We start from the raw sequence: 275,486 nt of genomic DNA on the forward strand, positions 1-275,486 counted from the left end.
GATAAGAATGGAGAAGCAAACAGGTAATTGTTCCCATGGCTTGGAAGTTGGGATTTTTCTGCGTTTTATCGCCCATGTTGCCCTTTACTGTCAACAGCAGATGGTGGCCATTTTCTTGGTTTTCTTTGGCTCTTTCATTCATATTTAAATTTAATTCATTTTCATGCTCGACATCTTTACATTGCCTTGACTTCTTGATGCCGCAACCGCTTCCCCTCCTCCCCCTTACTCTTTGTACTTTTCTGTTTTGTTGCACATTTGCTTTGCTGCATTTAATATAACAAAATGAACCCTCTAAGATTCCACGAGTTAAGCAAATTAAAAAATGTTTATTTAATTAATCACAGCATGAATTAAATATTGTGCAAATATTATGTTTTCTATGTCCAACTAAAACAGACAGCTGTCCGTTTTCACAGGCCGTTTGTTTTAATGAGTGCCAAGACTTAAGTTAATTAATCAAATTCTGACCTTGCTGGCAATTGCTCATACGCCACGTTGAACCCACAATGAGCAAACAAGGAGAATGCCTATGCGTACACAATTTGTGGCCATTTGACCACTTTTCCCAGTTGCTTAGCAATCTATGTTTAGATATCATCTTCCATACATACATATGTATGTATATCCAGCGCTCATTATACGGATATTCTATCAAAGCATATGTTAAACTAATTAGCTCATTTCACTGAATTTGTCGACTCAATTGTGCAATTTTCATGAATTGGCTCAATTTTAATTAAAAATTCGTTAAGCAGAATGAGAAATGATCCCAAATGTCAAGGTTAAACCATAAGTAAAGATGTTCTGAGAATGAATTACACCATTTCTTTTGCTAAGTTGAAGAGAGTATCTATCTGAAACTATTTAGCTGGGACTGCAAACGGATGAAACAATTAACCAAGCTCGCAGGATTCTGTGATAAGTGAAATGAGCCTTGAATTTCTTTAGATAGAAATGCATACGAAATGCAATCTAAGAGCCATCGTCAATTTTCAGCCGTCATGGCATTTGCTTTAATTGTTATGTCAATTTCAATTCGTTAGACTGTCGATTACGTTAATTGAAGGTCAAAGTTTCGAGGGATGCCAAAAAAAGAATAAAAATAATAATAAAAAACCAAAGAATTGGAAAACTACATCAACAAATAAGCTGCATTGCAATAATTCACTCAAATGGCGTAAATTTAATTTATTGAACAGCTACAGCAATTTGCCATTACATGGGCGTCGACTATGTCTCAATAGAAAGTGAATAGAACAGAGTAACGAGTTCACTGTTCCTCAGGTTTCTACTCACCCTCCTGAATTGTGCTTAGATTTCATGAATTAAATTTAATGTTTATTTCTTTAAGACTACGCTTATGCGTCTTTGAGACAAACAGTCGAGAATTGAGACAAAGAAAGGGCCACCGAAACGAGAAGATGACAAACATTTTCGAGGGTCGAATCGAGTCGAGGTACGACGCATTGGAAAAACTAATTTTATAATTTATGTTATCGACATCGGGACTTGATTTCATTTGAAATTTATTGCCAACCATCGACAGCGTCTACAACTACGACAAGAACGAGAATGAGAATGCGGACAACTAGAGAGATGGAGATGGAAATAGAAATGGAGACGAATGACAGGAGCTGGTAGCAATTGCAGAGCATTGATTGGGGGATTGGCGGGGGGTTTTAGTGTTGGATTGCGAATTGAGAGATTGGGTCGTTTGTCCAAGTTTTATTTGAGCCGTCGTCACATTGAAAGTTTTGTTGGCCTGTTTTGTCGATTTGCTATGCATGTGTCTCTCTAATGAATTTTTAAGCGTTCTGCCCCAGCCACACAATTCAATTATTTTGTGATTTCGTTCATTTTCTCTTACTTTATTTCACTGGAATTCAATTTCCCAACCGTTCTGCCCGCAATCTGTCTGTCAGTCAACTTTGGCATTGAAGATTCTTGGCAAAAGTCACACCAGAGTCCAGAGTCATAGCCAAATGACCATAATAATGAAAACGGACAGCACAGGCAAGGGCACAGGAACAGGCACAGGCGAAAAGTGAACAAGAAAAAAGTGAAAAGGAGTCCGACAAGTGAAAGTAAAAGTCCAACAATAGCTGACTGGAATTGGCGAAATTGAATTTCACACCTCTCTGCACAGGATCAGGATAATACATTGCGCTAGAACTTTGTTTCATTCATATATGTGTGTAGAGCAACAAACCAAATAAATGAAGAAACTAGCAAAGCATCGGTTTTTTTGTTCGGACGGGGAAGGAGAGTTGTTTTGGGGTCGAAGTTCCTGATGATGATGATGGTGATGTTGGTGGTAGGTGTGTGCAGACAAGACAGCATCAGCTGTGGCAAGGACATTGTCATGCAAGGACACGCGACACAAGGTAACAATAGGCATTGAATAATGTTTTTACCCTCCTTTCACCCACATAACATAACACACAAAGAGCAAAATTTATATCCTTACATAAACAAATACCTACACATATAAATATATAGCATACTTTTTTGGGGCCACCGCACACAACGACTTCCGTGTGTGTGTGTGTGAGAGAGAGTCTTCCGCGTCGCAAAACAAACTATAACCTGATATGCTCGACGGCACATTTTCCTTAGTTTCACCATTATCTTGTCCTTTATCCTACTTCATGTTTTAGTTGAATATTATGTATTGTGTTCAGGCAGAGAGAGAAGTAGAATTCCAGTGAAGCATTTTATTAGCTGTTTATTGGACCATGCCATCGAAATCTTTATTACTAGAAGAACTTCAAAAGCACACAACAAATGAAGTTTTCAAGTCTTTTTTCTCAGCATTGATTTTCTCAACATTTTATCAGTTAGGTTTAACCTCGTTTGGCGGCCTCACGCTTACGATGAATCCTTCGGATAATAACTACGCGTCGCTTGCGACGATGGACACGTTTCTTTGTTGTTGGTGTCTTTGCAGTTGTTGTTGTTGTTGTTGTGGGTGCCACTGTTGTTGTTGTTGTTGTAGTGGTTGTAGTTGTATCAGTGCCAGTTCCAGTACCTGTTCCAGTACCTGTTCCGGTTCCTGTTCCGGTTCCTGTTCCGGTTCCTGTTCCGGTACCTGTTCCAGTAGTAGATGTAGCCGCAAGACTTACTTCAAAATTAATGGCCACAATAGCCAAAGCTAGTATAAAGACTACTTTCATTTCTAATTTTCAACAACTACCAAAAATGAAGTTAATAATAATACCATTGACTCGAAGGTTTTTATACTTTTTTCCCCCATGTTTTTATATCTTTTACTTACGTAAAAGTATTCGAAATTATGCGTTATGTCAATATTATTCTCTATTCTTTTCTTTTCCAAACATTTGCATGGGTTCTTAAGTTAATTTACAAAGCTGCAATCAAGTTTAACATAAACATATACTTAGGTATATTTAACAATTGCCAAATAAACAATTGTTATGGTCTGGCAATACATTGAGAAAGCTCTGCGAACAATGTTTTTAAAAAAAAACTTTCCTACGAAAATTGTGAGAATAAAACTCTCTTTTTTTAGTCTTTAATATTTAAAGCATATAGTTTCTAACGTCATTTGTTGTTAACACAATCAGCGAAAACGAGACACGAGCCTCCAATTTATAGGTAAGCAAGACATTGTTAGACATTTGGTATTGTCTTATTGTGAACTGGCAGGTGTTTCAATTGTTAAAGTTTCAAAAGTCACTACTTACACTAATAGAGGCTTTACCAGGTGAACAAATAAACCAATCTTAGTGTTGAGTTCTTGTAACTATTTAAGTAGAGATTGAGATCTATTTTTGGGTGTGGGACAACTCTTTGTTTTGCCTTATATCCTTTTTATTCTCAAGGCCGTGCATAAAGTGAACCGAAAATTTCTTATAAATTACTTTGGCGTAAATAATTCAAGTCGCAATTTCGTTTCCCTTTTTTGTGTCTACTTATTTTGTGGTAATTTGTACCCTGTACATATTTTTGTTAAGAAAGTAGTGAAAGTGAGAGAGTTTGGCATTTGTGGACTTACAAATACAAGAATTCGTGGCTCATTCAGGTGATTTTAGAGAATCTACAGGATAACTCATTGTCGTTGCTATAACTTGAGTATCTAAAATATATATTTTCCCTTTTTGTTTTGTTATATTTGTGTTGTTTAGATTCTTATCCCTTATCGCACATTATTTTCCGGTTGTCTTTGACTTGCCATTCGTATCTATTTGAGCTTTTGCTCTGTCACACAATTTCTTTCCGTTTAAATGATTTTCTCGGTTTTACTGTTTTTTTTTTTTTGTCTTTCACTTGATGCGGCATTTGAGCTTTGAGTTCTTGTCGTTTATTGAGTGGTTTTTGAATTTGGACTAAAGTTGACTTTGGTTGTGCTGCTGGGTATATTTAAATTTTGTTGTATGAACCGAGAGACAAGCTTTTGGGGTCGTCTATCCCAGACATCGAGTTGTTCCTTAGTTGCTGTTATCTGCATATATGGGATTGTGAAATATTACCTTAATGATTTAAGAGACGTTTAAACGATTGGCTTACCGTATCTCCGTTGAGGCGATTCAAATTGGTCACACACACAATGGCACTACGAATATTCGCCTTGTGGGTGATGGCAGCAAATGCCGTGCTCTCCATTTCAATATTCCTGATACCCTTCTCGACCAATTGCGATAGAAACACTTGCTTATCGACCTCATTGTAATCGGCAAAGGCTCCATCTAAACGAAATTGACCCTCGTAGAAATCATTGGTTGACATGGTATGGCCAGCGATTGCCTCGAAGCCATCATTAGCGGGCATATTCATATCTATAAGGTCTTTTGCCAGTTGTCCATTCAGCTTGGTGGGCCAGAGCTGTGGCTTACCCATCACTACCTGATAATAATGAAAATAACTCAGATTTTCACGTATATACGTAAGGCTTACCACTTCATGCGAATTCCGCAATTGTGCATCAAACACTTGCTCTGAAACTATTACTGTTCCGGGCCGTACACCCACACCTCCGCTTTGACCGATTCGTATAAAAGTCATACTATTACAATGAGCATGATGCATTAGCTTAATGAGCTCATTCAGCAGTATGCTAATGGATGGGGCGCCCAGGCTATGACTTAATATCAAAACATCCTCCACTTTATACATGGCATAGGGACTATTGCCTCCACGAGCGAGATTTTCTACATTATTTTCTTTGGACTGCGAAATATCTTTGGCTAAAAGGCGGGCAAATTCCTCCATCTGTCCAGCAGATTCACCAATGACTACAAACTGGCAACACGAAATGTTTCATTTTATTATGTCACATCTATCATAAAGTGTTTTTCCAATAGATGACCATGTCATTTCGAGATATAGTTTAATAAAGGAAGGAGAGAACAAGCAAGTGGGTAGGGAAACTCTAAAGATTGGTAAGGATCGGGGGGACTTGGCAAAGGGCAAATAACAATGGGACAAGCCTAAAAAGTTCTCAGCAATTAGGTTTTGAAAACTAATCTAAAATGTCGACGTCAAACAAAAATTTGGATGCCCCACAGCTAGTAGGCGTTGAAAATTCTAGAAAGAAGTTTAATTTCAATACGCACCTTAATATCACCAAACCGACTGGGCATGTTGGTATTTGTAGTGTCCAAGCCCAGATGATAAAGACGATCATTTTTGATCTGTGAAATTCGTGGATTAGAGAGACGAACAAGGTTCCTACCCGATTGTCTATCCTCCAAAGAACCGGATATTAAGCCACTCGAGCGACGGGCTATGAACAAATTGTTACTCATCTGACTGGCCTGCTGAGTCAGGAGCCCCACACCTCCTACACATGTACAAAAATAAAATTTCAAAACTCTCTTGCACCCGGGACTGTCTGCCACTTACCCTGCAGCTGACTGACATTGCGTCGCCTCGGAGCAGATGTCATGCCTTTGGGCTTGGACCGAAAACGGCCTTTTTTCTCGACCATATTACAATGCCTGAATGTGGTGTTTTTTTTGTGTCTATTAAATTTTGCGTATTGATTTCGAAATGTATTTCCCTGGCTCACCTGATCTCGACCACAAAAACATAACTTTGCTTTTACTGGCAGCGTTTCAGGAATGCAATCAAAATTTATAGTCTACGCGAGGCGAGGAATGAATGAATACAAACAAAAAAAAAACCGAAAAAAGAAATATCGCAGAGACTATTAATAACAATTTTGGCAGTCAGGCAACTGGAATACCCTGTCCACATCTAACTTGCCAGTCCACAGAGAAAAAGATGCGGCAGACTCTGGCTAACCGAAGGCAAACCAAACCTTCTGGACTCGAGTGTCAACTGCATGGAGGGTGGCAAAGCCCTTAGCCACAGAAGCAGCTTGCGGTGGATGTAAACAGGAAGTGGCTAAAATCCAAAAATTATTTTTGTGCATATAAATAAGGCTGAAATGCAGATACCCGATACAGGATTTGGCCAAGAGCAAAGGACTTGCCTGTAGCTAGAGACCTAAAAGTTGTCTGCAAAAGTTGGTCAAAATTGAATATAAAACTGTTCAAATTGATTTTGGTTTTGAGCCAGAAAGCAGCATGTAGAATCAGATTCTTTTATACACTGCATCCACACGGAAAATGTATTTTTCAGGCAGGGGGAGTAATCCTAACTCTCAAGTAATTAGAACTCTTGTTCGTCTATTGAGGGAGATTGAAAGTCCAACACGAAACCAAAGTATATAATGGCAAATCAGCTATCTATACTCCAAAATTCCCAAAACCAAATAACTTGCTTCATTATATCAAATCAGAGATTTTCCAGAAACTTCTTTGTGTGTTTTTTAATTTGATTCAACTTTTTACCTGTTGTCCAATTCACCGCAGTAGCGGGGAAGAAACTTTTGTTATGCGAAATTAAAGAAAAACACACACTCCACACGGTCGGAATGAGTTTCACAGTTGACGACGCATCGCTCTGTAAGGACACGTGTATGCATATGGTGCATATTAAACACATGTCCTTGGCATGTTCTATGCTAATCCAAACATCAAGCAAACATTTGTGTTTGACAGCTTCAGGCAAAGGCAAAGTCACAGGCAGAGGCAGAAGCATTGGGCTTTCATTCATTGCCTTGATGAGGACAACTGACCAGGGCTAGGGACTAGGATTCGAGTTTTCGGTGCGGTATCAGTTACCAAAACCAGATGATAAATTGTTGCTCTCTCCTGGCTGACATGTTTTTTGGGAAGGGGCTTAAGACAGGCATTGAAAACAAAAGCCAAACAGCCTTGAGACTCAAATATGGGTAAAAAGAAGTGACAAACTATATTAGATGGCCACTTTCATAAGTATGTAGTTAGTTGGTCCATATACATACATGTTTGTTTGTAATGTTTGGGGCATTAATAATGTACAACCATCCATATACACAATGGGCGTGACCACTGCCCACTTTCTCTGTCTAGTGCAGACAAATGCTTTGATTTATTCCTTTATAATATTTCCCCATTTTGGCATTCCTTTGCCCCAAGCGATTCCCTTTATACATGCACATATACAGACAAACATATATATATTTGTATCTACATATAAGCCAATCTCCCTTTTGGCCCATTCCCTCATTTTGTGTAGCAATTTTTGTTGGCATAAATTAAGGCAAAGCCTTACGCCATTGCAGTCGACATATTTTGGTAGCTCGGCTTTATTTTCCTCTTGTCTCGGCATTTCTCTCCTCCGTCTCACTCCCTGCTTTCCCTCTCTCTATGGCATGTCTCTCCTGTGTGCCATTTTGGCTGTGTGCCAGAAATTCTTGTAATTTTTGTCGCTTTGCGAGTTTATTAAAAAATGTATGGTATATGTATAGAAACACAAACCACTGACCGACCATCAATATAGCATTTAGCATTTATAGAGCTTGTGCAATCACAATTTGACATTGGTAAGTCATACATATTTGTTCATGATTTTTTTTTTTTTTGCTATGGGATTTGGATATGGATTGGTTTTGGCTATAGAATTCTTTCATTTTAATAATGTAAATATGGAAAACCATGTAAAAATCCCAAAAGAAAATATGTACAATATTTAAAAGCAATACCAATATATTTAGATCTATGATTCATGACTTATTCTCTTGATTTGTATACCCCCCTAACCAATGGGACTCAGTGTGTTTTTATTAAATATATATATATCACACTGATATATGTATATATATCACACTGATTTAATAGCGAAGAAGATAAGAGACACTTTTGGAGTTTCGGCCTTCGTTTTGCACTATTTAATACACAATTTACTTTGTGTTAATTGATTGCAAAAATCGATTTAATCTTAACGGCTTAAGCACTGTTAACTTAACAGTGTTCTTCTCTGTAAGCTCGATCAGTGCTAAATCAAGCATCTGGCAACGCTGTCAGTGTTCCTTGTTTTTTTGCCGCATAAAGCTGAAAATTTCCGCGTTTTTTTTCTTCTCTGTGTTTAAACTGCATAAAAGTATAAATAAATTATATCAGCATAAAGTTAATGCAAGCAGCAATCGAATGCATCTATTCGCAAGCAAATCTGTGAAAAAAATAACAAGAAATTATCATAATTTTTTTTAGGAAAAGAAGAGCCTCACATACAATGTTGAGACTCCGCTGGCGGCGTATAAGTGTGAGTGTTTATATTTAATGGAAGCTCAACTTTTTTTTTTTTTTTTTTAGTGGGTGAAAACAAAGTGAAAAAAATATGTTTTTTTTTTTGGAGCGAAAGTGAAATAAAAAAAAATGGATTTTAACAGGAAGTAAGTTAGGTAAGTGGTTTTTGAAATTTAAACAAATATATCTTCAATTTACAATATAAATAAATAAAATAATTCGGTCAATCAATTATCTTCTTAAGAGTTAAAGAAAGTGAAGAACATCTTACTCACTAATATTTGAATCTTAATGGAAGCAAATGCATTTAACTAAAGCTTAAAATATTCAATGACTAAGTTTTTAATCAGTTCTTTTGTGGGATATTCTTTTTGTAATACAATTTCGTTCTGTTGATGCCCCTTTTAGCAAACCATAAATAACTTAAAATGCCATTTCTTTGTAACAACAATTGCGTGGCCACAGTTCGAGTGACATTTATCAACCGAACAGTTAAGTTCATGCCACCACGGCAGCTGCTGTTGCTGTTGCCGTTGTTGTTGTTGGTGTTGCTGCTTCTGCGGTAATGTTGCAACCACACAGACACAGTAAACTGCCAACTGCAAACTGCAACAGCAGCGTCATCCTGTCAGTGGAAAGTGGGGAATATTGTTTCATATATATGTATATATGTACATATATATATACATATGTATGTATGTATGTATATGTAATCAAGCATCAGTAAATAAAGTTAAACTAAAAACTACATTCATTTGAAATTCGAGTGGAGCAGAAAATAGGAAAAAAAGACCAAGGGGGACAGCTGTAGTAACAAAACGTGGCAGGATATTAACTGTCAACAGTGGAAATACATATCTCTGTGCCTGGTCAGCAATCCCTACCTCGTCCTATCTAAGGATCAACTGTGTGATGTCTGTGGGAGTGGTAAAATTTGTTTAAAGCACAATCGAAGGCTAATTGGAATTTCGTGTTCGTGTTCCTCAACATGGCTCGAGAGTTGGCTTAAACGTACTTTTTTGCGATGCCGTTTGGTTTTTTTTTTTGTGTTTGTCAACTACTTACGACAAGCTTTAAAAGCCATGACCGCCACGCCCCCGCCTTGATGTCAAACTCAAGCATGACGCCATTCCCATTTTAAACTCAATAAAGGCGTCAACATTTGCCGTTTTGTGTGTGTTGCGGATACTTGGCCAAGCCATAGATATACATTCCGAAAAGGACGACTCACACAAGGCTCCTTCTCTCAGTTTCTTGTCTTTTTTTCCGTCTGATTATAAATTTTATTTACCCAGGCGTCGAGCGAAGGGAATTTGCGTTTATGGTGCGTATAACGAAATTGTCTACAAATTTCTGGTGGGGCCCAAAGTCAAGTCTAAAGTCCCTGAAGTGTGAAAGTAGGTGTAGTCGAATGAATACATGTATATGGCCATAAAGAACTGCAGTAAAATTGAGCTAAGCTCCGTATAAATCTACATTGAGGTAGTTATCCTCGAAATCGGGCAAGAAGGAACAGTAAAAGTCTTTAATTTAAGTTTCTTTGTATATAGAGAGCCTTACTATTTCCTTGTGTAACTCTCCATTGCAGATCTCTCTCTTTCGTTATAGACGAAATATGTTAAACTCGCGTCAAAATTCGAAATAAAAGAGATAGTTAAGTCTATTCTAGTCATGTGATTTCCGTATGTTCACTTCATCTTTAAATGTCTCCTTCTTCTTCGCTTTCTCTCACTCAAGTTAGAGATCTCTCCCAATTAAATAGAACATAAACCAATTTTCTTTCTGGGCTTCCCATCCTGCAAATAGTTGCTTACACTACTTACTCATATAAATTGCTCTGGGCAAATCAAAGAGCGTAACCTAAAGTGTGGAAGAGATTTTGATGCAATTAACCTACGCGGTCAACAGTGAAAGTTGAAATACATATAAAGATATGTGTGTGTGCGTGGGTTTACGCTCTCGAACTGTAAACTGGTCCCTGGAGAAACGTTAACTGTGTTTACCTCTTCAGGTTTCATTAAACTCGTAAAATTTTTCGCACTGGGCACACACAATGAAACGACGAAAAAGCCCGTTGAATTTCAGTTACCAACACTTTGGGCCAGCATCACGATGATGATGATGATGATGGTGATGCTGCCGACCATCCGACCATTTGACCATCTATGTACCTACCTCCGCCAAAGTCCTTAACTTGTTTTAACCTCGTTTCGCTGACGATGTTGTTGTTTTTGTACGTACTTAAGCTTGTTTGGCCTTTGTTTTAATGCCTCGGATGTGCTGCTGTTGCTGCTTCATCCTCATCAACCACAAAAGCCGCCATCGTCCGAGTATTCAATTATAAAAGTACAAACAACAACAACAAAAACAACAACAAAAAAAAAAAGAGAAAAAGAATAAAAAACAAAATTAAAATAAATAAATTGAAAGGCTAATAGAATAATTTTTTTTTTGCATACCATTGAATTCAATTCTTAAATGACTGGTCAGCGAGTCAGTCAGTTGGTGGTCAGGTGGCCAAATGTAAATAGCAAACTGCAATGCGAATTTGCAGTTCATCCGACAAACACACACACACACCTACACACTGCGACCGCAAATTGTGTGAGAGGTACTGAGGCAGAGAGAGAAAAACCCGACAGCATTAACAGCTCAACGTCATTAGGCAATCCGCGTGACTTTCTCTGGTGCCGCTGCTGCTCCTGCTGCTGTTTGCTATTTGGTAGAACTCATGAATTCATTGATTTTCTGCAACTGCACCACCACTTGTGCCCCCTACTTGCCTCTGCATTGCCACAATGTTGTAACCCATGAGGATGGGCAGTCAGGTGTTAAAAACGTTGGATCAGCAAAGTAGCCGGCCGTTGAGGGAGAGAAAGGCCGGAACCAGCTTTGGTTGTTGCTGTTTGCAATGGTTTTGGTGCTCCGATGATGGTTACGCACTTTTGTCACCCGGTTTATCCATTTGCCCATACCAGTTAAAGCTCGTGTTGCTCTTCGTCGGTTTTTTTCGACTATTTTACGTTAGTCTAATGCAAATTTGGTATTGGTTTGCTGCTCCTGTGGCATGCGGAATGCGGTTACGTTGAAATCGAGCCTGGTGGCTTTTACGTCCTCCCTACACCTCTCGTAATTTATTAGACGATTTATCAACGACTTTTCCCAGCAAAATATTCCATAAAAATTTACTTCACTTGTGTACATTAAAGAGTTGCCCAAAGTGTAGCTGTGGAAAAATATAGTTTCAATAGGTACGTTCAAGGTAAAAGGAAGAGGAGGCGACAACAATTGTTTAGTAGCCTCAATTTTAATAGAAAAACAAATAAACATGTCTTATCTTCATCTTTGAAAACGAATTGGTCAGATTTCAATTTCCAATCTTTCCACCTGTGTGGAATCAAAGAGAAAGTCACTTTACTTACTGTACCATCAATTAACTTTTCAAGAGAAATCTGCGAAATTGTTTTTAATTTCTTATCACTAAGTACTTTGTCTTCGATTCGTGGTTTTGTTACTATAATTTCAGTTTTTGTTTGAGTTTTGGTGTTTGCCCGGCATTCAATTTGTAATTTATGCATGAAGCTTTTGGTTTGCCACCTAAACGGAAGTTGAGCATCGACAGCATTAAACCAATTTGTGGTTACCCCAGACCCAATCAGTCCCTCAGTTCTGACAGACACATCTATCCCTTGATTAGCTCTTGCCTCACTTTCCCTCTCAATATGTGCGTTTTGGTAGCTTTGATTGATGCAAAAACTATTCACTATTTGAGCAGAGTCAGCTGCTAATTCATTCTTGATTGATTTGGCTTTGGTGTAGGACAAATTATTGCTCATTGTAATTGAATTTTGGGCTAGAACTTAATGGATAAAAAATGAATGCAAATATGAATTTTCATTTCATAATGATGATGTATTCGCACATTCAATAAAATTAAGTAAAATTACTTCTAGACATGGATTACTATGTGTGGAGAATAGTTATTCTAGGAAGTAAAACAAATGATAACAAATTATGTGTTATTAACTTTGACCCTTTTCCTCTCAATATTTTCCGTCTCTTTACTCTCATAGGTTAATGTAAATTGATTGGTTGCATTAACATTTAAATTAAATTACACTTAATCAACGGAAAAAAAAAAAAAAAAACATTAAATACATAAACTTTGACATACTTTGAGAAGAGTTTATTACAACTTTGTAAATAAATGTAAAGTTCATTGAACTTACATTAATGTTTGATTTCATGTTAAATGATTTAACTGAAATCACTTATTTCATCTATGATGAAGATGTTTTCTTACACACAAGACTGAAGCTATAATCATATTGTAATTAAAAGCTAATTAAATGCCGCGACGCGTTTCATCCTGCGGATGCGAATATTTGTTTACACAAAATACGCCTAAGATTTCGTAGTCACCGAAGGGAGATAAGCAGCGTGTTTAAGCTGTACACTGAGCCAAATAAAGCGATAATAAACTGAGCGATTTTTGCAAAAGATCCCTCAAATCCAAGATACATTTAATACGAGGAATTTCGATCATTTTTAAGCACTGTCCAACAGGAATACATTTTGCCCTAAAAAGTATGCTTTACTTTCATTCTTAAAGATGTTCCTTGGGAATGTTTTCGATTGAATTTATTTAAATATTGAAAACGAAAAATGGTATTTTATTGCAGTGAGTCGTCGATATTAATTAAAAATATATTGATATGTGCATATACATATATAAAAGAAATACAACAGCCAAAAACTACATAATTCGCTTTGCCAATGTTCGACATGTCTATGTGTGTGTGTGTGTTACAGGCAAGCAAGTGTTAATAATTGCACCGCCTTCTCATGGGATGTGGCAACCTGCGACCCCTGAGGCATTAATAATTCAGAACTTGCCGCGAACGAACGAAGAACGAGCGAATGACTTCCAATGAATGCGACGTGCTCACATTACGCTTTACGGTAATTATTAAAGTGAGTCAAGTGAGCCAAGACCAAGCCGTGTGTTGGCAAGAGCTCCTCCGGCCTCAAATCTCGAGGAACGATTAAAAATTTAAAAGCCATTTTGATAAGAAATGCAAATCAAATACAGCAAACACACACACACAATGCCAGATGAAGGTATAAATATTTGAAATGAAAAGCAAAGCAAACATGTGCCAACAGCGTAAGGAAAAAAGAAGAATAATCGAATTAATCGCTCACATGGAAAATTGCAAAAGGCAAACAAAAAAAAAAAAAAAAACCAAGCTGAGCTGAATAAATGATATTTCATCATATTCATCTCTGATTGTGCAGAGGGCATTGATTAAGTGCCAGCAGGCAGCCAACCAGCGAAGAGAGGTAGAGAGGCCAACTCTATAAGCCAATTGTAATCGGGTTGTTGCGGTGTGCGGGGCCCAGGGCCAAACAAATTGCAGGTAATAATATTAATTACAGCACAGGTGTGCAAATTTTGCAACTGTTGTGCGTGATAAACTGTGTGTACAATGTGCATACATATGTATATCGAATGGCATCACATTTGTAATTCATCCAATATTAAATATGCTTACCGATTGCCAACTAGCCATTCAGAGACTTTACGTATCCCAAATGCAACTTATCCTTCAGATTTTGCAAGCTAAGGATGAGTTATCGTTAAACAATTAAATCAATTAAATTATTAAAATGACACGAAGAAAGGGCTTAAATTTTTGTCAAAAGTCTTGGAGGTTCCTTAAAAAAAACCTTTTAATTTAGGTGGAATTCTGCATATTTGAAGGTGAGCAAATTGCTTGATTGTACATAAATAATATTTTAATTTAAAATCTTTCCTTAATTTATTTTGCCTATGCCAAATGAGTTTTAAAATTATAAATTCAAATTTAATCAGGCTCAATTTACACAGGTTCGGGAATTAAATTTGTGTTTTTGTCAAGGCAAAGGCTTTACATGCGGTTGACATATTCTCACACAATTAGTCAAAGTGTTAAAGGCCAAGCTGTAAAATTTGTTTTCAGGCCTTTTTGCCTTTTTTTTCTTCTTTGGGTTTAAGATGCAGTAATTAAATAAATTATTAACCAAGTTCACAGCATGCACAGAGAGCAATGTGTGTGGCGGCTTGATGAGTTTGTCAGTGGCAAACATGTGTTGGCCCACACAAAGATACACACAGACAAACACACAGACAAACACACACTCACATCCACATGCAAACCATGGCAAATGCGCAACAAGGCAAATAGTATGAAAAAAAGAAAACCAACTAAGAAATGAGAAAGAGAGTGAAAAAAATGAATCTTTGGCATATGCAGCAGCAGCAGATGGCGACGTTAATGTGGCAAAAGCTTTGCTGCTGCCAAAAAGCGCCACACAGAATTTGTATTTGTGTTTTTTTTTTTTTTTTTCTTTTTTGAAGGTCACAAACTGCTAGAACGGGGGGGCGTGGCTGTGGGAAATAGTTCGGTGGCAAATGACGTCATTGACGTGCTAATGCAAATGGACTTAAGAAGGAAAAGCAAAAGCGTTAAAGTAACAAACGCACACACAAAAAGGAAGAGATGAAAAGAGAAAAAACTGCTGCATACTTGTAGGCGCATGTATAGGCCTCCGCTTGACTTTGTTATGATTGGGTTGGAATTTCCTCCTACCTTTGTATACTGTGAGCACTCTTTAGGACAGACAGTTGAATTCGCTACTTTCTTTTAAGTGAATCTTATCTTCTTCTTTTGCTCTTATCTCTTAAGAGATTCATTGATAACCCAGCCGAAACGATAGCTTTTGCGACAAAAATAACTCTAGCTCCTTACGTTTCCCAACTAAACTTAACTTAATGTTTAAAACTCATTATTTTTAACATCACATAAGTTCATAAAAGGTTAGTTTTCGCTTTAAAGGCATTTTCAATTTGCCCATTTAAAGGTGTCCTTTCAGCAAGTTTTCACTGTATATAATGTATGCTTGGGATGCCTAAAATTAATGTCAATCTTCATTTTCCTTTTTTTGCTAACTGGACGGCTTTCATTTTCATTGCAGTTGCTTTACCATCTCTTTGCCTGTTGTATTCTTGGCTGTGTGCCAAGTAATATTTATGATTTTCTCCCCCAACACACAAACCCAGCGTCCAATTAAAGTTGTTTTGTTCTTGTTGTTGTTGTCGTTGCCGCCGTTGTTGGCGTCAGTTTTTGCCCGCGAATTGTTGGCGCGGCGTTTTCATTATAGTTGTTATTATGCTGCTACTGTTAGGAGAAATTTGTTGGCAGTGCAGTGAAAATTAGCATCTGTGGTTCAGTTGTCTCTGAACTGTTTTGTCTTCCTTTTTTCGTCTCTCCTTTTGGCTCGCTGTGCGACTGGGGGACTTATTTTGTGACCCATCAAGTAATAATACGTATACGCCTCGTTGTCCAAAGCGTAAATTGAATTTATCACACTTTTTTCTTCTGGAAATGATTGCTGGAGGATAATTGTTTTATTCCAATCCATTTCCATAATGGCATTTTATTGTTTTCTTTTATGTTTTATGGAGCCAGCCCACAGGGGAGGTGGGCTGGGTAGTGGTATTTTTTCTTTCTTTCTCTTTCGTCTGATGTTTATCCACTTGTATGTCCGATAAAGTCATGCATTACATTCACCGGGCACTTTTAATGCACTTCCTGTACAAGGTAGCCGGCGGGAATGTCCTGGCCTCGCAATATACCGCACACTCTTGCATCCTTTTGATGCTCAGCACACACACACACACACACAGAAACTGTGCACAAGCATGTCACAGAATATTCGTTTTGTATTTTTTTGTTTATCTAGCATTTTAAGCTTCGCTTCATTTTCATGTTTCATGTTTCTCATGGCCCAAGGCAAGTTTAAAGCACCAGGAAAACCCTAAACAGGTGAAAAACTCATGAGATTGAATGGAAAATGCAAATAGAAATCCAAACTGAATAGCAAATGAGATCTATTTCTCATCCATTCTCCGTTTATTTATTCCCCCTCATATATATATGTATGTATATATATCGGTTCAAAAGTCAAATCACTTTGGTAAAGCTGATAAAGACATATTACCGACATTTAATACCAGAATTGAGCAGCTTTTTACCCATATTCTCTCTCTGTCTCACTCCCTCTATTTCTGTTTTTCTGTCTTGCTTTGACTTTGAGGAATGTTGCACTTATTGATTTGCATGTGCATGTGCAATTTGTCAGGGAACAAGATTATCTATAGAATATCGTTTGAAATGGAGAAGAAAATACATTTATGTACTTCCACTTTTCAGTTGGATCTTTTGGAGGAAGGACAATTTACCTTTAATTAATTTGCACACAAAGTGAAGAAAATTTGTTTTTAAACAAATTTGTAGAAAATTTCTTGCTCGCCAGTGCAAATGGAATGGTTGGAGGAAGGATTTTTGGTGAAAGGGCTTCTTCGCTCGTGGCTTGTGGCTTTGGCTTTGGTAAGCAAACAATTGACCAACTTAACTTGGGCATGGCCTCTTCTGGAACTTTTTTTATTTTTGGTTTTTGCGCAAAAAGTTTTCATTGTTAATCAAATTGACTTTAAATGTAAGTTATTTCACGCAAATTAACATTTGCATAACGAATTTCAAAGGGGAAGGGAAGCTAATTAATATTTCTTAGGATGAAAGGTTTGCTTTTACTTGGTTTCTTATCGATGGAAAGTTTTGTAAATTATTTTAAAGATGTCGTCACGTGTCAACGCTGATGAAATGCGTTCGTGTAAGCAACAAAGAAGAGAAGGGTTTTTACGTCATGGATTTTTGTAGACCACACACCCACACATACACAACCACACACACATCTAACTTACAGTTTCAGTGAAGTGAATGCAGCCGAGAAGCCTTGAGAGAACGCCGGTATGCCACGGTTTTGCCCAGGCGAAGGACATGGACTCTAACAAGAACAAGGTGGCCTGACTCTGACTCTGAGCAATATTATTTTGTTACCCAACTAACCGACGAGTGGGTTTTGCTTCTAAGGACATGCATGTAAACACATGTAGCCCCATGACATGTGCCAGAGACAGAGAGAGAGAGAGAGGAAGGAAGATGGAAAACGACAGAGAGGGCGAGTAAAATGTATGTCACTTGTTGTTGCATACGTCAATCGTAGCGTCGCGTCGTCAACTTTAAGTCAAGTGCACCATGAATAAATTTCACATTCAGATGCTAAACGAATATGGCCACAAAAAACTCTATAAATACTAAATTGTTATATATAGTAGATATAATATTTAATATAAGAAGCACAGGAAACGGGATACACATTTTCAAGACTTGCAGTCATACTTCGAGCATCTCTAATTGCCAAAAGAAACGGAAACTAAAAGTTGCATAAATATTAAATGCAGACACCTTTTTTTCAGTGTGTGTGTGTGTGTGTGTGTGTGCGACACATTAAAAGGCTTGAGAGTCTTTTACCAAGAGCAGGACCCACAGGAGGACCGACCCTCCTGCATAAATAATTAAACGATGCCACAGTCACCCTGTGTTCACGGTGAATAAGTAAACATATCGCTTTGTAGGTGTGTATGTGTGTGTACATATATTTTATTTATAGAGAGCACAGAAATAAATACTTAGTTGAGCAGTTAAAGTGAATGCTTAAGCTACATTTAAAAGACTCAAAAGAAATGAAGTAAAAATTTAAAGACTAAAAGGCTTTTTAATGGGTTACAATTCGAAGAGTTGCAAATGAATACTCATATTGAGTATCCATCAAAGAATTTCAATACTGTGCAATGTCATAAAGCTTTATTCATACTATTTAAATGTTAATGTAAGTCAAATTGCTCGTAATGGCTTCAGACAACTCAAAGTAATTCAAACATAAATATGTAATTACTCAACTTTTGATACATATGAGTTTAGTAAATAATATTTAGAAATACAGTATTTACTCGTTTGCAGAGAACTAATCTTTTTTTCAATATTCTATTATAACAATTTGTTCTGTGTAAACTTTGCACAAAATGGCGCATTTATCAAACACTTATCGCCTGACCCACACAGACACACACAAACGCACTTACACACTCATATACTCGTATGTGTATACCTTGGTTGAATAAACGAGCTATCGGAACAATTTACGGTCTCTGCTATTGTGTATAAAGTGTGTACATATTGAAATGTTTTCTATGTTTGTGTGTGTAAATTTCTTCAACACGTCATCGATACTAATTCAATAAACAATGAAAACACACACACAGTACACATAGAATGTCAGGCATTGTTAAACTACTACCGCACATTTCACTCCTCTGGCCACGCCCCCACCACCACCCCGCCCAATGCTGCTCCTCCCCGGTAGTGTGTGATGTTTGTTTTCCTTTAGAAAGCGAGACGAACAAGAAAATCTCCCTTGCAAATTACGTGGAAATGCAAACATAGCTACAAATCAGCATATGGGATGAGCAGACGCTGCCACGCCTATCTCGCCTCCGCCCCCGCTTTTCACACAAACAACATGAGTAAACAACTTGAACTAAGAGAGCGGATAACATTCGATTTTCGATTTGAATTTATCATTTTTTTTGTTGTTTTTGTTCTTCATCTTAAGTGTGTGTGTGTGTGTGTGTGTGTGTTTATTCAAATTGTCTCGTTTGCATTTTTGGGCATAAATCGCATGGAGTTTCTTTTCGTTTCGTTTCGAGTTGTTTTTGCTTGTGACAAATGCAAATCCGCCAACAAGTATGCTACAGTTTATTGAAAAGCTTATTATGTATGGCACACACATCTATAGACACACTCACACAGAGACATATGTTGTTTTTTTTTTGTGTTTATATTGTTAATGGAAGACAAACGCTATCGGTTTCAAGCAGTCACAAAAAAAAAAGGAAATTGAATTGTATTTATTTATTTAATTTGTGGCATTTGTTTTGTAAAATTGAATTTCTCATGAACATTTCCACATTCCATGCAAACCGGAGAATGTTAAATCTGAGACTAGCCATTCCTTTATATTGCATAGTTAATTTTATTCCCATTAGCCCCATTGGCCAGCAACAAAAATTGTTGTCAAATATTTACAGGAGAATTTCATCCTCTTCCTTTGCCCCAAGTCAAATGCCAGTGACAGTGTTTCCACTTGCCACTGTTGGTTATCGGCGCACACTCAACCGCTGCTTTATGCATAAGAGAATGAAGAATTTCCAGAGCAAAAAATAAAAGGAAAAAAATATAGAAGCTGCAAACAGAAGGATAGAAAATGCTACTACTCTGGTATTTTATATGTTCCCTGTGGCTTTTGCTCCAGCACAAACTCCTTGTTGCCCGATAAAAGGCTTCAATTTCAGGATATATGTACACAGTCATTTTATATTTTATTTGCAGCAATTATAGAACAACATTCACGTTGTAAATTAACTAATATGGGCGTCCACCCTGAGAACCACTCCTCTCAAGCAGTTTTCTAATTTAGATCACATTGCGATGTCCGTGCCAATGAAATTAGCTATACCATGGCTAGGTATTTTTGGTGAAACAGTAGGAAAAGGTAATAACTAACTTGGCTTTCTACTAACTACATCCCATGTGGGACAAAATTGTCCTTTTATGTAATTAGACAGTTTAATTGGCAATCGTTAGAGTGTAGATGTAATATCACAAAAAGGATAACCTTTGTCATGCTCTTAATATATATTTAATTAGAGAAGTTACATTTGTTGGCATTAAATGAAATGAAATCACAAAAATTCAACATTTGATTGTGTTAGTAAATGTTTTTATTGTTTATGCTTGCTACAGTGAAAACTCACCCAACAAAGACTTCCATTTTCATTATGGAACCGTTGTTTGATTTGTGACCATCCAAAGGCACTTTTCACTGCTATTCAAAAATTATTTGCATTTTAATTACAAATGTCATCGCATCGTATTTGTATTTTTGTTTCGTTTGATAATGAGAATTTGGTGCATTCGAGTGTCAACTAATTGAAAATGTTTGCTTTTAGTAGTTTTTAAAGTCCTTAAATTTGGCCCACCCATGAAGCAATTTTCGCGGACCGCTCAAAGAGAAGATCTGCATTTGCAAAGTGGTCGCAATTTTTTGCTCGCCTTTCGATTTTTTCCTCCATCTTTTTGTGATGCGATTTTCCGCGATGACCTGCCGTTTGTTGTTGTAACGTTTTTTCGCAGATATTTTCTTTGGTTTTTCGTTTTCGCGTTTGTTGTCTCCCACGCTGATAGGCTTAGATTGCCTTTTCGTCTATTTTTGCAATCCACTGAGGTCGCCAAAGTCATCTTCATTAGCTTTGAGGTCGCTTCCTGTGAACATTTCGCGCTGTTCTTACTTTAAATGTGTTTTTAATTAAAGCCTAATTTATTAATTAGTTAAAAGGAGTTGAAAAAGAAGATGTTGTGAAAAGAACTTTAGCAGAAAGTAAGAAGTTGCTCGAACTTTAAGACATTTTTGGCCCATGAACCTCACCTTAATTCTCTTTTTTTGTTGTTTCTTTTGTTTTTTTTTTTTTTTGGTTGGGTGTAAGTTTAATGCGAAAATGCAATCAAATTAGCATTTCATTTTAATTTTAAGATAAGTAAATATTTTCGTAGGCATAAATTTTCTTATTTCAAGAGTCAGTTAAAGGCTTTCGGAAGTCATGCCAAAAAAATTCAACTAGGCTCATAATTGTCATAAGCCCGACCAACTCTTCCTTCCCTTCCCCCGCCAACTCCCTGCTGCCATTAGAAAGATGAACATTATTTCATGTGTGGTATATGTAGATTTGTTTGCTTGTATGTATGTATCTCCGACTTGGCTAATATAAAACTAAAATAATAAATGACGAGAACGTGACTTGACATTTGAGGCGTTGGGAAATCTTTTTGCCAGCTGCCAGAATTGAGTTTTTCAGTTTAAATTTAAAGAGTCGAACGTTTTAGAGTCATTGCTATCTTTAGATGGAGAGTCACTGGCAACTTTAGCAGAGACCTGCACCTATTTTAGGTTTGAAGATTAAATGAGTTCGATATCAAACAATTTTTATATATTCCATAAAAAACAATCTCTATTGTGGCACTCTAAAATAAAGGATTATTAACGAAATAACCATAGTTTAATATTTTTATTTTAACAATTTAATTATGATATTTACAAGATATTGATACTTAATTCTATATATTCATTTACATTTAATTTATTTGTTAGTTAAGGATATATAAATTTACACCCTTTAAGTTTCGAATCAGTAAATAGATAGATAAGTAGTTTAAAATTGAATTACATGTGGGAAAAACGTTATGATGTAACGTAACAAGAGCAGACAGAAGAGAGAGTTCCAATTTTTAAAGGATATAACATATTCGATGAAACCGAATAGATTTTTGTGTGATAAACTAACTAAATGAGCAAATTGTTAACAATGAAAACTAAATCCAAGCAGTCCCAATAGAAAAAATAATCTTTCCTTTATCCACAAAAAACTTTTCAAGCTGATTTAGAAGCCGTCGACAACTTTGGGCAACTTACCAAATGCGGCAAGTTGGCAAAATTCTCTTTCCCACAATAGTTTTCCAGCTAAAGGTGAACCTAAACCTGGCACCTTGGCACATCGATTGGATTATTCGAATCAAACAACGATTCGAATGCCATGCGAATGCCAAGGCCCAGTTGACTAGTCTTAGCTGCCTATGGACTGCATCTTGTTTATCTTATTTTACGTCGTTTCGGTTGCGCCGTAAAGCAAATTGTCCAATTTTAATTTGTTGATCTTATCACCACGTGCTCCATGTCCCGGTCGTCCCCAGAAGGTTTCGAAAGTGTCGAAATGTTGATTGCATAGATCCCGATCCTGTTGCTTGGACACGGAAACGGAGCGACGGTTCTGTGAGATTTGGACATTCAAATCGTGCAGATAACGCATGTCGGCGGCCGTTTGTATCCTATGGATCCGTCGCGGGGGATGCGGGTGCAGTTGGTGGGCAGCAAATTTGATTCGTCGATTGTTGTTATGGTTTATGTATTGGTTTTGTTATTGTTAGTTTTGTTTTTTTTGGTTAGCGGTTATTCGGTTTTTTGCACGGGGATACATAGAAGATTTTTGGTTGATTATGGATTTAATTTTTAATTTGATTTCTTTTTTTATGGTGATATTGGGTTTGCTCTTTTGGTTGCTATACTTTCACTTGTATTACAATGGATATTTTCTTGCTGAAGTAGTGGAATGGAGCGCGGGTGTTTTAAAAAGGGGGGCGGGGCGGGAGGTAGAGAAACCATTAAACAACAACAACATAAAATGCAAATAGAGACATTAACAATGAGGCGAGAGATTTTTTGAATGGCGCAGAGCAAGCAAATGAGAAACGGAAACGGAAACTGGTTAATGTGAAAATGGGGGAAACGGAAGTAGGAGGAGGAGATGGAGGAAGAGGAGGAGAAGGAGCTTTGAATGAAGGTGGAGCCTAACGTATGTGCACGATGAGCCGCTTGAGGCAGCAGCCCGCATTGAAAGTGGCTGTGGGGCAATTGTAGCCATGGCAGCATGGCAACTTGGGCAACCGCTTCATGTGGCTGATGTTCTTGATGATGCTGTTGATGCACTTGATCTTGTTCGGGTGTTTGGATGCATACCTATCATGCGAAGGTGTCCTTTTGGTAACGTCCGTGCTGGACAGGCTGATGGGTCGATGCAGGCCACGTCGTCGGGCCAGCAGAGGCACTAGCTCCACTCCGCCACCATTGCCATTGTTGTCTGCCGTGCTGGCATCGGGAGTCGCTGTGCTAGTGGCACCATTACTGCCTGGACAATGGGCGGCACGTCCCATTCGTGGACACAGTTTCACCGTTTTGCCGCATTCCTGCGGCTTGAGGTGATGATGCATCACCACTTTAGGTGGTGATGGGCAGCTAGAAACCTTTTTGGGACCTACTACCACCACTGGCTTCTGTGGGCTATTCATGGCAGGGCAAGTGCAAGTGCAACGTTCACAGCAGCGTTGAGGCTTTGGCTGCTGCTTATGATTGGTTCTCGATTTGCGGAATGTATTCTTCTCGGCTGGAGTAACTGGATTATCTTGGTCCAGTTCCTTTAACATCTCCTTATTGGTCCAGCCCTGCAGCATAAAGAAGAAAACATTTAGTTAATGGCTAAGAGTAGGCGGAGGCTGCTCCAACTCACCAATGACTTCATAAAACAGTTGCCAACTTCTTTGGGACTGCGCCAAGGTTTGCCGCCAGGCCCCGCCTTGCCCCACGGCTCTTTGCAGGGCTACAAAAATAGGGACAGAGATGGAAAGATATTTGTTATAGATCTAGCGAATAATGAGTAATAAATGCCGCTCACCGGCTTTTCCAGTTTGGCCTGCAAACGCTTCTTCTGCGTGGCCAGTTTCTCTTGCAATGGACAGTGGCCGGGAGGCTGGGGAGGCGGCGGCACAGGTGGCCCTTCACTCTCACTGACCACAATCTTGTCGAGCAGCGGCGGCTTGCCCTTGCATGGAGGCGAGGGCTTTTGGTAACGCAATTCAATATCCACGTGTCCTTTATTGCGAAATGACATTGATGGATGCTCTTTCAGTTGTATCTGAAGACTCTCACCCGCTGGGTGCCTCGCTTTCGGTGGTGGCAATTCCCGCTCGCAAATGGTCACAGTGCTGCTACGTGGTCCGCTCTCTTGCAAATGATGTATGGAATGGGCATGGGCCAAACGTCCCCCTGGCGGTGGACCCGGAGGCGGATGATGGTGATGATGATGATGATAAGCAGCCAGTGGATTATTGCTGCATTTCTTTTGCATGGAAAAATAATCATTATAGCGACATGGCTGCAGTGAGTTCATCCTGTGAGCAGTGGTCTAGGGAAAAGAAGTAGAGCGATTAAGCGCGGCAGGTGGCACATGGCGAATGGACTCTTACCACAGTGGGCGTTGAGTGAAGGCCAACGGCCGTAATGTCCTTGCGTCGCACTTCAATATTGGGTGCACCACCTCCTGGACGACCCCAAGGACAATGTTGATGAAAAAGATCGTAATACTGTTAACAGGAAAGCGCGAGTTAATATTTTTTCTCCCAGTGTAGACTCCTCCTTCTCGTGATTATGTAGTCAACTTATGTGTCTTATCGATTTAATGGCAGCCTATTTATGCTTCGCTTTAGTGTGTCACTACGTAGGCTAGGCCTTTGTTTACGGAAATTGGCAATAACAGCCCCCAGCTCACATCTGCCCCCTTACTTTTGGCTTTTGTTTGTAGGTTGTTGTTATAGTTGCAATTGTGGAGTGCCTCAAACTCGTTCACCCATATATGGCTGAGGCCTCGTAACTCAAGCTGCAGCTGCCCAAAAATATATATCAAGTCACTGTAGTCACGCAAAGGAGCTCTCAACTGACTTCAAGTTGGGCCAGGATGAAGCGTTGCCTTCTTCAATCGTTTTTGATTTGATTACTAAAGTCAAAATTGTCAAAGGGTTTGTTGAACCAAAAAAAATACCAGAGAACGGATTTATTACATGTTGCTTGGCGTAGGTCTTTGAACTGCTGCCACAATATCGCGTGGGTGAGATTTGATTTTTACTAGCAAATAGTATTTTCCAGAATAAATTTCTATAGAACTTTAAGTTGTCTTCTAAGCTCTTCAATCGTTTACTTTGATTAGAATCTAACTGAATTGGAAATGCAAAATCGCTTAGATGTCATGATGGAGCAAATATATTTGTATTCACAGAATTGCTATTTATTCACAACTGGTAAGAAACATGTTTTACCATTCAAAATGGGTGAAATTCATATAAATTCATTACTTTTAATGTATGGCTCTTATTTTTAACTTTATATGATGAATTTAGACTCTTATTCATCATACCTTTTATATGATGAGAAGCTGATCTTATGTTGTAAAGAATAAAGAGAACTACAAAGTGTTAGTTTGTCCTATCTTTGAACTGTCGGATCTTTCAACCATCTGGAAAAGTATAGCATACATTTCAGGGCAAAGAAATATTTGTGTCATGCTACGAATTCTTTTGACCAATGATAACTTTGACTATTGAATGATATCCCACATGGCCCCATAATCATTTCGGCGTATCATTTGCACTTATTTCACATATTGATCCTGCGATCCTCAACTTAGTCGGACTTAGCAATAATATTCCCCACAGATTTTAATAAAAGCTCTTTTGCTATCTCAGAATTCAACACAACTCAACTTAATTTGGAATTAATGCTTTAAATTCAACAATCAGCTTAATATATATTTTTTAACGACCGTAAGCTCAAAGTATTCGTACAATTAGACGGGTAATTATCAGTTCACCACATCGATTAAACACGTAAAAAAAAAAAGCAAAAATGGAGTAATACACACCTCCTGTTTGTCCTTCTCCTTGCGGGCGCATTCCTCGGCCTTGCGGCGTCTCCACATACGTAAACTTTCCTCAGCGTTTTTGCGCTCAACTAGACGCTTCTTCTCTTCGCACCACATCAACGGATGTTGGATGTGGTCATGACAGAAATTGCCACCCATTTCATCACTGGTTGTCATTCTGTATGCTGGCTCTGTGCTCGTCCGGGTCTGGAGATTGGGTAAGCGGAAGTAGCGCTGCGTTCAGCAAATGCCGCGTTACTAAAACCAGTCTCGTGCTCAACTTAACCCAAACCATAGACTCGAGTCTCATATACACAGTTGGTTGGCTGCACACTGATCCGTACCTGGCACGTGCTAGCTCAACAATTTTCCTCTAAACCACTTTGGTTGGCTCGTTGTCTAGGCAGCGCCAGCGGCGGTGGCGGTGGCGGTGGCGGCGGCGGTGGCGACGACGTCGACGTTTACTATTTATAGCCTAGGTTAAGGCACGTGAGTTGAGCACGGCTAGCATCTGTCCTTGAAGTTCAGGAGGACTAGAGGGATTGCATTCCATTTGCGTAACTATAATTTTGTTGGCCATTTATGTAAATATTTCTTTTTGCTTCAATGTTGGAGAGTTTTTGGGTAAACATTCAGTCAGGCAGTTAGTCAGTCAGTCGATGGCGTAACGATGCTTGGACATAAAATAAATTTCGTTTTATATTGCGCAAAAATTGTGCCACGACTGCCTTAACTTAACCCAATTCCAATAGCTACTTCTGTGGCCTTTTCCATTTAAGGCTGTCTTAATAAAAAAGGAAAGTTCTCGTTAGCCATAGATAGCCATGGCGAAAATCGCTGCAGCATTGCGTGTCTCAATAGAACTTGTTGATGTTCCAATCGAACAATTATGCACACTTAATATATGTAAGAGCCCATAATTTGGATTAGGTCGTTTGTCCCAGTTTCGGATGTATCAGAAATAAGTAATTAGGCCGAGTATTTTGTACCCCTGAACCCATCAAATTCGTTTTAGCTACTATTTTCATATCCATTTTGGTTAATTCTGACAATTATGTTTAGTTTTTCATATTATCCCATATGTAAAATTACGCAGAATTGCACCCATAAGTATGCTACAAAATCTGTAGAATGCGAAAGTCCTCAAAAACAGCAATCAGTAACATTTATACCATAATAATAAAGCTTTTTCTATGACTGTTGGAATGACATTCAATTGATTTCAACCTTTGGTTGTAATCCTAAAGATTTTACCAACTTTTAAAGTTAATGTTGCTTTTAAATATTTTTGGAGGAGTTTTTTAAAATGAACATACTAACATTCCTTATTGTTCCTTACTGCTGAGTATAAAACTGAGGAATTAAAACACTTCTATCTGCCAGCAAAGTTGGCGAATCATAATAAACCAATATTGTTTATCTGGCGCATTCACAAAACAATCATTCCGTTGAATAAAATAACAATGTGTGATACATATTTTTGACAATTTTATATTCCATATTCAAAATGTACCAACTTGTGTATGCTACAGAGAGATATTATGTTGAAGGAATGAATCTCAAGTTTAAAACCAATTAATGATCAACTGGTTTCTTTCTGGTTTCTGATTTCTCTTTTGGCAATTAATGTACATACAATCATATAAATATTATTTGCAAAACGATTAAGTTGATTCCATATATGGAATAGAATAAATTTCATTCTTATTTGTATGGCTTATTGAAAATATATGTATTTTGGAACGTGCACTGCACTTAGAGGAAATTTAATTGGAGCTGCCAATGCCAGTTAGCTGCTGGAGTTCCTTAATCAAATATTTATTGTAATCTTTATAGTTAATGGGTGAGATGGACTGGACTGTGAGCTTGTTGCGAGTCGTGTCGCCGTAGACTTCGTTCTTACAACGCAATTTGAAAATGTAAGCAGAGAAATTCACGCCCGAGAACATTTTTTCTGCTGTGGGTGGATCGTTTTCCAGTGCCTCGCCCACCTCTTGGGCACTGTGCTTGAGAAGCTGCTCACCAATCTCGCTGAAACAGGTGACCCATCGGTTTGAGGTCCAATCACCAATGCTTAACTAAGAAAATAGAAGAGCATTTAAACATTAGTATAATCTCCTGTGGGAGAATATAAATTTGCTACTTACATTGACGAGCAGGCGATATTTGAAATTGGGGAAATCTTGATTGCAACGTTCACAGCGATAGCGATCGTTGCCCTCATCGATGACCTTCTTGTTGCATTCGGCCTGGGGGCAAGCCTTGTAGAAGGCATTTTCCTGCTTCACAATGTGAACCACAGCCTTGCATTGGAAGTAATCGGGTTTGTCCCCACTGCCCAAGTTACGATCTCGGGCATCTTTAAAGGTCATCCAGTCGGCGGCAAATGTTCCTCCGCCTGTGCGCGCAGATACCATATTGGCAATATTGTCACCACCTCCATTATCAAACCAACCACGCAGTTTGTGAGCCTCTGGAATATCGGGATTTATCTTCATGATGGAGCCACCGCCCAGGCTGAGACTTTTGCCACCGTTGAACTCATTGATACGCGTTCCCTTGACCAAAATTACCGGCTGGACATGTCCATCAAAATTGACGGCATCATCGCCCCACAATGTCAGACTAATGGCTGAGTTACTCATATCCACCAGGGTAAGGTCACGTTTTTTGAACTCCTTGTTGGTGGTGCGCGAAGTGAAAGCCTGTAGTTCGCCAACCTCTTTACAAATTCCAATGGTGTCCACTGCCGCCTTGTTTTCCATATTGGAGACTTGGGAAATGGGCACCAAATCGTATTTAATCTCGGGAATACTATCCTCTTCATCCTCGCACATCTGAACCATCGTCTCCCCCGTAAAGGTCATCTCGTAGTCATTCTTCAGTTGGGAGTATTGTTTATTAGCCGGCTTTAGCTGACACTTGGAGAAATAATAGACACCATCGACCTGGATGAGATCGTAAAACTTATCGCATTGCTCCTTGAAAGCGGTAGCACGTATTTCACCAGACTCGTCCATTAAATCCATACTAAACAATTTGCCCTCTCCGCGTGGATTACTCCAAGTGCGTATGGCCGTTTTGGCGGTAACTCGAGCCTTGATAACCCATTTATTCTGATATGGGCTCAAACTGGCTATTGGATGAGTTAATCCAGCATTAAGTGTAGAATTCATGGTGCTGTTGTTGATATTATTATTGTTGTTCTTGCTGCTGTTGTTATTGCCAAAGAGGGGCTCTTTTTTGGCGGGAATGGAAGGGGCTGCGGGGGCGGGTGTTTTCTTGGCATTCTCATAGGTTACCGGCTCGCCGATCTTGCTCTTCTGCTCGGATCCAGATTTAAGAACACTCAAGTCGTTGATGATTAGGACGCGTCTGAAAAACAGGAATCAAAATATGTCAACATCTTTAAAACTGAGCAATTGATTACACTTACTTTCCCACCCCCTCTTTGCCCACCAAGGATGTCATATATTTGTCCAGTCGGACAATGGTGAACTCCTCCAAATCACCCGTTTGATGCAGATGATTCAATTGGCTGGCCAACATGGCGTAGCTATTGAAGTACATGCCATCAGATATTAAAATGCGATAGCGTTCCGAATCCACATTGCTATTGATTCGCTTGATGGCCAGAATCTGTAGGACAGGACATTCCACATCCTCGCCTTGCATTATACGCTGCACAAGACGGAAAAGAAACACACATAAAAGCAATTGCTGCAATAGCTTGGATGAATTTCAAGTGGATACTTACGGCAATCACACCAGACGACAAAGACACATTGGCCGACATCTTGTAAATTAATTTATTTATTTCACGAATTTCGCAATTTCTTGTGTGTGAATTTGTGTTTTCTTGCCAGGGATTCAGAATGCGAAGCTATGAAGAGGCGGGAAATATCGACCGAATTCGCCGATCAGCAGCGGGCAAATTCGCCTCGCAATGTGGAGTAAATTCGCCTCGAATTTTGTATCGAACTCGCACATGTTATCGATATAACGTCGATAATATTGTGGTCTATCGATAACTTTCAGCTTACGTTCGTAGTGTTGACAGCGCGTTTTTTCGGGGTCTATCGATTACTTTCAGTTGTGTCCAACACTTTTCCCGCGCTTTTCACACGCGTCGCCACTCACAACAAACGAAACAAGAGCGGAATAAAATCAGAGAGTTCAATTAATTTATTTTAAATAAATACTGCCTGCCTAAAGCACTATGGATAATCCAAGTTCACCGCCACCAAATACGCCAAGCGATGTAATTGATCGCAGAGCCACCATGACCTCGCCAGTGGGAGATTTCGAACCTTTTGAGAATGAGGATGAGATTCTTGGGGATCAGACTGTGCGCGATGAGGTGGAGGAGGAAGATGGCGAGGAACTGTTTGGTGACAACATGGAAAATGATTATCGTCCCATGCCCGAGCTGGATCATTATGATCCCGCTATGCTGGACGATGAGGAGGACTTCTCAGAGATTTCACAGGCCGATCGTTTCGCAGCTGAGTCGGAGATGCGTAAGCGAGATCGGGCTGCTGGCATACACCGCGATGATCGTGATGTGGGCTTTGGTCAGTCTGATGATGAGGATGATGTTGGACCAAGGGCCAAGCGGCGAGCCGGAGAGAAAGCCGCTGTTGGCGAAGTGGAAGATGCCGAAATGATTGAATCTATTGAGAACTTGGAAGACACCAAGGGTCACTCAACAAAGGAGTGGGTTAGCATGTTGGGACCACGCACCGAAATAGCTAATCGTTTCCAATCGTTCCTCCGCACCTTTGTGGATGAGCGTGGCGCCTACACCTATCGAGATCGGATTCGTCGCATGTGTGAACAAAACAAATCCTCATTTGTAGTATCATACACTGATCTGGCTAACAAAGAGCATGTGCTGGCATACTTTTTGCCCGAGGCACCCTTCCAAATGCTCGAGATCTTCGACAAAGTGGCCAAAGAAATGGTTCTGTCCATTTTTCCCACATACGAACGTGTGACCACAGAGATTCATGTGAGAATTTCAGAGCTGCCGTTAATCGAGGAGCTACGAACATTCCGAAAACTACATCTTAACCAACTAGTTCGTACCCTGGGCGTGGTGACGGCCACCACGGGTGTGTTGCCTCAATTATCGGTGATCAAATACGATTGTGTCAAGTGTGGCTATGTGTTGGGTCCCTTTGTGCAGTCCCAGAATTCTGAAGTTAAGCCAGGCTCCTGCCCGGAATGCCAGAGCTTTGGTCCCTTCTCCATCAACATGGAACAGACTCTGTATCGAAATTATCAGAAGATCACACTTCAAGAATCTCCTGGACGAATACCTGCTGGACGTATACCACGTAGTAAGGATTGCATCTTGCTGGCGGATCTGTGTGATCAGTGTAAGCCAGGCGACGAATTGGAGGTCACAGGCATCTATACCAACAACTATGATGGATCTCTAAACACGGATCAGGGTTTCCCTGTCTTTGCCACTGTGATTATAGCCAACCATGTGGTCGTGAAAGACTCCAAGCAGGTGGTGCAGTCCCTTACCGACGAGGATATAGCGACCATTCAGAAACTAAGCAAAGATCCGCGCATCGCTGAGCGAGTTGTGGCCTCCATGGCTCCCTCCATCTATGGGCATGACTATATCAAGCGAGCCCTGGCGCTAGCCCTCTTTGGCGGCGAGTCCAAAAATCCCGGAGAGAAGCATAAGGTGCGTGGCGATATCAATTTGCTGATCTGCGGTGATCCCGGTACGGCCAAATCTCAGTTCCTGAAGTACACGGAAAAGATTGCTCCTCGAGCTGTTTTCACTACTGGCCAAGGAGCCAGCGCTGTCGGTCTCACAGCCTATGTTCGACGCAATCCCGTCTCAAAGGAGTGGACCCTAGAGGCAGGAGCTTTGGTCCTGGCTGATCAAGGCGTCTGTCTAATCGACGAGTTTGACAAAATGAACGACCAGGATCGTACCTCCATACATGAGGCCATGGAACAGCAGTCAATATCCATTTCGAAGGCTGGCATTGTTACCTCACTGCAGGCACGCTGCACGGTGATAGCCGCTGCCAATCCTATTGGTGGTCGCTATGATCCTTCGATGACCTTTTCGGAGAATGTTAATCTTTCGGAGCCTATTCTATCGCGTTTCGATATTTTGTGTGTGGTAAAAGATGAATTCGATCCAATGCAGGATCAGCATTTGGCCAAGTTCGTGGTCCATTCGCATATGAAACATCATCCCAGCGAAGAGGAGGTACCCGAAATCGATGAACCACAATTAAAGAGTGTCGATGAGATTCCCCAGGATTTACTGCGTCAATATATTGTCTATGCCAAGGAAAATATAAGACCTAAGCTTACGGTAAGTTTCTAGATTACCCTCTCTTTAGTTACACCTATTAAATCTACACCCACTTCTGAATTTTTAGAATATTGATGAAGATAAGATTGCCAAAATGTATGCACAATTGCGCCAGGAATCCTTTGCCACAGGTTCGTTACCCATCACTGTGCGTCACATAGAGAGTGTAATCCGAATGTCCGAGGCTCATGCTCGCTTGCATCTGCGCGAGAATGTCCTGGAGGCTGATGTCAGCATGGCTATTCGTATGATGCTCGAGAGTTTCATTGAGGCTCAAAAGTTCAGTGTCATGAAAAAGATGCGTAACACATTCCAAAAGTATTTGGCCTTCCAAAAGATCACTCCGAACTGCTGTTCTTCATACTCCGTCAATTGACATTGGATCAATTGGCCTACATTCGTTGCAAGGATGGTCCTAGTGCCACACATGTCGAGATTATGGAGCGAGATCTGATCGAAAGGGCCAAGCAGCTGGATATCAGCAACCTTAAGCCATTCTATGAATCTGAACTATTCCGGTCGAATGGTTTCTCATACGATCCCAAGCGTCGTACCATTCTTCAGATTGTTGTTGATGGTAATACCGCCTAAGAAGGTGTCCTAATTTCTAAGAATCGTCTGTTCTCATCTCATTTAGTTTCTGTATGTTTGTTTTGTTAATCCTTCCGCTAAATCCATCAATCATTTAATATTTAATTTAATAAATTGAGTAAAAATATGTTATGTTTATTTTAAGTAAGAAATGTCGATCTATCAGAAATCTATATTTATAAGTATATCATTTTTTTTTATGATAATCTATGTATATACAGATAGATACTTTTCACATCAGTTATCTCCGTCAATTCCCATGGCCTTGTCATAGTCGTCTTCGGTTATTTTCTTCTTTTTCAAACGTTTAAACAATCGAATATCACTGGCCAGCTCATCCAGATCCTCCTGGCTAAATTGTTGCTTTCTCTTTCGTGTAACTTGTTCGGCTTGGGCGTCCTTTTTACGTTGTTTTTTGGCCTTGCGCAGTTCCTTTTTGACTTTGCGTCAAGTTTTGCTTTTTGGTTTGATCCCAGGATTCGGTACGTTTTTTATGCAGTTTCTGTCCTGGCCAACTGCCTGTCTGTTCATATTCCTGGAGTTTTCGCTGACGCACTTGCTCCTTTTGGGAATTCTTATACGACAGTTTATTGGGATCTACTTCGCATTTAGGTGGAATATAGCCATCGCCTTTATAGTTCTTCAGTTCGGGCATACGGGGCAGCTGGATTAGACCATAAGTGGTGGCCATTTTGCCGAGATCTAGATCTTTTAGACGCAAAATGGCGCTGCATTCGTGCTTGGTGTAGGCTCGCACGTTGGAGACAAATGCTCGCATACCCTTGTCGTAGACGCCCTTGTCGGCTATCTGCAGGCGATGCAGTTGCTCCAGTGTGTTGTCCAAGAGCTTTCTTTCCTTCTCTTGACTGTCATTTTTAATATAGTCTTGAGGCAGTTCACTTAGTTCAACCTTTTGATTTAGTTTTAAGAAATTGACATACGCATCTTCGCTAGGCAGGAGTAGAACCAAGGCGTTACCCTCGTTCCCTTGGCGCGCTGTGCGACCAACGCGATGCACAAAACTGGAGGCATTTGGTGGAGGATCCCATTGGACGACCCACTCGATTTCGGGTACATCCAAGCCTCGTGCTAGCACATCCGTACAGAGGAGTACCGCCTGCGATTCACTGCGGAATTTCTCTACCACACTGGCTCGTTTATTCTTCATTTTGCCATGAATGCCCAGCGCTGGTCGATTGGTCAGCAGGCGGGGCAATGTCTCTGCCCAATACTCCACACATGCGCAGGTTGGAAAGAAGACCATCACCTTGCCCGAGCTTGTAGCAGGAGATCGAAGGAACTGCAGCAGCGTGAGAAATTTTTGTTGAGGCTCAACAATTTTGTAAAAGTTCTGTAGCTTGGCTGGCGTATTAACCGATGCCTTCTCCTTCACTGAAACCAGGACAGGATTACGCAGACCGGCTCGTATCAGATCTGTCACTTCGGTGGTCTGTGTAGCCGAAAAAAGACCAGTTCTTCGCTGGCGTGGCAAGTAGCCCAATATATTATTGATGCTCGTCTTAAAACCCAAATCCAGCAGCCTATCCGCCTCATCCAGAACCAGGAATTCTAAACTCTTAACGCGAGCTGCCAAGTTGAGGTCATCAGCTGCTCCTTTGCGTTGGAATAGATCTTCTAAACGACCCGGAGTGCTCATCAGAATGCATGGTGAATCACGTTTGAGCATAGCAATGTCCTCTCCAATGCTATTGCCGCCTACAATCAGCTGCTGATTCAAATAGTCCAGCTCTTCATGGGCCAGAAAGTGGCCCAGCACATCGGATATTTGACGAGCCAACTCACGTGTGGGTGAAATGATAAGAGCCCCCACTTCCTTGGCCCCCCAAGGTGTCTCCTTGTGCCGTCGCTGTAGGATCTCCAACAGAGGCACCAAAAACGCCAAAGTCTTGCCGCTTCCAGTGACTGCCTCGGCGGACACATCTTTGCGAGCCAGTAGCAAGGGAATCGCTGCCGTCTGCACTGGCGTCATTACATCAAAACCAAATCCTTGGATTACCGACAGCACAGGCTCCGAAATTGGCGGCTTGTCCAAGGAGTTCCATTTTTTGCGTGACATTCTAACAAAACAAAACAAATCACACGTGTGAACAGACTTAGTGTTGTGAGGGGCAAAAATCAACACGTAAGTAGTGTTGCGCAATTCGTAAATGTTGCCCGCCAAGATTTGATTCGTACTGAATTGAAAAGTAAATGAAATATTCCCTCTATACTGTTTTTAACCAAAAATAAAACCATTTCCAAGTTCATTTCAAATATTTTTATTTTAAAATACTGTAAATATATATTTATATATATGTATGTATAATGCAATTATGTAAATGTATCGCAGTGAACTAAATACACAATTTAAATAGAATCCATTATAGACTAAATACAACTTGCCATTTTCATTTTTTTTTTTTTAAATTTTTGTTTTCGTTTTTTATCATTTGATTTCATACTTAGTAAATAATATAAGAGATGCATATATAAGGCCCCCGACGCCAACTTTCTTCCATACACAGTCTGGGCGCATTAAAAAACTGAATTTTTCAAATTAAAATATATATATCTTGATATTTTACTAGATTTAAATTGGACGCGGTTGCTTTTATCAACGAATTTTGTTTGTTTTCGCTTGATTCATGCAAAAATATTGTGGAATTTCTTTACTGTTTGATAATTTAGACCATTGAAACGTATATATTAGAATTTTCATTTCATAAATTTTGTTCCTAAACAGTTGGAGATGTGTGGCTTATGGTTTTTGAACGCCAGCAGCAAGTGGACCATTTGTGTTAGCACCAACGCCAAGATTCTTGTAGGCCCTGCCACCATTACGTTCCCATTCGCGATTGAACTCATGCTCGAGAATCTCAGCGCCTCGCTTCCGGGTCAGGCCCGTCTCTTCCAGACTTAGTTCGCACATTTGCATGTCATCGGTGCCGGCCACCAAAAGAATTGGTGGCTTATCGGCATGTAGTTCCATCTGACGAGCAATCCACTGACCATCAAAATGGGCATACCACAGGCCACGCTTAGCTACGAGGTAAAGAGAAATCGCAATTAGCCTTAATTGAAACGAGGGTAAATCTTTTTTGGAGGCTTACTATTATCCGGCGCATTGGCACGCATAAAAGGTATGCGGAAATAGCGATGCTGAGCACTTACTATCTCCTGTATGGGCTGCACAATTGGTGGCTGCTTGAAGGCTGCAATAGGCATCAAGATTAAATTGGTTTCCATAAATATCGATGTGTACAACTTACCCGCCTCCATGACACTGCGTGGAGCGCGTTCATTATCATCCATGGTGGTACGTTTGCGATTCTTTGCTTTCCAGGCATGATAGACCTTCAAACGACGATGGAACTCCTGACGACAGGCCTGTTAAAAACGAAACGCCCCTTTTAGTTGCCAAATTGTCAAAAATGTGGATGTAACCCCATCAACTTACCTCCAGTAGCTCAATATCACAGGAAGTATTGATAGCGTCACGTAATTCAGAATACTTCCATTTGGATAAATCATATTTCTGTTTACCCAGCGCCTGCTGTTGAGCTCGTACATTCTCCGATCTAAGGAGTAAATCCATTTCCGATTAGTTAATCATAATAATAGTATAATTACATCACATTACAAAGAAGCGCTCAAGCAAAACAAAGTGAGTTATCGATGGCATTTGAAAGAATTCTCAAATGGGATTTAGATCAAAACAATTCAGTATAACTACTTTAACTAATGATTAATTTAGGCCAATTATATATCTATATTACAGGTGTTAGTAATTATGCTTTAGTTAAGTGGACACTATGATTTCCGTGTGTTAATTAAAAGTTATGAAAAGTTTTCTAAAACCAGCACCAACTCACTTATTCAAATACCGCGAAGCAATGTTTGACACAACTTGTGAGAAACTTGTTTAGATATTTTGATTTTTCAAAAGAAAGAAAGAAGTAAAGATAAAGGTAAAGGTAAAGATGATTTTTTCAATTTGTTTTTACATAATAGATCCAATTAGTTTTGAAAGCAAGTAGGTAATTAAAAGCAAAAGGAAAATAAATATACAAAAAATAGTAAGAATAAATTAAAAACAAATACAATAAATTGTAAAGCGTGCTATATACCTGATCAGTTTGTTGGAACCCATGGGAGAGGCGTCATTCACACCACCACTGTGTGTGTGTGTGTCGAGTGTGTGTGTGTGTTTGGGTTGGGTGTGAGTGTGTGTATTTTCGGGATTGATTGCGGATTGTGTCGAGGGTGGAGGAGGGAAGGAAAACATTTTGGTGAGTTCATTAGATTATTTGTATAATACTCAAGAATCAATTTCATATATATGTAGATATATACAATACAATGGATATAGTAAATCTGTGTACGTACTTGCGTATAACAGGTGGACTATCCTCCACCTGACCATTGGATTCATTGGCTAGACGTAAGGCTAGTTCATGATCGCGGCGCTCCTGTTCGAGTTGTTGGCGATACTTGGCATCATCTTTGGCCTCCTTTTCGAGTTGTGCCTGCAATGCTAAGGCAGCACGCCTATCCTCCTCCTCCTGGCGTAGACGTTGCGCTTCAGCATGCTTGCGTCGTGTTTCCATTTCCACTTTGCTGTTGAATGGAGATTTGATTAGAGAGTGAGTTATATAAGTGGCTTGGTACTACTAACAGTCGTTTGTTTTCGGCCTCTTCGCGTAGGCGAAGTTCTTCTGCTTCCTTGGCGGCACGTTCACGTTCCAGTTCTTCTTGTATTTTGCGCAAGCGTTCCTGCTCTTCGGCCTGTTGTTGCTCCTTCAGTTTGGTATTCAAGTCCACAGTGAGTTTGTTCATATTGGCCATGACCACTGTGTACATGGAATCAATTTCACGCTGGGTAATACGAGGATTGAGCTGAAATGATGAATATCCCATTAGTGAACATGTTAAAAGTGAATATATTTTCAACTCACCTTGATCTTTTTAATGGCCTCATCTATTTGCCTGTAAATATCATTGACTCCACCAACGATTTCATCGCGTCCTAACTTCAGACCGCTTGCAATTTCGATTGTCTTTTGTGTATTGGTACGAATCTTGTTGATCTTGGCAATGCCCTGATAACGTGGACGATGCTGTTTACGAGCCAAATAACCGCGAGCAATCCTCTGTGCCAACAGGACACATTTATTCCGAAAGATGATGCGATTGCGCACTGTAGCATAAATATATTACTCTCGGTTAATGAAAAGGAGTTGGCAAAAACTTACGCTTGATGACGCATAGAGCTCCTAGCGCTGATTTGACCCAACGGGAACGTATCAGCCACTTCTTTACCTTGGCCACAATCGCAAGCATATTCTCTGGATCTGAGCGCATAATGCGATCGAACTCCACGAACTTGCCAGGCCGGAAGAAGACCTTGGTGATGCCAAACTTGAAGTCCTTGGCACTTAGGTTGAGCGACTGGAACATTGCCTCGCAAAAGGTTCTAGCTGGTAGTGAAACCAATTCTGGGGGCAACACTGACTTGTACATGCTATACAAATCGGCGAAAAGGACACGTGATGGATAACCGTGCTCCATCAGCTCCAGCACAGAAATTGTTCCCGAACATTTCAGTTGGGCCAAAGCCAGACTGCCCTCAAATTGACGATCGATCATCTTGCTGTTGGGCTTAATGCAGCGTATAAAATTGGTGCCCTTTGAGAGAGAGAAAGAAGTTAAAAGAGAGTAAGTGAGGAAGCTTATTGATTTCTATATTTTACTTACGTTCTGCTCGAGTTTCTCCATCAGTTCGCCCAATTGAGTCTTGAATTTGGATCCCACAGATATGAAATTCAATTTACCACGTATGGAAGTGGTACTACCCGATGGAAATAGAGTCTTCAGCAATGGATTCTCGCACTCTTGCACAAGTCCCTCCAATGATGCGTGCAATGCATCGTTGTTCTTCTCTATGAACTGTTCCGTATTGTAGCAAACAGCTCCGGCGAAATGTCTAACCAAGAAACCTTCCTCATCGCGCAACGTGCGATGGGCCTTGAGGCGTGACGAGCGCGGCAAACCCAAGCGATAGTGATTTGCCCAGGATTTGTGCACTTCGGCGGTGAAATGTGTGGGCGATGGTTTTGGCAGCTTGGATTCCTCATCGAGGAGTGTGAATATGCCATTCGATTTGGCTTCGATCAGTTCAATAATATCCTGATTATCGGTAAATGTTATCTCTGGTACATTGAGACCTTCTCGCTTATATAGTTCCTGTTCGTTCTTGAGAATGTTGTCGTTGAAGAATTTCTGAAGTTTCTCATTGCAATAGTTAATGCAGAACTGTTCAAACGAATTGACAGTAAAGTACTCAAAGCCAGCTATATCCAGAACGCCAATATAGAAGTTTGAGGCCTGGAAGGGAATGCTCTGATTGATCAGACCAACAATGCGATCGAATAGACGGCTGTAAATGGCCTTGGCCAAGGCGTCGCGGGCATTGCTTGCCTCGTAGATCTTAAGAGGAACCCTACAAACGAAAAATGAGTTATTTAGTTTGCCATCAAACTACAAAAGATCATTTGACATCTTACATAATAACCGTGCCCTTGAATCCACCACCCTTGCTCTGCATGACACGTGAAACCAAAGCGGTACGCAGCTCAGTTTGATCCACACCAAGTAGAGTGCTTGTAATAGTCAAAGATTGCTCCGAAGCCTCTGAAACCTGACAGCCACCGCGGACATCGTCGGGTATTTCCTCAAAGGCAATATTGCCCAAATGCAGGACAGCAGCGACCAGCGAATATATGCCCAATTTCTCTGTCTCCGACATACCCAGGCGACCCAAAGCCTTATCTAAATTCTGAAAATGTTGATAGTCATCGATAATGGGATCCTTAAGCGGACCCTTCTGTTGGTGGTTCTTTGATTTCTGTGAGCCAGGTATCAATTGTTCGGTCTTGGCATTGGTAAAGTACTGTGTGCATCCAGACAGATACTATACAAAGAAAATGGGAAAGGATTAGATCAAGGAGGCGGCAACAAAGAGAACACTTACTCTATAATCGTCTGGTTTGCCCAAATGCAATTTATCACGCAATTGTTGCGGAGCTCCAGCCAGGAGCATGTAGAACACATGATAGTTGCGCTCCTCGGCACTCTGTGTACAGATGCGACTCTTCTCGAGCAGATAATGTGAGATATAACCACCCACCACTTGGCACTTGGCATCGTAGTGGACCTCAATGAATTTGCCAAAACGAGATGAGTTGTTGTTACGTGTTGTCTTGGCATTGCCGAAGGCCTCCAATACAGGATTAGCTGTCAGAGAAAAGAAAAGAAATCTCTAGAGCGAGGGGCTTTTAGAATTTTACTAGTTACTTACCATCTAATATCTTTGTTTCGATGGGCCCAGCACTGTCATGTGAGTAGCATAGATATTTGAGCAAATATTTAGTGGACTCTGTTTTGCCGGCACCCGATTCACCCGATACTATAATGGACTGCGACAACTTATAGACACGCATATCGCGTATGGCCTTATCAGCTGTGTGAAGTAATTAATATCATGATAATGATCTTGTTATGCGCTCAGTGAAGTCCACTCTTACCAATAGCAAACACATGCGGCGGAAGTTCACCCAGGGAACGTCCATTGTATTTCTTAATCGTATCGGGGGCATACAGCTCCTTGATCTCACGATAGGGATTCACAGCAATCAGTATGTTGGCCACATATGTCTATAAATGGGTTAGAAACAATTTTTTTGTTTAGTACTTTTCAAGTTTGTTAAGAGCTAACTACTCACGTAGATCTTGTCTTTGTAATAACGTGTTTTTAAATTGTCCAAAAAAGTTGCCTCATTGAGCAGCATAAGTTCACCTGGAAAATTAGAGCAAAAGTGAGGTCGGTTAACTGCTTTCACCTGGTCAGGGGCAGGAATGGAATTGGAGCAATCAAAACTCTAATTCGAATCATTCAAGTTTTCGCTCACGTATAAAAAGAATAAAGCTGAAATTTCTCTGATATTAGAAAATTTCTGGGTATTCTTCGAATCGTTGCCAGCTTATCTAGCTTAACATTTAAGCAAAACATTTCAAAAAATAAGAATTCCACACATTGCAGAATTTTACTAGTTGAAGTATCTGCCAAACATCTTAAACACCAAATGTTTTTTACAACGGTTGAATATTTTTGTTACCCTCCAACTGATTACATAAGAGTCACTTCATTTTGTATAAATTTTGGGGATTACTTACAGTTATCATCGTGGTCCTGTGGCCCATCGCATGAGGAGTGTATATCATCGTGGTGACAAGTGCGTTTGGCATATTTTCGATCGATGGGTGTCACTTCAAATTCCTTGGCACCGATCTCTGTAATCCGTCCTTGTATATAGCCCTCGTTGGCATCTCTCACCCACACTAACTGGGTGTCCTCCAACATTTTGCGCACTGCAGACGAGAAAGGGGGAAAAAAGAAGTACGATGACTATTAGTACAAATGTCTAGAGCAAATCAGTGGGCTTTAAACAGTTGTAATCAAAATGAAAAATCTTATCGCAATACCAACATTTGTGTATGCCAAGTGGAAAAATAAAATACACTGTGTGAGCCGCGTCGTCAGAGTTCAGAATAGCAACTGAGGTGCTAGAGGAGAACGATAGGCGAGCGATCGCCTCCGTGTACCTACTACCATTACTCCTCTCTTTTTCTCTATCTCTCTCTGTCTTACAATCGGGTACGCTCCCTATCTGACGTTACTGGCGTCATTAGGGCCATTTTTGCCGTTTTTCAGTGTATTCGAACCGGTGTTTTATGGCCATGGTTCTGTGAGAGTTAACGTTTTCTCAGCTATTAACTTGTTCTCTCACACACACACATACAGACACTCACTCCCAATCTCACCTTCTCATTGTGTTCTTCTGTCGCTGTGGCAATTTCAGTTTTCTGCTTCTTTTGCTTTCCGTTTATATGTGTGTCTATTCATTGGTTACCTTTCTTGGTCATGCACTCACTGACTCATGGGCGGTTGCGACGCGTCGCTGGTTTAATGATAAGCCACACACGGCCCCAACTCCGCCAACCGTGTAGGTGTTGACAACAAAATCAAACTACTGTAAGACGAAACAAATATGATGACCTTGTGTTGTGAGAACAATCCTAGGAAATGTTTACCCTGCAATGGCCCCCACCACATCCAACTAAACCGCAAAAAGTATCTTTCTCGAGAGCAAGAGAGAGTATCTCATTTCGGAAAGCGAGACAATGACGTTGACAATTGTTTTAGTCGCAGCGCGTCAAGGTGAAATCCATTTATTTAGTTCGCTGGGTTAATGGTGCCTCGAATCGTAGAGGGTAACTACACTATGAGAACGAAAAGATTTTGTTGTTGTCGGGTAAAAAACAATAGAATAGCTTTGGGGGAAATGTCAACTGAAATGTAATCTTCCCCCACCGTCGCGCAGTCCGCGCATAAATTAAGATAAATTTGCAACAATACACAAAAAAGTGCTAAATTATTAAATGATTGTTAAGCGTTATTTCATTTTGCTAAATGAGTCAAACAAAGAGAGATCTCAGATACAAAGTGAGGGATAGAGAGAGAGCTCGAGAGTGGGTCGCATTGCCATGAAAGGCGCGCTACGAAGTATTGTGGGTGTTCCAATGCTGAGAATAGTAATTGTTATAAAGAGAGATTCCATTTAATGATTACAGATCTTTATGGAAATAAACTAATGGGCTTTCACTTTAATTACAATGGAAGATTTATTACTTTAGCCAAGTGGTTTAAGAACAATATCTTTAAAGAGTTTCTAATTCTAATTTTAAGATGAATCATACAGCTGAACTGAAATTTGTAACCCAAATGGATAGAGAGAGAACCTTATCCACAATCTATTCACAGCGTCACGTTTGGTTCTGGTTCTTCCCCCGACTCGAAAGAAACTATTATCAAACTCACGAGTGTCTCAAAGTGTTATTACCAATTTTATTGAACCCAACTTCAGGCGTATCGCGTTTTTCTTTCTTTTTCTTTCTTTTATCTGTGTAACAACTGCAATCCAGTCCATCATAATTAGCCCAGTTTGGTCTCTAAAGAAAGTGGAACTTAACCTTTTGCATATGGCGGCTGTTGCAATTGCTTTATAATGTGCCAAGGAAATTAACAACAATTTTTCAGGGCAATTTAACATAATCTCGATTATGCAGATAGAGAGTGAGAGAGTATTTAAGTACATATGTACATACATATAGAAAATGTATGAAATGCTGATGATGATGATATGGAGAAGGCAAACACATGCAAGAAAGCAACAAAGAGTTGAATGTTGTCGCCTCCTGTGTTGGCAATTTGTCTGAGCACTCGAATCTTTGGCCAGGGAGGAGGCGACAGCGGCATAAATTATAGAATGAAAGAATAAAACTGAAGTATAAAGAAGAAGTTGCCTAGGAAACACAGAAATAGAGAGAGAGAGAGAGAGAGAGAGAGAGACAAGCAGTTGTATGCAACATTTGATGGCCGTTTATACACACATACATGGAGAACTTTGAAGAGAAGTTGACTGGCAGCATTCTTGCTGATTGCATTGCATGGGATGGCATGGAAATGCATGTACCCCAGAAGAGTTCAGTTTTCCCAGTCCCCCCAACCGACCCAGGAGTGGCAGCACAAATGACTTTGATGACGGGAGGAAACGGCTTCAAGATGACATTGACAATGGCCAGGCCAGGCAAGACAAAACGCAAAACCAAGGTGCTACCATAAATGGGCGACACAAAGAGACAGACAGACGAGAGAATCAGCCTGCCGCAAGTCATGCTCCAAGACGTCAAGAGCTTATGAAATGTGAAGCCACCGCCATCAGGTCTTTTTCAGTAAATGGACATAAAGATTGAACTGCAAATGGTAAGAAACAAAAAAGAGCTAACAGGCTTATTTTGCTTTGCATCGAAACCGTAACCCGAGGCCCATGCACATGACATGACACCAAGTCAAAGCAAGCAAAGGGCCGGCCAATTAGCCAAAAGCTTAGCCAGTAAAAGCAGACGCCTCTTTAGAAACGGCCGCGTTTCAAACTTGTGTAGTTATGTTTTGTTTTTGTGTGGGCACATGATATCATCAGACAGAATGTTTACCTACCGTCCGACCGACAGGCTCGCCCTTTTCCTTTGCGTGTCTGTGATTTATTATTGCAATTTTCCTGTATTAAAATTGAAGGCATGGCTGTACAATGTTTGTATTCTAGTCTTAATGCTTTATGCATTAGGCAAAGTGCCAAGTAGACATATCACAGATTTCGAATCGCATGACAATACCTGTATGGTCACGGCTCAAATTTGGTTTCAGGAGCTAATGACCTGACTGAAGAGAATTCTACTTCCTTTATGCCTCGCTGTATGCAGTAGAATTAGATTAAATCTGTTTTTAATTGGTCAGGACAATTGAACTCCTTTGGACTATATTCTATCATACAATTCAGATTTGATTTAGCACCATAGTAAGCAAGGTTTCTAATTGCACTGAACTTCAAGAGAAAGACCCAGCGTGTTTTGGGCCAACACACTTGGCCGAAATTATTATCGGTCAATCAAGATAAACTCTTTGTTTTCTGTAATGATCGATGGAAAGAAAGATGTGCTATAAAAGTCAACTGCGTACAATTGTTTCAAGCACAACATTTAACAAGTCATTTGGCTTATATCTAACAATAAGTTTAATAATTAAACGCCATAAAAATAAATAACGACAGGCTCTCATTTCGTCTCGAGATTAGATTACGGAAATTTCCTCTGCCAATAAAGTTTCAATTAATTAAAGATCATTTAACTCACCAGCGTTAGGATTGTTATTAGTATTCGAGTAGAAATCCATTTTTGTAGTAAATATATCTCTCTCAATAGGTTAATTAAAGTGCAATGCACCAAATAACAACAAGAGGGCAACTCCCTTTTTTTTTTTTTTTCCCCAACGTTTACCGCCTAAGAGGCAGACAATAAGAGGATATACGAAGGGTGTAGCACTTGAGGGGTTGTGCCTGGTTGGGCCTGACAACAGCCTGTGCAATTTTTGGACTGGATTTTCACTATCGATTAAACACTTTGCTTTTCACTTTGCTTTCTCACTTTTCGAAACGTTGGATGATTTCACTACGATTACGCTTTGACCGACTCGCATTTAATTCAATTTTAATCGAATTTCCTCGAATAGGTGTTGATTGCAATTTCTGACCTACATTACAACGTTATAATGGCAACAGATGAGAGATTAAAGGCAGATGCAGCAGACTCCAAGCAGATGGACAATTAAATTTAGGTATGCAAGATTTTAAACTTTGCACAAATGACGCACTTTGGCAACAAAGACAAAAAATTCGCTGTTGTTTCTGTTTTTGTTGTTGTTGTGGTGCAGTTTTCACCCAGTAACCGAGTTCCTTTTTTTGTGGACACCCCGCCCCGTGTTGATGCCGCGCGAGTGAGAGAATGAGAGCGCACGAGAGATGCCAAACAGATGCGACACGTGGCACATGGGGCAACTGACTGCAATGAGCTCTCAAAATGCACTGAATTTTGCGGATTCTGGGCAGGATGTTTTCGCTTGCCGGGAGAGGGTTGTTATTGCTTAAATATCGTAAACGATATTTCCAGTTAAGTTACTGCGCCGAATCCGCAATTGCCACAAGTCTCTCTGTGTGAGTCTGTGTGTGGGTGTCACAGTAATGATTCCATTTGCGTGTCAGAGATGTGTGTATTGTCAGTGAGTGCTGTATGCCTCTTCCCTCTGATCATATTGTTTATGCTCCAATTCAGGGCGAACAATGGTCCCCAAAAAACACTTCAACCTCAAGTTTAGCCCGAAGCCACCAGGAAGTAAACTCTGTGCTGCATGATGACTCTTTCTCTCTAACGCAATACAATACAATTATATACATTAAAGTTTCAGTTTGGCGCAACAATTTCCGGTATAACTTACACCCGCCCACATAATGTGTCAAATAAAGTTGACCATACTTTTGACTCGTGCAAGGGCTAGAATAAGATTTAGTACCTAAGACCCTCAGATTTTGCATTCAGATCTCATCCCATAAAGCTTTTAGATAAGCTTTTTGCATTGTGCAACGTTAGATAAGGTCAGAGGAACAGAGAGAGAAATCAGAAATCGCACTGAACTGTGACTGACTGTTGTTACAAAAAGGGGTTGACGGGGCAATGGCGAGGGTTGGCCAGGGGTGACGTGAGGTATTTCTACCTTCTCCATTGTGTGACTATCAGCTGTCTGCCGGACTGGCCCTCGCCCAAGCGTTTTTATTATTTCAGATTAACAACGATACGAGAAACCAAACAAAAAGTGGCAAATTTTGTTTATATATACATTATATAGCCTGCTATCGCTCGTGTTCTATATATAGAAACTAACATAGAAACGAATTGTGCTGCAAACAGTGTGGGTTCAAATCCCCTCCAGGGTCAAGGACTAACTTTCAACTAATTTTTTAACTATTTCGTATTATTTGTTGAAAAAATATTATTTAAAAACATTTTTTTATTTAATAAATTTATTTAGACCACTTGTAATGCATTCGATAATCAATTTAGAATAAAATTATATATAGAATTTATACAATTGAATTTCACAATTAACTCACATGAAAATACAACTAACAAGTAACACAAAACTACCCTCACATTGAGCGAGAATGAAATATTCATGTAGCACATTCGGAGCACAGGCAGACACAAGTCAGGTTGGCCGAGCGGTCTAAGGCGCCAGATTTAAGCTCTGGTTCTCGAGAGAGAGCGTGGGTTCGAACCCCACACCTGACAAGTCAAAAGTGAAATGTAATTTTTTTTTTATTTTCAATGGGAAAAATAAAAAACATTTTTTTTTCATAATCCTCTATGTTACTTAATAATTTTGGGTCTTGAGAAAATTCACGTTTCTTTTTTAATTTTTATAGATTAATTCTTGGGAATTTTTCCAAGACAATATTGTTATTTTAATAAAGTATGTAAGTAAATAGAAAATTTTGATTCAAAATCTTGTACAAATTTAATATTTGTTTTGCATTTTTTTAACAATTATAAGAGGAAAATAAACGATTTCTTTCTTTTGTACAATAATCAAAAATAAATATGTACATACATATAATATTTTTTTTTTTGACTGCCTCTTTTTGGTTCTAATTGTTGTAATATATGTACATACATACATATGTATGAATGACATGAATTACTGCAGGAGAGACTATTATCTATTCAAAAAACTGTTCTAATGTAGTACTGCGGTTAAAGTCAGGCTTCCTTCCGTTTGGCCTAAACCCACTAACCATAAAGCAAAGCGTACGGAAAGGTTTTTGTGGCCGTTACCTGTGTTGAATAATTAACAATCACGTTGTTGTTGTTCGTTATGCGTCTATTGTTTGTAGATTCATATGCTTGCTCCTATGTCTATGTCTGCATGTATGCCACACTGTTATGTATTCTGTTGCACATTGCGCAATACGAATTTGTTGCGTTAAATAAATACAAGAGTTTAAGCCTTTCTTTGCTCTCACACGAGGGGAAAACTAATTTATAACTCTCGAGATCAGCCAATGTGAAACAAAAGTGAATTTTTTAGGCGTTTGCTTTCTCGATTTATCTTTTCAAACTGAGACTGATGATTATTCAAAGATGATTCCGTTGAAGAAGACCGAACGGGTCTCAATCAATTTAAATTGAAAATTGATTGAATGAAATTGAATCAATAATTATTAGATTAAGTTGAAAAGAAATCGATTTTCCTTTCGAAATGCAAAATGTGGTCTTACACAAGCCCCCCAAAGAGTATCTGTTGTTTTTCTTCCTACTTTGCCCTATTTCTACCGATGGCATACAAAGAGATTGAGACAATTGCCATAATTTCATAACCGAAAGCAAGACAATAACAAAAGCTAGTTTACCATTCTTCCTACATTGTGGAAGAAAAATGAAAAACCATTTCGTATTAGCTGCCAGTGGCACAGAAAAAGGCAAGCCACAAACAGACATAAACAAAAACCACGAAAATTGTGTAATAATTGCGACACTTTTCTGAACCTACAAGCCATGAAGAACTGTCTGAGCTGGCCCCAAAAAAAAGAGAAGACAAGAAGTGAAATAAAAGCGCGATGAGAACGAAAAATAACCGTTAGCAAAATAATAAATCGCTGGGCATTTCATTGGAATTTTATGAACATTGTCTTGGTAATACGACAAAAGATCTTGGAATTGTTTAGGCCCGGCCAGAACCTCGGGCCCTAATTCCTTACACTTTTTGTAGCCAACGACATGATAATATTCTTTCAAATTGGACGCTTTCTGTAGTTGAATAGTGACAGAATTAAGTCTAAGCTACGGATGCTCTTTTAGTGTTTTTGCCATTTCTCTGTTAAAGTTAATGTACTCTGTTTACTTGTTTTTGGGAAAGTGTATAAGAAGAATCTAAAAACCAGTTACGCTTTTGCTGGTCAGTTCTTTGACCAAATCGTTTCAATATCAAGTTCAACCAGTCAAGCGCAACAGGCTCAACTACCAAACTGGGAACTGGGAACTCAGGGACGTGGACACACTTACTAACTGTGCGACAGGTTCGCGGGGGCCAGGCCAACCGAGCGCATTCATGGCAGGGATTTGCAACCAGTTGAACCAGTTGCTATCCATTTATTTGCAGCTGCCACATGCCAAAATGGGGAGTAGAAAATGCTGATGAGTCATCTGTATTAACTAGCCCTAAGTTAAGCGGGGGTCGACAGGGCGCCCAAGATATTGTTGCAACAATAGAGAAGCTGCAGCTGTAACAAAATGTATGCCCCAAAAGCGCGTTACAGGAACATGATTTGTACGTTTCGTCTTTCTGCTTTTAAAACATTTTCATTTTGTTGTTTTGTTTACGGGCTAAAGTTCACTGTACCGTAAAGTGAAAAAAAAAAAAACAAAAAACGCTGAGCATGCGCAAATCAACGAGCGAAACAAGTTTCGGAGCGTTTTATATATTTTGGTTTTCGGTAGCGACCCCCCGCAAATGCAGAGCTTAGTTTTTCCAGTGCAGTGAAGTTCAACGTCTGTCCATTCATACGAGTTACTTGGAAGAAAATAAACTGCAAAGACTAAAAACATTGGATTGGATTTTTGTCGATAGTTAAACGTCGCGCAAGTGGAACCAATTAATGCACAAAAAGAAAGGAAAACGAAGGAAACAAAAAAAACAACAAAATGAAAAGAGGAAAACTCTTGATGAAGAAATACGCTGAAACCATTTAACACTTGGCGTTTCCTTGTTTACAACAGTTTTTCCTACAGAAAGAGTGCGAGAAATAGGGGGCATGGTAAGCCATTCGAGGAGGGGGTCAACACATGTTTACAGATTTTAACCATATGTTTCACGTCTATCCTCACCGTCTCCCTCTCCTCATGCTCATTCCATTGGCCAAGTGCACTTGCCAGACCTATATATGTATGTACTTGATGTGGAACAATATTCAAATAAATGAGCAATACAGAAAAAAAGATATACATATACATATATTTATTTGATTGGTAAACATTTTAGGAGTTACTTTTTGTGTGCTGGCCGATGTTAACTAAACTTTTGGCCTTTATTTGTTGTTGTTATCGTTCAACATTTAATCTTATCTCTAATTTAACAGTGCAGTTATTTGTTTTGGCCCACCAAACAAAACGAAATAAAGAAGTGGAAACAAAGGGAAGTTTCAGGTGATTGAAATGTTACAAAAATAGAAAGTCTCTAATATTCACACACTAGTCGGAATTTATTCAAAAAAACATATTTTTAGCCTAATGGCAATGTCATTAATAATCGCTTTCTGTCTAAAGTTATCTCAGCTTGTATGGAAATTAATTATTACAAGATTTATAAATAGATTGCAAGCCATTAAAAAAAAAATAAAGAGTTGGCAAATTTTGACATGGGAAATCGCAAACTTTTGTGATTGATTTTGGGCTTCAAGAATTAGAATGAAATGTAATATTTCTCATGGAATAATTGGTTTTAAAACGCGAAATTAATTTAAGATATATTTCAATGTGCCACAGCGGAAGTTGACGTAACTATTTGGAGGGTTGGGGGCTTGGCTGACCGTTAGAGTTCGTGATGTAACAACAGGAAACTCTAGCCATTAGATAAATACACATATGTACATGTACATATGTGTGTATCTATCTTCATGCATTTCATTAAGAAATGTAACTCATTAAGGAAAAGGGGCACACCATGCATTGCCATTTTGCATTTGATATAAGCTAACCCAAACATAAACACACAAAAACAGATGAAAACAAGATGCAAAAACATAAAAAATTATGTTAATTTGTCTAGAAAACAAAAGCTGCAATTAAACTACAAACACCAACACACACACACACACACACATACACACACACCCATAGTGACTTTCTCTTGAAAAAAACAAAAAATTAACAGCGACTATTTTTTCACTTTTGTCTCATATGCAAATCCCAACCCATCTAACGCATCTGGGCACTTAAAAAACTGAAAGGGGTTAGGCCGCAATATTTTTGTAAATATATACATATGCAAAGTTGTCTCTCTTTTGTTTCGATTTATTATTGCAATACATACATATGTACATATATGTACATACATACATACAAATTTGCTTTGTTTAGTTAAATATTCTGCAAAATAATTTTTGCATGCCTCGGAAGGGCAGCTGCTGGCTGAACTCTGGAAAAAGAAGCATGCTCCTCTGATCAGGATCGACATTTGAGTTCCTGTCAGAGCTATACACAAGCCCTTAAATGTAGGTTCTTTGTGGCGCGTGCAAAAGTCCCCTTTGGGCAGCACTTTTCTACTCGTTTCATGGTATCAAAGACACAAGACAGAGGCCAAAACAGAGGGTGGGCATTGGGCTAAGAGGTGCCGGAGAGAAGGGATATTCGGTTTGGCTGAGTGACAGCTACAATAACGACAACAAGCAATGCTTAACCGGTAGATAAACCAAGAAATTGCTGGCAAGAAACGAATTTTTTATACACTTCCTACAATTGGCAAAGAAATCAAACTTAAGAAAGTCAAACAAGTGATTATTTTTTACTGGGAATGATAGAAAAATGCAATGCAAAAATGCGTTTACAGAGCATCGGAGTAGTATATTTTCCTCAACATATCCAACATACCACTGTGAAAAGATTTCTTTTTTTTTTTTTTTTTTTTCAGTGACAAATTTTCACAGATTGCAAACCCCAGAAAATATATTGAATATTTTGAAGACAAATAGTCTAATATGTATGTATGAGTTTTATACCCTACATCTGGGAAGTGTATAATCTGGCTTTGGTTGGCATTGTGCTGTATTGTAAAGCCCTTTTAATTGGCTTTAAAATGTGCAGAATCGAATGGGCACGTTCTGGTAACAACGGCGACGAAGACGACGTTGACTCTGGACAGGAACACGCATGAGACGCGACGATATGACGCCTAAACGATGAGGTTTCCAAGGAAGAGGATACATAAATAAATGATTTGTACATTAATTCTATGTACTGCAAGTGATATAAAATATATACATACATACATACATATGTATTATTTCTGTAGACTCAACTAAAATTTGTTGAGGAATCGCTTTTGACTCTATATTTAGTATCCCTTGGGACTGTCCCTCTCTCGCCATCTTTTACTATATCTTTCTGTATCGGTGCGGGAGTGAGCAGCTGTGAATGGGAATGGAATTGGTGGATGGTTGACATTTGGTTTGGTTGTTTATTCAGGCGGGGGTGACAAGGGCAGTTGCGACTGCGCTCTCTCCCTCTCTGCATATACTTTTTATATTTCATAATTTCTCACGTGTGTACATACACACATATGTGTATGTGTATTAGGTCCCAGTAGTTTTGCATTTTGACAAATTTAACAAAAAAGCAGAAACTTAAAAAAAATTTGCCTTTGCATTATCAAAGATAATGAAAGAAGATGAACGAATGAAGGGGATTAAACTCTCAGGCCTACAGGTTGTCTAAGGAATAATTGTAAGATGCTTACCTGTTGCTGCCGCTGGGGTTTCGTCTTGCGTGCCGCCGTTGCGTAGTGTTGCAGGGATACGGGGGGCCGCTTGGAGCTCAAGCGACCTTCAACCTTTCTATGGATCAAATCACTTCACTTGTCGCTGGAGGACCATAGAGGTGCACACACACATAAATAACGCGCACCACACACAAACAAAATGGGAAACTGTTTCAATCCCGTGGTTTCTTTGGTGGGGCAAGAATTTTGATACTGCAATCTCAAAATTAAGAAAAACGGTGAAGAGCGCCAGAAAAAAATACACAAAAGTTGACGTATTTCAACTGAGTGTTTTGTTTATGTATTTTTTATTTTGTTTTTGCTTCACAAAAATTTATAAGCCACAATCACACACTTTGCGATCCCGACATGCGCGCAGGCGCAATCGTTAGTATTTATGAAACTTTTTAATTTTGATTAGCCAAAAAATTAATTTATCCAATTTGCCGATATCGCGACCGCACGCCCTCGCTGCTTGAAAAATAAAACAATAAAACTAACTGCCAATAATTTAAATTCTTTCGTTCAAAAATTAAATATCTTCCGACAACCGACCGCACGTCTGCCCACGAAGAAAACAAAAACAACAATAAAAATAAAAACATGGCGAAATCAATTCGCTCAGCGTGACGAATTGGCCGTTAAAATATGAATATTCGCCCTAACTTTTTGCCAACTCGCCGCAAAGACAAACAAAAACAATGAAAGACAAAATTACATCGAACAAAAGAGTCAGACTCCGACAACGGAGTCGAACTCCGACCATCCAATCGAGCAAAAGAGAGCAACGTACTCTCTCTCTCGCGCTCTCGCGGCGGATATGGAAATGCTAGTGTTGGTAAACGCCTGCTGACTGTTGCGTTGCCAGACTGTTTGACTTCACTCTTGTTCTTCGGAAGTCTAAAATTACTACTACTACTCGAGATTTCCGTGTTGAAAAGTGGAAAAATCGGGTATGACCAGTAATTCGCCGTAAATTTTTTCCCTCTCGCCGTAAATTCTTGCCAACTCCAACATGTTACCACACTGTTAAATTAGGGGTTCAAATACTGGGTTCTGTTAACTCACTGTCTAGGCGAAGAGTCTGCACTGAGAGAAAACAAAATGAAAACTGAAATGGAAATTGGCCAATAAGATGAAAAAGTTTGTTTTTCATTTATTATGTCATTCCAACGGCCGCCCACCAATTCTACATTCTAGTATTGCCAATAAATTTTGTCCAGAATCAGCCCATAGATATTTAAATAAAAAACAATAAAAAATTTAAATATTGCATAAATTTGAAAAATTGACTGAAGGTTCATGAGTTAATTTATTTTAAGATTATATTTTTGAAAAACGACAAGTTGACTTATTATTTTTACAGTTTAACGTTATTTCACACTTCATTAAGAATGTGGATCGATTGTTTACAGTCTCGCCAATAAGTTGATAAAATTTTACATAAATTCATTTAACTACATACTTCAGTTAACTCGAGGCAGAATGAAATTTTTATTCCTGTTTTTGGTGTTATTATGTGTTTCCTGCGTTGCGGGTCAATTAAATATTGATGCTAAATATTACTCATCGTCAGTATCGGACATGATAAGTTTGCAAGACTTAAAACATTCGTTATTATCTGATTTGGAACTGTATGCCACGGAATTGAAAGGCAAATTGCAGACTATGAAAAAGTGAGTGTTGAAATATTCTTGAACATATCACACGGAAAGCTCAAAATATTCTTATAGATTCATTAGTCTTATGGAGACTCAGCTAACTCTAGGCGAGGAACATAACCAGTTCAATTATTTCTCAAGTTTGCGACGCCTGCACTTGGACTGGCCCAAGTGGCTTCAATTCATAAGGCAAAATTTGGCAAAAGGTTTGAAATGTTCACATAAATTCAATAAGGATCAGTAAATAGGCTGTTCTTTGTTGCAGAGACACAAGATCATATTCAAGAGATGCGACACAAGTTACCCATTGAAGATGATTATCTCGGGGCATTATATAGCATATTTGTCTTATTGGATGTTTATCTGATTACCCCACAAGACTTTGCTAAAGGATTACTCAATGGGAAACAGTACAAGTAATTGCTATAAATTAAGGAAAGTCACAATGAACCTAATTGACATTTATGTATATCAAAAGGTCTAGCCTTGATGCCCTGGACTGCTATGCAGTAGCCCAGTTTGCTTTGAGGAGTAAATATTACAAGGAGGCATTAGAATGGTTTCATCTCAGCTGGAACTATCAGCAAAATTTGAAAGAATCTCAACTTAAATACTTTCTTCTATTGGGTCTTGATCCTGTTCAATTCGCTAAGCTTTATTCCAGGAATCTTTTGAAAATAAGTAAGTACTTCTAAGTGTGAAGTAACATCTGTTTAATTGAGTTTTGTAGATAAGAAAGTCGAAGCTTGGAACGTCCTTAAAGAGGCCCTTCTAATACGGCACCATGATATCGTTCTATTCCGCGAATTGCGGGAAACAGAAAGGAACCTCTACGTACACTCCGAGCCGATAAAGTCTGTTACAAGACATTACTGGCCTGAACATCGGGAGTGCTGCCGCGGAGAATTTAAATCACCCAGAAGATTTAGCTGCTATTATGAATACGGAGCAGATCCTTTTCTGCGTATTGCTCCATTTAAGGTGGAGTTATTGAATCGTAGTCCTTACGTGGCAGCCTACTATGATGTTCTCCATGATAGCGAAATTGAGGAACTAAAGATAATGTCATCGCCCCAAATAAGACGTAGTCTTCAGTATAATCATACACTTAACATAGATCAAGCTGATATTGATCGCACATCCAATAGTGTTTTTATTGAAGAAACTGGCGTCTCTTTGTTGGAGACAATATCACAGCGTGTGGCAGATATGACAGACCTCTCTGTCACGGCAACTAGTTCAGATGATTTGCAAGTTATAAATTATGGTTTGGGTGGTCAGTATACACCGCATTGTGACTATTTTGACGAAAATGTAAGTCTAACCTTCTTTAGAGACTTCATTTATTTTATATATTCCCTTTAAAGGCAAAAAATGGCGATAGGTTAGCCACAGTTTTATTTTACGTAAGTTAATATAAATATCCCTTATATTGCCGATTAACTTAACGAGTTTATTTGACAATTCAGTTAACGGATGTGCAACAAGGAGGGGCTACTGTATTTCCATTTCTACGGCTTTCATATTTCCCCAAGAAGGGTTCCGCATTGATCTTTCGCAATTTGGATAACACTATGTCTGGGGACATAGAAGCTGCCCATTCGGCTTGTCCTGTTCTCTTTGGAAATAAATGGGGTGAGCTCTTTCCAAATAACATTAGGGATTATACTGCAAATCTCTTGTTAATTACAGTGGCAACCAAATGGATATACCATTTTGATCAAATGACTCGTTGGCCATGTTTGCCAATCAAAGAGTAATCAATAGACTCCAGTCGGTCTGTATCGTACGATTTTGTTTGATTTTTGGAACCATAATCAGAATGTGTTACCCAAACTAATTGATCTTAATTGAGGCTGCTGCTATCTGGAAATCGTACGATAGTTTTAATTGGCTTTGACAAATCTCAATTGATTACTGTATATGTAGGTATAAATACATGTATAGAATTTAACCCTTACACAAGATCGCTAAGAATTTGAGGTAGATAAATTTAATACTTTTAATAAAAAGAGAAGAAAATTGTCCAATGCCGGCTGTTTAAATATGCCAAACATACATACGTCATCAGTCTATTAACCTCATACACTGAGAGAAATTAAAGCCGTTCTCTTTTCCAAAAAATAAATGTTTACTCGTCTCTGATTGCTTGTAACTCTCATCGGCTTATCTGGGTTTTGGGGACTATAAACGGGAACATTGTCAAACAAGTCTTCTATGAGAAATGTTTAATGGTATTTATAAGTACCTAAAAAAAAGTAAATATTGACTGTGCCCCTTAAATAAATGGTATATCCCGGTAGTCAACAATTTTGTAGTGTATTTATCTGAAATTCCTTTTAAATTGTTTAAAATAAAGAGAACACACTAAAGGATATTAAGGTACGTAAGAAGGATAAATAGAATTCCGAATTTTGGCATTGGTTCGGCGACAGCTCTTTCATCTTTATTGCGAGCGGTTTGAATTTAAATATTTGTAAATTACAAGCAATTTCTAAAAGGCACTCGTACCCTTATGTAATGCATAGGTTAAATTTTTTTCCCGTGTAGAATTTTCTAGGGGTTGCTTCAACCCATTGTCTGTTTTTGTTATTGCCGGCAAACTGAAACCTATCGCCTGCCTGTTTTTGTTGAATTTCAAACTTGGTAATAGTAACCGGCAAAAGCCAAATACTCAATTCTTTCCAGGCCCAGAGAGGAACAGCGGGGAGAGAGAGAGAGAGAGAGAGAGAGCGGAGAGAGACAGTGACATGGAATACAAAAAATTGGTGGGGGAGAGAACCGAACAGCCGACACACATTCGTCTTCGTCTCCTCGAGTTTTCGAGTATCTTAGATGGCCAGGCACATATACACACATTTGTATCTAGATATTATAGTTCATTCTGCTTTCTGTTGGCCATGTTTTTCCCTCCGTCTGCAAATGCAATTTCTGTTGCTGCTTTCCCTCAGTTCTGTTCGGTTGGCGGAAGGTGACGCATCATCATCATATATGACTATAAAGTCAGCTGAGTTCAACGAAAAAGTTCCGAATTTGTTTCGTTGCGGTTTTCGATTCGGATTTCGCATTAATTATTTAGTTTCGTATTGTTGTTGCTGTTGGTTTTGTGGTTTTTTTTTTTTTTGGCAAACACGTGTTAGATGATAATTGCTTTACGCATACTGCAAGCTACATAGCTAGCTAGCCTCAGTGCCTCAGTCAGTATTGCCTCGACATCCGACCAAAGTACACGTCAACCAAGTGGCCGCATTAGTGAAAAAAGATTTCGTATTGAACGGACAGCAGACAGCAGAGACATCACACGACATAGAACCTTGTGGTCGGGGTCCCTTGTGAGTGTATTAAAATGGGCTACGATGAGGCTATTGGCGTGGTGGGAGATTTTGGACGTTATCAGATGATTATATATCTATTGATATGTCTTACCTCCATTCCTGTGGCATTTCACAAATTGGCTGGAGTCTTTCTTCTCGCCAAGCCGGACTTTCGATGTGCCTTGCCCTTCGACTCTGCGTCGGCGGAGACGGCTGTGGGTGGTGAGTATGAGCTGTCACTGGAACAATGGCAAATAGCTTATCCATCCAAATCGGCGGGCGCCTGTGAGTCATATGAAGTGGAATATCATAATGGCAGTTGGACACGGATCGGAAACTCAACCCATAGTTGCAGTAGTTATATTTACGATCAAAGCAAATATCTGAATAGTGCAGTGACCGAGTGGAATCTTGTCTGTGGCCGAGGATTTATGGCGGCCACCAGTGATTCGTTGTTTATGTTGGGCGTACTTCTCGGCAGTTTCGTGTTTGGCCAATTGAGTGACAAATATGGAAGGAAACCGATCTTTTTTGCCTCGCTAGTCATCCAGGTGGTCTTTGGACTTCTTGTGGCCATGGCTCCTGAATATTTCACCTACACACTGGCCCGTCTAATGGTGGGAGCTACTACATCAGGTGTCTTTTTGGTGGCCTATGTCATTGCCATGGAAATGGTGGGTCCAAGCAAACGACTCTTTGCCGGCATCTTTGTGTGTATGTTCTTTTCGCTCGGTTATATGCTGACGGCTGTATTTGCATATTTTGTGCACGATTGGCGAAATTTGCAGATTGCCTTAACGTTGCCGGGCTTAATATTCTTGTGCTACTATTGGGTCATACCCGAATCGGCTCGTTGGCTTCTCTCGAAGGGACGCAAGGAGTGCGCCATAGCTAATATCCAGAGAGCTGCTCGCTTTAATCGTGTGGAAGTAACTTATGAGGCCTTGAGCACATTGCTTGATGAGGGTGAATCCGAGATGCCGAACGCCAAGCCAATCGATCAGGAGCATCAGGAGAAGCCAGCATCAATGTGGGATCTATTTCGTTATCCAAATTTGCGTCGCAAGACTTTAATCCTGTTCTTTGACTGGCTGGTCACAAGCGGCGTATATTATGGACTCTCGTGGAACACCAACAATTTGGGTGGCAATGTATTACTTAACTTTTTGATTTCTGGCGCCGTAGAGATTCCCGCCTACATATTCCTATTGCTCACCCTCAACAGGTGGGGTCGTCGTTCCATTCTCTGCGGTTGCATGCTGATGGCCGGCATCAGCTTGTTGCTTACCAGTGTCATTCCTGAGGACCTACATTGGCTGATAGTCGCATGCGCAATGCTCGGGAAGCTGGCCATCACCGCCTCCTATGGCACTGTGTACATATTTTCGGCCGAACAGTTTCCGACTGTGGTGCGTAATGTAGGTTTGGGTGCTGCTTCAATGGTAGCTCGCATAAGCAACATGTTGGCGCCATTTCTTAATGTCTTGAGCAACATATGGACCCCATTACCATTGGTTGTCTGTGGTGCTCTGTCGCTAAGTGCTGGCCTACTTTCCCTGTTGCTACCCGAAACCCACAACAAGCCGACTCTGGAGACCATAGCCGATGGTGAGAATTTCGGCAAACAGACCAAGGGTAATGTCTATCTGGAGACGGGACGAGAGATGTATGACACCAACAATTTAGAGGCTCAGCCACTCAAAGCTGCCAACGGCCTTGCCAATGGCCACAAGAATTAGTAAAATCTAATCGGAGGAAATCATAAAAAAAATATATTTCTGTGCAGGGATAACTATAAACCTATGACGATTAAACAATTTTCAACCAAAAGACAAAGTATTATACAAATTACCTAAAAAATCTCTTAGATAAAAATTATTTAGCATTTAGCCAGGCCCTCTATCTAACTTAATATTTGGTTGGCATCTATTTTCTTAAGGATCATTATTATTATATCTCATCTATTCCAGTAAATTGTATTTTGAGAATAAAGAAAAAAGTGTATTAACTTACGAATCGAGCAACCTTATATTTATTTGACCCATTGTCAACCCGGATGGCGCTAGTCCAAAGTGTGAAACGTGTTTCCGTTTTTCGTATAAGTTCTTATCATCACCCACTTCTAGTCAAAACACGAGACTGGCATTTAGTTATTGCTAAAAACACGAGATTGCCAAGTGTGCTGGCCAAACAAATAAACACACGACAAATATACTAATTTTAGCTTCTCAATTTACATACAGAACACATCTAGTAATAGCTAACGACTTTATGAGTTGCTTTCAATTGGCTTTACTCAAATCTTTCTAAAGCAAAACTTGTAATGAGGCTGACTGACAATTTATTACTTTGTTCTTGAACATTTGACACACTTGTAATTGAATATACGATTTATTTGCATACATAAAAGTGGAAAATATTTAAATTGGGCCTAATATAAATATATTTTTTTTTTTAATATATATGTTTTTACAGTTTTATTATTATTTACTGATAAATATTTTTTGATCTATTTTAAAAAGATTCAACTCAAATTCAGAGCTTAAAAAGTAGGCAACTTAATACTAGTACTAGGTATACTTAATTCGATTTAGTATGCAGTTTATTTCGCTCGTTTGCTTCACAAATAAGTCGCGTGTTTCTACAAAAAAGTGATTTACAAACTATTGATAGATAACAGAAGAACAAATCGCAAATACAAGAAAGACGTAAAACGCTCTGTGAGAGAATTAAGAGATTGTGTTACTCGGAGAGACTGGTTGACCGATAAAAAGAGAGGGATATTTATTTCATATGGAATGCTTTGGGTCAGGCCACATATTTTGGGAGTTATAGCGTTTCTTGAGACATCCTGAGCAGCAGCTGCAGTATCTGTCCCATGTTTACCTTTCTCTTTGAAATTGCAACTGATCATCGGTAATAGTTATAAATTGGTTCCTACAACCAACCCCTAGGTTGATAATGTGCAAGCGAGAGAGGCGCACTCAGACTCAGACAATCATCATAATCACAGTCGAAACAGAGGCTAAAGAACGCACCCTGTGTGCCTCTAGCAGTTAGTCGTGCATGGGTGTAGCTAGTGAGCGGTTGATCGAGCGCTCCAATACTCGTGGCTCGAAAATTGAACTCAATTTGAATCGAAGTTGAAAAGGCCTAGAGACGAAGCCTGACCTGCGACTGGACAAATTCCAAAAACTAGTTACATTTTGGGCACAAGTGGCGTATACGCAACACCTGCATAAATTGCTCATACGACGCGATCGTACGAGACGAGTTTTGCGTGTGTGATAAGTGCAAAGTGCCAACGATTAAGTTTGGTAATCTAAAATGGGCTATGACGACGTCATTACCCACCTGGGTGAATTTGGTTGCTATCAGAAACGCATCTATTTTCTTCTCTGTCTGCCGGCAATTGTTTGTGCCTTTCATAAATTGGCTGGAGTGTTCCTCCTGGCTCGTCCAGACTTTCGTTGCCAGCTGCCGTTTGAGAATGATGAAACCGCACAATTCTTATCCTTGCCAGAGGAGAAATGGTCTCTCGCTTATCCAAAAGACAGTGTGACGGGCAAATTATCTACCTGCGAGTACTACAATGTGGATTACACAGAGGACTATCTCAGTGGCAGTGAACCCTTCACCCAGAACGGCACAGTAGAGTGCTCATCACGTTATCTGTACGATCAGAGCAAGTATCTGAATAGTGCAGTCACTGAGTGGGATATGGTTTGCAAACGCAGCTTGATGAGTGCATCCAGTGATTCGTTGTTTATGCTGGGCGTACTTCTGGGAAGCTTTGGCTTTGGCCAAATGTCGGACAAACTGGGACGTAAACCAACATTTTTTGCCTCATTGGTGATTCAGTTAATCTTTGGCGTTTTGGCTGCTCTGTCCCCTGAGTACTTCACCTATACGATTTCGCGAATGATTGTTGGAGCAACCACCTCGGGTGTCTTTCTGGTGGCGTATGTGATAGCCTTGGAAATGGTTGGAGCCTCGTATCGTCTCTTTGCTGGAACAGTGATGCAAATGTTTTTCTCTATAGGTTTCATGCTGATTCCGCTCTTTGCTTACTTTATCCATGATTGGCGTTGGCTACAGATAGCTCTGACTCTTCCAGGATTGGTCTTCCTTTGCTATTATTGGCTTGTGCCCGAGTCGGCACGCTGGCTGCTTAGCAAGGGACGTAAAGAAGAATCGTTTGTGATTATTGAAAAGGCAGCCAAAGTCAATAAAGTAGAAATCCCAGGCCAGGTCTACGAACAATTAGTCGAGGAGGTGGCCGAGAAGAAGAAACAAGACGAATTGGCCTCGTCTCAGCCAGCAGCTTCTGTACTGGATCTTTTGCGTTATCCGAATCTACGTCGAAAGACTCTGCTGATCTTTTTCGATTGGTTTGTCAACAGTGGCGTCTACTATGGTCTCTCGTGGAATACAAACAATCTGGGAGGGAATCAGTTAGTCAACTTTTTGATCTCTGGAGCAGTTGAGATTCCAGCCTATACTCTGCTGCTCTTCACCCTGAATCGCTGGGGTCGTCGTACCATTCTGTGTGGCACAATGGTTGTGGCTGGCATCAGCCTCTTGCTGACCATAATTGTGCCTAGCGATAAAAACTGGCTGATAATAGTTCTTGCCATGATTGGCAAAATGGCCATCACGTCATCCTATGGTACAATTTACATTTTCTCCGCCGAACAATTCCCTACTGTAGTGCGCAATGTGGCCTTAGGTGCTTCATCAATGATGGCTCGTGTGGGTGGTATTCTGGCTCCCTATCTGAAGCTTTTGGGGGAAATCTGGCAACCGCTACCCCTGATCATTTGCGGTGCACTTTCTCTAACCGCTGGCTTCCTCTCTCTCCTGCTCCCTGAGACGCACAACAAACCGATGCCTGAAACCATTGAGGATGGCGAGAACTTTGGCAAGAAGCAGCAACCTCAAGCAGCTGCTGAGACGGGACAGATGCATGAAGAACTCAGTGGCATGCTTAACGGAAAGGCCAGCTAATTGCTGACAATAAACGCAAATGACGCCTCTCAATTGAGCAAACAACGAATTTAAACAAATTGCGACCGACTCATACATTTCAGAAGTATTTCCACTCATTCATTAAGCTCGATGCTCCATTTTGATTTCCCAACTATTTCATTAAAAAGAAGCCATATGAAAACATGTAATAAAAATGTCGTTGACTTTTGTTTTGTCTCGATGGAGAACCAATGAACTTTATTATTAAACTTTGTTTATTAAAAATAGAAAAAAATAATGTATATAATTTGTGCTTCTTTTTTATTCTGTTGAATTATCTTGAAGCTCGTTGATAAGCTGTTTGGTCTATTCCGAAATTAGGTCTAAATGGTCTCAATTGATAAGAGAGTGCAACAATTGCACTTAGACAGAGAGAAATGGAGTGAAAGAGGGGAAGAGAGTGAGCAGCGGGATGTTGGCCTTATCAGACATACTAACATTGAACTGAAACTCATTAAATTATCATAATTGACGTTCGATTCTTATCGGAAATGTGTCGCTGATAACAAAAATATATCCATATCTTTTTCTTACATTAGGGCTTTGAAGAAAGCATATGGAAAGAGTTTTGCGTTTTGCATATGCTTTTGATTTTCATTCATAAAATGTTCTTAAAATGTTTATTATATTTTAATATCTTTTCAATAATGTCGCATTTATTTTAGGTTTCTGAGTTCACCGAACTTTCTGGTGTTCTATGCTCTGTTTGTAGCTAGGTAAAAGACATAAATATACTTAATTAAATTGAGTTCCTTATAATTTTCCCATTGCCATTAAAGCTAATTACTCTTTGTATATCTCCTCGCCGTATGTTGTACATTTTTATCTAAAAGATATACAAAATTCACTTAAAATTCAAATTACTGCCTAAAAGAGGGCTACAATATCCTTTAATACTTTTGTCAATACACCATGTGAAATTATTATTAAGGCATTTACTCTATTTTTTTTTTTTTGTTTATATATGTATACTTAAATAATACTTGACCCTCTAGTTGAGTAGTGAGAGTTTCCTTATATATGTTCTCATCGGATTAATTTATTTTCATACATTTGTCGCTAATCGGTTTCTCTTTAGAGGCTTAAATTTCTCTCTGTCTAGGAATTTCCCTCTCTTATGTCTTAAAACTCAATATCAGTTTAATGTCATAAATAATCAAATCAGTATTCAGTATATAAACGTACGTACAGACAATGCTGATAATGATTAAAATGTTTGGTTACTAGATAGTTTATTTTCCGATATCTCTCACCAACTATTGACATTCTCTTTGATAAGAGAAGCAACTCTCTTATTCATTCGTTTGCTTGGCATTCAATAACCATTTAACAGCTGCTTCTATAGTTAGCGCTATTCCATGGCGAACGGTTGTTCGCGCATGAACTTAATAAAACTGAACGACCACTGAAAATATTCTGTTCAAAAGTATTAACTTATTTTTGATTTTGTCTGTTGAATAAGCAAAAAACGATTAGGCAAGTTGCTGAATACACTCCAATCCACACAAACAACTCAGAGGAAACATTTCGTGAAGTTGTACACAAATAATAACAAACAAACAGCAAAGTTTTCTAAAATGGGCTACGATGATGTCATCAAGTACCTTGGCGAATTTGGTCGCTATCAGAGGCGTATACATTTGCTTCTCTGTTTTCCGACTATAGTTTGCGCTTTTCATAAGTTGGCTGGCGTGTTTCTGCTAGCTCTTCCAAATTTTCGTTGCCAGCTGCCGTTTGAGAAGGGAGAAACGGTTCAGTTTTCATCCCTGCCGCAGGAGAAATGGTCCTTGGCCTATCCGGTAGATGGAGTAACAGGCAAACTGTCTACCTGCAAGTATTACAATGTCGCTTACAACGAGGATTATCTCAATGGAAGTGAACCCTTCACCCAAAATGGCACATTGGAGTGTTCGTCTCGTTATCTCTACGATCAGAGCAGGTATCTGAGCAGTGCGGTCAGCGAATGGGACTTGGTTTGTAATCGCAGCCTGATGAGTGCCACCAGTGATTCGTTGTTCATGGTGGGTGTACTCTTCGGGAGCTTCGTCTTTGGCCAAATGTCTGATAGAGTGGGACGTAAGCCCACTTTCTTTGCGGCATTGGTCATTCAGGTGGTTTTTGGCATACTCGTTGGTATGGCTCCCGAATACTTTAGCTATACGATTGGGCGCATGGTTGTTGGGGCAACTACATCTGGGTTCTTTTTGGTGGCCTATGTCATAGCAATGGAGATGGTGGGTTCCTCCAAACGTCTTTATGCTGGCGTATTCATGCAAATGTTTTTCTCGGTTGGATTTATGTTGACGGCGGCATTTGCCTACTTCATACGCGATTGGCGTTGGCTACAGATTGCTCTTTCCCTGCCTGGACTATTGTTTCTTTGTTATTATTGGCTCATACCTGAATCGGCACGCTGGCTGCTGTCAAAGGGGCGCCAAGATGAGGCATTTGTTATTATTAGGAAAGCGGCCAAGGTAAATAAGGTGGAAATTCCAAGCGAGATTTATGAGCAGTTGGTCGAAGAAGTGGCCGAGAAGAAGAAACAGGCCGAGCTGGACGCATCGAAGCCTGTTCCATCCGTTTTGGATCTTTTACGTTATCCAAACTTACGTCGCAAAACTTTGTTAATATTTTTCGATTGGTTTGTCAACGCCACCGTGTACTATGGCCTCTCGTGGAACACCAACAACTTGGGAGGCAATCAATTGCTCAATTTCGTAATCACCGGAGCTGTTGAGATTCCTGGTTACACTTTCTTGCTTTTCACACTCAATCGCTGTGGTCGCCGCACCATTCTTTGCGGCGCCATGGTTGTATCTGGTGTCAGTCTACTGCTGACCATAATTGTGCCCCGGGACATGAACTGGCTAATTATAGTCTGTGCCATGGTGGGCAAAATGGCCATCACCTCATCCTATGGCACTGTGTATATATTCTCATCGGAACAGTTTCCAACGGTAGTGCGGAATGTGGGCTTGGGTACATCATCAATGGTGGCTCGTGTGGGTGGAATTATAGCTCCTTATCTAAAACTATTGGGTGAAATCTGGCAGCCGTTGCCCCTAATCATTTGTGGGGCACTCTCGTTAACAGCTGGTCTGCTATCGCTACTTTTGCCCGAAACCCACAATAAGCCCATGCTAGAGACCATTGAGGATGGGGAGAACTTTGGCAAGAAACGCCAGGCATCCGTTGTGGCCGAGGAAGGGGGTGAGGAGATGAAAAATATGCTCAATGGCAGATCAAACTAATTCTTAACTTGTGTTTAAACTTTTTCTGTTTGTAATTCCATTCAAATTTACAAAGCTATTATCACAATCGATTAAATGGACCATTTACACTTGTTTTGACCTACTTAAATGCATTAAAAGCTTTGTTGTAGTTGTAAATTAATATTTTTAAATATATTTTTGGGCAAACATAATGATAAATAAGCGAAAATTGAATGTCAGAGCAAACAGTTTTTTTTCGTTAGCCAAAAACTGACCAAAATAATTGAAAATGTACTAAAAAAATGCTGAAACGCTTAGTTTTATATCAGAAATGTTTATATTGTTAATAAAATAAAATAAATATTTGTTTACAAAAAGACTTTTTGGCTGCATTGTTATTTCGAGTTAAACAGGATTAATTTTTTGTGATCCAAAAAAAAAAAAAAAACAAAAAGTTTAAATTATTTGTGCAAATTTATTGGTAATAAAAAAAAGGGTAACATCTAAAAAGAAAAATAGAGTTTGACGATCAAAGAAATATACATTTTATCCTTAGAGATTTGAATTCAAGGACATCTTTTCTAAACTTTAAACCTTAATTGAAAGGTTAATTGTCTGGTTATCCCGCAATAACAACAATGTGATACGCAAAAGAAATAATCTTGTCTATATAGATACATATATTATATTCTCTTCATTGATATACATTTCTATATGTATTCAGAATCTGCAATTGCAAGACGAAAACAATATAAACATGTGTACAAACATATACAAATATAAATTTCTTTTTAAATGACTCACAGTATAAACTGAGAATCTGCATTTGCTTCTCTTTAAGAAACAGGTTTAATGGGAGAAATGCTTTTTTCTCAGTTACAGCAAAGTATATTCGCGGAAATCAGTGCAAATAAAAAATCCAAGGCAAATGAATACTTTAAAAGTACTCAAAATAAAGTAATATTAAATACAAATTTCAACTTTCACTAAAGAACATGCGTTTCTTGCCATTTTATTAAAAAAAGTGGTTGCATTTTTCGAAAATGCCCCTAAAATACTGGCCTTTGGTGTACTGTTTTGCCGACTGTAGAGAAAAGAGCTCTCAATATTTTGAAACTCTCTTTATTTGTAGTCCGAGCGCTGACTTGAGCAGATTGTTCAATCCCCGCTTCAGTCAGGATCAGCTGATCTTTATAACATGTTGGACAGACTTCTCTGTATGCGGTTGAAAACCGCTGGCTACGTTTTCGGTTGGATTGATATTATTGGCAACATCCTGGCATTCATAGTGTTTGTGCTGTTCATGTTTGATCCATCATATGAGGCACCTGGTAAGAAACTGAATATCAAAGAATATAATACAGAAAGTATATCATTTTTATTGCGCAGTGGCATTTAGTTTGCTTGTAATGACATTAATTTCCACAAAAATCCTGATTGCCCTTCTGCTGTTGCTGGGTATCAAAAAGGTAAATTGCAAATTATATATGTATAAACATTGGTTATTTTAATATTGGTCATTTTGATTTAATCTTGCAGCAACGCCATCGTTTTCTACTTCCTTGGCTAGTGCTTTTTGGCATTCTATTGATAGCATTAGTCTTCTGTTCATCAGTTATAATGGGATTTGAGTTTGTGTTCGATGCTAGGCGATCACCAGAACTAAAACTTTTATTATTGTTGCTTATTGTAATTCCTTCATGGCGTAAGTCTGAGATCAAATCTTCGTTAAGCTTTGAACACTTTACTACTAATGTCTTCTAGTTTTCGGCTTATACATTTTCTACGGCATGTACTCGCTGTATAAGGAGATTCAGGCCATTCGAGAGGAGCAGCAGGCCCAATTCTCATACGTCCAATGCACATTGTCCAACAAACAAGAAGGAACCTAAAGTGTAAAATAATTTACACTTTACTTTACTTAATACTCACGAATTGTCTCGACTAGAATTAAGATCATTTTCCAGTTTTATCTTTTGTATAACGAGTTTTCTGACCAAAACGGAAAGTAAGTTTTTTGCCCGTAACCTCATAAGCTCAAATAATCATTGTGTAGTTGGAAATTTGTTTAGGAATTGCGAAATGCGTCACCTGTTGTCAATTGTGTTGTCTTATCAACAATTTCTGTTAATTATTGATATGGCCAACGATCGGTACAAAATCAAACCGGATTGAATTGAAATTTTACTTATAGAAACTTAACAAGATGTGAAACGCATTAATTCAGTGTTTTATATTCTGCAAGTCCAGTAAATCCAGAATCCAGTAATAGGTTAAGTTAAATTTTAATGAAGTTTTTGACTGTGTTTTTTTTTTATATATTATCCACTGTTAATTGAATTTTTTGCTTTCAGTTCCTTATATTTCTCAGAGAGTTACGAATATTACGGTTAATGTATTTACTAAAATTAATTGTTAATAAGAAAACTGCCTCAGAATTTGAAATATTTTTGTATACTTATTATATTTATATTTGCCTTGCCCTATCTAACTTTATGGAGAGAATCAAAGCTGAAAAGTATGCCACGAATTTAATTTATTCCCACTCAGTTTGTGTAAGATGTAAACTTGAAATTCATTCATTTAGGTAAAAAGCTTTTTAAGGGTTTTTTATAATAATATAATTATGATTATTGTTTTAATTATAATCGTTCAGGGAAAATGCAATTGAAATGACGACGATTGTAGTGATTCACTTTATATGCTGTCTCTCTTTAACAAACTGGTTTGACAAAAAAAAACCATGTCTACTAAACTACAGTTAAGGTCAGTTGCATAAAATCATTCTATCAGAATTGTAATTCTGTAATAAAGTCTCAACCTGAGCTAACTAAACCTAATCAATAAATGTACATGATACCTATGTAGTTGGCCTTTGGTGTATTAGTTTTCGCTGAATTTCTATCTTGTAATATTTTGCAATTTTTTCATTTGTATTACAAGTGTCGGCGTCAGCAGATTGTTAAATCCCCTCTTCAGTCAGGATCAGCTTATCAAATCAGAATGTTGAAGAGGATGTGCTGTATGCGGCTAACAACCGCTGGTTATGTATTCGGTGGGATCGATATCGTTCTAAACATCTTAGTCGTGGCATTGATTCTGTTTTCCATATTTGAAAATATCGCGTATGGTAAGAAATTAATAATATCCCTATAGATGGGAGACACAATATTTAAAACATATTAATCCATATTGCAGATTTAGATTGGGGATATATTTTAATTGATTTGGCAATATTTTTTACAAAACTTCAGAGTGCTTGTATGATGGTCTTAGGTATCAAATGGGTAAATTAAAAATATTTATTTATTTTATTGAAACTTGTAATCTAACACATTTGATTGCAGCAACGTCATCTTTTCTTACTGCCCTGGTTAATAATTTTTGGAATCCAATTGATATATATAATATTCTATTCTTCAATTTTGATAGGATACGATATATATTTAAATGTAAATGAACCGCAAGAATATTACGTATTGATGTCGCTTCTATCCGTTTTACCTTTTTGGCGTAAGTTTGCCTAAGTTTTTCTTTACCTTTCCCATTTTATTCATTTTATCTTCTAGTGCTTGGTTTATATATATTGTGTGGCATTTACTCGTTGTATAAGGAGATTCAAGCCATCCAAAAGCATCAGCAGGTTTAAATAAATTTACCAAAAACAAGAAGGAGTAAAAGTTTACAACCCTTTCAAACGCAACTAATTCTTAATAGAAAAGAAAAACATCGATGCTGAAAAGTATGCTACATATTTCCTTTTTTCCCCCGCTGAAATCTTCAAACTGTAAAGTGCTTGTAAAACCTTAATATATTCACGTAGTTCAAATTTTCTCTGTTTAAAAACTATTACACACTTGTTCCGAACTCTGTAAAGTCAGTTTCAAAAAGATATATGTTTAATGTTAGTTGGAATACCTTTGTAAAATTCTTCATAATTTTCTGTATTTTTTTTTTTTTTTTTGTTTGTGCGTACACAGAAAATGTCCATTTTGAAATGAGATATGGACCTGCCTTTCGGTACAGAAACTCCAGAGCTCGATGTGCTTATTGTGGGCGCTGGTCTGTCAGGTCTTGCATCGGCCGTGAAAATCCTCTCGAAAGAGCAATCCCTTAAAATGAAAATTATTGATGAGAATCCAAAGCCCGGTGGTCAGTTGGGCGAGAATAGTAACCGATTCGTGAATAGCGACCAGGACCAGATGATTACTTTCCTGACGTACGTTCAGGTCTTGCCACACCGCTATGTTCCAGATTTTAGCAGCGATTCTCTAAAACGTTGCTGGGATCTGGATCGCGGTCTCACGTCCTTACCGGCCAGGTTTGAGTTGTGGCGTTATATAAATATGTTGGAGATTCGCATGAAGAAGTTCGGTTCTAAGAAATTCAAGTTGGTTACTTTTTCTTTAAAACTGCAAGATCTGTTTGATTCTTTGATATTGATCCTGCAGCTTGCGTAATCGGGGCCCTACTATGGAAAGACATATTTGCAACAATTTGTTCTTCAACAAGTCGCGTTTCTTCATGTTCAATGTGGTGGAAATTGCCTGTGGCGCTAATCCGAGCGATGTGGATTACGATGAGTTTATGGTCGTATGCAGTTCATGTGGAGGATTGCTTATGCTGATAGATTTGTGGGTGACCATTGTGACAATTGAGACCATTTGACTCCTGGCTAATTCCCCTTTTTGGCAGGTACTTTGCATTTCCCAGCTCACTGTTTGAGTTCTCTACCAGAAAACTAGTTGATAATATTATGGAAAAAATTAAATTCGCCGACATAGTAATGAACTGTCGTGCTACTAGGGTGGACCACTTCAAGAACTATGTGGAGGTGAGCGATTCACTGGGAATGAAACATAAGGCACAGACAGTGATACTGGCCATACCATGGAATAAGATCCAAAAGTTGGAGTTTAATCCGCCACTGCCAAAGGAATTCCAGCAGACCGTGAAACCTAATCAAAAGCCTCGACGTGTCATCACTCAATTCTATATGCGGTATCCGAAATCTTATTGGCGCTCCCAGGGTTATTCCGGCCACTTTTTGAGCTCTGAGCCGCTTGTGTGTGGCCGTGAGTGTCGATCGGGCATCTACCGTGGCTACATGATGCATACTGAGGAAGAAGTGGATGAGGTGAAGCAAACTGTACTCGATTTGGTGTCTGAATACTTTGGCGATGAGATGCAACACCCATTGGAATATCAGCAGAGTACTTTTGAGTTGAATGTGGCCCTGCATAGGCCACAAATCACACCCTGGCATCGAGTGATCTGGTCCAGTTCGGCAGCCGTTGGTACCTACTATCGCAATTTGATGGGCGGAGCTGTGCAGAGCGGAGTACGAGCAGCTGTTAATGCCCTCTTCGTGATTCGGCCTCAGGTAGTCAGCTGGAAGGATATGATGGATGTAGATGAAAAGGATCAGTATTCCGGCATCGATGTGGGTCGTGTAAGAGGCCTGCTCAGTCGCCTTAATCTCTACAATGTTACATTCTATAGTGTATTCGTTCTGGGAATCATTTTTATCCTCAACATAGGCTACAATCGTTCAGCCTCTTAGAGAGAAAGAGGGAGAGCAGATTTTTGTGTGTCTGGAGACTAGAATCTCGTCTAATTCTTTTTTTTTTCATTTGCTATTCAGTCAGTCAGTCCAGTCCAGTCAAGTCGGAGACGAGTCGTAAACGCCATAATAAATCTCTTTTATTAAATTGATGCCTAGATTTTTGAATACAAGTATATAAAAAAAACACTTTTTCTTTTTGCATAATAATCTTCAAGCTCGTTTTGTGGGTAATCATTCACTTAAGTAAAATATCGCCAACGCCAGAATCACAAATTGCCTGCCATCTTTAGGAAATTGAATTCAATAGAGAACCCTGAGACAGATTGTCCACATACATACATATATTAGCGATGATCTAAACCATAATTATAATAATATAATAATAGATCATGTAACTTCGTTATACAAACCCACTCCAAGTTAATTTAACTCAACTAGCTGTGTGACTATTTATAGTAATTGAATTATAGATTTTGCCGATCGGCAGCGGGCAGGTCTAGTTGAATTCAAAGTGAAAGTGTGCCTGGTTAGTGGGTGTGGGCTGAGCTCTAAGTACATATATGCACCTCTGCTCTGCTGTGCTCTGCTCCATTGTGCTGCAAACCGTAAAACCCATCAATAGGATCACGTGCGTCAGTGCCACACCCACGCCCAAATGCGCTCAAATATGCCAACGAACAGAGATCTCTAATTACAATCGTTCAACAAAATGCCCTCCTCCTCCTCCGCCCCCTTTCATTTATCCGAATTCCGTTAGGGAGTGAGAGACTCATGTCAGTGCAATTTTCATAGATGAATAGAGGTAAATTCTACATACATTTGATTAGAATGCATGAGAAAATTTAAACAATAATTAAACAAACAACAAACTTGGTTAATAGAAGCATACTAAAACGAGAATGCCGGAAACAAACTTCACTAACTTGAAGGTCGCTTGCACTAAGGGATGTGCAAGAATCTTAGTTTAGTTGAATACCCTTTCTTGTTCCCTTTGCAATGGTTGATCATTGTCATTCTATTGAATGCCGATTGACGTACATTGATCGATATTTACCTAGCCTTACCTCACTCGATGGCCAATTAATTGAGATCAATTGAATGGGTCTAAGCCAGCGTTGAGGACTCTTAATAACTCATAACCGATAACCGAGTAGGTTAACCTTAATCGAATCTCCGCCCCTGCCCCACCTCGCCGCCTTCAGCGAAAGGTCACTGTTTTGATATACGATAAGATTGTCATACTACATACACAAGAGTTTTCTAGTTCTCGTTTGTGTTCTCTTCCTTTGGATGGCCCTCTTCTTTCCTCAAGGGTAAACAAAATAGTGTAAGTGAGTGTGGGAGAAGAAAATAATTAAATGTTATGTTAATAATATGAATTTCGGCATTTCAATGAATGGGGAGTGTCGCAGTCGAATGCTCAAATGCTTATACTAAGTAGTTTATGTTCGAGTATATACAAAATATTCAAGCAAGGGGGATCCTGGGTAAAGACGACAACCACGACAGTGACGATAAGAGACACAAAATAATCAACAACAACAATAACGAAAAAGACGCCGATGACAGAATTTTGAGAATGTTTTCTAAATACATTCGGTCATATGAAAGGGACCAGTGCTCTACAAGGGAATTCCTGAATGAATTATTAACAATTATTGAGAGGGAGATAGAATCCTGTTAAAAGTTTTAATATAAAGGGGTTTGAGTTTTAGAATTTCCCAATTGTTGTAAAGAAATATGGCCGACTTCTCCTGCTGTAGGGTATTAAAATATTTGTTTGTCACTTGAAAATAATCTCTCTTAAATGTGCAACGAGGGTTTTCTTAATGCTTTCACTCAAATCCAAAGAAAAGAAAAAACAAACCAACCATATGCAAGTCCAACATACGAATATATAAAGCATATGGAACGGAAAGTGCCGAACGATCCCGATCTGGAGTCGATTCGAATCGGTTTGGATCGTGTCAGTTATAGCAGAAGTCCCAGAGATAGAGTCGGAGCTGGGTAGACTACCAGAAGTATGGGAAACGTTCTCTCTCTGGGCATGAAATGGGTTTGGCGCTTGGGAAGGGGGACGAGGGCGAGTGAGCGAGAGGGCACCGTGTGTTTTGGGGAGCTATATGGTAGTGATAAGCGGGGAGGAGCAGAGATGATGGTGGTGGCGGGGGGAGTTCAGGCGCGTACGCGTACAAAAACACTGCGATCGACCTCCCGTGGGCTTAGTTTGTGAGACGCTTTCAAAGCGGCAAGTAGTAGTAATAGCAAACGACATCAACTGCAAGGAGAACAACAAATACACGCGCTCGACCAAAAACCATTCAAAATTAGAAAAACAACAAGAAAGCGAACCAAAAAGACGACAGTGCAATCCAAAAAAAGAAAAGAGAATAAACGAAAGAATTAACCAAAGAAAAAAACACAACAACGAAACAAAAAACAAAATTTTTATTTTCAATTCATTTTTATGTTTATTTTGACTTAAAGAAAATTTCAAATAACAAGAAAAAAACGTGTCGCTCTATGTCATAGACAAAGTACATCCCAATTGGTGTGTGTGTGTGTGTGTGTGTGTGCGGGAGGAGGGGGCCGACAATCGAGAATAATATACAAACACAAAGCATAAAGAGAAAATTTGAAAACCAAAAAGCCCCAAAAAAATAGAACAACAAGATAAACATCAACAAACGTGCAGCAGTTGAAACGCATTTTCCAAGAAGTGAAAGTGAAAAGTCTCTAACGTGTGTGTAAATACCTAAGCTACACAATACACAACAAAAGATCGATTGATCGATCGATCCATTGATCCATCCGTCCATCCATCGATCCGTGGCGACATTATCTGAAGAGAAGAAGTCAACGGCAACAGCAACAGCTAGAGCAACAAAGAGCAACCACGGCCCAGGGCCAAGTTATTGCACTCGGATGCATCTATCGCTCGACAACAGATGAGATCGTCAGATCGAATCTAAATCCAGACTTAAATATATGTACATATATATTGTTTTTGTTATTGTTTTTCCTATTCGACAAGTCAGAATAGATTGCACAAAATAATATTGCCAAGTTCAGTGTCAAAGAACTCCAAGCTTCGCAAATTCTGTGAATTGTGTATTTTTAGAAACATAAAACAACAACAAACAGAAGGAAAAAGCTAAATCCCTTATCACAAAATACTAATTTAAATACTTACTTGTGTTGTATACGTTAAAATATAGTAGAACATACTTTTTGTTGTTTGACTAAATCTGTGATATCTCATATTAAGCACAATGACTAAATCAAAAGAAAATTTGGAAAAAACACGTGAGCCGATCAGCGAGGAGAGTATGAAGGATTTGCTCACCAAGCAATTGGAAATTGTCGGAAGCGGTGGAGCATTCGTATGGTAAGTCAAACACACACACAGTGATTCAATAAAGTCTCGCAACATGACCCCAAACCATAATGAGACCATTTTAAACATTTTACATCCTATCAAGTGTCAAACACTTTTATGAATAGGCATACCAAACAAAAGAAATGTTTGCTAAATGGCATTAACATTTGGAGGATTTTCGAAAGCTTCTGTGGATCGGTTTTTGTCAAAATTGGTCAATATTCTTAAATTAAAGATCAGAGTTTTGAATGTTTAACTCAGAATAAGGATTACCTTAGAAATTGTTCAAGAAGATGAGTGTTTGAGTGAAAAAGCTGATCAAAATACCATCAAATAAATTCACTTTGGATGTCAATTACATGAATTTTATTGCTGTTCTGTGATTTTGCTTTATTGATCGACTGTTTATTAGGAGGCGATAGGAAATTTATGCAACGAAAAACGAAATGCTGAAGTGAATCATGTTTCACTTGACCTACAAAATGCATTAATGCATTTGCCTCTTTATAGGTGACGTTCTCTAGAATTATTGATATTTAATATGTTTCCCATGAGATCCAATGATACACCATTGGGAGAGCATTTTGGTTTTCGTTTTTTGTCATTTCTCTAGTGCGCACAAAGGAAATAAAATACAAGACTATCTAGTATTTAAATGAAACGTTTACAACGCGTTCTCAAAACAATTTTAAACTGAAACACGAACAAGTAATTATCATAAACTGGAGAAAACATTTTGTTAAGATATAATCTAGATCCTAACTAAATGTCAAACACGATGTTTTGAATTATCGGAAAGTTGATTGAGGTTTTGTTATGTAAATTCGTATTGCGGGGGGGTGGTGGTGGTGGGTGCCTTCCTACCCCAACCAATCAAAGGGCAGTCTGCCCTATTTATAGCCGCTGGCCGGCAACTGAATACAATTTAATTAATCAATGAGCTGATAAGAAAGCATTTTGAAAATTCTGATCTGGCGCGCTCTTCAATTAAGTAAATGTCAATGATTCGTGACTGTAATCTATGTAGAACCGGTACTACTCACTAGTCTTACTTACTAACTAACTAACTAAACCAGATCGTTGTAATGATTCTTCAACAGCACGACCGAGAGCAAAGTTTAGAGGACACTTGCACCGAGAGTCATTCAACTATCGATTATTGCTGGTTGACATAAACGTGAGCTATATAACAAAATGATATTCGGCGTATGCTTTGAATTTTTGACGATCTTCTCAGAATGTGAAGCATTTAAAAAAAAAGTCGGATACGTATGTAAATATTGCGCATTGCCGTTCCGGTTACCCGATTTGTTTAATGATTAATGACGCTGGTAGTTGATTTTTTTTCCGTTTTCGTTTTCGTTTTGTTTTTTGTATTTACTTATTTATTTAAATATGTAATAAAGTACTTTTCTGTATCTGCATGAGGGGAATGCTTAATAGTGTTTATCTGAAAGTGTCCAACAAAATACAAATACAAATCATAATAGTTTTTTAGCAACCTCGACAGCTGTTATTGTTGATTTTTTAATTTTGCAATTATCGGTTTATGTTAATAACATTTACCTTATCTTTTTGAGGGTGTCAATGTGTGAAGCTTTAAACTTGCGTGTGGTAAACAATTGGCTAACGACATCTCAATTAACATCTAGTGAAATTTTGATTGCAAAACAGATCGAGAAATTGATTTCACAAATAAGTTAATAGTCGATGTGTATCTCTCTCTCTCTCTCTCTCTCTATTACAGGGCAATATTTTTCCTGTGCGTCACACCGAATATCCTGAATGGTTTTCATGTGTCCTCCTACACTCTGTTGGGTCATTTGCCCGACGATCAATGGTGCGGCATCTCGGATCTGCAGTCCACCAATTGGACAACGGAACAGAAGCGAAACATTGCCGAAAGGGATTTGAATTCGGGTGGTTGCACTGTCTGGAATTGGGACTACAAACATCTGAGTAGCATGTCCTATGAGGCTGCTTTGCAGTATACGAATCGCATGTCGCAGATTGAACGCCCTTCGGAGGTCTCATGCAAGGTTAGGGGCAACTATGAATATGCCCATCCCGAGACGACATTCGTTGCTGACTGGGAACTGACCTGTGAGCGTAGCTTACAGAGGACATCGGCTCAGGTTTCCATATCGCTGGGCAAGTTCTGTGGCTCCTTTTCCTTTGGCATATTCGCTGACAAGTGAGTTAAAGTGACAAACTAACAATAAGATTGAGTTAATATGAAATTGATTTTGTAGATTCGGTCGCAAGGCATCTTTCACACTGGGGGCAGCCTTCTTCATAATTGGCAGCTTCTTGTGCACCTTCTCGCCCTGGTATAGTCTCTTTTTGATTGGTCGTTTTGCCCTGGGAGCAGCCTCATCGGGTCTCTTCTATCCAGCCTTTACCATGAGTGAGTAGACTGTTAAATCGAAAAGAGGTTTCCTTTAAGACTTGTTTTTCCCCTTTCAGTTGTTGAGAACATTTGTCTGAAGCATCGCTCCTGGATGTCTATAGCATTCTCAGCCTCGTATCCCGTTGGCATGATTATCTTGGCAATAATTGGTTATCTGATACAGCCTTGGAGGTACTTACAGCTAGCCCTGACCATTCCTTCGATGCTGCTTATACTAAATTGCTAGTAGGTCAACCTTAACTAAAGATTGAGGGAAATATGGCTAATGAATTCTTTACCCCTTTCTAGTCTGATGAATGAATCACCACGCTGGCTTATTACCAAGCAGCGCTATGATCGTTGTTATAGGATACTCTTTAAGCAGCAGAGCCATTATGAAATTCAACCACCGATTGCAGCAGCTACAGAGATTATAAGCGATAAGAAAGCTGTAAGTGTCAAAGACTTGGCTTAGAAAAAGTTGTTCAAATTCTAAAGTTCCCCCCTTCTTTTAGTTGGATACGGAAGTTAATGTTTCCTTGATGCAGAAGCTTAAGGATGGTCCCATGAAATCCATCATTGAGTTGTTTAGCAACCCGAATGTGCGCAAATTGATTTTCACATCGTACTTTATGTTCTGTGTGACCTCGCTGAGTTACTACGTTACGGGTAAGTGCAATTAAGAATTTGTGGTACTCGTAATTTATTCTTTTGGTCAACCTTTGCAGCATTGAATGCGTCCAATTTGTCAGTGAGCCGATATCTATATATCGTAGCCACTGGAGTCGTTGATATACCCTCGTATTTGGTGCCAGTGATAATGCTGCGTTTCACTGGACGTCGGATTACCACATCGTTCCTCTTCCTCTGGACGGGTATATCGCTGCTGTTGGTGCTTTCGGTGCCCGCAGGTAGCACTACCTGGATTGTGGCATTCGCTATGCTGGGACGCTTTGGTATCAGTGCCACATATTCGGTGGTCACCCTATACACAGCTGAATTGTATCCCACCGAGATACGTAACTCGGCCTTGGGTACATGCTCAACGTTCGCCCACATCGGATCGATATCTGCGCCCTATGTGGTCGATGTCTTGGGCGCGTTGGGCTGGTACATTCCAACAACTATATGCGGAAGTTTAGTTTTAATAGCGGGCCTGTTGACCCTCACTCTGCCCGAAACGGGCACTGGCAAACTGATCGATAAGGTGGACGATGCCGCTGTTGCTCCTACCTCGCCGGCTTGCGATGCTGCTCCCATGGAGCAGGCCGAGAAGAAGTAGAGGCAGTCGAGATTAGGATTAAGTCTATAATAATTAGCAGTTCTTTAGCCTAAGCCTAATCATTGTTAATCTGTGCTATTCCTTTGCATTATATATATACATATGTGTGTACTTGTATTCGTAAATGTTTTCTCTGTTTGATATCCGTATAATAAATAATTATATACCTATATCAGACCAGAAGAAAGCTTAAAAGCGGCACGAAGAGATCTAGGATATATACAGTTGGACCCAGTCATAATAGGGACGCGTCACGGTATAAATGCTCGGCATACCCTTGATGCCGCAGGTGAGACCATGGGAGACCAGTCCGTAGATGTAATCCTTCCCGCCATACGGACAAATCAATGGACCGCTGGGTAAGATATGTTCAGCAATAGATTAATAATATTCTTAAAATGAACTCTTACCCAGAATCACCCTGACAGGAGTCTTGATTATTGCCCAAAGCACAGACAGTGTTTCCATTTTGAGGAGCCCAAACGTGTCCAATAATATTGCGACACTCTTGATTGTCTATCACTCTGACCTCAGCCTCGGCTAAATGTTTTTGCGAAGGACCTGCATGTCGAGTTGCTCCATATCCAATAATGCGGCAGGACTCTGTAACAAAAAAAAGAAGTACCAAAGAACGATGGCAAAAGGATTGAAATTCACCAACTACCATTTTGGTCCGGTTTCATGCCCTGTGGCGGTAGTTGGGCAAAAGGCATATCCTTAAAAGATGCTTCATAGGCCGTGCTCATTTGGAGGAGAACAATGTCATTCCGGAAATTGGACCTGCAAATTCGAATGAGTTTTTGTTTTGCAAGTTGTGTAAGTGTATTAAACTTGACTCAGCTGTTGTTGGACGTACGGTTGGAAGTATATATACTCGGCACTCTCAAGACCATATGGCTCGAGATGCTTAATGCCAATGTCATCGTAACCAATAAAGGCCGCAATATTTTCCAGTTTCCTGCAAAGTAAAAACATTCGAGTTCAAAAAGAGTTAAAGTTGTGACTCTCACTCACTTCCTCCACACACAGTGAGCTGCTGAGAGAATCCAGCGATCGCTGATTAAACTGCCTCCACAAAAATGCTGATAGTTCACACTTCCATTCCGCTGCACCACATCTTGCAATGAGACCATGAATGGATATTTACTGGTGCCACCTAATTGAAAGAAGATTCAAGGAGAAAGAAGTTCCAATTGATTTGTGATAGGAAGAGAGAATTCTTTATACTGCCCACGCTAATTACTAGACGGCCGCCAACTATGGGCACTAGACGCCCAATCTTTGCCTGGATGAGGACTAGAACCAGCAGGCACAGATGGCCACAACCATGAGCCCTCATGCTATAAAGAACTTTCAAAAGATACTGAAAACCACGATCGTCATGACATTCCAAATGGGAGAAACAGTTTTAAGTTTAAATAATATACATTTGAATGTATGTAGGTGTGAGTACAAAAACAAAAGGGCTCAAGCTGTGCAAATATATGTGTTTTCAATGCGAATGTTTTGAAATCTCTACGGCTGAGCGTCAGCAGAAGTAAAGAGAGGATTTAGATGAGGAGCAAGCGTACAAGAGTTATTTTCGAAGTATTTTTAAAATACTTAAAATATTCCTTTTATTCTTGAATTGAAAAAGAAAACTCTTTTCTTTCATTGTTCATTCTGGTTGTTTATATATCCAGAGTACCATTTTTAAATGTGCCCGCCCACCCAAAATGAGCACTTGCTCAGTTTTTACTCAGCCCTTAGCACTTCCGGCTCAGTTTTTAGCCATGGTTGCTGTAAAAGCTCTGTTAGTTTACAGACTCAACAATGAGAAATTATCGATTAGTTTACCTATCGCGGAACTTCCACCTCTAGCAGAATAGAAAAAAAGCAAAACTTTACATTTTTTATTGTTGTTGAAAATCGCTAATTTGAGATAATTAAAGTCACATAATCGGTGTCTTATTTATAGCTAAACGCTATTTAACATATATTGCACTTGGAAAATCAGGTACGAAAGATGTACGGCTTCGCAATTCACCAAAGATACCTGAACACATACTTATGTATGTGCACACTTTTACCAACATATGTTCCCACCACCTCCCATACACCTGTGTACTAATTATATTTACAATATGTATCAATTCAGCTACATATGTTAATAATCTCATAAGCCTGGAATAGAAACATTTATTTCCTAGCTTCGTGCGTGTAGTGTATGAAGGGGACGCATTTCTATACGTGCCCTTATTTAAATTATTGATATAAGTTTCATTGGGTTCCAAATGATAGCACTTAATTACGCCTATCGTTCTCTTCAGCATGAATTTATTAATGCAATGTATACTTATTTTAGAGACAGAATGTCCCAGGGACCAGGCACTCCAGCGGGCGGTAATCCCGGCACACTGCAAGCCTCTGGCGGTGGTGTAATCTTCAATAAAGTGTTCATCCAGAGGGACTATAGCGAAGGTACCTCAGTAAAATTCCACACAAGGCTTCCCACAGAATTGGATGGTATGGTAAGTACACACTCCATGCGTATATATATCGGCCCCCAACTGATTACCCACTCTTGTTATATATCAGATTGAACGACAAGTCTTCGAGGCCACAATCAATAGGCTAAACGAGTTTTATGCCGAAGCGGAGGAAGGATCGTGCGGCACCTATTGTGAAGGCTGTATAGGTTGTATAACAGCATACTTGATCTACATGTGCTCCGAGACACATTATGAAAAGGTTCCTTCGATGATGATAACGACATTTTTAATTAGATATATGAATTTAATCAATTGTTTTCGTTTCTTTGTATATTGCAGACTCTACGTAAGATATCGAAATTCGTTGCTTCCCAAAACGAGCGCATTTACAATCCAAAGGGTCTGCAGTTAATTGATCCAACATTTCGTGGTCTTCGCGTCATAGAGATTACAATATTCGATCGCCCGGGGCGAACGTGACTTCCGCTTTCGCATTCGGCCAATGAGTTTTTCATGTAATACACATCGAGCAGAGTTAGAAATCCGTTTCGAACAGAGTTTAATCAAGCAAAAAGTCAAAGCCATTTTGTGTGTGTCTCCCCTTCCCGAAATCGGTGTCTGTGTGTGGGTGTATGCGTGTGCGTGTGTATGTGGGATCAGCTAAAAAGCTTTATAATCTACAATAATGCGTGAGTATAAGTATGCGTATGTTCAATTTAAATTTGCAACTTACAATTACTTATCTCACTAGCTCGACGCGTGTTTTGGTGGGGCAAGCGACTTAGTCATAAGTATTATATGTGCTGGATAAACCTACATGCATACATACGTATATATACATATATAGCTATATAGTTAATGTATTTAGTCTCCAAATCACACACAGACACACACACACATTAACATAATTACAAGTTATTACAATTACAATTAGCAAAGGCAGGGCTACATACACACATACATGCGAAACCTACATGCAAAGTTATACCAAGTTAGTTAGTAAGTAAATAAGTGAAACTGCATTTTCAGCTTAACCGCATACTGTCATAGATTGATTGTATACACATTTTCATATGTTATTGTTCTCTTTTTATATTACAACTAGATTTGTTTACTTTTTTTTAATGGTCTATTAAAATGTTTTTTGTCTAATTTATACATTTCTAACGCAATCTTTGCGCTTTTCTAGATATATATTTACATACTTACGCTAGCTGACTCGTCTATAAAGCAAAAAAACACATTCATATTCCGAACAATGCCAAATGAACTTAACCTTTAAAACAAAAACAAAAAATCGTAAAAATGATTGTTCGATTTTCAATGAATTAAAAAAACCATATACTATATACATACATATACATAAACGAGCAAAGCAGCCGCAAAAATTTTAAATACATATAAGCAAATAAATTGTCGTCTCTAAAGAAATTATGAACAAAGACGTTTAAAAAAAAAAAAAAAAAAAAAAAACAGCACTAAACAACAGATCTATTTTAATGTATTTGGTTTTTTTCCTTCCCACTCGACTATTAACGCAATTGAAATGTAAATATTTGCTATACCAAAAATATGTTTTGCAAAATGTGTCTACTATGTATGTGCAGATTTTCCAGTGCTTACCCAAGAGTACTTTTGTACTTTTTGCAAAATTCAGAGCGGCATCTTATATAAAAGGAGGCTGAAAATTGATAGAGCAGATCATAACAGATTTAACGCTTTGTATTGCCGTACAATAGAAAAATGAAGCAAGTTACCTATATCGTCGTCGTTGTCCTTCTGGCCACAGTGCTTCTACTTGAGGACACCTCAGCGCAAACAAATTCGACAACAACAAGTTCAAACGCAACAACAACAACTACAACGACAACCACAGAAGCATCAACAACTAGTACAACCACCTTGGCTCCTTCAACATCGCATAGGAAACGTGTCACAATCCGGAATCTTAAATATAAAATCGTTCGCAAGATTAAGGTTAATAAATCTGGTTAAACGACGACACTGGAAAGAATTCCATTTCCAATACGACAATTGAATGTGAATAAAGATTAAAATGTACAAAAATATTTGAGAACTGAAGGCTACTGCGATTTAAATCTATTGACATCCATTTTACAATTCGAACATAATGTTAGTAAATTAAGTTTGTTGCTAGTTAATCCTAAAATCACATAATCCTTGATAGCTCTGCTCCTGACGTAAGTATTGGGTCGTCCTTTACACAGATAATAGCTCTTGGTGTAAGGAGTCGTTTGACATAACTTTCGTTATGATTCTTCAAAGGACTCGCGAAATATTTGCATTTTTTTTCAGATGAAAAAGTCCTTTTATTTCAGCATTCCAAAGGACTTTTCGCGATCTGCTGGTGTCAGTCAATGTATAGCAATAAGAACTACAACTTGGCCAAAGGACATCCTTATTGTCCTCCAACTGACTGAGTTATAAGAGCATTTGTGCTTTTTTTGTGATTGACCATTTTTGCCTACTGTCCATCGCCCAAAAAAGTATGCTACAATTTTCATATTTTGCTGCCCAAATAAGTATGCAACATATTTTGAAAATTTTGAAAGTCAATCCACCTTCTAGGCATTTCTGTTCGCCTGGTATTTCAAATATTCTCCAGTGCGAATTTTGCCGTTTAAAAACTCAACAGAATGGTTAAAATTTATAAAAATTTTTTATCAATCCACCTACTTATATTTCTGGTCGCCTGGGATTCCATGGATAAAAAATTATTAAAATTTCAACAATTCTGCTGAATTTTTAACTGCGAAATTCGTGCTGTAGAATATATGAAATACCAGGCGAACAGAAATATAAGTAGGTGGATTGATAAAAAATTATTAAAAATTTCAACCAACTTTTTGAATTTTTAAACTGCGAAATTCGTACTGGAGAAAATTTGAAATACCAGGCGAACAGAAATGCCTAGAAGGTGGATTGACTTTCAAAGTTTCAAAATGTGTTGCATACTTTTTTGGGCAGCAAAATATGAAAATTGTAGCATACTTTTTTGGGCAGGTGACAAAGAAAACTTTGATTAATATCTCAGCTTCTAGCAGGACTATCGGGATGTCCTTCAAGAGGATGATAGTCCTTAATTAACGGAGTCGTTTCACATAACTTTCGTCCTCATCCTTCAAAGGACTCGCGAGATATTTGCTCTTTTTCTAAGACATAAAAGTCCTTTTTTCACAGCTTCTGGAAGGACTTTTTAGAATCTGCTAAAGCTATTCGAAGCGGGCCATCAAAGACTACAATCGGAGAAAAGGTCATACTGATCGTCCTTAAAATGGCTGAGCTATAAGGACATTTATCATTTTGGCAACAAACCCGCTTACAAAAATTCAAGCAATATTTTTGAAAATTTATTGAAAATCTTTGATTATTAATCGATAGTTCTGATCTTGGGGAGTACAAACCTTGTTCATTTTTTCATCATTAAGCTTTAAAATACGCAAATCCTGCCGCAGGAGGAAAGGACATGGTTTTCCAAGATGTGCTTGATGACTGACATCGACTGGCAATAAAAAAAGTGGGAATCATCTAACATACTGTAGAAGAGTTTATAGTATTGACTTTTCAAAGCACATTCCAGGACCTCATTAAGTCAAAACGACTGCATTCTATTCAAAGGACATTCTGCCTTTTTGGTCATTATAGTGACTTTTTTTCAACTTTGCATGCAAGTTTTTTCAACATCGTTGGCCGTTTAACTCACAAAATCAGACGACACCAAAAAGTATGCCACATATTTCTATAATTTGTACAATTAAGAATTTGAATAAACAACAAGTATCGAAATAAAAAATCACTATGAACTTAATAGTATTAAGTCAATGAAGAAGTAGGAGTGTGATGACACTTATTTGGCTATTCTTTAAGGAAATCCCTTTCCATTAGTTCATATTAAAAGTTTCTCTCTAGTTTTGCTAGAATTGTGTATATTTAACGTGCTATTATGTATAATTTTCTATTTAGTAATACTTATTCATACATACACACACTGGAGTATTTAAATGTATGAGGTCTTTTATCTCTAAAATAGTTCATGTGAATCCATAAAGAATTCGCCTTCTTTTGCCCAAACATAAATATCAACATCGCTTATCTTGTTGTCCAGACCCATCCAAGATTTGACCATTTTTGGGGGTGTTCAGTTTATTTACCAGCATCGTTCATGTTTTTGGGAAGACTTAGAAGGGAATTGATCAGCTCCGAATTGCGTTTCCTCATGCGGACAGGTCCAATCAGTGAGTTGTCCAGGAAATAGGGATACCGACAGAGGCTGGCCAATTGCCCAGATGGATATTGATTGGCATTGTTGTACCAATCCAGAAGATCCCGATTGAAATCCTTTCGTATGTACCGTTCCTCATCGGGCGCAGCCAGAGCTGCACAGCAACACCAATGGCAGCAAATGGCCAAAATAAGCAAAGAGAATATCATGCCGTAGCGAGCCATTCGTCTGAGACTGAGGACTAACTTGTGAATGAGTTGGTCCTAGAAAGTGCACCGATTTTTATAGCCAGGATGCCAGGATATTAGGTAAACGAAGAACTACAGCGGGTGGTCGCTACCACGCAATCCAATCCTATCCAACGCGTCAGCATTGCGTATCAGTTAACAATGTCAACGCCAGGACCAATATGTCAGACGCAGGCAAATAGCAACGCGTAAACTTGTTGTGTCAGTCGGGCAAATATTTACTTATGCAGTGTTTAATGTTTGGCAGTTTGTACTGCAGCAAATGCTGGGGCATACCTATGGAAGCTGTGGAATGGCGACATCCGTTGCGACCTCGGCTGCTTTCGCCTTCGTCATGATTAATTTTGGACTGAGGGTCATAAAAATAAAAACCGTCGCATTTAATATAACAAATTTTTTTATGGCTTTCCCTTTTGAGTTCCCCAGTTGGTTTCTCTATTGTGTGTGTAAACGACAGACTGTGCAAATACTTGTATATATACATAATAGATGTATGTATAGTAATGAACAAAATACTACATATATTTTGTAGCAAAATGCGTATTTTTGGCAATTATAAAATAAATATTGGTTGTGCAAATTAAGCAATTGTTGCCACTTGCTATAAAAGTCTTGAGCTTATGTAGCTAATTATCACAGTCGGAGTTAATCAAGCAGCCCCAACAAGTAATTCATCAACAACTCAACCAACCAAACTACCAAAGAGTAACCATCATGCGATCAGGACAATTGGCATTAGGACTTTTGATTGTGGGAGTTTGCATTTGGATAGCAAATGCTGCTACAGACTCATCCTCATCCACAAGTTCTTCAACGACAACAACGACAACTGATGCTACAACTACCACAACAACAACAACCACAACTGATGCAACAACAACAACAACGACATCATCATCAGCAACATCCAGCACCAAGAAACATAGAAAGAAGATTTACATTTCCAATCTCAAATACACCTCAAAGAGAAAAATTCGCGTCAAAAAGAACTCCACCAGCTCCAAGAGCAGCAGCAGCCGGAGCACACGTCTACGCAATCGTCGTCTTCGGAACCTCCTCAAGAAGAGGGCGGTTAAAGTGAGACGTGGCTAGAGGGACCAAAACAAATGAAATCAATTAACTTGTAGAGCCTTAACTGAAAATCATATCAAATTGAAGTAATAAAGTTCAACAATTTCAAGATAAAATTAAAAGGATATTGCATTCAAAAATACTTGCTTCTAAAAGTTAAAGAAAGTCTAAAATTTAGGTAAGTCTAAGTTTACCAAAAACTTTTGAACCAATTTTGGATAAAAACCGTAAAAAGTTGTGATTTGATTGTAAAACGAATCCTTTTTCTTCTCCTTCTTACAAACTTTTCCAAGATTTAGCTTTTGAAATAGTTTTAAATGGTGTGTTTTATTTTTGATTCAATTGCAAGTCTTACATAGTTTCGCAAATCAATGTGAGTTAAATATTCTTAGAAACAAATCAACAAATAGTTTTCAATATATACATACATAATAAAAATTTACATACAATTAACAAAATGAAATAAGTAATGCAAACTTGTTAATAAAGTTGTCTGGATTGCGATTTCGATTGTTTTTCAAGGAGAGAGCGCGGCATAAGAACTAGGAAAATATGATTTACCTATGAATGTGCGTATGTTTCATTAGTTTAGAGAGGCGTCGACATTTGACAAATTTGATTAGTACACACACAAATGGATGACAAAAGAAATTTATGATCGATAAATTGATTTCATTTTTTGTGTGTAGGTATTATAATTTTTAATTTGCAAGCAATATTTTGTAATTTTTGTATGGTTAGTCAAATATACAAGTTTCATACCATATTATTTGAGTCAAGAGCTTATATAAATGTTTATTTATAAATTACTTTGTACACACACATTTAGTAGGTACATACAATATATAAAGTAAACTAATTCCTTTCTTTTATTTTTTGTTTGTTTGGTTTGCAACAATTAGAAATGTGAGAGATTTCAGTTTTTGATTAGACTAACTATAATATTTTTGAGTGTATTTTTCATTCATTTATTTGAGTTTAAGTTTCAAAAATTGACTGTGGATTATATAGTTAATTTATACAATAAAACGGTTGATTCTTTTGTTCAAAAGTTTTTGTTTATCTCTTTGTATACGTATAAGTTTATATGTATGTATGTATGTATGAAAACAATTAAATTTCTATTTAGCCATCAAATACATCTGGTTTTTGCTGCGTGTGTGTGTGTGCCATTAACATAATGTTGTTGTTTTTCCATTCATATTTAATAATTGTTGTGCTGTGCTCACATTGATTGGTGTTGAGGTGTGTCAAGGAGGGATAATATCATTTTTGTTTGTAATATTGCTATATAGTTCTTTGCTATTTGCTATTTGTATACCTTTTATAATTACTTATCAATATTTAGTTTAGTTTAACACACAGATTCAGAATGTTTCAATCATCTATGTTCGTTTGTTTTCCATCTGTTGTTTTAGTTCAAATTTACACAAAACTCTCGACAAATTCTCCAGGCCATTTGATAGATATATCAGAGGCACAAAAAAAAGTGAGGCGACTAGTTAGTACATACCTGCAAATCGTTTTCCTTTCTGCTTCCAATGCCATTCCTTTGCCTTGGATTAATTACAATTACATAAAAAAATGCATTTCGCATAGCCTCTCTCTTATTTCAGTTGCAATTGAAACGTTTCATCGATTAAATATTTTCGAATGTGTGAAGTTTGAGTTTTTGACTAGCACAGTGTTTGGGATTATTGATTAACTACTACTACATATCATACATATACAATTAGCTACATACACATACATATATTTACTTATTAGTTAGTTAGTTAGTTGGTTTAGTTAGTTAGTTTTGCTAGTACAAACATCTAAAAGCTTACTGAAGGATACAGAGACAGAGAAAGAGAGTATACCAAAAGGTCTTATGCATGGGCTTTTCAACCTTCGGGACCTTAAATAGATCACATATTTTGACATTCACTTATGCTTAATATTGCAGTTGCATTTTGCTTCTGTAGTAATAGTAACTGAGTGAGTGTGTTTGTGGGGTGTGTGTGTGTGTGTGTGTGTGGGGGTGAGTGTGTGTATGCGTGTAGATTCACTATGTTTAAGACATTTACAAACAGGTAGAGCAGCAAAGTTTGTTAATACAATTCAATGTATACGATTTTGTTTTTTTGCTATTTCTGTATTATACTAGCATCCAATTAGAAATCGGTCAACCCCCCTCCGCTCTTCTCAGTCTCAGTGCTGGCAGCTGCAGCAGCATTAGTCGTACTGGGAGTGGAGGGGGTCATTAAATTCTAATTGGATGGCTTTCGTCATAAGAGGGCGCACAGCTTGGAGCGCTTCTTGGTCTTGTCGACAACAGTGCCCGCAGATGAGGTGGACGATGAGGCAGACATGCGTCCCACACTGCCACCATGTGGCTGCGATGGACTAGTCGGACTCTTGTCATCCATATCCTCGCTCACATGCGACTCGAGCAACTTCAGTGAGGTCTTTGGCTTGGAGCCGTCCATGCTGTTGTACAGCGTTTTCGATAGTTTCGAGCGCACCGCCTTGCCCAGGGCGCCGGTTTTCTTCATACTGAGTCGGGAGCCGCTGCGATGATGTTCGGGCGTGGTGTGGGCATCTGTTTCCTGGGATTGCTGATTGCAGTTTAGAGTTTGCACCGTGAACTCAATGTCCTTGATGTCCTCGTCGGCACAGCCGGCAAATTCCTCCACGGGCTTGTCAATGGTGTCATGATCGATCCAGGTTAGGCCCATTTCTACTTTTTCGGCCAGATCTTGCCAATTGCGTCGATTCTCCAATGTACCCTCGTACAGCGGCGTTATCCAGGGGAAAGTATCGCAGAGCACACGATACAGGGGCAAACAGATGACATCAATGAAGCCCACTTGCATTTTGGGTAACTCATCCTTACGTTCTCTAGAAAAATCCAAATAATTAGAATTAATGAGAAACTTCTTTCGCGTTGAGGGGGTATCTCCTTGCTAACCTATCCATCATTGCCACTGGTTGAGTATTTAGTTGTAGCTTCTCAAGATCACCCTGATCGAAGAATTCATCTGCCACCAGTTTGGCCACACGATGCTGCACTTCCCAAGGCTTGGCGATGGCACTCACATCGCAGGCAGTCATCATCATGCCACAGAGCACTGAAAATGTTGGAGAACATAAAATTAGCCAGTCCCATATACATATCACTTGCTCACTTACAATCCTTCTTCTCCTCGCCTTGCCAATCGAATTCACCGTTCTCGACCAGTTCCAAAAAGGCATTACGCTTCTTAAAATACATGGCCAAATCGGTTGAGAGTATGGCACTTTCCACAGTCTTCATTACGGAGCGATAATCTTCTGGTGAGAGGGCCTACATATACATATGGTGCAAAAAAATTAATTATAATTAAGTTCTCTCTCTCTCTCTCTGTGTATGTTTCTAACTCCCATTTCAATATTTTTCTGTTTTGTTTTGGCAAACTACAAATGAATGTCAATAAATCGCATTGTCTACATCTGTTTTGCGGAACCGAATATTTGCAGACTTTGTTGATCACATATTCGAAAGTTCTTTGTATCATTTAGCGATTCACCTTCCTTTTGACGTTTTGGCATGGGTTGGCAAGGTTAGTCTAACTATCTTCGAGTTGTATAAAAGGCCCAGCGCGAAAGCGTTCATCATATCAGTTGTCAATTGAATCAATTCAACAACAATCAAGATGAAAGTATCAATCATTCTAGCTACTTTGGCTGTCCTTATCGCTGTGTCCTATGTCCATGGACAAGACAACACAACAACTACAACGGAAGCTACTACAACTACTACCACGGAAGCGACATCCTCATCGGCATCATCGTCTTTGGCAACGGGCGGCAAAAGGAAGAAAGTCTATGTAAGCAATTTGACGTACACAGCCAGACGTACGATTAGGGTAGGATCAACAACCACCTCCAGCACAAGATCGACAAGGACTCGCAATGGTCGCTATCGTGCACGCAATGGACGCCGGGTGAATGCTCGTCGCACTGGTCGTAGTGGCCGCAGGAATAACCGAAATGTGCGTGTTGTTCGCGGTTAAGTCTCGAACACACTCGTTAAATGTACTTACGATATGGTTTAAATAAAATTATACTAAACTCACCTGAAATATGTTATTGCCCTCGGAATTGAGTATCATAACACATTGATCGAAATGATGATGCTCCATGGTGCTGGTCGTATACAAAATGGCCAAGGGGGATTCGGTTTTGGTTTGGAATGCATTGTTAGTGCCACGATGATCAAGATCGTGACACAGGCATGCCACCAATAGACCCAAAATTTCTAAATCTGTCATGAAACGTTCCATTTTCCCTGTCTTTAGCATGGCAAACATTGTCTGGGCCACATTGAGGGCATGCCGCCAGTTGTGATATTTAACTGGGCGATAATTCTTGCGCACACTCAAGACCCAGCGGCAGAGAACCTAATAAAAAAACAAATGCAATTGGAATTATCATTGACAGAGTCTTCTCGAATTCTCATTGAACTTACATCGTAGGGTATCTGAAATTGTGATACCAAATTGCATTGCATGAACATTCGCAATACCGCACGACAAGTATCATCATCAACTAGATCAAAATCTAGACAGAAAAAACAAATCAAGTTGGTTGGGAAATTGAGGGACATTTTGTGACTGCTTTTACCTGTAAAGGTGAAACTATAGAGATTATATGACTCCGCTTCAGCGACTACATCCTGTGTAAGCTTCTCGGTCTGATCCTGATTCGCTGTGGCGTGATAACTCAAACATTCTAGGGCCACCTTCTGTTTGGCCATCAGTTTGCAGGCATTCTCATACATTTGGGTATTGTGTATGCCCAGACCGCAGAATATGGCAAAAGCCTCAAAAATCGAGGCATCCGATTCGGTAAATGGAACTCCATTTGCCTTAACAGAATGAGGATTATGATATTTATTAATGTTTACAATTAATATTAATCGTTAATTAGTTGCACGCACCTTGTTAATTAATTGAGCCACACCAATCACGGTTTTCTGGGCATTCACAATGGGCATACAGAGTATTGCTTGGGTGCTATCGATCTCGCTCTCGGTACGTATCTGATGATTGTGCTCCCTCACCCACTCATTGACATCGCATATGTTCACTGTCTGGCCGGTGGTGGCCACAAATTGGGCTATCTGGGCCAGGGTGGAGTGGCTTAGTTCACTAATCGAAGGTCGCGAAACATTGGCCGCCTGATATTCACCGCCCAGCTCAAACAGGACGGTGAAGCGATTGCGAAGTTTCTGCCCAGGAAAAATAGTGAGAGATTGTGGAAATTGGTTTGGTTCTTTGTGCCAAGTAAACATTTTCAATGTTGCCATTTTACCTTTACCTTCTCCTCAAAACTGTCAGCACTTTTGATGGCACGAGATGGCCGCTGCTCTAGTTGATTGGGCTTCTCGATTATCTTCTCTAAATGGCTCTGTAAAGTAGTGAATAAAAAAGGGCCAAACAAAGTGAGTGAGTAAGTAGATGGCAAAGTACATTAAGTGGCAGCCACTACTAATGGTGGCTACCCTCCCCTTCCGTTCAACTTGTTGATAAATTGCATCTCACTCAACGACAAGGCAAGGCAAGGACTCTGGACACTGGCCTCGGAGCATAATTAAGCTGACATGTTGCACATGACAGGCAATGTTGGGGAAAAGTTTTCACCACGGTCGCTTGGTCCCCTTGGGCCGGACACTCTGGTCTATATAGCCAACTAAATGTACATTGTTCCATTTGCATTAATTGTTAATTTATACATTTAAGGTTGTAAACAAGAACATTTCATTCTTACGATATGCAGCAATCAGCAATTTCCTTTTTTTTTGTCGATCCATTCGATCCATTGTACTTGATATTATTTACTCTCGATTGTAAGAGTAAACAATAATTGCCATAAAATTGCATACAGATTAAAGGCAAGTGGCGGGCAGAAGGGGGAGGGCAGGTTGCCATAATTTATTTATATTGCCTTTGGCTGATTGAGTGATGGTAATAAATTACACCACATAACTGACTGACTGATTGACAGTTGTCTTTGTTCTTGTTGTTTTTTGTTTTCTCCCTGCCATGTTATCTGCATAGCATAATGAGCCATTGATTTGGCCATCGGCAATGGCTCAATAATAATATGCATTTAATTCAGCAGGGAAAACATTTGTGCTCTTTATTTTATGCAAAATGCTTAATTAATTCGGAAAACAACATTTTGTATCTATTAATGCATATTTCAAGCCAACACATTGTGTCATTAGCCACATAAACATATAAAATAGCAAAATTCACAAAACTGCATTGAATTTTTGTAGCTAATTCGTTTTAAAGGAAAATATTGATAGTTTTTGTTTGGCTTCAGAGCAAATTAATGATGACAAAATATTCTTTGCCAAATGAGTCTCATTAACATTTTGGTATAATGACAAATACTTTGATGAGCAGTGATCAGTTAGTCAGGATAAGTCCATTATTATTTTTCAGTGGATCATTTAGCTAAACGATGCCAAATATGGAGACTAAACGGCATATCCTTGTAAGCTTTAATTGACTCCGGCCATGGGCATAAGTAAATATTATAAATAAATTTAATTAAAGCATTTTTCTGTTTAATTTGGCAAACGTAATTAAAGGATTTTCACACAATGAAATCCATTGTATATACAATTGTTTTCCCTTTTTTTATTTTGCTTATTGCCAGCTTTTAATTTTTGCCCGAATTATGCATATAAAAATATAATATTTACATATACATATGTATGTACTCAATGCCGCTAATCCTGTATTTCATTTAGTCAGCTAATTAATTCAGACACCAAATTATGAGAGACAGACAATCGAGATGACATTCTGTTGTAGGCCAGAGGCGAAAACTCTGTGGAAATTGCTTTGGCTTTGAGATAATTTCTTTCATTTTCATGCTGTCACAATTCCGCATAATGTCAGTCCATCCCTCTTTCTCCGCCTGCTTCATCTTTTTGGTGTCCTGTCGTTGGGGCCCAAGTCATTCCCATTCTGCTCGTATCTATCATATAATGTAAATTGCACATTTTAATTTCCTTGGGGTGCGCGCCACCAAAAACGTGGCAAAAAGTTGACAAACACGCACAAAATGGCCGACGCTCTGGCGTTTAAACAATTTTAATGAAACTGACACAGCGGACACAACAGTCACGGCAAAAAGTAACCGCAACCGCTCCTAGTGGGCGTCAATTTAACATATTACCTACATACATACAATTCGCATGCATAGTTTGTATCTACTTTGGACGATTTCCATGGATGTGGTAGCAAAAAGGGGTTTCATATTGTCAAGCTTTCTGTTTATCTGCTTAACTGGCAATTATCTTATCTTGGGAGCAATTATATTTAGCCAAATACAGTGCGTATACTCAATTGCTGTCAAATAAGTTGTATAAAGATTTAAGATTCTAATTCTTTTTGTTCGGGTTAGATGCTGTTTAATACATTTCTGTGATTGTTATGAGCAACGTCCATGGCCTGTATAAATAATATGTTGTCACAAAATAAAGCGAAATTTATTTGGTTCATTGGGCTTTTAGTGTGATGCCTTCTGGTAAATGGTCAGTGAAATGGCATTAAATTGATTTCGAATTGTAGAATTGGCCACTTCCAATTGTCACTTGTTGGGCGTTAAGTGTTTTTCTTCTGAACTTACCGCTTCACAGCAATCCAAATCGACTAGAAACACGGAGCATCGTTCACATTTGAGTAGTTCGCGTGCCTCAGTCATAATTTTGGTCACCAGACACTCGAGATTGTTTTGCTCCTCGAAGATGCTGCGTGCCAAATTCAATAGGATCTGATTGCGTCTATATTCCTGGACGGACATTTCGAATAGTTGCGCATTCTGTATGCCGATGCCGCAGAAAGTCAAATAGCGTCGAAAGATTTCCACATCGTGCTCATCGAACTCCATGCAGCCTGCATGAGATGATGATGGACAACAATGTCTCATAAATGAGGCAAGGATGCATGGAGGATACTCACCATTCGTTTTATTGATGATTTGAGCCACGCCTATGATATCGCCTTCGTAATTGCATATGGGCATACAAAGTATGGCATTCGTTTTGTAGCCGGTCTTTAGATCGATTTCGCAATTGAAGCGTGCATCCTTGTACGCCTCCTTGATGTTAATCATTTGCTTTGTCTGGGCCACCATGCCGGCAATGCCAATGCCAAAAGGAATGATTATCTCCTCGGCACTGGCTCGCGTCACAGCATCCTTGAGGGCTACATATAACGGTATATCGTGTGTATCGGTAATGCATTGAAATAAATAAATATAATATTTAATTTATAGCCAAAATATTCACTCTGCCATGCACAAAGATACTGAGCAAGATACACAAACACGCACGATGCGAGGGCAAAAAGTCAAATATGAATTTGCCTGAGTTCGCTCACGCCCAATCATAATCTCAGTTCCACACGGTGGCTTTACTTTGAGGTATACGTATGTGTGTGTTTGTGTGGGCGGTTTGGTGTGTGTGTGTGTGACAATCTTATAGAGCATGCTCTGCTTCATTTTGGGCTCCATTTCTAATCTTTTTTACATTTTCATTCTAAATTATGTAGCGGAAGCAGCAGCGGCTTTTATTCACGATTCTATGGCCAGATTCATTACAAATGTATCCATGTATGTATGTGTGTGTGTTTGTGAATGTGTGTGCGGGTGTGTAAGCACGTTTTTGGTCTGCATCTATTTCTTATTTTGATAGCGACCTTTTGAGTTTTATGCCCCTGGTTTGGCAAAAAAAAGTTTTAATGCCCGCTTCCGCTCTGGCTTAATTTTGCTAATGCTTTTGCCCTCCCTTCACACATCTCTCCTTAGCCAAATGTTCCCTGCCCCTCCATAAATGGAATAAAAAGTAAACGAAATATTTCATTTGGTGCCCTCGCTAATGAGTGCCAATTTGTACTCCGGCCAATGGGTTAAATTTGAATACATATACCCCCCAAAGGCCTTTGGGTTAAACTTTATCCCTCTAAAGCGGAGACAGGTTCTCGATCATTCTCACTTTTCCACTCTTCCCCATTAAAGTCTGTAATCCCTTGTAGAGAAAAACTTGTTTTAGAAATCTTTTAGGAACCTCTTTTGTTGCAAATTTCTATGCCAAGGTATTACTGGGTATCTAAACGTCGTAGCTGGATTTTTTTTAATAATTTTGGCTCACACTTCGTTGGCACTTTAAGCATAAAGAATGAGTTTTAGCAAGTTTGGGCAAGTTTAAGAACAGAGACTTGAACCGGAAACTACTGGCAAAATTCAATTAGCCAATAACATAAATAAATTGAACCCTTTTTCGAATGAAAACCCACTTTGAAAATTGTAAATTGGGCCAACAATTGTAATTAGATAAGCAACTATTTGTGTGAGTTTCTGTCTCTTTTGAACATCTGCTGTGGTTTCTGTGCCAGTCTCCTTGCTTGTTCTATGTAAATGTTGCCACAGACCCATACCCTCACCCCTACACGTACACGTACTCGTATTCGATTGTGCCTGCCCATATTCAATCATTCAATATTGTTGCCATCAGCTTTCATTTCGATTTCATTGTGTTGTTCTGTGGTCCTAGTTCACTTTGTGCATTGTTCATCTTAATTAAAGCTGAACACAGAGAGTAGGCAGAGAGAAGGAGAGAGGGAGCTAGAGTTTCCCATGGCAAATAGTTTGGAAAACGAAAAAGGTTTTCATTTGCTACGTCCTTGTATTTTTGCCTTTTTTGTCTTGTGTTGTGGAGACTCACCTGTCTTTTGTGTTACATCGAAGAGTTTGGCCACCAGGTACTTGTTGTTGGTCGTACCCTTCGCAAGGAACAGAGAACCACGATCCGCATGGGTGAGCAGACCAACATTGACCAATATCTTATGACAGAGCACATCAATGTCCAGCTCATTGGCCACATCGCGTATCAGTTCCATGAACAGTTCACCCTCGTCCAGGTCCATCAAGTGTCGCCGACATTCGGGCAGCGATGAGGCCGATGAATTCGAGAGGCTGCGACCCGGTGATTTCTGTGTGCGAGAAATTGGAGAATTGGAGGGGGGTGGCAACAACAGTAAATGTTAATGAAAGGCTTAGTGGAGGGCACAAATTTGATGGTAGATATGTAATTGAATTCTCTCGCAAAGACCGGCCAGTTAATTAGCTCTTATACAAATGACTTTATTATTTAATTGGCTTTATTACCGGACACAAGCCTCACATTTCTTAAGCCCATTAAAATTAAATATTTAAATATTAAATTTTTACCCCAATCACCCTTTGATTCCCTCGATCCCACCCCTAGCTCATGCTCTTGTTTCGATATTGTATTTGTGACATATATGTATGTATTTAACCTTGCTTCTATTGGAAATTAACCTGCTTCAGTTGAAATGGCTGACTATTAACTCCTTTTTCGACTGTTCGACACACGCACACACACACACACACAAGCCGCTGGGGCCGTTCTATGTGGTAATTGAATACAGAAAGGGACGAAAGTCCTGCGTGCCGAAAGTCAATTAACTGTTCTGAAAATGTTGCGTGCTGCAAGCCTATCCTATAGAAAATACTTCGCTTTACCAACCAACCAACGAACCAACCAACCAAATTAAGGTAATTTGTTGTTTAGTTTAGTACAATTCGGCTCTCTCTCTCCCTCTGCTTCACCACTCTCCCTCTGGTTGGAATTATCGATAATAATGCATTTAAAAATAAATAAACTTGAATTTTTTGTTATATTACCATTTGCCGATGAATTGGTGTTTAACTAAAATTTAATTATTCGACTAAAAACACGTGCGATTGAAACTTTAAAGTGATAACATTGAAAATTGTCATTCGTTTTTGTTTAAACAAGTGTCAAGCGTTTGGAGTGGTTCCAAACGGTTCGAACGAGGCAGCCGCCAGGCTGGCAATTGGCCCTGTTGTCGTCTGTTTTCTTAAATGAGTTGAACGAATCCATAGAGGCCTCGTTAGAGCAACATTAGAAACATAATTAAACACAATTTATGACGTCAGACATAATCTCAATTAAATTAAGCTCCCAAAAGTTAGCAAACTAAGAAAATCAATGGCCAAGAGACACAGATGATAGGCTTATTATTTTGTGGCAATAGAAACTTAATTCATATAACTTGAAATTTATGCATTTTGTCCTTAATAAATCTAAAGTTATTTTTACTTGTTGTTTCTTTTGCCTTAGCTAATTGGGCTTAAAGAATCCTTATAAATATTAAAAGCTGCACAGAACTGAATCTAATACACTTTATTACTATTTTCGTTGAATTTTTTAAAAATTAAACTAAAAAGTTTACCTTTTGTAGTAATTAAACTAAAACTTCTTTCTTGAGTTTCGAAAACGACAATCACGTCTTTAAACTTCCTCTTGTGCTTCACTTTTTTTTTTAAAAAGTTTTGCAAATTCTATTTGATTTCATTTTATATTTTCTTTTTGTTGCTGTTGTCTTTTTATTCTTGTGGTAAATTAAATGAAATTCACTTTATTTAGAGGAGAGAAGAGCCAAACTCAAGTCTATCAGTATGACAACAAGGGAAATGAAATTGCAGGTGTGCACTGCAGTTACAGTATTTTGTATTGCGTAACATGCACTTAAATAAATTGACAATATCGACTTAAGGTAGACAAGTGGAAGCACCTCTAAAGAGAATAATAGGTAAGACAACCCAGCGTGATGGAGAGGGGCGTATGAAAGTACGGGAAACAAACATACACACATATACTAGGCAAGCTTTGACAGACATTGTATGGATTTCAGGCATTGTATTGTGACAGTTGCACACTTGGCAGTTAACCCTGACATAGCCTACTTTTTTGTTCACCTTTCACTGATGCAGACACACACACACACACATAGAGGGGAAACCGTTTATCCTAGGCTAGTCCTTTGTTATGCAAGAATCTGTAAATGTGCAAATTTACTGCTAGAATCTAGTGAAATGCGAACGGGGAATTATTCAAGCCAAATATTGCGCATACGACATGTAGTTCAGTCCAAAGGACACAAAAATCATTGTTACTACCAATGACTTGCCTTTTAGAATGAACATACCTTTTCTTTTTGTTGCTCTCTTCAGTTAACAAGCAGGTCAACTGCTTGAAAAATCGAAGAGAAGTACACCAATTACCAAGGCTCAGTCACAGAGCCGCCACAGACACATAATTTTGTTCGATGTTCCATAAAAAGGAGCATAAAAAAGTAAAAAGTAATAGAGAGAGAGAGAGGGAGACTGAGGAGAAGCGATAATGGGAATAAAAGCAGCACTCAGAAAGTGCAATGCATGAGTGAAATTCAATGGCAATTTCAATGGCAATGAGTGGTTCAAACAAGTTCAAGTGCTTCCAGTTTGAGGACCCACATATTTATATATATAACAAAACAATCAAAATGTCAAAAGTCATGAGTGATTGACTTTAGTAATACTCTCTCTTTCTCTCTCTCTCTTTGAAGCAAATATGAAATTTATACGCCATTTGAGATAATATCCATCTTATGTTTAATCAACTAAATATTAAAATATTCAGCTCCGAAAAGTATGCTATTAAAGAATTTAAAATTATATACACTTTCAATGGCAAATCGCATGTATTTTAATGTAGAGTGAGTGTGAGTGTGTGTGAGTATGCCCACATACATATATCAATAAAAATATCAAATAAAAGTTAATTGAAAAATACCTCACGCCAAACATGGCGCGTAAAAAGGCTTCAGGCCAGGACTTGATGCTGTCAATAACCAAGTAAAAAGCACAAAAAAAAAAGAAATAAAAAATAAGAGAAACAAAATTCGTGAAATAATATTTTTTTTACTTTCTCGACGTCGATTAAAAGTATTTCAACATTGCACACGCTCTTACACTCACAGATACGCAGACATAAATGTGTACACGGCATACATGCGTATGTGGAATTTATTTATTTTTTTTATAATGAATTAAACATAAGGAGAAATCCAACAAATGGAATCTCTTCTGTTTAAGCAAGTCTCTGTTTGTGAGTGTGTGTGTGCATTTCCAATTAGAGCATTTCACACGCAGACAGCGAAAGACGGCGAAACTGGCGAAACAGAGGAGATACTGAAGAAAAAGAATTTGTGAAAATATCAATTTAGTTAACTAATTTGGCTCGGGCAAGAAGAGAGCGCAAAGACAAAGTTAAACAAAAGCGGAAATCCAAAGCGAACTTGGTGCGAAAAGTACAACAAAACAAAGCAAAGCAAACACAAATAGTGGCACAGACACAAAAAGCGACTGAGGCAGAGAGCAAACACACACACAGGGTGCGTATGTGTGTGTGTGTGTGTGTGTGTGTGTGTGTGTGTGTGTGGGAGAGAAAGAGAGACAGAGAAATGCAATTGGCATTGCCACTCAACTCTGCATTTGCCAAGCCGAGTTGTCGTTGCCACTGCCATTGCAGTTGCTTACTTTTGTTAGCCAAGTTAACAAACAAAACGAAAGAGAGTAACTGCTGCGGGAAAATGTGAAAATGGGAAATGGCAAATGGCGGGTGGCCAACTGCCAAGTCTGATATCTTTGCTACAGATGTAATACTATTTGCTTTGCCCACGAAAACTAATTTGCAGTAGAACAAGTGTTGAAACAAAAACTTTTATACCAATTTTTTCGACAGTGAATTTAATGAGGAAAAATGAAAGAAAGAAAGCAAGACAATCTTGCTTAAGCACTAAGCTGACAGATTGTGCAAGGTAAGTTGATAGTTTTTGTTTAGATTACCAATTAGTACCATTCGTAGCTATAGATCTAAATCTATTAACTAAATTTAGTTATGATTCTAATTTATGCTACCTATTGATTATATGCTTTCTTTATTATTTAAATATTTTGCAAAATGAAATCACTAAAGAATAACGGACCCACCCTTCTATAAAATGTTTAGAGAACCTCTTTTTAAAGCCAACACTTACCTGCTGCACAGTGGGTGAGGAGGCCATCCATTGTTGAAATAAATCTGAAGTAACCGACGGTCGTTTGGGTGGCTTACGACTCTCGATGAACTCATGCAGTCGACTCAAAGCCTCGGGAGGCGCACGTTCAGTTAGCCACTTCTCAAATGCTTCAGGTTTCTCTTCAAATAGACGGGCCACCTCATCCACATCCTGCTGGCTGGCCACCACTGTCGATTTGTTGGCTTTGGCATGTGGCTGGCTCTGACTCTGAATCAGCGTCTGAGTGCTGATACTGTTGCTGCTGCTGCTGGCAGGTGCAGCTGAGGCACTGCCCCCATCTGGCAAGGATTTTGGCTTAGTTTCGGTAGCGGGTGAGGATGTAGATGTGGATCCCAGAACATTTTCAACTCTTGCCAGCTTGACCTGGTTGCTTGTGCTGGCTTCTGTTGTTGCTGCTGCTGTTACTGTTACTGTTGTTGTTGCTCCTGTCGTTGTTATTGTATCCGCTGCTGCTGCTGTTTGTGTTTCTGTTGTCGTTGCTATAGCCGACTTTTTGGCGCCATTGGTCAGCGGTTCAACTGATGTGGGTGACATTGTGGCTGTCGGTGGCTCGGCTGTGGCGCCGCCGGCTGCCGCTGACACATCTGTCATGTTGCTGCTGCTGCTCAAAGTCTGTCTGCGGCTGTTGCTCTTGGTGTTATTGCTGCTGCTACTATTGAGCTCGTGCATGAAATCATTGCGGCAAATGGCCCAGGCGTCGCCTCGTTAGCCTCGTTAACCCACCTGATATAGGGAGAAGGGGGCCTTGAGTAGCAAAGGTTTTCCTGCTGTGCTCGCTGATTAAGTCACGTACACGCCCACTTATGTGCGTCTAAGACATGGATTTGCTATATCCCGGGCAACCTGTTGCTCCCCTCTCCAATCTCGACTCTCTCTCTCTCTCTCTCTCTCCCTCTGAGAGGCGTCTCCGCGGGCTTAAGTATTAATGGACATCAACTACTGATACAGGGGCCGATTTAGTAGCACCTGCTGGTAGGTCCATTGCCTGGTTCAGCCTACAGATGCTTAATGTTTCTTTCTCTTCTTACTTCAAGCACGTTTGCTTCAGTTTTAGACCTCTGTCTACTTGTATTTCGATTGCTTCATGTGTCTCTTGTGTCTCTTTTTGCTCCGTCTCTTTCTAATCCTTGACAGCCATTTAACAGTTCATTTCTATGTTTGATTTCTTTAGCCTCCAGTGCCGTCTTTCTGTCCTGTGGAAAGTGAAAGTAAGCAGAAAGCATGGAGAATCAAGTTAGTATTTGATGGCGGATTAGTTGCTAGTCAAATGGAAACAAATGGAAAGTTTAGACGCAACTTTGACCAGGGTCACTTAAGTTTAATGGTGGCGGGGAACACTTGAGATAAGATGGGCGTGGTCTTAACCAAGCCATTAACTTTATAGCTAAAAGCTAAAAGTTTTGTGCTCTCAACCTTTGCTTGAGTTTCTTAAAGTTCAAAATAAATAAATGCCAAATAAATTTTCTCGGTCTTTTCGTATCACATTTTACAGATACATATATTTATTCCCTCAAAAATTCAAATCTCAGTTTTAAAATGGGCTAGCAAGTGATTACCTTTAGAGGTTTATCTTCCAATCTGAGCCATTATTTACACACCCCACACACATAAAATTGGAATTTCCCCAATGCATAAAGAAATTTATCAAATAGAATTTATTTTGTGGCCAATAAATTTTTCGCATGCGAAATTCTTAAAAATATATTTAAACGTTCCACAATTGTCTGTGGGCGAGTTGAAAAACATAAATCTGTATGTGCTCCACGGCAATACCATGGCAAACAGGCAATTTCAGTGGACGTCAAATGCAAATGCCATGGCACAACCACCGAACCACCCAGGGACCACCATCACTATCACCACCCTCTACCAACTTGAATGCCTGCACTCACATTTCTGACACAAAAGGAATATCAGAATAGTAGTGCCTCAACCAGAGAGCGAAAGAGCAAAAACTGAAGATGCCATGGATAAATGCAAAAGTTGCCATTTAAAAACATTTGCACTAAAGTGACTCTCGGCATTTGCATGCCAAAAAAAAGGAAAAGATAAACGAAAAGGAGAAACATACACAAACACCTTTGGCATTTGCCATGTGGTGGGGATGCTGCAGGATACAGCCGTTGGCTTTGCCTCTGACTATGACTTTAGCCTGAATGTTAAAGTCAGCTATCGCTCTCTATGATCTCCCTCTGTCTCTCTCTCTCTCTGTCTCTACTCTACTTCTTATAGTCAGTAACTAGCATCACCTTCATTTTCATAAACCAACATCAAAGTGTGTCAACACTTGAAAGTGATTGTTTGGCCAAGTTTTGGGTCTTTGTTGACCAGACCAAGAATTACTTTGCATGTAAGTTGCATTCAAGTCCTCCTTTGCCATAAACAATGGCATTTTGAATAATAGTACACATTCACACACACACACACACGCACAAGAAAGCAAGAGCAACGACAAAACAAAAACAACGAAAGCCATGGACTTTATAACGCACTCGTTTGCAATTTCAAATTGGGCTATAAATTTTTAAACTCCTCTTTTGTGAGAGAAACAGAGTGCGTATGAAATTGCTTTGTTCGACTTCGGCTTATTGTGGGTGTCACCCTTCTCCCCCCTTTTTTCTCGTGTAGTTCCATCCCCAGTTGTGAATTTAATGTCAACACTAAAGATTAAGAATTTAATGCATTCATTGGTTAACAAATTTATTTTATAGCTCTCATTGACATTGCTTAGCCCGCGGTTGTCGAGCAAGCTTTACCATAAATTCAAAATTAACAACCCGAAACTTTGAATCTTTTAAGTCTCTCTTTGTTTTTAAAATCAAGTTCAATCAACTTTTCCTTTCATAAATTTACTGTTCTTACATTGCAAATTAATTTACTCGAATGATACTAAAAATCTTATTTACAGAGTCAGGATATCAAAAAAGAAATTAAAAATGCTTAATGTCAATTTCAAGTATTTCGAATTATTCGTTTTTGAGTAAGAAGTTAAAGATAAGGACGGAATGGTTAGCAGGTCTTCCTGACCAGGTCAAACATATTCAAATAAATATTCAGAAATTTAAGCATACGTCGAATCTTAAATATTTAACTTTCACTTTCGGTAGTTTGTCACAAATTTGATCAATAATAATGCCAAGAGGAACATGAAAAATTGTCGTTTTATTCAATTGAGTTCGACTGTCATTTTCATTTGAACATTTGAAAGAAATGGGAATATATTTTATGGCAAGTTCTTGACACACGAAAACTCAACAAGCGATGCATATTTATATTCATAAAAAAGTTGAAGACTTCTTTCTGTTGAATGTTTGTTGTAAGAAGATTGTCATAGTTTCCAGAACTCAGGTTGCAAATTTGCAAAACGATTTATTCATCTTGGCCAAGTTTGTTGTTCGTTTTGGTTTGGGTATTTACTTATATACACATATGTGAATGCATATTTTTTTTCGGCTTTCAACTAAATGCCATTTACAAGGTCTTGCATCTGTTATGCAACAAGTATTGTCTAAGGAAATGTCGTACATGAGAGCGGTGCAGGGGAAGGTTGTGAAAATTGCAATGGGGAAATGTAAAATTAGAATTACCGCAGCATCTAACAGATGCACACTCACACACTCGGAGAAAGGGTAAAGTCAGCTAGGTAGTGGGTTTAGTGGGGAATTGTGGCATGTCAACACCACACACAAACATACATTATGTAGGACAAGCCAAACATTTCGTACCCCTCGTTCTGTGATCTGACTTGTGCAGATCCCTAGCCTTGGGCACATTTTCCTTGCCATGCCATGCCAAGCCTTTGGTATTCCAGTGTGCACTACGTGACTGTCCTGTCAATGCATCATTGTGGCCCCGAGAGGAAGAGTTCATGATGCTTTTGGGTGTTGGATTGGACTGGGGCATCCGTTAAGCGTCGTTGATGAAGGCGCCTTCTAAAATGTAGCAACGTTGCAATTTGCCAAATTGAAATCATGAAATGAAGGGCGCTGACAAAGCCAGCTTACCCGCATCATATACAAACTAGCCACAAAGTTAATTTTCAGTCAACGTGTTTCTGCGTTGTCGTTTGCAGTCGCCCCTCGTCCAATGCCAGCTCCCGCTTGCACGCACATGTAGTAGAGTGTGGAGGTAATAGGTACTTCCGGTTGCAAAATGGCGGCAACACTTGCAACAATGTGTATGCTATGTGCCCAGCCACTAATTCTGTAATTCTGTAATTTCAAACGTGTGCAAAACCAAGAGCACGACTACAAAGACAAAGTCCTGCTCCTCGACTAGTCGCCTATTTATGGTCACCATTAGCTACGCGCGCTTCAATAGGTTAGAGGCGAGGACAGGTGGGCTATTTTACACCGCAAGTCCATGGGCAGTCATTTGCATTCGACCTATACTCCGCCCCTCTATGTTCTCTCTCTCTCTCTCCTTTTCTCGGTCTCTCTCCTGCTCGTTCCTAGCCCTCCTGTGGACATGCAACCACAACTGCAGCTAATGACGCGACCACCGGCTTTGAGTTGCTCTTTTCCCGCTGACGTGCTCGTGGTGCATTTTAATTAAAAATAACTACAGCTATGAGAATAAAATAACAGCTACAACACATTTTTTAATTAACGGAAATATGAGTATAAATACCCAACGTTTCTTCCCCTTCCTTCTATTCGATGACTCCCGTGGTGCTTGCAATTTTCATATAAATATTTTAGAATATAATTTTAGTTCCTCTACACAAATTGTTTGCATGACCTGTACAAATAAGGATATTCATCCATTTGTGCAAATCATTAGCTATAATCGACATTTTTATTGGCAACGGGAGCTAATGCTCACTTTGTGCTCAGCGTTTTATGGTGAATCTTGAAGAAGAGCATAGAAAGAAGTTTTAAATCAACAGATAGACCTTTAATATTATCCTTTCTGAACTTTTCTTTCTGGGTGCCATATCATTTTACTTGGAATTTTGCTAAAAGAAACCACTTTTACATATATACAACATGAGGCAAGTTTGAAAAGTCTCGAAACAAGCGAAATTTATTCAACTCGCATATTTTGTTTGCTCCACACAAACACCATTTTGTATGCCCTGAATGTTTGCCATTTCCGCTACTCATTTCCGTGTGGAGTGTGCGTGATGCACGACTGAAAGCGAACTAGGAGTAATAGTAATAGGACCCGTGTCAGTCCGTCATGTGGCTGCTTTCGCATAATTTGTTCATACATTGATGCCTACATATGTGAAACACTAATTGTTGCAGTGGAACAGTTCACTTTATGTGTGTGGGTCTGTGTGTGTTTTATTTTTTTCCCTCCCGTTGGCATATTGCAGATTATCCTACGTGATATTATGCAAATTTTCCCAAAAACGTCTGTCGTTCTGACTGACTGAATGGTTGAATAAGTTAAGTTGAGTTGTCGTTGTTTGTTGTTGTTGATGTTGACACTAGCAACGCTGTACAACAAGTAAATGCATTTGCATAGCTTCAATTACGGTTAATTGTTGACATTCTGACGCGTTGCCAAATATGGATGGGGTAATGCAACAAAGTTTCCCAGCAATGCATTGAAGAAAGGACGAAACTACGAATAGCCATTAGCATAATTTGGCCTCACGATTAACTCTGAAGTTTGTCTAACGCTTGTTGTCATTACCAATAATTTAAAAATAATGGAAAAATGTCCGAGTGATTACCTCAATCTCTTTTACAACCATATAGAAGAACAATTTTTTAAATCACATCTTTATTGTAAAAAATTCGTTTCTAACTCATGATTAGGCAACGTTTTGTTTTTTGTGGGTGTTTGGTATTATAAATTTTCAGAAATTTATTTGAAATAGATTTGGGAAGAGTTTCTTATGCATTTATTGACAAAGTTCTTGCAAAATGTCAGTATGACAGTAAGGAGAACAAATTCAATTAAAGGCAAATGCATCAAAATAAAAAACTTTCCACCCACAAAGTAAGGCTGTGGTGTGGCTGAAGTCTGAAGGCGATGCCTGATGGCTGAAGGCTGAAGGCCAGTCATCTGAGCAAAACATCATTAATATTTGTCTCAGCTGTGGAAAATTTGCACTTTGTTTAATGAAATACACAATACACGAGCAGTGCAAATCTTGTCAAAGCAGAATAATTGAAAAACTTTGAAGAGACAAAGCCAAGCGGAAGAAAGAACACAAGAAGCCAACAGAAATACTGCTGGCATTCCTTTAATTAAAACATTAGCTCGAGGACATGGTTTGTAAGGAGTTTGCCCTCTTTACGATATGATGTCATATGGCCATGTCCATTACTGCAACACAATAGCCAATTTTCCACTTACATTTTTTTGTTTTCCACATCCAGCTGACTGAGGGCACATTCGAGATTAAATCCCAGAACTCTTAGAACAGAGCACTCAGGACCCGTTAATGCTCCTTTAGCTGTTGCTTCGGCCAGGGGCATAAATGTCAACATTCTTGACTGAAAATTGTTGCATGCTGACACAATAATGCAACAGCGGCTCAGCTTCACTCTGGCGAAGGCACAAAGTGAATGTGACGGAGGGAAAAGCAACAGCCCGAGCCCAGTTGACACTGCATTGTTATGCTCCTCTGGCAGCAGGACAAGCAGCTATTACGAAAAGTTGCCACTTCAACGTGGCTTAAATGACACCAGGCTGTGGAAATTCATTAGGGAGAGAAGTGAAAAGCTGAAACATTATGGGCGCAAAATTTCTTTACTCTTTTTACTCCAAGCTACTTAAACAACTTGCAGGCAGCATGAAAACTATATAGACAAGAAATTATAAACTTTTATAGCGCTACTAAAAAAATAATGATTATTTTTCTTTAAAGTTTGCACAATTATTTTACATTGAACAATAGGCTGTTCTTTTCTTTTAAAGCATCGTATTTAGGTAAAGTCTTTTGTGCCATATCTTTCTCAGAAGTTCCTCATTTATTTGACAAAGCTTTGAACGATTTTAAAATATTTAAAAGCAGGTTTTATTCACAACAAACGAAATGAAATTGGTTTCAACTCCACTAGCTGCGGTTGGGTATATCGTCATATGTGGCATGGATGCTAGGCTTTCTCTCGCCTGAAGTGGCAATCTAATACCAATTTGGCCTACTCTGGCACCCTCTGGCGGACATTTCATGCTGTCATGTTTGTTATTCAATTTGCCATCAAAAACACACGAAATATTCTACGAAACAAGCCACAATAATAACGTTCTTGAATAATTTGATAACGCTGAATGGAGCAGAGCGGAGTGAAGCCTGGATGTAAGAGGGTCTATGTGTCCGTGTGTGTGTGTGTGTGTGTGTGTGTGTGTCGATGAAGATGCTTCGTTTGCTCGTTGATGGCGTCGAGATTGTCACATGAAGCGTCAGACTGGATACAGAGAGACAGACCTTCTCTCGTCTGCACCTCTCCATCAGTCCATCATCAAGCTGAAACGTTTTGGGTTTGCACAAGCTTAAGTGGCATTGGTATTGGCTTTTGTGTTGTGGCCTACAGCCAAGAGGGAGCACACAAAGCTGAAGAATGGGAAGCAGGAGAGCAAAAGGGAAGGTAGCAGAGAGCTGCAGTTGCTTCCGTTTCCGTTACTGCCTTCTCCTGATCCGTTGTTGTTGTTAATGGCATCACAATATTTAGCTTTGGCTTTGTTTTAAGACAACTTCTGCTTGATTGCATTGATTGATTACACACGCCACGCACTTGCCACATCTCTCTTACCTCCCTCTTACCTCGTCTCTGTTGCTGACTCTTAGGTTTTCCAGCAACTGTTTACAATTCATGAAATACTTTTACTTTTATTTAACTTTACACTTTAATTAGCTAATTCCTGCGGCCATCGAGTATTGAATTTTAATTTTATTAGGATTACATTTAGAATGAGAACAAGCATAAGAATGGGGCGGGAAATTAATTTGTGCGTTTTCGGTTTTTGCAGGGAAAGTTTGCAATTAAAACTTTCAAAGAGAAAAAACAACAAGCAATATTGAATAATAAATGGCTTTATGCTGGCTGGGGCAGTTCAAAGTTTTCAAGACTTGCGATAGAAAGTTGTGCCATAGATTCGATTAAAAATGACCAGAAAAACAAGCAAAGTTTCAATGCTCAAATCAAAGCCAGTTTATAGATGATGATCTCAAGGATAAAGAAGACAGGACAGCTGGACAGCAGAGCTAGACAAAGACACAGTCAACGTCAAAGTTGAAGCAAAAAGAAAAAAAATAGAAAATATGAGAAGCGTAAAGCATATTAATTGCTTGACATCAAGCGAAAAGAAACTTGTAATATTGTTGTTAATGTATGTGAATGACTTGGAATCCGATTCGTATGCGTATTGGGATTGCGATTGGTTTTTGGGTTAGGGATTCGAACTGTGACTCATTACTATGCAACCCACACTGACACACGTCCACAGACACCACACACAAAGACACACAAACACCCACACACACTCACTCAGTTGGCAGGACAAGGACATGGCACATTCATAAAGCAAATCAAAGCAACGGTTGTCATTTTTCACATAAAGCAAATTTCACTTTGACATTTGCTTTATATATGTAAGTCTATACACTTTATTCTTAACTTTTGCTTTCCCTCTTTTTTTTTTTTGTTGCCCTCTGCTCCTCTGTCTGCGTTTTTCACATTCTCAATGTCTCTGTGATTTTATTTGATTATCATTTTTTTCGTTTCTTCTTTGCAAGTATTTTCTGCAAATAATTCGAGGCTTTTAAGCCCCACACACTGACTCAGCGAAAAAATGCGCAAAATGTTCACTTTAGTTGGGGGTTTTTATGGCATTACAAAATGTTGGCTGTCATGTAGTTAGTTAGTTAGTTAAGCTTTCAAATGACATCAGACTTGATAATCTAATCCAAACATGAGAATCCTTTTCACTGCCACAGAGCAGTGAGGATTTTCCTGAAAATTTCAATTTTAAGCTGAGATTTACTTATGTTTACGGTGGTTTAATTACTCTAAGACTTAATTTGAGGTTGATTGATGTGTGTGTGTTTCTCTCTTTGTCTGTATGTGTCTGTGTGTGTATGCCAATTAAGTCATAAAAGATCAATTTGCTTCAACTAGTTGGTTACATAGATGCATTTCGGTGATTAGTTAACTTCATTGTGCAGTTGCATTTTCACACCTGAGTGAAGCCCAAATCCCTCAGACCACAGCCCTTGTTTTACAATGTCCCATTGTCTGTGGTCGATGATGTGGACGCTGATCAAATGTGATGATGATGATGATGACGATGTGCTCTCTGGTTCATGTAATTAAATATGCTTGGGGTGGAAGCCAAAAATTCAATAAAACCTCACAGAGCACAAATTTTTGTCTCTTTAAAGATTGAAAATGATTGCCAATAAGTATTTCATTTAATAATTGCCGCAGCGGTATATCTATGTATGTACATATATGTACATAGAGCCACGGTTGTGGGCACGAGCATGAACATGGACATTGAAATGTCATTAGCATGTCTATGCCATGCTGAGAATGTTGGGAACCACAACAACTGACCCTCAATTGACCCCTCTCCCCCTCAACAGAAACATAGTCCAGTGGACATAGAATGAGTGTGGTAGGAACGTGAAAATGACATAAACTAGAGAAGTGGAAAAAACCGCAAGTTACATAGAAGAAAACCGCATTAGTGAAAACTAATTAAAATATATTGGCTTATAACACTTGCAGTAGACAGAAAGAGACAAAGAGAGAAAACAACATAAAATGAGTGAGGTAAATTATTAATTATGATTCTAATTTGATTTATAACTTTGAAGAAAAACCACGTTTTGTGTGGTTTTAAAGATTTTATAGCTTTTTATGTACTATATATGTACGTAGCTTGCATATTGTTTTACTCTTTTAAATAATTTTATCTCTGTATTAACTAATTTATATCCCAAATGTTATTGTACTTAATTCTTCTAATAATAAATATCAGAAATTTAAATAAATTATCGTGATGGTTCAATGCATTTACTTTCTACAACTTTTCCAGCCGGAAGCGACTGCTACATAATGGCAGCAGTCTTAACATCCGCTTGGAAAATTGTACGTAATAAGTATGCTACAGTTTTAGTTCTTTATGCGTAATTAATGCCTCTGCAAAGAGCTCAAAAGTCAAAGTAGGCAAGAAAAAAAATAGCACAATAAAAAACTTAAACAAGTATGTGAGGTATTAATTATCAAAGAATTTAATAGTAGGAGTCTCTCTCTGGTGAGTTTTTAACACACTTTAAGGCCCCCCCCGCCTGGGATTTCCGCCACCCTTGATTTAACCACAGAGTAAAGTTACTCGTAACTCATTCCGACAAAAAGGTCAAATTCGAAAGTTTTCGAAAGCTTTCTTCACCTGGGTTGCATGAGGCCAAATTGCTGCTAAATGGGTTTCTCCTTCTTTTTTCTGTGTGTTTTATTATACCCGAAAAACTTTTACCATTAGGTGTCGATGTTGCTGGGTCCTTTACTTTACTTTATTTTACTTAAGTGACAAGTGCCTGTTGTTTTTTTCATTAATTAAAAACGAGACAACACGAAATGACTTTGCCATTTCACTTGGCATTCGTTCTGTCGTTTCCGGTTTCCGTTTGTTTTCCATCGGATTTGGTAGTTAGTTGGATTCTTACGTTTACTTTGGCTTTTTGTGTACGTCTTATATTTGAGCAAAGGATCTAAGTAAAGAGCACTCATCTCTGGCGAATGTCAAGTGAAAATGAATTGTTGATTTCGGAGCTTAAGTTAAGAGACATTGTCCCAGTTTTCTTGCTCGGTCGGCACTTCACTTATCGATTTGCCATTGCTTCGGCTATTTTTATAACCAATAATAATGAGTGTAAATTGTCGCTAAAATGTTTATAATGTTCACATTTAAAATGGGAATTACTTTACCAAGCACCACACACACACACACACTCATACTGATATACACTTAGTGTAAGCTTATTAAACTTGTGTGTACAGGACACACACATACGAGGATATAAAGATACTCCTGTTTCAGAAATTAAAAATGTCGGCAGATAAGCAGCCTGACATAAACTGTGAGCACTCATTTAATGAAACTTTTTTATTACTTCCTGACGCTTGACTGGGCTATTTAAATTGCCGTCATTCAATTGGAATAAAGAAGGTTTCTCCCTCCACTTTTTTTTTTCAACTCATCTTTTTTTTTTTTCTTTTCATTTTTAATGCGATTTCGATTGGCAAATTGTTAATGGCTCTTTCATCAGAGGACACGAGGTTCACTGCTTTATGCTGGCCCGGGTTGGATTATATCGCACATGCATGATTATTAAGGAAAAACCACCATGATATGAATTTATATACACACACATATCTCTACACTACGCTATTCCATCCCTTGAAAGGCTTAAGCGCTTCCAGTTAAAACGTTTCAAATGAATTTTTTTTACTTTGGTTTCTTTAAAATAATCTGTATTTAAGCTGTTTGCTTTTAGTAGATTACTAAATGGTTTTTTGATTTAAAGTAAATTGCATTTTATATTCAGGATAAGAAGCTTAAGCTAATTTTCTAGATTTCAAAACGATGGTAAAAAACTAAACGGTAATTGAACTCAACTAAAAGAAACTACCCAAGAATTTTAAATTTAGGGCTATTCAAAACTTAATGTATGTATTCAGTTTGACAAAAACCAATCAAAATTTCTATTTTAAAGGCAATGTAAAAACTGATTCATTATCAGTAGAATTTGATATTCCGTTTGCAAGTGATTACGATGCAAGTTTTTTAATGCAATTTGTAATTTGCACTTTGCCTTAGCAACATGAAATCGAAACCCAATTACAAAAGGGCAACTCAATTACAAAATTTACCCCATTTGCTCATTTCGTGCAATGCAATTAAAATTTTACACTTCATTTGATTGTGTGTACATTGTAAATGCATAAATATTTTACAGCACAAAAAGCGGAATAAAGTTCAAATATATAATAGCAAAAATTTTTGTTGCTGTTTGGAACTTTTCTATGCATGTGAGTTTCGAATTTATGAGATCTGCAAAAAGTGTCGCATGTGTCGAGCAAAAAAAAAAAAACCACACAAAATACACGAAACCAGTCACACGTACAGAAGGCAAAGAGATACGTGAGCGCTTTTTATATACATATGTTACTATGTATGTATCTATGGGAGTTCCATTGGATATGTATGCTGCCCAAGCACAGGTGATGGGCATACATTTTTAACAACAACAACAGCAAAGTAAATAAAAGAACAACAAAAACTTTTTCCATGTTGCACGTTCAAAAAGTAACAAGCAAATTAATTAATTAAACGTTAGTTAAATCTCATGTTCAAGTGTCACAGCTGCCGCCTGTGAAACTCATTAATGTCATAGTCACATGTGTGCGCTAAGGCTTGTGTGTGTGCTTGTGTGGGTGCGTTGTATGTATGTGCATGTGAAGGGAGATAGACACAGAAGCCGAATTGAATTGACAGCTTTGATTTATGCTTGTAACCACAAATTCAACATAGAAATAGGAACAGAAACCATTTGTTGATGGTTACTCCAAAAGGTACGGGAATAATATTCTGGCAACTAACTAACTATTTAAGCACAATGGAACACCAAGGCCAGTTTCAGTATCAGAAACAGTAGCAACAGCAGGGGACCTTAACCAAAGGCAAGGTTAATTTACTTAGAAAGTATATTTCCTTTTCTAACGAAAAAAAAACAAAAAGAAAACACAAGCAAAGATACAAAAATTACTAAACATTGTTCATGGCCAACTCAAAAAGTGTAAGGGAGGGGAAAAACATTTCTTTTTTTATATATACAAATATATATGTATATATACTTTTGTAGCCAGCGCACGTGTGTGTTGCTGCTGCTGCTGCTGTCAGGAATAGGAAAAAGAAAGCAGGAAGAAAAAGGAAAATTCAAAGTGAAATTTGCATGAATGCGAAATGAGTCTCCCCTCTTTCTCTCTGCCTCGCTCGACCTCTCCTTCAGTTCAGCTCAGTAAGTGGCTACCAATGTTGATTTTTCTAGGAAACCAAAAACTGTGATTGCATCGCTTTCAAGTTTAATTTGAGTAAAATAAATGAAAGGGCCCACAATGTATAAAAACGTAAATTTAATGATTATATTAAGGACAATTGACATAAATTTTAAGAAAGAGAAAAGATGAAGCACAAAATATTGAACTGGAAGAACATTTTCTACGAATCTCGGCAAACCAAAGAATCAAATGGCATTTAAATGTTTTCAATAAAACAATAAACAGTCAAAGATTAAATAAATGAGCAACCATTTCAGCAATTACTGCCAAAAACTGACCGAAAGAGGAAAACGAAGCAACAAATGCAGGCGAATCTAGAAATAAAAGCAGGCCAGGAAGAGAGAATACGAAAATTTGGATTGGGAGGGAAGCCTTGCTTTTGTTAACATTAATTTTGATTGAGATTAATAGCTAAATAAATGCTAAAGATTATTATTGCTGTTGGGTCCAGAGGCCATTATGTCTGAACGTGGAAACCAAATGAAGCAAAATATAGCAGAAATTCTTAATTTTTGGTCCTTTTCTTAGTTTTTTTTGGTTTAAGTAAAATGATTTATAGGAATTTTATGTGTGTGTGTGTGTGAGTGTGCTCTGTTAGTTAATTGTCTAAGTAATTAGCATAAATCAGCCCAACATGTACACGCACACAACGGAGCTCATGTGCCACCCATAAAATGGATGGGTTCAGTTGGTTAGTTGGGCGGTCATTCGTTCATCGGGACGTCGGTAGCTCCCTTGAATAAACAATTGTGTAATTTCATATAGAACGCGCTGACCAATTGACATTTGAAATTTATGTCTTGGGCCAATTCGGCTAAAATGTCAGACAACCTCAAATACATACTATGTTGACTAGAGGATTGAGCTACTTGCCCCATGCTCTCTCTCTCTCTCTCTCTCTCTCTCTACATGTCCATAGAATGGTCAGTAGTAGTATGTCATTTCCCAACGGAGGGCAAACCAAATACATAAAATGAACTACACACACATATACAGAGTGCAGGACTAACGTTTGTTTATTTCTCAGTTTGTCAGCTTGTTTGCCCTGCTGCTATTTATCATGCGACAAATGCGCGTTTATCATCCAACTCGCTCGCTATTGCCATCTCTTTCATTCACACATCATTTCCGTATTTACGTCTCTTGGGGTTGCCCTTGCTAGCGGGGGCGTGGCACATGACCAAGCGACAAAACAATTTTTGCGTACATAAATTTCATTTATGAAAATCATTTGCACAAACTTTTGGCCCCAAAATGTATGCTACAATATTTCCAAAGTGCTGACAACACAGTGCGTATGAGTTTTATTTGCGTGTGTGCATATGTGTGTAAGAGACGAAAGCACATGATTGATGTATTCTAACTAAGACCTTCCCTCCGTCACCCTGCCCCATTCCCTTTCTTTTGGCCTCCAAGCGTTTATTTTTATGCCGCCAGTTTTGTCTGCAATGGCAATTTTCCTTTTTATGATTTCAATCAAGTCAAGTGGATTTGCATTCATGTTTAAGTTTTCATAGCCTTCTGGCTCCCCGTTTTGACGACTCCCATTGTATCACACTGTCATTATCATTCTTACATGTAGTTTTAGTGCAGAGAGAGCGCGAGAGAGAGAGTGTGAGGGAAGGAAATTCCATCCTATCAAGTGTCGCCCATCTAACTGGGTCAACAGTGACAATAGCCGCGAAACAACAATACTGTCCCGTCCTTCAATTACGAGAGGGTAAGTGCGCCCGTTTACTCTGTTAATTTACGCTGTCGTGTGCTCTTGGCCACGTTCTAATGCGCTGTGGCAGCTTATTACCATTAATTAGAATTACACAGACCTACCAGCTCAATTATTATGCCTTTAATTTAAGTTTAACTAATGCAAAAGACATTATCATACATTCCTATAACTCAAATCGAATTGAAATTTAAGCCAATTTGCCAAATTGAAGATAAAGCAAGATTGCCAGATTATGGCTTTTAATTTAATCATTTTCATTTTCATGCCAAGAGATTGTGATTAGAAGAATAAATCAAAGCTTAAAGTTTTGAGCCAAATAATTTGCAAAACATATTTAAGTAAATAAATGAAAAAAGAGAAGAAACACCTTGACTACATAAGCATTTTTGAGGCAAACTTCAACAAAACTGAAAAACTTTTCGTTTCGAGAGTTTTTGCTCCCCTAATTTTTTTGTTTTTGCAAATTTCCTGTTGCTGTCTGATGATGATAATGGCCTGTCGAGTCAAGTCCTGTGCTCATCAAAGGCATAGTTTAAAGAATACAGCAGGTGGGCAAGTCAAAGAGAAAAAAAATTGGATATAAAACGTAATAAATTTGCATAAAAGCCAGAGGTAATATTAAAGTATTTAAATTTTTATCAAAAAAAACAAAAACTTTACTCCAATTGCTTAATCGAGTTGCCGTGGCAGAGTCTTCTCTATGTGTCTGTATGGCCAAGGCGCCACATAAGGATGTTTGAAATTGTGAGTCAGACTACTTGAAATTGACCATCATTTGACCACCTTGACTTTCATTTGCACTTCAAGTGACTTAATTGAAGCAGACACTCTGTTCATGGTCCATTGGTGCCTTCAATGCTGTTGGTGTTGTTGTCGCTCTTGCCATTTTTAATTGCAGTCAATTTCGTGTCCTTCTTAACGCATCCAAACACACATTGCTTGCTTGTTTTTGCAGTTTTCATTTCATTGACGATATCGGATTAAGGGTATCATGCCTCTGACTATGACTCGCTGACGCAGAGATCCAATTGCCTGGAAACGGAAACAGAGGCGACAACTCAACGGGAAGGCAACTCTCTCTCTTTCTTGAGAGAGAGTAAGGACTATTAACGATATATTTATTTCACGTCATATACCTCGATATGTGAACATTATCGCTGGCAAATGGGAGGAAAGGAAACCAAGAAATTCCAAGCAAGAGGAAACAAGTCATAAAAAGAAAATATTGAAAAACTTAAGAAAGTAAAGGAAGAAGCAGAAAACATAACTGTTTGAATGGAAACGAATTTACGAACACACTTTACAATCTCTAAAATAAAGTTGAACTTTATTAAGTCAGCTGGTTTCAGTGCAAAAAAAGTTGCTTCCCTATCGCCTACTGACAAAGTAAATGTACTTTATTTTTTCGTTTATCTTTTTCATTTAACGGGTGGAACAACTTATGTAAGACTGGCATAAAACTTTTACAATGCCAGACCGGAAACGAAGCTAACAGCCATTCAGACATCTCTCTCAGTACAAGTGGCATACCAACTGCTGCTACGGATCCTATTGCTGTTGCAGCTGTTGTTCTTGTTGTAGTTTTTGTTGTTGTTATTGGTATCAACATCCAACTTTAACAAGGATTCGTGCCGAGTAAGCCACGCACAATGCCATTACAGAGAAAACACGGGAACATAGTCACAAACAACAGGACAACGGGACGTATGAGTTGAAGCCACTTCTGTTTGTTTTGTTTGTTTCTTCTCATCTCGCCTCGCCTTGTTTCGTCTCGACTCGTTGTACAGATATACTCGCAGGAATTGCATGCAACTGGAGAACAAATTTAATAAACATTTCACCTTAACAGTTACAGGAGACGATAGAGAGTAAGAGCTTTACTTGTTGATGGATGTTCTGTGGTTGTCTTGGTCTCGGTCTCCCAATCTGGCCGCTGGCTTATTGAAATGGTGCACATCCGACAAGCTCATCATGGAAATGGACCAAATGGAAAATGGCAGGTTGGCAAGCATATAGCTCTATAGCATTGAAAACTGCATCCAAGTTATGAGTTGAACATTTTTCATTTTTACTCTTTTCATTTTATCCTTTTTCAACTTATGAACGGCAAAATTCTCAACGCTTCTGAAGCTCATTTTTTTGTCAGTCAGTTTATTATAAAGTGGCAAAGGGATGCTTCTAAAGGTTTTCTCATTCTCCAAGGTATTATGCAAAGAGTGGTAGTCAGACTACATACAAATGTTTGCATTTGTGAGCCAAAATTCCAAGATAAATGTAGAAAATGTACACAATCTTTCTCTCTCTTCCTTTGATAAATAATCGTCTATTTTCTTATATTCATTTTGTTTTCTCTCTCTCTAAGAATGCAGAGCAATTTGGTTTTGAGCAGCAATAACTAGAAACTAATTGACGATTCGAAACTAAATGGCAAATACATCTAGATATAAGCAACAGAGAAGTGACTTCAATTTTCCAAAATAACAACCTAACATACATACATATGTATGCCCAGTCTGTCTGTCTATCTAAACTGGACCTCAATAAAAGTGAACATGTTATGTATGAATGTTTCCTGTCAATGTCCAGCAAACAAAACTGACATGCACATATTTCTATGGGCAAAAGAAAAATATAAATATTTCTAAAATGAAAAGAAAACGGACAAGCTTTCATGTTTGCCAAGCACCAACATCGAATCGATAGTGCAGGATTCGCAACGAAGAAAATCCAATGGGATTGTACGTGATCTCCGAAAAACGCAAAAACGGATACACAAATTCCTCACATAAATGTAATACACAATATAAGAAAAAAGCGAATAAAATTTACAGAATACTGCTGCACTTAGGGGGCCTTGCAATATTCCAACATTTTCATTATATTTGCCGAAACGAAGATAAAAAAATAAATACATACTATAGAGCTTTACAAAAGGAGCCGGAGGCAACAGTTCCCAAAATGCTTGCTCCTTCTGCATTCATCTGGTCCTTCGGAGAGGCGTTACGCTTGGGCACACAAATGTCGACTTTCAGTTTCCTCACACATGGCGGATATTTTACAACTTCCGGACGCCTCCGCATTGCCTTTTATGACTCCGCCACATTCGAATTCTCATCTGCCATATCCTGCTTCTCCCCTCTCGTAAACTGCAGCAGCATTTGCCATTGTCCTGGCTGAGAGCATTAGAAAAGGAGAGGGAGACGGAGCTCGTTAAATTTTAACACAGATGTGTTAATGACCCTTTTCAAATCTATATCAAACCCAAGTGCATGCTCTCAGCCTGTCAGCCAGGCAGCGAAGTCAAGCAAGCAACAATTTGCTTGACGAATTACTCAAACATCAAAAGCAATTTGCTACCAAGAAAAGCGGTGGCAAATTTTATTTTCAAAATAAATTGCCAAATGTCACAGAGCGGCAAAGTAAATGTATGTGAAATAAATGATTTTTGCTTACGCTAAGTTGTGAATGCAACAAATTGTGTTTTGGCTACGCTAAGACATTTGAAATATATTATAAGAAAAATTATTTTGGAGCCGCTTAAGAGTAAAAGTTATATTGTAATAGCAAAAGGCAACTTTTCTTTCCACATTTAAGAGTCTCCTCTCTGATAGAAGATAACAATACATTTCTTTTCCCCTTTTTTTACGGCCAAGTTTTCAAGTTTTAAGCCAAAATATGTACAATAATCCCCTTAGGCATGAATGCGTCGCTTTTTTTACTTGGCTTATTTCCCCCGCAATGTTCACTCGTTAATTTCCCTATTGACTTAAAAAATTCGCAGTTATGTTTGTCTAGAAGTTTATATTCAAATCACATGAGAAGCGAGTACATAAAGAGCGAGGCAGAGAGACGGGGCGACACTTTGGGTGTTGGGTGTTGGCGTGCTAAATGGCTGCTAATTTGAGTTGTTCTTCTTTTTTTTTCAACCAGTTTTCTCGTGGCATGGTTAATCTATTAAAGTTAATGAAATCATTAAAAAAGAATAAGTATTTGATTGCAGTGACGAATGTGTTTTATCTTGTTCACTTTCATAAGCATTTGACGGTTAATCAGTGCTCTAAACATGATTCTTTTTTATGTCGGTTGTATTTATTGTGGTTTGTTTTGAAACATCCTGTTGCACACACACACACGCAACACACACGCCACACACATACCACAGTCGTACACGGATACCCATCACGCACCATCTGCATATCAATCAGATGTCATCCTGCTGTCACTCTTCTGTCACATTGCTTGGCGTGTGAGAATCCTGTCAAGCTACCAAGCAACGGACCCCAACTTTGTCTGGTTTTTTTTGTTGTTGTTGTTTTTTTTTTTTTTTTTTTGAAAAATATGAAACGTTCGCGTTTTGCATATTTATTGTGCGTTTTGCATTCCCTATGAATGCTGTTTACTTTGTCTATTGTATCCCAGTCCAGCAGCCAGTCAGGACATTTGGCTTGACAAGGACAGGAACAGGGCATAGAGAGTCAGTCAGTCAGCCAGTCAGACAGACAGTTGGTTTTGTTAAAAATTCAAAAAGCGTACTGATAGCAGAATTCAATTAAAATGCTCTGCGTGTCACAAATCAGAAGAATATACGTACATTCGAATATATTTTTGAATTGATTGCAGTATAAATTGATTCACTTTCTGTCAGTTTCACTCCTCTTTTTCATCATAAATGTTTTTGTTTCATAGTAACAATAACTATCCTAGCAGATGTTTACTTTCCCAGTGGCAACAGTTTTACAAAAACTGTTTCCGGCAGATGATGTGCGATGATATTCATGATGATGCTGATGATGATGCCGATGATGATGCCGACAAGAATGTGGAGTGAATGCCAACGGCCACTGAACAAATCAATGAACAATTGCATTTTGCATTTCAGATTTGAATGCAATCAACTGGATATTGTGTCGAAGATTGTTTTGAGAGGGGGCAAATGTTTGAAAGAATCATTGTGAATGGCTTAGGAAATATTGTTTACTCAATGCACAAATAGACAAACAACATAAAAGAAAGCTTAACATTTTAAATTGCAAAATATGAATGGGTTTTAAATTCAAATTTAGATTATTTGGCTTAAGCCGAATATGTTCCATGGCAATGTGAATAACAGAAAATAGTTGAAAATAATTTACTTTTCAGCTTGAGTGCGTTTTGCCTTAAATCTCTATTCGTAATTTTTTTTCGTTTCTTACAAGGCCAGGCAAAGGGAAATGAAAAATTATTCATACGCCCAGTTGGACGCCTAACCAAATGACCAACGTACAAGCCAAACCAACCGCAACGGCAACTATTTCAGTAACAATGGAAGAAAAGGGGATAAAATGTGAATGCAAATGCGTTTCAATATTGATATTATTGACATATTGATATAACATGAATGATGGAAATTGTAGCAACTTACTAAGACTAACTGAAAGGACTAAAGTAAATCAATAAACTTGTATCTAGTTGACATGGCAAAACTCTTTAACTATAGCCTCATTCTAAAAACAACACTGCAAAAGTCGAGTACGTGATTTTTCTTCTTTTCCATAGAAAGTGAGAGAGAGAGAATGGGGAAATGGAACCTATGATTCTTATTGTATGCTTCTCTCACAGTAAACATTTACTGTCTGAGCCTATTATCAACACACACACATACACACACAGCCCACATACACACTCTGAGTAAATCCTTGCGCAAGCCAATTGCGTGTCCTTGCCACCTTACCCCAGACATACATGCTGCCTTCTCCTTACCCATGCCGACAAGCTCAATATTTACCATTGTTGTCCATTGTCCTTGATGATTGGCCTGTGGCAAGTAAATTTGCATATTGAGAAACGATTATCAGCTAATAGATTAATATTTTGTTTGTCAAATTAATGCCACAGGCCTAATACCAGAAATAACTCACTCACTTTAAAGTGACAGGCAGCAAAATCAAATATTAACATAGAAATTTTCAACCAACCCCCCCTTATCCAAAAAAAAGCTATATTTTCCTACCTTGGCAGTGAGCTCTCTACTTTTTTGAGCTCCTTTTCAGGCTGAGTGTGGCACTCGTTGGTTGGTTGTGCGTGCAAAAGTTGTTTGCCACCAAAAGGAAGATTGATTGAATCCAGAAGTGACGATAACAAGCGCCAAAGTGAAATGGAAAAGCAAACAGCAATGACGGCACAGGAACGTGAACTGAAAATACATACAACTATTGTACTACCACACACCAACACCCCCACAAACATACACGCACACTTTGTTTAGGTACAGTGAGTAGTCATTCAAATAGAACATTTGTATAATTTAAGCGAGTGTGAATAACTGACGGATCACTCCAAATCCAAACTCAGATCTGCAAACCATCGAAATTAAGTCTCTCTACAACCTCAAAGCCAACAACTGACTTGAAAACAATTTCAGTCTAACCTAACGAAAAGCCCAACCAAAGTAAGTTCAATCAAAATAAAATGAAAGAAGGATTATTTGAGTTAAAGGATTTCCAAATTCATTTTCGAATTACACTTTCTTTTGATTGCAATTGAGGAGTATATACTGCACATGCGGGTATTGGTATGTGTTTGGAAAAATGTTCTGTGTGGGTGGGTGAATTGGTGTGTGTGTGTGTGGGTGTGTGCGTGTTATTCAAATGTTAGCTGACGCCATAGCTTTTCCTGAAGACTTCGCCACATTGCGTGCACAACTCAACTCAACACACAGAAAATTTATGCACACGTTTATTGCCACGCACATTGTACGATATTTTATACATACACACACATATGTATGTATGTATATAAAAACATTGTATATTTACCTAGCTATAGCTAAACTAAGTAGCAATAATAATTCTTTTATTTTTATGTTGAACGAAACTCCTTTAAGAAAGCTAAAAGCTCGACTTGATCCACCTTGAACTTGTCAATAGCGTTTCCCCCCACGCTACGCTTCACTTGACCCATTTATGAATATTTTCACATAGTTTTTGATGGCGATGGGGAATGGAAATGAATGCGAGAGTGTGTATAGCTAAAAGTAATTAATTTCATTTTTATTGCATGTGCTTCAGTTGGTACTTCCTTTTGTCCGGCCAGTCGAACGCGTTGACCGTTACTCATCTTTTCTCATAGTGCCCAGGATATGGCCACCCTTTTTATGTGTTCGCGAATGGGTTTTTTTTTTTTTTTTCTTGGTACCCATTCAGGGGACCATAAAAACTGTAATTAAACACGAAAACTAGTGTCACATGGCGTATACGTGATGTTCGGCGATTTTTCGTTTTAATTGTCGTCGTCATACAATCATTTGCCTCTTCGACGGCAATAGCAACTGCAGTTGAATTCCTAATTGGATTTCACTCAATTTCGAAACCTTTTGCTTAAAGTAACATGCAAAATGAACTTGTCTAAAACTAAAACATGACAGTTAATTAACATAAAGTTATAATAATGTATCGCTTGCTTACTTTTTTGTGGCATTTGCTGCAGGTGCTATACAAAATGAAATGCATTCTCTAGCTAATTTTTCGTATGAATATGAAATATTCATCATCAAATATAAATTCAATTTTAAGCTTAGGGCACAACAACAGGCGACAAAAGTCAGATGTTGTTGACAACTAAGCAGAAGGGAGAATGAAGAATGGGCGTGAGAGAGGGGGAAGGACTTATGGATGACAGCATAACTTTGGAGTCATCATAATTACATGAACATTGTACAAGTACAGCACAAGTTTAAGGGGGCAGAAATGTGGGTGGGGCTTGTCTTATGTTTATGGCTTTATGCTGATGCTCTTTTGTATCATTTTGTGGTCTTGTTACTCTGATATGGTTAGGCTGTAGCTAAATGCCAGTACATGAGCATGAAACCTTTTGTGATTGCACACTATGCCCCTCTTTCACCACTTGGCCCCTTACTGGGGTAACCTCAAGCGCACTTCAGTGGCATACACACACACACACTCACTCACAGAGAATGCGAGCATAAGGGGGCAAAACAAAAGCGCAACAACAACAACAACATCAACAGCATGACCCTTAAAACAAAACGAATGCTGAATATATGTAACAAAAGAAACAACATGCTGATGACGATGATGATGCTGGTCCTAATTCTGGTCCTAGTCCTGGTGCTCCAGCTAACGAACTAATGTAGCATAGATTTTTAGCATAAGCAGCAAGAAATCGTTTATGGCTTTCATCCGGTAACCCAGATGCGTTGCCAGCGAAAGAGATCTCAAAAAAGGGGTTAAACAGAAATTTCTTTCCTTCTAAATTCTAGAAGTTTGTATAAATTTAGCAACTGCAGCTATTTCATGATAGAGTAAAAACATTTCTCCCTTATATTATCACTAGATTACTATATTTTAATATTCAAACAAAAGCACAAATAGTTTTGTTTTCGTTAGTTATAGTCAGGTTCTTCTATAACGTGAGACTTAATTGACAATAAATGAACAATAGATAACTTATCTAAACCGATAATTGGTTGATAAATACCTGGCTTTTATGGTCTTGAAACTATAAGCCCCCTTTCAAAACAGAGCCCATTTATACACACATACTCGTATGAACTGACTGGGCTGAAAGAGGCTGCTGAGAGTATAGGCACTTAAGCAAAAGCCACAAGACCAAGACCAAGCCAGCAGCAGACTTTACTTAAAGTGAGGATTCAATGGGTTCGGAGGAGAGAGTTGGAGGCAATGTCTCTGTGCCACATCTTGAATTGCAAAACCGCAAAACACAAACGAGCCTTGCCGGCAAACAGGCAAACACTTCTACACCCAAATACTCAACTACACATACACTGACTCACTACATATGTCCTTTTGCAGATTTCATGGAAAAGACTGGTCCTGCGGCATTGCCTATACTTATATGTATATATATTTAGTCACATTTACTAAATAAAATATTCATATGTATGAACATACATTCGTGTGCATTTATGTACTTAGAAGTCGTGTACTTTTGCGGCTCACTGTTGCGTTTCAAAAAAAAAAAAATTTAGATATAAGGAAATTTTCTATGCCACGGTTTCAGTTTAAGTGTGTGTGCGGGTCTGGGTTTTCCTCTTCTATGGGCATTTTATCTCTTTGCATCTCTAAGCCTCTAAAATTTGCTTACATTTCACAATTTTCAACTTTTCTGCTCACCGTTTTTCAACTCTGTGTGTGTATTGATGTGTATGTGGGTGTGTGGGATTCGCGTGTGGGTGTATGAGAATGTTTGTTCCGTTATAGTTAAAAGTTTTTTTCCGCTCGGTTTGTTGGATCAACAAATGCTATGTATGTGCAGTTTAGCCAAAATTTGCCAGGGATTTTTTCCCCTCTTTTTTAGAAGCCAAAACAAGTTAAACAAATTCTTGTATGCAACTATACGACTTACTTATACTCTCCCTCAGTTTATTTTATTTTCCATTAAGCCATGTAACCTTAGCAAAAGTAGTCCTAAAACAAGAACCAAATTGAATATTGAGAACTATTTTTCAAGCGAATCAATTAGATTCACTTGAAGTTGGTCTCGGTTATTCAATATGTCCTTTGTCGAATTAAATAATATCATTATTTTCAACCAAATCTTACTCAGAGTTCGGCACAAGGACTTAAAGCGCAATGCCTAGCGTTTACCCTCTGGGACTACCATAAAAAAAGGTTGAGTAACAGAACGAAAAGACCATCTAAATAATAACAATTTTGCATGGGCGACCGCAATGGAGCATTAACTAATATCTCTGGCATTTTAGTCGTTGTGTGTTGTAGTTGTGGGGTTGTTGCTTGGGGGCAAGGTCGACCAAAAAATACAAAAAATTAAAGAAAAGAAGCATCAAACAAAAAAAAGGGTTATCATTCGTTTGCAGTGTTTTCCCATGGATTTGTATATATCTCTAATATATGTAGGATGTAGTTCGCTTTTGCGTCAGCAATAAATTTCATTTAAAATGAAATCAATTTAAATATAATTTCTATTGGAGTTTTTAATGAAAAATTGAGATTTATTGCCGAACGGCAAGTTTTCCTCCCCACTTTTGTTTGAAACTCCATTAGGGAGGATTCAAGTCGCTCTTGCCAATACAGTAGAAAAGTAGAAATGCTTGAAAACTAATTCAATTTGGCAACTTGTAAAGTGTTGTCAGTTTTTAATTCAATTGGAAAATTTAATTTTCTTGTGGATTTATGGGTGCTTGAGCAGGCAAGGGAGAGAGGTGAGAGTGGGTGGCTGATGAGAAGTGTCGAGTTCCCCTCAAAAGTTAAAATTTGAGCCTGCTGAGCTTTGAAGTTAATGCCATGGCAACTGCCAATCGAAAGAGAGAGAGAGAGAGCGAGCGAAAGAGACAAGTATGAAAGAGATCAAAAAGGCAGCCAACAAATTCATGTGTAATAAAATGCAATTTATGGTTAATTCATTTAAATGCAGAACAAAAATATACAAAGTACAAAAACCTTGCTATATTGTACATTCAATTATGTTAATTAAATGCGCAATGCAAAAAGAAAAAGTAAAACTGTAAAAAACACGAAAGTAAGGAGCAACCAAGTTGAAATTGTTGACCAACCTGGGTTGACTCTTTTATGTCGCACAATTTAACCAGCTGCAGGATGCCAAGAAGAGAAAAGGGAAGCAGGCACAGAGGCAGAGGGAGTGACAAGGGCACTGGCAGTAGAACGGTTAAGCTAAAGGTAATGGCAACTTTTTGTGTTTATTTATTTCTGGTTGCTCTTCCTGTTGCTGCTGTTGCCGCCTCTCAAGCACACACTTTTAATCCTAATTAATCCTTTTTGCTAAAAGTTAAAGTCGCCGCACAGTGGACAAAAATCTGTTTTAAATGTACATATCGTAGTCTTTTAACCTTCTATTAGCAGATTTAGGTCAATTTTTCTAATGAAATCTAATATTTGTTTTCTTATATTATCTTCTTTCCTTTCCTTCAGCTCTCAAGTTAATCAAAAATCATACGATTTTTCATATTTGTTGTATACCATTTTAGGCCACAGTGCACTTGTTTTCCAAATGACCATCCAAACCATAATGATGTCAATGATAATTATGAATATACTAGTAATGACGATGATTAAGGACAACAAACGACAGTGAAACACTTGAAAGTTTGCAAAAGCAAAAATGTCGACTTGTTGGCAAATTAACTCAATGACTGACTCTTGTGGAATAATTTAATTATGCTGAGACGAGGGCATAAATAAGTACGAGTAGTAAAGCCGAACGCTTTTAAGCCATTTGTCGTTGTTGGCAACTTGGAAAACAAGGGTCAAGTTTTCCCCTAGCTCTAGGAAGATGCGGCCAGCAAAAGTTTTTATTTGAGGGTTAATTTTCGTAAAAGGTTATAGCAATTAGAGGAATAAAAGTCTGACATTTTTCACCTTTCACACTGCAAATGCATTTTAACCAGTTCTAGTAGTTAATAATGAGCTTATCGTGATGAGGTAAGCATGGTCTATTCCCATGCCAAACATTAGGCTTAAAGGACCCAACCCTTGCGATATTACACCGATATAATGTGTGTGTGTGTGCTAGTAGTAGTTGTCACCCTCATTTGCCTAGCACATGCGGCGTATGCGTAATATGTGTTATTATCTTTTTTATTTAGTTTTATTTTCATATAAGTAATTGCCACTTACTGGGCTATGAAAATATAATTACGTGGCGACAAGTCCACGTGGCTTTTTCAAACTTTCTAACAGACAACAAACACGCGTAATCGATATCGAGTCCAGGCTAATGTTTTAAGAGCCATCAATGGAAATTATCGTTTGCAAACAATGTGGTTATGGTTTAGCCAAAGCAAAAGTCATGTTTTTTACTTCCAACAAAATAATCGACCAAAAATAAATGTTGGCTAAAAATAGAAAAGCCAAACAATATAATACCAAAAATCGGTGGCAGGACAAATCTATATGTAACTATGTGAAGGGGTGGCTTTGTTTCTGTGTGTGAGTTTACAAAAAAAAAACACTTCTCAGCTAAATTTATTCGTTTGGCTGGGACAAAACCTTCGACAATAATAATTTTACCAAGAGACCGGCAAAGAACCAGGCAAATGCAGAAGCTGCGTTTGTTTTTATCTTCTTTGCTTCGCTTTTTTATTTCACTTTTTTTCTATCTTCTATCTGTTATTTCCGCCAAAAAGCAAGAGTCAGCTAGTGCCCGGGCCACAACAGAGGGAATCAATGGCTGGCTGGCTGATGCCAACTACTAAACGTGGCATAAACTTTTTCTCGAACAACAAGCACAGGAAAAAAATAGTAAAGACATAGAATGGCGAGAAAAACATGGCTCAAAGTGGGTAAGACGGATAAGCGCTGCACAAAACGGCTAAAGATGAAGTTTTTCATCTCCCCTTCTTTTCTTCTTTTCGCTGTTGATTTTGATATTTTGCTCTACTTTCCCATTGAACACAAAATGGCAACTAAAACTCTAAGGAGAACGAAGGAGAATGCAAGCGAGACGGTTGCCCCCAAAAATATTGAGCAGGTTGTTTCCTGGCCAAGGCCCGGATAAAGTTCACGTTGGCTAAAAGGCAATCTGCTTTTGATGGCATTTCTCAACTAAAAGATAGTAAAGTCTGCTGTTTTCTTTTTGTGGGTTAATATTAATGATAGTTTGTTTAGTGGATCAACTTTTTTAAGCGATCATAAAGCAAGTTTATAAACTTTTTCTTATAGCAACTTACCAATTTATATTTTTATGATAACTGCAAAGAAAGAGAAAAAACAACATTAAAATGAGATTTTATTTTAATTAAAGATTCAATTGAAAATAACTACTGACCAGAATCTGGTAAGCATATTAAATTATTCAAAGCAAATTCATCCAAAAAAGCAAAGGAAAAGAAAGAAGGATACAATATCAAATGTAATTAAATGGTCTTGGCTATATATCTTTGGCAATAATTTTGGACACACGAAAACGAATTAGTGTCAGTTTTATCTCAATTCCTTTCTCCCTCCCACTCTCTGTTTTCCTTTCATTCGCAGACTCTCAGAGTGGAATCAATAAACCAGAATAAAATGCTCTGACCATGGGCCATAGAACTGTGAGGCGTTTTAATAAATGAATTGCTGATTAGATGAAGTTGGTCAATGCCCAAGACGACCGAGCGAAACGATAACAAACAACAACATGAAATGCAAAGAATGCCAAAAGAATTTGTGTAACACAATAAACTTGTGAAAATTGGGACAAAGGGAATGGGGTTCAGTTAAAGAGACATGGCTATAAAAGCAACCAACGGACAAGGTTAAACCAAAAGAGGCACACAAAACACAGAAAACTACGAACAAAAAAGATATCCGAAGTGCCAGGCTAAGTTTGTTCGGTTGTCCCTTACTTATGATACCCTCGCGAATTTTCATTCAGAGGGATTAGTCCCAAGGGTGTCGTATGATATAGTCAACCTGTCTAAATCGAAAAAATTTTAGACATTCGAATAGCCTTCGCCCTTTTCTTAATTTTTTTAAAGTGATAGAACTAAGAACAGCTTGAACTCATCTTTAGAACAAAGAAGAGTTGAGCTCACAACGGCAATTTCCTTAAAGTTAACTGCGAACAAGCGTCACTGCCTCCAGTCTAAAGACAAACAGACATAGTTTAGTGTTTTAGGATAGTTGTGCAAGAAATTTTTAGCGACAAGTGATTATACCCACTTATCAAGTTTATATAGAGAACGTATGTCACCCAAATGCTGCCAAGAAGTGGTGGCAAAAAGTGGCACAGGAAGCAAAGTAGAATGAGAAGTAGCCAAGCCAAAGGGGCAAATGGCACTGAGAATGACGGGAAGAATAACAAAAAAACAAATGGCCCCACGAAAAGCCAATGAACGTCAGTTCACAGGGACAGAGACAGCGAGACATTAGGCAAACTGCGCCAAGCAGGGCTCACGGTTTCTGAACGGGCGAAGGATTGTATCGGGTCCCGCAAATCGGGGGCAACGGGGCAAAAAGAGTGAGAAAGGCATGTGAGAAACGCTATTGAGAAAATCGCCAGGCAGCTATTTATACCGCACAAAACACAAAAGCACAAAAAGAGAAAAAGTAGAATGGACCTTACCGAAACAGGTCCTTTAATAAATCCGCGCGACCTTAACCCTTCCAACTGGTGATAAAAAGGTAAATTTCGCGAGAACTGTAATGTGGCTTAGCTTAGCCAAGGGTACACCGTTTCAAGTGTAACTTCTTTTATCTTTAATTGTACTTAGTACATTGTATGAACTGAACTTAACCTAATACAATGGATCTAAAAGAATTCTTAAGCCAATAAGCCTTAGTTGGAATCAGAATACTCTGCTAGATCACAAATTTCGATTTGTAAAATTTGGTTGATTATTTATGTTAATATATCATATCCCAAACACAGTTCAATCTTATACTAAACTTCTCTTTTAAAGTTTTTTTTGTTGCTTGGTCTCTCTTTAGTTTAGTAATTTCTACTTGAGTTCAATAAGAATGTCACGTTCTACATTAGACGAATTGGGGCAATAACAAAACAGCCGATAAAGCCGGATAATACAAAAAAAAAGAGAGAAACAAAAACAGATGAAAAAAAAATATAAAAAATAAGTCAATAAATTTGGCAGCATTTTTTCAAAACAATTCTTTTGCCCTAACACGCGAAGACAGGGGAGAGAAGTGTGGAAAAAAATAAAAAGACTTGTGACAGTTGTATTAAGGTGGATGATTGTTTGGCCGAAAGAGGGGGAGCTTCTAGCTAATGGTTGGGGTTGAGGCGATGGAGGGGCTAAGCAAGTTGATATAGGCCATGCTGTTCATAAAAAGAAAACAAAACTTAATGGATTTCACAGACACTTTGACTAAGGCTGACACATACACGCACACACATACTTAGACGAAAGAAAAAGCCAGCCAAAGGAAAATTGTAAGTGAGCGCGCGAAAAGCGGGAAAATGCTTGCAAACGACTAACTTTGAAGTAATTTGCTTTAGAAATTACACGTTAGAGCAAAGTTTTCTTTTTTTTTTGCGCTCAATTTTTTATTTATATTATTTTGGAAGCAAAAAAGTTGCTAAAAAGTTAAACTCATGCTTACACACATTCTCTCTGTGCGTGTGTGTGTGTTTTTGGTGGGGTTCTAGTATTCAAGGGTGAAACATTATAATTTTCACATTGGGCTTTTAGGTGGGTTATAGATAGGTTGAATATTAGGGTATGTGCTAGAAGGAAGGAGATGAAGGGATCGGAAAGGGGGTTACGACTAATTTGTGTATTTCTCGGTCTGCGTGTATGTGTGTTTTGTATTTGTATTTGGTTTTTGGTTGAATTTGTTTACCCACTCAACACTCAGCTGAGCTGAAAGCACACACACACACACACACACACACACACAGACAAACACATGAACACTTTAGCATTTACATGCATTTGCAATTTTGTTGTTATATTTATTTTTTTGTTTTTGTTTTTACGCGTTTTGTGTTTTTGTCTCGTTTCGCATTGACTGATAACACGCGCTAATGCTGCTGCGATAACGGTAAACTGCTTATGCACATACATACATACATATATAGAAATGTATTTGTGTTTGTGTGTTTGTATTATTGTTGGGTGCTTATTAGAAATAACAGCAAATGGCAAATTGCTTTGCACTGCACTTGACAGAAACATACCTACAGATGATTAACTAATTTGTTTAATTTATATTTTACTTTGGTTATTTTTGTTTGTCTAATGTTTGTTTTGTTTTTGGTTCTTTGATTTTTGATTTTGAGTCCTGCAAAGAAAGTATTATGCAAAAACATTAGTTGCCTTGTCTTTACATTTGGCCTTTCCTTTGCTTTCCTTTTCACTTGTTTTTTTTATTTTCTTCTTTTTCTTTTATTACAACCGGCGGCAAAATTTCGATTCCACAACACGCGCGCACGCACTGTCTTTGGTGAGCGTAGCAAATATAGATTGGAGAAGGGGGGCGGCGGGTCGGGACGGTTTTTTATTTTTGTGGGGCGGTCACTAGCCCGACAGACACACGGCCCACGAGTTTTGCACAGCACGACGACAACTTTAACACTGAGAACCTGAGTAACGGAATTCTCTGCCTGGTGCCTGGACTGTGTCGCCAAAAAACATACACACACACGCCCACGCTCCCACAGAAATTTACGCTCTCACTCTCATCATAACAAATTCGGTTGCTGCAGTTGGCGAGGGGGCGACAGAGACAGAGGCAGCGGCAGCGGCAGAATACTCGTAAAATTTCAAGCGCCGGCTCTCTTTTGGTTATAGTTTGCAGCTCGTAGCTCGCATGGAGCTGCTTGGCCTAGCTTAGATGCGTTGCTCCAGTTGGCTTTGGCGCCCAGGCATCAACTGATACGGCAGCAGCAGCAGCAGCGATAGCAGTAAAATCAGCAGTGGCTATGGCAGCGACAGCGCACATAGGGACGCCGAGCCGTTTTTTGAGCACTTAAGTCAATTTTTAACAGTTAAATGTTTTGATGCCACTTTATAGATAGAACATCAATGCATATTTTTGCATACTTGCTTTTTTAAATTTTTTCAACACTTTCGTTTATTGCAAATTGTTGCTTGACTTTGCGTGTATATAACTTTTGAAAGAAGAACCTTATTGATAAAACTGTAGATGCAATTGAAAAAGTCGGGCTTGTACTATGCCACGAGATGCCACGCCCATTTTCTCTAAAAATAATTGCAAAATATATTTATTACCTCGCGCAATGTAATGAGACTGGAAATTATTATTAATCATACATTTTTGAATAAAGTGCTCAAAAAACGGCTTGGCGTCCCACAGTGCAGCGGCAGCAGCAGCAGCAGCTGTGCTTTCGCTTTGTTTACAGTTATTTGACGCACGCCATTTACTTACACACGCTCTCTCGCTCTCTTGGTGTTGAGTACTCTCCGCCTACATTATGGGGAGCACATATGTATGTAATTGGGGTTGGCACTTGGCTCTAGTGTTGGTTAATGCAAGAAATTTTTGAATTTCAAATTGTTTACAACTTCCATTTAGTTGGTCTGCATTCTTAGCCCGCACAGAAGAAACCATGATGAATTGGTAAAATAAATAACAAACGGAAAAGGGATTCTCTTAATTTTTACGAAATGCTGTTGATTCTTCTCTCACGTTTTTTGAGATGTCATTGAATATCCATCTAGTGAAATAATTCAACGTTCTGCCATAAATTTAAATTCTTTAAAGAAGAACTGCTTCACAAGTACACAAGTATAAGTTTACTATTTTAGATTTACAAAGTTAAACCACAATACTCTTTCGAGTGTTTGGTAGTCTCTTTTTGAAAATCAGCGCAGGCGCTATTAAAAAACAAAAGACATAGCCTTGGCATATCCAACAGATGTTGCTGCCATTGATTAGACCCAAAGCAAAATGTTTGTGCCAGCTGATCAGAAGAAAATTTATTAGAGCATACATTTAGGCTAGCAATTAGAAATTGTCTTTCGAATTGGAGTCAAATTAATTCACTGTCTCTGGTCAATTTGGTGTCCTGCTGTTCCTGCTGAGATGGCAATGTTTCCGCTGTTGTTTCACCCAGGCCCTCACTGTCATCGTTCTCTGTCTCTGCGGTGGCTTCGGTTTCCGCTTCCGTTTCACGTACCCCGTCCTCACAAACGGTCAATGGCTTCCGCTCCAGCAGAGGACGCGGCATGCGGCTTAGAAATCCCGAACAAAATGTCTGAATCGATTCACATTGACCGGGCGCATTGGTAACCACAAATGCGCACGTCTGGATAATGTCATGTGGAGTGTTGTCCATGTACTGAAACACTATATGCTGCTCCTCTATGTCGCCATGGGTTACCAACTTCCCTTGCAAACTGTTGTTTATAAGGGGAAAACTCTAAATCATTGTCCATTGCCAGTGCAATGTGTAACTCACCCAACAGGCTCGCCGGTAATTTTCATTTCCACCTCCTCATACTTGTTGCGAACATAATCAAAGCGTTCCACTGCATCGGCTGCTTCCATCTTCAATTAAGAGTAAAAGAAAGTTGTTAAGGAAATATCTAAATTAAGATTTAATAATGGATATACTTACATCTTCTATGCAATGATTCGGTGGTATACATATTGACAGCTATCGAGAAATTGAGAAGAGGTTTATTTACCTAGATTTGTACATGTTTCACTTCAACTTACCACCTGTCCAGTGAATAAAACTAATATGATATATAAATAAAGCGTTATAGTTAGTCTCATTGTTAATCCAAGCAGTGATCAGGTTCAACTGACTAGAGAATCACTCGAAACCAAATGGTCAGTCGCATTGAAGTTTGGAAAATATTTCCATATTCATTTACACTTCCATTGTTCTCGCTTCGCTTCGTAGTCAAAAGTTAGTAGCACTGACGTCATAATAATTAAAACAGAAAATAATGACAATAATACAATAAGCGAAAAGCTCATCATGCAAACCCAATAAAAATCTCACGCTAAAACAAACAAAACATAGCAAAAAATTTAAAAAAAACAAAATAGAGAGTGAACTTCTAACAACAAAAGTTTGTAGGCGTTGGAATTTCCTCTTATATTATGTGGACCATCTGTAAAAAAAGCTTTAAGAAGTCTTCTGTTTAGAATTAGAATTAGACACAAGTTATCTTGAGATCTATGTAAATTCTTCAAATTGGTATAAAAGGAGTCGTTTTTGCTTTAGAAATCATCCACACCAAGCAGTTCTGTCAACAGGTCGGAAAAATTAGAGCCATATAACCATTTGCTGTTGGTCTCTATGTTCATGTTAAAACACCAAGTGCCAGAAGCTTCTTTTAGACTGACTTGGTTGTCGAGAAATCCATTTTAAAAATCTTCACCTTAGCGAGTCTCCAACTTCTACCTATATAGTTTCAAGGTTTATTTTTCCGATCGCATTATCCTCAGCGATGAACCACATACAATTAACCATCAAAGCTGCTTTTACGGCGATTTATATACGGGAGCTTCTTATGAAATTAACAAATTCGTTTAACAAATATTATTTGAGAAAAAATGTTATTGCGAAAAAATTCAAATTTATTGAACTAGATCAAATAAGACTCCAAGAATGCCATACACAAAATTTAAGGCCAACTGCGTAAATATGTAACCACGAACGATAGACGATTCGGTATAAAAGGGCTGAATGTTGATGAGTTTGCTGCTATCCGTCGATCATCCGCAATTATGAAAGTCAGTGCCTTAATTCTCGAATGTGCCATCGTTTTGGCCATATTCTATGTGAGAGATGGCGACGCTGTGGCATGTTCGGCCACTGTCACAACTGACTGCACGGATTGCAGCGTTGCCGCAAATAGCGATAATGCAGACTGCACAACAACAACAACAACCACGACAAGCACAACTACCACTACAACCACAACAACAACAACAACCACTGAAGCAACAACATCATCCTTAACCGCCACCACAGCAAAGACATCAAAATCCAAAGCAAAAAAGAAAAGGTTTCGTATCAAAGACCTAAAGTACACAAGGCGATATCGTATATATGTTAATCGAAGTGCTAACAGGAGAAGGATCAATTTCAGAAAAGGAAACAAAAATTCAAAGAAAGTTAATGTGATTATTGGCTGAATTCTAGTTTGTGCAATTAAATAAAAAACAGATATACGCATATTTCTTTGTTTAACATTTGTAATTATGGGAGACTTGGCTACATGAAAGTATTGTATCCAATTAAAATTTTAATTCTATGCAGGGGTTATCTAAATAAAAAACTTCTCTACTTACTTTTATTTTTACTGAAAATTTAACCTTTCGATATTAATTAAGATACAACTAGTCAAGTGACTAAAATACTGCCTTTGCCGACTTAAAATAAAAGTTATAAGACAACTTGAATTCCTATTGAGTTTCTAAGCTTTAGTTACGAAATTTGATACATAATCGCGTATACGCAGAGTGGACTTCCAAGAATAGACAAACATTTTTATATTGTTTTGGGGGAAATTGTCTACAGTTGAGTCGAAAATTAAACGACAGCTGCATTTATGCAAACAAAACGACGGGGACATCTCGTGGGTGGCTGAGTGAGAAGTCTTTCGTATTAAAAAGTCTTACAAAACACAAAAAATTTCGATAACAAAACTTAGTTAAAGAAATTGTTAAAAAAACTAGGAGATTCAATTCGCTTATTTATCGATTAAATTTAATGATTAACAAGATCGATCAACCTGATATTTCTGTTGGCCAGTGTTGACTTTTTTTAATTGTAGAGAAAATATATAATTTTGTCAAATTTAAGTAAAAACAAATTAAATAACATTTGTTGCAATGTTTTCTATTGATTCAAAAATCAAACAAAAGCTGCATTTATTTAAACAAAATGATGGGGGCATCTTGTGCAAATAGATTGCAAATGGTATAAAAGGCGGCGCACTTTAGGCCAGAATATCATCCGTTTCGAATACCTTGAGAGAGATGAAAGCCGTTACGATTTGGAGTGTTCTAGCCATATGCTTGATAAGCATAATTTTGGCAATGGGGCAGTCCACTACAGGCACTAGCAGCAGCTCTAGCACCACCACCACGACCACCACCACTTCAAGCACTGCGAGCTCCTCTTCTACCGATGCAACTCCCAGCTCAAGCTCTGAAACTTCTTCCGTTGAATCCAGTACCTCGACTTCGCAAACGGCCGAACTTACAGCGGAAATCAACACTTTGAAATCAGAGCAAACTGCATTGAAAAATAGGGCTCAAAAAGCTAAGCGGCAAGCTAAGAAATCAAAAGCAAAGGCACGAAGAGTAGCAAACAGAGAGAAAAGGAGAAATCGAAGGCGAAGAACACGCAAAAACAGGGGATAAACGATCTATGTATGTGGCAAAATTTCCCGACAATTGCAAATGTTTCTTAAAACTTCAAAAATTACAACTTTTGGTGAAATGTAAAAAAATAAATAAATAATATGAACATTATACTCAATGACTCAAATGTATTTAGAAAATGGTAAGCGAAGATACCACTTAAAGAAGCTTAATAGTTACCAGGATTCAAGTCCGAGCAAAGAGAAATATATTGAGATATTTTGCCACAAAGTAGGCAACAGAATTGCAGAAGCAATACGGAATAAAGTTTCATAGTCGTCAGCTTATTGCGAAAAGGTGTAAGATGGCACAGCTCGGAGATCTTCTGTTTAATACAAAGATGTGCGTTGAGTTTCGATTGAAACAGCTAATCAAATATTGATTTTAATAAACAAAAACTATATCCATCAAAAATTGTTCTCTGAAAGAATAGCTATTTATTTGAATATGAAGGTTTAATATATTATTGGATGAACCTTTCTATTGCCACAGCTGACTGGCAGAAGAAAATTGGGTATAAAAAGCAGAGCACCTGCCACTAATTCATCATCATCATCGACCATCAGCTACAACCTGATCAAGATGCGAGTTTCAACATTAATTCTGGGTTTCACCCTTCTAGCCATACTCTATGTGAGAGAAGCCGATGCCGTGGCCTGTTCCGCTACCGTGACAACCGACTGCACGGATTGTACCGAAGCGGCCAATGCCAGTGAGGCAGATTGTGTAACTACCACCACGACAACAACGACAACCACAGAGTCTGGAGCTTCAGCAACCCCGACAACTGCCCCAACCGATGCTAATGCATCATCCACCGAGGCTTCTCCTTCGAACACAGAGCCCAGCTCTAGTAATTCAGGTAACTCTGACACTAGCCCCTCCAGCCCCAGCAGCAGCAATAGCAATAGCAACACCGCAGCCAGAAGGAGACGTGCCAGGCGTCGCCAGCGGGCACAAAGACGCAGGAGGGCCGCCAGGAGGAGGAGGAATCGCAACAGGAGGAACAACCGATCTGATTAATTGATCAGCTTAAAACTAAAATTGTTGTGAAGAATTAAACGAAATGGAAATAAATAATAAACCTAAGACGCATTAATCAATAAGTTGTTTCATTTTTTTCGATTCATTCATTTCTTATATCAAATAATCACAAAGTCCTAAAAAGTATCTTGGGCAATCGATTTTTATATGATACGAAAATATTATTCTCAAGTGCATTAAAATCTGCCTGCGAATAATCATCCATGAACTTAACTTTTTCAAACTTAGCCTAAATTGGCTGGGAATAATCTATAGTTCTGATCAAAAATATATTAATATCTTTACTATAAACTATTAGTTAGTTTCTTATCAATAGACGATTAGTATTCCAATTTTATTAGGAATACTTAAACAAAAAGCTAAACAATAACTTTCTTATTTGAATAAATGCATTGGGAATAGCGAAAAAGAAAACTCCGAAGCGAAATCAAAAAATCGTTTTTTGAAAGCACTTAGTCATTACGATTAGTTTTCGATTATTAATCTGCTTTAACAGTTTCCAATTTGGCTAGATTGGCAGACGTATCTTCTATGAGATTGACGCATTTGTTTAGTAAATATTGGTAGCGACATCTTTTTATATGATAATCGAAATTAATAAGAAGAAGCGACCAAAATAAAACATAAATTTAAAGCCAACTGCGTAAATATGCAAGCAAATAAAACCAATACGAAATGTTGTCAAATTTGTTTTTATTTCTCGATCATGAATGTCAGTGCCATTTTGGCTTTATCTAAAATTCTGTGTAAATTTATACCAAGGCAGACCAACTAGTAAGTTGGCTAGTAAGCCAAGCCCCCTAAGAAGAATTCTTAGCGCGTGCCTTCTAAAATATTGACTGTGTTTCGTTTGTAAATATTGTTTTAGCAAATTTTTGATAATATTCAAAAATTAATTGAACTAGACCAAACATAATTTAAAGCCAACTGAGTAAATATTGGGGCAAATAGAACTGTTTCGGTATAAAAGCACTGAAAGTTGTGCGATTTGGTTCATCATCTGTCGATAATCCGCAATTATGAAAGTCAGGGTATTAGTTCTCGAATGTGCCATGATTTTGGCCATATTCTATGTGAGAGATGAAGAGAGAAGATAACTGATTGCACGGATTGCACCGATGCGGCAAATGCCAGTGAGGCAGATTGTGTAGCAGCCAGAAGCCCTCAATACCCCATCGTTACCAGAAAGAACAGCGACGAAAGATCGAAGTTTCAAATTCCCATAAATCTTACATCTCTAATTCACTCAATTCCTTAACGATTTCAAAAAGTTATAGCCTAATGTTACACTACTTAAAGCTTTAATCAAAAAAGTTTACAGCCGATTTTTGGACAATTTTAACAGGTATTGATCACGACTTTGTTATAAAACTGGCTTGCGAATCGGTTTATATATTTTAGACTTTATAAAAAATTTAATACCCATTGAATATTGGCATTAAAAGCAGCTAAAAGGGATATTTAAGAACTCTTCAAAAGTTTGGCGATCTTCTAAATTTCTAAAGTTTTATACATAGGCATGGGGAGAAAATTTTGGAGAATTTTAACTAATCCTTAACTCTTCTTTTTCTCTTTGCACCGATTAAGAGAACGAAAAAGTTATATGTTTTGCTATAAATAAATATTATTGTTGTTGATCGGATTTGGTTAATTAAACCAGTTCCAATCAGCCTTGTAAGTGTGTGTGTGTGTGTGAGTGAGTGAGTGTGAGACGTTTATTTGTTGACATCATCTTTTAGTTGTCGCCTAAGTAACTAATTAAGTAACGCCTTTGGCCCCGCCCTCAAGTGGTTAGAATCTTTTCGTTGTCTGACTGCGAATGCAAACTTTATTTCAATGTCATGGGAGAGGAGAAGAAATCGTCCGATGCTTTTCTTTAGGCACTGTGACTTTTCACTACTTGGGGTTCTGGTGGACAATTGAAAGTGACTTCAATGCCATTTGGCAACCAGGGTCTGGACCAGATCTCGACATTGCACTGCTTGGTCTTGCTCTCACCATCAATCAGTTCCACTTCAAAGACGTATTTGCTACCTGCGACAACTTGATGGGTGGCCGAAATGATTTTACCCAATCTGCATAGAAATTAACGTTAGTTCAGATGTTTGCTGTTATTTCATTAGACGATTCGACTCACTTGTAACTGGGGCCATCGCCACTGGACAATTTTGATAGAGAGTTTTTAAGAGTCTCCTCGGCTTCTTTCAGCCTGTCACCTTCCAATTTACTAATGCCACCGGGAATCTACAAGTATACGATACCAAGGACATACAAATCATTGAACCTTTCCCATTATCAAAAATGCTTACGTTATCGGCCGCCACAAGAAGGGCCAGAGCCAAAACAAAGATCACTTTCACGGCAAACATTTTGTTTTCCCAAGATTGAATGGATTTGCCTTCTTTAAACACGTCTCACAAAGAGCTTTTTCACACTGAATGCTTAATGTAGGAGAAGTGGCCGCTTTTATAGAGTCCGAGAGGAGAATGACTATATCATCATTTACGTTTGCGCTCATCTATTCTTGAGCAATCTTTGTCGCACAGTGGGTTGCTGCTCATTAAAAGTTGGGATACCGGCTTTTATGGATAGGTTCTTGATTAATGAATTATTTTACAATAAATTCTGAGATAAGAGTTTTTTTCTGAACAGAGCTCAAATACTAAAACTATAACATAACAAGAGGACAAACAACTCTCTCCTCATACACCCTTATAGCTAGACAATTGTATTATATACTAATTCTAAAAGAGGCACCCATCTAAACTTAAACGAAATAAACCACTGTGCGTCTTAAACTTGTGTGTACATATGTATGAGAGAAATCTCATAACCTGAAACGAATTAATAATCCGAGATCTTTGAACGTCTTTCTATAGCTTAATAATCACATTATGAACCTAACCACATAATATACATATACTATATAATAATTACTTTGAATAAGTTTGCCCAGGTCAGGAGTTCTAGCAAATTGAGATAAAGAAGGCAAATTAATGTCCCACTAGCCGATAATCCAGTAATTAGAACTCTTATCTTTTTAATACTTGACTAAATTTAAATAAAATCCCAAAAACATCATAAGTTTCTAGATCTGGTACAGTCTCAGAAGTAAGAAATTCCTGAGTATGTTAAGTTACTGAATAAGTGTCAAACCACAAGAGGTGATGGAAATTTGTTAGCATTTACTATTTGCAGTTATCAAACAAAACAATGCCAGTATACATACTTATACATAGAAGAAGCTTGTATATATTCTAATAAACAATACTAATATTGTCAAAGTGAATTGTTTAGTTATAGATGATGTATGAATATTCAGATATGACTTTGACTTTGAGCTTTTTCTGCTTGTTTGTTTTGTTTTGTTTTTGCTGTTAAACAGCTTTTAATAGAGGGCGGTGGTTCCCCTACCACTTTTTCATTCTCATCATCTTATCGGTGGAAAATTACTCAGTTAATTAATTACGCAAACCAACTCAATTGTTGGAAACTAATTAGTGTGGGTCGACAATTTCATTTGGAATCATGTAATGTGATAACCGTAGTCACATCTGAGTTGAGGTTTTAAACCTAGTCATCAGAGCCGAAATATAAATAGAGATTACTCTAAGGGAGCCTACTGAAAGTAAAGTAAATAAACAGCTTTTCAAATAAAGCAAAACCAATTAAAACTGTCAAAGTTGTGACTGTTTAACTCATGATCCCAATCTCTGATTGAACAGCTGGCTTAGTCTCTGGGTCTTATCTCATGCCAGTGGAAAGAAAAGTATGTACGAAATGTTCCATTTATTTTGCATTTTGCGATCTTTGTCTTTATTTTCTACCAGGTCTGATCGAGCTCTTTGTCATCTCCGGCACATTTGATTTTGATGTTGGTGCCATTCTCCTTCAGCCAACTCTGAGTCCAAATCTTCACGGTGCATGCCTTGCTGGGCTCATCGCCGTTGGTCAACTCCACTTCGTAGGTATTCAAGCTACCGGACACCACTTGACCCGTCACTGAAGTCACCTTAACAGGTCTGCAGAGTGAGATATAGAGTAAAATATAAATCAACCTCGAATAAATTGTTTTTTTCCACTCACTTGTAACTGGGTCCATCTCCAGTGGCCAATTTGGCCAATGTGGTGTCCAGAAGTGCAAGAGCTTCTTTCCTCGAATCCCCAGATAATTCACTGACTCCACCAAGAACAGGTGCGTCCTCGGCTTGGGTGAGGGCAATCAAGCCCATGAGCAAAACGAAAACTTTAAAGGCCATCATAGTTGAAGGTGATGTGTGAGGTACATCAGCGCTGAATAAACTGAAGTCACAGAGCGAATACCTCTCACTTATATACCCATGGAAATTCTCTATCTGTTGGCATCCCTGTGTGTGTGTGTATGCTATGGGGCTAGACGATAATTTATATGCTAATAGTAGATTCTGAATATTTAAATATGGAAATCAATTTCTACAGATCTCGTGAACTCTACACTTGATTAGAACTGGGTGGAAATTTAAAATAGAATATGAAATCAAATCCCAAAACCAGTTTTCGATCTCACAAAACGAAACAAATATGATAAGAAATTATATTTTATAGACTTTTTATAATGCATAATGCATTTGGACTAAGCAATCTCTTCGTAGTCAGAGATTTTGTGACTGTATTTAATAATCTAATTCAAATTGTTTCATTATCATTGTTTACAAATTTAAACTTAATAAAGGGGGAGGACAAAAATTGCGAGATTAATAATTTTGTGGCAAATTTAAATTCCCAAAAATAGATAAGATTTTGGGTATAAATTGAGCTAGATCTGTTGGAATTCAATCAGTTTCAGTTCTATAATTGTATAAAATGATGTATAGCTCTAAAGCTTTTTATTTATTGTGTGTGATCCTCTTGAGTCTGGGAGCCTTCGGTCGTGGTGTGAGCCTGACACCACGAGGTGCTGCCAAGGAATTGAGCGGCGATAGTAGAAAAGAAGCCTTGGACCTATTGGACGCATCTCTGACCAAACTGGTAACTGGCAATGGACCAAGCTACAAGTGGGTGAACATTAGAAACATATTTTGCCTATACTTAAATATTTATGACAATTGTCCACAGAGTTACTAAAGTTACTTCAGTGAAGGGTCAAACTGTGGCCGGGACCTTGAATACATTCCAAGTGGAACTCGCTCATGGCGACCAGGCTGGCAAGGATTGCACTATCAAGATCTGGACACAGCCCTGGCTTACAGAGAACGGCACCAATATCAAAATTCAATGCACCGGAGATGACCAGGAACTGAGCCAAACCTGGTAGGCTCTTGTCAAGGGAGAAATAAGATTGTCGATATATTTATTAATTGGAATGAACATAATGCAATTACATACACGAAACATTGTACCGCAATGTGAAAAAAAGACGTCTTAGGAAACCCTTCTAAACATTATTCGATACTTAAAAACTCAGTCAACACATTTTTGACTAGAACGTATATTCCTCTTCTTTGCTATCGCCCTCGACTTTAATTTTGATATTTGTGCCGTTCGATTTGAGCCAGGGCTGTGACCAAATCTTCACACTGCACTGTGCGGTAGAGTTTCCCTTCATCAGCTTAACTTGATAGACATATAGCATGCCAGCCACCACTTGACCAGTGACAGAAACCACCTCGATTGCTCTGCAAGGTAAAGAAATACTTGTTGGTTAAATCATACTTGGAATTGAAAAAGAGAATTACTCACTGATAACCAAGCCCATTTAGTTCGTTCAGTTTGGCCAGTGTGGAATTCAGAAGCTGAATTGCCTCTTCACGGTTCTGGCCATCCAGTTGGCTTATGCCTCCACAAATAGCACTGTCCTCTGACATTGTTGTTATTGAAATCAGCTAAAAGTCCGCAGCACAAAGGATTTTATATGGGAACAACAAGAGGTAAAATCGCCGGCGCCTGTTGTCATTAAAAATCAACTGGGACTGACTCATTCAGCTGGCATGACTGAGAGAGCTGAACAAAAAGCTGCCTGCTGTTACACCCACTCACTCTCTCTCTCTCTCTCTTATTCTCTGATTATCATATTGACTTATTGATTATGTTTACAGTTATTTTCACTTTAACGATAATTATATATTATCACAGTAAAAGAGCAAAAAACAATCACTTTAAACTTAACAGACCAAATGTAGATTGATTATCGAATAGTTGTTTGATTGCCCACATAAAAACATACTTGTCGGAATTCAAATCCCCTAGAACACAATAAACAAAGCACTGAGTATAGCTGTATATTACATTTATACTCTCTCTCATCCAATGATCTCGTGTCAAAGGGCTGAGTAATTTATACAGATCACAGTTTCCTATATAATAATACAAAAGAGCCGATAAATAAAAGCTTTTCATACATTAATTCATTGTTTGTTTCATTTTATATATGAGCCAAATTCTCTAGTGGGCCACCTTGATATGATTTGACTAGTATAAATAACACAAAATTCACAACAACTTGATGTTTTCCCTAACATTTTTGTTGTTCTTTGTCTCTTGAATTTATATTCACAAAAAGTTTATTTTCAAAATGTTATTAACAATTTATAGGAAGAATGCAAATATCATTATGCAGTCATTTTCATTTTCATTTTATGTTTATCAAATAAAGAACCATTAAATGATATTTATTTATTAATTCAATACCAATTCTTACTCTTCAATCAAAAACAAAAGCTGAGGTACAAATTGAAAAAGCCTTAATAACTCTTAGCTTTCTTATATATGTAGTATCCAATTTAAATAACGCATAAATCAACGATCAGGACTTGATGGTACAACATCAAGAAGTACCCCAACCTTTGATAACATCTATACACAGTTAGAAATGTGAAATAAGTTCAATTTTATATATGTATATACCTACATACAATATATACATATATATATATATATATAGTAAATGTTTTTAGATTAATGTTTTTTTTCAAAAAAATACAAGGTTTGCCATGAGAAAGTTGTGAGGCATTTATCATCAATGGGAGAACTAGATTTTGTATGCCATTTGTGTAGCTAATTCGAAGCGCAAAATATCCTGGTTTGCCATTCTATTTGTTCCTTTTCAAATGCTTGTAGTCTTTTTCTAAATGTGAATGTGAACATGGTCCAGCAATTGGGCTCGATCATAGAATATGGCCGAACACATTTCACATTCGAAGCTTCGCGTCTTGCGCTCCGTTTTGCCGGCAGCTGCTTCTTTGGCTGCCGCATCGGCTGTCTCGGCAGCGGAGACAACTTCTGAGATGGAAAAGAACCCAGAATTCACATCGGCAGTGCTGGCATTGGCAGGTACATTCACATTATAGGCATCTACCCCAACTCCATAGCTAAGATAGGAATTGCTGACTGTGTTTCTGGTGGCCTTGATGGCCGCCACTGTGGATGTGGAAGTAGCGGGTTTCTTTGCGGAACTCGTTGAGGCAGTTGTTGCAGCTTTACTGGAGGTGCTGGTGCTGCTGCTAGGACGCTTGTTGCCTGCTGTCCTCTGACTGTTGGCAGTAAGTTGACGCAAATGCCGGGAATTGGATGCTGCTGTTGACGACGATGATAAGGATGTTGTGGGAGTGGCAATATTACAATTTGTCATCCGTTGTTGGCCCTCAACCATTTCACGTAGATCGGGTGAAGTTGGTTCAATTTTAATCAGGTTTTGCTCCTCACCGGGCAGGAACTGTGGAGTTGTAGAGGATTCACTGGTGAAACGCAGGCGACTCGTGTTGCGATCGTTTTTAAGTGGTGACCGAAGAATCTCCTCCAAATCATTAACAATGCTGGGATTGTATTTCTCGTAGGTCTTCTCACGCAAGAGTGCTGCATCAATGAGGAGCGTATCGTCGTACATCATCTGAACACGCTGTTGCTCCTGTTCTTGCTTTATGTGCAGCGGACTCGAACTTATCTGATTAGGAGGTTGAGTGGCAGGGGAAATGATCTCATAGTCGTCTACAATATTCGTAGCAGCGGTGGAACCCGCTTTGCCACGATTGCCGCCACCGCCCGCAAGCAAGTCCAGATTGTTGGTCTCTGTACGAGTTATATATGTTTTGGCGCGAGTCCTTTTGGTGCTACCCACCCCTGCCGCTCCACCACCACCAGCATTCGAGCTCTCTGTGGCCGTGGCTCGTGGCATCTTAGTCTTTTCAGTGTGTATCATACGAGGACGCGAGGTGGTGGAGGCACTTGGTTTGCTTGTAGTCTTCTTTTTGCTGCGGTTATTCGTATTGCCAGCATAGGTTGCGACAGTGGCAATCACATCAGTTTTACTATCAACTGGAGGAGGCAATTTGGTCTGGGCTGATTGTTTGACAGCTCTTCGCGTCCTTGCCGCATTTCCCACACCGTTAGAACAACTCACAGAGCTTGCTGGTTCGAGAGTGGTATCGTTAACCACCACCAGCGAGTCAATTTGAAAGAAGGCCACTTGATTATCCTGCAAAAGTTTCTCATCCCACATACGCTCCGACTGACTACTATTGGAATCAAAGCGTTGTTTGGACGTAGATTTATCCGGCCCCTTGGCCCCGGTTCCATTGCGCACTGGTTTGGTGTCCTTTGTGACGGGTTTCTTGCATCTTTCTTTTTTGTTGGTATGCGTAGATGAAGCCATATCAAAGATATCATCCACATTCTCCATATCAAAGTCACAGATGTCAATGTCAGTGGCATATTCGTCGCCCTCGTCCTCCACTAAACCATCATCGCCGGCAGTTTCAACATCTTGGTGCTCATCCCGCATCTGAGCTATTTCATGAGGCTGTAACTTGCGGCGACGTTTGTATTTCCGTGGACCAGTCTACAAGAAAATAGAAGAACGAGGGATGAAATTAAGTTATTATGAAACATCATCAAGTTTTACTTACAATGGGCGCTCTTTGCTTGGCTGTGTTTGAGTCACTATGCTGGATGAGATGCTGGATCAACTCGTTGGATGAGGGTAAGTCGGCCGAACAGACTGTACAGTGATAGGTTCCTTTTGTCACATCGAGACCCGAATGATGGGAGCGAATATGCTCACGAAGAACCACACGCTGATTGAAGGCACGTGGACAGACCGAGCAGGCATACGGCTTTTCGCCAGTGTGAATGCGTTCATGTTTCCGCAGGGTTCCGCCATCGGCGAAGGCTTTCCAGCAATAGCGACAGCCATATGGACGTTCCCCCGTGTGGATACGTACGTGGATCTGCTGGGAGCTGCGTGAGCCAAATGTTTTTCCACATTCATGACAAGGAAACAGTTTGCCTGGCGAAGTGGTGCTGTGTGAGTGTCGATGATTTGATAGAGTTCGCCCATCGGGGAATTCTTCCTGGCAAACCTCACAAACCACCGATTTATCCCTATGAGATGCCATATGGCGCTTCAGTCGCGCTTTGTTGTGAAAGTTTTTGCCGCACTTGGAGCACGAGTGGCACTTCTCACGTGAGTGGTCCCAGGCGTGTTTGATAAGAGCCTTTCTATCTCTGCACTCTTTGCCGCATAGCACGCATGAATTGGGCTTTAGTTCTTGGGGATGGCGGGTGTGCAAATGACGCTTAATAGCTTGCTCCTCATAGAAACTCATTCCACACAGGACACACCTATAATCCAAAAGAAGTCCATTAGTGGCTCAGCATTGCTTGCTGCGACTAAACTTACTTAAAGGGCGGAAAACGGGCATGAATCTCTGCATGAGCAAGCAGCTCGAGGGCGCTGGGATAAGCTTTGCCACATGTGTGACAACTATGCGGAGGGCCTTCCGTGGCATTTTCCGCGTCTCCAAATTCCTGCTGATGGCTCTCTGATGGGTGCGATCCATTGGCGGACTTGTGGTGTTGCTCTTTGGCATGGCGACGTAGTAGATTCTGCCTGTGAAAGGAAATGCCGCATTCGTTGCAATAGAATTCACCATAAAGCTGCTGATCCTCCTGTTCCGATTCGCTGCCACTATCTGACGCTGAAGCCGGATCGTATTCCGAGTTACTCTCCTCAAACTGATGTGTCTTCTGATGCTCCTGCAGGCTATTGTTATCCCAAAACATTTCTTGGCATTGGTTGCACTCAAAGGGTGAGTCCACGCGGTGATTCTGCAAAAGAGTACATATTAATCCTGGGACTGGGCGCGCCGTTTTATCCAAACATACCTTAATATGAGACACCAAAGCTTTCTCTCGGGCAAAGGCTAAACCACATTCCTGACAGACAAATGGTTTGCCCTCATCTAGGACTGGGAAATTAAGATGTTCAGGAGGATCTGAGGCGGACACAACGTCTGGTTCAACTAAAGTGGATGTGGCCACCACCTGGCCCTGGGCCGGTTCATTCTGCACATTCTCGGTAATCACAATATACTGACTGGTCTCCTCTTTGGGCTTTAGTCGACTTATCCTGCCTCTAGATGCAGATGCCACTGGTGTGGCCACATTGGTGTTGTTTTCGGTCATATAGTTCGTTTGTTGCATCAGTTGCGGAACCTCACTGCTGGATACGATCAAGCATTGCTGCTCTTGATTCTGCTCTTGCTGATACAATGGCCAATCCTGCTCGTAGTAGTGATCATCCAGTTGGCGTTGCTGTTGCTGTTCGTACTTTACGGAGGCACACGATAAAGATGGCGCCGCTGCGGAAGCAGCGGCCGCAGCTGCTGCTGCTTCAGCATCGGCTGCATCCTGGGCCTCCGCATGGGCTTTAAAATGGCTAATCAATTCCCCGCGACGTGAAAAGCGGGCGCCACACAGTTTGCAGAGGTGGGGTCGATCATTCTGATGGGCCTGCATATGATTGTTGAGGCTGCCCTTTTTGCGAAACCGGCGACTGCAGAAATCACAGGGATATGGACGAAGCACTGTATATTCATCCTGCTCCATATCCAACAGCTCTTGGGAACTTGTGGTACCAGCTATTTGCTCTGCAGCAATTTCCACCCTTTAACAGAAAGGATGAAATTGAAATTACTAGTTTCAAAAGCTATTTATTTATCACTTACCTCTCCGCCCCCTGATGCTGGACCCAGTCATCGGTTATGACCTCTTCGGTGACCACCTCAGCTTCATCATCGAAAGGTTTGTCCGAGGCATAGGCTAGCACTGCACCGCCCGAATCCGCATCATTCCCAGCTATAATTTCATCCAGCTGGCCATCGCGTGCCATGAAAATTAGATTTTCGGCCGCCATATGATCGAGATCTTCGTCCGGGGCAGTGCCATTTACCAAAAAAGCAGTTGCGGGCTCACTATCACCTCCGACTATGGTTTCCGCCTCCGTCTCGTCACCAGAGGCGTGGTGCTGTATCCATTGGAATCTACCATAACTCGAATTGTTCATCACTCTCTTGGCCTGCAACAGAGTTTGTTCAATTATTAGCCGAACACGAAAATCAAAGCATCACACAACAACAGTAAAATGATTTGTTTTCGTTTTTTGTTTGTCAGACGCGAGCAACAATTGGCAGCTCAACATGTGCTCTTGTTCGTGGGAGAGAAAAGGAGAGCAAAAAACTGGTGGCAGTGTTGCCAGATCTGTGATATTCCAGTGGTGGTGGGAAACCACTCTATTTGTGCTCTATCCCCACTTGATTTGGCTATAAGAATTAATCTTTCAATTTACATTCTGTGACAAGCGATGAACAATCTTGAGATTAAAAAAAAAAAAAACAATAATAGTAAAAACAAACTTCTATTTAAACATGATATTTTAGAGTTTTTGAAATATCTTCACATCAAACAACAAACTTTGGCTTTTTATTATATTATCACTGAAGCTTTCCAGCCAACACACACTAGCTTTCCCGCTCCAACACATTGTGTTTGTTGCTGCTTTGTTCATGGCCCCCAAAGGGTTTTTGTCATAAGAAATATTCCAATTATAAACACCAATTTGGACACAAAATGAGGTTAAGTCGTTTTATTTATATTCCAGACTAAAAGCCGAATATAAACAAACATCTGGACACTTTTCACTTTCCCACCGACAAAGTACTGGCCAACTGAAATGTATCGTTCCAGCGCCACGCGGTTACATCACGCCCAATTTTCACACGCAATTTTTATTTTCAATTTATTTTGGTGCAGTTTGCTGGGGCCCATTTTGAGGTTAAATATGTCAAAGTGAAGTGCGACTCAGTCCCGGCCATTTACCTTTTGATTTAATCCGAACTTTACGATTGCATTCTTTTAAGCGGCCGTTTTTAAATGCGGCGAAATAAATTCTTGCAAAATGTTCACGAATGACCAGTGAAAGAAGAATTAGAATTGCCATGGCTGTTCCGAACAGGGTTGCCAGAAATTCACAACTGGGTGTGATGCTATAGTAGCTATAGCTAAATATATTTATCGATTACAGCTCGACTTATCAATCAGGAGCTAGATTTTTAACCGCGCAAGTGCTTTTTTCAAACTGCTGCTCATATTATTGCCTAATCTAACATCTGCTGATATTTGATTGAGAATAATATTAATTGAACAAATAATGACGTACAAATATTTTCAAAAGAAAAGAACACGGCAATATATCAATGTCAATAATTTGATCAGTAAATATTGCCAAATTTCTCAAGACAAAAGCCTATACATGAAATTTGAAACATCTGAAACAACAAAGTTCATACTGCCAATTTTTTCAAAGAAATAAACAATTTTGGCTTTACTATAAATATGGTAGTTAATAAGTTTCAAGTTCATACTCTTTGGTATATTCAGTTCGAAAAAGCAAGCACGTCGTCTAAAGATGCAATTATCCAAATATTTGATCCTCTTCTTTGCGTTATTTTATTGCTTGAGTTGGCAATTATCTGGCGTAGAAGCAGTAACATGTACAGAGGATCCAACGGACACAGCTTGCATTGACTGCACCACCGATCCTGACAATGATGAATGCACCACAACCACAACCACAACTACTGAGGCTACGAGCACACCGGCACCATCAACGACGGCAGCAACACCATCGACAACAGCAGCTACATCCACGGTGGATGCAACCACTAAGAAAACCACCACAAAAACTGGCCCCAAAAGGAAGAAATTCAGGATTACTCTGAATTACAAAGCCAAGAGAGTTCTCAAATTTAAAAGGAAATCAGGCTAATTCATAACGAATATGATTTGAATAAATTCACTTAAAAACACAATTAAACTGTTTTTTAATTGAAACTTTTAAACTAATTTCTGTCAGGAAGGGAGTCCCAATGTCCAATAGGTCAGGTCAAAGGGAATCCCAATGACCAACACTCTGTCAGACCTGATTAGCTGGTATTCCTTATTTCCGGTTCGAAAATTTCTACAACTGAACAGAGTATATTCATTTCCTGTCTCGGAAATATTTCCATTCCCATTAAAATTCATTCTTTAGATCAACTTTTTTTATACAAATTCTATAATTTCATTGTTTAAACTCTTTAATTTTGAAACATTTGTGTTGCGGTTCAGTTACAATTCAATCAAAATTTTTATGTTAGAACCAACTCTTAGGATTAATGCGATTCACAAGCCTATTGAAGAATCTACGAAGTCGTCGCCGTCTTCTGGCTCTTGGGGCTGCTGTGGTGCTGCTGGTTGACAAATAACGGGCCAAGCATTCGGCATTGGTGGGATAGAGTAGACAATTAATGCAATTCGCATCAAGTGGGGCCACATCACAGGTAACAGCATCCGTTTGATCCAGGTAAATGAAAATGGCAAGCGAGAGTAGTAAATATTTTAGGCAAGACATTTTGGTAGCTCGATCTTTAAACGACTGGAGTAAATTTGCCTCTAAATACAAACTTAAGATGGTTGGGGATCAACTAAAAAACCAATAAGAAATGAAAGTTAGTTCAGGTGTTCTTTAGAAAACATTCAGCAAATATATGTATTTGCTTATCAAATCGTTTAAATGTGCGTCGTATACATAAAATTCTCTTTCCTATCCACACCACTCTTCATTCTGGCTGGTCTTCTCTTTCGGATTATCAAGTTAAGAGCAAAGAGACATGCCACAGAAATGCAAATGGCGAGCGGTGGATCACGTTCGCGCCAAAGTTTTTCTGTTCAATTCGATTCCACCCGCTCTGTTGCTCGTTGCTCTGTTTTCTTTTTTATTGCCTCGGCCCCAACGATCCGCTATTTAATTTTCGGTGTGTTTTTGGTGTGGATCGTACGCTATATACCGTTTGTTGTATCATTTGTTTAAGCAATTGAGTTTACGGGAAAATTGAAAAGAAACAAAAAAAAAAAAAAAAAACAACAGCCCATTAAACTGTGATTGAATTCTAGTTTACCGTTATATCTAGAGCACCTGCATCGGTGTGTGTGTGTGTGTGTGTGTGTGTGTGTGAGTGAGTGACCCACCATCAGAAGTGCAGTGCAGTGCTAAAGCTTTATCTTCTTCTCTGTCTATCGCTAGCTACTTGACGTTGTAAGTGCAAAACAGAAAAAATAACCGCCATCCTTTTGACAGGCAGCAACGACGACATAAAAAATGTCAAACTGTCGATCAACATCAAGGCGAAATATGCAAGATGCGTGTCTTAAATCCGAAAGAGGGTCGCCATTTATGCGATCCCCCACCCGGAGCCCCCTTTCCTTCCCACTCCCCTTCTAGCCAGTTCCTCTCGATACTAGCTGCATTTGCCGCCTTTTAATCTCTCGGCTCTGATCTCACACTGTCTCCCTCTCTCTCCCGCTGTTTCTCTTGGCTTTTGGTTACGCGTTTTGCATGCTTCGCCCGTTGATTTTTGCTCTTCTCTGGAATGCGTTTAATTTAAATTTGAATATTTTTTTACCAAATACCCTGTATAATCAGAGGACTGAAAGGGTGGATCAACGACAAAAGCCTAGGGTCACGATAATAATGCAAACAAATTGGTTGTAAAATGGATAAAAAAAATCGTATTAAAGTCGACTGATGGGTATTAAGGACTTACTACAGGGTATCACAAATACATTTTTTTCTTTGCTTTCGATTTGTTGTTTCTCTTTGCTTTCGCTTGTTTTTACAACGCAAAACACTTGTTGTCTGCCTTTTGCCATTGTGGAAGAAATCAAACTAAGCGCAAACTTTAATTAATATTCCAAGCACTTGTGCTCCCCCACACAGCAACACACCAACACACACATACACACACTCACATAGCATATATGAAATATTCGAACAATGATTTCAGTTTTTATATGTGTTTGGTATTGGCTGGTTAGGGGAAAAAAGATTTGGTATTAATAATGGATGGCAGACTTTAAATGGAATTTTGTCATGCGTTTAAATAGAATAGATTCCATTCCAGTCTTTGAGTCGTTGTTTTTCATAGCATACCTTTAGGGTCAACATGGAAGGAAGATAGAAAGATAAAAGACTTTCATCCTTTTTCACAAGGTACTTTACTTGAAGACTTCCAAAGCTAATGCTTATTGTGAATCTCCAGATATTAAATGAATGTAAAATGATTTCACCACTCATCGAGATAAACAGTTTATCCGATTAAGACGATATCAGAAAGTAGTTTTCATTTTTTATCGACTCATGATAAATTTGTTTACATCTGAAACAGAAAGTAATTTCTTAGTCATCTGAGACAACAAGAATTCTCGTTTTGCCATAGACAAGGCGTTGAGAAATTTGCGACAATTGAACTAAATTTTAATTCTTTCAACATTTTGCATTATTATTGCTTAACAATTTTACACATCATTGTTGAATGGGGCCTCGAAACGTACGAAATTTATGTATCTGTCTATCTATGTAGTGTTCTGTTTGCTTCATGGTGCACCCACATAAAATACAAGTTGGCACACATTCATTTCGGTCGGCTGATCGCGATAAGCGGGCCAAAACAGAATTGAGCAAAAACTTGACACAAATGCAGAAAACAAAAACAAAAGAGACAAACAGAATTATTGAACATTTTTGGCCGACGCAACTCAAACAGAAGTGAAATGCAGATGAAATTCGTGGAAAGAAAATAATTACCATAGCTTGCATGATTAATTTTGTTTTAAATGGGTGGAAAAAGCAAAAAGTATGATCGAGTGGGCGAAAGGCACAAAGGAATGTACAACATTGCGTATGAGTGATTTCCATTTGGCTTATGTGTGCCTGTCGATCAGCCGTTGTCCTACATTTACTGGCCTCTCTTTCACTACCTCTCTCTCTCTCTCTCTATCTCTCTTTGTTTCTCTATAATCTAAATCTTTTTCTTTTTCTTTAAAAATAAACTTGCCACAACTTTTTTGAGCAACTTTCTCTCTTAATTGCTGCTTCTCTTAAGTACTTTGAGTCTCTCTCTCTCTTTCTCTTTCAATTCAAATTCAAATTGTTTGCCTTTTTGGTCATCTAGCAAATTATTTTTAATTGTTTATAAACGATCTTTTTGTTATTGCGCAAATAAATTGACTTTGCTTCTGTGTACACATACATACATGCAGACAAATGTTCTCTCATTCTCTGACGTATTTATTTTTTGTTTTCTTTTCTTTTTTTGTATTTGTATTTTTTTATTGAGCAAATTTATTATAAATTTTATTGGCATTGTGTATGGTTGTCGCGCTCAAAACATTTCGTAGTCGGGCGCGATTTTTGAAGATTTTTCCTTTTCTTTACTTTTATTGGCTTTATGACAAATTCGAGAACGCTTCAATTGATTTATTCGATGTTAGTCAATTTACCAGAAGAACTGCACAATTAAAGCGTTACGAAAACGTGTAATAATCGATTTTGTAAACGATCTTGTTTATAATATTAAATATTTTCCAAATCGGTTGTTGTGTGCGATCGTTCAGTTCACATTTGATGCGAATTCTACGTGCCGATTTCATAAGGTATGTGCTATGGTATTCAATGTGACAAAGACTCGGTCGGAATGGTTATCAGTATAATAAACCACACACCAGGCACATTGCCTCAAGCAGTTATTGTTCATAATTTGTACAATCCAAAAAGGACTACATATAAACTACATCATACATACATCAATGAATTCAGAGAAAATCAAAATTTGATTATATATTAACAGATACAACAAACATAGACGATTCGTAGAACCCTTCTAAATCTATCAGCTATTGATATCCTTCGTTTAGCTTCTTCGAATTCAGACCGATGTAATTAATTCATGCTAGATTTCCTATTAAATGTCAATCAAATTTAAAGAGCTCAGTGCTTAATGTGAACTTTAAAAAAAAAAAACAACTTAACATTTTTTTGCAGAAATTTTGTAGATACAAAAAAAAAACACAAGTGCTTAGACATTTCTCTTAGAACATTTATTTTTAGGATTTGTGCTTAAGAAATCTTTTGGGTTAAAATGGCAGCTAGTATCTTTTTACGTTGACTAATCCATCATTCTCGGTTTGATGCCCAGATGAGTATTTTTAGCAGAAATTTCCCAATAACAAGGCACATATTTGCGGGTATTATTTGGCCAGCTATTTTGGCCAAAATTTGTTTATAACAACTAAATGAAATTTATTGTTTCTTAAATACGCACAAGGAATTTCTAGTGAAGTAGCCAAAATAAAACAGACATTTGGCAATCAATCGATGTCGATTGATTAAGCAGATTTAGCCGCACATACTATACAGAATGACTATGGGACTATATGTATGGGAATAAAAACAAAAGATATGCCAGCAGACATGTCTCGCCGATAAGGGGGGAACTACTGTTCCCCGCCACAGAGCCCTCACCTCGCCTCATCAGTCAGTCAACAACTGTCGTCTCCATCATGGCATGCTCCACTTGATCTTGTGCGGCGTTCCTGGGGATGTCAGCACATTAATCCCGCTTCGTGCTTGGACTGAACTGTTTTGGCTGCCCTGCCCGGGGCGTCTGCTCTCCTCTCATCTCTGCTCGGCTTAGCTTGCCTGCCTGTTTGGTTGCCTGCATTCAACGGCGCATTTACCTAAATTGGAATTTCCGGTAAACCGTAATGAAAATCGTAGCAATCAAGCCCGAAAAAAATGCCCATATATAAGCGAAGTGTATAAAAAAGTCAGTAGAAGAGAACAACAGAAAGAAAACACGCAGAACAGAACAGAGCAGAAAACTCTCAAATTGATATGCAAATGAATGTCACCATCTTAAATGAAATAATCGTCTTAAACGAAGGCTTTCCCCCTCTTGCCTATAGACCCGCCATCATTCCGAATTGTGCACTTTAATTGCTTTTCTCAGTCCCATCCCAAAGTCTCAGTTCTCGCTCTCTCTCGTTTTTGCTCTCTCCTCATCGCGTGTCTCCAAGTGTGAGACATTAAAGCCTTTAAGAGCCACATTTATGAGTTTTTTAATGACTTATTTACTTAATAATTTTTCATTTTTAATGACTTTATTATAACTATTCTATATATTCCTATTCAAAATCGTGCATTCAATGCCAAAACGTGCATAGGCTACATATGCCTATAATATTTCCCACAGAATTCCTTACTAAATTTAGATATTACCATGGCATAAACAACGCTGAAACAAAAACAAAACCAAGAGTTTGGAGATCTTTTCCTCCCACTCTTTCTCTCTCTCTCTTTCTAGTATGTTGCAGTACATTTTCAAATTGGGTTACAACAAAATTGTAAACAATTTCATGTTTCTTGCACTTACATTTCTATAGCCAACAAATTCAGGAATATTATTAAGTTTGAAATGTTTATGTTCAGTTTAGTTGTCGATATTTATGATAATACACTTTATTAACTAAAAAACATACCTAGAATCATAAGCCAATTCAAACTTTGTTGTTTGAATGACTCAAACTGAGATCCTACATCCTAAATTTGAACCCTCAAATATTCATTAGAATTAAAGAGTTATTACTTAAATTTCATATTTGTTGAAGAACTGCTGTCAAAAAATAAGAGTCCAACATCGAGTTGAAAATTCCACCTGTTTCCATTTCATAAGACATTTCCCAACGTTGGAAAAGTTTCATTATTTTTTACAAAACATAATAAAGAAAAATAATTACAAGCAGTGCAAGAAATTATTTCAAAATCATGGAGACTCTAGGCAAATAAATCAGTTGATATGTCTGTGTATGTGTTCGTGTGTGAATAGTAGATCAATGGATCATTGATCTTTCATTTTATTTCCAACCTAAATCAAATTTGTTGCTTGTTTCTTCTAGAATTTTGATATGCTATGCATAGAGTGGTCATAAAATGAGAACTTTTTTATATTTTATTCGTCAAGGTTTCGACACAAATTCAAATCCAGCGATTTATGCTAGTGAAATGGATAGGTGTTGATATATAGATGCCTGATGATTGCGATATCGACGCCTGGATTGGAGTGAGGAGCTATGGGATGGCCAATGAGCCGAGCAGAAATCGAGAAATCACTTTGCGGTTTGTTATGCGGCGTGAATATTAATTGCCAACTAAATAATAAATATGCCAATAAAAAAAATACACCAAAAATATTTGAAGCAAATGGCAAATACCAACATAATGTAGCTACAACTCCGCCGTATATGGCCCAGCAATAAAAATGTTTTTGTTTTCCATTTATTACCCACTTGTACTTAATAATTTGATGTACTAATTGCGGTTTGTGGTTGCCTGACTGCCTCCATTTAAACTGCTCCAAGTCCCCCTTGTGGTGCATTCCAAAGGGGAAGTTGTTAAATTTTAAAACAACTTTGGTGGGCCAACAACCAATGACAACTATATAATAACATGTAGATAGTATATATATTTTCTCAATGTTTTTGATGTCACCTTCCGGGCTAGTTATGTGCGAGTATATTGCTGCATTTCCGGCCACAATTTGGTATCCGTGTTTGGGGAAAAACTCTTTTGGCTTCCGTTTCTCTTGGGGGGAAAACTATTGAGGATTCCATATGGTTTTGTTAACCGTTAGCCATAAGTTTTCCCATTGTATGTATTATAGTTTTAATTTTCTTCTTGTCCATTTTTGTTACCAAATTCCCCCTTCCATCGGGCACCTGTGCTTGACTGCTTTGCCATGCGCATAATTAATTGGTAGAAGAATAAAAAATAATAATTGTAATGCTTACCCCTTTGTGTGTTGTCTATCTATCTTTCTCAGGTTGCTTGCTGGCTTAGTGGTTTGACCAAAAAGTTTTTGGACTCTGGTTTGTTTGTTGTTGTCACATCCGCCGGAAGCACCTTAAGCGGCCAAAACAAGTGCAAAGCCCCCGCGCCCTGGGATAGGCAGCAACTTTAATCCTCATTTGGAGTCAAACTAAAACTAGAAAACAAAGCCGTAACAAAAAAGAGAAGAAGAATTATTGGCCAAAGCAATTGCTAAAGAACAATTAGCATAGATCCATTTTAATAAAATATCCGCGAAATGTCTGTAGGTAAGTGCGAATAAATTATATATAAATTAATTCATCAACTATTCACTCAGTAGCACAAGTTTATTTTATAATTGTTTATCAATTCGATTCTATACGTATATAATCCAATACAAAATACAAGTTTTTAGTGCAAGTTTATGGTCCTTTTAATTGTATTTCACTTCTTGATGCCCTTTCTAGTCTCGATCGGTAATTTTTACTAAATTTATTTCAATATCAATTAGATTTTTTTCAATAGCCTTGTCCTTTTCAGGACTATTGCCAAAATGGATACCAAGATTGCTTTCGTTACAAGATATTAATAAATGATTTTTCAACTTAACTAGATTTGGTTCTATAGTTGGCGTCTTGCCTAAACGATGCGTGTCCCATACACGACATAAACATGACAATTTCGTTCACGCCTCGGCCTTAACTTGACACCAAATCGAGTTTGTAGTAGTAGATACACGGGGACTACTGTGTAGAAAATGTAAAAACATGGTCGAGCATTAGAGAACCTAAACACATTAGCAATTTCCCAGAACGCCAACGCATTTATCTTATGACCTCGCTCAGTCGATCTCACTCTCGCTCTCTGGGTATCTCTTGCTAAGAGTGAAAAGTGAAACGATTAGTCTAGGCCAGGGTATGGGATCAACCCACTTAAGTATTGTTGAAGAACTCAAACGTAGAGCCAAAACAAAACAGTAGAAACAATTGGGCGTACACTGAACATGCCAAGATCTTGCCCCTCCTACGATTATGAAGCGAGGTGGTGGAGGGGAGCCCACCTAAAAAAATAGCAACGAGAAAGTGCAATAGTTTCCCAGGGTCTCAAATGCAGAGGCAATCAATCTATCTGCATACGTAGACTTTCAGATGGAGATGCAGTTTCAAATATAGCTACAAGATGCGAGGTCATCCATCAATTTGTCTAGCAATAATAACAATAATAATAAAAGGACAGCCTCAACAATAATAAATAACAAAACAAAATCCAAATTCAGCTATACAAAAGTCATCTAATTAGTCAGATTTGGTGGCTTGCCATCGGCATGGCCCCATGTCCAGTGGAGTTTAGCTTTGTGTGTTGTTGTTTCTTTCTGCCCTTTTTACATTTTCTCTTTATTTTTATTTATGTATGTAGAACAAATAATCACATCTATAGCCCCCGCCTGATATGGGAAATGATGCAATTAAAACACAAAAACACAGCCAGGCAAAGAGATACAAATGCACAGAGATAGATGGAGATAGAAGCGACCAACCCTCGCCCATTCACTCAATGGGCTAGTGCCACTGCCCGCATCCTCGTCTATCTGAATATATAAGCATATATAGAGTGATTTTTCTACACATAAGGGTATATAACTTATTATGAACCATTTGCTAGAACAAAGAGAAGGTTTGGATCAAAGGCTAACTTAAAGTTAGCGGAAAAGGATTTTAAATATTAAATCTTCATTTATCTTATCTTTGTGGTTCTTTTTTAATCTCTTGATAGATTTCATAAGAGTGTCTATGTTAACTAACCCCACACAGGTAGAGTAATAAATAGTCTGCTTGGTCTGAGGTTAGCACACTTCCATCAAGTTCTGTGTTTGCCTTTGTGCCATTTTATTTATATAAATAGTTTCTGTCATCGTTGTCTATGTAAATCATTCATTAAATCTGCATTGAATTTCATTCATTTGCGCATTTTAATTGCACTCAATGGACAGTTGGAGCATTTCTGTGTGTGTAGAGAAATTTACTATAAAAACTGTCATTATTGTTAGCTCATTGAATTTGTGGTTCATTCACAAGAGCTCCCATAGATTAGGCATTAAATACTGTTTGTTTTGTTATTCAGTTCAATGACTCTATTCATTTGGCTTAATTGGACATAAGTGAAATTTTTGACCAACTGTCTGTGAATCAGAATCCAAATCTTTCATTGACGTAATATGAATAATTATGAGTGGATTCCATGGCAAAAGGAGCCACAATGACTCACTGGGATGCAAGTTCAATCTTCGTCATAATTTTGCTGCTGCCGCACCTGAGCTGCACGTATAAATTTATTAATAATGCTCCTGTAAATGTTTATAAATATTTACGCAAATTAATTTGCATTGTCTTGGCCTCTCTGACTTTGTTGTACATATCGACAGCTGGCAGCGGCAGACAATAAAGAAATCTATTAACGCTGCCGTCAGACATTGAAAGAAAAGTGGACCAGAGGCACCACCAATTGGTCTCGATCACGTCCAGTGACGACGACGTCACCAAAGAAACACAGCCAGACATTTGCCTAGTTTGGCATTGTTTACGCAAAATAAAAATAAAAATAACAGAGAGACAATGAGCTGAATCATTTTGATAGTTTACTTATTATTTCTTTTCCCTTTTTATCGTCTTGTTTCATTTTCCAGGAATTATTAGCAACAATTAGCTGGATAGAATATATATGGCCCTGGCATAAATCAACTCCTAGACCCAGGGTCTGCTCCCACTCCCTCTCCTTCGCTCGATCACTCTCTAAAAATAGTCTCTAAACTAAACCCTGCCAGGCATCCAGACATTCGTTCATCTGCTACAAATGATTCTTCATAATTGAATTACATGGCCAAAGACAAGAGCGTAAAAATTTTAATTACACACCTCATAATCATTTGCCACAAGATGAATTTAGAGTGCAAGTGGGAGTAAGCACTAGGACTAGGTAGATACATTTCTTTCAGCATAGAGCTTGATCAAATTTCGTGACTGAAACGAAACCATGCGCAACCATGTCGAGATTACTGTCTAGTCCACAATGTGTGGGTTGGCATAAGACATCAGTGCAAAAGATCGTCACATTGGGACACATTCCACTCAGGCAATACAATGAATATTTATGTCGACAGAAATAAGGAAATAATGTACAATTTATTGCAAAAGTCCGTGGCATGAAATGAGCGAAACGGGAGGTCAGATTCAGTTTAGCATTCGTAGTAAGCAAATCCTTCTGAAAAATGAGTTGCTTAGTTTTATTATGCTTGATCAGGAGAAATAAGATCATCATTGGATAAACGGAAGATTTTACAGAGATTTTACCCCTACAAATGGTTGGCTTCTTAGATCCTTGCTGCTTTGACTAAAAAGGATCTCTTATTTACCTAGTGTTTATCTACAAGAGTAAGACTTACACTTGAATGTAGAACTTGTGTGTATGTATGCCATGGTTCTATCGAAGTTTCGTGTTACAAGTGGCAGCCGAAGCGAAATAAATCAAATATTTGAAAGAAAATGCCAAGTGCAAAGCGTTACGAGATCAACAACTTCATTATAGGCATCATTGGAGAGTTGGAGCTGAAGGGAATGGGGAAGAGGCAAGATAACTAGGGGACGTAATTAATGCGACACTGATCCTCTGGGGTATGTCAATTGACATTTAACATTAACCTGCGGTTTTAGCTGCAATGGAATCATATGCAAGGCACGTTATAATTTATAACAATTGTTGCCGCTCCTTTTTTAGATTCTCTTCGGATGGTTTTGGAGCAACTGCAACTGCTCCGGCTTCCTTTTCAAGGCGATAAAAATATGTTACATAAAAAAGAGAAAACGAAACGAAAGACACGCGCTCCATAGGGGACCAGAGAATCGAGGGAACAAGGGAATGACTGTGGTATAGGGGAGGAATGCATATGAAGATGGCACGGGGATTGTTCGTAGTTGTTCGTTTTTTCCTCCTTTTTTCACGGAAGAGAATGTTGCCGTTTGCCGTTGTCTATTTTCTTTTTTTGTCATGTGCTCTCAGTGTGCATTTCCATTAAGAAAATAATTAAACATTTGTTTGCTAGTGCCCCAGCCTCTGACTGACTGACGGACTGACTGAATGTCGCTCTGACTGCAACCGTCTCGGGAATGAAATCTGTTGAACAGATGTCTTTGCGGCTGATGCCGATGCCCAAATAAATGTTGTATGTATTGGATTCTTGAGATGCCAACATTTTTATGCATATCCAAACACCTTTAAATATTCCCCCCAAAAAAACATTTAATACAAATCTTAGAAATACAAATATATAATAGAGGGGTTAACATATCTCCTTCCGATGCCGATGTCAACCACAAAGGAACACAAAACTCGACAAATGTACATAAAACAAAGATCATAAAAGTGTTTATTTGATTCTTTTGATAGCACTTTTGACACAAAACCCCCGCCAACACCTAGAAACATCAATTGGTAGCTAACTATAGATATATCAGGTAGTAAAAATTGTCTTCACACATTACACACACACACACGCGCGCACCTTTTGTATCTTGCCTTTACTTCCTTCCATCATACACACACACACACACGCACACACGAAAAGGGATCTTGCAGTGATCTTTGGTTTTTGGTAATTTCTTTTTGGCATTTCCGTTGTGGATATTTTTTGGTTCTTCTGGTTTTTATAGTTTTATTTTGGAGAGAGGCTTATTTCAATATGGACAGCACGTTCCTGTTCTTGTAGTTGGAATATTTAATTACTAATCCTTCGGTTACATCCCACTTTTCGCAAGTTGTTTTTTCTTTCGAGTGGTCTCATCTTACAGGACACTTCACTTCCGTTTTTATGAAAAGTCTTGGGCTTAGTCCAAGATTTTAATGGCCTTTTTGAAAAACTAAAACAACATTTTTAAACCAGACTTTTGTTCAACTCGAATATGTTGTTGTTTTTGTTGTTTTGTGTGGTCTCGTCGATGGATATTATTGTGATGAATGTTTAATAAAATAGACATGTTGTCTTTTCCAAGGAAATAGTCTACGGTAGAAGCACCTGCAGCAGACATGATTATGTTCTTTCGTCTGAATGTAATCATAATCATAATATAATGATAATTATGCCCCCCCTTTTACATATGCTCTTCTCTTCTCTGGCTGCCAAACTTCCGGGCAGACTTTTCTCAGCCCCTTCTGGGGCCCTCTGTTCTCTGTTATTGTTTGTTTTTCCCCCTCTCTTATTCCTTTGGGGTTAAATCATAAAAAAAAAAAGAAAGAACGAAAATAATAAACAAAAATTTTCAATTGAACGTGAAGGAAAACTCGTAGCGTGCATAAAATTACACAAAAGTCTAAAAGAAGGAAAAGAGGGGGTACAAAAAAAAAGGGAAATATAAGAAATACATTTTGAAATACGCAGAATTCTAATGAAACTAACTGAGTAAATAGGAGCACACGCCGCCTTGGCATGCCTCTTCCCCTCTGCCCATCACCACGCCCCGTGGATGTACATTGCGTGCAATATTCTTGACAACAAATGTTGCAAGACTTTGCATAAATATACAAAACGCTCATCAAACCAGAAGACAGAATAGCAATAGATGGGAAGAGGGCAGGGTGTGTCAGAGGAAACTCTTGTCAAGTAATCGATGGCAAAATAATTTACAATTTTAATGGCAAATAATATATCTAGAGAATAAATGTATATCGATTCCAATTCCAATTATAATTTCTGCGCGCTTCGCCTTCTTCCTGTTTTCCCTCCATGTTTTTGCCTGTTATTTTTATTGGATTACCATCGATTCAATTGCTTTCTAATTGCTTGATTATACGACAATTATGAAATGAAAATGACAATTCCATCTAGGAAAAATAACAGTTAAATTAGCAAGGGTACAAAAGCAATTGCAACTAGTTTATATTTGTGTTTAATGAGTATCTGTAGCAAGGAACAAAAGCGGCTAAACATTTGGGTTGATTAGGATGTTGTCTTATCTTGAGGACCACAGCTAGATTTCGGCTCCGTTTTAGGTGAATCTACCACTTTATAGGTTCATCTCCTTTCGAAAGGAATCTTACTTTCTGTAAGCTACAAACTGCAAAGTTATTCCCCAAAGTATTTTGTGTATCAACACCCTCTACCCTTTGTGCATATACATATGTATATTGTTTTCGTAAAGGTGAATCACTTAATTCTTGTACAGAATACGCCGAACTGACCCTAGAGAACAGAACATCAAAACAATTAACCTGTCAACGCTATAGAACAATCAGCGAGTTGAGTAAATGGCGCCCTCTAAGAGAGAAAAATTTAGTGGCAACAGCAGCTCTGACATGAATAGAAGGGATAGAAATTGCTGTCGTTGCTCCTCCACATTGTTCTAACAAGCAGAGACACTGGTAGAGAGGTAGAGAGACACATTTTGTGTGCCTAACAGATTTACGAGGCAAAAACCCGAATCCAATTCCAATCTTCAATCTTCCAGTGTGGTGGAATGGGTGCCACGTGGAGCGTAGAGGCGAAGACAACAACTTGACATTTATGTGCAGGCAAAGGCATTTCTACAAGTACCCAGTGCATTGCATTTCAAGATCATTTGCATCCCAAACTATATACAACACTTGCCAATGCCCTAGAGAGCAAAAGAAAGGGAAGGAGAGAGAGAGAGAGAGAGAGAGAGAAAGAGTGATCAGTTGCAACCCTCGCTCGACTCTAACTTGGCATTTATGAACTACACAAAATGTGCAATTTCTCCGAGTCTTTTTTACGAGTTTTCCATAGGTCCCAAATCAGTGTGTGTATCTGTATGTGCCCTGCATCTGTCCCGAGTCCACTTAGAAATTCCTCAGACAGACCACATGGAGTCGCTCTTGTTTTTGCCACTTGAACATTTTTGTAGTCTTTGGCAAAAGTGAAAATGTGTTCACTTAATTGTCCCCCCGTACCATCTAAAAGTACAACTTCCCTGGTGTTCGAACCATTCCCTTGGTTTTAATGTGCCTACCTCAGATGAAACAGTTTGTATTTTGCGCATTTGCCTCTAATGTGTTGTCTATTTGATGGCTTTTATTATGTTTTTCTATTTCTGGTCCAAATCGGTCACGGTATGGCAAATTCTAGAACACAAATAGGGCCGACCGAATCAATAATGGAAAAGCTGATCGATTTTGGTTGATTCAAAGGATCACAAAATCTAGAAACTCTCCTTTGCCTTTGCAATGAATTTCCTTATAAGCTATTGGTTTTTCTTAACATTTTCCTAATGGTGGGAATTTTCTGCTGATCTTGCTGCTTGTTCTCATGGAAAACCAGGGAGAGAAATTGAAAAATCTCATCAGCATTTCCTATTTAACCAATCGAAAACGTACATACATGGAAATTAGGGATAACATTTGGACACGGGGAATATATTAAAACAAAGTTCTCCTGATTTTAGTTTCTTTTTACCTATCGGAACTCATCAGATATGCACAACGGGCACAAAACACGTCGACAGATAAGAGAACCAATGAGGCATGAGAAGTGGGAGGAGTTGTTTGTTTGTTTGTTGTGGTCAGAGAATGAGGAATTGAAATCGAGAATCAAGAATCGAGGGATATATGTACATATTTTGATCATCATGCGAAAAGCGCACGCAAAAGAAAAACATGCACGCAGGTACACACACACACAGACAGATAGACAGACAGACAGACAGAAAAAACGTAGCTGGAAAAGTGAGTTTGCCCTCTGTGAAGAGTTTTCCCTTGTGCCACCGCTCGTTCTGTGAGTGGGTGCAATATGGCAACCATATTTAAACACTGATCCCGCATGCAACCGAGAGGCAAATACGAGTTGCGAGTGAGAGAGAGAGCAAATGATTTTTATGCTGCCCTCGCACGTTGATGGAATTGAAGAAGCGGCTTGGGCATGGGCATGGGCATCGGGTAGGGAAAATAAAAACCAAAAATTACCAGAGGGATTCTCTCTATGCCAGAGCAAGCAGAGCAATGGCAGAGCCAGAGGCAGAGGCAGCGACGCCAAGTCGATTGGACTCAAGTGTTTTGTTCTTGTTGAAGTTTTAGAACTTATTCCGTTTCGGGATGTCAATGCAGACACACGCACTCACGCACCATATATACTTCAGTTAGAAGAAGATCCAAAAGTGATTTTGTTTTTGGCGCGTTAAATTGATTTGATCAATCAATCATTTCGTATAGTTTCCCTGGCCACGCAGTGAAAAGCAAAACACAGCTAAATTTATGGTTATTTTCCTGCCATAACTCACTACGTGGGACTTTTTTGGCGCGTGCGCATGCGCAGTTAGTGAAAGTGCAAAAAACAAACAAACAAAATGCAACACAAATCAAAGTTGTAGATAGACATTTGTGAAAGTTATTTATATCCGATTGGCGATTGCCATACTACTGCATCGATCATCATCATTCAAAATGTTTGTCACTGTGGATACCAATACAAACACATTTTTCTCAGGTAAACAAAATGGCAAATGGAGTCAAGTTATTTGCAAAAGAGGTTGCTATAGTCTATAATGTATGTGTCTCAGAATCATCAAAATAAGACTTTCTATAGATTTCATGGATCCAAATCTAGACAAATTTTAAGGATCTTTAATTAATTTAGATACATAGATCAAAATTCTTGGACTTTTGTGTTTGGACAAGCCCCATTTTGATGATCTAAAACGAAACAGAAATGACTTACTAACAAGTGGACTATTTAGGACATATAACTATTTTGTTAATAGCTTTAACCACAGAACCCATTCTAGAAATTACAGAAAGAAATATTTAGATTAAAACTATTAAAATATAAGTTATCAGTTCTCAATGTTGATATCATTCAGAATGAAATATAGGTATGTATTATGCCTTCTCCGATTTAAAAGATCTTTCACTGACTTAATCTCACATAATAGAAGTAATTTTAAAAGAAAATCTAATATTTAAATTTTAAAATTTGAAAATTTCTTACATTTCAATACTGAAACTCACCAACTTTTAACTTATGCTGATAAGAAGTGAATAATATAATTTGTTATTTTTTCCTTTAGATAATCCATATTATTTTTGCAATGACACCAAATCGCCTCGTACACCGGACTCACAGACGTCCAGTAGAGGCTTCTCGATCTTCAAACGCCGCAACTCCAAGGGCGGAAGTAGTCCACGACCTGTGGTAATTACGAATCCGGAACAGATGCGTCTAATCACATCGGCCAATCTGGATACCACAGCATCCATGGCCTTTGGCAGTCCACGAGGCAGCTTCAACTCTCTGGGCGGCTTCTCGCAAGTAAGTAGAAGATTGGCAAACATATCTCTAACTCGCAATCTATATAACTACAAATTGTCTGTATTGACTTCCTGTTGCATTTGTCTAATGTTACGCCCTCTTCCGTTTAGAAATCTTTTGAAATGCAGCCGCTGATGCATCATCGCCAGCGTTCGTCCAATTCACATTCGGAAACATTTCGCGAACGTCTTGGCTCCTGTAATGAGACGCACAGCTCCCAATGCCCTGGAGGCGGCATTGAGCACGACGAAGTCTTTAATCCATTGACATCATCGCCAGCAAGGTGAGTTGGCCTTAACGTGTTGACAGGATGTTGTGCAGCTGTTGCCCCATATCTGCAACCCACTCTCCTGCCCCCTCCTTTGCATCTATTGACTGTGCTAATCGTCTGTGCAACATTTGTCTTTTTTTTGTCGCACTTTTAGCAAATCTCAACGTCATCACACCCTGCCAAGTGGCGGAGTGCGTCGTCATTCGTTTGGCAATTGGGCGCAGGGACAGGGTGAAAGACGTCAACATAACACATCGGCAACATCGATTGGCCTCGGTTCACCGGATGAGGTGCCCACCATGATGGCTCCACGTCCCCCAGTCATTTCGCCCAACAAATTTCGCGGTGCTTCCCATCGCAGAAGAGGTGAGTACAATTTGTGTGTGTCAACTCTTGAAGAGATGTCACAGAACTCATGTTCTCCTATTTCTCCGTCAATTCGGTTTCTATCCTGCAAATCATTAAAGTTAATGCTAATTTGTTGCATACTGATTGAAATTTATTTACGCTCATTTTGATTGGAATATCTCAATTGAATATCACTCTCGAAACTAAAGCAAACATTTTTTATTCATCTCAATTAGTATTCTCTGAAACAAATTGTGTAGATTGTGTTCTCGACATTCTTCTAAGATCTAGATCTAAATCTAATCAATAACTATATAATGCCTTTGGGTCTTAAGGTGGATTTTCTTTTTATTTGAATTTGAATTTCAGAGTGTTAGGTATATAAGAAACTCTGATTCTAACTTCTGAAAGTTCTATAGGAAACGTAGTCTCTGACGTAGTGTATTCAACGCCCTCTTCCCTTGACAAAGACAAACTGCCCTGTCAGATAGCATAGCCTGCCCTTGTTTTTTGTTCGCATTTTTGCACTTTACTTTTGGTATTCCCCTCCCAACTAGTGGCTTCCATCCTCCAGTGCCCCCCACTCCCTACCTTGGCGACATCAACGAGGGCATTGTGCATCACGTTTGCATACTTATTAAGCGTCTGCCCCGTTCGTTGGAGCTGCTATGTTTTGTTGTTGTATTGGTTCATGTGGCTGGCAGGCGCCAGGCAACATTTTTGCATTTAACAACATTTAAATGTTTATGCAAGTGATAATTGTAATAGCTGCAGTTTCTCTTATTGTTGCTGTGTTGTCGCCAGTAAGTCGGCCAGGTTTTTTTTGTTTCAGAATTCCAGCCATAATGAGACAAACAGGGCGCGCGCGCGCACGCTTCTCCTCTTCTTAACTGACATTTGTGGCCAAGTTGACATTGACAGTAGCCGCCGCTTAAAAGATCATGATATATGCCAATTGTACAGGGACTAGAATGCCTGATTCTCTACACACACACACAAAGAGTCTCGAGTTGCTTTACGACGTTTTATGATCCATTCAGGATCCATTTCTTATTTTCATTTCTCATATTCTGTTTAGTCACCTGGCACATAAATCCATTACAGTCAATATTTATAAAATATGTATTATTAAAACAAAGCGACTTAGAATCAAATTGGAATAACATCTTTATTAATCAGTAGAAAGTTACTATATCTGAGTTCTACTCTTTCAAGTTAATGTCTGTTTTGTAGGACTTTAGGTCTCTATTAGATCTTCTATTTCCAACTGTCAATTCTAGGTTATATTTCCTACTGCCCAAGTTGAAATGCAATTTCTATGCCGTTTAATGACACAAATACGACTTGCTCATCAGTTGATGCAATTTTCACTTCATCACAATTGAGCACGCGTCTATTAACCCACAACACCCACCCACAGAGTTGAAATCAATTTTCAACACCAAAATTTATGGCAAAGTTAAGTGACCAATTGCCAATGTTTACCATATTTGTTTTGACCCAACTCGTTAGTAGAACGATTTGTTTTTCCAGAATCAAACTGTCATATGCTAATGAGACAAGCTTGGCGAAGGTTTGAGGGGGCTGTCGGCGAGGGGCATATATACACATCCGTTTTTCTTTCTTTTTTTCAAACAACAATAATAACAATTGCAAATGCATTTCGTGTTTTTTTGTTATTGTTATTATTATGGAATATGCTGCTGGCAACATGGCGGATGGGCAACATGCTGAACAAACGGAAAGGCACCTCCAACTACCCCCTCACCGTCTATCCCTCTGGGTTATGTGTGAGTGGGAGTGGCCACATGACAGGCATAAATTGAAAAACTGCAATTTGAATGGCACAAGGGGCTGGGGGAGAATGGGAAATGGTGGGAGTGGGCATGGAAATGGGGTTGGGGTTTGCTTCTGTTGCTTTTGCGTTTTTGGGGGAGAGCCAAACGGAACTTTGCATAATTGATGGCATGGAAGCATAAAAGGGAACTCCAACTCTCCCAACACTCGAACTCTACAACAAAGTGGACGTCCAACTGTTTTGCATATGGCGCGTGCCAGTCAAGCCATTGGCCAAATTTGGCCAGCAATCATACCACACCTCGTCCAGCTCCTCCTCGCGCCAATACTCGCCTCTCTCTGGCATTTGTTATTCACAAATTGGCAGCACAAACTGTGAATACATCAAAGCCAAAAACGAACAAAAAAAAAAAAACAAGCCCCCCGCCAAATATATTGTTTACTTTTGGCCATGCATCGAACACTTTGCCACTATATCTTCATTATTCGCTTCGAATCAAAGGGAAAATGAAATATTAAGAGAGAGTCTATTAAATACTCGGAGAAATGTTCTTTGCTATATTAAGAAAAGCCAGACACTTCTGTGGATCAGATCTTTGATGACTGATGCTATGCAGAAAGTATGAAATCGAATTTCTATGAAAGACATATGAAGTTAATATGACGAAAGAGTGTATGTAGTCTTTCCAATAAGACAGACTCTGCCTTTTGCCAGCCTCACCGATTTACATACATACATACATATATGAGTATGAAAATGATCGGTTTTTGCTTACATCTATGAATGCACATACATATGTATATAGGCGGGAGTATGACTGGAATGTAGCAGGTGATTTGAGGTCAACAGTCAGATGGAGTTTTTCTCCCTTTTCGGCTTCTGAAATGTTTATATGAGTTGCCTTTGGGCTCTGGTCTTTGGCATGTGCTTTCTGGCTTTTTCTGTGTTCTGTTTTTAATTCTTGGAAACATCTGTTCAACACACACTGTACACTTGTATACACATACAAACACACACACACACACAGAGTGCATTTGGTGAGGTGGTGGAGACAGGACAAGAAATTTACTTCAGTTCAGTTCAGTTCAATACACTCCCCCTGAGGTCGTTTTAACAAACAAAATCTTTGGTCTTCTTCGGCGAGCCTTACCAAAAATCAAGAAACCAAAAAACAACACAAACACCTGTTGCATTCATAAAATTTTATGTTGATTAACATAATTTCACTGAGGATAAGATTGAACATAAATATTGCTTAAATTTTCGATCACGTTCTGCATGAGGCTTCCTTTTGCGAGACCAAAAGGATGGCGAAAAATCAAACCTAGAGAGAGAGGGGGGAGATTGTTTTCTATATACCTACATATATCATTTCTGCTGTCCTTTGGCTTATAACAATTCATTAACATATTAAATAGATTTTGTTTATGGCAACTCTTCTCTGTTGGCCTTGTCTGCAGTTTCTGTCACTGTCATTTAAATCAAAATTAAATATTATTTAGGTACCTTGTTGATTCTTTTCTTATAAACTTTTTGCACCATTCCTAACTGTTAAGCTTTTGCCATTTTTAGACAGGTGGAACAAGAATAATATGGTAAGACAGAGCCTGGCTAAAAACAACAAACAAATTGCTGTTGATCACTTAAAATGCCATAATTCCGTTTATAGCCCTAGCCCGAAGTGGGCTTGATTGAAATGGACAACACGTTGATTAAACGTCACAGGCACGTACAACAACAACAGCAGAAGCAGCAAAGACAAAGAAGCATTTTAATTCTCTCTCTCTCTGTCTTTCGCTCTCTTCTTAATTCTCTCCCTCTCACTCTCTCTCTCACCTTTTCCCTCTTCTTACCTTTCAATAACTCATTATTATTCTGGGCATTCAAATAGTAGGAGAAAAAAAGGCCCAAAGTTACAGTCAAAACGTTGAAGCTCTTGCCAGTTGAAGTTGAAGGACTGTGGCAACTTGACGTTGAAACGTTGCGCATGCTCAAAAATCACAAATCCAAATCCAAACAAAAAAAGAAGAAATTAATAATTATCCACATATGAACTTAGCTGAAATCTCTCTGCAATTGCTTCTAAAAGTGTAAAGTTTCTTGATCGTAAAAAATGTTTCTATAAAAGATAAAGAACAAAAACAATTGAAAATGCTATTGAAAATGGAGGATATTGAAATGGATGTGTTCTGTTGCGGTGAGTTGCATAGAAATTCAAAACCAATTGAATAGAAGCACTTAAAATTCGAAAGGGGTTTTTTTTTCCTCTTTTTAACAAAAGGATCTCATCAGGCTTACAATTTCCGTTTACGTGTGTTCGGATTAGATTGTCTTTTTGTGGAGGGGTTAAAATGGGAGCAGTGGATTGAATTTCCCTTGAAGCTGCACCATTTACGCAGTCTAGACTTGAGTTTTTCTTCATGTTTTTTCCCTTTTCTGTTATTTTTAATTATTAATAACAAAAAAACAGGGGAGAACGCAGCTGTATATGCCTCTCTGCACAGATGTGCAGGCGCGTGCTTCATTTCGACTAGGCTTCAAATGTTCCTTCGTTTTTCATATTTTTGTTTCCTTGTTCGTCTTGTTGTTGTTTGAAGTGTATAAAAATAGCAAAGAACAAAAAAAAGGCAAGCAATTATAATTGAAAGGGCTTCGCGTGTGCGTGATGGAAATGCAGAGAATGGTTGCAAGGGGGGGCAACAGGAGGAGTTGGTGGAGAATTAGACGTAGAGGGAGTCAGCCGGGCCGGGCCATTGGCAGGTGCCGCTCAATGCAACATAAATACAGACAAGCACTAAAACAGCCACAACAACAACAATAATAACTAAAAGTAACGTACAATTGGCAATGCGCAAACGCAGCGACAGCGGCAGAGGCAGAGGCAGAGGCAACGCTGCCAACTTCATACGCACCGGAAACCGTTCATAGAAGCTTCAAGCATAAATGAGACAGTTTATGCTTGTGTGTGTGAGTGTGTGTGTGTGTGGTAATCGAAGCTTGCTGCATAAATTGCATGCAGGAAACACACTCACATACATACACATGCAAACAAGCTCTCTCTTTCTCTGTTCCTCTCTCTTGATTTAGCTCCTTCTTTAACGCTCTCATTCCCTCTCTTTTTATCTCACTCTGTTTTAATAAACGGAAACGAAAAATTTGACTTGATTATTGTCAAGTTGTTGTTATTATTATTATTGTTATTGTTGTTGTTGTTGTTGTTGTAGCTCTTCTTGTTTTGTTTTTTATTAAACATTTTGAATGCGGGCTCTTCTATATTTACTCACGCCCATTAACCTTGAAAGTTAAACATAAAATCAAAGAAGAGTTAAGGATAATTCACTGAAATCTGCACTTCAAATTAACTGAGATTGTAATGTTAATGAAGTTGAGCTCATTTGATACTGATACTGATCAAGAATCAACATATATTCTTCAGGGTTGGAAACTCTTTTATAGTATCCCAACCTTACTACCATTTACAATATGACTAAAGTGTATACACTCCTAAGAATGTTGTATACCTCGTTTCAATTGAAATGTAGAAGATAGTTGTAAACTATAAGATAAGCTATGTTTTGCGTAGAAAGTATATGTCATGTTATAGTTTATAAAGTACACAATTTTCAAGCAACAATTGACTAGATCATAAATTCAAGTTTTTCAAAACTATTTTAGCTACTCTTATCCAGGAAAAAGGAAACATTTGTCTTTAGATTTCATAAATTGTAATCTCAAAACTATAAAGTATAAAAATATGATCTTTACTTAAAATATATTCTGGGAAATGGCCAAAGTTCCCTCAAGGAGTTAGTTTATGGACATCATAAACATGCAAGACTCAATGATGTGTGCATTGTTTTAAATTAGCCAAGAAAATATTTATGACTATATTAGGGAACCGCCTACCGCCTTTCACACGCTTTTCCCTTCCCTCCTCTTGCTCTTGTTTTTGGTTGCCTCTGTTAGACATGTTGTTGGTGAAATTTATGAAGACATTTATTAGCATACAAAATGCATAGATCAGTGAAATAGCAGCCAAAGTGACACAAATGCATCTGCATTCTCATTTCTCATCCACCCACCCTGTAAGAAAAAAACAAAGAATGAAATGGGAAAACAGAAAAACACCTCTGGAAAATGTGAGAGATTTTCGAAATGTTTGTTGATGAAGTGTTTGACAAAGTTGTCGGCTCTCGTCTTTCTTTCCCAACTGGGGCGGGCATTAATCAACAATCGGAGCCCGCTTGGACCCCTTTCTAAGACCACAGAAGCAACATTTTACACGAATCTCTTTAGGTACATAAAAATATTTTAATATTTTTGTTGAAAAATTACAATTTCCTTTCTTTGTCGTGGCTTTTTTCGGGATTCTTTGACAGATGAGACTAGACATTTGACACCTGCTAGATAATTATTCAATGCCCTAATACCACGAATCATTGCCATATAGATCAGCGCCTAAATATAGATGGATATATGTATAGTAAACGACACAAAAAACGAAAGAGTTTTGCCGATGCAACATGTGTGGGAGAAGATGTATTCTCCCTGACTGAATTCCAAGTCCAAGCCCTTTTATGACAGCGACATACAGGAGGGTGAGTAGGGAGACCCTGGAGTTAAAGAGTTGGGAATAACAAAAACATTCATGTCATAAACGTCAAAAATAACATCAGAGGCTCTCTGACTCTTGAGGCCATCCCACTGTATACACTCGTACATATGTATCTCTGCTGCAGTTGGCTGGGAAAGACCTCCCAGTTGCCAAAGACACTATTAAAATTCAAATTGCATTCGAGCATTCTATCAAGGACTTTAGTTAACTACTCAACTATGTGCGGATGGATAAACAATCTGCATAATCTCTAGCGAGAAAAAAACTGTACAACTTTTATGAACTTTGCATTCTTTTTTATGAACTTAACTCCAATCGGTGGGTACTATAAAATTTATGCCTCGAAATCTGAAACTTCCCATTCCCCAGCCATTCGGCCAAATACATATTTAGAATTTCGCTCCGGAGTTTTCCATGTCTATGGCTGCATTCATCCATTTACCCTATGGCCATGTTTATTAGCTTGGAAAACCATTCCATGCCTCAATATTTTCTTCGCTTTGTTTGTTTTTTTGTTTTTTTTGCTGGTGAAATTTCAAAAATGTTGTTTATGTTTCCCTTTTAGTTGAATGCAAGAAAAAAGAGCATTAGCCACACACACCAACACACACACACACATCAACGCACACACATTTATGATGTGCTTTTAAACGTTTTCATTAAAAATCATTTCAATAAGAATATAAATTTAAAATTTACTAGGTCAAAATGAAGTGAAACGATGGCATAACTTTATGTATGGCTATATTAAGAAATTTCCCCACAAGATAAAGCCCTAAATGTTATGCTTAAATGAAGACTTAGATGATAATGAATTTATAGATGATAATATTTCTATACTTCAGACCATTTTTGGTACAGCTTTTAAAATGAATATAAGCCAAAGTTACTTAAGGATATAGCGAGACCCATGTCTAATTCTTCTCGAATCGAACCTCTCTAGAAAATTTCTTTGAATTGAATTTGATCTATAGATGAAATATCTTTGCATTTAATTTTTGCTTTAGTTTTCCTTATTCCCTAATTAGTTTCGTTATTTTCCTTTAGCATTTTCATTAAACAGCAAATTCTGACCTCACTTGTGTGCTTAACAAGCAAGGCACTGATTGCCTCAGCCTCGATGCAGGCTCATTGAGAGCAAAACCAAATCAAATGCAATGTCATTTATAATCGTTGTGCCTGGTGCCTGGTGGCAGAACCATATCCATGCCCCCATTCCCCTACTACTGCTGCATACAATGCCCGTTGGGCCTGACCAGTGTCCAGCTGTCTAATTCTCACACACTCGCCAGAGACAATAAGAGAACACACAATTTTCATTTAACTAACATCAAAGTTTGTTCGTCTTTTGTCTGTGGGTGAGGGGAAGTGGAGGGGTTCTACGGCTGCTTTTGGCCTGGTGGGCGGAAACGCACTCAAAACGCAAAGAATAGGCGAGGGAGAGAGAGAGAAAGAGAGAATATGAGAATATGAGTAGCCCCCGTTTATGGAACTAGAACTTAAAACAATTTAAATCATTTATGATTTATTAAATTGTGAAAATTACTGCAGTTAGGGGGTATTTAGGTTACACACAAAATCCTAAAGTCAAAAAACAAAAAACACAATCCATAAAAAAAGAAAACTTCAAAAAGACATCGAAACTTGTGTACCCTAGATAATGGTTAAGCAGTTACTTACTTTTGACACAGAACTAGTCACTACCAATAGACAACTCATGCATTAGCGATAAATTTATAAATCGTTTGCCAAGCATCTCAAATTAGGGGAATTGAAAAGGATTTATCTTAGTGGACAGCCCCCGAAATGAAGGCATTCATATTCAATTAAAGATATGAAATGCATAAATCTCACAAGGAAGTCACCAATTAACCAAAAAAAAAAAAAAGAGACACTAAAAGAGCGAGAACTCAACTGGAATTAAAAGATATGCGCATAATTAAGTTACAGTTGACATAATTAAATGATAATTGTTATTCACACACACACACACACACATACACATACAGTGTCTACATATGTACACACATTTGAGTTATATACATTTTGCATTTGGTGGGGAGGCTTAATTTATATATCGTCCGGTCTGCCATTTACCCCTCTTCATCAAATCTTTATTTTTTTTCTCTCTTTTTTTTTGTAGTCCGTTTAATCCCGCATTTATTTTGTTCGCTTTTCGTTGATTTATGTCTTGCTAAAAGAGAGAACTCAGTTTTTGGGTTGACATTTATTCAAATTCAAATTGTCCCCAAATTCATGGGCCCATCCATGGGGACACCATCGTCATCATGATCGTCATCGTCATAATAAAAATCAAGCAAGCATTTATAAGTTATTATACCATACTGAGAACAAATTTTGATGAGTTATTGTTATATAAGGGTTTTCGGCTTAAACAACACTTTTATATATACTTGGAAATGACTTGAAGAGTTTCCCTTTAAATGGCAAGAGCCAAAAATCAAATGAACTAGCAGAGGAATCGCATTTATATGAGCTACTACAGGAAGTGGGAAACAAAATTAAGGATCGATTTCAGTTTCTACTTCTGTGTTTGTTAGCTCTTAAGTGTCGTTTATGTGTTTTAGTTTTGTTTCAAATCCATTTACTTCACTTAAAGTCCATTTATCTATCTATCAACCTATTTATTTATTATCCTGCCATGTAATCTGTACCCCAAATCAGGCATATAGAATGGGATTCGATTTGATGTTACTTTTTTTTTTTTTCTAATTAGATAATGTTTATTAGTTCCACATTTATCTGATTGTAGAAGGGGTCTTAGGATATTTTTTAACCAGTTCAAACTAAATCTTAACTGCCCACATAATCAAACAAACAAACGCACAGCGACAAAGAGAGAGAGACAGAGACAAACCGTCTTATTTTAATCAATTAATTAAAACCGTAGGACTAGGCAGCGTGAACTAACTATAGCTTGGTTTAGCTAAATGCTCTGTCTGGTAATCTCATGATCGCCAGTTCCATTTGAAATGCTGATGCTGAGACGACAATTAGCGCAAATGTTTTGTGCAACGCGTTGATAGCAATTAAATAATTTTTTTTTTTTAATCCCAAAAATGTCTGCCCGGGGCAGTTGTAAATTCTTTAGCTGTGTCCTATCGTCGCATGCCAAAGAGGATGAGGATGAGGATGAGGACGAGGACGAGGATGATGAAGAGTCTGTAGATGGGGTTGGCTACGAGTATGTTAACATGGAGATGAGTAAGTAACGATAAAGAGAGAATGCAGCCATACAAAGACCATTAAAAAGGCATCGATCAAAAGAGGCAAAAAAGAGGAAACCAAATTATCGACAAAAAGACAAAGAGCTGGCATTTTTCTTGCAATTGCCTTAACAATTACCAGATGTTCCGATGTCAGACGTTTGCGATTTTTGTCGTCAGTCTTCTGCCATGTAATTGAGGAATGAATAAAAATAAAATTCAAAGGTTAAACTAAAACAAAAGAGCCCACTAAGAACAAAACCAGGACATAACTTTGACTCTGTCCATTAATCACAAATATGAGAGAAAGAGCTCTCAAAAAACTAAAGTGAAATTCCACTTAATTGTGTTGTCATGGGTTTTTAGAAAAAAATACTCCACAAAGATATATATATAGCTATATATAATATTTTGTGACGAAAAACGTTTCAGTTGTTCCTATTTTTTGCTCCCTCCTCTTATATTATGTGTATGTATATATTTTTTATTTTTTTTTGCATTTATATAAAGCGAAAGGCAAGAGGCCTTCGGTTCCTTATGCCCTCGCCATATAATGAGCAGCAGCTGCGTTGCAAAGTCTCTCATGTTGAGTGTGTGTGTGTGTGTGTGTGTGCAACAGGAAGAGGCAGGGAGAGATTGGAGACTGTCTGTGACTGACGAGACAACAACATCGTCGACAACGAGATGAAGCTGCCGCCATTTGTGGGTGTCAAGAAGTTCAAATTCAGGCAAATGCAACAGTAAATTTTGGTTTGGCCAGGAGATAACATCGCCCCCCGAAAACTTCGTGTCTCTCCGTGTGTGTGTGTGTGTGTGAGATTTATTTAAATGCGCTAAACGTGACTAAATTTATGATCGCCATAGAAACTGATTAGCCCTAGACACTAGTCTTAACTAACTAAATGCCTCCTTCCCTCCCTCCGCCGTTAACGTACAAAAATGAAGCTGAAATTTATGTTGTTTAATTTCATTTAAATCTTTTGTTTTTATAAAAAAAAAAAAAAGACACGACAAGCCAAAATGTGGGCAGCTGCTTCAAAACAAATGCATCTGGGCCTTCATTTCCAGGCAGTTGGCTTAGGATTGTCTTGCTGAAATGTTCACAGTGTGTTTCATAATTCCATTCGCTTACCAAAAACGGATTGTGCAAAACTCAAGTTAATTAATAAGAACAGCTGTTGAAACAAGTGACTAACGAGAGGAGAACGTTATTGAAGATAAGGTATTTCAGTTTGCAAAAATCGCTTCGACTTGAATGTAGTGAAATTTATAAACTTCTTCGACGATGCCCTCCAAACTTGAAAAGCTAAAAGAGATTTTCTTTTGTACTAAACATTTAAGTAAGCTTATGGCAAGAGAAATCCTTTAAAAGCGTTTTCAAATTGTTCTCTGCTATGGTTGCCAAACGTAAAGTGCCAAGTGAAATGAAAAAAAATATTCGAAACGATTTAATGATCAGTTCTAACTTCCTCTGAGTATTCTTATAAAAATATTGAATTTCGCAATATTTTAGTCTTATTCGACTTACTTATCGAAAGAAGGACAAAATGTTATCTTTTCATAAGGCGATCTGTTGAAAGTTAAGTGACTTTCCTGCAGAGATATGTACGTATGTATATGTAGTTTAAAAAACTTTTGCCAAATTTGTCCAAAGATCTCTACAAACGGTAGAAGCAGTTGCTGATTGGTTTCCTCTTTCTTTTTCTATGTTTTTGTGGGGATGTCTACGATGTGGTTGCAATAGATTGGTTCCCATGAGCCCATATGTATCTCAATCCTGTTTAGCTTATGTATAGAATAAACCCCGTGTTTTAATTGAAACTAATGCCAAAGACTATCAATTTTCAATGTTTCAATATTGAAGAAATATTAGTTTAGCAGCAGATAAAAAGAAAGAATTCAAAATAAATTCTCACACAGGTGGCACAGATTTCTTTTCACATTTGACCCAAAAGGCTATCAAGTTTATTCTGTCGCCTACAAATCAAAGATAAATACAATGAAACATTTTGTGATATTTGAAGAGGTCATGAATCACTGTAAAGTCAAATCCTAAGTAAACAACATTATTTATCAGAGAAACGCGAACTAACACACTTACATGCATGTATAAAGAAACTACTTATATACATAAGTGCATATGTATATGCACATCTATATATTCTGGAGGTCGCCTTGGGCCAATGGCTTATCACTACTTATTTGAGCGCTTTCGTTTTCGTCATTTTGCAGACAACTGCAGCAACGTGAACAACACACAAAGTGGAACGAATGCATCGGGCTTTGGTCTGCTCGGCTATAATATGGACGACATACTGATCATAACGGCAAAGCATAGTGAACGTGCCTATTTGCGTGCCACTTTCCTGAAGAACCATTTCGATAAGATCACCAAACAGCGCGGACGCAAACCCTTCAAGTGAGTAGACTGAAAGATAAACTGATACCCAGAATATTTTGAACTAACTCTTTGGATTTTTCAGTTTTCTGCACATAAAAATTGATGATGGTCCCTTCAGCGAAGAGATTGCCCAAAAGTATCAGAATACGGCTCTACAGATTGTTATTTTGTGTCCCGTTCTAGTGGCTTTGCCGCATAGTTTCCTAATGACCCAATTGTCATCGATTATCAGAGTGGACAAGGTGCTGGCCATATTGCTGGATGTGAGTGAGGAGAAGATCAAGGAGATGCATAAGACAGCTCTGCCCAGCTACTACAAATGGCGGCGCTGTGTGGTGCGTGACAATGACCAGGTGCAGATTAGTAATATTCTGGGCATTGCTACGGATATTTTGGGCAGAGCTCTGTGTCAGCGTCCACCATGTCCGGACAGTAGTAGCAGTAGCAACGGTGTGGGAATATCGCGCAGCTTCTCCAGCTGCTCGGAGGGATTCACTGTGATGCCCAAAAAGGTAAAACTCGGTCAGAATAAAGTTGTGGCCATGCTGGCTGAGCCTCTAGAGAAGAATGACACGCTCAAGCTGCTGGTCGAGAAATCCGGTGAACATATCGAGTTGCGTAACTTCAAGTGCCGCAATCCGTACACTCTGCAGTTCTCCATACCCGAATCGTGCATGGAAATCTCGACCATGATCGAAATCCGCATCGAGAAAAACAATAAGAGTCTCGGCGCGCGTCCCATCAAGTGCGAGAGTCGTCTCCGTGAATTGGAACAATTGCTGAGGGTGGAGGACTCACCCATAGAGTTTATGTGCCATGCCTTGGGCATTGGGCCAGTGGACAGAGATGGTCTCGATCAGCATCTACTGCAGTGTTTTCAGCGTAATATGCCGCCTAATTTTCATCTGCTGAACGGGCCATATGAAAGGCAACCGCATTTCTTCACACGACTCGAGTCTAGTCCCGAAGAGTACCCCACTTTGTTGCATTTCGCCGCCCGCTGGGGTCTCAATCGCCTGTGCATTCAGCTGATGGAGTGTCCTGGTGGCGACACGGCTTGTGGTGTACGCAACTGTATCGGTCGCACGCCGGCCGATCTCGCCGATCAGGAGGGTCACCACAAACTGGCCCAGAATATCATCAGTTTCTCCGAGTTTCAGGAACTGACCACCATGTATCACTACTTCAAGGCGGTCACTCCTGCAGCCGGCAGTAGCGCGGAGGTCAGTAACGATCAGCAGGCCAAATCAAGTCCCAACTCAGCTGTGGTCATTGAGGCAGTGCCAGCCAAGGCACAAAAACCGCCCAAGCAATTGCCATCGGCCGAGTATATGGAAATGTCCAGCGGTTCCGAGCGCGAAAACACACCTGAAGTGCGTGCCAAAACCGAGACCATGGCCATATCGAATCTCAATTATATCAGCGTCGAAACTGAAGATGATAACAATTTGCAGACTTCCGTGACAGAAAAAAATCTAGAAACTCACAAGAATCTCCCAGAAATTGTTCCCAACTCGGAACAAACCACCAACGAGTTGCGCATCAATGAACCACCCTACTATTCATCAAAGGAGCAAAACAAATCTCGCGATGAGGTCGATGCGGCTCCCCTGTATCAGTCCAGTCCGGATAAGTTTAGTCAGGAGTGCTCTCAGTTGTTGGAGAATCAAGCAGTCGCTGGCAATGATTATGTCCTGCAGCCATCAAATATACCTGTGACCGCGCCAGCAGATGATGGGAATTATTTGTTTCAGCCTTCGAATCGTCCAGTGGAGGAACCGCTGCGATTGAGTCGTTCCACAACGAGATTGGCCCACAACCAGCCACAGCAGCTGCCCGGCTATGGAACACTTAAACGCAGTGCCAGTGACGCCTCCGCCTCCACTTCCGCCCGGACCAATGCCGACGATGAACTGGCCGAGATAATGCATGATTTCAAAAACAATGTGCTATCAATTAGAGATGTGGAACTACTTGTAGAGCGATGGAAGCATCGCAACGATGTGCAGCAGAGCTTCCGCGAGAAACAGGATCAAATCGATCAGCTGCGACGAGAATACGAGAGGATTCACGATCAGGTTAAGTCCCAACTCAAACGGGAGACTCCCTTTGAGAGAATCAAGAGACTTTTCTCCAGGCCCAAGACCGCGGCCTCTGCCTCGTCTGGAGGTGGGGCAAGCTGTGCGGATAGTCTGCTCGATGAGACAAAAAGTTCAATAGCAACCACCAGCAGTAGTAGCTTCAAGTCATCTTCGGCTCGTCCAATTAGTTCGCTCAGTTTGCAGAGTGTTTCTAGTTCATCGTCATCATCTGGACGTCTCAGCACAGGCAGCAACTGCAGTGGTGCGTCTCTCGGTGACTCCGGCACTCATTCGGATCACGAGGATCGACGTTTCAACTATCGTTTGGGTGCCCATGGCTCACTGATGGACAACTATTCGGTGCCACCTCCAGCCCGTCCTGTTTTCATTACACCCGGCTCAACACCTGGCGATGAACGGCATCAGATCGTCTTTCCCTCGCCCATGTCAAGTTCCCAGCGCCTGCATACGCCCACCAGTCCAACTCCCAGCTCTGAGCACTATCAGATGTTCCCCTCGAATATTCCCGTCTATGGCAGTCAACCACTGTCACAATCACAGAGCAGCAACTACCTAAACACCATTGAGGAAGCCAAGGAACATGCCGAGCAACAGCACTATCAAAATCAGAATGGTATCACCCTTCAACCCATCAAGTTGAATGAACGCTCCAATATCATCTATGGCAAGCTAACCAAAAGCAACTCCGGGTCCGGCAAGTGCAGTTCGTTCAAGCCAAAGCACGTGCCCTGTCCTCAGGTGGGAACAATTGAGGTTCAGGCGGAGGTCTATCAGAATGTGGGTTGCGATTTGCTTGAAACGGAGCCGTCCAAAAATGGAGAGACGGCAGCGTCCAACTATATGAACTGCTAATAAAAGAACAAGAATAACTAACGATGTGTTCCAGCTACATACATATGTATGTATTTTCATCGAGTCGAATGTGTTTTCTATGTTGTCTGTAGGTTAAGGATCCAATAGATTTCTCTATTTATAAGTGCATTATATTCGATTTTGAACCATAGTTAAGAATTCTCCGAAGTTGAAAATATTTAACTTTAAAATATTCTAATTACTTATATACTAAGCTAGTTTAGTGCGTCGAATTTGTAAATTTTTCGAAATGTTCTGCAAGCAACCAAATCATCAAACATATCACAACTTATTTTTACATAGGTGTTTAGGATACACAATATAACTTTATTAACTTAAGTTATCAACGAATCAAGCATCTAACAGATCCAAGAATTTACTCGTAGTCCCTAAGTTATGCATTTCTCCATTCTCGCGCTTTCTAAACAGAAAACAGAAAACTTTAAATGCAATAAAATATTTCATCATGTTTAAGAAAAAAAAACTTTCGCTTTTCACTGCACCAAAGTTGGTTCTCTCCACATCGTTCTCAGCACGTGCCCCACACTGCCCCTGGGTGGGGTGCATGGTGGGTGTCCTCGTCGCAAAGTGAAGTTACATGGAAATAGGGATTTTATATTTACATTTTATTTGCTTTGTTATGTTTGGGTTAAGCCTGTTTCCCTTTTTTTAAAGTACTGAAAAATGGTATAGTCGAAATAGAAATGTTAAATGTTGAAATTCAAAAAAGTTTAATAATAAAATATTGCAACAAGAAACAAAAGTGAATAATCTAGTTAGTAAACAATATCCAAAAGACGATGTCAGACGATGTTTGGGATCAGGTATAGTTTCAGGGATTAAGCGCACTACTTAACTGCCCACTTAGGTTGACCGCACACACATATCTGGATTCTCTTTTCAAGTTTGTCTATCAAGTCAAGAAGTTCCGCACATAGAGCACACCTATCCGGGCAATTAGGGCAAGGCTTACCGCCTGGACCACAGTCACATGGTGGTTGGCAAGGCTTCGATGGTTTTGGTGTGTTTGTTGGTTTGCGAGTAGTTGTAGTTGGCTTTGGTCTGCGAGTAGTTGTAGTTGGCTTTGGTTTGCGAGTAGTTGTAGTTGTCTTTGGTCTACAAGTAGTTTTAGTTGTCTTTGGTCTACAAGTAGTTGTAGTTGTCGTTTTCGTTGTGCAACGAGTCGTTGTGGTCGGTGTGCAACGAGTCGTTGTGGTCGTTGGTTTAGGAGTCTTTGTGGTCGGTGCGCAACGAGTCGTTGTGGTCGGTGCGCAAGGAGTCGTTGTGGTCGTTGGTTTAGGAGTCTTTGTGGTCGGTGCGCAACGAGTCGTTGTGGTCGGTGCGCAAGGAGTCGTTGTGGTCGTTGGTTTAGGAGTCTTTGTGGTCGGTGCGCAACGAGTCGTTGTGGTCGGTGCGCAAGGAGTCGTTGTGGTCGTTGGTTTAGGAGTCTTTGTGGTCGGTGCGCAACGAGTCGTTGTGGTCGGTGCGCAAGGAGTCGTTGTGGTCGTTGGTTTAGGAGTCTTTGTGGTCGGTGCGCAACGAGTCGTTGTGGTCGGTGCGCAAGGAGTCGTTGTGGTCGTTGGTTTAGGAGTCTTTGTGGTCGTTGTGCAAGGAGTCGTGGTCGGTGTGCAACGAGTCGTTGTGGTGGTTGGGTCAGAGCAGCCGCACCCCGAAAGAATATTGGCCCCGGCACAGCCGATAAGCACAACAGTCACTGTGAATGAAGGAATAAATCTTGTTTGATTACTACAAAAGATCAGGATTTTCAAGTTAAATCCACTTACCAAATAGGGCAGTTATGGTGAGCTTCATATTAAATTCAGATGTCCAAGACTTGGCAGGAGAAACGCCAACTGATGTCTTTTCGAAAGTAAGCGGCTCATTTTATAGGCATAAGCTTTACCAAAAATTATAGTCTTGTCACAATTGTGTAAATAAATTTTAAAAATATATCGATTGCCCACTCATCGGGTTAAATAAACAAATATTTTGACAAACAGAAAACATATTTTATTCGGTTCCAATAACTTCAAATTCGCATGCTAAAAATACACTTTATTAATGTAAATAATTGAATGACAACAAAGCCTGAAAAGGCCGATAAACACTCCAGTTATATTTAAAATTAAGGTGCTAGTACAAGGTGAATAATTGTCTAGTCCAAAATGGACATGTTTAGGTTCAAACAATCAAGATGCATGATGACAAATGGTTAAGATGTTAACCTTTTCCTCGGATTACTTTGTAATACTACTTGTTTGTTTCCTTGGATTACAACAAACCTGATCTGAGTCCGCAAAAAAAGATTCAGTGACAATGGCTTTAATATTCGTCCAGATCTAGATGTTCACACAGAAGAACGACGCGTCGTTCAAGATCGACTCGGTTAATGCTTAATGGAAATGATTCCTTTTACGCATATTTGTAGTATTATAACTTATAACGCCGACTTTGCATATATCAGGACATTATTTTTATTAAGGAAGGGAAGATTCCTCTTCCGAGTAAAATAGGGTAAGGTGAATGCTGTGGCCCTGTTGAACCAAATAATTTTGCTGACTACAAATCTTAATCAACATTTCCTTAACAATTACATTACTATGTCTATTTCGTCATACCCTCTGGAAGGGTATAAAAATAGTACACCCTAAAAGCAATTCGGATGTGCAATAATGATTATATGGAATAAGTGGTTTTATACTTACTTGGTTGTACTCTTTTGGATTGGTAAGTTTGTAGAAATTTATAGTTGAGTTTGATGTTTCATTAACAATACACACCAAGAAAACGAACAACTCAAAATGCATAGAGATGAGTACCTGAATAAAAAAACAGATGTTTGAACAGGTTTCTTGTGCGTAAAGTGCTGAGATGCGGTCCAGCAACAAATGAAATGTTTATTCTGTGTCTAGAATTCTATGAAGCTAATTCTAATCAATCAGCTTGGATCATAAGGTGACTCGTATCCTTCACTAATAGCAGGATGATGGGTTGTTCGATACAACAAACACAAAGTCTGCTTGATTATTCCATTTGTGGGAATAGCTTTGGGCTTTTTGTGTAAGTAAAATGCCTCTATAGATATTGCAATAATACCAAAATGTAAAAATCTATCCTTAGCAGACATAACAGTTGCGATATAACTGTAAATACCTATCAAAAAAGGACATTCCAAAAATAGCCGATATTAATTCATCTAGAAGATAATTATAATACTTAACAAGAACCGATACCTATGTCGATGGATTCGTTAGCCTTCTTGATATTTATGACTAGCTAGCCTCTTGATTGATCTGGCATATTGAGTAAATTACTGAAATTTAGCGATTCCATGATGGGTTTAATCTCATAATGGTAGTGTGCTCCCATTTTTGGTGATTAGATATAGTTTCAGTTAAGCGAGGTGCAGTTTTGGAAATGTCATCTGGCTTACGTGCAGTATAGTCTGTTGGACCCAGCATTTTGGTAAGCAATGAATTAGGTAAGCTATAGGATACCCAATTTTAACAATTTTTTCATCATAAGTAAAATGTTTGCTATTTTTGCCATAGTTAACACCATTGTGACATCTATTCATCCAGAAATCATTAATGAAATGAAACGTATTTCTTATGTTATCAATATTTCGCATGTTTGAAAATGTAACCTGTTTTATTTCGTGTTCGGTGAATTTTTCCATTTGGCAAATGTTCTAATATTTCAGTAGGTCATATGGTGCTATATAAATGCTATCAATTAATTGAATTCAACAAATGTTAACAGCACTTGTTACATCATTTTGCAAGGTCGTCATCGTAAGTTAAAGACTTTTGTGGAAAGGGAACTCAATACCAGGTCAAATTTAGACCCTGGAGTATAAACAATGTAATTTAATACATATATAATCAATATAAAGGTTTTTGAATCGCCATAATATTATATATTCTTCGCCTATTTGATTGTTGTCATTTAAACAAATTCAAAGAAGTTTAATAACAAAAAATTTAGCAAGAAACAATATTTATTTATCCAGAATGTCAATGTTGGGGTTATGGATTCATGTGATAACCGACCACTTCGGTTGACCGCAAACACAAAGCTCTATTTTGTCACGAAGACGTTTCAGCAACTTAAGAAGATCGCTACAAAGCTCACACCTAGGTGGGCAACCAGGGCAAGGAATGCCGCCTGGACCGCATAATTTGCACCCGCATGAAGGTGGTGGTGGATTGGTTGTGGGGCAAGAAGGAGGCTTAGGTGTAACTATTGGGGGACAAGGACCTGGCTTAGGTGGATGGGGTTTTTTCGTGATAGGCGGGCATGGCCTTGGAGAAACTGGGGGAGAGGGCTGACAGTGAACTGGCTTACGGGGATGGCGGGGCTCCGGCGGACAGGAGATTGGCCTACAAGTTTTATTTTTGTTAGGCCGCTTAGTGGTAGTTGTCTTTATGCGAGGCGGCAGTTTTGGAATAATCTTCTTTGGAGGCGGTTTCTTTGGAACAACCTGCCTTGGAGGCTTCTTAAAAGGACTTGACTTTCCTGGAACCGGCCTTTGTACTGGATTAGATGGTGCCTTTCGGGAAGGCTGGCGATTGGCTTCCACACAACCAATAAGCACAACAGTCACTGTAGCAAAAAGAAAACATTAATTTAATTATTACACAAGATCACGATCTTCAAGTTGAATAAATTTACCAAGAACGACAGCTATGGTGATCTTCATGATGAATTGAGATGTCTACAACTTTCCAGCAGAGAATCACTCACTGATGCTTTTTGAGAGCATGCCGCCTTTTTTATAGGCATATGCTGAACAAAAAAATAATATTCTTTAAACAATAAAACTTAAATTTATTTACAAAAATTATAATCTTTATACAATTGTGTAAACAGGGCTTAAAAATATATTAATCTACGGTTCAAGAGGTTAAGTAAACAACGAACATATTTTATTGGTCGGTTCCAATAACTTTAAATTCGAAAGCCAAAAATACAAGTTATTAATGTAAATAAATTTAAGGTGAGATAAATAATTCAAAAAATAAACGGGCAAAAAATGGAAAATTCTGAATAACAACAACAATTTAACTGAAAAAAAAAAAACATTTTTATTCGAAGAAAATTCTGAAACTCTCATTTAACCCCCAAGAAACCAGACTCTACCACAAGCTTAGTTGAGTTGCATGGAGGACCCACACACATCGAAGCCACAAGGCACAAACAAACTCATATGTTCCATGGCATGGATAAGCCGGTAGCTCTTAATTCATACTCAATGGGCTAAAGACTATTTCATCTGCTTTGCCCTTCGTGTATTGCCTTTGCTCATAGTAATTTTCCCAGCTGACTTGTAGGTCTCTCTCTTCTTTTCTCTCACTCTCTCTCTCTGTCATCAAGTAATTGTAAGCCGACGCCATCGCCATTTGCCCTTTTTTGTGTTAGTTACATGGACCCACACAATTTCCGGTGCCTTGATGCATTGAGAGAATATGCACAGCTGTTTAATGAAAATGGCTGAAGAATGCTCGCAATGGTGGCTAACATTGTATTGACGGCTGAGAGCCGAAACTTCAAGCTTTGTGCCGGGCTTTTGATATAATCCAGGAGGGTTGTTTCATATACAGGGTGTCCTGTTAATGTAATTCCACAATATTTTGTGCCAAACAAACAAACACGAATCTGAACGACAATCAATATATATGCACTTTTCATAAAAAAAGGTTATATATTTTCCATTTCCCTCGCACAAATTGTAAACACACTCTGTATGCTTAAAAGCTTTTCACAAACAAAACAGAGAGCACACATTTACGAAAGAGAGTCTGAAAAGCTCTCTTGGAAAGGTAAAAGCGAACAAGTGTGTATAAAAAGGACAATTCGTTCAGTCGACTCGGTCAATGAAGCGAAACTGCGACACAAAACTCAAAAAGTGCGCTACAAATTTTAATATTTTGGGATTTTACGTTACTCCATGTAAAGGAAAAAAAAATTAATAGCAAATTTTATGTGTGCTGTGCTTAAACACAAAAGGGAAATGCAAATTCCGCACTTTTTGGCAGATGAAAATATACAAAAAGTGTAACCAACTCGAAGGACATTTTTGAAGCATCCTCGAGGACTATTGCCCTTACTCTCCAACACTCTGTGTGTGTGTGTGTGTGTGTGTGTGTGTGTGTGCAAAACAAAAATAAGTGACACTACGTCTCAACTGCTGCGTAGTTGGTGGTCTGCCTTCAATGAATGTTTAATTTCAGCCTGACACAACAGTCAAGGGAGTACGAGACTAATTAAGCCTGACATAAGGCGCAAACAACAGCCAAGTAACAAATTATAACTTTTGGCTCTAAGCACCACAGAGAACGGCGAACCTTAATAACCTGGAATAACCAACCAGCCAACAAACACGGCTTTTGCAGCACCAACATCTATGTGCATAATTGAAAAGGTAAGAAGGCATTCTGCCTCAGCCTTGTCGGCAAGTGCATGAAATTTATGGTCGCATTACCGTTTATTTTTTCACTACTTCAATTAAATACCATTTTGCAAACAAAATATAAAAAAAAACATGTTGCCAAAAAGGAAATGGAAACCCCTGTGAAAAGCACTTCAGCAACTTTCGCCTCCACATACCCAAACATTTTTAATGACGAACTTGAGAGGAGCAAAAACTTGCACAGTATTTCATTTAAACCTCGTTAAATTAAGAGCTATACTATTAAAAAGTAAACTACATTCTAAACCACTTACCTATGTTAGGTTTTACGATAAAAGAAGAAATAACAATTATGCACATCCCAAAGTATTGGGTTCTATTGTTAAAACAGATTTGAAGAGTTTCTTTTGAACAATAAAAGAAAGAGAAATCTAAGAAATTTATCAAAGAAACAAATCAGAAATCTTCTTAAGAATTGGAGTGTGAAATGTTTCAAGAGTGAAGTTGTCTGATTCCGCAAGATCAATAGCAGCAGAGAAATTCTTTGCATTTTCCTTGATCGAATCTACTTAATACCATATGCAAAGTCGTAAACTGTTATCCTGGTTCCGTTTTCCTTTTAAATTGCAATTTAATACAATTTAAAGATACTCTCATTTCTGGTCATACAAATTTTTGTTATAAGACCACGAGTATACACTTACTTTTGATCCTTTATGTGGCCTAGTGTCAGGCAATGCTTTGTGCTAAACAACTACAAGTCGTCAGGCGTACCTACTCATAAATATTTTAACATGTCAAAAGCTATATATAACTGAATGTATGTATAAGTGTCCAAAGGACTATGTGTGTGTGTGTGTGTGTGTGTGAAAGAGTATCTGTGTGTGTGTAGAGACGCAACTTGTTAGCGTGTATGTAGCTTGAGCCGCATTCATCAGCATCTAAGAGAGAGATAGAGACAAAGGAGGAGGACTCTTGGCCACAACGTTTCCGCTTTTCTTTCTGTGTCAGCAAGTCGCCAGCACCCCTATCTCTCTATTCCTCTTCTTCTTACTCTTACCCGACCCCCTGCTCCTCTTATATGTAAGCCAAGTGATGGCGCATTATAAGTATAATTTTAATTACCACTTGAGCGACTTTTGCAACACAAGTCACAGTGGATATGTGTCGACTATATGGACTTGAGGTCGGCGCAAATACGCAACATGAATGACGTGATAATGTGAACCTTTTACATATATAACTTTTTAATATCTACGCGTATGTATTTGTATACAGCCCGTGTAGGGCAAACAAAACGCTTGCATTAACAATGCTTGCCATTCTTGTCTAAGCCGCATTGTTTGGCATTTCTCTATTGTTCCTTCATATGCACATTCCTATGTACGTATCACTTGCTCCAATAAAACCTCATTCAAGGCAATTCCATTTATCTCTTTCAACTAATACTAATACCTTTATATTGCATACGTGGCATATCAAAGGCACAGAGATATGAGCATTTCATTTGAAATTCATAAAACATAATTGTGCAATTTCCGCTTCGTTGGCCATCTAATCCACAATTACCTCAAGTATAGGGATACAATTTCCATTCAGTAACCCTTCCGAATACATACACAAGTAAGTATCGATTCTAATTCATACAAAGCCAATGACCACAAAGGCAAAATGGCTACTGACCCCTTTTGTTAGAGGGTCGAAGGGAACAAAAACAAATTTCAAGTTTCCCGCACACAACTTTTGGGCCATCACAAACAACTTGAGAGTTTAAACGCAAAAAGGAAGAGAAAATTGCGTTGACATTAGAAAATAGTTTCCATTCTTTCTTATGATATAATAATAGCCCTTTTAAACAATCAAGGAGACAGCAAACAGTTTTTCTTATAAATTTAAGGAATTACTTTCTGAAATTTTCTTTCTTCTCTAATTTTATTCCGAAAACAGATTATGTCGGCCAGTAAGTTTATTTATTTAGAAAGATATTTAGAACCTCGTTCAGGTTTCTGTGACTTTGGCAGCATTTCAAAGTGCAAACAACAATGGCAATAACAAGCCCTATGTGATCATTATAATCATGCAATTTGGCCAACCCAACAAGCCAAACCAAAGCAATGAAGCTAAGTATACCAATGTGAAAGCCAAGGCAAGCCAAAAAGCGGAAAGGAGAAGCATTATTATAGTTTTCAAAGTTCGTCTGATGAACATCATAAATTTTGGGTTTATTGAAAATTGTCTACAAGTAACATTTATGGCCAGAACAGGACAGGGCAGAGCCGTGCCAAAACAGGCAGAAAACTCAAATCAGCTATTGGTAGGTAGTAAATATTTACAGCAAATCGATTAAATGGCCAACTCATTAATGGCAAAGAGGCCCAAAAGAAGGCTTTAACTTTTTGGCCAGTTCCATTTCTTTTTGGCAACTGCCAGCGACCTCCGACTGGTGTGCAGAATAACTGCATATTGCATGTCGGTTTGCCTTAAAGTAATGTCCTTAGGGCAGCGGCAATTTGGCAAACACTCGTGAAGGGATTCGTATCGGCGCTGTCGTTTTAAGTGTTTGTTATAAATTATTCGTTGCATTTACAACTGGACAAAACCGAATCGCAGTTACAGCCAATGGCTTTTTATGCAATTTGCTGCACTGTGACCGCCATGTGACCCCTCAACCTCACACACACACACACACACATGCTAACCAAACAAATGTTGTTACATATATAATTTTACGGTACACCGACTCTGGTTTTCATTTAGTTAGAAGGTTTTATCAGGTATGAGTTTGTCGACTGACCATCCCTTGGTTATACAAATTCAATCTTCTCTTTTAGGTTCTTTTGTATTATAGTTTTAAAATTTGAAAGGACTTGGTGGTCATAATTCTTATTCAGCTTTAAGACTTTAACCCTAAAAAATCTGTGAATTACATAAAGAAAACTTTTTCCTTGCTCAGCCCAACTCTAAACAGGCTTTGTGCGAAAATAAAAGACAAAAATTTACGAGAAGAGAAAGAAAACTTTATATGCAGATAATAGGTTTCAAGGAAAACCACAATACAAGTGGATGGGATTGTATATTCTTTTTAGAAATGGTAAGCATTATGAGAACTGTTGCACATGACGTTGAGCAGTGAACTAATGCAACATGTACCGAAAGAGCCTTGAACATTTTCCTTTCGTATATTATTGTTGAGTTTGCCATAGAAAAGGAATGGGAAAAGAGAAAATAAAATGTACAAATTGAAACGAAAACTTTGCTATTTAAGTTAGAGATGCGTGACAGACACGGCCCAGACATGTCTGACATTTGAAAATGCCCAAAAAAACAAGAACGTTAAAAGAGAGAGGATCACCCAACCGACAAGCAAACAAGTCACAGACAATTCGGACTGACTGACTGACGGTCTGATGGACTGACGTGTTGTTTGCACAATGGGTTCATGGTTAGGGTAAATGGCAATTAGAATTCAATACAATGGCTTTGAAATGAAATTAAGTGCAATTTGGCCAAGACAAGCCGAAAAGGAAAATTAATTGGGTCTGAGTGTGTGAATGGGTGAGTGAGAAAGTGGGTGGTATTGATTTTACCATAAACAGATGCAACATATTTTCATAAGAAAGTCCTTGACTGTGAACGAGAGCGACAATGCGAAAGACATAACTTTCATTTAGACATTCTGTGCCAGTCAACGAAGCCGAACTGTCTGCAAAAGTGTTTCGTCTGCATAAATAATGAAATATTCGTTGCATACCTTCAGGCGTTTCGCCGACCTGCATGTCGTTTGCCAATTAAACCGAAAAATACGCCAAAAATTTCATACATTTGCACTTCTCTCACATAGCTCACATCGTTTGCGTGCCAAACATCGTTATTCAACTTGTTGGCCAAAGAACTCATCCATAGCCCGCCATTCAACCATACAACCAGCCAACCACCGCCATTCAACCACACCACCAAACCCAATTCTCACTATTTAAATTCGCTTTTGTTATTACCCTGTTGCAATCTAAAAAGTTGGGTATTATAGAGCAGAAGAAAACTTGAAAATGGCAAGAAAATAATTACCATCATTACTGTATAGATTTAGGCTTTTAGATCCATTACTATTACTATGACTTTTCGATATGAGAATTGTTCCTTAACTGTTTCTTAATCTTAACTCTGACTATCGCCACGAAATGTTCCCCTTCTGAAATGGTCCAGAAAACATTCGATATATTTAATGCTATTAAATTTCTTTCAAGAAGATTATTACTGAGTATTAACAGTTCGTTTAACCAACAAAAAGGGTTATTCAACTATGATGAGACTCTTTAAATATATTTCTGCGGTTGCCAGCCAGTGTGAGGCATGAAAGCGAATCTATTTGGGAATCGAGATTAGCATTTGGCATTTACCCCAACCACCATTCCACACTTATACCAAAGAAAAGCGTTTGTAACAAAGTCTTCTTTTTGCAATTTGCTTTTTTCTCTTCCGTCTCGGCCTGGCCCGGCACTCGAACAAAATTTCCAAAGGTCGCAGGTTAAGGTAATCCAATTAGTGATAAGCATCGAAATCGAAATCATTTTGCTGCAGTATACGATGAAATCATAGTGTGTGTTATTTGCAAAGTTTGTTTCTGCTACTTTTTTAATTCGATTCACTTAACTTAATTTACAGACAATTTGCTGAACCATGCAAGTGCAAATTTACAATTGGTAAATAGTTTTTCTCTCTCCACGGAAAAAAAAGAAATAAAAACATGTCAAATGTGAGTACTTAGCATCGAATTGTTATTCGTCAATTAAGTTTCACTTTTCTTTATCCAGCTCCTGAATATGGACAAATCGAATGGCAATGGTGTTTATGCAGCCAAACCCAACAGCATGGATAATGATAATAATGGCCATGGTCATGGACTTACCTCAACCAACATGGGTAGCCAGGTAGTAGCCGCTGTTGTGGCAGCTGCATCGGCCGGCACTCTGCCCACCTCTGCATCCAGTGAGGACCTCAGCCAAAGCCTGTCCGAGTACACAGATGCCGATGAGAGCATATCGGCACCTACAGAATTTCTCGCAGAGGTAAGACTCAATAGCTATAATCAAATCTCACCAAACAAGAAACTCATTATGATACACTCTGAATCACTTAACCAATGCTACCCATAAAAGTTGTGATCGAGTTGAGGATTCAGTTCTTAATTCCCATTTAGATAATTGCGAAAGTCTCTGAAGTCTGAGATCAAAGTTGTTGTTAATACCCATTGTCAATTGAAAGTATACATTCAGTATAAATAAACAAGCGGGAAAAGTAGAGAAAAAGTTATGCAAATTGCTGCAGCGGAGATTGTGATTTAATTTCAAGTCCTTGCAAAAAGGATTACGGTGGCAGGATAAGTTTTCTTTGTGCGCCAGTTTATTGATTGCTAATAAATTTGTATTCCAACTATTTTCTTCTTTTATGGGGCAATGGGGCAAACAGCAGAGAGCAGAGAAAAAGATGCCTTCCCTTTTGTTCGTTCGTTGATAACTTTGAATGCAGTCGAGAATTTCCCTGGGTTTCCTCTTTGTTTTTAGTTGATATGGAATTCTAAAGGATTTCACTTTAGTATTTTCCCTACAGTATGATTATTATTATTACATTCTGGCTTCTTTTGCTTTACAGTTTCTGTCTGCTGTCATGCTTAAGGACTACAAGAAAGCATTGAAATATTGCAAATTGAGTGAGTAGAGAAAAGGCTGAAAATGTAAAATGGTTTAACATTGTTTTTGTATCACAGTTCTTCAATATGAACCGAACAATGCCACGGCCAAAGAGTTCTATCCACTCATATTGGACAAGTTGGGAAGTGGCGCTGGTGTTGGTGGTGGTAAGTTGTAAGTTATTGTAAAACCAAACTTCAACTTCTGACAGTATAATCTTTTCATGGCACACAGTGGCCACAGCAAGCGACAGTGATGAAAACTATAATAAATCTTCATCGCCCGAGTTGGCCTTGGAGCTGCCTGCCAGCGACGACGAAGATGACGACGATGAAGGACATTATCCTGATGACGATGATGCCGATGTGGATGACGATGAGAATGAGGAGGAGGATGAGGATGTGGATGATGGTGATGAAGATGATGATGATGATGACGATGATATCGATGTTGACGAAGACGATGACATTGATGTTGTCGATGTGGAGGCGGAAGAGAGCAGCAGTGGCGATGATTTTGATCTACCGATTGATGAACCTCAGGATATTGATGCAGCAGCTGCAAATGATCACTTACCAGTACACACAACACACAAGCATTCGCATTCCCATTCCCATAACGACTCTGGTTCCTCTCGCAATTCCTCAAGCGGTAGCGGAGGTCGCAGCGACAATACCACACATTCCTACTCCAGCCTGCTACTCGAAGAGGAAGATGACATTGTGCCGGTTAATCTGAATTTCACCCATAAGGAATCCATAACCACAGATTTGGACGTCAGCAACGGTTAGCATTTTCACTTTATGTCCTCTGTTCTTTTATTAGATTTTCTCCTTTATTTGGCAGGCAATAAAATACCTTCAGCCTCATGCAGTGACTCGGAATCCCCCACAGAGCCGTTGACCCAACGACTGGCGGCCATTCTGCGCTCCAAATGTGGTGTCTCAGCCAGCAGCAGCAATGATGGTCAATATTGAAAGAAATACCTCAGATCTTTGCTTTACACAGTGCAATAATTCAATAATTTCACGAATTCGTTTTCTCATAGTTCTGGATTGGGTTCCATCCCAGATTCCAAAATCATTATTGTTGCACTGTGTAATCCCTTCTTTGCAAGTACTTGTAATACGTACCTATATACATGTGTATATATGTGTAGCTATGTATATTCTCGATGACAGAAATATTTGTACGCCCCCTTTATGCCCAGCTAATCTCCCATTAATAACTAGAACCCAAGAAAATCAGCAACGATATAATCTTGTGCGATTGCGCTTTATAAGAACCTAGAAACCGTCCCTACACTGCATACACGTGTTTTTTCCAAAAATATTTACTTCAAATATATATGTATGTATTCCCTAGACAAACCGACATATCGTACAAAACCCAATAAGTACTAACTATATACATAAAAACAAACTACATACACACATAATACCTACAGCATAACTGAATAACAATGTATATGTAAAATGTACTATATAGCCTAGACTTATGTAAAACATAGTTTATGCTCGTTTCATTTGAAGAGCAAGTAAATCTATATATATAAATCTATATACTCAGTATGATATATGTATGTATAACAGAAATCTATATATGTATGTATACATACATATGTATTAGTAAGACACTCTGACAAAATAAGCGCACAGGACGGGAGATTTTGGAATGCTGTTGGCTAAAAACATTTACACATTAGCATTTTATAGAGAGATCGATTTTTCCCCCCTCCCACTATTAGAAAATTTATACTTATACGATTAGCATTAATTTAGCAAGCCAAAACGAATACAAAAACAAAACGGTACGAGTTAAAATGGATAAAGTCTGATACTACAGAATAGCATGAACGTGTGTTGGAGCTACAAACGGAAATGTGGTCCAAAGTCATAAAAAAAAAACAAATAAATGTGTAGAGATCTATGTGTAAGATACTAAAAATACATATATTTTTTGATTATGCATAAACATTGTCAATCTTCTATCAATATCTTGCAAAATATGCATAGTTTTTTCGACTAATCATCCTTCATACAGATACTTGTGTCTAAATTAAGTAAATCGTATTGTTATTTCATATGATTATGCCTCTTTGTGTGCAGTTCTTAACTTGGTTAACTCTTTTAGTCATTACCACATAATCCTATAATTACGAAAATGTAACTTCATTTATTAACGAATTGTAATAAAAGTTGAATTTTCTGGTGTGAGGCAAATGAACATTTTTGGGACTTCAAACGGACAACGAGGATATTAAAATGAATGGAAATTGTCAAAGAAGGAACTGAGATCTGATCTGCAGCTTCTGAATATAGAATCCATCGGCATTCTGTCATTCGTCCTTCTTTTAAATTCATTTATTTATTTAACGTATGGCGTAGAACTTAATAAATTGATTTTTTTTCACATTTTTGTAGCATTTTTTGCTAGGTTCACAACATTTCACAAACATGTGCTTAACGTCTATGAGTATAAAGGGATCCAGGTGGTTATTTAGTGCTTTATAAAATCGTTGGGTTCCCCGGAACCAGCAGCGGGCACAGAGCCAACTACAGCATTTAGTTCCTCGAATAGATCATTCGATTGATGGCGACGTTTGGGATTCGTATATGGACTATTTTCATTATTACTCGATGGAGCATCGCTCGAATCGGAATCCAAACCAGTGGCAAAAGATCGATGCAACAGAGAGTTGCCCACAAAGTGTTGGAGTTGCGTAAGGCAACTGAAAAAATTAAGGACTTCATTTGAAAGACTTTCTAAGGGGCACACAGAATACTTACCGCTCCAGACGACGTTCGCTAATTGTAGCAGGAAAATCATAGAAATCCGCAAAACTCACATCGTTGGAACGATGAAAATGTTGTCCATTATTTAATAGAGGAGAGGAGAGTGATGCCCGCTTGCCATTTGTCCAGCCACGGGAATATTGAAATGTCTGACCATGGGTCATACAGGCCATGGACAGTGTGAAGAGGAAAAGTGGCAGCAATAGCAGACGCAACATGGCAAATAATTTTGGCACACACACACTCACACACGCAGGCACACTCAACCGAGTCAAAGTCTGGGAAATGTTTGAGCTATTGACTGCTACTGGCCGTGGCTTTTATAGTCGAATCACAAAAGGGTTAGCTCCATCTTGTCTTCAGCTACGACCTCCCCCTCAATTCGGGGGCCATAAAAGATGCCAACAAGTGTGCGAGCTTCAATTGCCCCCAGGCTATACGCACACTCGCACTTATGCAGATTAACTGAGATTATTAGTATCCAATTGTTTTAGAACATGGAAGAGCAGCGGCAGTTAACACCCACTGACAGATCCACGCCCATTCTCATCATGGCCATCTTCTCCAGCTGGCTGCTCAAATTGAATGCATTTGTTGATTGGAAAATTACTATTTTCCTAAGCCAAACGAACAGCCTGGGGATGATGAACACCATCTAAAAATAGGTAAAATTAAATTTACTTACTTGAATTTCGCAAAAGTTTCCTTTTGTGAATAATAGATGCAAATAATAGCTCATAATTTTGTCAAATTTTATCAAAATGCAATGACTACATGAACTAAATCAATCTCTGAGCTATTTAGGCAAAGATAGATGGTCCTCTGATATTTATTTAATATCTACTAAATAAGTTTCGGCATCTATAAACTATTAAAAAAGAGATTAAATTTTAAGTGTTGACAATTATTAGGTATTGCCCAATATCTTAGATATAGAATGAGCCGCTTTGACAGGGGAGAAAGCTAGTTTGTATTACAAAACGCTTCTAGCTTTATATTTGAGGTATGTAAGGTATGTACATATTAAAAATTACTACAAATACATATATACACTTATTGAGTTATTCAGATTACAGACTAGTGATTTCATTATCCGGATTTGTATGGCCATTTGAGTTACCATTCTGACCCATCTCCAAGGAAGTCTCCTTTGATTTAATACGTCGTAGAACGATGTAACAAGTGCTACGAAAAATATGTTTAAACTCAATTAATTGATCAATCTGACATCTTAATATACTTACATAAAAACTAACACATTTGGCAAATAGAAAATTTCACTGAACAAGAAAAATGCTCCGGGAAATGTGTCGACAGTGCTTTTATAAATCTCACTGTAGAAAATTGGAAAGATGAATTGTCCAATGGGCTCACTTATGCCAAAGATAGCATACATTTTACCTATTGGGGGAAGTTAAGGAAAGTTCAATGACAGACGGATGCATTTTGTTTGGGTAACTCTGGGCTTACTCAGTTCATCGCCTGCAACAATGCTGGAACCGATCGTTTTAATTGCAATAACACGTAAACTGACAAACATTTCGACCACACCACCAGCGTAAAATGAAGCCGTGTCTGTGGAAAAGGCCTGAAAGTGCACAAAAATTGAGTTTCAATCACATCAAGTGATACATATGATCAGAGATGGCACTTACAAACAAGACACGGGAACACACTATTGCTATGGCAGATAGCAAACCAATTGTGGAATCGGCAAATTTAAGTAGTTTACTCAATATGGCAGTACCAATAAAGGTGCCCACCAATGCGGAACCACTGGATAGCGTCAGATAGATACTGAATTTGTCGCCATTCCAATTGAGTTTCTTTAGAACGAAACGGTACCAGTAGTCATTTTCACCAGAGGCCGGGCCCACAGTTAGAAAATAAGCGAAAATCAATAGGATCAAGAGCAGGCGACCTTTATTTGGACGCTTGATCCATGGGAATTTGATGAGCTCCATGACTAAGGTTAGATCAAAGAGTTCAGCAAAAAAGGAACGCTTTGGCGGTGTAACCTCTACTTTTGGAGCTTCCATTTGAGCATTCAATTGGAAATTAACATTCTTATTGCCTTGCTGCTGGACCTGATCATCCACATTGGTCGTCTCGTAGGCCATATTGTCGGCACCTTGGCTCTGACTAGGTGGCTGACTGGTGGGCAGTGCTGGTGCTTCTGTTTTCGGTTTTATTTCATGAATATAAAATATAATGTAGGTTATGGCTATTATCTGGAAAACAAAGGCCGAGGCAAATGATACTGTAAGAGAAGTAAGTTAGTTCTTAAATACTTGTTCCACTTCTTTTAAGAGTCAATGTGTCTTACATGGATAGCCCAAATATGTAAAGAGTTGACCACTTATCGGTTGACCCAAGAACGGAACTCCTGTGACAAACATGGCAAAGATACCAAAACGGAAAATTCGATCTTCCTCCGGTGTGGCAATTGTAATATAACTGTAAATGGCCATTAAACAGAAGGTAAGACCACCAAAGAGAGCTGGCACAATTGCTTCACAATAGGCTCCGAATTCCATGGGCACAGAGTCAAAAAATATTGCCGATATAAATTGACCTACCAGACAAGTGATGTATTACATTGACAGATAATCCCAATCTTCCTAAATGGTGGATGATACTCACACAAAAAACCCAAGGCCTCGCCCACAATGGGTACAATCATACAGGGTTTGCGTTTATTATAGCGATCGGCCCATCCCCCAGCGAATAGTAGGACAAGCAGCGGAAATATGGCAGCTAGAATGGAAAAGAAATGTTATGAAACTTGTTTGTTCCTTTTGTTTTCATTTAAAACTTGAAATTGTTAACAGGTTTTCTTTCTTCATTTTTGATTATCGTCTTTGTATTCATATTTGCTAATCATTTTGTGATTTGTCGCTAAACTGTAGCTAAAATATTCAAGAACAAAGTTGAAGTAGCGTTTCATTTGAAGATGACTAAATTCCAAATACTACATGATTTTGGATATTTTAAAGTTACAAAATAAATAAACATACGTTTGTTGAATCAAAAGTGGTTGTAGGGAAATTCACCCCCTAAAATATGCAATAGTCTGTTTACAAATAAATTTCAGATCCACTATTTATATGTGTATGTATCTATTATATGCTGTATATTTGCGATTTAATAAACCAAACGATTAAGATTATGATTCGATTCATCCAATATATCATAATTAAACCTAGTGAGTAACTAAAATTCTAAGCAATTGCTGAATGCAATAATATTAAACTGCCTTGGACTTTATGACTAAATTGATGTTTGATGACACTCAAGTTGCAATTGTCATTTGTAATGTCTAAATTTAATATCTATCGGGTTTTTTTTTTATGCAATCTAATTAATTATATTTACTGCTTGGCCATAGTCAATTACTATATTTAACCTAACCAAACCGGAATTTGCATAAGCAAATGATAACATATTTATGTTTAGGATTTTTACATCATAGAAGAAATGCTAAGAATCTCACGTTTAAATTGCCCAAAAAAAGAGAACAGAAAATAAAAACGAAAAACCTTCGTAAGGAACAGGTTTTTTTGAGACTGAATTAATTAATCACCAATAGTTATAATGGCTAAAATCATTTAGTAGCACGAGACTGACTGAATAGAAAACTTAGGAAGCCAGAGATAGAGTGAGAGGGGGGAAGACAATTTAATGACAAAGTGTGTAATTAGATAATTACAATGACATTCCTCAAATGTGTATAATCGATTCGTCTTTGTATTAAAAATTTTGTTTTATTATATTTGATCATGTTTTTTTTAGCAAACCGGTATTGCTAATGCTAATTCAAAGTCTAATAAATTAAACTGGTCTTACCGATTGGCGCACGCTTCCCCGAAACATCAGCGGCTAGAAACTGAGCCTCGGATTCTGCCTTGCAAACGGTGTAATTAAAACCCGGAGAGGATATCATTATGTTTGCCTGATCCAGACTTGCTCCGGTTGTGGTATTTTCGAAAGTCATTTCATCACAATCAATGCCCAACTCAGATTTATCCAACATAGTGTCACAAACGATCTGATTATAGCCAAGATTCACACGACAAGCCTTAGCCAGGGGGAAATTGGCCATGGCCACCGAATTGAAAACAGACGCCATGAAGTAGAAGAAGAAAAACGGTTCGATAACCATATATTTGCGATAGCGCCAAAGTTTTTGAAAATAATTCAATTTGGGCTCCTCCTGCTGCTGTTGCGCAGCCGCGGCAGCCCCTTCAGATGACCTTGACTTGGCCATAATTTTGTCTTCTTTTTTTGTGTTGATAATTCTAATTTAACGCGTTCTTTTGTTTGATGATCACCACGAGTTCAGCTAGCGCATTTCAGTAATAGCCGCATCAAGTTCTAAGCACAAACTAAACATTTTTATTCAGTCAGCTAGCTGGACCGGGACCACATCTAGAAAGCTTGCTACGCACAAGAAACTTGTTCAATCATTTGCTTCTTTTGGAATTTGTTTCTCTATATGCATATATGTATGTATATATACATATATGTATTGTTTGTACAAATTTTTGTCATTTGCATGAACAAACCCAAAGCGAGTTCTCCTCGACGATTCAATTGACGACAATCAGAACATTGATGCCGCCTCTGGGATATTATTGCGGACGTGTGGAATGCCAATGTCGGTTGTAAATGTTTGTTTTTAGAATCAATATAGATATATGTATGTAGTTTTGTTATTAAAATTATTGTTATACATTATACGTTATTCATTAGCCATCTATCGTGTCTACTCAGTCCAGCGATGTGTGCAGTTTTGATTGGTGCACACATAGTACAGTCGCATCTCCTCTTCGGCACGTCTGGTCTGCGCCTGAAAGAATACAGCCTCGCGGTGGGAACACTTTGGGCATGCATGATCCTCAGTGCGTGGCAATGTCGGGTCAGATATCACGTCGGGCACTATGTGAGTCAGTTCGTCGATTTCGTGCATAATTTTGTTCACATAAATACAGTTGGAATCGGCCTCTTGTTTGTAGTCACAATTCCGGCATGCATAGAGTAAGATTTTGTTCTCCTTGTCCTCCTTGGGGTAGAGCATGTTATTGCATTCCTGACAAAAGCTACAGAAATAAGAAATTGAGAAACTTTATATTCAGCGTAAAGGGGAAATGCCACAGTACTCACCGTATGCCCACAAATCCAGGGCCTTCAGTATGCGATACATCAAATGCGGCTGCCATTGTTTTCTATATTTTTATTTAAAATTACCTGATATTGATAAAATTTTTCAGTGCCGAATAAAAACAAGCGGCAGATAAAGTGGCCAGACCCTTCAAAAATTTAAAGAGCGGCAAATGAAGTGGCCAGACTCTTTAACAACTTACAGAGTCTGGCCACTTTATTTGCAGATTGTTGTTGCAGCCCTGGAGTCGCTTAGAAAGTGTAAGCAATTCGGTATTTTTAACTAGGTGGCAACACTTACGATTATTGCATATTTTCGATAACAGCTCTTTGAACTGGTTTACATAAAATGAAACCATTAAATAAAGTTGTACATTCAAAATTCTTATTTGTAAACCAATTTACGTGGAGAGGGCAAGAATTTACGGCGAGAGGGCAAGAATTCTCATACACTAGAGCTGGGAATCCATCGATAGTCTCCCCTCTCGATGGTTTTTTAAGCGATGGAAAAAAATCGATAGTATCGATGGTTTGGTCTTTTTCCATCGATGGATAAAACCATCTATATTATCGATGGTTCCATCGGAAATTTAAAATGGTTATTCGGATTATTATTCAAATAAAATACAAAATTGTTATTTATGTTTTTAAGTTTATTTTATTAACATTTGAAACAAAAAAGAAAAAACTGCAAACAAAAACTTCATATTCAAACAAAAACCAAATTCATTAAGATCTTCAGTCTCAACTGGCTAACTTAAAACGTTATAAGTCTTTTACAGTAACTTATTGTGCAAAAACACTTAATGGTACGTACGCACAAATCAAGTTCGATAGATCGCCATCGAAAAATTTTCATCGATCTATCGCACTTTTCAATTTCCATCCATACTATCGATGGAGCCATCGATGGATTTCACAGCTCTATCATACACAGCGTTTGTCGTGTTGGAATTTTAAAGCATAAAATTAGGTAAAAATTGTTATATTCCGCTTGGTAAAGAGAAAAAACAAAACAAATTCCGAAATTAGTTAGCGGCGGATTGGTTACAACGAAGAAGGCAGTACTTATCAACTTATCGGCACGCACTTTCTTTTTCACCTTTGACGGCAACAAAGACTCTGACACATTCAATTGCAATTTGTATTCAGTTCTGAAAAAGTGCGTTAAGTAAAATTTTGTCTTGCGGTTAGTTGATGTCCCGGCAACACAAATTCATAGATAACTAACTCAATATTAAAAAGTATGCAACAAATTTAAATTTTCGATCTAGAATTATTTTCAACCCTAATTTATAATTATAATTTCTTTGGGGGATACAACAACGACTCTGCAACAGACTAGAGCAGGCAGCCAGCGTACTATCAGCCAAAGCGAGAACACACTTGTTGCATATAAAGTGATCTCGCTCGCACACTCAGCAAACGATCGACGGCGACCGCCATTGCTGCTTCTAGGCGTTGATGACGCTGGCAAAGTGAAAATTATAAATCAATCACGTGCCTAAAAGTAGACTAATCCCAAATTCTTGATCCTTTTCAGTTGGACGAGGAGTCAAGATGAATACCTCCAAGGAGGGTCAAAAATGGGAGAAAGAGACTGTAGTGAAAATCGTGGATCTCGATGAAGTTAGGTCGCCGTCCAAGGACAATAAACGTCCGTCTACACGTATGAAATTACTGAACGATGTAACAGGATCGACTAAAACTTCGTCAAGTGGAAAGACGGAAAAGCGTTCAGCAGCAGCAGGAGGAGGTGCAGTCATTAAAATACTCAATGATGATACAAGCACACCTGTTAGAGCCGAGAAACGCACAAGCGGCGGCAGCAAAAAGACAATTAGTCCCACTGTTCCGGCCCCAGCGGCTGTGAAGATTCTAAACGATAAGCGATTCGCCTCACCAGTCATGGAAACGGTAAAGATTAAGGCAAATCCTAGCAAGAAAAAGAAAATGGATCACTATGTCCTCGAATCAGTTAAAAATGAAAACAGTAAAGCTCCTCCGGACGTCACAGCCAAAGTTGTCGTCCAGAACGATGATGAAGATGATGATGACGATGACGGAGCCATTGCTTTTATTCTCGCCGACGTCGACGATGACGAGGAGGGTGATGACCAGGAGGCGGCGGCACGTAATAATGGCACAAAAATTGTGGTATCCCGCGACGAAGACAAAGACGATGACGACGACGATGAGGATGACGATGAAGGCGACGAGAGTCAAGTGGTCACTGGTGGCCATAATACATCGGCCAATCAGAATAGCATTAAAGAAATTGTGGAGCATGTCTGCGGAAAATGCTACAAGACATTCCGTCGCGTCAAAAGTCTGAAAAAACATTTGGAATTCTGTCGCTACGACAGTGGCTATCATCTTCGCAAGGCGGATATGTTAAAAAACATTGAGAAGATCGAAAAGGATGCAGTGGTAATGGAGAAAAAAGATATCTGTTTTTGTTGCAACGAAAGCTACGACACTTTTCATGTAAGTATGCAGAAATAGAATTTCTTTTTACCTTAGGTACTAATGTATACTCTTTTCCGTCAGCTGGGTCATATCAATTGCCCGGATTGCCCAAAGTCTTTTAAGACACAGACCAGCTATGAGCGGCACATTTTCATCACTCACTCCGAATTCAATACGTTTCCCTGTTCCATTTGCAATGCAAATTTACGCAGCGGACCCCTTCTGACGCTGCACGAGGAGCAGCATAAAAATCGCGGCAAGCCCTATGCTTGCAAGATATGTGGCAAGGATTTTACAAGGTCCTATCATCTAAAACGTCATCAGAAATACTCATCATGCTCGGCCAACGAGACGGACACCATGAGCTGTAAGGTGTGCGATCGTGTGTTCTATCGCCTAGACAATTTACGCTCCCATCTAAAGCTGCATCTGGGCACTCAGGTGGTTAAGAAGCCGGAATACATGTGTCATGTGTGCAAGAATTGCTTCTATAGTTTATCCACACTGAAGTGAGTATTAGTTCTAGTTGGCAGTTGGAAAAAAAGCTCATTTTACCTAATCTATCCCCGCAGCATTCATATACGTACACATACGGGCGAGAAACCCTTCGATTGTGATTTGTGCGACAAGAAATTCTCTGCTTTGGTGGCTCTGAAGAAGCATCGACGCTATCACACTGGAGAAAAGCCCTACAGCTGCACAGTGGTAAGTGTTCCTTTGCTCCAACTCGCTTATACATAATTGGTAACTAATAAATGTATTTGGTTTAGTGTAATCAATCCTTTGCCGTAAAGGAAGTCCTTAATCGTCATATGAAACGTCACACGGGCGAACGTCCACACAAGTGCAACGAGTGCGGTAAAAGCTTTATTCAGGCCACACAATTGCGCACCCATTCCAAGGTTCATTTGCGTCCATATGCATGTGATTTGTGCGATGAGAAATTTAAAACGGAGAAGCAGTAAGTTTTACAGGATTAATAGTGTTCAGCTTATCCAAACTAATTGGTTTTTACATTTAGATTGGAACGCCACGTCAAGGATCACTCACGACAGAAACGAGCCTCGTTCACTTGCTCCGAATGTAAGCGAAACTTCCGTACTGCTGATTTGCTCAAAGAGCACATGGACGCTGGAGATCATACACGTAAGAGTCATCAAAAATATCTATTCTGCGTCAAACTCATTCCCTTTTATTCTTTTGCACCCATAGCCAAGCCTCAACGCGCCAAGCGCAGTAGCACCAAAATCACTGGACGCACCGATTGCGCCATCTGTGACAAGAACTTCGATAGCACCGATACCTTGCGTAAGCACATACGTACCGTGCACGAATGTGATCCGGATGACATCTTTGGTGTAGAACCACCGGCCGCAAAGCAAAAGAAGAAAGATGACAAATCCACTGAACTGGTGAATGCAGCAGACGAGGAATCAGCAGCGGGTATAGCCCTTAATCCTGCAACCGACTCGATCGAAGGCAATGGTGTGGTGGTGCGTGAATTTCTCTTGGACGAGGGCGATGGCACTGCTCAAACAATTGTGCTCGAGAATGAGACTTACACCATACTGCCGCTCGAAGGAGAAATCGATGGTGAAGAGGAACCAGCGGGCAGGAAACCAAAAACAGAGTCAAAGAAGAAGTCTACCCAGGTTTCGCCTGTCGTTAAGAAGGAGCAACGTAAATCTTTAGCTGCCAGTCTGGCTGAAGCCATTGCTGATAAAGTAGACGAAGAGGACTTCACCGGCGAAGTGCTAACCGAAGAGGATGTCAAGCTAAAGGAGAATGTTGCCAAACTAATTGATATGCTAGTGGATCCACCCATATTAAAGAAATACGGCTGGCCCAACACCTCGGAGGAGACGGTGCTGTGCAAGGTCATTGAGAATTGTGGACACGACTTGACCAAGGGTGGCGACAACTATGCAGAAATGGAATATGGCTCACGTATGCGTGAATACTGCAAACTTCTCTTCACTGTAGTCATTCATAATGATTCCATAAAGTCCTTGCTCAACAATTTTCCCATTGACGATGTTATTGAATATGTTCTGGGTGACGAGGATCAGGATGATAGCGACAGCAAAGACAAGGATCATGATGATAACGATGATATTGATGACGACGAGGACATCGTCAATGATGAAGATAATGAGAATGATATAGATGATGGCGTTAAGAAGTCAATCAAAAAGACTGAAGCCGTCATAAAAGTTAAGATATAAGGACCATTTTATACGGAACGGACCACTTTTAGATCCGCTCCAATCCTAACACCCAAATGATTTAATTTTGTCAAGCATTTTTTTGGTTTTGGTTTGGACACTAAGTGACCTTAAAAATACGTTTTTATGAAAATTGTTCCACCTATTTGCAAAATCTGAAGGGTCAAATGCGAAAGTTTTAAAAATAAGTTTTAAATATATTGTATAAATTTTGTAATGATCGAGATATATATGTATATATATATATATACATATATAAATACTATTTTTAATAAAAACCTATTAAAGATGCAACATAAATAAAAAATATCCTCCACCTTCTCCCACTACTGTTCCATAAGCATCTTGTGTATTCGTTCGTTGTTAAGCAGAATCTTGTGACGACTCTCATCCACAAGTTCCTGATACTCCAAAATGCTAGCTTCAATTTGTACCAATTGCTGCTTCATCGGCTCTGTGGCGGAGGCTGTAAGATTCCTTTCACGCTTTAGGTCCATGGCCGATTGTGTGTAGGTGTCGCGCCACATTGTCAGCTCTAGCTGCATTGCATCAATGTCCTCGGGTATAAAGTCCATTAGTTTGCCCAATGGATTAACCGATTTGGTTAGGCTCTGTATGACATCGCGCAGATCGTTCACCTGACGTGCTGAGCTCTGACGTGCTCCTTGATGGGTTATTTGCTGCTGCTGCTGTCGCTGATCGTTTGAGTCGGGCGATTGTTGGACTAATTCCTTTTGAGTTTCCAATATCTGCTGGACCAAACGACCCTGAGCATCCAATTCACCATTTGGTTGTCCCGTTTCCATCTCTCCTCCTTGCCCCCCTGCTCCCCCTCCTCCCGTTTCAATGTCATGCGCGTGAGCATCTTCAATGATCACCAGGTTTTCGCCATCATCATCTAAATCGCCAAAAGTTTCCAGTTTAACATTGATTCCCGACATTTTTACCTGATCATTAGGCTGCAAAACAATCTCGACATTGCGTCTTCTCGGAGCTCCGGGTCGCGCGGAGGCCGGTCTTGCACTTGGTGGACGCAGCGAGGTGCGGGGACGTGGTGGATTCGTGTCATTAGAGTTTTCTCTAGTGAAGGTTCCCTCACGTTTAACCTCAGTGTTGCTGTGGCTGTTGTTATTGTTGGTATCAGCCATTGAAATGGGCACATGGACGGGTTCAGGTGTGGCGGTTACCTCAGGCTGCTTCTGACTGGCACTAGAACGTCGGCTCTTACCGGAAGATGCCGAACTGCGGCGCTGGGCTGAGGATTTGCGACTCTCTGGCTCAACAGATGGAGGTGGCGATACAGTTTCTTTTGTAGGCATTGGCTCTGGCTGGGGCTCTTTTTTAGGAGACGGAATTGCGGCAACCGATTGGGGTGCAGATGGAGGTGCAGCCGGCGATGGGGTCTTGGTTTCGCTCTCAGTTGAAAGTTGTTTCAGCTTGCTCTTGGCCACTGGTTTGTCTGGCGACGGAGTTTTCTGTTTACTTACTTTAGCTTTGCGCTGGGCAGCCTTGTCCTTCTCAGTGGGTGTGACCCGAGAGGCCAATTCCGTGGCCTTGCGTAACTTTTGTTCTTGTGGCGACATGCGCTTCTCCTTCCGCTTTTTGGTTTCGTCTTCCTGTTTGCTATTGGGTGAAATATTCTTTGTAGTAGTTTTGGTCTCCTTCGTTTTGGACTTGTTTTCCTTTTCCTTATTGCCCCCGAAGGATGCCACCACCTGTTGAACAGCTGCCTCCCATTCTAAATGCTGCTCCGCCACACTAGCCATGGCTTGAAGCAGCTCATTGGTCAGTTCGGGTTCATGACCAGCAACAATTTTGGAAGTCTTCACTTTTAGCTCTTTCTTTGTGGTCAGCTCTGCGGGTTAAGAGTAAATTAGCACACATTCTTGGCACCTCTAGAGGTTTACTCACTTATGGCATCGATCATCTTTTGGAGAAAACGTATCTTGTCCTCACGATCACCAATGTTCTCAAAAAGCTGCTCGTCCGCTGTGTATAGACCATCCAGGCAGCCGGTTTGCTTGATAAACTGTAACCAAAATGGCAACATAACTGGGGGGGAAGTGGAGCTGCCCACACTTACCGCATTAAAGACATCCATAAGAAAACGAAACGGAGGCTTTTTAAGCAACTTCTCCGTTAATGGAGGCTTCTTTATATATTTACCCAACGACTGTTGGGTAACCTGAATAATTGCATCCAACTCCTGGCCAGACATTTTCCACTAAATTTTCTTCTGCTTGTTTTTCTTATAGTTTTGTTTGTCTTGTTTGTTAGCCACGTCCACCAAAGAGTTGTCCTGGCAACGCATTCGCTGCGCAGGCGTCATCCGAAATTACCGTATTTCAAAAACGATTCCACGGACGTATTGGTGGATAGGAACAACTGACTCATGCAAGATTTATAAATACCCCTCTAAGTGTGATACTCACCACACCCCTGCTTCTTATATGTGTGTGTATGAATGACTTTTTAATGCTTTTTCCTTTCATTTTATATATATGTACATACATATGTATATGAATGCACATTTATGAATGTTTAACATTCTTATATAATAAGTAAATGTCAGACGTAATTGGTCTAAGGTCGGCCAAAATTAGTTTCACTGTTGTTAATTCTTTAAGAGAATACCAAAAATCATATAATTTTAATGATCAACACATTTTCGCTTTATTATTATAAAATATTTACATATAGTTTTTCACTCTCATTTTAATGTTGCATATCATCTGAATCAGGAGGTCTTTTCTTTTTAAGGCTCGATATAAATATGTTTTACATTAAAGATCAATTGGAGTGGGGGAAGGGATTGCACAAAATGTGATGGGTATTTATGTATTCAATTGAAATTTTAATACTTTTCAAAATCTAACAAATAAGTTACAAATTACATAATCAGCTGCCAAAACTTTCTTTAACATTTACTTCTCTTTCCGCTTAAATAGTCGAGCAGGAAATGAGCATATAAAAAATTTGCATTAACATTAATGAATCTCGAAACTAAATTATAAACGAATTGCAATTAAAGCTAAGGGGGACATACATATGTAGAAAAAACATTAATTATAATAGGGCTAGTAAGGGAAATTGGTTTGGGGATGGGAATAAACTTTGCAAGCAATTTGGCGGCAATTACAAGAGGGGCTTGTGGAATAAGAGCAAAACATTTGACAGAGGCTGCCTTGTCATCGTAGAGTGTACAGGTTTCTTTGTTTTAGGTATAGCGCAGCGCTTACAATTATAGTGAAAAGTATATATATGTATATATAGTTGTTTATCATGCATACAACATACATAGTTAGGGATAAAGGAAGTTTATCATATACAGCATTCATACGCACAGACACACACAAAAAATTAAAAACAATTTGTTAAAATTAACTCTTTCTCTCTCTCTCGCGTTCTACTTGGCTCTCGCTCAGTGTGTAATTAAACTAGATTTAATGATTGCTGCTGCTACAATTCAAAGAAATCATCTTGCTGCTTCTCCAGACGCTTCAATGAGTTCTGGACGCGACGGGTTTGTGTCGTATTTAGCAATTGCGCCGTATCCGAATTACCGCTGCCAGTTGAACTGTGACGCTGATGATGCGGCGGACGATTATTATTATTATTGTTGTTCTTATAAGAGTTATTCAGGTGATTATTGCGACGTTGTGGAAAGACATCTGTGTTGATGCTTATGCAAATATCCGCATCACTTTGACTGCTCACCATACTGCAATAGAGAGAATGAGATAAAATTTAGTTGAGAATGAAATACCAATAAGGATTACGATTGCACTTACTCCTTTGAACGTTCCACATATTTTCTTGACTCCGATATGGTATTATCAATTTTATTTAGAAAATCATTCATACACTTGCGATTCTCCTCCTCGGGCGTCATGGCGGCAACCGAATCAAGTGATTTACTTTGCTTGCTACTGCACGCGTTATGATTGTGCATCAATGCGGGATCCTCATCATTGGATTGTACCAGCAATTCACCAGCAATGGAATATGGACGTTGTGGTGGTTGCTGTTGGTGTTGTGGCTGCTGCTGCTGCTGCTGCTGCTCTTGTGGTGCTGGCGATGGTGGTGGCATACTAGTCTGAGGCAACGAACCGGAACGCATACTAGATGTGGAGCTACTCATATTGCAACTGCTGCTACTACCGCTATTTGTTTGACTTAATGTGTTTGCATTATTTTGATGTGCTTCCCTTTCCACATTCGCATCGGGTGTACCGGGTGGCGTGGCCAGTGCATCGACCAGCGTGGCAACTGTGTCACTACCCACCTGTGGATAATAGGGTGAGTTCTTCTCTACCGGCACCAGCAAGAATTGACGCAAAAATAAGCTGTCCGAGGCAAAGAGACGATTGGCCCGTCGTAGCTGTTCCGTCTGCAAAGTAAGAGGCAAACATATAAGTGAACAGATTAATACAATATATATCAATCACTACGAGTACAATCAATGCTCGATGTACATTATTCTGCGTCATTGTACAATTATTTGTCATTGGCATTAAATAGACAACATTCTATTGACCAACAAATTGATTGATGGATGAGCAAACAGTTGTTCATTTATGAAAATCTAATTCAGTAATTATTTGTGGAAAACGAACTGTTAAATATTATAAACTTATTAATCATTTCGATGAAATCTTTAAGAAAAAAAAAACAAGGCACCTAACGACTGATTAATGTTTATACTACAATTATGTGATAAACTGCAGAAGTAATAGATACTTGAGCTTTAATTCAATACGATAAAAACTTCTTCAAAGGGAACCAAGTTTAGATCTTTATAATTGAGCTTTAGCTTTTCACAGATATTATCTATCAACAAATTACTCATTGTTGTTGAGCAGTACTTAGAATTTCGTCCCAACATACTTAGCACACATCAGCTTATCTACTTTTTGGGAATCTCTCAACTACTCTTTTTTCCAAAACTTGAAATTTAAATCAATATTGAATCAGCGCTAACTGTGCAAACAAGATGACTTTGCTTGCTGTGGACATAAATTATATGCAGTAATCTGTCAAGAGTCGAAATGAGAAACATTTACCTGCAGCCATAGCAGATAAGCTTGCGAGAGATTGAACTAAATACATAGACAGAGGTGCAGATAGAGAGGGAGATGGATAGTACACATCAGATGGTGTCTAAAAAATGTAATTGTTATCTTTTGATATTTACTTTAGTCACTAAACAGACGGAACGACTTATCACATCCACATGGCTTGTCGTGGTAGGTAACTGAAGGTGGAATCATAATTTACTGGCTAACTGAATGGCTGTCGGATGGAAGAGTGGGTATGGATGGTGGGTGTGAAGACTGCACTAGTAGACTGGGTGGCGATTATTAAATCGATGGAAATTTAAAATTCTTTGAATGTTTCCAGTCTGCTCCAATGAGAGAGGGTGGAATAAATATCAAATTGTTAATGTAGCACACACATCAATATGAATATCTTATGAACTTACCGTGCAACCGTATTTGAGTGCAATGCCCTGTAGTGTATCGGATTTGTCCACCATATGCCTTATTAGGGTCTCGTTATTTCTCATATTATGACAGCAGGTACTTCCATATTTCTTGAGGGTGCGCGATGAGTCGCGTATCGATTGCTTTTCGTTAAACATGAATTCACTATCATCCATATCAGGCACGATCTCTTGAAACTGTAAATTGGAGAAATATATACTTTTATAATTGTTCATGTGTGTATGGGGAGCAGCTTGTGATGTCACAGCTGTCTCAGCTGAAGGGGGTGGTAATGAGGTAGAATCTGGCAGCCTAAAACACTTACCCCAGCGCCCTTTTAGACGCTTTGCAATACTTGGCCCAAAAACGGTGTCAAGCAGTAACAGTTACCTAGTTCAACAATAAGCAAACACAAAACCACAAGAAAAAAAACCAATACCAATAAATAAATATATAAAACGCAACAGCAGCAGCGCCAGCGCCAGTGCCAGTGCCTTTCACTTTGCTAAAAGTAAAATTCGTGTATTTTGCGCTGCTCTTTATGCCTCTAACTAAGCGTTAACTACGCCGTTTGCCTTCCTCTCTCAATTGCACATTACATGTGTGGTCTATGTTGCTCCCACATCGGGCAATTTGCAAGAGTTTTTGAACGTTTTGATTTTATTTGCCTTGTTTACAAAAAACTTATTTATTTTATCGATAACAATGTCAGTGGCGAAGATGTTAGCCAATTTGCCTCTGCTAATTAACAGAATGAGAGCCCTGGCTTGAATACCGATAGTTTAAGAATTGTTAAACCCCTTACTACGAGATAGTTTGTAAAACTCGTTTTTTTAGCATCAAGTCTAAGCTATATAGTAGTTCCATTACAAATAATATAGTTTGTGAAATAAACAAAAAAACAAAAAAAAATGGAATTTTGAATAGAAACATGCAGCAGTTAAGCAGCTTAATGTTGCGCATCTCTAGAAGCCATCAATCACTGACAAACAAACTCATCACTATTTGGGGTTGCCACTCTGTTAGATGTCTAATTATGTCTGGGCGCACATTTCGAAGTACCAGTTAATTACATAGTTTGTTTTTTAATGCAATTTTCGCTCGTTTATTTTGTGTTTAAACGACGTCTGAATAATTTGTTCACGTGATCGACCAACAAACGTTAGCGAGCTGTTGTTTGGAGGTATGGATATTTAAAAATTATCTACATATACATACATACATGTACGTTTGCAAATGTATTGTATTTTCCGTTTTGTTTTTATTTAACTCCAACCTGTTTGAGTAAAGCAGGTCGTACCTACAAACAAAGACTAAACAAATAAAGGCTACAGCTGCCACTGTCTCCGCCTGTTGCAAATATTATGGAAATTAATGGACGACGTGCTGCTGCCGGTGATTGTTAATTAACATGTGACTTTATTTATTTATAAATGATATCTCGCTCACTCTCCCCTATGGATTGGATGGCGAGCTTGTAATACACATATGTATGTATGTATGTATTACACTTGGCCAGCAAAAACTTGTACACAATTACTTCCTTCTGTCAAAGAATTTGCATTTGGTCAGCCAACGGAGCACAGTTAAGGTCAACAACAAGTAGGAATTATGACACTTATGCAGGTATGTTTCAGCTAACCATTTGAAAGATAAATTCCACTGATAAATGACTTTATGTTTGCCAATTATCTGACTGCGGCTGGGCTGGCCAGAACTGGCATGAGCTGGGCTTTTCTCCAAGTATTTGGACCTGCGGCTCTGGTTATGAGCTCTGACTATTTCTCACAGCTCTAATAGCTGGTCTAACGGTGTCGGTCAATGACATGCATATACATATGTAATTCTGTCTATTTAAACAATTGCACAAACCAGTCACGAGTTAAGTTGTCTCTTGGTTTTGTTTTTGTTTTAATTTTTGCCATGCAACTCTTTTCTATTTAGGGTGGGAATCGGCGCAGGGGAATTCTTAATTTATTATTCTCCCATATATTTATCACATGTCTGCTACCAGGTCCGGATTCATGAATAGTTACAAAAATAAAATTGCCTTCTTGTTGGAATTCCTTTTGAATATATTCAATGATTATAATATCAGTTTGTCAAAATTCTCGGCCGCTGCCTACAAAGGCAGCAAAGAAGAAGCATTCCTGGTGGTTCTTTGGGCTAGTAAACCTAGAAATGGTATTTGGCTCTTGTATGTTCCATAGAGAAAGCTCTTCAAATTGTCAATTCCTGGCACAATAAACAAAGACCAGCTGATTAATGATCACAACACGAGCGATCGCTCAGTGTTCACATATTTGTATGTGGTGCGGGGGACTTTTTTGTTTTTTCTTCTGTAATTGTGTTAATGGTCATGTTAATCAAAGCAAATCGAGCAACAGCCACAACACAACACAACACAATATATGTATGTATATTTATTTATTTTTGGCAAAATAAACCTACATAGATCAACTTGAGACATAAAGACGCTAAATAATTAAGCATATGTGTCAGTTATGCTTCTCTGCTGAGTCACCTGATACAAATCTGTCTATCTGGTTTGGCTTGGCAACATTTTCCACTAACCAAGAACTTTACATACAATTATATTTCCAACTGAAGGCCAAACCCCATTAACTCTTTTTGGGGGAGAGGTCACCACACAGACACACACACACACACATTAAAAGCTTAAGGCATTCTATAAATTCAATATCAATATCGATTTCAATTAACCAAAATTTATGGAATCGCTCCAAAACGAAGGTTAAATTTAAGTAATGCCGCCAATGTGCCACTATCTATCTACTTACTAGTATATACGTATGTATTAATTAAAATGAACAAAAAAGGAAATTGCAAATTGATAAACGAAACGCAAGCAAGCCCCAAAAACCAAAGCAAATTTCAAAACAGAAAACCAAATTCAAAATGGTGCCAACTTACAAACTGTATTTGTATCTATCAATAGTAGAAAGATAAAATATACTACAATATGAATATTCAAAATGAATTGTGATTGACAGAGCCTGAAAATAGTTGACAGAGTCGCACAATTTGACACTTTAAATACTTTCATACTGAACGGGTTGAGAATGGTCTATGAAAAACAAACACGATTCAGAACTCCAGAGAGTTAACCTTACACCTGCTTTAAACTGCTCTTCAAACTAAAAAATTAGGAGCAACAGCTCTTTAAAAAATCTACCTTTTGACAAGTTTTAGCACACTTTCAGCAGTAAATTTCTTCATTAAAGGATAAAAAACATATGCAGTAAAAAAAAAATTTCATTGAAGCTATTAAGAGACCTGAAGTTGTCATGAATTGAAGCAGACATTGAATCACGTTTCAATGAATCGATATCAGGTTGCAAAAAGATAAACGACTATGAGAGTCTTCATTACGATAAATCATCTTCGAATTTCACAAATTTCACGTAGTCATAGATAAGGTTTTAACAATGTTTTGTTATAGGTTTCAAAACTTTGTAGTACTACTAACATTAGGAGTGACCTTCTCGTGTAAGTCTTATCAATAAGTCAAATCACTTATTTAGTTATTGGCAAATTTATAAGTAACTATAAATTCCTATTCTATTTTGTTGATTCGAAATGTTCGTATGGAAACGACAATTATCTATCATTGATGCGTCAAGCTTAACTTGTCGCTCCGTTTTGGGGGCTATCTATCCTGCTCGTATGTCGCAGACCTTTTTTTGGCTTGTATAACACTCTGGGAATACTCGTTGAGAACTTGTGAGCCTACCTAACCCATAAGTCAAGTGCTCAAGTCTTGAGTGTCTTGTCATTTAAGTTTATTTTTCTGTATATATTTTGATAAATTAAATAGATGGGGTTTTTTTTTTTTGTATGCCTCCTGTAACTGCAGCTATTATCATTGTACACCTTAAGTTGTGCACTTACATACTGTTTTAGTTATTAGTCGAGCTGTTTAGCAGTTGTGTGTATCCAATTGAAGGGCAGCTGATTATATTTTAGGCCCGATATATATAGTCATTTAACGAGCTGACCTAATGGAGACTTACATGTCGTTGCACAGAATTTGGGAAATTAAAAAGATGAGATTTTATAATTTTACTAATTTATGATCATTTTGGTGTCATTTGCTTGCATAACATAGGAATAATCAATCATTATCAGCTAATAACGTTTAGTAAAAACCAATTTTCATTATATTCGGACATTAAACTTGTCATTACGACACTTGTGAAAGCTCATTAAAAGCAAATAACTCTATCTAAGTTAATCAAAAGGAATCAGACGGTGGGGCAGAGAAGAGATTTTAATAAATTAAATATTCAAAATAATTCAACGTGACTCTGAATGACATGGAAACTAAAGAAATTGTGAACGGAATGCCGTATTGATGCCCTATACTCTATGGGCTGAAAGATTGCATTTTTCAGGTCCTATTCGGTCATAATATATTTAAAATTTGAACAGTTTCCACTAAAAAACTTCAACTTTTGGCAGAAAATTGATTTCAATTTCAAAACTGCGGTTGATCCTAGTTATTTTAAACTGTTCTCTTAATGTTTGGATATTCTTTTGGTTACTTCCAAGTCGATGGTTTGAAAGGGTACTTTAATAAGCGTAAAAGACAACTGGCACACTTCTTTTGAGCTGCTTAAAAGTGATATTTTGGCCTAAAATATTTTGAAATATATATTTTTTGAGGGCATAGAACATAATTTCTGTAAAATAAATGAACAGCTTCATAGTAAACAAGTGTTAATTTGAAAAAATAAGCTTAGATTGTTGGGGAATTATTCGCAAAGAGCAACTAAAAGTCGCCAAAAGTTGTTACTTGATTTTTTTGTGGTTTCTTTTGTTTTCTATGTGTGTGACGATCGTGTATATAGGAAATTTCCATTTGGCAAAACTTTCAGCAAGTTAATTGAATTTTCAGCTATGAGAAATCTATTATATAGCCAAGAGGCGAATGTTCAGTATACATATATCAATCTTTATAAGAGTCATATATTAAATACCTTATGTTCTTAACGTTTCTGTACTTGAGTGAGTGATTGATTGAACCAACAAAATATATATAGAAGAATATTCTTGTCATTGGAGCCATCGAGTGGGTTTTCTGTTTGATTTAATCAACTATTAAATTCTATATTTATTAGTGTGTAAGTATTATTATTTCATTCGTTTTTTTTTTTTGTTTGTTTTTTTTTTTTATAATCATTTAATGTTTTGTTTTTGGTGAACGTAAATATACTAGTATTATTATTATTTTTTTCTTTTGTAGATAAGATTGTGTACGGGGAAAGGTGGCAGGTGTTGGAGCACAAAGTTTGTTTATGATCAATATATTGTACTCTCAATATATACCTACATACATATACATATGTACATACATAAGTGCAAGTATAGTAAGTAGGTGGGGTTAAAATATGATTAATTGCATATATGGTAAGAGAGCAGACAAAGGCGTCTCTTACGAATGAAACAAAGTCAAATTCCTCATAAAAAATTGACGCTGGAAATGAAAGAAAACACTTTACGGCATTTTATTCATACTTATATACATTTGTGTAGATAATACGTATGCCAGAGTCAAGGCTAGATTGAGATTCTATTGAAAGGCATAGTAAATGCTGAATTATCTATATTTTATTTATATTCCTATTTTGTATTTCGATTTGAATGTAACCGGTAGGAACTAGTACAAAGTTGTCAGCAATTCTCAACCGGTTTGCCAACACAAAATCATCATCATCCAATGTTCTATGGATAGTTTAACAAGAAACGATTTTCGAATCGAAATCCAAAAGAAATACCAGTCTCTCTTTTGTGCTAGAACTGCAACAGGAAGTAAGAATAATTGATTGATAATTAACCCCAAACTGACTCTGTTATTTGGTTTCTTTCAAGTTTCGCACTCGCCTCGAGTGTTGTCCAATCCTCTGACTCATTCAGATTTCCAGAGAGAAACCACCTTTTTTCTTATGGGTAATTCACACTCATGCATAATATTTCGCAGCTTAAATGTGTGGTCTGTTGAAAGATTTTGCGGCATCTTCAGAGAAGAGATTTCTGCTTTAAATAGATGTCTTCTTTTTGGAGATTTCCCAAGCATTCAATAAAGAAATTGCGAATTTGCAGTTCAAGAAGTTTCAAGATTTGTTTCAGACACACTAGGCACTAAGACTAAGTTTGTAAGTGGTGGTTTCAAAGGAAAACCTCTGCAACTTGATTATGGAGAAAAGTTTCGTTTAACATTTTAAATTCAAGAATAATCCACTTTGGTTTGTTCTTTTCCATTTGCAGTACGATTTATCAACTCATAGACTAAATTTATGCATGTTTGGTAAAGTTATCTAATTTTGGGTAAACAATACATTTCAACTTAAGGTTTTTAAGGTTATTTTTGGTGTTGTTGGCTTGCTTGGGCTTTTGTCTTTGTTTATAATGCATGAAGATATGAGTATGCAGGTCGCTTGGCCTCTTTCCGAAATGGTTTCTGCGTTTGTTTTTTGTTAAAATGAAGGGCAGTCAGACTGCTCTGGTATGGCTCTAATGTTGCCATTGAAGGGTAAACTTCAAGTCCGAGTCCAAAGTGCATAAAAATGGCGGTTCAAAAGAGGGCCTTAAAACCGGCTAGAGGCTTCTTAATCTTCGGTGTGGAGTGCGGTGCGTTGAACCCAGGTTGCAGCCAGACCTAAGGATATTTTTAGCTTCAATGGAATGTGGAACCGGGCTGGGTTACTACTACTTAAATGCTGACTTTTTAGCATTATACGCAATGATCATTGGCCTAATTAGCAGCTGCAGCTAGTGTTTCGTTGGCTGCTGCTGCTGTTGTTGTTGTTCAGTTTACTCAGTTGATTGTTGTTTCATTAGCTCACTCATTTGCAATGCATAAGTTGCTGGCCGCATTACTGGACTGACTCTGATGACGATGACTGGCGTCTGGTCTGTTGTTGGTTGTTTGGTTATTTGGTTTTGCTGGCTGCTGCTGACATGTAGCTATAGTTGCTTTTGGCCAGATTCGCTTCAAGCTCTGCTAGAGCTTACTCATCGCCATTGCACGCACACACAAACACACCGCATGGGTGGCAGATTTAAAGAAATATTCATTTCGAATCATGGGTGTAGTATAATAAGTATTTAATAGGTCTAGAGTCTATAGTTTAGAGGATCAAGATCAAGCGACTTTTTTTTTAACCACATTCTAAATCAATTATTAATGGGTCACGTTTAAAAATCTTCCGATCCAGGTGAAAATTATAATCCAAATGTTGCTCTATTTCATTTCTATCGTATACAGGAAAAATCAATTACTTTACCCCCATTCTTAAGATGTAATTCTAGCTACAACCATGATGGGAGGGAATGGTGTTTCTTTTTTGGTTGGATGGCATGCGAGGGGGGTAATGCGAGACTATTTCGACATGATCGTGTTTCCAAGAGAATAATTTATTATTTTGTTTGTTACTTTAGTTTATTTTTGCTGTTGCCTTTTGGTTGTGTGTTTCTTAAATGCGGTTAAGCACTTTGGCTTCAGTTTCTTTTTTGCCCCTCTCACACCATTGCTTTTTTTTTTTGCAGAAAGCATTGGCTTTGTGTGTGTGCTAGCATGTTGTTGTTGCCGATCATGATGTTGGCAAATATCAGATATATAAAGAAGAAATATAGTATCAAAGTGAACGACCCTTGATTGGGCATGACATATGCGCTAGACAAAGGTTTTAGCTTGGCTTCCCAAAAGAATGTCGATCTCTGTCATAATTTGCATAATTCTCTTTCTCAATAACTGACAATAACTGATCTTTCACTGATCTTTTTAAGATCATTCACCTCCTTTTTCTCTGAATAAACCTATATATATAAGTATATATAAATTTTCGCATCTAAAGCAACTTTGTTGTCGACAAACAATGAATTAGCTTTTAACATTTATTTCATGGTAGAACCTCCAACCCTAACCTTGCCCAATGCCCAGAGACAGTTAATGATATGATTCATATGTATATACACATATGTATGTATGTATATATCTCACCTGCGAGTGCAGCTTCCAATCTTTGTAGGCCTTCACAATGTAATCCATTTCCGTCTGTGATCTTTTGTGGTCTTTTGTTTGGGCTTTGTTTTTATTTTTGACAACTGAAAACGTAAAATATGCAACGTAAGTATAAGAAGATTCTTTACACTTAATCTCATATTTATTTTTTATTTTTATTCATTTTTTTTTTGTTTTTGATAATATGTTTTATCACAATCATAAAAAGTTTTGGTATTTCAAATTCATTCTATGTATGTGTGTTGGGGGTTTCTTTTTTGTGTTTTATTTCAACATTTAGTCAATTGTTTTAATTTTCGGCACGATGTTGAATTTTTCCACGCTTATAAGATGGTATTTTTTGTATATTTTGTTATTTTTCTTTCCTTCTGTCATTTTGTCGGTTTGCTGCAATCAAAATTCGTTGCGCTAGTTAAATGTAATTTGTTTTTGAGCCAAGGCCTGCGATACACTCTGAAATTTTGTTACTTATACACTTGACAAAATGATCATATTAGTTTTGTTCAGCTGTTTGCTCTACCCCAAACCAAAACAAAACAATTGTAAAACTACTGTAAGAAATTCTTTGAAAATTATCTTCAATTAAGAAAAGTAGTGAAATAATCTGACTTTATTTGGGGGTCCTAAAGATATTGTAACTACCTAAATACATATGTATGAGACGAGTAATTTAAGCTTTAAGAACTTAAATTTTCACTTACTAGATCTTATATACTTATACTTATACTTAAGTTTATACTATTCCGGACTGCATACCCTAAGGGGCAAAGCCCCGCGAGATCTGCCACTCGATTATAGTGCTTTACCATTTACATTGTAAACTTTTTACTACCTTTATTGGTATTGTAACAGTGGAGATCGTTTTTATATACTTTTTTAAGCCCTAATTGCTAAATTTACAACTTTTCTATAAAAACTTTAAAAACAAAACACTAATGCTTTAAGAGTTATTCTTTATGAGAATTAATAAAAAAATGTTTCGAGTAAATTTTTCTGCTTTTAAACAAAAGTTCTTTCGACGAAAGGGTCGTCATTAGGCCAAACTGTTGTGTTACTTGAAATATTCTTCAGAAACATTGTTTCTACAAGAGATCGTTCGAAAAAGTGTATATTTACAAAGTTTTTCTTAATAATTCGAAATCTGATGATGTTTCACAAAATGTTGAACCGTTTACTTTTATTTTTTGAAAATGTTTAGAATATATAAGTAAATTGTAGTATACTTGATCTATGTATATATGAAAAAACAAAGTTTTCCTGTTTTGAAAGTAAATTTTGCACATTTTCCAAAGAGAAATATATCCTTTATATAGCTTAAATTTGAAAAATCGTCTCAAGCATTATTTTGGCAACTCTGTCACTCGTGCAATCTAAAAGAGGAGTGGGTGTCCCCCGCTCCCTTGTTGGCACTAGTTTTTTGTTTCCCTTCCCCTCCCCACTCTTTTACTCTTTCATTTTGTTATGTGTCTTTGCACTTGTGCAAATCTTCAGAGTGGCTTTTGATACGCCTCCGGCGTATGCGTGGGTGTGTTAGTATGTGTGAGTCTGTCTGCGTCGGTGTGGGTGTGGGCTTCTCAATGTGTGGGTAAGTGAATTTGTTTTCCGTCTGCGTCAGGCAAAAAAAAAAAAAAAAACGGCAAAATTTGTATTGTACCGCATTTCGTGATCTTTTACAGTTGACAACGTTGTGCGATATTTTTTTTTTTTTATTTTTTTTTTTATTTTTTATCTACATCAACACAAAAAAATTAAATTTTTGTTTTTTATTGTGGCGAAAATGTATATTAAATATTTAAAATATACAATAAATGTTTCAAATAATTTTTGCACATGTTTTTTTTGTGATGCTGCTTGGCAACGAAACTCCAAATCGAAGCAGAAGGCGATTTCTTTTGACGTTTTTGTTTTTTTTTTTTGTATTTTGGCACTCACACTTATCAATATTTTCTTGATGCTGTTGTTGTTGTTGCGATCTATACAGCTTTTTGGCAGCGCGTAACACTCTCGTAACACAAACACACACACGATCTAACGATATATGTACATATACATATATATGTATGAATATGTATATATATTTTTGTCTGTAACTAACTAAACTAACTACACACAGAAAGCACAGCCGTGGCCACAGGTGGTTGTGGTGGTGGTGCTGGTGGTGCTGCTGGTGGAGCCCAACCAACTTCAAAGAGCACTCGATAACAACTGAACTCTGAAAATGTCAGTTGAGACTGGAGCAGCCAGCTGGACAGAGACAACAACGAGTCACCACCGCGTTTCTCTCCGTAAACCCTCTCTCTCTCTCTCTCTCTCTTTCTTTATTCGACATGAGCTCCAAACTGACGTCGGCAAATGCTCTCCCCATACCTCTTTATCACCCGCATCCATTTGTCAAAGTTGCGATACGATCCTCTCTCGCTCTCCCTGTATAAATCTCCCTCTTGTTCACCGTCTCTTACTCTTTCTCTCTCTCTCCTTGGTCACTCTTCTTTTTACGTTAGTTAGTTAAGTTTAAGTTGCGTCTAAGTTCTTAGTCCAAGTGCATGGATATGATATGAACTGGACAACAGTAAAGACTCGTTTTAATGAAATAATCTGCAATATTCACAAACATTGTCCTTTCACAACTTTAATGTCCTTTTAATACTAAATCCCATTCTTATAGTCATAGGGAAACCTCTATATACATTGATTGGCACATGAAATGAATCTAATCAAATGATCAAAAAATTTCTTGTTAGAACTTTTGGAAAATCCATTATAATTTTAGTGAGTTGGCTTTTTGGGAATATCCCAAATGAGTTTGAGTGATGATATCAAGTGTTGACTGTATGAGAATGGGATATGCCTCTCACTAGATTTGCCTTTCACTGAAACGATCGCTCGTAGTCAGAGCCGGATTTACAGAACTAAGGCCCAGGGAGCTGAGTTTCTTCTGAGAGCCCCAAACCATTTAATTTTTAGGAATTTTTTTCGAAAACATACAAAATCTGGTCTGAAATGTTATTTTTATGCCTAATGTTGGTCCTGAAAGTCGTTACGTGTTGCGGGCTTATCCTTCCCTTAATACTGCCCTGCTTGTCGTTGTGCTCCAGATGGGGCATACAAACATAGATTGTGCTCAATTCAAGTGATAATCATTTGTTATTATTGTTGACAAGTCGGAGGCAGCAGCAATCGTTGAACTTACTCTTCGGTCTTCTGCTAGAGTCGCTTTTAGGGTATTGATAAAGTCTCCCACTGAAAACCATGTGTTAATCATTTAAGCAGCTTTTCCCCTCTCTCTCTTTCTTTCTCCTTGATTATGATAACTGATAGATGACACCTGGTTAGGCATTCACACACGGGGCGCCATCATTGTTCGACGACGTCGTTTGTTTCTAGCTTAATTAGCATACAATAATTATCTATGCGAATGGGGGAGATGCCTTCTTGGAAAACCTAAATAAGTATGAGCATCTTAATGGGGAATTTTCCAGGTTAGCGTCATGTGTTTGCGAATTTTGTGTGTGTGACTATTTTTAGCTGAAAACCCCTGATAAGATTTGGCAAAAGGTTTCATTATGACTATGACTGTCTGAATCGGCTCCATCATCAGATAAGCTTTTTTAACTGCTGTCATACAAGGTAATCCATGTTAGATATATTGTTTGTACGTAGCGCAATGGCAACATAAACAACATTATCGATAACCCTTATCTAAACTAAACTAAACATACCGACTAACGGTGATCCACACAAATAGACATTGGTATGTGGAAACTTCAGCCTTTCCCGGTCAAGCCTCCAAGATGTGGAACTTTTGCCTTTACCTGGATGAGTCCCCAAGTTCGAGAGATTCACTTTGCACACACTGGGCTTTAATTTTATCGGCTTTATTGTATTTGGTTAGTTTATTAGCTTATTGATAAAATTAATGATTACTTCACAATATTTCTCTTTATTTTTCAACTTTACTCTGAATGCACTGCTCACACTTCGAGACACAACTTTTTCGGCTTACTCTGTTCCACTGACTCTCTGCGGACTGACTGACTGACTACTTCTCGCTATCGTATATCGTTTTATCGACATTACGTCGATACCGATTCTTACTCGAAGTCACCTCCACCATACCGCGATCCTACATTCGGCCATCCGACCTCCACATTCGCCCCGAATGATGGACACCATCTTTTCATATACTCTGCCACGGTGGTAGTAGATTTCGGACCTTCTCCATCTCCTACTTTCTCAACCGCATAGCGACCATGCCTCATTTTCCGAACAACCTGATAAGGTCCCAAATATTTTCCTTTAAGCTTAAGGCCAGAACCAAACTGCGTCCGCTTAACAGCCACCAGCTCGTCGACCTCATATTCACTTGCAGATTTTCGACACTTATTAAACGTTTTACGGTTCTCTTCTTGCATTTTGCTTATATTCCTTTTCGCTGCGTCACGTATTTCGGACTTATTGTGTTGTAACTCGATTAATAACTCTTCTTCCAACATACCCTTTAGTTCTAAATCGTAGCTAGTCCTCATCTCCGTCCCAGTTAATATCTTAAAGGGGGATATCTTCGTGCTTCTAGGTGGTGACGAGTTTATAAACTGTTGCACCCTACCTATGTGCTTATACCATGCTCCAGGATCATTGGCACACAGTTTCGTCAACAATGCTATAACAATCCGATTAACTCGCTCTACTTGCCCGTTTCCTCTCGGAACTCCTGTCGCAATCACTAAATGTTGTATCTTCTGCGACTCGCAGTACTCTTTAAAAATGTGAGACGTAAAAGCGCTACCTCGATCACTAACGATCCTCTTTGGATTTCCGAACAACTCAGACTGTTTCTGCAATCTCTCAACAACCTCTTCCGAGCCTGTACTTTTCGTCGGATATAACCATACGTATTTCGAAAATGCATCGACTACTACCAATATGTGGTTATATCGTTTCTTGGTTAACTCCATTGGCCCGACATGGTCCACGTGAAAAGTTACCAAAGGCTCATCTCCTTTATCAATAACATTCAAGAAACCTTCCTTTCGACCCTGTTTCGACTCGCTCACGATACATTCCATACACGACCTCACTACTATCTCTACTTTGTTCAACAGACCAGGTATATAATATTCTCTTTCCACTAGATCAACCGTTTTTTTAACTCCGAAGTGCCCTTGTCGATGAGCAACCAATATTATCTCTTGCTCCATGCTAGTAGGTATTACAATAAGTTCCTTAACGGGATCCTTATACAATATTCCGTACTGCACGTAATAGTCGGCGTGCGTTCCCTTTTCTAACACTTTCAGAATCGTGCTGATCCATTCATCTTTTCTCTGTGCAAATTGTATTTTACTCTTCAAAGAATCTCCTGACAGTAAACAATATACTCTACTTAACGCGTCGACATGTTTCATTTTGACCCCTGATCTATGCTCAATTTCGAAATCAAAATCTTGCAAGAATATAGCCCATCGGGCCACCCTTAGCGGAACGTCACGTTTCTTTATCGTCATCGCAAAAGCATTACAATCGGTAACTATCTTTATCTTTATGCCCATCACGTATATTCTCCACTTCTTTAATGCTTGGATTATAGCCAGTACCTCTAACTCGTACGAGTGATATTTTTCCTCAGCTGGAGTAGTTCGTCTGCTCATATACTCTACCGGATGGTATTGTTGATCCTCCGAATCTTTTTGAAGTAAAATCGCGCCGTACCCATACATACTCGCGTCACAATGAACTTCTGTCGCACTTCTAGGATTAAAAAGACGCAAAACCGGTGGATTACTCAATCCCGCTTTCAACTGTTCAAAAGAAGCTAGCTCTTCTATGCCCATTTTAAAAGGTACGTCAGCTCTCAACAAATTCGTCAACGGCCTAGCTATCGTAGCGAAATCCTTCATAAACCTACGAAAATATGAAGTAAGACCCAAATAACGTTGGACTCCTTTCACATCCCGAGGAACTGGAAAATTCTCTACGGCACTTGTCTTCTCTTTTGACGGTTTGATAGTGCCATTTTCTATGATGTATCCCAAAAAATTTACCTTACGCTGAAGAAATTGACATTTTTTCCATTTTATCTTTAATCCCGACTCTTCTGCTAAACTTATAACTCTTTTCAATCTCTCAATACCCTCAAACTCATTTTTTGCTGGAATAATAATATCATCCATGTACAACATCAATATGCCTTCATTAATCAACGGTCTCAGCATTGCAAAAATATATCTAGTAAACACAGCTGCTGAATTATTAATGCCGAACGGTACAAAATTAAATTCAAATTGCCCATTTTGAGTAACGAACGAAGTTAGTTTCTTTGAGTTTTCTTCAACTGGCACATGGAAGTAGCCATTACACAAATCAAGAGTTGTAAACACTCTACCTTCTTGTAGCCTATGTAATACATCGTCAATCACTGCAGTTGGAAAATTATCTCTTATAATTTTCTGATTTACCTTTCTGTAATCGCAACATAATCTCTTTTCTCCATCTTTCTTCGGTACTAATACAATTGGAGAAGAATACTCAGATACACTGTGGCGAATTATTCCTTCTTCTAACCACTCCTTGACTTGTTGATCGACTCTTTTCTGATCTTCATACGATAAGCGTCTTGGTTTCTGATATACCGGTATTTCATCAGTAAGTATAATCTTCATTTCCACTGGACAGTTAGCTGGTTTGACCGGACTATAATCCGAAATGATTTCTAGGACTTTAGACTTCAACTCAATGCTCAAATGGGAAAGCTCTATCTCTGACGAAAAGTTTTCGACTCTCGTAGTCAATATCTGCCCAAACGTGTTTTGCAACTCTTCTATGGGACTTTCATCGCGTACTGGGGGTGGATCTTGCGGATTACTGTAACGAGTAATAACTTGATTTCCCCCAACCGATTGATTACTCCCGTAAAACACTAATCCTTGTTTTCCCATTGTAGCATTTACGACCTCAAATACGTCATTTCCAATTACACCATCATATAATGTATCTCTATCTCTCACTACATGGAAACACATCTTAATAGGAACACCATCTAATGCCGTATCCAACTCAAAAGATCCTTTGGTGTAGATTTTCTTACTTCCTATTCCCATTAACTCTTTTACATTCGAACTTAAGGGAACTGGGTAAACTCGTTTGTACGCGCTCTCACTTATAGTCGAGATATCACTACCTGAATCGAAAAACGCTGATATAACCTCATTGCCAAAACGAACATCTTTGAAGACACGATTATATGATTTCTGAGTAAGCTGCTGCACTTTATGACTATCTTTTTCGAACATTTTTCCCTGCATGCTACACTGATTTGCCTTATGTCCTGGCTGGTTACATTTAAAACACTTAAACTCGCTCTCTTTACAGTTTTTGGCTATGTGATTTCTTCCTCCGCACTTGTAGCATCTCGGCTCATTTGTAGCAATATCCTGCTGCTTCTTCTCGAATTTTGATGCTCTAGACCATTTTGACTCTTTCTCAGTAGATATTTTCTCGTACATTTTCATGTTTTCTCGTAATTCTCTAAAATTCCTGGCTTGATACAATACAGTCTTGTTCTGCTTCGAATCTGGTATACCCTCTATTATATACTCTATAACACTTTCTTCATCTAATGTGCTCTTTTTCGCCAAACTTTTCATGTCATAAAAATATTCGATCAAACTTTCACTATGTTTTTTCTTTCTATTCTCGAGTAGCTTATGTACTTGTTTTGCGGACAACTTCTCCGAAAATTCTCTCTCTAAAGCTGACTTTAGACTAATCCAATCAGTAAGACCGTCTTCGGTACTGACAAACAATTTCGCAGCCCCTTTTAACAATTGTCTACTATAAATGAATTTCTGTAGATCGTTCCATTTGACCGTCTCTGCACAGTTCTCAAAATCTGCAAGCCAATTGTCGACATCTTGCTGCTGGCTGCCATCGAATACAGTTAACGAATCTTGGATGTCTCTTAGTGTAAACGCCATTATACTTTGTACCTCTTGTTGATCGTTTACTACTTGTAAGCTACGCTCTAGTGAGTCCTCGTAGAAGGATGCTTCTTCAACTCCTGACTCGAAAAAAGTTATTAGTCTTCCTTGTAATTCTGCCTTGTTTCCCTTAATACTCAAGTTATTTTCTTTCAACTTTTCTTTCAGCTCTGCTACCGTGAATTTCAAGATTTCGTCGTGTGGCATAATTTAAATTCACACAAATTATATAACAAATAATGTATCTTAAGCTAACGTTAGTGGGTTAAGTTAATTGATATCAATCTATAATGTTATACAAATGTTTTACTCTTCGGTTATGGCCCTTTCTTGCTCAGTTAATACTTGCTCTTGTATCTCCACTCTGTTGTCGTCCCTCTTGTAAGCCAAAATCGCTGCGTACGCCTCTGTACTCGATCGTCGCGTCACACACACTTTTGGGGTTGATGCCGCCGTCGGTGTGGGTGTTGCTCTCTGGAAACTCTTTGTCGTCGTTGGTGTGAATGCTGCTCTCTGGATCTCCTTGTGTTCTTTTTCGGCCTCAATGCTGCACTTCCACTTGCGATGGTTGATGCCGTCGTCTGTGTGAGAGCTTCTCGTCTGGGTTTTGCCTCGTCGTTCGCACCGTCTGTACCACGTTGTTTGCACTCTCTGTGCCTCGTTGCCTCCTCTCTTAGGTCTTCGTCTTGTTGCTATCTCGTTTTGCTTCTCTTGTCGTCATGTCACGCACACTTCTGGGGATGATGCCGCCGTCAGTGTGAATGTTGCTCTTCGTCTCGTTCGCACACTCAGTGCCTCGTATTTGCACACTCTTTGTGCCTCGTCGGTTGCACACTCAGTGCCTCGTTGCCTACTCTCTTAGGTCTTTGTCTTCGCACACTCAGTGCCTCGTTGCCTACTCTCTTAGGTCTTCGTCTTGTTGCTGCCTCGTTCAGCTCCGCATGATCATGTCGTTGTCTCTGTGGTTCGTTGCCGTGTTGCCGTCTCTGTCGCTCTTGTAGATTCCGCTTTTTTTTTTTACGACATGGCGCCAAAAATTTTCAGTGGACGCTCGGTGCTTTTTTTTTTTTTTTTTTTTCCGTTTGTCAAGAATTTCTGCTGTTGTCTCCCTCTCTCTTGTGTGCGACTTATTCCAAGAATGGGCTGAATTTCACAATTTTTTCACGGATTTAACGTTTTTTTTTTTTTTTTTACAATAATTTGATGACTGATGTACAATAACGGGTCTCAGACTGCAACAATTTGATGATTGATGGATAGTCCTACCGTATAACGCATCCTGGACGAGCCCCCAAGATGTGGAAACTTCAGCCTTTCCCGGTCAAGCCTCCAAGATGTGGAACTTTTGCCTTTACCTGGATGAGTCCCCAAGTTCGAGAGATTCACTTTGCACACACTGGGCTTTAATTTTATCGGCTTTATTGTATTTGGTTAGTTTATTAGCTTATTGATAAAATTAATGATTACTTCACAATATTTCTCTTTATTTTTCAACTTTACTCTGAATGCACTGCTCACACTTCGAGACACAACTTTTTCGGCTTACTCTGTTCCACTGACTCTCTGCGGACTGACTGACTGACTACTTCTCGCTATCGTATATCGTTTTATCGACATTACGTCGATACCGATTCTTACTCGAAGTCACCTCCACCATACCGCGATCCTACAGGTATATGTATATATGTATGTACATATCTATGTATATAGAAATATGGAAGCGTCAGCTGCTCCAAAATAATCAAAAATATATCCTTGCCTGTTGCCTTGGACTGATAAAGTTCATGTGAGTTAATTAAGTAGGCCAAACTAAAACCAAAATTAAATCATTGATTAACAGCAACACCAACAATTCAATTCAGAAACGACGAATTATATACACACTTTGACTCAATTTGCAATTATAAGTATGTACATATTTAAAATTTTCTGTGACTTTGAATATTTCGTAAATATGCTCTTAAGTATAAGATGGGATGAGATGAGATCGGATGGGATAGGATACTGATATGGAAGGATCTGAAAAATATTCTCCCGGGATGTCCGATTTAGATTTTCAGGTTAGTAACTTTTGAAAGGATTCAAAATGGTCAATTCATTAGTTGATCGAAAACTTACAAACGAAAAAGTTTACAAATTCTTCGAAATTTCATTTTTTTGTCAGGAGTCTATATCATCAGACTCTCTCTGGATCCTTCCGTAAATGCTGATATCCTTGGAGATGTATTTTGAAATTATCTAAATAGGAAATATTTTTTGGTGAATGATGGTTGATACAAAAAAAAGAGACCTGCACTATTGCATAAAATAGCCAAATCTTTAGTCACATAAATATTTTTACCATCATAATTCATATTTTAGAGTGATTCAATATCTTGCGAATAAAAAGTGAAATTCGATAGCAAAAAAATTAAAAGAGAAAAATAACTAACGACAAATGACGTGTGGAAAGGTCTATCTAATTTATTTGTTTTATGAATCAAAAATGTGTTAATTACTCTAACACGTAGCACCCAAAAAAAAAAAAAGAGTACAAAAACACGGAATTTGTATAAATTTTTCGCGCCTCTGTCAGTTGGACAAAGACATTTGCTGTACTTCAAAAAATTTTGGTTAATAACGTTGGCAAAGATCCACAAAGAAAGGAAAAAAGTACATACTTAAATAATAATAATGTTGTTTTCGTACATTTTGTGGATTATGGCTCAATTATCAAAACGCAACTAATCTTTAGTATACATACCAAACAAAAAATATCATTCAAACCGAAAGGTGTCCAATCGATTAAGGAAATTTTCAGTGGCGTAGATTGGGAAAAAAATTTGTATTATGTGCTTAAATTGAGACCAAGTTTAATTAATGTCCAAAAGAAAACAACTTTTGAAGCCAGGGTAAAATAATAATAATTATTATAGAGTTTGTGTCTGGCTCGTGGTGCGTTCGGTCGGTCAGTCACAATGTCAAGGTTGAAAAACCATTCATAAACAAAAGTGTTAAATGATAACAATTTAATGTTTATTTTTGGTTTATTTAATTTACCTGTGGTTAACATGGGAGCCGCTTTAATTTAATTATTAATATGCAATTAATTGAATTAGCAGTTACAGAAGCTGCTCAAATGTTCAAAATGCTAAATACGGCACAAGATGGGAGGAATTTCATTTTTATCATTAAGAAAACAAAAAAATTCTGATTTAAATATAACTTTTATCTTAACGGCTTGAAATAAAAGCTTATGAAAGCTTATAGTTCGGTCTCAACTGTTAACCTTACAGCATCATTTGCGAGCACTGTTAATATTAACAGTAGTGTAGCCGTATTTGAACACTTTTTGGCGGCGCAATTCGTAATTATTGGGAATTTAGTCTACATATATGGAACATAATCGTAGAATAAAATTATTTGCTATAAGAAGTGCATCTAACCAGCACGAATATTTAAAATATGTTGAATTAATTGTTAGGAGAATTTATTAAGTTTTAAAATAATTGTTTTACAGCATAGACTTCATAGTGGCTGTTTTCACTGTAAAGAATGTCATAGAATTTCATTCGTTTTTTTTTTTTTTTTTTAATTTGTCAAATATTACATCGAGCATTTAAGCATTGCATTTGTTTAGTTTTTCGAAATTCCTAATGATTTTTGTAATTCGCTACTTAAGTTAAGAAACTAAATTAACATTTATAACATAACATTTCGAATTAATTTAATTGGGATTTTTAAACTAATTAAAATATCACAAAAAATGGATTCTAAATACTTATGAATAAAATGATAAATTACGATTATACATAAGTTCCACGGAGACCGCATTGCAACTGGCCTCCTGTCTTACAGCTACGAATTAATTTTGCCCAATAGAGGTTGAGTCACACTGGCAGTTGCTGGGCTAGGACCAGCAGGACAATCCTGGCTGTATTTCCGGACAAGGTGATGGTTGGGAAACATCGTCGATGGAATGTTCTGAGTTTGTGGTGGGTGTTGAGGCTGAGAAGATGGCAGAGCCGTAAGTAGTGGCATCTCGTCAGCTTCGGAAAACTGAATTCTTTGGGAAATCAGGCTGCCTTGATCAAGTCCCCCTGTGGAGGCTCTGCTAGTGACATTGCTTAATAGTGTTGAGATCGTGGGTGAAGGTCTTAGGCGACTCCTGGTAGTTGTGAGGGGTTGTGGAGGTGGTTGCAAAATGCCACTTAAATTCGAGTTGGATTGATTATTGTTGTGATTTTTAAGAGCTCCACTTAGTGGCAAGCGAAAATGAGCCAACTCCCAACTATCGGCCTCCTCCATACCGCGTAAGGATCGACTACTATATATGTCACTTGTTTGCAAATGTGGCTCCAAAAAATAGTTTTCAGTCTTAGTGCCATTCAGCTTAGGGGAGCTTGAACTTATCTTTCGTTTAATTCGAAGCTCAGGCGGATGTTCGACTTCCAAATCCTTTGGCAAATGAATAACTGGTGGTTGTATAGCAGGACTCACTGCCAATTCGGAGTATTGTTTATTTAACGAATGAGAATGCTGTGGTTGTCTCTGGGGATGCTTTAACGAGGATCTGCGAGTAAGCATGAGCTTGCTTGGCGAGTTTAGGACATCTTGCTTCACCACTTCGCCTTCCAACCAATATGTTAGCATTTCGCCTTTACCTTTCATCGGTACATAACCCCGACGAGTGGTTAAAAATGTTCCAAACTCATCGAGAGCATTTTTTGTTGTTTCGCTAATGTGTATTTTGAGGGCTTCCCCGTTTGACTCCATGCGCGATGCCGTATTTACTGTATCTCCAAACAAGCAATATCTTGGCATTTTCAGACCTACCACTCCGGCTACACAAGCACCCGTATGCAAGCCAATTCTGAGCTTCAATCTGTCCTCGGGACGATGATGTATGCGAAAGTTATGCACCGCCTCCAATAGAGATAAAGCCAGACGGGCTATTTCTCTGGCATGTTGGTTACCATTTCGTAAAGGTAATCCAGATACCACCATGTAGGCATCCCCAATGGTCTCCACTTTATACACATCGAAGTTTTCCACTATTGAGTCAAAACAGGTGTACAAATCGTTAAGAAATTGAACCACCTGCATGGGTGTACTTTCAGCAGATATGGCAGTAAAGCCAACAATATCGCTGAAGTAAATGGTGACCTGGTCGAAAGTCTCAGCTACTACTGGCTTTCCACTAATCAACTGAGCGGCCACACTCTGTGGCAGCAGCTGATACAGCAGCTTTTCACATTTTTTTTTCTCTTCGTGATAGTCTTGCGTCCGCTCCTCGACAAGTTCCTCCAGATTATTGGCGTAAAGTTCCATGCGTTTTAGGAGATTGTCAACAATATTTCCCGTCTCATTATCTCTGCGAATAAAGTATAATAAATATATTCGTGTCTCACAAAATTATTTGTTTAGCTCTTACTTGTTAAATTTTCTTATCATAGATTTCAGGATGTTAAAATCGGGCCTCTCGGCTGGATCCTCAGACCAGCATCGACGAATAATGCCATTAATATCAGCCTTAGTATCACCATTTGGTTCTAATTCGGGTCGAAAGGGCTTTACTTGTCTTTGTGGATGATATCCTTTAACCAGTTCAACAATTTCTGAAAAATAATAAAAAATTGGACAGACGTCACTTCAGTTTCAATTCTCGAGAGAACATTTTAAATAAATGAGTCCTATAGTCCAAGTGGGTCTAATAATAGTTTATCACTGTCCCTTTTACCTTGCGGTGATTTCTCGTACGCACACTTGCCCAGGTAGAATGGACCTTGTCTTGTAATTATTTCATGGCAAATTACTCCAAAAGCATAGACATCACCCTTTTGTGTGCCCTCTGGGGCTCGGCGATGCTCTAGCCTCAATAACTCCGGAGATGTCCACAAGAGCTCTAAAAAGGCCAAGGTGAACGGAATATAGAAGGGTAGTAGAAAAAAAGTAGAATAAATAAACACAAACTTACTGCTCCAGAAAGCATGGCTGTTGCAATTCTCCGTCTCATTTTGCATGTCGTAACGAATGCATCTTAAACTGTGAAGACCGAAATCAGTAATTTTGAGAACAAATCTCGAGTCCACCACGCAATTCGATGACTTGAGATTGCCATGTGACTTGATATCGGAGCTATGCAAAAATTGCATGCCCCTGACAATATCATGCATTAACGATAATTTGAACATCCAGTCCAGCTGAAATTGTTCATTCTCCAATATATCCTGCAATGAACCTTTTGGGCAATATTCAGTTAGTAGAAAGCTGCGACGCTGATCCAAACAAGCGCCATAGAACTTAACTAAGTGATCATGCTGCAAGTCTTTCATTCGTTTCAGTTCCAACATTAGACTTCGGGTGAGCAAATTTTGGACATTATGCACTTCGATTGGCTTAATAGCTACTTTACTCTTTCGGAACATGCCAACGGGAATAAAAATCTGACGATCACCATTTATTGATACCATATCCTCAGACATGAGGGTAAGCTGGGAGCTCTGTTTAACCAGTGAATGAAACGAGCCACGTAAACCTCTCTCAGCTGTTTCCCGAAACATTACATCTTCGAGTGACACCTTCCAGCTCATTGAATTGATTTCCGCTTCAGCTATATAATGGCGATATCCAAAAAAGAAACACACTGCCATAATGATAACCATAATGCCTAAAACTATTGATAGTATGGCATAGCCAGGAAGAGCTACAATGAAACAGAAATAAATTTAGTTTGAAAAATTAGTTTATCAAAAGTTTATTTCGCAATACTGAGAATCTTTATGGGACTTACAATTATCGGGACACAGAGCACCATCATAACCACAACTGGGTTGATCCGGCGGGGCCTCTTCCCTATCCCCGGCCCAATGGATCTCTTTGTTGGCCTCGAATTCCAGACGATTATGCAGGAAATGCGCTACAATTTCGAAACGTCCTGTGCTGGGATTCATATCCAGGAGCGAGTAAGCCGAAAGCCGGTCGCCGTTGGCGTCGATTGTGACGTTGCCTGTGATGCCAGTAAACGAACGATTCCACATGCGTCGTACCATGTCTGTCCCATTAATCGGTTGAGTTAACATGGTAGGGTCCTCTCTTATACTGTCATTCAAAGCATTTGCGTAGAGCAGGACACCGTCGAAAAAGGATGTGACAAAAGCCGAAATAGGTTCGTTATCGCTAAACGTGTAATTGTACTTCGCTGCGGCAATAGCTTTGATCTGTAAAATAGTGTTTAGAAACGTAACGGCAACGCATTAGTCTCACTGTCCTACAATCCCGCCTCTGCAAAGCATCCATCCTAGCGTTGCACTCTCCTGTCGTTTAATTGCTTTGGTTACCGTGAAAATTCAATTACGCGTGCGTTTGTTTGTAATGGATGTCAGACACAGGAATGGAGTAGAGCAAGAAAGCACAAGACAAGTTGTTTTGGTCTTTTTTTTTTGCCTTTGAAGCCTTTTTTGGACTGTCACAAACCCATGCAGAAATTATTGCGAAGTTTTCGTAACTCATTCCATCGCCTATACCGAAAAGTGCAAAGAAGAATAAAAGATGCGAGAGAGATACGAAAACATCGCAAATGGAAAGGCTACTACTATTCTCATTAAAGTATTCGATAAAGATGGTGCAACTGGACATCTTTTTAAATATATTTTTTTTAATATTTGCTACTTGCCCATTTCCCACCTGAAGTATACAAGTTTACGTTCTAGCTTATTAAATTAATAGATTCGTTTACATAATATATTACTTGTTTGGCATCATCATCACTTTCTTTTCTAAGAATTCCAAATACAGAGCCAATCTACAGACTTTCAGTCGCGTCAAGGTCTTCTCATGCAATTGTAAACACGAAATATTGCAAGCTTTCCGTTGTATCAACGGAAAATATTCACCATTCTTTTTGTTGTTTTTACTTCTATCTCTCTTTCTCCCTCTGTCACTTTCTCACTCTTTCTCTCCATTTACTGACCTCGCCTGGGAAATGGATAGGCTGTGACTAAGAAACAGAAACGTGCACAGGAATTAAGTATGCATGGGAACATCAACGAAAACCCGCAAAAAATTAAAGCAGTCAAAAAGAAAAAGCTCGAAAAAATTTTCGAACTGACTTTCGTTGATATCGCGCAAACGTTGCATCCTTTCACTTTTCGTTATTTCATTGTCTTTCTCACGCAAATTTATTTTAGCTTTCCCATACTCACTTCATTGGAAACCCTTGTGTACTCATTGTCATTGGGTTGCTTAGGCGTCACCGTCAACATGGCTGTGTAGGATTTCCGAGCTCTCTCATTATTTACATTCGTGTCATTCTTGTCATACCAGGGACGCGACGTCAAGTACGGAACCCTAAAAAACGAACCAGTTGCATTTACATATTTCGTTATCATTGTTAAAATTTGTTGTTATATTGCCTGCTTATCGATGCAGTTTTACATTTGATTTTGACATGCAGTTTTGAAATTTATTGCCTGGCGTTTTTGATATGCGTCATAAATGGCTATTTATAGAATAGGTATATAGAATATTGTTCACTCTATAACACCATGTAGAACTCGGTGCTAACATCCTATATTAACTAGTTTCTGCATAAGACAACAAACATATTGTTTGTTGGCTTGCGTTAAAAAATATAAGCAATATTAATAAAGAACCTTGTCACTGAAATCTTTGCTGTGGTTATTTAAAACCGACCTAAACTAAACATTTAAGTCGTTGTTGAGATAATCAAACAAGAGTTGGGTTGCACAAAGCGTTTTCGACTCTATGCTCGACTCGCTTCACAGTTGCTAATATGTATAAGTTTCAGTAGAACACCAGGAAACACATTAGCTAATCCGTATATCGGCAATAATAACAAATAGTACTGTTTTTCATATACACATTTTTCCATTGATTACAAGATCACGAAGGTTGCTAGATTAGAATGCGAGTGCATTAAATGCACATGCAAAACTAGATTATATATTAATTTAGTATTTATCACCCTTGCTCTGTACCTCTCTCTCTCTCACTCTATCTCTCGCTTTGTCTATCTGAAATATACTTAAAGTGCTACTATATTTTTAAATTTAGAATCGGTAGTTCAATCCAATTTCGTAAATTGCTAAGAAAAAAAAAAAAAAAAAAAAAAAAAAACCAAGAGCCAAAGAAAAATACGCATATTGCGAGTGGGAGCTTAACCAAAATAATGACTCAGCTTTATATGTGTTGGATGTAGATAATCATAATGACCAATTAAGAGCAAAAGCCATGAATCTGGCATGTGTACAAAATTTGGAATTTCCTCAATTTAAGGTAACTGCAGAAGCTATTAATAAATTCGAGAACTTGAAGAACTCTAACTACATATTATAATTGTATTTACTTTGACTAAAGAATATACACAGTTTGTGCGTTTGTATTTATATACCTATGTATGTATGTATGTATGTACGTTCATACGTATGTATGTATTGTGGTTTTTTTTTTTTTTTTTGGCAAAGTGAAAGGCAATTCCTGACCATTACCATTTTGATTTAGACCGTACTTACCGTGAAAATAATTCAATATTGATGAAAACATATTCACCGCTATCGATCATATTCAACTCCTCGGCTGTCAGCATAATTTGACGTATGGACTGCGGATCGGCGCACATAATGACAACTGCAAAAAGCAAAATTGAAACCATTATTCTGTATCTTTTGTTTGGGGGGTTTTGCAATTAAAAAGTAAAAATAGAAGTAACCGCCGCTCCGAACTCTCTTGTCATTAAAAATGTATTAATTTATTTGAAAAGTTGTTGAGCTTCTTTTGATTGAAATGGGATTTTGTAAACTTGTCAGTTTTCTTGTATTGCTTTGACGTCAGCCAAAGTAGCCGGTACGTATTTTTGAATTCGGATATAATTGTAGATTCACTTGAAAGCCCAAACGACACCATATCAAAGCTTTTTTACGACATATTTAGTGAAAGGAAAAGGTCGTATACATATGTAGTAGGTAGTAAATATGTTCGTTTTATCTATCTATGTATTATAGTCATGTTTTATTTTCAGAAACTGTCAAAATTATCAGTCAGCATATGAAACGTAACTGAGACCTACATATGTATGTATGTACAATGTATGTACATATACAAATTAAAAACACAATTCTGAGCACAATTTTAATACAAAACTCTACGTTTTCTTCATATTATATCTAGAAATGGTGCTAAAATCTCTATTTGGTTTATCGAAAACACAAATATTCTTTAAATTCTACGAGAATCTAAGTAATGACAATTGAATATAAGGTATCCAGCATAAATACTAATAGATAATACATCCTGATGACCCACAGCAACTCGGTCAATGTATATGGTCCTTGTTTTTGTGTATTTAATTGATATGCAATATGCCACTCATCAGAGGGACAATGGAACATCTGAAATTCAGTTTTTTTTTGGTATTTTTTAATCGTTTTTGAACGTGAAACAGTTTCCTTATATAATCAAATTAACAACGAACATTAATTTAAATATATTTAAGTCTCAACATTGGAAAAAAGGCTACGATTTGAAAACATGCTATTAAACAACGATCCGAAGTTGACATTTAATCTGCGCCCAACATTATTTCTATTAAAAACACTCTTTTTTGGTGTTCTAATCGATTTTAACAGCACTCATTTTGACTGTCCTTGAACTCAAATCTACCATTTGCTCTCGCCTACTTTCCAAATGACCGACACGCGATCAAAAAAAAAAAAGTATAAAAACTTGAGATAGGCGAAACTCATTTCGCATGCCCATCAGACTCTAGAGATCTCCATAATTATGTTTTAATTTAAACATTAAAATGCGAGATCTCTGGCAGCTCCCATTTAAGAATTTAAAAATAATTATAATATTTTCCATCGCATGTAAAGTACATGTGTATGATTGAACGATTGTTTGAAACAGTAAGACAAAGAAAAATAGCATTGAATCCTTTAAATTTAGACTTTCCCAATATCTATTAATATATTTCTCAATACAAACCATTATTGCGATCTAGCCCATTAAAAGTCAATTAGCATAGAGCTGTGAACATTTTGGTCTTCAATGTATCCCGCCAAATTATGCATATCGCTTGCTATTGTTTATTGTGTTAAGTGCCGATAAATGAAATTAAATGAGTTGTAATTTAACAAAAGCGGTGGCTAGCAGACAGGTAGTCTACAAATTGATATGTATGATGAATGCAGCCGAAAGGATTTTAGAACTCAGAAGCTGTTCATTTAAAACTAAATTTAGTAAATAAGTTTAACAAATATATATAGCTGAGTGTTTTTTTGCAAACTTCCCAATTTAATATGAACTTATAAACATATATGAATGTAATGTATGTTCTCCCGTCTATTAGGCAATTATGTTATCAAACCTTTAAAGACGGAAAAGCTAACCCCAATAAATGAGGTTTTTAAAATGTATAACCTCAGTATTTTAGAAGATGGGCAAATCTAAAATCGACAAGGTATTCGTTTTCGTTCTCTTTAAAAGCAATTGACAAGGAGGTCAGCTAACTATAGATAGTCTAGATGTGTGCATGCATTCATGTATGTACAGTGTACTATGCTTGTTTGGATGGGATGGATGTTTGATGGTATGTTTGATGTACCTCTTGCACTTACTTCTTGTTTGCATGGCCACGTTCCTAAGCATACGCGTTATATCCGCCTTTGTCCAGGTTGTAGTATCAAAACCCAATTGATAGACGGATTGCTTCTCAATCGTGTCATGGATGGCAGCCAAACAAAGAAAACACACCGAATTGCCTTTAACCTTGGAATTCTCATTCTGATAGATAAGAGCAGTACGTGTCCAATTAAAGCTGTTCAAAACAGCATGGACCACATTTCCCAAATTGTTGACCTGGGCTCCTTTCAGGCGGGTAAGAGTTGAATAACTTTCGGACTTCTTATTAAACTCCTTGGCATTGCCGCCGGTGGTAAGGACGGGAATTTGCCAAACATCAGCGTAACGGGATATCGGTGCTAAAACATATTCACATGGCAGACCGAAGACAGCATTCACCTCAGGCCACTGAGTGTATATCTCAAAAAATCCAATGGGTCCATATTTTGAGGAACAAAAAGTGTCTCGGGATATAAGTTTGATATCAAAGTGCGTACCACCAACAAAACCCAAATGCTGAATATGCCGTATTCCCAATTCCAAAACAGGCAAAACTTTGGGCATAATGCAATCATTCTTATTATCCGATTCTACCGATGGGAGCAGAGCCACAAACACCAGTTGACGTTGCGCCTGTCCATGGTGAGAAAAGCTGGTGCCGGGGCTAACAAAGTGTTGGACTAGTTCGGTACTCTGCGACTTGTGGGAGGTCTTCGTATCGGGTGTCTTGAAGCTATGGTCATCCGAGGAAGAAGATCCGCCGCTAATGGCCATGGCCACACCTCCAATGGCTTCATTGTCATAAAACCAAGCAAAAGCCGGCTTGGGCTGATAGAGCATAAAATGTAGTAGGAGGGATAGAATTATCTTGGAGTTCAGCGATTGTTTAACTGGTTTATATCCCTGGTTCATACTGGATCCTACAGTAGGATCAATGTAAAATGATTCGATTTTTGTTTTTGAAAAAAACAACAAATGTAATTTTCGTTATTGTATTCCGCTTATCAATCGTTGGCTTTTGTCACCATAACACTTTTTTTACAATATTTTTGTATCACATTCATGTCTCTTCTCTTCTCTCCTTTTATTTATTTCAATTGAATTTTAATCCGAATCAAATTTAATTTTGGCTTGTTAATTGCATTTTTTGTTATTTTTATTGATGAATTTTAATTGTTCAAGATTTAATTACGATGTTGAACTTGTTCGTAATAAATTTCAGTTTTCTTTTGCATTTTTATTTATACTTGTCGTCTTGCATTTTATTTATTGAAGCGGCACAAAAGACAACAGCATATTTATTGATAAATATTAAATAAATGCACACAGCTGAAAAAAAGCATTCAAAAAGTAAGAAATCCACCCCAGAAAATTGGCATAATTTGATATATTTCTGGCTCACCTGCTTCTACATATGTAAATGAAATATGAAAACAGCTTAAACACTGTTTGTTTAAGATGGAAAAGATAGAAACACAAATATAATTCCTCATAGATCTAAAGCTTTAACTCGATTTTAAATCGAGATAAGCCTATACTTTTCGTAAAATAATTATATGTATATTTCAGATAACAAAGTAGCGATTAAATTTACGAACAAAAATAAAATGTGAGCCTGTTCTGACTTTTAAAAATGAAGCATCAGCAACAACAACGTCAATTAAGTCAATGTCATAAGTAAGATAAAGAATTTTAAAAAATATATAAACAAAAGGGCTAAAAATAACAGCTGTATTCAATTTCTGTCGACCTGCAATTAAGTGAATTAATGTTTTTGTTTTTGGGACATTTACCCACCGTATAGATTAAGAATTCAGCTAAAAACAAATTCGATACAAATTTAACGGCAATTAGAAAAGTAAATAAGAATTGCCAACTCCCTTTTATGCACAATGAGTCATCAAATTGCAAAATGGTAACTTAAAGACGCTTGTAAAATCTCTAGACCAAATTTCTGAAATCATCATGATCATAATAATTTCCGAAAAGCCATTCGTTCATTAAACTCTAACCGCAAATTCTAAAAATAACCCCGAGAAGCCCACAAGGCTTTGTAAATAAGATAGTATAAAATAAAATAAAGAAAGGTATTCACAAAAGGTTTTTTTTGGCTCTAAAATTTGTATACAAATTATTAAGCTCTTCTATAATTATGCCTTATGGCAAATGAAAGAAAGCACACAAAACTTATTTTTCTATCTTATGTCTTCATTTGTTTTCATCTTTTTGTCTATCTAAAAAATAGATTTTTATTGAAATTCGGTTTTTAGAAAGCTATATTTAAAGATTTTGCGAGAGGTATTTACATATACATATGTATATGTGGTTATGGGCAAATCCTTCAATTTGGGACTTAGAGCCTATCCATATTTTGTACAAAGGAATGTTTTTTCCAGTTTTGAGTAAATTAAGAAAACTTTTAAGGTTTTGATAATAAATTCATTTGCATCACATTTGTACTTTTCAAATAAAAATATTTCCGACATAATCCAAAACATCCTACACACAATTTCTGTTTGATTGACACACAACAAGTTGATGGTTATAAATTTTCAATACTCAAGGTTGGGCAATTGAACGTCTATCCAGTTTTCTGTACGCTTCAGACTGAGACTGAGTCTGTACTGCCAAATTGTAAAAGAAAAATGGGTCAATTCACTCGAGTCGCAGCAGAAGCGATTGTGATATATGTACATTTGAGTGTATCTATGTATATATGAATATGTATGTGTATAAAAAGCAAGCGTAATAGAAGAAATATCCATTGAGTTTGAAACCAGTGACGACGTTAAGATACCTTTAACTAATTGTAATTGATTCGCCTACTAACGTTTCCAATACAATTCATACATAATTGTCTAGATTTCAAACTTTTATGATCCATAAGAACGAACAGACAATGAAGTCATTGGAATATTAGATTTTCCCCAGTTTTTTGTTTCTGTTCAAATCATAGCAATCTCAATCGAACATAGGGTATGAAAACTGTTTTATCAAAATTAATTTTAATATTTTTTTGCGTCTTTTTAAGCATGTATTTATAGCACCATACTTTTTTATATTATTTATTTTTTAATTTTTTATCGGCACAAGCTAGACTTGAGAGTTTACACGTGCAATGGATTAAACGCAGATCGGAACGGATTGTATAGGATCAACACGACCGATTAGTTAACTGAATTCGTTGCCGTTATTTCTAGTTTTTAGTATTCTCTTACTCTTTAAAAGTGATTTATGGGATTTTAATCTTAAATTCCCACAGTTAGTTTTGGCATCATTTTCGGTTTTTGTTATGTTAAGTGTTTATTTGTTTCTCTCGCCTCTGACTTAATGAAGTTCACGCTTTATTAATACGTTTGTTTAACTGGTCAACGAGCTGTCCAGTGCGGTCAACGTCACAGTCACCGTCACCTGTCACCATTTCGGCCGGTGGTTGTATGTCTATTTATAGATTAATTAACTCAGTATACGAAGACGTGTAAATTGTGTGTGTGTGTGTGTGTGTGTGTGTGTGTGTGTGTGTGTGTGTGTGTGTGTGTGTGTCAGCATGTGTGCACCCTATCGCAGACAGTGACACTAACTCAAGTGGCGAGTTTTGCTTTTTCATTACTTTGAACCATTCAGTTTCATTATGCAAATGGAACCAATTTCGAATTATTTATGTATTTTGATTGTCTGCGATTTGATTTGTTTATGATTTTATGATGCTTTAAACCGTTAATCAGGTAAATGCAAATTATAATTTTACCTGCCTATTGAAAAATAGTTTGCAAGAATTTCTTGTAGATTAGTTCCAAGTTTTATTATGTGAAGAGTGTCTTTTAGTTGTATTGTGCCTCAGCTTCTTAACGTTTATACCTACTACCTTCATTTGCCAAACAATTTTTTTGTCAACGAATTTTTGTTGTTTATGTCGTTGAAGAAATATGAGCTGCATATTCTGTTTGTGTTTTTTATTTATAGCTTGTATTGTTGTTAAAAAACGAAAATACGCTCATTATTGTCGAGTTAGGTAATCGAAGCAGAAATGAAAAGAAGAAAAGTTTTTTGAAAATCGTTTCGGAAAACAAATTTAATTCAGCGGTAAACTTTCTGGCGAATTTGTATATGTATCTTGACTAAGCACAGCTGTATCTGAATCTAAACATAAATTAGATTTTCCCAGTTTGGATGTGGGCGTTTAATTACCGCTGGTAATTGTTTTATTTGCCCTCAGCCGATCGAGCAGGGTGAGAATTATAAGATAGGCTGAAACGAGTCCGAATTGGCTTCATTTAAAGGATGATAGAGTATGGAAAATATTCAAATTAGAAGGTAATAGTAGGTTAAGCTTTTATACCCTTGCCGTCTTTGATCGTAATGTGTATGTAGGAGCAGGGTTTTTACAAATAATTGCACTCGTTAAAAATACACAAACAACTTCAATATATAATTATAAGAGAAAACAAGTACAAAAATATTAATAATGCAAGTTCAAAAAACGATTTTATTATTGGTTCTGTAGAAGCAAACAAGTTTGGCTACTCCGCTACTAACAATAAAACAAGATTGTCTATGGTCGAAGGCTTATTGCCTTTGCTTTGAGCCTTTTTATGATTTTAGAACCAGTTGACACACATATTAGAAAACTTAAGTACAGAGTTGAAAACAATTATGATTTAGAGAACCCCAACAATAAATACATAGTAGCAACATGCGCATCAAATCTCATCTCTATCTCTTCTTATGTCACATAAGAAGATCGATTAATGATCATAATAATTAACTAATACTACATTCGGTTAGCATTAAAAATGCAGTGAGCTCCTAGCCACACGTCCAAGATTTAGTGTTTGCTCTTTTTAGCCCCCTTCTGAAGAATTGATGATTAAAATAAATAAAAAACACACACTTTTTCAGAGCGACATTTTCTATTTTCTCTTCAACGAATTCCCAAATTGCACATTTTTGTTTGTTGTTCATTTACTTTCAATTATGCGTTTTCTTTATCTTATCACAACTGAATAATTTTTGTTTGATTTATTCTTAATTATTTTCAAAGTCGTCGCCATCTGTTTTGTTTTGCTTTATCTTATTTAGGTACACAAGATTCTCTCATACAAAACAATTATACACAAATTGTAAAGGCCGTCGCATTTTCAATATTGGTTTTAATATATCTACATACATATGTAGGCTTGAATATGTGATTGATATTGCACCCATTTGTGTTAGAAAAACGCGCTTTTCGAATATCGTCGACTTTCTGATGATTCGTTCCGTGCGCTGTTTTTTTAGCGATTCGCACGCGCTCGAGTCGAAAACCGAACTGATCGAACGATCTACATCTGGACTGGGATTCGGACTCCGATGACGACCACGACGTCTACAACGACCGCATACATTTGTTAACCCACTGGTGACCAAAAAACATTCAAAAAAGCGAAAGAGTGAACAAATTTACAGCGACAACGAAAAATGCATCTGAATCTATATCAGTATTTGAAGGTGTTTTTGTCTTCATGAAACGTAGCACAGAAGCGCACCGGTATAGCAATCTCTTTAAAAATTGTAATTTAAATGAAATCACAATCTCTTAATAATTGAATTAACTTGTTTTTTAGACACTTGTATATTGGCTTTGTCTGCTCTAACTAATTTTTGATATTGATCCAATGTGAGTTATAATAATATCTGTATGAGTAAAAGTCGTAATCCAATAAGCACAAAACAAAGCAATTCGAACCCAAACTAGCGAGCACATGTGTTCAACACACGGTACTCTCCCCCTGACACTCCTACTACCATTATGCAGACTCCCTTGTTTGGGCCCTTGTTGTCTTTTTACATGTGGAAATCCAATTTGAATATCAACTACGCTCGAAATTCCCATCCCATTTTCACTCGAATTCGCATTCTAGTCTTCGGCTTTCCACTCTTAACTCCTGCTTTTGGTGTTGTATGTTGAGGGTATTGGTTGTGTTCATTTGCGTAGATTATTCACACACTGAGATTGAACAAGGAAATATTACACATACATATGTATGTACATACGACCGTTTCGTAGCAGGCAAGAAGGATTGTCCGCATGCTCATGTGCTAACGTACATTTAGTCTTCGAAATATTAAGTGTTTTTCACTTGGTGCATGGTATGTCGAAGTCGACGAGACGACTTGCTTACTTCATTTATTATATATTTAATTATTTTCTTTAAAACTTCTGCGACTTTTTCATTCGAATGAAGGAAGGTCATGGTTTATATGCAATTGTATCGAAACTATTTCAGATGAAAGCCCTTTTCCTTTTGCATGTATGTAGGTCAGCTTGTCTCTCTTCATCATAAACTAGATTTTTCCTTGGCACCCATTCAACTCAATTCAAATTACGCTGTGGAGGTGCAATTGATAAGTAAGCAGATAGTTATCTACTTAGAAAGGTAGAGTCGGCGGACATGCAGAGAAGGAGAGGTATGCTATTTCAATCAAGGAACCAAGTGAAAGAAAGTAATATGCATCAATACCCTGACAATACAAAGACTTGCAATCGAGATAAGACACACAAAAGTGGCATCAATTTTTCCTACAGAGTCTTTGGTGTATAAAATTACAAAATCTTGTAATATATTTCTAAGCCTTTTTATTGGCAGAAGTTCTATTAAAAGTTGAACTTGTAATTGCTATTTTTATTTCTAGTGCAGTAGATTACTATTTCTTCTTACCATTCCTCTGTTCCAATTCCCGCATAAATAGTCAATGAGGCGCAAAAGAGTCAAATGAAGCTGGTTGCATGGTAAAAATGTTAAGTACATCGCATCTGCTGCTTATTTTGCCCCGTTATTTGTCTACTTCTTTCTTGCCTTTCTGGCGGGCTGACAAATAGAAATAGCAGACAACGAATAAAAAATGAAGTAGAGGGGTTAAGGGATCTGAAAGGCAAGGCAAGGCAAGGCGTTAGAGCTGAAAGAATGTCAATGTTGATTGCAGTGCAAAAAACGGACAAGCGCAGACCAGGACAATGACTGGCTTTTAAAATATATTACGCATACGCCTCGTAGTGTTAACAGTCGACTTAATGAGAGAAAAGAAGTGAACATTTTATGCTTCTCAAAATATTTTTATTTTTGCTTCATTTATTTGTCAACATTAATTATTTTTGCAGGCGACCAGTTAAAGCCCTGCATTGTAGTAAACATGTGCAGAACGTCGAACCACGCAGATCCAACCCCAAGGCAATAGCTTTATGTGAAAACAACAACGGCACATATTCTTTTACAAAAAAGACCACAAAATCTGCTCACAGGCATAGAAAATATAAATGTATTTATATACATATATTCTTGATCAGCATAAGCAGCAAAGTTGATTTAGCACTAACAATAGCTACACCCACAAAATCAAGTGAATCTCGAATTAATTTAATTTGATTAGTTAATTTGCCACCGTTATTTCAATATAATTGATTTTCTCGGAGACTACCATAGGTACAGTCGTCAAATTTGGTATGTAGACTTGTTTAGAACTGCCACGCCGTGGGTGGGACATAAGTCCGGAGTTGGCCATTTGCTTTGGGGGTTGCAAATGATTTAGGAGAAGCTAAGTAAAATCTCACAAACAACTCGTTTATAAGTGGTTCCTTAGTTTCGTTATTTCATTCACTTAATAACTGGTGTGGGGTTTTTTTTTTCTTTGCACACATGTGTGTGCATATGACAGCTGAGTGTTTGTGTGTGTGGAATTTTTTGTTTTTGTTTTCAAGAAACTATCTGTAGATCTGACTAAGCAAGCTAAGAGAATCTCTGTCCTTTCACGCTAACCATATTTTACTTGACATCGTGTTGAGTCCTACTACAATGCCCAATATTTGAACGAAGTGGTCCGAACGTAGACAAATTAAAATTTCACGTCAACACAACAAAATCTAGAGTTTTAAAATACAAAATCAATGAACGACAAAGTACAGACCATTTGTTTATTCTCTCTCTCTCTCTCAAGATGTTTGTGTCAGTAATGGCTTACAGGTTTGTGTCTAGTCTGGAAATCGGCCGAGTCGGACCACTAAATCATTTAGATCACGATCAGATAAATAGAACACAAGTTACAGTGTGCGCATTGATTAATAGAGTCACAGAAAAATAGTTTGGAACATGTAAACTATTTTGGCCAAGGATTGCAAGGTTAAATAAACTTCGGCATGACCAAATTTAGCTTCTTTGATTAATATCAAAGATACAGATTCAATATCTGTAGCACAAGCCTGCTTTCAGAAAACAGAATATAGGTTACCGATGGGGTTAGTTAGTGTGTCTTCACAACGCCTATGCTGGCTGCTAGCTTTGGTATTTAATAATTCATTTATTCTTCACTCACAGTATGGAATTCAGTGGTTTAGTTTGGTTATTTAGCTGAACTTTTCCGGCTATTTTGGGGTAGTTAGTCACGTCCACTTGACGACTGGGCGATGGCCACATCTGTCGCCGGCATTATTACCCCAGTGCTGCTGTGTTAATGATGCACTGCGGCTTCCTGACAGGCAGTTTGGCCATAGACCCCGCCACAACGTGAAACCCAAACAGACAACCCAAAGCAACCACAGCTGCTCTCGGTTGTACTTGTTGTTCATCTGATGCGATTTATAGCATAAATGGGGTTAAAGTTAGAAGGGAACAGAGTTGGTTGAAAGATTTCTGAGATGGCAAGAGATTTATAATGCTTGCTGCAGTAGAAGTATAAGAATAATTATTTTTTCTTCCGCATAGCTCTTGCCACATATGAAAATATGTGTTGTGGGCAGAGGCAATTTCACAATTCAAAAATATATAAGCTTTCTGATTGGAGTTAAAATAATGTTTGGTAGCCAAAAAAAAAAAAGTGTTACCCTGAACAAAAATATTGCATGTATTTAGATACGTATAAACATATATACGTATGTATGTATATGTTATATGTAATTGGGTACATTTTCGTAGTTTGTAACTGTTTCTTATTTTTTTCGATGCATTCGTTTCATTGGATAAGCTTCTGCCTAACTTGGCATTTGGTAAAAATGTGGAAAAGGGTACAACATGCAAAGCAATTATATAATTCATGCTCAATTTGTGCCTGATTTCCTTGGATCGAATAAAAGGTGTAAACATGGAAATTTGTGAAATTGGTTTAACTTTATACGCCAGTAGCTAATTCTAGTTGTTAACTATTTAAAATGTCGATATAGCAGAGTTTTTAAATAGGTTGAAGACCCTCAACAACAACTCTGTCTGTTTTCTTCTCTGGGAAAATTGTACTCACTTAATAATTTACTTAGCTGTTAAGAGGTCAAGTCGGCCATCAGTCATAGGTAGAACAAGAAGGAGGAGCCAAGAGGTTTGTTGTTATTCACATTGGTATACGTGTTTTCGGTAAATAAGCATTTGTGTACGTGTAATTAAAGGAATTAGGACGACCAGTCGATAATCGACAGCAGTATCAAATGTCTTAAGATGTACAAAATTAGGTTCAATACAAGCAGATCTGGTGCCGCTACCAACAAGCGAATGGCATTGTTATTGAATTTTATCCTAAACTTTGTGAGTTAAATGGACGTAGCTGGAAAGAAGCTAACATATCAGATTTGTAGTCATGACATGATGCAAAAGTACACAATTTCTTGGTTTTGCTCTCGCTAAACTCATGGCGTATGCAAAATGTGCAGCGGGAAATGTCATCTATCATACTGGTCTGGCAATAGGGCAGATGATTTGTTGTTGTCTGTGTGGCTGTTGCTGATATATAATGAAAAATTCCATACACTTTTTTCTCCTTTTTCTTGCTTCTTGTTCATTTGTTTTGTTTTTGGCAACAATGAATTAGCTTATTGATACATAAAATTAAATTTGTCATAAACATTTTGCCTTTGTCTCTTTAAAAAGATAATGACAAAAGCCACGGAAATAGCAGTGCTTTTCGAAGCACTTGAACAGAAAAATGCTGTTAAGGGGCATATAAATTTCGCACAATCACAACAGCCGAAATAACAAACCACACGAAGAACAATAAACCATTCCTTTTATTTATGCACTTGTTGCCTGGAGGCGAGGATATATTTATTTCTAAGATCTATATTTATTTTCATTGTTTCCAATGAGATGAAACCAAAAGAAGGAGTGTGGCGTGGTAATTGAGTTTGTGCAGTAAATGAAATGACCATGAAAAAGTTTCTGACCAGAAAGAAATATAACAACTTACACTAAAAATAAGACGAGAAGCCGCATAAGTCAATCAACAATCTTGGGAAGAACTAAGGTCTAAGGTCTAATGCAAAAGTAATTAAACATAATTTGCATATTCTATGGTCAAACTTCCAGTAGGAAGTAAATTATAGTTCTTTAAAAAGTATAGGAATGGAATTTAGTGTATCCTACATAAAATGTTCGCCTCTGAGTTTCCTGCTTTCATTCAAAGACTCATTTAACCTTAGACTTAAGCACACCCCTTTATCTCAAAAAAACTATAAAAGATACAGACAGTTCATGGCAGCCACTTCCCCTAATGAGTGCACACGCTTAAAACCCTAAAATAACCTAGTATAGTTGGTAGAATTAAAGCAAAGTAGACGAAGTAAAGTGTGCATAAATAATATAAGTGGATAAATCGGAAGCTTGTCATTAAACTTAGTGTGTTTACTTTTGATTAAAAAACAAAAATGCTGAAAGTTGTATGTTATTTAAAACAATGAGGTCTTGTATAAATAGTTAGTGATTAAATTGAGAAAATGTAATGGTAGGTACATGAGGCATTTATTGATCAAAATAATGTCGTCGGAGTGTGATTAAATTTATACCCATTTACAGAATGCGCAGTACCGGTTGTTGTTTATACACCCTCTGCTTCCTCTCATTTGTCAAAACAATATTAAGAAGTTCAGGTCGGAAGGGTGAAACAAGTGCGTAAATTAAATGAGAAAGTTTTGCAAATTCTTTGAACATTAATTGTTAGCCAAAATACATGAACTTTTTTGGTTTTCACTGTTGAGTAGAAGTTGTTCTATCTGGCGTTTTGCAGATATGTACATACATTCTGAAAATGTACAAGTGAAATACCAATTTGTATAACATTATTAGAATTGTATTATTTTGTATAAAACACTTCTTATTTTTAAAATTTGTTGTGCCGCAAATACTTCTTATGCATACAAATGATAATAGTCGGACTAATTTTTGCAGGTACATACTAGGAGGCAAAACTTTTGCACTCGCATGTACACATACGTAAATAAAGGTACATACTGCAGTGTCAGCATATTTATTTTATCGCCCCGTCATGAAAATAAATGTTCAGTTTTTATTTGTTTGACCAGCAGTAACAAATTCGTATTACAATAAATGCTAAGATAAATACATATATGAAACATACTTGACAGAGTTTCTTGTTCGTTGCTACAATTTAACATCACGGCAAGTAAACCTTCAAAATATGTAGCATACTTTTTTGGGCACATGATATCTCGTTGTTCTACTTATTGTTAGATAATAATCAAACTGTCGTAGATTATTTTTTAGATAAAGTAGATATAGCAAAATATATATTTTTTTAATATAGATGTGCTTAATTTATTTTGACCCGAAATTACTGTAAGAAAAACACAGGAACAATTAAGTTAGTAAGGCGTTTAGCAATAAATCTCTTAAATAAATAGCTTTAGACTAATTGCAAGTGCGGAAAACTTAGATAAAGGCCACATCTGGCTGCCAAACAAATCAAATGTTCTAATCAACTGGAAATTCAGGATTGAGTTTTGCAATTATTGCACGAAGTTAGCCGCGGTCAGGCAGCTGCTGATTTGTTTAAAGTCAAATGTGTTTAGACTATGCGAACATTTTGATCCATGGATAGTCCAAAATTAAACAGTTTCAGAAATGAGAAAAAAATAATTTTGTTCCTTCCGCCAGCTATTGCTGCTCGCGTTTGCTTTGAAACCCTGTCAATGTTAAAATGGGATATATAATGGCGACATTTAATGCATAACAATGAGAAATGGTGTAGCCATTTACAAGGAAAGAAATATGAAAAAAATACAAAAAGGCAGGTAAGGATGAAGGAATAAAAACCCCAATCGAAAATTGACTAATGTTGTTTTCTTCTCGAAACTCTTTCCCTTCTCCTACTTCTTTTTGTGTGTTTCGTCTTTACACTGCACCAAGAACACAGTTTGTATCTACGATCATTTATCACAACGGCAGCTTTGGCTTGTCAAAGTCGTTGAACGTTGCACGAACAATTAAGAATATATTTTCCACAATATCACAAATTCTGCCAAAATATTTTTTTTTTTCACAATTTTTCTTTTTTTTCTTTATGTATGTATATACATACATACGTATGTACATAGAATATACATATGTGTTATTCAATAACTATATCAATCACTTAATTCGCTTTATTTTGTCCTAGGGGAAAAAATAGTTTACTGCGTTTAGTTTCGTTAGTCCGCGTTCGATGTGATGCACACTTAACGGTTTATCACCGGCTTCTATCGCTACAAAAAGTCCTGCGAATGTTTGTAGCTTTGTTTGCTTCGAAATCGAAATTCGAAATATTGCAAGTGTAAGTCCTGCAAAGCCGGCGTTTGGCCATTTAACAGCTGTTGGCAAGTTTTAAAGTAAACGCACGTGGCGACTGCGAAAAAGCTCTTTTCTCTTATACGAAGAAGTAAATCATTTCGTTTATATGTGAGGAACATTTTCGTAAAAAACTCATTCTTCTTTTATATTTTTGAAAAATAGGTATATAAATTTTGAGCAGAAGCGATGAGTCAAGTTCATATAGCCATGTTCGTCCGTCTGTCCATCAGCTCTTCGGAAACTATGTGTTAGCCCAATCTGATGTACATATGTATATTGTACATACATATATAACGCGCAATTCAATTTGTAGTGGCTTTCTCAAGTATAATAGCATTTTTTAATTACATTACTCTGGTTGTTCTCTTTACTAAGCTGGTTTTATCACCACCAGCTTTCAGGAGTGTTTTGGGCAACAAAACTTCACCAAGAAACCGGACAATATGTCTTTGTTAAACTTTGTAAATGCTAACCGGACTTACTTGCATGTTTATTGCCAATTTCGCGCCGCATTTCCTCAGTGCGATTACTTTCTGCATTCGGCTCAAACGGGAATTGAGAAAATGTCATGTTTTCCTTACGCATCTGCATTCCAAGGGATTTCATCATTAAGAAACACGTGTGTAGGCCAGCCACACTGCGCTGGCCATTCCGGTCGTAGTAGAATATGGAATTGGACCAGTTGTGTCTACATATATGCGAGATATTAAAAATATCTGTAATTAGACTTCCATGTATGCTATTCTAAGACTTACCGTTTCATAACATTTATGGTTAGTTCAGAAATAGTTTCGAAACTGAGCATTCCAGTCCGTAGCAACATGTAAAACTCGTCACCACAATCGGTTTTCTTCTGTTCAAAATCGTAGGTGGAACCTCCCACCGATATCAAAGGTGTGCCCTGGCTGTTAAAATATTTGGTAATACGACTAACAGCAGCTAACAAATCAAGTTTAAAAGACTTTAAATTGTTCACATCTTTCTACGTTATATGTATATTCGATTCTTACCCAGCGAATAGTCGCAGACAGGACCGAAAATCACTTGGGCACATTGCTTAATAATACCGTCCATTGCCTTAATCACACCCAGGGAGGCATCACATTTCGTATCATAGGCAAGCCATTCGAAATCAATATATGGCGGTATCATAGCTTTTGTTCGAATCTGTAGCTCAGCTACTTTAAGTATAGGTAGGACTCGCATCAATGAAGCCTGGTACATGTCATCATTGGGTAGCAAAACTAAAGCTCTTATAGTACAGTTTGAACCACTCGGATCGCAAATTGCTTCACACTCCCGCGCTGGCTCATCGCGGCATTTCCCATCGCTGTAGCTAATTAGGCTGCATATAAGCCAGAGTAGTATAAGGAGAATCATTTGGTTCAATTCCAATTTAAATTTCCAATTTGTGCAAAATGCTTGGTCGTTGTGGAATCCATCAATTGACTTTAAAGGCATTTTTATGACTTTTCTTGTTTCTGGCCTGCCCTCTCCTTCTATGCCTGTGCACAGGCTGTCTTATAGGTTTAGGCAAAATTAGTTGTTTTAATTCCTTTTATAGTTGCACACATGTCTGGCATGTTTTTTGTTTCTTGTTAATACGGCTACCTAAGATTAAAATAAATATTTTATATTATTTGGATTGTTTTGTACATTTCTTAACGATACCATAACGTGGGACTAACGTGACGACCTAATGAGTCACCTTACCCGTCTATAAGATATAAAAAAGTCAGAAAATTCGCATACACATCCGCCCACTGCAGGCATTGTATGTCTTAAATTCAGCAGTCTCGGCGCAACTGAAGTTAACCGCAGGTTAATTAGTCTTTATTGTGGCAGCTATCTGTGGTTATCTTTTGTTTTTGCTTTACTATCGACAAACTTTCATCTCTTGTGTTTTAGCAGTCACATTTATTGCCAAGCAACTTGTCATTAATGTATGAATACCTTGATGATGATTGTAGATTGAAGTTGGTATTATAGTTCTATTGGCAAGCTGATTCATCATTCAGCCTGTCACCAATCGTATCAAAAATGTTTCCACTTGTTGCACTTTCGATGGAGTAAGACAGAGATAACGAGCCCCGAGCCCCAGGGCTATATAGCCTATAGACTATTTAAGCCGATTTCAGCGGAATTATTTTTGTGATTGGACAGTGCAATTGTGGTAGGTGTTGATAACAAAATCAAAGTGGTATGAACGAAATTTCTCCGGAAAAGTTTCTGTTTCAGTACAGAGCAGACGACCTTCACCCCAGTGTGTTTACCCACTAACAGACGTCACTTCGAATTAAAATCGTTTGTTTGGTAACTTATCAGCACACTAAACGTCATACCTATAAGAAGTTATCCGTAAAAGCGTGCAGAAGCTACAGCCACAACAAAAACAAATTTGTCAAAATGTAGTTAACATGCTTCCCAATAGTAGTTCTTCCAGAACGATTGGTAATCTTATCGTATTGACAAGCAATGAACTTGTATGATTTTTTATTCAGTTTTGTTTACTAACCATTCAAAAAATAATACAAAAACAGAAGAAAGCAACTGAAAATGGTTCTAAATATTAGTCATCCTGATAATTACTTCGATTAAGTTATGCTGCCATGGTTGAAAAGAGAGTTTTTCAAATGTATTTGACGCATTTTCTTTTTTGTTGTTATGATCGAAATTGGTAACCCAGCTCTATGATATTATCCTTGCTTAGAATTGAACTACTGCATTTCTATTTATAAAGTAAACTACAGTTGTTTGGTGTATGTTGTATAAAATCAAGGGCTCTTTCCTCCTCCTGTGTGTCATGTTCGCTTTAAATAGGTAAAGGCTCAACTGCAGAATAAGGGTATTCAATCAAGAGTACGAAAGTGCTGTTGGAAAAGATACCAAACTTTTTCAGGTCATGTGGCAGATATCAGATATCAGTAAATGTTAAGTTCACCGTGACTACTTGAAAATAAAAATACCCTACATCAATCATTTTGAAGCACAGTATTTGCATTGATAAACAACAAAATATTAATATACCTATGTACATACATTTATATTTATCTACTTGTTTATATAGTGAAATGGGACAAGTTTATTCCGTAATTGAGTGAGGCATTGAAGTTAAAGAGTAATCTAGTCTTATCAGGCATTTATTTATTTTTAGTATCTTCAAATTAAATTATTACTGAGAGGGCATATCAATCATGTTTTAACATTGAAACCACTCCAACTCTTGTACCCAGCTATAAATCCAGGCACTTAGACACATGGTCCTATTAGAAAAATTATTTTTATCAGGTACTCTTTGTGTAAAACAAATTAGAGCTTTAGTTACAGATTTGGCCTACATTAGTGAATCCGATGAAATAACTTGTTATTCTTAGTATTTCTCATATTTTCTTTAAGGAATATTATAAAAAGTTAAAAATTGTAACCAGAAGGCAAAGACAAATCGTCTGCGATTATAGTACTATGCTGTTTTCTTTTTGCTTTATTGAATTTTTTATATTGTCTATTTTTAGTTCTTTGTTTATTTTTAATGTGCAATCAATGCGCGACGACGCTTTCGCTTCTGGAGGAGCTGATAAGATTATGACCAACAAAAAATAGTTGACAATGCATACACATACCTACAATAATAATTTTGATATCGAACTTCAGTGTCTCCCCGACTTACATAAGTTTCGACATTTTGAATCGACCGTTGCGTTTCTCTTCCCTTTTATACATAGTTTAAGTGCCTTATCTTTATAAATCGGTTTTAAATCTGGACAATTTGCATGAAACTTAAATACCCATTTATCATATGTCTCTTTCGTAATTTTCTTCGTACCAAAGGCTTTCTCAAGTTAAATTTATTGTCTTTAGACCTGTATATTCTTATGTATTCTCATATATTATTCATGTACATTTGCATCTGCGTCGGCAGATATCAATATAAGTCGCAAACCCTTTTATGTGAATCAATTGTGTAATTGAGTGGAAAACTTTACAGGGGAGAAGAAATTAACACTAAACTATTATTTAACCAGGTGTCAATTTACAAATTGAATAATGTATCCAAATATTTGTGTATTATTACCACGTTTAGATGCGTGCTGGTGGCACAAGGCGTGCCCGAAAACCATTTTAGTTTTTACTCTGTTTGCATTGTTAAGCCAGAAAGCAATTGCCGACAGAAACACACACATACCTAAGCTTTAAAGTGAATATGGCCATGTTTTATGTCTAAAGTGCTGCATACTTTACAAGCCATATGCCGCAAAACTGGCATCGAGTTGTGGTAGTAATATATATAACAAAATTGTTGAAGCGCCTGTTTGGAAGAAGGAGACCTTGTTTTCTTTAATATTTGTTAAAGTCAGCCTCCTGACAGAGATGCAATGAAAGTTTACTATCAATTTACACCAACTCTTCGAATTGCTTAGTCCAAACAACTTTATTCTCTTGTGGTTGCCTTCTGGGTTTAGTCTATTTTGTTCGTTTTGGTGCATTTAATATTTGTAAAGTGAAATAAACCATTAAACTAATTGAATAAATTCAAAGTGTCGGGTTTAAAATATTTGCTGCAATCGAGTATGGCAAAGATTACCTGTTCAAATCATTTTGCACTCGAGCACAACATTTTTTAATTTAACCAGAATTTTTGTTTCAAATCTTGTGTTACGTTTCCAGAAGCGTAGCACAGCATTTGATATTAGTAATATTACTCTACATCCATGCGCGCGTAGATCTATTAAAAACCCGACTTAGCATAAATATCTTGTAAAGTTTCGGCAGTTTGTATTCCGGAAAAAGAGAACTGAATTACGCGGTTGCTTTGGTCAAACTGTTATTCGTTCATTTAGGCCAATATTAGCAAACTATTGAAAAGCTCAACGACTCGCAGAAATAATTTCAACAACCAGCAAGAAACTCTACAACGACACCAAATGTTGGTGATAAGAACGACAGTTGATAACGTTAACAGAGTAACTGTTAGCAGAATGTTAAACCTATAATTACTGTTATCTTGAGTTTTAGCCAACAGCACAACGCGGTAGTGGGTATGTCGTTTTTGGGAAGAGTGGGAAACGCCCCAATTGAAGAGCAAAGAATATCCAGCATGTCGATTGAGTTATTTTAGAAGCATTGAAATAGTTAATTGCCAGATAAATACGCACTGCGATTCGTCAACTCGATTTGTCTTAGTATTAAGGATAAAAGTCTATACAAGTGTTTTTATTTCCACACAAAAACTGTTGCTTTTCCCTTAAATGCACTGGGAATAAAGTAACATATGAAATGAACTTGATTTAGCTCGTATACGCAAGACTATATAACTCATACGCCGTGTTTACCATTGCAAGAGCACGAACTTCGGCTAAAGTTGCTGGTGATTTTGCATTCTGCTTATGTGTGTGTGCGCGTATCTGTGAGAGCATTTAAAACTCATCAAAATTAAAAGCTTCCCACAGCTGCAATTAGGCGAATGTTTGACTGTGTATGGGCTTGGAAATGGTTTTCCAAGTGAGCTGTTCTTTGCTTTACATATGAGTAAACAATTATTTTTGTTATTATTTTATCACAATGATGGTTTCTTCAAGAATTCATTTTCAAGAATAATTTGTTTTTCACTTCATTATAAAGAATTTATTCAGGCATTTATTTATTTGTTCTCGTTTTTTTTTTTTTACTACTTACAAACAATTAAACAAAATCGATGAGGAACAAATAGAAACAAAAAGATTATTAATATATGAATGTCACTTTGAAGCTGCATGGTCTAAATTAGTGCTTAGGATTGACAATGTGTTAAAGCTTTTCCAATAAATCTTTGTGTGTGTGTGTGTGTACTTGCATATAAGTATGGAGTTTCATGTTTTCCTCTCATCCTTTCCTTTTTGATTGCAATTTGTATTTCATTCGAATACAAAATAAGAATTGCTAACGATTATGATTTACTTAAAACTACATAAGCCGTGCCTGTGCCTCTGCCTGGCCTCTAGTTAGCCTCCTCTACTTGGCGTTGCCGTCATCATCGATTGCCTTAAAAATGATGTCGTAGATATGATCCAACAACTTGGCCCACACTGCGGCTTGATCCTCATTCAAACTACAAGCTGCAGTTAAAATTTCCAAAATAATTCCTTTGAGTTGCTGAAAAATACAAAGAAAAATATACAGAAACAAGTTTGCAATTCTCTATAATCTATTGCCAAATTCCATAAGAAACGTGTTAACGTATATCTAAAAAACCCCTAAGAAATATATTTCATTAGCGTCCATTAAAACGATCTATCTATAAATAACTTTGTTACTTTTTCATTTGTTCTTCTGGCAAATTTGATCAAAATCGGCTAACATCATCATCATCATACAAACACAGAAACGGATTAAGTTTGCAGGCTTTCACCGTACTTACATTATATGACTCTTTAGAGATTTGACGTGGTATGTGACTTGTGGCCACTTTAGTCCAGATCTCATCCAATTTCTGCAAATCTCCATCCTGTCCCAGTACTTGGATAGATTCATCGAATACGCGAATAATGCGTCCAGCATGGGCACGAAAACGCGAGTTTCCCTGGAAATATGAATCGTGTCATTAACTTTATTACAGAATATGCTATGGTAATGTTTGGTATATTTACACTCAATTCCTCTAACGGGACATCACGAAACGGGAATTTTTCCAAATTGGAAGGATAACGTGTAAATAATTGCATTAATATAGCAGCTCCAGAATCTGTTGGAGTTGCCACGGGTATTTCCCAGGTCTTTTTAATCAATTGCACTTCATCGCTGTTCATGTTTGTTAGCCGTTATAGATCTTTCTTAAGTCCTCTTGTCTAAACTCTCTTTCTCTCTCAATCAGGGATTCAAGTCTACTTGCAGCTGCAAAAGATTACAGTTTTCAAAACAAAATACTATGCACATTTCATTGTAAATAAATAAATCAGTCGGCGCCCACAAGTGTGGTCAAGAGTCACTGCCTTTGACATGCCCCATTAGATTATTTTTTTTACGTTGTCATTGCGTATGAAAATGATGGCGTGAGTAAGGTTAATTGTACGATGATTGTGCCCAAGCTTTCGTTATGGCTTGCATCTTGTTTTCGTCGCCCATCTCTAATCATTCCAAAACCCGGTCATGTTTTTGAGTTCATTAGCTGACCCCAAACCCCTCCCCCATTTGCCCCTGATCAGCCTACATAAATACGTCTCACCCTCATTTCACATCTCAACCTGCTGGGCGAGTAATAAACTTGTGGGTCGCAATCGTTTACACAAATTGTCATTCCACTTGCTCTGACTGAGAGAGACGCAGGCGGAGACATAGAGAAGAGCAAGTGAGGCAGGGAGAAAGATATGTACAGAGCGATGCGGAAACGGAAATGTAAACAACAACAACAACGAAAGTTTGTTACCTTTTCCAAAGGCATCTTACTTTTTGAATTTAAATGGCGTTCGATTACTTTTAAGAAAAGCAACCCTAAAGTAAATTCTATTCAGAAGACAGCGAGGCATCGGACAAATAAATAATATTCAGATTCAATTTGTTCATGTCTGTCATAAGAAGGCAAAACTATTAGAGTTGCCCTCGCATTTCTCCTTTTTTATTTTTAATGACAAAAGCACTTAGGCAACAACAAGAGGAAGTGGAATGAAAAGTCAAAAAGAAAAGTTTTTCCTACAAAAGTTTATTAAAAATTTACGAACTGTCAGATAGGTCAGATATATATGTACATGCACGCATCGCGATGAGGGAATGGAAGAAATAATAAACAAACAGAATAACAGGAAAATAGACTCAAGTGCAAGCCGCAGCAGGTGGCCGACATGTTATTGTTGGCAGCTTGGGTAAGAGAGATAGTGGTCGAGCACGAGGAGTAACGAGTTCTACTATAAAAATTTGCCATCACTGGGATAACCTTGTCTACAACAAGCCCCCTTCGGGCAATGTATGTGTGTGTATTTTTCGTTTGTAATATCCTTCATGACGAAATGGCCTGTGGCTTTTGTGCTTGTAGTTGGCATGTTGGTATGTTTATACCTATGTATGTGTGTATATGTGAACGTTGCAGTCAAGAGTGAAAAAAGCAGCCACAAATCAAGTGTTTGCTTTGTATCTATAACAGTAGCGTAGATGGTAATTTGGAAAATGACACAGGGGGGCTTTGAAAAGTGAACACCAAAAAATGTGGCCCATAATCTTTCAATTTCCTAACCCAAAATGTTATTTGAATATTAGTGGTCCCCTTTTGTCGCTGACAGACCGTGCCCTTGTCTTCTCTAGTGTATCTCTGTGTTCAGGTATACCTGTGTAAGGACATTGAGCGCTTAATTAAATTAAGGCAAACTTGATGGACAGCTACTAGACAGTTGCGTTGAGCTGAGGCAGGCAGACCAGGTGTTGCTAAAGTGCTGTTTCATCCTCGTCTGTGTTTGTCTGTATGTATGTACGATGCTGCCACTCAAGTGTCGCTGTAAATTCTGACATAGCGTTCTGGCACAAAACCACAAAACGATATTATTTGTTTAAAAAACTGAACAACTGTTGCCATGTGATTCTAATCGACTATTTAAATTTATTTTTCAAATGTACTTTCTCAAGTGTCTGTTCAAATCACGAAGCGATGTGTACATAAATAGAGACAGTTAAGCCAAAAGTCAAAAATATTTTTTTAGCAAGGACACTGCAAGAAATCTATAAATTTAAAGCACACATTTATGCGCCTTTTTATGGTTACTGTGAATAAACTAAAAAATATGTGGGGAGGTAATTTAAATCAGCTGTTGCCTGTTGAATAAAAGCATAAACTCCAGCAAAAATGAAAAAAGTCAAAGAGTTCCCTTAATTTTTCCAAATATCGTGGCCGACATATTCATTCTATTTATTTACCCTAATCTGTCATTATTCTTTTCACTTGTGTTGATATTTATAACTTTTGCGTATGTGTCTTTTGTTGTATTAGTATTACAATTTGTTTTTTTCTTTACTGGGTTTTGTTATTAGATTTGATATTATGATTGATCTGATTATGCCTGCTATATGCGCTAACTTTTAATGGGCGAACCGCACGCGTCGCGTTCAAATTGTATACTGAGCGCGCTTGAAAAATCAAATGAAATTCTTCAGCTCTTTTGGCTCTCTCTGCCGGTAGACGCATACTTCTACATACATATGTATATGTGTGCTACTTGTCCGTGTTGTAGTGCGCGCCAAAAACAAAAAGTGTGGAGAGAGTGAGAGTAGCAAGTGCCAGAAGCGCACATCAAAAGGGGTTTCCATAATGTAAATGCACATTTTACGTCCTTCCCCTTCACCAAGTAATTTTCATACGTGTCCTAAGCGTCATCCCAATTATGGCACCACTTTCGCATACATGTGTGACTTATACATGAGCATAGATTATGGTCAAGTGCCACCTGTGGACTGTCTGAAGTTACAACAAAGATTAGTTTAACCGATAAGGTGACTCTCACAAAGCTTGCTCTTTTAGGTAAGCCCTTAATAACTTGCAGAGAACGAAATTGAAATGGATATAAATTAAGAGAACGTGCCTTGATGGAGCCACCAAAAGCTTTTATAAACTTTTTTTAAATCTTAGCTTAAGCGATTTACTTTTAAATGTAGGAGCTCTTGAAAAGCTTTCAAACATTGTTTTTTAAATGTTATCTAGGTTATCGAAGAAGTCATGACAATAACTATGAACATTCTTTATTGATACAAATAGGCAAAGCAACTTGGGTATACGTGGTCAAATATTTTAAATTGCGAAGACCAAATGTATGTTTATTCAATTTATTTTTCATGCCTCATACCACATCCGACATACCAAATTTGGTGACTTAAGGTTTGTTAGTCTTTGAGAAAATCAGTTTTATTGAAATACGGGGGGCGGAAGTGGTCTTGGCAATATTATTATACAATCAATATCTGCACGCGTATCAAGCAAGTTGAAATTAACTTGATCACCGTAGGTACACCAAATTTGGTGGCTCTAGCTCCTAAAGCCTTCGACGGGCGGATGGACACGGTTATATCAACTCGTCTGTTGTTCTTGATCAAGAATGTATATATTTATATACATACACTAAACAGAGTTTGAGATTTATGATAACCACAACATTTAAATTTCAAAGTCATGTCATCGGAAAATTTCATAGACTATAAAACAAAATTTTTATACCCTTGCAAAAAGGGTATATTAATTTTGGTCAGAAGTGTGCAACGCATAGAACGAAGCATCTCCAACCATACAAAGTATATATATTCTTGATCAGCACGACGAGACGAGTTCAACTAGCCATGTCCGTCCGTCCGTCCGTCCGTCCGTCCGTCCGTCCGTCCGTCCGTCCGTCTGGATCAACGCAAACTCCTCCTAGACCGTAAGAGCTACAGAGCTGAAATTTTGCACGTAGCCTTGTATATACTGCAGGCGTTGTATATCTCGGATTCAGCCGGATCGGACCACTATATCATATAGCTCCCATACAAACCCCAAAGTCACGAACAGTGACTTTTCTCAATAACTTCGTTATTTTCTATGCTATTATCGTGAAACTTAATATTAGAGAGTTTACTACGCCTATAAGCGACTATGCCAAATTTGATCAAGATCGGGTGACTATATCATATAGCTCCGATACAAACGGCCAAGTCACAAACAGTGACTTTCTCAATAACTTCGTTATTTTCTGAGCTATTGTCGTGAAACTTAATATTAGAGAGTTTACTACGCCTATAAGCGACTATGCCAAATTTGATCAAGATCAGGTGACTATATCATATAGCTCCCATAGGAACGATTGGTCGAAAACAGTGACTTTTGTAAATAACTTCGTTACTTTTAACGCGATTGCTTTTAAATTAAACATTTCTTAATTTAATATATATGTTAATGACTGTGCCGAATTTGATAAAGATCGGGTGACTATATCATATAGCTCCCATAGGAACGATCGGTGGAAAACAGTGACTTTGATCAATATCTTCGTTATTTCCTATGATTGTAGGCCTTTCTTTCTCAAGCTTAAGCCTTTTTAGATAAAACGTTCTTCCACATTGATGGCTAAGAGGTAAGGATAGAGTTACCAAAAAAGTTGCAAGGGTATACAAACTTTGACGCGGTCGAAGTTAGCCCCGGCCCTCTGGTTTGTATAAGCATTGATCTCACAGAAAATAAATGGCCCACATTGGTTTTTGCCTCTTGTGACCTTATACTGAACTGAGTTATCAGACTTTTAATGCATTATCTGCCTTTGAGTCCTAAATAAAACATTGCTTATCGTTCAACTGATTCTGTACACTTGCGACGTCATACAATATACACACATAATATACTTTAACTTGCACCATATATAAATATTAGTTACTAATTTAACGGCACAAGTATATTTAATAGAATTGATTTTCGAATAGACTGTTTATTTGATTGAGACTCACACGTACAAATAAGAACCGCACCCAACAACGTAAAAACTTATACTGAGCAGCATCAGCGACCTGTTTGCAGGCTATATAAAGAAGATTCCCGAAGAAGGCAACGAAACTAGAACCGAAGCAATATCAGCTTACTTGAACCTCTATCGGAGGAAAGGGAGTGATAGAAATTTGTATAATTAACGATTATTTCGTCGACTACGCAATTTATTGCGTGAGCTGAAAAATAAACGAACTAATCAATTAACAACATTTTCGTAGCTCAATGTATGTAAATGTGTGTATAAACAAATGGACAACAAAATGCATTTATTAATATCTTGGAATATTTTTGAATAATAAAGCAAAGAAGCCAAAATATTGCGCAATTCTTGTCTGTTCTATTGGAAATTTCAAAACTGAGTACATGCTGTTTAATAAGTTTACCCTTGAACCGTTGTCCTTTTTCGTTTTTAGTCAGTATATTTTCGTGCAGGCTATTTGAGAAGTAATTAATTATTTGTTCGATTTCGTACATTGTAGTTAGCCTGTAATGAATATTTTGCATGTTTTGTGTGAAGCATTGGCAAAACTGTCACAAATCCATCTTCTATCTTTTATTATATTGGCATTTATAGAAAACAATACTGAAATTTGACTGTTGGGTCACATAAAGAGCATCTATTGCGTCTATAATTCCTTCCTTCCATATGGATATCATTTTCATATTTTGTACTTCGAATATCTAATTTTGTAATTATCCGACACAATCGTAGAATTTTTTGCTTGTTTATTTTATTATTATTTCTTTATCTCATGAATAGTTTCCTGTTTTATTGTTTATGCCAAAATTGGGCGTAATTATAATGTATTCGAGACGGCAATACTAATTAATTACATACATATGTATATATAGAGAGTAAGGAGGATTTATGCATTAGAAAATAAAGTAATTCGGCGGACCGACTTTGGTATACCATGGGACAACTAGACAAGTACTTCAACGCCGACTTCGATTCAACTCATCCCTTTTGGTTCACATGGAGTAAAACAGTTACACGTATAAATTAGATATTTTTTATCCCATTTGTATATATGTAAATTTGGTGGACCAAATTGAATTGATATGTGTACATACATAAGTTGTTCAAACTACGTAGAAAAGGGGTAAGGTAATGCTAAACTTCATCTCTAGTTTTCATAGGACAGGAGCCGCACATTTAATCTGCATATGTACATTTGTCAACTAAACGGTCAAAAACGCTTTATTCTGCTTGTTACACACTATTTGACACCTTGACTGTGCTTACCATATGTCGATAAATAAATGTAATACTCAATTTTCAACCTTTGTTTGAACTAAACCCGAGCAGCATAAAACATTAGCAAATACAAACGAAAAGCCAAAGACAAATGCAAATGAAAGCGAAAACTGAAGCACAGACGAAAAATGAGCGTGGAGAAAAAAACAGAAACAACTAAGTAAACTAACTGATGACAATGATCCCCCAGAGAACATGAATCCCATTGAGAGCAAGCGCTGAATAAAAAATGTGGATATCAACCATGTTAATTTGACTAAAGATAGCAAAGCAAATGTAAAACTCTTGGGTCTTATTGACGTCATTAACTGCCCACCTCAGCGTTCCACAATATCTAAGAGAAAGTACACAGTGATGGTGTCTAATCATTTTGAAATTTCTCCACGTCACACAATTCTTTTTCCTTTAAATATTCTCCCTCACAATATAAAGTTTCGCTAAATTATATTGAAACAGCAATAAAGAACCAGCCGCATTATACGTGCATTGCTGATGTCACGCCTAAATGATACGATGCGTAATCTTCTGTCATTGTGTGTCTGAGCACTATGAACAGAAGGTGTTTCATATTCAGCTGGTGTACAGCAGATCGCCAGCTGGAGCGTATTTAAGTTTTTCCAGTGATATATAGACAGTTGCCGTAGCTAGTAATTTTTCGGAAGTAAGCATGTAAATATATATATTTATAACAAGAAAGAAGAGATAGAAGACTTACTAAATATATTATTAGATAACCATGCAGGGGAATATTAATATAAACAATACCAGCAACATAGACAGCGAGAAATGTCAAAAACTAAAAAGGTTTGTTATTGTTGCCCTGCTCATCACAATAGGCATCTTAAGTTGGCACTTCTATGGTGAGTTTCAGTTTCTCTTTGATTGTTGAAACAAACCTAAGATCAGCAACTTCGCTCTCTTTGTTGTGTAGAGTATTTTCACAGCAAACCATTACCACATACACCAGATGATGTCTTGAGTTTATCTAAATCCCTGTATGCAGAAGAAGCTGCGTCAAGCCCTTATATATACAAATTAAATCTTCAGGGTAGGACCACTTCGGGAGCACATGATGATAAAGCGCCGAAGAGGTGAGTCCAAAGTAACAGATAAACCAGTAACAGATACTCCTTAGTAGGTGTGTTGGTAACAATTTTTGCAACATTAAGATTAATTACAAAGTGTTTCGTTTGTTCCAGTCTGTTTGAACTTCATCAGGACCTGCTATCCAGAGATTCGAATTCCACAACAGCTCTACTCCTGCGGTTATTTAATAACTATGAGTTAGATGTGGCAGTAGCAGAACATGTAACACCAGAGCATAAACAAGAGCAGCATGAGTTCCTTAGAGCCATTATGAATACTAGAATTATGAAGCTTGCCATGAGATATCTAATGCATAAGGGTATATTGATTTAGTATTGCAAAGGATCTTTTAATTGTTATATTTTTCGCTCGGATTACTGACAGGTATTGTCAGCAGCGATTATGATGAGCAGTTTAAACTTTTAGAAGACCTCTGGTTTACACCCTATTCAAGAGGTGGTGGCATTGTAGGCAGCTCCAGTTTTGAGCATGTGTTCATGGCGGAAGTTCGGAATCACAATGTTTTGGGTCTGCACAATTGGTTATATTTTGCCGAACAAGAGCAGCAAGGACACATTGACTACAAGGGTTGGCTTAAACATTTGGATATGGGCAAGGTAGTACTGTAGTACTAGTTTACTGAAATGAATTTGTTATTAACCATCTTTTGACTTGCAGCCCAATCAAATAGTTTTGAACGAGCGTCACACATTTTACGGTATTTCGAAGCCGAGCAACAGTTTTCTGGTTGGAACTTCCCCTGAACTTGATATGAGTCTGTATACTGTTTGCTTCCTTACAACAGAAAAGCAGGAGCCTTGTCCCATTCAATTAGGTCACGCCAGGCTATCGATTGTATCGCACGTGTGGGAATGGAATGGAAAACGATTAATAGCATCAGCCTATCCAGATATCACTCCTTGAAATAAGGTCGTCTAGCTTAGGAAAGATATGTAATAATCTTCGGAAGGAGTACCGTCCATAGAATTAATATGTTTGCCAGTTAACTCATTAATCTTTTCTTTTAAATGCCAGCGTCTAACTTTGCATATGGATGGTAGATCTTGGCTTCATCAGATATTGCATTCTTATTAGCTTTATCCACCAAGATATTAAGTGTTGATCGAGGCAATTGTAAATAGTGGGCATATTTATTTGTGCACATTTTTTGATCAAAGAGATTTTTGTCAAAAAGTTCGTTAGCTGCTGCTGCTGTAAATTAAACAATTTATGCATGGGAATTGGTTTTTAATTGTTTAGTTTGGTAATTTCAATAATTACAAATATTTAAGCGTCGAAACATATGAGCCTATTTGGATTGGAAGTATAAAAACTAAACGCTGGATTATTTAGTTGGAAAACTTTGTGCTGGTCTCAAGGACGACTGTTTTGTCGGCTGTTCTTTGCTGGTGATGCTGTTGTACTGCAGCAGGAGCACTAGATCTTCTGGATGTTATAATCGTAGTATTAGATGGGGACAAACTATTATCTGTCAATGCAATTTCTTCATCTACTTCAACAACATAAGTTTCACTTAAATCAGCTAGCTCGGAACATGTTTCATCATTGGATGAATATCGCATCAAACTTGGGCTACTAATGGATATATCCAAATCGTTTGACTCTGGACTCCAACTACTTCTTTCCGGCGGAGGCCGGGGCAGGCTGTTGTGGCAAAGAGGATTTGCTAGAGGTGAGTGCTCCTGGGGCAACTGTTGGCCCCACAGTTCCACTGCTCGCGCGCGGTTGTGGTCGGCCCGCTCCTGTGGGGGTGGGAGTGGGTGGAGATGTGGGCGCAAGTGCTGTCGCCGGCGTTGTGAGTGGCGGTGGTGAACGATTGTAGTCTGTTGAGACTCTGCGAGGAGTTTGGTATGTAGCTTGCTGTGGCGTTGCTGGTGTGGGTGTTGGTGCTGCTGTCGGCGTGGCATCATACTGATATCCTGTCTGTCCATAGTCGCCGTTGTTGTAATCATACGCCGCGTATTGCTGGGGATCATAGGACTGTTGACTATACCCGCTTGTGTCATATGCGCTGGCGTCGTATTGCTGCTGATCGTAGGCACTGTAATCGGTGTTGTAGGCAGCCAAGTTGGCACTTCCTGCATTGGTGATATTGGTATCGGGCAGGGATTGTTGCTGTTGTTGATGATCGCTTTGCTCATTACTGTAGCGACGTTGGAGTTCACTTTGCTGTTGCAGTTGTTGTTGCTGGTCGGCCTGTTCCCGTTCTCTTTCACGCTTCTCACGCTGCTCACGCAGCTCTCGAAGTTCTCTGTCTCGCTCTTCTCGCTCTCGTTGACGTTCCTTTTCTTGCTGTTGCTCGCGGTCCCTTTCCCGTTGTTGTTGTTGTTGCTGCTTTTCGCCCAAGCCAAGGTTGTCCTTGAGATTTTCATCGTTATCGTTGAGTCCATCAAGGGGGAGGACATTAGAGATGCTTGCTTTGCGTCCTCCTGCATTCTCATTTGTTGTTCCTGTTGATGGTCCTGATGTTGCTGGTGTTTCTGCTGCAGCTGCTGCTCCTGTGTAGTCATCGTTTGGGTTGTTGTGTTGTAGTTGTGATGTTGTGCTTTGTATTGGTTCGATTGTGGTGTCATATGTTGAATTCTGGTAGTCATAGGCGGCTGTGTGATTATATAAAATTTTGATTAGTGTTGAGTGCCAATTATGCGTGCAAAATCAAAAAGTATCATAGTTGTGGTATGTTATGTTTGGATGTTGTTTCTTTTGCTGGATTTCCTGCCAAAGTGGTGTGTCTGTCTTCTGTTATTTATATTGAAATATTTGTGTTTTCTCGTTGAATCTTGACACAGATATCGGAAACTCAAAACTCAGATTTACCTTTTCCAGGCACTAAACTAGCATAATCATGTGGTGTAGTATCTAATTTACTCATATGCTCCTCATTGCTTAACATTCGATTAGACAAATATTCTAGATTCGATTGTAAAGCAGATATTTCCTCTCTATTGAAAACAATTTGTATTTGTTTTCATATAGACAAAACGGAAAAAAGATAGAAACAGAGAGAGAGAGAGAGAGAAAGAAAGAGAAAGGGAAAAGTTAATCAATATCAGCATTAGCCATTATATTACCTGAAAAATGTCTAGATGGTGCATCGGTATTTCGTCAGAGCTATACTCGGCATTGCCTTTGTGTACTAATAGTGACTTATATTTGGACCAGAGTTGTTTAAGACGTGCCATCAGTTGCTCATTAGTGGCACGTAACTGCGTTTTCTCTTGACTAGAATAAATAAAAATTTAAAATTCCAACAAAACGAAATAAATATTAAATCAAAACCAAACTCAATAAATGAAATATGTTGGTTCAAAAGTAATGCATAAAACAAGCATTCTAAAAATATTAACATGATTATAGTTTGGTGGTCCGCTCTTGCTCCTCATGGTCATTGTCTTCGTCAGCCTCCAGAAATATATGTTGCTTCTGCTCAGCCTGATTAAGTTTCTTCAATTGCTCTTCAATGTGTAATAGTTCTGGTGACGAACTCGAATCAGTAACAAAAGTTTCATTTAGCGCGTTTGCTACGTCATCCACATCTTTGACAAATGTCTCATTCAGCTCCTTGGCTCCCTGTGCTTTCATATCCTTGGATAGTTTAGGCACTAGTCGAACATTTACATCAACTTTAACGGGCGGCCGAGTCTTTTGATGGCAACCATTGCGTTGCAGTAATTGTTCAAAATATAATTTGGGTTTGATGGAGGCATTTAGAGCATTGCTCCCTCGACCTTTGCAGATTGACGATGTTCCCATTGTAGCTTTGGTCTCAGCATCCACTGTCAAATTCTGGCTCTGACAAGGTGGGGTGGTACAACTGCTACTTATAGATTGATTTAAAACCAGATGCTGTTGCCGCCGAGGCAACGGCTCGGTTTGGTCGAGGCGACAGCAATGCGTCTCCGCCGTGTTGTTGATATTGCTTCTGGTGCAATGTTGTACGTGGCTATGACAATTTTTGCTCTTGTTGCATTGGTGCAATGGTGTGGGTTGTGTGCGCGATTTGTAGGATGTTATTGAAGGCTTGTTGTTGCAGCTTCTTTTGCCACAAGCCATTTTAATTTCATTATTGCTGTCGTTGTTGTTTACATGTCTATGGATATTAGGATAATCATGTTTATGACGCATAAAACTAGGACAAAAACATTTGGACTTGTCGGGCAATGAATGTGTTGATTCTACGGCTGCTGTTGCCGGTGTGCTGTTGCTTCTTGTTGGCTTCAAATGACTTGATAGTTTTGGTAGTGGAGGCATTTTAGCCAATTCTTGGGCCAAACGCTCGTTGCTTTTAATTATGTTCTTTAAAATTTCAGTTTCTTCCGCGACCTCAAAATCTATTTCCTTTGGCACTTCCGATTCAATTGGCGAAATGCACATGTTTGCGTTTTCGTTTGCCTGAGCAATAGTTGCTATTGTTATCGGCATCTCTGGTTCTAATTATCAATGAAAATTGTTTGTTGGGGGCAGCACAAAAATAAGTTGAAGAAGTTGAGCGTCAGTCTCTGGGAAGTTGTAGTGTGTTTTTCTTTGTGTAGGTGTGTATATAGAAATTGTTGTTTAGTGAAAACTTTTGATTGTTGACCATGAATTTCATATTGCGCAGTTATACTCAGTACTTAAGATTAATAAGTATTTAAAAGAAAATGCAAGAATTTAGTTAATCGTCTCACCAAAACTTAATTTGTAGAAGTCAACGAATGGGGTGCGGAACCTTTTAGATTATGACATTCTAACTAAATTTCTAAGTTATTTTAAATAACAAAAAAAAAGTTGTTGTATATAATTACTTGTGTCTGTAGGTTGTATCCTCTAACTTGCCCGTTAAAGTTTTACATTCACTTGTAAGTTTATCCATGAGTTGCTTCTGTGAGGTTATCATTTCTTCGAGCTCATTAACCGTTTCCGCTACAAAAAGTATTTATCAGAGAATATAAACATATAAAAAAAAATAGATAACAACATTAACTCATGGATAAACTATTGATAAGACTATTTTTCTAAATCTCATTCTTAAAAATCCGATGCTTGTATAAATTCTACAGAATTTTTGTCATCATGCACATATTCTCGCAATATGAAAATCAATAGCTTAGCCAGGAGTTTTCGAGGAAAGGTGTGTGTGTGTGTGTGTGTGTGTGTGAGTGTGTGTGTGTGTGTGATGGTGAAAAGTAGAAATGCAGAGATAGAAAAAGAAAGAAAGAGTGCTAGGCAGGTGTGTTGCGAAGGTGGTAACTAGTATATGTATATGCGTATCTCGTTGGTTTGCCACTTACCATGCTTATCTTGCATTTCTGATATACGTTTATCCAAATCCTTTTTGGTGGGTCGTATTTCATTTTTCAGTTCTCCATAAGCTAACTGCAAAGGTACAAAGAAGTTCGTCATGAAAGAAACTGTAAGTAGAGTGCTTTAGCTAATCACTACCTCCTTTTCCAAATTAGCTATCTCATCGTTTAGTCGCAATATTTCTCTCTTTGCATGCAACAAATCTGCATCGCCGCGATCCAAACGCTGACGCAATGAGTTTATCTCTGCATTTAGCCGAGCTGCCTCTGTTTTCGTTTCTCTAGCGGCCCGGTCCAATTGCAACCGCAAAGAAGTTATCTCCTGCTCCAGAGACTGCTTTTCCGCATTTACCTGTGCCATATCGGCCAGGAACGTAGTCCTATTGGCCCTTAGTTCCATTTTTAATTCCTCTATCTGTGAGTTGCGATTAGCCACATCACGCTTTAAGTCCGTTTCGTAACGTTTCTGACGCTCAAGCTCCAGCTGAAGCTTAGTCACTTGTTCCCACTGACTGCTCAGATCGCCTCCCAACTGATCCACCTGACTGTTGTAACGTCGTTCAGCGCTAGCTCGCTCTTCTGCCAAACGTCGTGCCATCTCATGCTGCAGTTCCCGAACTCTCTCGTGTTGACGGTCAAGTTCGTCTCGAAGATGACGCACCTCGAGTTCGGCCTGAGATCGTTCCATCTGCATAAGGTCCTGTATATAACGCTTAGAGCTTATTCCTCCATGCCCCTGTGACTTTGCCTCGTCCAGCAAACGCTGCAACTGATGGACACTTTCCTCCAGCATTACTTTGTCCTGTTGCAATAGCTCTAGTTGCTTGCGATGAGCCTCACAATTGACTCCCATAGGCACCATAGCTGTGAGAGGATCGATGTAAGCCATTTTTTTTTTCAACTCCTCATTTTCTGTCTTTACACGCTTTAAGTCAATGTTTGCCTGCATCAACTCCGCTTCCAGCTCACTTATTCTGGCTTCGTACACAATATTCGGCGCACTGGCATAGCGGGGAGATTGCACCTTTAGATTTGACTTTCTCGGTGTACTTGGCGCCGTCTTTCTTCCAAAGGCCAAATGGTCATCACTATCGGATGAAGGACTAGTAGTTGCCATATTAATCTGAGATTGTGACTTGTTTCCTCCTCCACTTTCCATAGCGGTAAACTCAGTACGAGCGTTTTCCGTCAATTGTTCGTTCTCATTAATCACGTCTTTAACTTTTCCCAACAAGTTGGTTAACTCACTACGACAGTACTTGGATTCCTTCTCCAATTGCTCAATATAGTCTTCTTGTTTTTCAATAAAATTAAATATTTCCACCGGAGCTGCAACGCTTTCGGTAGGAAGAACCGATGGGGGAGTACCGGAATAAAGAGCAGCCAGATTTTCTTTGGACGCCGAAAGATATGTAGCACTTAAAGTTGGGCCATAGCTCTTCTTTGGACGATAGGAGCTCATACGAGACTTCTGACTAGGTGATAAGTATTTGGATATATCTGAATATACAGGTCGCTCTATGGCCTACAAATTTACAGACATGCATAATAGACTTCTCATTTTTAAGATCTTATTAACTTACCGATAAATTGTCCGATAAGTTATCTGCAGAATCCTCGTTAAAATTTCGCAAATACCCTGCACTGCAACCTAATTTGGGCGTGGAATAGGAATTATCGGCTAGCATTACCTTTAATCGACCCACAGCCTCATTGTACGCATAATTTGTATAGTCCATGGTCTTGCTTTTTTTGCTTATGCCCTTTGAGGATTTCATTGAAAGGTTTCTGAATTCGTTAAATAAACAAATTTATAATGCTCAAATAGGTCACATTTTTATAAAATATAAAAAAAAATGTTAAGAGAATATTATTCCTTTGCTTTTGGCTGTCAAGTTGGGTGAAAACTGAACAAAAAGGGGGATGACAATGGTGAACTAGCTAGTCGCTGGCCGGTTGCCACGACAATGAATTGGCCAAAATAAAAACAAATGATATCTTATGCTATCGGGGGTGCAAGTGTCAAGGGTTCAGTGAATGGTCTCGTACGAGACCATCATGTGGGGTAGTTTAAATCCTTTTAGCTTTAAATAAAATGATTTCTAGCTTTTTAAACCAGAATTAAAATTATTAAAATAAAACATTCCAAAGCTAAATTTATAATTGACAGTTGACACACACTTTCGCTACCTTTTTAAAGGTATCGTACACTATAAAGTCTCTCATTTACCTCGACCGCCTCTTAATCCTCCCAGTGGAATTACACACTACACTTGCCCGTTCGCTGTCGCGATCGGAGTATCCAGAGGCACGGTGATGAGTCTGTGTTAAATTGCGTAAATTCTCACTAGTCAATAGAGAACCACTCGACGTGTTGGAGAAATTCGGTTGACGGGCTGACAGCTCGTTTTGAAAATGAGCCCGAGTACTTTTGGAATCGGAGTACAAAGGACAAGCGCGGTACTTAAGAAAATTTTCAGTTTTCATTTTTCACGAGCAGAGCTGGAACCGACTGCATGCAAAGGAAGCGGCAGAGAAAGAGGAAATCTACTAACACAAATAACAAATAAGAACAGGCACTTGCTGAAAACTTTGTCGGGGCAACAAATTTGACATGCAACTTTGTGGCTTTTTATAGACGAAGGAGCTAGGGACTCGGGGGGAGTTAACAAGCAACACTTGTGGTATGCACTTCCTTCCGACCAGAGGGTTTACACTTAGTAATTGTTTCTTTTCAAAAGGTGACAGCAGAACTACATCGCGGTAAAGTTGAACTGAAATAAATGGCCGCAAAGGCAAGTCAAAGCTTTTATAGACACAGCAATGGGCTGATACATACACACATATTTACGTATAGAATTGTACCTACATATAGACATGCATATCTAGTATAAAGTTTACTGAGGCTTTTAATGTGTTTGGTGCCATGGCGTACCCATATCAAAGGCAGAAACAACAAGAGCCAGATTCCCTAGCATACTTATTAACATTTTTGCAATTTGTTGCCATGACCCACAGTTGAGTAATCTTGTATATGTGTTTGATCGATATGAACAACTGGGATAGCATGACTGAAGAGACAGATTTGAAGCGCGCTCTGTCAAATGTATGCAAATCACGCTCTGGTATAGGCATTTTGTGTCGATAGCAGTTTTTTTTTTTTTGGTGTCGAGGGTTGTTCAACTTACATTTCTTATATATCGACACACAGAGAATAAACTATATTTTTAAAGTAACATTTGTTCCTTATTAATATTAATGGGTTTACAATAATTTAGAATATGATTAGTGTTCTGTTTACAGGTTGTATTATGATTGCATCGCAAAAGTTGGAAAATAATGAATAGTCATTTCTTTCAGTGTAAAGAAAACGAGGGCAAATGCATTTTATTCGTAGCATAATTTTGGGGTTATGCCCATTATATTCTCTCGCAGTTGCTATTGGTTGTTTTATTATTGTACAATCAACATATTGACAGTTGCTACTTAAATAGTGTTATATTATTAACTACTGGGGGATTTTGTTTCATGAAGTAGTCTTAGTATTTAACAAGGTCAAAATCAGTATTTATTATTCATAAAAGGGTTCATTGGAATTCCGATAGAAGCCTGCTCGAATATTGCCAACAACTCATGTTAAGATCAGTTAACTTATTGCCAAATCACAGACCATTTAATAGCTCAAATAACTCAAGCTCGGCTATCCAGCTACCAACCGAACCACAGTCCAGGCAACGACAATCAATCAATGCAATCTCTGTTATCATGAAAAATTTCCTGGGGGGCATACAGTATAGTCAGGGATGCAGAGCAGTGAGCAACAAAATTAAAAAAAGAACAAGGAAAATGAGAGGCAAAAGTAGTTTCCTTCATACTTTATCAGCTTCATGCGATTTAATTACCCAGGCTAAACAGACGAAAAAATTTAACCCTTTGAGATAAATGCATAATTCTGTGTCCAGAGCAAAGCTAAAGAAAAGAAGTTAAGACATCCCACCGACTTTAAGATACTCTACACTAACTCTTACTGACTTACAGTAATAAATCCATATTTTTTTAATAGACACGTTCAGTCCTCGTTAATCTGTTTAACAATTAACACTTAAAATATGTAGACTAAAAATATTATTCTTTTTTACGTTAGTGGCAATCTTATAATACCCATTATCTTAAGAGTACACAGTATACAAATCTTAAAGACAATTCATAAAAGTAAACCAAGCATGAATTTCTGTGTGCGTGTGTTAGAGACTGTATGTGTGAGTAAGTCTTATCGATCCTGGTCAAAAGCAAGAGGCGGCCGAAGCCCCATCCATGTCCGAGCCCTCGGGGCGCTCTCAGCAATATTCATTGCTGCTGTTGCTGCTGCTGCTCAACTCTGGCCCGGGCTTGGGATGTGCCGACTTGCTCTGATTCTACGCCAGGGAAGCCAAGGTAACACAATGTCGCCTCGGCTATTTACAACGCTGCATTCCTCTACTGCAGTCATTCACAGTCGAAGTTGAGGCGAACTTGTTTCATGCCACTTTGGCTTAGTGTGTGCGCTTGGGTGAGCTCGTCGTCCAGCGAACCAACCAATCCTCCTGACCTGTCCTGCCACTGCCCTCGTAAATGCTGTAATAACGAAAACCCAACAACAGTAACACCAACAACAACAACAGGAACGACATACATACATATACATATATACTCAAAACATGTTATGAAAAGAAAGAAATTC

General features: G+C 38.3%; 39 protein-coding genes, 2 long non-coding RNA genes and 1 other non-coding gene across 66 annotated transcripts; 18 read left to right on the forward strand and 24 right to left on the reverse strand.

Moving 5' to 3' along the window:
• Positions 1–2,846: 2,846 nt before the first annotated feature.
• Positions 2,847–3,176, reverse strand: LOC137583930 (period circadian protein-like). The gene has a single exon (XM_068299125.1). The coding sequence runs from the start codon at positions 3,174–3,176 to the stop codon at positions 2,847–2,849; it is 330 nt and encodes a 109-aa protein (XP_068155226.1).
• A 644-nt stretch (positions 3,177–3,820) lies between these two features.
• On the reverse strand, positions 3,821–6,016 carry LOC137585039 (uridine phosphorylase 1-like). Of its 2 annotated transcripts, XM_068300686.1 has the most exons (5): positions 5,866–6,016; positions 5,577–5,803; positions 4,918–5,262; positions 4,531–4,866; positions 3,822–4,465 (listed from the first exon to the last, which is right to left on the reverse strand). In XM_068300686.1, the coding sequence occupies exons 1-5, from the start codon at positions 5,948–5,950 to the stop codon at positions 4,325–4,327; spliced, it is 1,134 nt and encodes a 377-aa protein (XP_068156787.1). In that variant the 5' UTR covers positions 5,951–6,016; the 3' UTR covers positions 3,822–4,324. The 2 variants fall into 2 exon arrangements, with proteins under 2 accessions (XP_068156788.1, XP_068156787.1); XM_068300687.1 differs by lacking the exon at positions 5,866–6,016 and having other exon boundaries at positions 3,821–4,465; positions 4,918–5,299; positions 5,577–5,653.
• A 16,238-nt stretch (positions 6,017–22,254) lies between these two features.
• Positions 22,255–22,830, reverse strand: LOC137583931 (uncharacterized). Its single transcript, XM_068299126.1, has 2 exons — positions 22,826–22,830; positions 22,255–22,480 (listed from the first exon to the last, which is right to left on the reverse strand). The coding sequence occupies exons 1-2, from the start codon at positions 22,828–22,830 to the stop codon at positions 22,255–22,257; spliced, it is 231 nt and encodes a 76-aa protein (XP_068155227.1).
• A 169-nt stretch (positions 22,831–22,999) lies between these two features.
• On the reverse strand, positions 23,000–26,091 carry LOC137585474 (uncharacterized). The gene is made up of 5 exons (XM_068301264.1): positions 25,900–26,091; positions 24,452–24,568; positions 23,881–24,390; positions 23,716–23,805; positions 23,000–23,650 (listed from the first exon to the last, which is right to left on the reverse strand). Exons 1-5 carry the CDS (start codon positions 26,074–26,076, stop codon positions 23,000–23,002), a joined length of 1,545 nt encoding a protein of 514 aa, XP_068157365.1. The 5' UTR covers positions 26,077–26,091.
• Positions 26,092–27,634: 1,543 nt separating this feature from the next.
• RPA1 (replication protein A 70) lies at positions 27,635–29,813 on the reverse strand. Its single transcript, XM_068299380.1, has 4 exons — positions 29,657–29,813; positions 29,336–29,580; positions 28,047–29,274; positions 27,635–27,977 (listed from the first exon to the last, which is right to left on the reverse strand). Exons 1-4 carry the CDS (start codon positions 29,693–29,695, stop codon positions 27,666–27,668), a joined length of 1,824 nt encoding a protein of 607 aa, XP_068155481.1. The 5' UTR covers positions 29,696–29,813; the 3' UTR covers positions 27,635–27,665.
• A 191-nt stretch (positions 29,814–30,004) lies between these two features.
• Mcm2 (DNA replication licensing factor Mcm2) lies at positions 30,005–32,966 on the forward strand. Its single transcript, XM_068300046.1, is given in 3 exon segments — positions 30,005–32,248; positions 32,316–32,577; positions 32,580–32,966. Coding segments are annotated over 3 exon segments (2,652 nt in total). The 5' UTR covers positions 30,005–30,118; the 3' UTR covers positions 32,840–32,966.
• Positions 32,954–34,943, reverse strand: LOC137584585 (probable ATP-dependent RNA helicase DDX55 homolog). The gene is given in 2 exon segments (XM_068300047.1): positions 32,954–33,287; positions 33,289–34,943. Coding segments are annotated over 2 exon segments (1,839 nt in total). The 5' UTR covers positions 34,917–34,943; the 3' UTR covers positions 32,954–33,076.
• A 538-nt stretch (positions 34,944–35,481) lies between these two features.
• Positions 35,482–52,436, reverse strand: jar (Myosin heavy chain 95F jaguar). 5 transcript variants are annotated; one of them, XM_068301376.1, is made up of 18 exons: positions 51,855–52,436; positions 41,072–41,266; positions 40,621–40,694; positions 40,423–40,552; positions 40,197–40,358; positions 39,870–40,132; positions 39,403–39,809; positions 38,594–39,338; positions 38,092–38,524; positions 37,795–38,036; positions 37,515–37,735; positions 37,226–37,456; positions 36,967–37,014; positions 36,712–36,756; positions 36,297–36,417; positions 36,109–36,226; positions 35,950–36,051; positions 35,482–35,881 (listed from the first exon to the last, which is right to left on the reverse strand). In XM_068301376.1, the coding sequence occupies exons 2-18, from the start codon at positions 41,256–41,258 to the stop codon at positions 35,598–35,600; spliced, it is 3,813 nt and encodes a 1,270-aa protein (XP_068157477.1). In that variant the 5' UTR covers positions 41,259–41,266; positions 51,855–52,436; the 3' UTR covers positions 35,482–35,597. The 5 variants fall into 5 exon arrangements, with proteins under 5 accessions (XP_068157477.1, XP_068157475.1, XP_068157478.1 ...); XM_068301374.1 differs by lacking the exon at positions 51,855–52,436 and adding an exon at positions 44,648–45,343; XM_068301377.1 differs by lacking the exon at positions 51,855–52,436 and adding an exon at positions 41,385–41,441.
• On the forward strand, positions 46,553–46,636 carry TRNAL-UAA (transfer RNA leucine (anticodon UAA)). Its single transcript has one exon. It is a non-coding gene; the product is annotated as a tRNA-Leu (tRNA).
• Positions 52,437–53,366: 930 nt separating the features above from the next.
• LOC137585619 (uncharacterized) lies at positions 53,367–54,129 on the forward strand. The gene is made up of 4 exons (XR_011033606.1): positions 53,367–53,551; positions 53,609–53,742; positions 53,802–53,952; positions 54,015–54,129. It is a non-coding gene; the product is annotated as an uncharacterized lncRNA (long non-coding RNA).
• A 2,378-nt stretch (positions 54,130–56,507) lies between these two features.
• Positions 56,508–58,850, forward strand: LOC137585583 (organic cation transporter-like protein). The gene has a single exon (XM_068301404.1). It carries the CDS (start codon positions 56,883–56,885, stop codon positions 58,587–58,589), a length of 1,707 nt encoding a protein of 568 aa, XP_068157505.1. The 5' UTR covers positions 56,508–56,882; the 3' UTR covers positions 58,590–58,850.
• Positions 58,851–59,923: 1,073 nt separating this feature from the next.
• On the forward strand, positions 59,924–62,116 carry LOC137585584 (organic cation transporter protein-like). The gene has a single exon (XM_068301405.1). It carries the CDS (start codon positions 60,178–60,180, stop codon positions 61,855–61,857), a length of 1,680 nt encoding a protein of 559 aa, XP_068157506.1. The 5' UTR covers positions 59,924–60,177; the 3' UTR covers positions 61,858–62,116.
• A 1,117-nt stretch (positions 62,117–63,233) lies between these two features.
• Positions 63,234–65,205, forward strand: LOC137585585 (organic cation transporter protein-like). The gene has a single exon (XM_068301406.1). The coding sequence runs from the start codon at positions 63,456–63,458 to the stop codon at positions 65,127–65,129; it is 1,674 nt and encodes a 557-aa protein (XP_068157507.1). The 5' UTR covers positions 63,234–63,455; the 3' UTR covers positions 65,130–65,205.
• A 264-nt stretch (positions 65,206–65,469) lies between these two features.
• On the forward strand, positions 65,470–67,620 carry LOC137585603 (uncharacterized). Of its 2 annotated transcripts, XR_011033604.1 has the most exons (6): positions 65,470–65,571; positions 66,223–66,421; positions 66,480–66,559; positions 66,630–66,795; positions 66,855–67,098; positions 67,163–67,620. XR_011033604.1 is itself a non-coding variant. In XM_068301436.1 (5 exons), exons 2-5 carry the CDS (start codon positions 66,289–66,291, stop codon positions 66,980–66,982), a joined length of 507 nt encoding a protein of 168 aa, XP_068157537.1. In that variant the 5' UTR covers positions 65,470–65,571; positions 66,223–66,288; the 3' UTR covers positions 66,983–67,620. The 2 variants fall into 2 exon arrangements, 1 of the variants encoding a protein (XP_068157537.1); XM_068301436.1 differs by having other exon boundaries at positions 66,855–67,620.
• Positions 67,621–68,980: 1,360 nt separating this feature from the next.
• On the forward strand, positions 68,981–70,805 carry shps (sheepish). The gene is made up of 3 exons (XM_068301416.1): positions 68,981–69,480; positions 69,542–69,724; positions 69,786–70,805. The coding sequence occupies exons 1-3, from the start codon at positions 69,095–69,097 to the stop codon at positions 70,651–70,653; spliced, it is 1,437 nt and encodes a 478-aa protein (XP_068157517.1). The 5' UTR covers positions 68,981–69,094; the 3' UTR covers positions 70,654–70,805.
• Positions 70,806–72,873: 2,068 nt separating this feature from the next.
• LOC137585581 (organic cation transporter protein) lies at positions 72,874–77,876 on the forward strand. The gene is made up of 7 exons (XM_068301403.1): positions 72,874–74,044; positions 75,783–76,229; positions 76,288–76,442; positions 76,502–76,670; positions 76,734–76,875; positions 76,940–77,093; positions 77,153–77,876. Exons 1-7 carry the CDS (start codon positions 73,929–73,931, stop codon positions 77,704–77,706), a joined length of 1,737 nt encoding a protein of 578 aa, XP_068157504.1. The 5' UTR covers positions 72,874–73,928; the 3' UTR covers positions 77,707–77,876.
• LOC137585598 (trypsin II-P29) lies at positions 77,719–79,051 on the reverse strand. The gene is made up of 6 exons (XM_068301431.1): positions 78,937–79,051; positions 78,721–78,862; positions 78,563–78,664; positions 78,371–78,486; positions 78,117–78,309; positions 77,719–78,061 (listed from the first exon to the last, which is right to left on the reverse strand). The coding sequence occupies exons 1-6, from the start codon at positions 79,043–79,045 to the stop codon at positions 77,917–77,919; spliced, it is 807 nt and encodes a 268-aa protein (XP_068157532.1). The 5' UTR covers positions 79,046–79,051; the 3' UTR covers positions 77,719–77,916.
• Positions 79,052–79,553: 502 nt separating this feature from the next.
• Positions 79,554–81,329, forward strand: LOC137585607 (golgin subfamily A member 7). Its single transcript, XM_068301441.1, has 4 exons — positions 79,554–79,702; positions 80,051–80,216; positions 80,284–80,436; positions 80,517–81,329. Exons 2-4 carry the CDS (start codon positions 80,058–80,060, stop codon positions 80,655–80,657), a joined length of 453 nt encoding a protein of 150 aa, XP_068157542.1. The 5' UTR covers positions 79,554–79,702; positions 80,051–80,057; the 3' UTR covers positions 80,658–81,329.
• Positions 81,330–81,480: 151 nt separating this feature from the next.
• Positions 81,481–82,172, forward strand: LOC137585614 (protein new-glue 1). The gene has a single exon (XM_068301450.1). The coding sequence runs from the start codon at positions 81,921–81,923 to the stop codon at positions 82,170–82,172; it is 252 nt and encodes an 83-aa protein (XP_068157551.1). The 5' UTR covers positions 81,481–81,920.
• A 1,935-nt stretch (positions 82,173–84,107) lies between these two features.
• Positions 84,108–84,656, reverse strand: Pdf (Pigment-dispersing factor). The gene has a single exon (XM_068301449.1). The coding sequence runs from the start codon at positions 84,642–84,644 to the stop codon at positions 84,342–84,344; it is 303 nt and encodes a 100-aa protein (XP_068157550.1). The 5' UTR covers positions 84,645–84,656; the 3' UTR covers positions 84,108–84,341.
• Positions 84,657–85,382: 726 nt separating this feature from the next.
• Positions 85,383–85,760, forward strand: LOC137583932 (protein new-glue 2-like). The gene has a single exon (XM_068299127.1). It carries the CDS (start codon positions 85,383–85,385, stop codon positions 85,758–85,760), a length of 378 nt encoding a protein of 125 aa, XP_068155228.1.
• A 287-nt stretch (positions 85,761–86,047) lies between these two features.
• Pde6 (phosphodiesterase 6) lies at positions 86,048–130,763 on the reverse strand. 4 transcript variants are annotated; one of them, XM_068301387.1, is made up of 14 exons: positions 130,092–130,763; positions 127,140–127,160; positions 99,686–100,920; positions 95,503–95,770; positions 93,740–93,985; positions 93,408–93,673; positions 91,074–91,169; positions 90,700–90,990; positions 90,384–90,627; positions 90,229–90,320; positions 89,837–90,160; positions 88,911–89,064; positions 88,690–88,849; positions 86,048–88,619 (listed from the first exon to the last, which is right to left on the reverse strand). In XM_068301387.1, the coding sequence occupies exons 3-14, from the start codon at positions 100,394–100,396 to the stop codon at positions 88,007–88,009; spliced, it is 3,465 nt and encodes a 1,154-aa protein (XP_068157488.1). In that variant the 5' UTR covers positions 100,397–100,920; positions 127,140–127,160; positions 130,092–130,763; the 3' UTR covers positions 86,048–88,006. The 4 variants fall into 4 exon arrangements, with proteins under 4 accessions (XP_068157488.1, XP_068157489.1, XP_068157487.1 ...); XM_068301388.1 differs by having other exon boundaries at positions 91,080–91,169; positions 130,088–130,763; XM_068301386.1 differs by having other exon boundaries at positions 130,088–130,763.
• Positions 130,764–131,829: 1,066 nt separating this feature from the next.
• Positions 131,830–132,667, reverse strand: LOC137585601 (uncharacterized). Its single transcript, XM_068301434.1, has 4 exons — positions 132,592–132,667; positions 132,491–132,529; positions 132,332–132,420; positions 131,830–132,269 (listed from the first exon to the last, which is right to left on the reverse strand). The coding sequence occupies exons 1-4, from the start codon at positions 132,649–132,651 to the stop codon at positions 131,903–131,905; spliced, it is 555 nt and encodes a 184-aa protein (XP_068157535.1). The 5' UTR covers positions 132,652–132,667; the 3' UTR covers positions 131,830–131,902.
• Positions 132,668–134,931: 2,264 nt separating this feature from the next.
• Positions 134,932–136,281, forward strand: LOC137583934 (uncharacterized). The gene is made up of 2 exons (XM_068299128.1): positions 134,932–135,198; positions 135,751–136,281. Exons 1-2 carry the CDS (start codon positions 134,932–134,934, stop codon positions 136,279–136,281), a joined length of 798 nt encoding a protein of 265 aa, XP_068155229.1.
• Positions 136,282–138,101: 1,820 nt separating this feature from the next.
• On the reverse strand, positions 138,102–138,753 carry LOC137585611 (sarcocystatin-A-like). The gene is made up of 3 exons (XM_068301447.1): positions 138,612–138,753; positions 138,440–138,546; positions 138,102–138,377 (listed from the first exon to the last, which is right to left on the reverse strand). Exons 1-3 carry the CDS (start codon positions 138,669–138,671, stop codon positions 138,179–138,181), a joined length of 366 nt encoding a protein of 121 aa, XP_068157548.1. The 5' UTR covers positions 138,672–138,753; the 3' UTR covers positions 138,102–138,178.
• A 1,323-nt stretch (positions 138,754–140,076) lies between these two features.
• On the reverse strand, positions 140,077–140,608 carry LOC137585610 (cystatin-like protein). Its single transcript, XM_068301445.1, has 2 exons — positions 140,389–140,608; positions 140,077–140,324 (listed from the first exon to the last, which is right to left on the reverse strand). The coding sequence occupies exons 1-2, from the start codon at positions 140,562–140,564 to the stop codon at positions 140,126–140,128; spliced, it is 375 nt and encodes a 124-aa protein (XP_068157546.1). The 5' UTR covers positions 140,565–140,608; the 3' UTR covers positions 140,077–140,125.
• A 410-nt stretch (positions 140,609–141,018) lies between these two features.
• Positions 141,019–141,938, forward strand: LOC137585609 (cystatin-like protein). Its single transcript, XM_068301444.1, has 2 exons — positions 141,019–141,335; positions 141,397–141,938. Exons 1-2 carry the CDS (start codon positions 141,145–141,147, stop codon positions 141,593–141,595), a joined length of 390 nt encoding a protein of 129 aa, XP_068157545.1. The 5' UTR covers positions 141,019–141,144; the 3' UTR covers positions 141,596–141,938.
• On the reverse strand, positions 141,615–142,590 carry LOC137585618 (uncharacterized). Its single transcript, XR_011033605.1, has 2 exons — positions 142,021–142,590; positions 141,615–141,956 (listed from the first exon to the last, which is right to left on the reverse strand). It is a non-coding gene; the product is annotated as an uncharacterized lncRNA (long non-coding RNA).
• Positions 142,591–142,823: 233 nt separating this feature from the next.
• Positions 142,824–148,564, reverse strand: LOC137585569 (uncharacterized). Its single transcript, XM_068301373.1, has 6 exons — positions 148,432–148,564; positions 147,282–147,631; positions 146,440–147,220; positions 145,955–146,382; positions 145,182–145,896; positions 142,824–145,114 (listed from the first exon to the last, which is right to left on the reverse strand). The coding sequence occupies exons 2-6, from the start codon at positions 147,617–147,619 to the stop codon at positions 143,405–143,407; spliced, it is 3,972 nt and encodes a 1,323-aa protein (XP_068157474.1). The 5' UTR covers positions 147,620–147,631; positions 148,432–148,564; the 3' UTR covers positions 142,824–143,404.
• A 1,776-nt stretch (positions 148,565–150,340) lies between these two features.
• stumps (DBB domain-containing protein stumps) lies at positions 150,341–181,691 on the forward strand. Of its 4 annotated transcripts, none has more exons than XM_068301379.1 (7): positions 150,341–150,688; positions 156,309–156,582; positions 165,358–165,599; positions 165,710–165,882; positions 166,025–166,236; positions 178,091–178,277; positions 178,342–181,691. In XM_068301379.1, exons 2-7 carry the CDS (start codon positions 156,573–156,575, stop codon positions 181,211–181,213), a joined length of 3,696 nt encoding a protein of 1,231 aa, XP_068157480.1. In that variant the 5' UTR covers positions 150,341–150,688; positions 156,309–156,572; the 3' UTR covers positions 181,214–181,691. The 4 variants fall into 4 exon arrangements, with proteins under 4 accessions (XP_068157480.1, XP_068157483.1, XP_068157481.1 ...); XM_068301382.1 differs by having other exon boundaries at positions 150,344–150,407; XM_068301380.1 differs by lacking the exon at positions 150,341–150,688 and adding an exon at positions 152,926–153,084.
• Positions 181,692–182,061: 370 nt separating this feature from the next.
• On the reverse strand, positions 182,062–183,025 carry LOC137583935 (salivary glue protein Sgs-3-like). Its single transcript, XM_068299129.1, has 2 exons — positions 182,998–183,025; positions 182,062–182,927 (listed from the first exon to the last, which is right to left on the reverse strand). The coding sequence occupies exons 1-2, from the start codon at positions 183,023–183,025 to the stop codon at positions 182,062–182,064; spliced, it is 894 nt and encodes a 297-aa protein (XP_068155230.1).
• Positions 183,026–187,076: 4,051 nt separating this feature from the next.
• Positions 187,077–195,534, forward strand: LOC137585593 (clumping factor B). Of its 3 annotated transcripts, none has more exons than XM_068301425.1 (8): positions 187,077–187,121; positions 187,447–187,637; positions 192,288–192,378; positions 192,437–192,691; positions 193,275–193,332; positions 193,390–193,479; positions 193,547–194,098; positions 194,159–195,534. In XM_068301425.1, the coding sequence occupies exons 3-8, from the start codon at positions 192,370–192,372 to the stop codon at positions 194,287–194,289; spliced, it is 1,095 nt and encodes a 364-aa protein (XP_068157526.1). In that variant the 5' UTR covers positions 187,077–187,121; positions 187,447–187,637; positions 192,288–192,369; the 3' UTR covers positions 194,290–195,534. The 3 variants fall into 3 exon arrangements, with proteins under 3 accessions (XP_068157526.1, XP_068157525.1, XP_068157524.1); XM_068301424.1 differs by having other exon boundaries at positions 187,101–187,165; XM_068301423.1 differs by lacking the exon at positions 187,077–187,121 and having other exon boundaries at positions 187,166–187,637.
• Positions 195,535–195,645: 111 nt separating this feature from the next.
• Crz (Corazonin) lies at positions 195,646–196,380 on the reverse strand. The gene is made up of 2 exons (XM_068301440.1): positions 196,102–196,380; positions 195,646–196,043 (listed from the first exon to the last, which is right to left on the reverse strand). Exons 1-2 carry the CDS (start codon positions 196,323–196,325, stop codon positions 195,812–195,814), a joined length of 456 nt encoding a protein of 151 aa, XP_068157541.1. The 5' UTR covers positions 196,326–196,380; the 3' UTR covers positions 195,646–195,811.
• Positions 196,381–196,906: 526 nt separating this feature from the next.
• On the reverse strand, positions 196,907–200,677 carry LOC137585580 (probable peptidoglycan muropeptide transporter SLC46). 2 transcript variants are annotated; one of them, XM_068301401.1, is made up of 7 exons: positions 199,954–200,677; positions 198,751–198,864; positions 198,434–198,682; positions 197,763–198,367; positions 197,578–197,695; positions 197,352–197,508; positions 196,907–197,292 (listed from the first exon to the last, which is right to left on the reverse strand). In XM_068301401.1, exons 1-7 carry the CDS (start codon positions 200,372–200,374, stop codon positions 197,178–197,180), a joined length of 1,779 nt encoding a protein of 592 aa, XP_068157502.1. In that variant the 5' UTR covers positions 200,375–200,677; the 3' UTR covers positions 196,907–197,177. The 2 variants fall into 2 exon arrangements, with proteins under 2 accessions (XP_068157502.1, XP_068157503.1); XM_068301402.1 differs by having other exon boundaries at positions 198,434–198,564; positions 198,687–198,864.
• Positions 200,678–200,778: 101 nt separating this feature from the next.
• Polr2I (RNA polymerase II subunit RpII15) lies at positions 200,779–201,430 on the reverse strand. Its single transcript, XM_068301443.1, has 2 exons — positions 201,271–201,430; positions 200,779–201,206 (listed from the first exon to the last, which is right to left on the reverse strand). The coding sequence occupies exons 1-2, from the start codon at positions 201,324–201,326 to the stop codon at positions 200,873–200,875; spliced, it is 390 nt and encodes a 129-aa protein (XP_068157544.1). The 5' UTR covers positions 201,327–201,430; the 3' UTR covers positions 200,779–200,872.
• Positions 201,431–202,170: 740 nt separating this feature from the next.
• Positions 202,171–206,190, forward strand: su(Hw) (suppressor of Hairy wing). 3 transcript variants are annotated; one of them, XM_068301395.1, is made up of 7 exons: positions 202,171–202,240; positions 202,811–203,754; positions 203,818–204,245; positions 204,309–204,441; positions 204,507–204,697; positions 204,758–204,882; positions 204,949–206,189. In XM_068301395.1, exons 2-7 carry the CDS (start codon positions 202,828–202,830, stop codon positions 205,959–205,961), a joined length of 2,817 nt encoding a protein of 938 aa, XP_068157496.1. In that variant the 5' UTR covers positions 202,171–202,240; positions 202,811–202,827; the 3' UTR covers positions 205,962–206,189. The 3 variants fall into 3 exon arrangements, with proteins under 3 accessions (XP_068157496.1, XP_068157497.1, XP_068157498.1); XM_068301396.1 differs by having other exon boundaries at positions 202,202–202,511; positions 204,949–206,190; XM_068301397.1 differs by lacking the exon at positions 202,171–202,240 and adding an exon at positions 202,598–202,745 and having other exon boundaries at positions 204,949–206,190.
• Positions 206,144–208,213, reverse strand: IFT54 (intraflagellar transport 54). The gene is made up of 3 exons (XM_068301400.1): positions 208,045–208,213; positions 207,873–207,990; positions 206,144–207,816 (listed from the first exon to the last, which is right to left on the reverse strand). Exons 1-3 carry the CDS (start codon positions 208,177–208,179, stop codon positions 206,288–206,290), a joined length of 1,782 nt encoding a protein of 593 aa, XP_068157501.1. The 5' UTR covers positions 208,180–208,213; the 3' UTR covers positions 206,144–206,287.
• A 396-nt stretch (positions 208,214–208,609) lies between these two features.
• Positions 208,610–221,663, reverse strand: red (LysM peptidoglycan-binding domain-containing protein red). 2 transcript variants are annotated; one of them, XM_068301421.1, is made up of 5 exons: positions 221,421–221,663; positions 219,468–219,571; positions 211,444–211,641; positions 209,753–210,351; positions 208,610–209,682 (listed from the first exon to the last, which is right to left on the reverse strand). In XM_068301421.1, exons 2-5 carry the CDS (start codon positions 219,513–219,515, stop codon positions 209,421–209,423), a joined length of 1,107 nt encoding a protein of 368 aa, XP_068157522.1. In that variant the 5' UTR covers positions 219,516–219,571; positions 221,421–221,663; the 3' UTR covers positions 208,610–209,420. The 2 variants fall into 2 exon arrangements, with proteins under 2 accessions (XP_068157522.1, XP_068157523.1); XM_068301422.1 differs by lacking the exons at positions 219,468–219,571; positions 221,421–221,663 and adding an exon at positions 211,770–212,126.
• A 9,253-nt stretch (positions 221,664–230,916) lies between these two features.
• LOC137585568 (atrial natriuretic peptide receptor 1) lies at positions 230,917–251,534 on the reverse strand. Of its 3 annotated transcripts, none has more exons than XM_068301370.1 (9): positions 251,506–251,534; positions 239,080–240,003; positions 236,977–237,091; positions 235,648–235,792; positions 234,237–234,663; positions 233,421–234,149; positions 233,184–233,348; positions 232,878–233,061; positions 230,917–232,817 (listed from the first exon to the last, which is right to left on the reverse strand). In XM_068301370.1, exons 2-9 carry the CDS (start codon positions 239,993–239,995, stop codon positions 231,302–231,304), a joined length of 4,197 nt encoding a protein of 1,398 aa, XP_068157471.1. In that variant the 5' UTR covers positions 239,996–240,003; positions 251,506–251,534; the 3' UTR covers positions 230,917–231,301. The 3 variants fall into 3 exon arrangements, with proteins under 3 accessions (XP_068157471.1, XP_068157470.1, XP_068157473.1); XM_068301369.1 differs by lacking the exon at positions 251,506–251,534 and adding an exon at positions 244,251–244,379 and having other exon boundaries at positions 239,080–240,412; XM_068301372.1 differs by lacking the exons at positions 239,080–240,003; positions 251,506–251,534 and adding an exon at positions 243,850–243,906.
• Positions 251,535–257,253: 5,719 nt separating this feature from the next.
• glob1 (globin 1) lies at positions 257,254–264,525 on the reverse strand. 3 transcript variants are annotated; one of them, XM_068301437.1, is made up of 4 exons: positions 264,366–264,525; positions 258,282–258,525; positions 258,053–258,214; positions 257,254–257,787 (listed from the first exon to the last, which is right to left on the reverse strand). In XM_068301437.1, exons 2-4 carry the CDS (start codon positions 258,438–258,440, stop codon positions 257,647–257,649), a joined length of 462 nt encoding a protein of 153 aa, XP_068157538.1. In that variant the 5' UTR covers positions 258,441–258,525; positions 264,366–264,525; the 3' UTR covers positions 257,254–257,646. The 3 variants fall into 3 exon arrangements, with proteins under 3 accessions (XP_068157538.1, XP_068157540.1, XP_068157539.1); XM_068301439.1 differs by lacking the exon at positions 264,366–264,525 and adding an exon at positions 263,080–263,195; XM_068301438.1 differs by lacking the exon at positions 264,366–264,525 and adding an exon at positions 260,533–260,686.
• Positions 264,526–264,903: 378 nt separating this feature from the next.
• EndoU (Endoribonuclease U-specific) lies at positions 264,904–266,704 on the forward strand. 2 transcript variants are annotated; one of them, XM_068301428.1, is made up of 6 exons: positions 264,904–265,038; positions 265,108–265,237; positions 265,309–265,468; positions 265,577–265,782; positions 265,848–266,080; positions 266,142–266,704. In XM_068301428.1, the coding sequence occupies exons 2-6, from the start codon at positions 265,114–265,116 to the stop codon at positions 266,385–266,387; spliced, it is 969 nt and encodes a 322-aa protein (XP_068157529.1). In that variant the 5' UTR covers positions 264,904–265,038; positions 265,108–265,113; the 3' UTR covers positions 266,388–266,704. The 2 variants fall into 2 exon arrangements, with proteins under 2 accessions (XP_068157529.1, XP_068157528.1); XM_068301427.1 differs by having other exon boundaries at positions 264,922–265,046.
• On the reverse strand, positions 266,691–273,544 carry LOC137585572 (serologically defined colon cancer antigen 8 homolog). 2 transcript variants are annotated; one of them, XM_068301385.1, is made up of 8 exons: positions 272,997–273,544; positions 272,350–272,554; positions 270,906–272,291; positions 270,755–270,839; positions 270,269–270,386; positions 268,302–268,426; positions 267,357–268,084; positions 266,691–267,307 (listed from the first exon to the last, which is right to left on the reverse strand). In XM_068301385.1, exons 1-8 carry the CDS (start codon positions 273,251–273,253, stop codon positions 266,813–266,815), a joined length of 3,399 nt encoding a protein of 1,132 aa, XP_068157486.1. In that variant the 5' UTR covers positions 273,254–273,544; the 3' UTR covers positions 266,691–266,812. The 2 variants fall into 2 exon arrangements, with proteins under 2 accessions (XP_068157486.1, XP_068157485.1); XM_068301384.1 differs by having other exon boundaries at positions 266,971–268,084.
• Between the last annotated feature and the right edge of the window lie 1,942 nt (positions 273,545–275,486).

Source organism: Drosophila tropicalis, unplaced genomic scaffold (genome assembly GCF_018151085.1).
Source record: "Drosophila tropicalis isolate 14030-0801.00 unplaced genomic scaffold, ASM1815108v1 contig_878, whole genome shotgun sequence".
In the NCBI taxonomy this organism is placed as follows: Eukaryota; Metazoa; Arthropoda; class Insecta; order Diptera; family Drosophilidae; genus Drosophila; species Drosophila tropicalis.

What these genes read in the sequence shown, in the direction of transcription:
- LOC137583930 (XM_068299125.1), bottom strand. Translation starts at nt 3,176, where the DNA reads ATGAAAGTAGTCTTTATACTAGCTTTGGCTATTGTGGCCATTAATTTT.
- LOC137585039 (XM_068300686.1), bottom strand. Translation starts at nt 5,950, where the DNA reads ATGGTCGAGAAAAAAGGCCGTTTTCGGTCCAAGCCCAAAGGCATGACA. An exon ending in CAATGTCAGTCAGCTGCAGG is followed by an intron (nt 5,804 to 5,865) that starts GTAAGTGGCAGA and finishes GTACATGTGTAG; the next exon opens with GAGGTGTGGGGCTCCTGACT. An exon ending in GTCGGTTTGGTGATATTAAG is followed by an intron (nt 5,263 to 5,576) that starts GTGCGTATTGAA and finishes TCGTGTTGCCAG; the next exon opens with TTTGTAGTCATTGGTGAATC.
- LOC137585474 (XM_068301264.1), bottom strand. Translation starts at nt 26,076, where the DNA reads ATGACAACCAGTGATGAAATGGGTGGCAATTTCTGTCATGACCACATC. An exon ending in AGGCCAAACTGGAAAAGCCG is followed by an intron (nt 23,806 to 23,880) that starts GTGAGCGGCATT and finishes CTATTTTTGTAG; the next exon opens with CCCTGCAAAGAGCCGTGGGG. An exon ending in ACTGTTTTATGAAGTCATTG is followed by an intron (nt 23,651 to 23,715) that starts GTGAGTTGGAGC and finishes TTTATGCTGCAG; the next exon opens with GGCTGGACCAATAAGGAGAT.
- RPA1 (XM_068299380.1), bottom strand. Translation starts at nt 29,695, where the DNA reads ATGTCGGCCAATGTGTCTTTGTCGTCTGGTGTGATTGCC. An exon ending in GGCAAAGAGGGGGTGGGAAA is followed by an intron (nt 29,275 to 29,335) that starts GTAAGTGTAATC and finishes CCTGTTTTTCAG; the next exon opens with ACGCGTCCTAATCATCAACG. An exon ending in AATATCGCCTGCTCGTCAAT is followed by an intron (nt 27,978 to 28,046) that starts GTAAGTAGCAAA and finishes CTATTTTCTTAG; the next exon opens with TTAAGCATTGGTGATTGGAC.
- jar (XM_068301374.1), bottom strand. Translation starts at nt 44,687, where the DNA reads ATGGATTTCTACTCGAATACTAATAACAATCCTAACGCTG. An exon ending in AGCTCTATGCGTCATCAAGC is followed by an intron (nt 38,037 to 38,091) that starts GTAAGTTTTTGC and finishes TTTATGCTACAG; the next exon opens with TGCGCAATCGCATCATCTTT. An exon ending in TGCCAATGCGCCGGATAATA is followed by an intron (nt 35,882 to 35,949) that starts GTAAGCCTCCAA and finishes TTTACCTCGTAG; the next exon opens with CTAAGCGTGGCCTGTGGTAT.
- LOC137585583 (XM_068301404.1), top strand. Translation starts at nt 56,883, where the DNA reads ATGGGCTACGATGAGGCTATTGGCGTGGTGGGAGATTTTGGACGTTAT.
- LOC137585584 (XM_068301405.1), top strand. Translation starts at nt 60,178, where the DNA reads ATGGGCTATGACGACGTCATTACCCACCTGGGTGAATTTGGTTGCTAT.
- LOC137585585 (XM_068301406.1), top strand. Translation starts at nt 63,456, where the DNA reads ATGGGCTACGATGATGTCATCAAGTACCTTGGCGAATTTGGTCGCTAT.
- LOC137585603 (XM_068301436.1), top strand. Translation starts at nt 66,289, where the DNA reads ATGTTGGACAGACTTCTCTGTATGCGGTTGAAAACCGCTGGCTACGTT. An exon ending in TCCATCATATGAGGCACCTG is followed by an intron (nt 66,422 to 66,479) that starts GTAAGAAACTGA and finishes TTTATTGCGCAG; the next exon opens with TGGCATTTAGTTTGCTTGTA. An exon ending in TGTTGCTGGGTATCAAAAAG is followed by an intron (nt 66,560 to 66,629) that starts GTAAATTGCAAA and finishes TTAATCTTGCAG; the next exon opens with CAACGCCATCGTTTTCTACT.
- shps (XM_068301416.1), top strand. Translation starts at nt 69,095, where the DNA reads ATGGACCTGCCTTTCGGTACAGAAACTCCAGAGCTCGATGTGCTTATT. An exon ending in TTCGGTTCTAAGAAATTCAA is followed by an intron (nt 69,481 to 69,541) that starts GTTGGTTACTTT and finishes TTGATCCTGCAG; the next exon opens with CTTGCGTAATCGGGGCCCTA. An exon ending in TTGCTTATGCTGATAGATTT is followed by an intron (nt 69,725 to 69,785) that starts GTGGGTGACCAT and finishes CCTTTTTGGCAG; the next exon opens with GTACTTTGCATTTCCCAGCT.
- LOC137585581 (XM_068301403.1), top strand. Translation starts at nt 73,929, where the DNA reads ATGACTAAATCAAAAGAAAATTTGGAAAAAACACGTGAGCCGATCAGC. An exon ending in CTGCTTATACTAAATTGCTA is followed by an intron (nt 76,671 to 76,733) that starts GTAGGTCAACCT and finishes ACCCCTTTCTAG; the next exon opens with TCTGATGAATGAATCACCAC. An exon ending in GCTGAGTTACTACGTTACGG is followed by an intron (nt 77,094 to 77,152) that starts GTAAGTGCAATT and finishes CAACCTTTGCAG; the next exon opens with CATTGAATGCGTCCAATTTG.
- LOC137585598 (XM_068301431.1), bottom strand. Translation starts at nt 79,045, where the DNA reads ATGAGGGCTCATGGTTGTGGCCATCTGTGCCTGCTGGTTCTAGTCCTC. An exon ending in CATGAAACCGGACCAAAATG is followed by an intron (nt 78,310 to 78,370) that starts GTAGTTGGTGAA and finishes TTTTTGTTACAG; the next exon opens with AGTCCTGCCGCATTATTGGA. An exon ending in TCCTGTCAGGGTGATTCTGG is followed by an intron (nt 78,062 to 78,116) that starts GTAAGAGTTCAT and finishes TATCTTACCCAG; the next exon opens with CGGTCCATTGATTTGTCCGT.
- LOC137585607 (XM_068301441.1), top strand. Translation starts at nt 80,058, where the DNA reads ATGTCCCAGGGACCAGGCACTCCAGCGGGCGGTAATCCCGGCACACTG. An exon ending in CCACAGAATTGGATGGTATG is followed by an intron (nt 80,217 to 80,283) that starts GTAAGTACACAC and finishes GTTATATATCAG; the next exon opens with ATTGAACGACAAGTCTTCGA. An exon ending in CCGAGACACATTATGAAAAG is followed by an intron (nt 80,437 to 80,516) that starts GTTCCTTCGATG and finishes TGTATATTGCAG; the next exon opens with ACTCTACGTAAGATATCGAA.
- LOC137585614 (XM_068301450.1), top strand. Translation starts at nt 81,921, where the DNA reads ATGAAGCAAGTTACCTATATCGTCGTCGTTGTCCTTCTGGCCACAGTG.
- Pdf (XM_068301449.1), bottom strand. Translation starts at nt 84,644, where the DNA reads ATGGCTCGCTACGGCATGATATTCTCTTTGCTTATTTTGGCCATTTGC.
- LOC137583932 (XM_068299127.1), top strand. Translation starts at nt 85,383, where the DNA reads ATGCGATCAGGACAATTGGCATTAGGACTTTTGATTGTGGGAGTTTGC.
- Pde6 (XM_068301387.1), bottom strand. Translation starts at nt 100,396, where the DNA reads ATGCACGAGCTCAATAGTAGCAGCAGCAATAACACCAAGAGCAACAGC. An exon ending in GTTTTGAGGAGAAGGTAAAG is followed by an intron (nt 90,991 to 91,073) that starts GTAAAATGGCAA and finishes TTTCCTGGGCAG; the next exon opens with AAACTTCGCAATCGCTTCAC. An exon ending in AATTTCAGATACCCTACGAT is followed by an intron (nt 90,161 to 90,228) that starts GTAAGTTCAATG and finishes TTTTTTTATTAG; the next exon opens with GTTCTCTGCCGCTGGGTCTT.
- LOC137585601 (XM_068301434.1), bottom strand. Translation starts at nt 132,651, where the DNA reads ATGAGACTAACTATAACGCTTTATTTATATATCATATTAGTTTTATTC. An exon ending in TTTTATTCACTGGACAGGTG is followed by an intron (nt 132,530 to 132,591) that starts GTAAGTTGAAGT and finishes ATTTCTCGATAG; the next exon opens with CTGTCAATATGTATACCACC. An exon ending in ATTACCGGCGAGCCTGTTGG is followed by an intron (nt 132,270 to 132,331) that starts GTGAGTTACACA and finishes TATAAACAACAG; the next exon opens with TTTGCAAGGGAAGTTGGTAA.
- LOC137583934 (XM_068299128.1), top strand. Translation starts at nt 134,932, where the DNA reads ATGGGGCAGTCCACTACAGGCACTAGCAGCAGCTCTAGCACCACCACC. An exon ending in CAAAAGCAAAGGCACGAAGA is followed by an intron (nt 135,199 to 135,750) that starts GTAGCAAACAGA and finishes CTATTGCCACAG; the next exon opens with CTGACTGGCAGAAGAAAATT.
- LOC137585611 (XM_068301447.1), bottom strand. Translation starts at nt 138,671, where the DNA reads ATGTTTGCCGTGAAAGTGATCTTTGTTTTGGCTCTGGCCCTTCTTGTG. An exon ending in TTCTTGTGGCGGCCGATAAC is followed by an intron (nt 138,547 to 138,611) that starts GTAAGCATTTTT and finishes GTATACTTGTAG; the next exon opens with ATTCCCGGTGGCATTAGTAA. An exon ending in GGCGATGGCCCCAGTTACAA is followed by an intron (nt 138,378 to 138,439) that starts GTGAGTCGAATC and finishes ATTTCTATGCAG; the next exon opens with ATTGGGTAAAATCATTTCGG.
- LOC137585610 (XM_068301445.1), bottom strand. Translation starts at nt 140,564, where the DNA reads ATGATGGCCTTTAAAGTTTTCGTTTTGCTCATGGGCTTGATTGCCCTC. An exon ending in GGAGATGGACCCAGTTACAA is followed by an intron (nt 140,325 to 140,388) that starts GTGAGTGGAAAA and finishes CTCACTCTGCAG; the next exon opens with ACCTGTTAAGGTGACTTCAG.
- LOC137585609 (XM_068301444.1), top strand. Translation starts at nt 141,145, where the DNA reads ATGATGTATAGCTCTAAAGCTTTTTATTTATTGTGTGTGATCCTCTTG. An exon ending in GGCAATGGACCAAGCTACAA is followed by an intron (nt 141,336 to 141,396) that starts GTGGGTGAACAT and finishes AATTGTCCACAG; the next exon opens with AGTTACTAAAGTTACTTCAG.
- LOC137585569 (XM_068301373.1), bottom strand. Translation starts at nt 147,619, where the DNA reads ATGAACAATTCGAGTTATGGTAGATTCCAATGGATACAGCACCACGCC. An exon ending in GCCCGTTTTCCGCCCTTTAA is followed by an intron (nt 145,897 to 145,954) that starts GTAAGTTTAGTC and finishes TTTGGATTATAG; the next exon opens with GTGTGTCCTGTGTGGAATGA. An exon ending in CCAAGCAAAGAGCGCCCATT is followed by an intron (nt 145,115 to 145,181) that starts GTAAGTAAAACT and finishes ATTTTCTTGTAG; the next exon opens with ACTGGTCCACGGAAATACAA.
- stumps (XM_068301379.1), top strand. An exon ending in CTCTGGGCGGCTTCTCGCAA is followed by an intron (nt 165,600 to 165,709) that starts GTAAGTAGAAGA and finishes TCTTCCGTTTAG; the next exon opens with AAATCTTTTGAAATGCAGCC. An exon ending in TGCTTCCCATCGCAGAAGAG is followed by an intron (nt 166,237 to 178,090) that starts GTGAGTACAATT and finishes GTCATTTTGCAG; the next exon opens with ACAACTGCAGCAACGTGAAC.
- LOC137583935 (XM_068299129.1), bottom strand. Translation starts at nt 183,025, where the DNA reads ATGAAGCTCACCATAACTGCCCTATTTG. An exon ending in CACCATAACTGCCCTATTTG is followed by an intron (nt 182,928 to 182,997) that starts GTAAGTGGATTT and finishes CTTCATTCACAG; the next exon opens with TGACTGTTGTGCTTATCGGC.
- LOC137585593 (XM_068301425.1), top strand. An exon ending in TGGCGCTGGTGTTGGTGGTG is followed by an intron (nt 193,480 to 193,546) that starts GTAAGTTGTAAG and finishes CATGGCACACAG; the next exon opens with TGGCCACAGCAAGCGACAGT. An exon ending in AGATTTGGACGTCAGCAACG is followed by an intron (nt 194,099 to 194,158) that starts GTTAGCATTTTC and finishes TTTATTTGGCAG; the next exon opens with GCAATAAAATACCTTCAGCC.
- Crz (XM_068301440.1), bottom strand. Translation starts at nt 196,325, where the DNA reads ATGTTGCGTCTGCTATTGCTGCCACTTTTCCTCTTCACACTGTCCATG. An exon ending in AGCGAACGTCGTCTGGAGCG is followed by an intron (nt 196,044 to 196,101) that starts GTAAGTATTCTG and finishes TAATTTTTTCAG; the next exon opens with TTGCCTTACGCAACTCCAAC.
- LOC137585580 (XM_068301401.1), bottom strand. Translation starts at nt 200,374, where the DNA reads ATGGCCAAGTCAAGGTCATCTGAAGGGGCTGCCGCGGCTGCGCAACAG. An exon ending in TACATATTTGGGCTATCCAT is followed by an intron (nt 198,368 to 198,433) that starts GTAAGACACATT and finishes CTTCTCTTACAG; the next exon opens with TATCATTTGCCTCGGCCTTT. An exon ending in TGTTGCAGGCGATGAACTGA is followed by an intron (nt 197,509 to 197,577) that starts GTAAGCCCAGAG and finishes TTCCCCCAATAG; the next exon opens with GTAAAATGTATGCTATCTTT.
- Polr2I (XM_068301443.1), bottom strand. Translation starts at nt 201,326, where the DNA reads ATGGCAGCCGCATTTGATGTATCGCATACTGAAGGCCCTGGATTTGTG. An exon ending in CCTGGATTTGTGGGCATACG is followed by an intron (nt 201,207 to 201,270) that starts GTGAGTACTGTG and finishes TTATTTCTGTAG; the next exon opens with CTTTTGTCAGGAATGCAATA.
- IFT54 (XM_068301400.1), bottom strand. Translation starts at nt 208,179, where the DNA reads ATGTCTGGCCAGGAGTTGGATGCAATTATTCAGGTTACCCAACAGTCG. An exon ending in TTATGGATGTCTTTAATGCG is followed by an intron (nt 207,991 to 208,044) that starts GTAAGTGTGGGC and finishes TTTTGGTTACAG; the next exon opens with TTTATCAAGCAAACCGGCTG. An exon ending in AAAGATGATCGATGCCATAA is followed by an intron (nt 207,817 to 207,872) that starts GTGAGTAAACCT and finishes CTTAACCCGCAG; the next exon opens with AGCTGACCACAAAGAAAGAG.
- red (XM_068301421.1), bottom strand. Translation starts at nt 219,515, where the DNA reads ATGGATTACATTGTGAAGGCCTACAAAGATTGGAAGCTGCACTCGCAG. An exon ending in CACTCAAATACGGTTGCACG is followed by an intron (nt 210,352 to 211,443) that starts GTAAGTTCATAA and finishes CTTACTTTGCAG; the next exon opens with ACGGAACAGCTACGACGGGC. An exon ending in TATGTGGAACGTTCAAAGGA is followed by an intron (nt 209,683 to 209,752) that starts GTAAGTGCAATC and finishes TCTCTATTGCAG; the next exon opens with TATGGTGAGCAGTCAAAGTG.
- LOC137585568 (XM_068301370.1), bottom strand. Translation starts at nt 239,995, where the DNA reads ATGAACCAGGGATATAAACCAGTTAAACAATCGCTGAACTCCAAGATA. An exon ending in CGTGGCCATGCAAACAAGAA is followed by an intron (nt 237,092 to 239,079) that starts GTAAGTGCAAGA and finishes TGCTTTTTGCAG; the next exon opens with TTGTCATTATGTGCGCCGAT. An exon ending in ACACAAGGGTTTCCAATGAA is followed by an intron (nt 234,664 to 235,647) that starts GTGAGTATGGGA and finishes ACTATTTTACAG; the next exon opens with ATCAAAGCTATTGCCGCAGC.
- glob1 (XM_068301437.1), bottom strand. Translation starts at nt 258,440, where the DNA reads ATGAACAGCGATGAAGTGCAATTGATTAAAAAGACCTGGGAAATACCC. An exon ending in TCCCGTTAGAGGAATTGAGT is followed by an intron (nt 258,215 to 258,281) that starts GTAAATATACCA and finishes TCATATTTCCAG; the next exon opens with GGAAACTCGCGTTTTCGTGC. An exon ending in TCTCTAAAGAGTCATATAAT is followed by an intron (nt 257,788 to 258,052) that starts GTAAGTACGGTG and finishes TGTATTTTTCAG; the next exon opens with CAACTCAAAGGAATTATTTT.
- EndoU (XM_068301428.1), top strand. Translation starts at nt 265,114, where the DNA reads ATGCAGGGGAATATTAATATAAACAATACCAGCAACATAGACAGCGAG. An exon ending in GATGATAAAGCGCCGAAGAG is followed by an intron (nt 265,469 to 265,576) that starts GTGAGTCCAAAG and finishes CGTTTGTTCCAG; the next exon opens with TCTGTTTGAACTTCATCAGG. An exon ending in AACATTTGGATATGGGCAAG is followed by an intron (nt 266,081 to 266,141) that starts GTAGTACTGTAG and finishes TTTGACTTGCAG; the next exon opens with CCCAATCAAATAGTTTTGAA.
- LOC137585572 (XM_068301385.1), bottom strand. Translation starts at nt 273,253, where the DNA reads ATGAAAACTGAAAATTTTCTTAAGTACCGCGCTTGTCCTTTGTACTCC. An exon ending in AGAAATGCAAGATAAGCATG is followed by an intron (nt 270,387 to 270,754) that starts GTAAGTGGCAAA and finishes TACTTTTTGTAG; the next exon opens with CGGAAACGGTTAATGAGCTC. An exon ending in GATACAACCTACAGACACAA is followed by an intron (nt 268,427 to 270,268) that starts GTAATTATATAC and finishes TGTTTTCAATAG; the next exon opens with AGAGGAAATATCTGCTTTAC.